The following is a 217,707-nucleotide window of genomic DNA, read 5'->3' as shown; positions in this document are numbered from 1 at the left end:
TTAAATGTCACGTGAGAGGGTGGCTATCTATGGCGGTATATACGAAATAGAGAATGCGGTTTATGTAAACAGGGAGAAATGATGTAACCGGAAAGCTCGGAAGGCGAATTTGCGGTATCGTTCAGTGGCCGTTATAGAATATTCAACGGTTTAAAGCTCAAGTTTTGAAGATTTAATAAGTCTTCAACTAAATATTAGAAGTTTATTAATTTCAACAGAAAAATAGCTCTGCGAATAATATTACAATCGAAAACTACATTAAGCCTTGGCTAGTTATCAACGGTATCCCGATTCCCGAGCCGCCGGCGGGCGGGCCTGCCGTAGCCGCGATGACAGAGAACGTTCCTCGGAAAAAAACAGATACACGGCGTTTTAAATTGTCCAAGCAAAAGCTACCCAGATTGATAAGATTTTCGTGCTTTACTCCCAAATAATTTTTGGTATTGTGAATAGTTTTATCTAAATAATATTTTAGAGACCCTACTTGGTTTTTGTAGTAGTTCACGAATTTATGTAGTTGGTAAATCGGTTCTTAGGGCGGAAGGATCGGAAGGATCCGAATTAGCCTCGTTACCGAATCATTTCCTCCACGTAAGGGGATGCTCTTTCCTAGGAGCTGAGAGAATATCGTGTAGCTCCCCCAGGCACATGTTACGTACTTCATGTGTGAAGCATAATCCGCTTCTGGTGAGATGTAAATACCGATCATCACTGTTACGGTATGGAAACACACGGTGCTTATATTTAACCATTTTACCTAAATAACGACCAAATTCCAATAATTTGAAGAAGAGTAAACCGGTGATAACGTTTCACGCCATTCGACTTCAAAAAGTAAATATTATGCTTTCACCCTCAGATGGCGTTAGCAAAACCGGAAATAAGCGCTCCAATTTGTCCCCAATTTGTTTTTCTCTCTCAAACTTTTTCCCCTCCTACTAGTTTTCCACCCCCTTCTTGTTACAACTAGTGGATGTCTCGGTTTGTGCGTGCAAAGGTACGGCTGTTAAGTCCTGGATTGTTCATTATTTCGTTCATGGTTGCAAGTTGTTCATAACTTCATATCGAGCTAGTTTAGAACTTAACTCTTCATAGTAGAGTTTGAATGAAAAATCTCAGCTTTAATTTTTCTCTATTCTATTCTCCAAATCTCTTAGATGATACTAGTGGTCCAATACATTTTGAGAGCCCCCTGTTATTGCTTTCGTAGAGTGTGTCTTTATGAATTCAATTCATACATTCATTACTATTGTAAATTTATATATGATTCCAAGTTTTCATTATTTTATACGTTCCCTCGAATGAAAAAGAAATAATTTTAGATCGAAAGCAAATCAGGATTAAGATCTAGAGACGGTGCGAAATTTTCTTACCATCTTAATTATATTTAATGAATATTTGTGCAGAAGGGCGTGCTCTATTTTTTTTCTTTCGGTACGTACAGATATATATTTAGCTCATGTTTTTGAAAGTTATTAAAAAGAACACGCCTTAAAGAGCACGCCCTAAACCAAACCAATTAAGATACTTTTTTATTTTGTCACATTGAAGAGAAACTTCAAGAGTTTTTAACCAATTAAGTCATGCATTGTTATCTCTATCATGTACATCCTGTTTATAAAACGGGCACTTGTGCGATATTATTTCGCTTATTATTCTATGTTTGTTGAACAGTTCTTCGTCACCAGTGGAATTTAACATATTACCGTCTCCAAACAGAAGAAAATCTTCTATACCATCTCCAAAGTGAAAGACCAGTTATTCTCCGCAAACGTGGCTTTGTATCCCACTTTGAAACAAAAATATAAGATGCTAATTGTCTGCGTAATAGGTTACGCCATGTTAAAGATGATTTTCGCAATTTTTCAAACGACTAATATAGAAAGGCTAATAGATAACTTTACCGAAACTGAATCGAAACCTTTATCACCATTGATGTTGCGACGTTGGGAGGGGTGTCTACAATGGGACGTTATCTAGCGGCTTTAAGAATGTACAGACTGTTAAAAAAGTCTTTGCGCGTTGCGTTTTTCGCACATATTTACTATATTTCAAAAACTATTCAAGCTAGCGCTCTGGAATAAAGTGCGTTATAAAAGTTTTGCATTCCTCTTTCATATTTTACCCGTTCCAAAGTTGTCCTTTGCATACTTATACCGGAAACCGGAAATGTCAAAATTATCAACTTTGAAAATATTGGATTCTCGAGGATATAAATGCGATTTTCGGATTCCTTGGGGTCGATTCATATTTGAAAAGTGTTCACCAAATTCAATTCGGATGAATAGGTCACGAGTAATCAGCCTTTATTCAAAATCTGGCAACTTCGATTTAAATGGCGATAATTCATAATCGAGTATCGAATCTTTGTCGTAATAATGCTTGATAGATGTTATGACACTTTATGCATATATATATGATTGGTCTTGTGGCGCAATACTTTGAAACAAATCAGACGTTCATTAAAGGGATGGTGAAGTGGAAAATAAAGTAATTTTTTTTTATTCTTCTATAAGACCAATCTGAATCGTGAAACATCCAGGAAATAACACCGAACGATTATTAAACGACAATTAGTTTGATATTTCATGGATAATTTTAAATAGGGATCTCCGACCAATCGCGTAGCGCCCCGCCTTTTTATCAACAATTTTCTCTTGGCACGCTCCGTGTTGAATCAATTTATCGCGAGATTTGAAAAAATTTGCACGATGTGACAATTGTGGCGCAAGACATGGAGTGTGCCACGAGAATTTTGTTAACGAAAAGGCACGGCGTTACGGGATTGGTCGGAGTTAATTTTTTGAAATTATTCTTAAAATCTTAACCTAATTTGAATATTAAAATCAATGGGAGGTATTTCCTGAATTTTTCATTATGCATACTGGTCTCATGATTAGTAGAAGAATCAATAAAAAAATCACTTTATTTTCCACTTCCCACTCCCTTTAAGAGAAAACTCGCGTCTTTTGAAGAGGAGAAGCGGTTTGAAAATATTGTTATTTGGGCCATGAGCCCGTGATATCATAATATTTAGAACTCATATTAATTACGTCTAGGTCTTAAGCCCGATTCATTGCAGCCTAGAGAAAATCTCATTCATGATGGCATATGCGCTTCACGAGATCCCTTCAAATTGACATATTCGACTATTCCATATAAGAAACAACTTCAGAGGAGAGGGCTTCTATGCTAGGAATGTTCGCTACGCGATTGAGCTTCGCTAAACGGAGCCTGAGGTTGACTATAGCCTCCCCCGTTTAGCGCAAATGTGAGGCCAGGGATAGATTTAATTTTAGAAGTGGGAATAGAGATTAGAGTAATCTAGGAGCGCGTCAAATTCCCTGACCCCCTTCCACGGAAAGGAGGGGAATGAAAGAAGAGGCGTGTCAAAGCGACAAAGGTAAAAAGGAATAACGTATTTTTTGCCGATCCCGTCAGTAACGTCAGCAAAACGTAGTTTAATTGAGCAATACGAAAATTTAAACTTTTCATCAAGCGTTAGAGGGAGGGCTCTATACTGGGCAATGAGTCGGACTGAATTAAACACTAACCGTTCTCTAATCCTGCTTCTAAAATTAAATCTATCTCTATTGAGGCTTAATAATAAAGCCGACCGCAACCAAAGCATGGGCAAAGGCGTATTTACAACTGACGTTCAAAGCTACCGATGAAAAAACCTAAAAATTAAATGAAAAAAAAAAATGAATGCCGGTAACAATGATCACAACTGAAAATAACAGCTAACAGCTAAAACGAACCCGAACGGTAAACACTTGAAGTTGGTCTCTGCGCTGCTGGTCTGCTACTCCTTTCGTTTATTTTCTATGGCAAAAATACTAACTTTGGGAGGTATTGGGATATTAGGCCATTTTGTGTTTTAAGACTTTTATTGTGTAGGAAAGATAACTAGCCTTTTAAAAGAAATTTTGGATAACTATTAATATCATTAATGATAACTAGTTAAAAGTTGAAAAATATTTAAAAAATTTGGACGAAAATTTTCAAATATCAAGACTTCTTTCGAGTTTCAAATTGAAGAATGCTCGTGTGGTTTATTGAACTATTTTATACAAACAAGACAGTCACTTTCAGCTTGAATTGTTGCTTAATATTTTATTGGACATCCCCTAGCCCTTAAAGGGAGGATGAAGAGGACAATAAAGTGATTTTTTTATCGATTCTTCTTCTAATTATAAGACCATTTTGCATAGTGAAACATCCAGGAAATACCGTCTGCGTTCTTGAACTATCTATTACAAACAAGACTGTTAAGAGTTTCAATTTAAGCTTAATTTTTGACTTAACCTCCCTCAGCCCTTAAACACATTTTTAATCTTTTATTAAATGACAGACATAAACGCTAAATCGGGTTCAAGTCGGGTCAATCCAAAGCGTTAATTCCTTCGTTCTCCAGAAATCTTGCAACGAGTCGGGACGTATGGGTTGGGCAATTGTCCTGTTGAGCCTGAAACCATACACTAAAACAATGTTTTAAGTTAGTCAAGAATAACTATCAGGTTATTAATATTAATACCGGTCACGACGTGGGCTGGTTACTCATACGGAGAAAAAAATACCAGCGAACAGGGCGCATCTCTATTTTTAATATTACAATGCTTTACCTCCTAATTTCATTAGAGTTTATGTCTGTCTTTTAGAATAAGATTAAGAATGTGTTTAATGGGATGGTGAAATTAAAAATCTAAGAATTTTTTATCGATTCTTCTACTAATTATAAGACCATTCTGCATAGTGAAGCATCCAGAAAATATCTCCGAATGGTTTTGAAATTCCAATTAGGTTCAGATTTTACGGAAAATTCGAAATAATGACCTTCCGACCCATCGCGTAACGCCCTGCCTTCCTATTGACAAAATTCTCGTGGCACGCTCCACGCCGAATGAAATTTATCGCGAGATTTAATAAAAGTTGCTTGCGATGTGACTATCGTGGCGCGAGATATAGAGCGTGCAACGGAAATTTTGTTAACAGGAAGGCAGGGCGTTAAGCTATTAGTCAGTGGTGCTTATTTCAAATTATCTTTAAAATCTGAACCTAATTTGAATTTTAAAATCATTCGGAGACTGTATTTCCTGGATGTTTCACTGTGCATATCATTATATCTTATAATAAGAAAAATCACTTTATTTTTCCTCTTCATCCTTCCTTTAACGACTAGGGGATGTCCAATAAAAGCAACAATTAAAACTGAAAGTGACTGTCTTTTTGTAAAAAAATAGTTTAATAAAGCACATGAACATTCTTCAATTTGAAACTCAAAGGAAGTCTTGTTATTTAAAAATTTTCGTCCAAATTTTATAAATAAATTTCAACTTTTAACTAAATATTAAAATTTATCCAAAGTTTCTTTAAACAGGGTCGTTTTTTCTTTCCTACACAATAAAAGTCTTAAAAAATTAAAACACAAATGGCCTAATATCCCAATACCTCCCAAAGTTAGTTGTTTAGCCATAGAAAATAAACGAAAGGAGTAACAGACCAGCAGCGCAGAGAGACCAACTTCAAGTGTTTACCGTTCGGGTTCGTTTTAGCTGTTAGCTGTTAGCTGTTATTTTCACTAGTGATCATTGTTACCGGCATTCATTTTTTTTTTCATTTAATTTTTAGGCTTTTCCATTTAAACGTCAGTTGTGAAATACGCCTTTGCCCATGCTTTGGTTGCGGTCGGCTTTATTATTAGGCCTCAACAGAGATAGATTTAATTTTAGAGGTAGGAATAGAGAACGGTTAGCGTTTAATTCAGTCCGACTCATAGCCCAGTGTCCGAGACTTTGACGCGCGCCCAGATTACTCTGCTCCCTATTTCTGCTTCTAAAATAAAAAAATCTTTCAATGGCCTCACATTTGCGCTAAACGCGGAAGGCTATGGGCAACCCCAGGCTCCGTTTAGCGAACCTCAATCGCTTAGTGAACGTTCCTAGCATAGAAGCCATCTCCTCTGAAGTTGTTTCTTATATGGAATAGTCGATTATGCCAATTTGAAGGGATCTCGTGAAGGGCATATGCCATCATGAATGAGATTTTCACTAGGCTGCAATGAATCGGGCTGAAGACCTAGACGTAATTAATATGAGTTCTAAATATTATGATATCACGGGCTCATGGCCCAAATAACAATATTTTCAAACCGCTTCTCCTCTTCAAAAGACGCGAGTTTTCTCTTAAAGGGAGTGGGAAGTGGAAAATAAAGTGATTTTTTATCGATTCTTCTACTAATTATAAGACCAGTCTGCACAATGAAAAATTTAGGAAATACCTCCCATTGATTTTAATATTCAAATTAGGCTATGATTTTAAGAATAGTTTTAAATAAGGAACTCCGACCAATCCCGTAACGCCGTGCCTTTGTGTTAACAAAATTCTCGTGGCACACTCTATGTCTCGCGCCACAATTGTCACATCGTGCAAATTTTTTCAAATCTCGCGATAAATTGATTCAACACGGAGCGTGCCAAGAGAAAATTGTTGATAAAAAGGCGGGGCGCTACGCGATTGGTCGGAGATCCCTATTTAAAATTATCCATGAAATTTCAAACTAATTGTCGTTTAAAAATCGTTCGGTGTTATTTCCTGGATGTTTCACGATGCAGATTGGTCTTATTATACTCTTATAGAAGAATCAATAAAAAATTACTTTATATTCCACTTCACCATCCCTTTAATGAACGTCTGATTTGTTTCAAAGTATTGCGCCACAAGACCAATCATATATATATGCATAAAGTGTCATAACATCTATCAAGCATTATTACGACAAAGATTCGATACTCGATTATGAATTATCGCCATTTAAATCGAAGTTGCCAGATTTTGAATAAAGGCTGATTACTCGTGACCTATTCATCCGAATTGAATTTGGTGAACACTTTTCAAATATGAATCGACCCCAAGGAATCCGAAAATCGCATTTATATCCTCGAGAATCCAATATTTTCAAAGTTGATAATTTTGACATTTCCGGTTTCCGGTATAAGTATGCAAAGGACAACTTTGGAACGGGTAAAATATGAAAGAGGAATGCAAAACTTTTATAACGCACTTTATTCCAGAGCGCTAGCTTGAATAGTTTTTGAAATATCGTAAAATATGTGCGAAAAACGCAACGCGCAAAGACTTTTTTAACAGTCTGTACTTATTCTATGCGATCACGTCGGTTACGGCTCAAACCACCTAACCAAGGACAGGCAAAGCTGTATTAAACCCGCGTTAACAAATGGCAATGTGTAGCATGCGCCCTCACATGTGTACCGACTGCAATTTATCGCCAAATGCTTTTTTTCTAGGGTTTGATGATAACCATGCGACAATGGCCGCCAGAGCGCTATTGTCAGGCGTTGCTCTAAGCAAACCTAGTGCTCTATTCAGTTGCCTGTCCATGGTTAGATGGTCTGAGGTTACCGTAACAGCATTGGCGTCGTTGCGTTACGCCATTTCGATAAAATTAACCTAAGCGCTTATGATGGAAGTTCAAACATTGATTAAGAAACCCGATTATAAACTGCACGCAGCTAGACAATTAAGTTTAACCAGAAACAAAATAAGGGACATTTCAAAGTTTGTGGGTAGCCTCTGACAATTTTAAAGTCGTCATTTTGGTTTTCTTGGCCACCTCTCTCTTGAGTGTCTCCATTAATGTTACTCCAATGATCATTTACGAAGACACAACCAAAGAAACTTTTTGCGCGTATTACTTCGCAAGCTACACGCGTGACTTTTTCCATATTGTTTTTGATTGTTACTGGTTCAAAGGTCAAGCGTCAATCGAATTACTGCAGTGGCTGACCAGCTAAACGAAGCAATCGCGAATTTTAAGGAGATTCAGTTACTGTATACCCAATTAGAACCGTCCAGTTTCGACCTGAGTGTCTGAGACTATTTTGTTATAAAATGTAACTCCGTCCATTTCGAGATTTGTTGTTGCTTTCGCAGCCGTGTATTCCATAGATAAAACTATAAAGGGTCGGGTGTATGCTCAACTCAATATACGGGCCTTGAAAGCTGTACAATATTAGCAAAGATGAGAGAGATACTGATAGAGAATCAGTATAGGCAGTAGTGATCAAAGCGTGGTGAGACCGGGGTAATGCCTGAGCTCAGCTTTCTCGAGCATAGTTGACGTAGGGGATGACAGAGACAATACGAGTAGGTCCCCGCTCCCATGCGCAAAGGATATGCGTCCTGAATCTAAATGTACCGAAAATAGTTTTTACTACCACCTATTTTCCCATTTTTCAGCGGATTTTATAAAGCGGGTTTCTATCTCCTCTTACGATACATTGAAATATTGGGCAGAGAGATAATAAGAATTATTTTTGGAAAATAAAATTTTATCTTTTAATATCAGAAAAACATTTTTGTTTTGAAATTTCCTATTAAAATTTATTTTAGTTTTTGAAAATCAGAAAAAAGGCTATTACTAAAACCTACCCACTGACGAAATAAACGTTAGCAGAACCCATAACCATATTTCAAGAAATATGAATCAGATATTAAGTGTGCAGAAATATGTTTATTTCTTTGGCTCATGAATTCTGTTGACAGGTCCGTTGTTTTTGATTATAAAAAATAATGTAAAGCGACGCGCATGGTAAACCTAAATATTTCAGGCAAATCGGTTTTTGAAATTTTGTATGAACCCTGTTAAATTTGAATGGAAAAGGTTTCTCCAAAAAAACCCGGTATATGCTAATACCGTTTTCCTTTGGGCCAATTTTGTGTTGCCGGCGCTGGCGGCAAAAAAACCCAATTTCGCGTAATGCTGTTACAGGATCAAACAAATTATCGACATCCTCAAATGTCAATGGAATATACCCATGACAGAAACATATTTAATCTTGTTTCAATGGAACACACTATTCGTTCGACTTTGGTACGAAATAGCTATGTTCGGAAGAAGTCCGTTCTTATACTAGAACAAAGTGTGTATTCCATTGGTAGGGTGGAAAATGCCCCTTAAGAACCGATAAATGCAAGTTTGCCATGTAAATCCATTGGTGTTACGATCACGTAATCGTGACGACACAATAAATGTTGTAGTATGCACATTCCATTGGAAAAATGTCACATTTCCATCGCCCTAATTGCCGGAACAAAAGCTTGAAAGCCGAATTTCCCTTCCGAAAAGTAGTTCAGTTCAGTTCTACTCAATTTAGAGCTTGCGCAGTGCCATTCTTTGATCATTTTTGATGCACTTTACCACACCCACTTTGCTTTTCGACCTTTGGGATCTTTGCGGATATCCAACTGGGCCTTGGCTTTACCAACGCCATCTACATTTTTTTCTAGGGACATGAATATGCCTGATAATTACACGATGGCTCCGCGTTCATTACATCACTACTTAGCACGCCGACGTTCGAGCAGACGATAATTATGAAACGATAGCCCATGAAATCGTATTCCAATGGACTTTTTAAGCGCCATGTTTCGAATTATTATTGCCGTGTTGGCTAGTCAGTAGTGCTGGCATGGCGCTGGGAGTTCAAGGCTAATTTTACCAATGGAGCACGTACAGCGTCTCATCACTACTGAGCTTAAACCATTGGAATACGCAAAGGTTTTTCGAGCGCCTCCGGCAGGAAAAAATCTGCACAAAGGAAAACGCCATAAATTTCCCGCACAATATGACGCTTAGGCGGGGACTAGCGAAACCCCACCTCAAAATCTCTCCTTTAACCCCCCCCCGAATAGCCCTTTTCGCCCTTGATGTCTGATCAAACTACTCTTCTGCGTGGATCCATAGTCACACTGATCACATTTGAAGCATTTTTCGCTGCTATGAATGCGTTGATGATTGATCAAATTAATCTTCATTGTGCTTGCATAGTCACATTGATCACATTTGAATCGTTTTTCTTCGTTACCCTTTCTGACGTGACGTTGTGAACCCCTTTTATATTCAGCAGAATATCTGATCCGAGTTGAACGTTTCTTCCTGAATTTCCCTACAGAAATTTATTAATGAAATATAAAAACGGCACATACATCATTTACAACATAGTATCAAAAATACATAAACATTCAAGCGCACTTCTTAAAAAATGAAATGCTGTACGAAAACTCAGTGTTAAAGAAAAGAAACAGTGCTGACTGATCAAGGCAAACGACCTCATCAACCAAAAGGGGATGAACGAACATCAACTGAAATGCATGAGAAACCTTGGCGCGAAACTAGAAAGGTTGTATTGATGCTGAGTGAACACAAGTAACCAATTTATTTCGTTTTTGCACTCCCTCTCTCTTGTCACGTCTAGTTTTCACTTTGTATCTCTATCTGGCAAATGGCACCCCCGAGGTCTGATTAGTGTTAGATTTTCCACATATGTGAAATAAGGTACAATTGACACATAATTCAAAATAACTAATGTGGATATCCCTTCGATGGATAAAACTTATTGTTACAAAAATCTGCGTAACCAGAAACAATATCTCAATTTATCCAGCAACAAATAAACTTCGTGTGTTTGGTCGAACCCTGGTCGAAATAAGTACCAGCATAAGAAAATAATATAAAGCTCCCTATAAGTATGAAACTCTCCATTTAACCCATGTAAACACCATTTTCTTCCATTGAAATTTTTAAAAAGTCTCTAAAGCCACCTATTAAGAACTTATGGCGTTAAAAAAATTTATAATGTAATTAAATCGTTAAAGGTCTTGAAGTTATTATTATGATAATTATAACTGATTAAGTGCATGTCAAAATTATCATAATAAATTAATAGATGGGCCGAGATTTCGACGACCAAGGCTAGCCCCTACACATACGAGGTAAGGAGTGTCTCGTGTTTCTACGGGCGTGGTCATATTTCCCCGGCCCATCGTGCTTTTCGCGGACACTTTAGGTGGCGGTGGCGGTTTCGTCCCCCTTTACTCGTAGTGCCAAAACTTCTCCCACGGGTCGTAAATAGTAAGCGCGCCAAATTTGGGAGCAAATGCTGTAGTATGAAAATGTACTACGTTTCATACTTATAGAGAGCTATATATTATTTTCTTATGGTACCAGCATGTGTATCATTAGCCTTTCTATCATGTTATTCTGGGATGGGAGGGACCTTTCTATTACATACGCGTTTAACGTCATCGCGGGAGCTAATCAAAATCGAGACACCTGGAAGTTCGAACAGAAGACGACCAGTTTAACAAAATTGTATGAGGGATACAATTTTCGGTTTATCAAACTGCGTCAACTGAATTTAAAAATGATCGCAGATACGTAAAAAAATATCTCAACACGATGCCCGAAGGTGATTTTGATCTTTTAAACGAAACGTAAGTGCCTGCAATGTTTTTCCTGAAACTGAAAACTGTTGGTAAAGTGCTAGGCCTTGGCCATTAAGAAAATGAATGTAACGGTTGAAAGTAAACTATTAACATTTGAAATCGTGAGAATTGATGATGTTGGTTCTTTTCTGCTGTTGGATGTAAATTAATGCGGTATAATTTACAGGCATAATTAGCCTTTCGCATGACAAAAGCTTTAGCTTTAAAAACAAACCGCCGGAAATTCACTGACGTCATGCAAACTAAGCCCCTCCCATCCCTGAATATCAAGTTTAACTAGTCAATGCACATATATATTCATGTTTTCATTGTACCAGCATTAAGAAAGGAGTGAAAGACCCTTGCGAAAGAGGACATTTTAAAGGTTCTGATACATAATAATAATCTAGCTTTATTGCGCGTCCATAACATTCAATGGGTCACGATTTCAATGCATAGAGAGGTGGTGGCTAGACCCTAAGCCACAGCTTACCGACAGCGCCCTAAACTAAGTATTACCATTAACCTCAGCAAGTTTTGGTGGAAAGGAGAAACCGGGTTACACCGCGCAGGAAAAAGTGGGGAGAGAACTTTCACAACTCTATGCAGAAGGGTTTGTACCCAGGTGTTCCACCCCGTGCCACAGTCCGGGATCGAACCCGGGACTCTCTTGCTGCGAGGCGAAAGTGCTAACCACTTCACCACCCCACGCACCTACAATTACTACCTAATGGCTTGATGCCAATGTTATTGGGTATTTACAAACCAAAACGATTGAAAAGAAGCTTAAAGATAAAATTAGGCCCAAAAGCTGAACACTGTTTTTTTCGGTAGAGAGTTCACTAGTTTTTCGAAAAAAATACATTCGGATATTTTTACTGATTTGAACGTTTTTGAAAGCGTCCTTGGTTTTAGCGGGAATTTAATTCGTTGATTAAATAAATTAATCATGGATAAGGACATCCTCTTTGACAAAAGCGTAGGCGAGAAGACAGTAGGGACAGGTCAGTGTTATTTAACATTATCTTATATTAACACCCCAGGCGAATTTAACCCATTAAATAATTTTTGGGAAATGTTGAAATAACAATTTAACGCTGGAACGTAAAATGTTTATCTTGTACCTAAGAAATTGTTTTGCATAATTGTTTCGAATAAGTTACGGCGAGGATGACAAAACAAGTTTAAAAAAAAACTCAGTATATTATGGCCTTGACAACCATATCTTCTCTATATAAATCGAAGACCTGACAGACAGACTGACTGACTGATAATCAACGCCCAGCCCAAACCGCTTGCCCTAAAAGGCTGAAAATTTGCAGGAACGTTGTTCATAAGCAGTAGGCGAGTACGAGGAAAGATATTTCCAATATGCCGCCATCTTAATAAATGGCGCCCAGAAATGTAAAAAAATCTTCTCTATGCAATAAAGTCCGCGTGTTTCAAGTTTTCAACCCATTTCACAAATATTTTGTACACTGGTTTCCTTTAGCCTATAGACGGGCTGAATGGTCTTTTGGGTTCGATTTGTTGTCATATTTATAAATGGCGGCCAAAAATTTTAAAACAATTCTTTATGGAATAATGTAAGCATGAAAAGTAATAAAAAAATGTCCCAACGAGCTGACGGGCAACGCCGAGTCTTTCCCTCCTAGGGTGCTACAAAAAGATTGGTCATCAGTAAAATCTAACCATTCTTTATATCATTTTCATGCAAGTTCTTATTACACGCGAGCGACGCCGCGGGTAAAAGCTAGTTCTGAATTAAAGTGGAGGAGAGATGGAAAGTAGAGCTCGTCGAACGATATTTTCGGATAAAAATCCAAGATGAAAACTTTTGACGACACACCTAGAATCCTCGAGATATTTCCCAATTTTTTTATACGGGTTCTGCACTAACCCTGGAATAGGGATCTGCCTGCTTTTACCAGGAGTATTAAATAGGTTTTTTCAGTTTTTGACCTAAATAGCAGCAACACCAATAGCGTATTCAACTTAGCGCTCAAGGGCGCTAGATCTGCTCGCGCTCGGATTTCCGTTTTCCATTTACCGAGCGCTGGGCCCAAGATCCCATCGGTGCTAATCTATACAGAATTGATAGCTCGCTAAATTTGTATCGACGATTAGGAGGGGAAAAGACAATCGTTAACGCAGCTCAAGAAATGAAGCGCATTTCATGTCGTCTAGAGCAAATCAAGAGCGATCTCAGAGCAGTAAAATGGAAAACGCCATTAGACTATACACCGAGAAGGTGGAAATGATTGATTAGCATATTTCGCCCATTGGGGGTAGGAATATGAAACCCCACTCTAGGCACTCAGACTATTAAAGTATAAAATGACTTACCAATTTCCGAACAACGTGATTCGGAATTCTTTGGAGCGATTTCTTGAAATGCCTCCGAGTTGGACACCGAACTATTATTTCCGACTTCAATAGGAACTTCGGGTAAATTGATTTCCATAGAGACCGAGGTCAATTCTGACAGTTCATTTGGGCTACGTTTTGGTTTAGGAACACACTCTGGCACACTCTTTGGATCAACACGCTTCAGTTTTGGCAAACACAGTACCATAGTTCGATTTTGTCTATCTGTTTTCTTCGCACCTGTCCAGGTGCCGTCTTCTACCTCATCCTCCTATTACTTTAGCACACGAGATTCACGGCTATTATAGCTGTCAATCAGTCCATTGTAAGTTTTCGCTTCAAATTCTCGGAATAAATATTTTGGGAAGTGACTTATGCTACTTGGCGACGGGCGAGCAAAAGTCCCTCAGTCCAGTCAAATTTTTCTACATTTCTTCATTTCTTCAGCTCCCTTATTTTTACTAAAATTCCCGATGAAGAACCGGTATTGCAGTGGTAATTTCGGGCCAAGCCAAGACGCTCAAGAGTTATTTTCTTTCGAACACTATGGTATGGAAATGGTTTTCTGCTTTTGTTCACTTCTTAAATAGTTGGAAATGAAATAAAATTTCTTAATTGGGAATGGGAATGGTTGGTATTTGGAAACGACGGATTGGTAACGGATGGGGAGGTTGATGAAATCTATGGGTGGAATTGGTAAACAAAAATATGAACAAAAATGGTATGGAAATGGAAACGTTTTAAACTGAAATGCAGCTCTCTAATATTGACTACAGGGCGTCAATTTCGTTCTTTCAATTTTAACTCTTCTTATACACGACCTCATTCTGTTTTGATTGAAAAGTATATATACATAAAATCCCTGAGGCGGATGTCAGACTGTTTTTACTACCAAGGGGTTTAATTACACTTTCTGGTGAGATATAACGATGAACTTCAGGAGGAAGTTATACTGTGTATCCCTGAGGATTCCTTTATTTTAGTGTGTAGGTTTTCGCAACAAGATATAAACGTGGTAGAAAAATAAGCCAAATGTTACCAAGCACGCTTTTACCATGGAAGAAGGGTGAAATGGAATGGTGAGGTGAATAGGCAGACGGCTACGCGAAATGTAGGGTCACGTGGGAAAACTCTCCTCTAGGCTACGTTCAGTAACTGCTAGCGTACGCAGCGCTGCGCGCATCGGAGACCGATTTTTTTACTGTACGGTTTTTCGCACTTCCGGTTTCTACGTCACGCTACGCATCGAAGAGACACCGATCGCAGCGGCTGGAAGAGCAGGTTTTTTCGATGCGAATCAGATTTATGACGTCATTAATTGAAGTTCAACATGGCGAGCAATCCAGTACAAAGCCACTATCGAAACAAAAACACATTTCTCTTTTTTAGATCTTTTCGAATCAGCTGGAATTAAGGTTAATTCCGTTTCATCATCGTTAGATAGTTCATTTAATAACAAAAATAACAGTTTGATTCGACTCAATCCAAGATCTCTAGCAGACGCCATCATGGAAACTATCATCAAACGTAACAGAGAGAGTAAAAAATCGTTCAGTGACGTCTGACGTCACTCTGACGTAGCGTTCGGAAAAATAAATAAAATAGTGTTTAATGTGTAAAAAAACAGTACAAAAAGATGACCTACAAGTTTTTACACAACTGCTTCGGTATCAGTGTAAATACACATCGTTAGGGATGAGGGTAAATTAAATTAGAATTGGGGTGGGAATATAGGAGTCATGGTTCTAGTTTCGTTTGTCTAAGGTTATTATCTTGGCGCTTAATTTAGCCGCGTTGTATGGGTCAAGGCAGTGTCCATAAATGTTGAAGTTTTCCATGATTCTACTCATCGGTAGTATTGAACTCAATTCCGGTTTAAAGGTTTGGTTTCCTCTTATTCTGGTTTTAGCAAAGGGAATATTGAAGTTAATTTTTTCCAGCAGTTCTTTACAGTCAATTTGGTTAGAAATGATTTTTTGAATAAATATAAGGTCTAACTTAATAAAGGTGTCCTTAATTGTGTCTAGTTTCAATATTTTTAGAACATTTTTGTATTTGTAAGGTATTTTTTGCATAAAATAATAATTATATAGGTACGCGAATTTCTTTTGAACTCCTTCTAGTTTACAAAGCTGGTGGTTGCTAATTCCGCTAAAAACAACAGCTCCGAATAGTATCTTCGGTTTAACTAGTGATAAATATAATTTTTTGAAACACGAGGACGAGTTTATATTTTTTGCAATATTTAGGCTTAAATATAGAATTCTTAAACAGTCTGAGGAGGTGTTCTTAACGTGGTTGTTAAATAGTAAATTATCGGTGAATATAACTCCCAGGTCTCTTATGACTGGAGTCCTTTTGATAGGCTTTCCATTTAAAGTATAATGGTAGGTGACACGGCTTTTCTTTCGCGAAAAGGATACAACAGAAGTTTTATCTTCATTAATGGGAATGTTGTTAATGGTGCACCATTCATTGAGTCGTTTGAGATCTATTTCCAGTTTCTGACAGTCATGATCGGAGCTTATGTGGCGTCCTAGTTTACTGTCATCAGCGAACAGGAGAGTTTTGGAATCTCGAATTTGGGAAGGTAGGTCGGAGGTATAGATATTAAATAATAGGGGCCCCAGTGATGATCCTTGAGGGACCCCACAGGTAACCTTGTACGTCACGTTCGTTACGCTGCCGTTGATTTTTAAAGTGTTACTCCTTCCATTGAGGTAACTTATAGTCCAATTTAGAAGGTTTCCCGATAGACCGTAGTAGTTCAGTTTCTGGATTAGAACTCGGTGTGAGACCCTGTCAAATGCTTTGGCCAGGTCTACGTATAGAATGTCGACCTGCCCGCGCGTTTCAAAGGTAGGTGCTATGTATTCTAGTGTGCTTAGGAGATTTGTTTCTACTGTTCTCCCAAACACGAATCCATGTTGGTTGTCTGGTAGATTAACCTTGAACCATGAATATAATTTCTTATTCATTATTTTATCAAGGATCATACTAAGACAATTTAAAAGGGAGATAGGTCGGTAATTTGCTGAGTCTCCTTTAAAACCCTTCTTGTGAATAGGGGACACTAGGGCCTCTTTCCATGAATTTGGAAAAGTGCCCTGTGATGTGGATAAGTTGAAGACGTAGGTGAGAATGGGCGTGAGTAAGTCTCCGCAGCCTTTAATTATAAAGTTAGGTATTCCATCGGCCCCGGATGATAGTTTTGATTTAATTGATTTGATTGTGGACTGAACCTCTAGCTCGGTTATTTCGCAGTCAAAGAATGCGCGGCAGATTTTATCATTGGGTGAAAAATCAAAGGCATGGGAATTGTCGCTTGCGATGTTTGAAAAGGCGTGGCTAAATTCGTTGGCTATTTCGTCCTCGTTTACGAGAATTTGGTCCCCTTTTTTGAGGATTATGCTTTGCCTTGGGTCTTTTGACTTCTTGCGAACGTGTGACCAAAACACTCTAGGATTATCTTTAATACTATCGCAGAGTGATTTGGCGTGTTCACGCTTATCACGTTTGATCAAGGTTTTTACTTTCCTACGAGCATCTCGGTATTTCAATAGGTCAATCGGGTTTTTAGTTCTTTTGGTTTTTTTATGGAAGTAGTTCTTCTGCCTAATGGTTTTGATCAATTCCCGAGAGTACCAGCTTGGATATTTGCCTGCGGGGATTTTGTTTGGATTTGGATGCAAGGGGATATTTTCCTTCATTGCAGTTTTAATATTCGTAGTAATGAAATTTACACAAAAATCGAGGTCTTTCGATTCTAAGATTGGGGCCCAATCGACACTTTTGATTGTGTTATACAGTTTGAGGTAGTTGCCGCCTTTATAATTGAAGCCGCGGGGATTGTTAGCGGTTATTTGTTCGATTGGTTGGTTGGGTCTATATTCCACCGTAAAGGTTGGATGAAATTTGTCCATAGGTACCAGTGAATGGTTGGGAGTATGCTTGATGGTGCAGTTTCGTGTATTAGATAAACAAAGGTCTAGAATATTACCACTAGAGTTTATATTGGAATTTAGCTGCTCCAGGTTGTTTATGTGCAGTAATTCAAGAATAGGTATTGCTTTATTTTTCACGTAATAACCACATTGAGCTAGATTTGAGGTTGTCCAGTTTACGCCTGGCAAGTTGAAATCACACACATCGGTAGCGGTAACGGCTTTTTCCGATTTCCAGTTACTGAACGTAGCCCTCCTCTCGGCACTAGCTGTAACTCGATTACTGCTCTGCGCAATATTGGCATGATTGGAGTTTTTGCATTTTTAAATTGAAACTCACTATTTTACCCCGAATAGTCGAAGCCAGAAGTCGTTATGATCTTTTAGCAGACGACGCATAGGAGGATTTCTACTATTTTAGAATTTGGGGTAATTCAGTAAAAGGTGGTCAATAGGAAATTTAGGTTCAGATAGTGTTTCCCGGAAAAGTGTTCCAAACTTCATATCAGCAAAGAGAGTATAGGAGAGGAGTGGAAAGAGGGGCAAAACTTGTCTCGCTTTTCTACCGCGCATCTTCAATGCGCAGTACCGAGGCATTTCCGTTTGAGACATTAAATGGTATCGTAGGTGGCGCTATTGAGCCGGAAACTCCCTCGTACCGCTAGCCTTGCCGCTAGTATAATTTAAGCGAGACATAACTATTTACGCTTGTGGAGCCGGGGAGCTTCCACTCCTCCCTTATATTCTCCTTGATATCAGCCTGACTGGTAAGTAAGAATGTGTATTAGTGACACTAAAGTCGTTGTTTATGGCCATATTTTTATTATTTTTATAATGTTACGTATATTACCTTAACAGGGAAACTGTACAAAGAGTGATGGAATTTGTTAAAGAATGTCGAGTTATGGTCGAACGTTTAAGCTGGTAAGTGATGAATATAATGCAACTTGGATGTCAACAAGGCATGTAACGGATCCAAACCGTAACCTAGCTATAGAATAAATTCCCAAAAGTGGATATGTTTTAATTCCCTGAATACTACTACCCTTCCAAATTATTGCTGATTAGCTTGTTTATTGCCGCAATTTCAACAATATTGGGCAAATTGAAAGAGGCGCACATTTAGCCACTCGTGTAACTTTGTAAGATGTTCTAGCTATAGGGGGATTTAGACAGTTCTGCATGTGAGATCTACCCATAGATATAGGATCTACCCTCGTTGCTGAATATTGCAGTATTAGCTAATAATACTGCGGAATGGTGAATTATCGAAAATTATTTAAACAGTAAAACCATACGGAATCGTGACTACTCAATATCTGAATTATGCCTCATAAGTAGATTCAATATGTATCTATCCATAGTATTTTCTCCATCATCGGTATTTGTTTTTTTTTTTGGCTCTGTGTCCCGCGCGTTTTTTCCATCTAGGAAAAATACTACTATTTTTACTACTACCAGATACTACCTTACTAAAAAAGTATCGAAGACTGCCTCATAGGTCGTAACTAGGAATGAAGCACTTTGCTGTATTCATACAAGACACGTAAAAATATTTACGTATACATAGTTTACAGGCGTAGAGGATTCCTACCATTAACACCAGGAGACCAAGCGACTTAGAGTGTAAAATCGTCTGCAATTTTACACTCTAAGTTCCCAGGTCTCCTTGTGCAAATGGTATGAATCCTCCACGCCTGTAAACTATGTATAGAGCTATTTCAATTCGGGGGAAAGGAAAGCTTTTGAGGCGTGGTTTCGCCAGTCCCCGCCTAGGAGCCATATTGTGCGGTAAATTTACCATAGAGTTCTTCAGCGGCCCGCACGGAGGGAGGCTAAAAACCGGCTCCGTTTATTGGCAGGCCCAACTGTGACGTTTCCCCCCTTCAACTGACATAGCTCTATTAGCTTGGGGTGGGGAGGGCGTGTTGGTTTCGTATCTGCTAATGTAGTACAGTATTCATGTTTTCAAACTCACTAAGGTAATATTCGAGATGGCCCATCGGTTGGGGTACATTGTCTTACCAACCACATCTAACTGAAAAGGTCCCTTGTTCTATCCAGCCAGAGGCAAACCACAATATATATATATTGTAGCAATAATTATCACAATCTTTTGAACTAGTTAAGCTTTGCCATGTGTTTCTTAGCCATGATAGCGAAAGCTACCATGTATTTGTTCGTTTTTGATGTACCTTCATTTTGAAAAATTATTTTATTTTAGGGATAATTTACAATCTCACAAACTCTCTTTACAAAATTCCGAAATGAGTTTAGTAAATCTTCAAAGGTTGGCAATTAAAAAGGTATTTGCGAAATTATTGCAATACTCCTTTTCTTTTAGACAATCTGAAAATTACGAAAACTTCGTTTTTAGGAAATGGACTACGAGGAAGAATGTATCTATGATCACTTAAGCAAAGATGATCTAATCAATGAAGTTAAAGCTAGAGATGATCGAGTTACGAAACTGGAAGCCGAGGTATTTTTCAAAGCATAGGGGAGCTTTTTTGTTGTGTGAAATTAAGCACAAAAATATGAGACCCTTTTGGGATCATAGCCAATTTTATATACACAGGATAAGTTGTCGAATCTGTTGTCTATCAAATAAAGGCTCTAGTCCAAGGGGATTGGTAACATGTCCGTCGTTAATAACGAGGACCTTTGTTACTGATCCCCTTCTTGTGTGTCATTGGTTTCCCCTTTTTCTTGCTTGTCCCTCCTTGCCCCTTTAAAATACTTTCAGCCATAGAAAGTCCGTAGATAGTTAACAATTGTAATGGAATCTCATTTTGTTTAGTGTAATGTCTTAATTTCAAACTTGGAAAAAGAGAAAGTGAAAACAACATTAACAATAAATAAGAAAATAGACGAAATTGAAAGACTCAATAGGGTCATTAAAGACTTGGAAAGGAGAATCAAAGATCTGATGGTATGCAACATCCTTCACTTTCATAGTCAATAGGAAAGAGAATTACTTTAAGAATGAAAGATATTGTTAATTGTTTAAAAAATAGGAGAAAAGTGGAATACATCAATTAGATAATGATGAATACGTGAAAACTAAACCCGTTGAAAATGATATGGAAATTAATGTCCAGGAGTTATCCCTTCCTATTGTTATGCACAGTGTCCAAGGCATTCTGGATAAAGAAGATATTATTCAAGAATCACTTGTTTTTGAACCTCAATATGTGGCGGAGGTTTACAATACAAATACAGAAATTGCAATTGCCTCAATAAATTCTGAAAATATGGGGTTTATAAAGCAAATACGAATCCGTGTGTCCCTAAACCGAATTACGATTACAGTTTGCCTCAACGTGCGCTTTCACGTAAAATTAAGGTCGAAAACCAATTCGAAATGTCTCCTGATACGAACACGGAGAGCGATTCGCCACGAGAACCTCTTAAGAACAATATTAACATTAACGACTTCCTTCTTAAATCGCCAAGTGTCTCGACAGAGGGGGACACTGAGGATAATTCAACTCAATCGAAGGAATTGCGTGCTCCTGAATTGAATGTTGAAACCGAGAAACATTTGGATGAAAATGTGGAAGGCGATTCATTAGAAACAGCCCTAGAAAGCGATCTTGAAGATAACAAATCCAAAAACGCCTTGACAGGTGCAAAGGAAACTGATAGACAAAATGAAAGTATGGAACTGTTTGTCAATCCGAGCTCATTGAGTGTGCCAGTGTGTGTTCCTGAACTAGAACGCAACCCAATTGAACTATCAGAAATGCCCTCCGTCTCTATGGAAAGCGATTTACCCGAAGTTCCAATTGCAGTTCAACATAATAGTTCGGTGTCCAACTCGGAGACATTAGAAGGTGTCGCTCCAAAGATTCCAGAAGGTAAAACCTCATCGTCTCGGTCGGAAATTACAGGTAAAACATTTAATGCTTTAATAGTCTTGAGTACCTAGTATGAGTAGTCATATTTCCGACTTCTCGGTATAAAGCCTAATAGCGTAACTGCTCGGAGGTCGCTTAACAATTGTAATGTATTTTTATCATATTCCGAAAATCGCGAATGACGGAGACACGAACTCCCTGCAGGAAAATCAGTGCTTAAATTTTGGACCTTATTACGCTTTAGATTTAGATGAAAACTAATCTTGGGCGAAAAGCCTATAATTTATTCTCATTTTCACTCGTTGTTGTTGTACATACTTAAAGGGGCTGGCCGGAGCTGTTGGGGTGAAGGGAGGTCAAACTGTTGGTTAGCATATTACTTACCCGCCCACCGCGACGGTGGAGCCATTCCTTATGGCGAAAGAGCTGGGTGTTTTCCCCCTGAACTAAGGGCGGTCTCCCCCCAACAGCGCCGGCGAGCCCCTTTAATAAGTGTGTAGTTATACTGTCTTAAAACTATTGAATGAAAATTAATTTGAGAGAGAAGAAAAGTTAAAAGTACAACCTTTCGAGCCAAGGGTGATCTTCATCCCCTTTTTGTTGATATGCTCGTTTACTCATCGACTAACGCCTTTAATCAACACACCTTTTTTATTCTGTAACACTTCGTTTTCGTACGCACTACCTTTTTTATGAAGTTCGCTTGAATGTTATTGTTTTTTTGATACTAAACTATAAATGATGTTTGTGGTTTTTATATTTTCTATAGAGAAATTGAAGAAGAATCGTAAAACCGGGTTCAAATATTCAACTGAATATAAACGGGGCTTACAACGTCGCATTAGAAAGGGTAAAGAAGGAAAACGCTTCAAATGTGAACAGTGTGATTATACATGCAAGCATAAGTGCGATTTCATCAAACATCAACGCATTCATAGCGGTGAAAAACCGTTCAAATGTCATCAGTGTGACTTTGCAAGTACACAGAAGAGTTCTTTGAACATTCATCGACGCATTCACAGTGGTGAAAAACCCTTCAAATGTGATCAGTGTGACTTTGCAAGTACGCGGAAGTGCGCTTTGACAGTACATCTAGGCATTCACAGTGGAGAAAAACCCTTTAAATGTGATTGGTGTGAATATAGATTCAGTCGGAAGAATGATTTGAAGTCACATCTACTACGCCTTCACAGTGCTGAAAAACCCTTCAAATGTGATCAGTGTGACTATACCAGCACAATGAAGAGAGATTTGATCACACATCAACGCATTCACAGTGATGAAAAATCCTTCAAATGTAAAGAGTGCGAATATTACAGCACGGACAGGGGTTCTTTGACCAAACATCTACGCGTTCATAGCGGTGAAAAACCCTTCAATTGTGATCGGTGTGACTTTGCAAGTACGTGGAAGGCTCATTTGATCACACATCAACGCATTCACACTGGTGAAAAACCCTTCAAGTGTGATAATTGTGACTATGCTTGTATTCGTAAGGATAATTTGATCACACACAAACGCATTCACAATGGTGAAAAACCCTTCAAGTGTGATCGGTGTGACTATGGATGCACTCAGATGAATAATTTGATTAGACATAAACTCATTCATAGTGGTGAAAAACCCTTAAAATGTGATCGGTGTGACTATGAATGTACCCAGAAGACTCATTTGATAGAACATAAACGTAGAAAACACATGTGTGAATAGATGGATTTACATTGTTTAACCAGTTGGACAAAAACCATATTTCCTCGTCTTCTGTAATGATTCATGAATAGGCCAAAACTGTGTATGTAACAATCTATTAAATTGCTCCATTCTAAATTGTATTGCACCTGCACAATTCTGCATATAGGCCTATAATAACTTATTGTGAAGAGTGGTCCTTTCTCCCGCTAAAGTTGTTTGCTTCGTTCCGGTTATATCATGAAAGAGAATAGTAAGCCTCGATACCCGCGGGCAGCGCAGGGGGGGATGAATTTTTTTCCCCCATGGTTTATACCCGCGAAGGGGGGGACGAATTTTTGCCCCCATGCCTCCATCCCCGGAGGGGGGGGGTTGGTGTGTCTCCCCCTCACCTCCTCCACCTGAAGGGTGGAGGTTGTTCTTGAGTGTATGCTCTCTCTTTGCGCTAAGTCCCCTTTTTTTTATTCTGACTTTCACTTTCTCTTTACCCAGCCCGATACCCGCAAGAGCGCTGTGAAGGCTGGAGAGTTTTTTTTCTCTCTCTCTCTCTCTTGGTTCCCTGACTTTCACCGTCTCTTTCCCTTTGACCGCCTCTTTATTTTTACGCTTGCGAATGTACTAGCCTAGCGGCGCGAGAGCGCTGTGAAGGAGAGTTTTTTTTTCCTCTCTCGTCGTTTCCTCTTCTCCGTTACGCGTGCAAAGCGGGGGAATGCGTGTACAACCATAGCGGCTCGCGTTTTCTCTCCGAATAGCACTGAAATTTTATAGGAATATATCTCTCGGGTTCCTCTTCTCCGTTACGCGTGCAAAGCGGGGGAATGCCTGTACAAGCCTAGGAATTTCTCTCCCAACGTTTTTTTAATTTTACACGGAATTTTAATTCCGGTAATATTTTTTTTTTAAAGCGGGGCATTTTTTTTTTTACTTTTGCAATATGTATAAATCAAGAGGCGTTAAATATTTTATCCATGTTTTATTCTTTTTACATAAAGTATTTTTTCTAGTAAAGTATTAATATTACGGATGCGTTCATTAAAATGCAATTTATCGATATAATAATAGTTAAAACGATCCTCGTAAGGTATTTTATATATTACGGTAAAAGGGCAAAAAGTAACCTTTTTTTTCACCATTGTAAGAGTCTTTTAAATTCGTCTTTTCTTGATAAGACAGATATAGTCACATTTTTCCGAAGTAACGTCTACTTCGATAGGCACATTGAGCGTCCGTTTTCCAAGAATGAAAGGGCAGTCAGGGTACAATTGTCTATGTTTATCGCGTACCGATTCCGAGGTTGTCCATACTTGAAGAGTCCCGTGGCAAAAGAAACATCTGAAGGTATGGTCCGTGTGGACTAGCGTTTGTTGCCCGAAAATGTATGGACAGTCTGGGTACAATTGTCTATGTTTATCGTTTACCGATTCCGAGTTTGTCCATACTTGAAGAGTACCATGGCAAAAGAAACATCTGAAGGTATCTCTACGGCCTAAATAAAACCCGTCTCGCGCTAGTTCGCCTGCATCAACGTAAAGCGACGGCCACGATTGGAAAGTTTTTAAACGGGCTTCTTCCGAATTCATGTCGTGTTCAACATCTCGCGATTCTTGGGGTCGCTGAAAATTTCTTGGACGTAGGTATCCAAAATTGCCTTTTGAATGACAGACTTTGGAATGCGAAACTCCATATAATCAGAGCGGGCGGTGGGTGGTACGTCGTGACCCTTGTCGTCTTCGATCGGTACGTTGTTTGTTGGAAGTCCGCGGATGAAGGGACAACTAGGAAAATGACGTTTGTGTTCTTCGTGCACAGAATCCCGAATTTTCCAATCGTTTAATATACCGTGACAAAAATAACACTCTACGGTATCGTGACCATACGTATATAAATAAAAAAATCCGTCTCTAGCTAGATCTCGGGGGTTTGTATACGGACCCTTCCAGCGATGGAAACTTTCACGTCTTTTCGCCTCGGTGTTCATACTAGTTATGAAACCCAACGTTCTTTTCCGTTTGCTTATATAATTCAGCATGTACAACACCCCCCTAGCGGCTAAAATAATAATTCATGCCCAGACCCGTTCGCCTTCCCCCCACACCCCTAAACTTTAACTAGAACCAAACTCAAAATATATCAAGAGCCGACCCCCATGCCACCAAACTAAACCTATAACTAGAACTGCCACCCCCCTCTCTCCCCAAAACTAAACTCTAACTAGAACTCCCCCTCTCTCTCTACCCCCAAGCTAAACTCTAACTACCAAACTAAACCTATAACTAGAACTGCCACCCCCCCCCTCTCCCCAAAACTAAACTCTAACTAGAACTCCCCCTCTCTCTCTACCCCCAAGCTAAACTCTAACTAGAACAAATCTTTGCCCAGACTTGTCAGCCAGCCCCGCAGACGTTCTTTGTATACAAAGTTGTTTACGACATTCGAACCAAATGGATCCCCCCAAGATTAAAGATAATTCGTGCCCAGACCCGTTCGCCATCCCTGCTATGAACCTCTCACCCCCCTTTACAAATGTTGTTTACGTCACTCGTCTGCAAATAACACGACCAGACATGTTCTCCCCCCTTCAGAGAATCTGTTTTCAAGCTGTAATATGTGTATGTTGAAAAAATAAAATCATTTTTAAAGGAAAAAATACATTTATTCATTTTTTTTACATGTAAATATCATTAAGGATATCTAGATTGCACGAAATATTAATTTCGGCTTTGTTAGAGTGCGCCCATAAGGCGTAAATTAAAGCCTTGTCAAAGGCGCAAGCCGTTCGGTGCTCACCGACGGGGTGAGGGTACAAGCACCGTACGGGAAGAGAAATGATGTCCGCGGTCGTGGCTTTCGGACACTTGAAGTCGTTCAAGTCGTGAACCGTTCTGTTGAGACGGTCAGAGAGAAAGGTGACTTTTTCGTCACCCTTTGAAAAGATTAGGTCGACCCCCTGTAGACCGGCGGCGAGGCAATCGTCGAGTTTGGCGTATGAGGTTAAGCCGGCATTCCAGTCCAATCGGTGCAGATTACGCGAAACCCACTGGTTTTGCCGTTGTTTTGAAATCGAGACGTGTGATTTATTGTACGGCGGCGCGAATGTCCAGGAAACGGTAGCCGGTTTGGCCTCGATGGTTGTTATGGCCAATTCTTTCACGATAATGTCCGTGCTGCCATCACTACGAGTGCGTCCGTTCAGGTATTCTAATTCAATAACGGCGGACTTCATAATAATAACTAGCAGCGAGTCTGTGGGTGACTGTTTAAAACCGAGCCGGGAGTAGATATGAATCCTCTAACGACCGTAGGGCTTCTTTTATAGAGATTGGTTGACGTCATAACACCAACCGAGTCGGGATTGGATACGAGAATTCACGGGGTGTGTGTTTCTCTTATAGAGGCTGGAACGGCTGACGTCATAACACGGTCTAATACCGAGTCGGGATTGGGTAAGAGAATTCAGTGGGAGGGCGTGGTTCTCTTATAGAGGTTGGAAATGATGACGTCATTCATCCACGGATCCCTCTTAAATTTCTTGAAAAACATGTTTGTGCTTCTTCTCCTCGTTCTGTGCATAATGTATACAACGCAGTATATACCGCAAGCGGAACTGTCTGGGGGCTGCAAAGCCCTCCTATTATAGTTTATTTTCGTAGAATTTTCTCTCATAAATGTTTTAATATCTTCTGTCAAGGGACCCAAACCCAAAGAATCAAAATAATAACATTGTTTATTCCCATCGATATAGAGACAAATCCAATGACTACCGTTTCCTTTGTGATTATCTAGATTTATAACAATGGAAGCCGGGTATCGAAGGATATATTTGGGTAGAACATCGCGCGGGTATACGCCCATGAAACCGCGGGTGTATCTCAAAACCCTTCTTATGGTTGAAGCGTTCATGGCGAATCTACAACGACTGTTCTATTATGATCTATGTGCATTAAACTTTGAAATTCTGAATAAACGATCAAACTCAGCGTTTCGGGTACTGGTTCTTCGAACCCGAGTTCAAGTCGCAATTGTCCTTGTCGTATAGGGTTGTAATGATTTATATCTGACGCGGTACCATCTTGAGTCAAATCAAAACAGTAAAGCGTATAACCTTTGGGATACTCCTTCATAGATATTTCGTTACCATCGTCTTTGTAATGAGTACCAGATCCGGTAAACAGAGAATAATATGATCTAGCGTAAAGACCCTTTTTGAAATTTGGTCGCAAAGGCTTAGCGAGTACTTGTTCCGAGCCGATAATCGGATTAATATAATTCACGTTAAAGTTGTTGAATTCGAAAGGGTTCCAACTCAATTTGCCGTTATACGAGTTATGAGTTACTAAACCCGCTGTTAATCTGTTTGGTAAAACCCCTAAATATACGTTATCTATAGTAGTTTTTTGAATATTTGCCGAAATGGTAAAAACTTTCACTTCTGTCCTAGTGAATGGATATTTAGCCGTGGCTTTAGTCCAAGCCGATTCTAAAGCTAGCATTACCCGAGGGGCTACTCTCACTTTACGAATATATAAACCTACTTCGAGTATTTCGTGCTTGTACCACACGCCACCGGGGGGAGGAGCTCCGAGCAAAACAAAACCCGGTTTATTTCGGGTCATCCTGACTCTAAGACTGACGCCATTGGGTATGAATTTTGAAACGTTAAACATATCAGCGTGTAGGGCTCCGTACATTTCAATCTCTTTCGATTCCTTTGCTAACTCTTTTCTAACAAGATGTCCCTGGTTTTCAGTTACAGAAACCATTTTCCCAGCCGTGTCTTTATGCCATAATGAAGAAGTTAAATGAGATTTTTTAGCGTCTCCGCCATAGTTTAGCAATGTTTCTAGGTAGGCCTTGAAGGCGTAGTTTCCGGTTGAAGATGAAATAGACGTATCATTGGCGGTCACTTCTACCGTATCCCAGAGCGAATGTAAAAAATTGTTGATGGGTCCTACGTTATCGGCTTCAACAAGATCGGTACCGTCCGTATGTACTATTTTAGCTCGAACATAAAGCATAGTTAGAGAGGCGTCAATATATTCTTCGCCATTTCCGGGAACGTAAAATTCAATCTGAGAGTCTCCATCCAAAACCGAAATAGGTCGATAGCAAACATACTTGGTCGATTCTACCGATGTTTGAATCGGGACAGATTCGAAAAAATCCAGCTCAGATTTTGTCGCTTGAAACATTTTTAGGAGAATATATCGTGTCGTCTTGACCTGTAGGGTATACGACGGCGAACTGGCTTTATTTTCCTGGTAGCCGCTCGTTTTATACCTTTTTTACTTTGAGCCCGTTTTCGTTTCAAGGGTTTTTTACGTCTGCGACGTTTCCCCCCTCCCCCATGCTGTGTTCTAATATCATCTAAAGTTTCCGTTACTCTTTTCTTAGCAGCCTCTTTAATATCCTTGCCCGATACTACGTCACTGAAAATTTTGGTCCCCGTACTAACGGCTTTTCTGCCGAGAAATTTGGCACCGCTTGTAAGCAAAGGCCTAACAAACCTTACCAATCCGCTAAAAAAGGATCCGAACCCCCCGTGCCCTTTCAAATTAGGGTTAGTCCCTATATAATAACTTCCGGTTCCGGTTCCGGTTCCCGCTTGATTATTGTAATATTGCTTGTAGCAACATTGTCTCCGTTCTAAGACGTCTGGCTTAGGCATCGCAAGTGTAGTTTAACCGTTAAGCTCCCGTATTCAAATGGCGCCGGTTCCCCTAAACTATTCCTTATATTAACTTCGATGATATCAAAGTAATTTTTACCAACGGGTACGTAATGAGGATTGGTAAAGGTTTGAAATATTTGAGACCCGTATGGTTTCTTGGCATCAACCGAAACGATCCGTAGTAAAGGAACCGAGTGGTCGCCTACAATCTGATCGCTAGCGATATTTAAATAGATAAATAACTGGTCCGGAACGTGGTAATTCAAATTAGAGGGCCTTTGGCTACGACCGATACATTCGTTAGCTTCATCGTATCCCAGTATTTCGGCAATGGGTTTTTCGAATTTTAAATAAGGTTTCAATAATCTTTCAGGTTGGTTTATAGTAATGTGCCCGGTTACGTTATCGTAAATCAGCCGCGGTGATGGGCCATTTTTGTCAAACGAATTATTTATGACGTTTATTAAATGTTCTATAGACTTGTAAAACCCCGGGGGAACGTCGGGCGCAACTATGGTCTCCCGCCTAGCGTCTTTACTTTTTCTCTCTCTTTTCTTGCCTTCGGCTACCTCCCCTACTGTATATTTGCTCCCGTATCTGGAAACGTTATGAAAGCTAACATCACGTTCTTCCTTAGGCCTTGGCACGTTGTAAAAAGTAGACGTATACATTATATCTACTAGAGACACTTCCCATTTTCCATTTAAATGAATAGGGTTAGGTAGCTTGGTACAGTAATGCGCCCTGGTATTATCGGGAAATAACGAGCCGTTGACGTTACTTGGTAGGGTTAGGTAAAACGATTGATTCGACATCTTCTCCACGAACCCAAGAGGTTTGGGTTTTCGGGTAACCTTCCCAAGATACTAATAACTCCAATTTTCCACGCCTTTTTCGTCGCTTTATAATTTTTTCAATGTTGAACCTTTCAGGTTTAACCGTTTTCTGAACCTCTTCGCGATAGAACACGCCACTTATAGGGTTTCCTTCCAGATCCTTTAACTTGTAAATCACTGGATCACGGGCAGTTCCGATAAAATCAACTTGGAAAACTTCGGCGGAGTAATTGGCTTCGTAACCCTTTTCAAAAACCATTTTTACTTTGCTAACCCTGACGTAATCACCCACTTTTATTCGGGGAGGAGGGCGTTTTTTCTGTCCTTTGTTTTCAGTCCCGTAAATATTTCTATACACTTCTAATATATTGGTTGGCTTAACGTTATTCGGCGTCATCTTAATAGTACTATGCCAAGCGCCGTTATACGCCGACACTATATCTCGTAGGTGGTCGATATACCTTCTAGTATGGAGATGGGTAAACAGTTTAAACATACGAGACTTTAGCGTTCTATTCACTCTTTCTACAATGGGGGCGTGGTGGACGTCATTCTCGGTTGTAAAGAATTTAACCCCCTTTTCTTTGAGAAATTTTCTGACCGAGGAATTCAAAAATTCCTTCCCTTTATCCGTTTCTATTCTAATCGGTATTTGGTCTTTGAATATAAGAGCTAAGGCTCTAACAACTTCTTTTCCCGTCTTACGTAGTAAGGGCACGACCCATAGTTTTCTACTAAAACAATCTATACACGTCAATAGAAACGTGTAGTTATCATTATCTTTGGCCAAGGATCGCATGTCAACCAAGTCTATTTGGTACAAATCACCGATATTGTGAACTATAATTTGGCGCCTCTTAAACTTTTTACGAGCCGTTTTATGCAAAGTATACGGGGTGGAACTTTCCAAAAACGAAATTACTTCCGCTTTCGATATACCATCATCTTTAACAGCTCGATGTAAAGCGTCTATTCCTGAAAACGAAGCGGGGTTAGAAGGATCATAGTATATGGTTTTTAATTTTTCGGTGTTGTTGGGTTGAAGCTCAGCCATTTTGGTATTATAGAAGAAGAAGATTTCCTTTTCGTAACGTAACGAGCCCCGCTTGAATTTTCTTTATTGTAATTTCTTAGCCGTCTCTTTAAGGGCGTTCTTTTTGGCGGGGAAGTGAAATGAAGGAGAGGAGGAGGGGGAAGGATGGGGACTGGTTCGGGAGAGACGGCGTTTTTTGGTCCTTCAATTTCTTTTACAATGCTATGAAAATCGCTCCAGCCTTCGGGTATTTCTTTAAGGGGGGAAATGTAATGGTATACTAACTGCGCTATATCAGAATTTTTGATCTCTCGCCCGTTTACAAATAGTCTTCCTTCTTTCGACCACCTTAAGGTCTCGCCAAGCGATTGCAACTGAGTGAAAACCTTCTTTGCTCTCCCCTTATATTTGAGGGGGAACATGTCAATCCATTTTTCGGTCGGATCCGGCACGATTTCTCGAGAAACGTTATTGTACCTTTGGACTAGCTGTTGGTACATAATCCATTTGGAGCGATCGTCTAACGATTTGTTGTTTAAAACCGTTTGCATCTCCCTATTCAATTCTTGCATAACATCTGTCTTTAGAGTATCAGCGGGTTGAATAGCGGGTTGAGACGGTATTTGCCGTTCATTCAAGGGTACCAAGGTCATTTTATGGTACATTACGAACTAAAAGCTCCGATAACCGAGGAAAGAAGCGGTACGAGTAAAGAAAAAAGACCTTCTCCCTTTTGGTTCGATAAAATAGCCCTTTTCTTTTTCCAAGCTATTCTTTTACTAGCTATTTTGCGTAGGTTATTCTTATACCTGTATAGCCTACTTCTTTGGGCCAAATTCAATTTCACGTTTCCGTGTAGCGTATTTAAAACTAATTCTGATATAGCGTCTATTAAACCTTTATCCGCGGATCTTATAAAGGCGTGTCTAGGCCCTTTTTTAAGTTTACTCAAGAGTGCGAGAACGTCTCGCTGTGATGTAATCGCTCGGCGTTTCATAATTCAAATGAATGCTCTTGTATGATACGAGTCTTATTTATCTCTTTTTGGGCACGTACACTACCATGATCTCATCGGGAAATATGTTTGTTCTAACCCTATAATCTTCGGGACAGTTTTGTTTAAAGTCCAGTAGCAAATACGAATGAGGTTGTTCTGTAGCGTCCATGTAACTCTCCATTAAAAATTTCGGGTTACGCGGGTACATTTGTCTAGCTAGATAATTTATTTGCAATTTATCTCTAACCTGCTTGAACAGTATCAAATAATTTGTGTTTAAACTTATGTCCCTAGCATCGCTGGATTTATGATAAAGATTTTGAGTTAAATATAGCACGCTTAAATTACGATGATGACTAAACTTGGTAAAAATTGAACCGATCAAACCTGATTTGTTCTGATCCATTAAATCGTCTATTACTAGAAGACAATTTCGAGAGCCGTCGTACTCGTTCATATCCGGCAAACCTTCCTTAAAGACAACCAAACCTTTCAATCTGTCGTAAAATGGTTGATATTCTGAATAATAGAAAATAATTTCAGCGATATTGGGTTCAAACATTTCCCGATGATTTTTAATGATTCTTTCGCAAAGAAACGTCTTTCCAGCCCCACTCGGTCCATTTACCGTTATGGTACACGGGTGATAAAAGGGATTCATTGTTCTCCGAGCTCTCGAGCTTAAATAAATTAAACTTTAAGTGGCCAAACGTTAATATAGGGGTCGCGCGCGTCTTCTTCTTCTAGCGTGTCGCGGAAATGATCGCGTCGTGCATAGCAAGGAAACGCGCCGCGTGTCGCGTATGACAGGGAAACGCGTATGACAGGAAGCGCGGGAAAAAAAGGAACAAAATCAGTTTAAATTTTTTTTTATTTTAAATATACAATATACACTTTTAAATAAATTAATAAATTAGTCAATAAATTAATAAATTAGTTTTAAATTAGTTTTAAATTAATAAATTAGTTTTAAATTAATAAATTAGTTTTAAATTAGTTTTAAATTAATAAATTAGTTTTAAATTAATAAATTAGTTTTAAATTAATAAATAAATAAATCAATAAATTAGTTAATAAATTAAGTTGGGTTCTGGTAGCCATAGGGGACTGTTTTGAAATTGTCTAGTATACGGATTTTATCGACCGTGGCTCTATAAACTTTGTGAGTGTCTATAGAGACAAGCGTGTGATTGGGAAGCCTCGAAATGTGTCTCGAAATTGGAACAGTTATGGGCAAAAGGGGTTTGTCTAAATCAACGCCTAGTAATCCTTTTAAAGTTTCGTGATTGACTAGTTTCTCGTTAGAGACATTAAGACGAAACCCTTTGACTTTGGTTGTATTGAACCTTTTGCCAGAGTCTGGATCTGTTACCCAATAACTATAGTTTTTGCATCCTCCACTGACAAAGGTATCAATGTAGGCGTTTTTACCATAACCTTCCAATTCGTTGGTCATTTCACCCAGAAAGTTACCAGTTTCTATTAGCGGTATTCCCAGGGGGGACATGTACACAAGAGAATCTGTATCGTAGTAATAGCATTTATCCCCGACAATTTCCAGATATTCTAATAAACAAAGACGGGCCATGGCCGTTGTATAGCAGGCTATAGAGACGTTGGTATGCTTCAAAACAACGTCGGCCTCAGTCGTAGGAACCCATTTGACTAGCAGCGTTTCTTCATTTATGGTTAAAACGCTTTTTACTTCAACATCCGGGTTACTTAAGAGTTCGTAAAGTCTGCGGGGTTCTTTGATAATTTCCGTTTTGGTTGGTTTCACTCTTTCCCCGAATTTACCCCAAAGACTATTCAAGGCAAGTTTTGCTACGCTACGCAACCCTTCGTTTCTTTTAATCTTGACTGGGTCTAAAAGTACCCCCTCTCTAATTTTAAAATTTTTAATATAATTGTCACGTTCCTCGGGGGTAACGCAATTCGAGGGGTAACCACTAGCCGTCTGCTTATGAAGAAGGAACGAATCAACGTATTTTTGAAACAAGCCGGCCTCGCCAGTTTCAGGGTTATATTGTCGCACCTTGTATTTCCAGGCCTCTATCTTTTTTAGGATAACATAACCCCGATTTACAGCGGCACGAAGTTCATCAATCACCCAAGTGCCGATTAGTTTTCGCTCTTCGTCGGAATGGCGACAGTCTCCTTGGAAACGTTTCAAGGCACACTCCCGGCAAAGAGTGAAAACTAATTTATTGTTTAACCTTGTGGGCAAAACAGGGTGAAAGAGGCCAATTGGCGGCAAAACTTCGCATTTCAGAAATCCATCGAATGTGAAAATGTCGGGAATATTATCCAGTAAAATTTCTGGGTGCCCGACTTTCAGCTTCTTTCTCTTGTTGACGAAAGGATAGAGACTAGTTACGTCAACGTAATGCATTTTCTCGCTGCCGGATACTTTATGGTATAGTTTAAGTACCGACGTTCTTCCACCAAAAAAGGCATCGCGAGGATTTAAAGGTTCGCGTACTTTTTCTTTAATGTTTTCTGCTTCCAGAAAAACACCAATAGCCGGATTATCGGTTTTATCTTTAGTCCAATCACATTCCCACTTCGTTATTACTTTAAAACCCGCTTTCTCGATTCGTTCCTTCTTTTTTAAAGTTCTGACGTACAAGGTGTTCAAGGTTTGACCAGGATCACCTTGCAAAGATTGGTTACGGTTGACTTTGTAGCATTTGGGGCAACCATGGAAATAACACCCGTTAAACTCTAGAACATCTTTATCACAAAGGCCGTCCACTTTCATTTTCAAAACTTTGGCTTCAGAGCCGTTAAACGCAGACTGTATATTTACGCCGTTTTCGTGAGCATACCAGGATAACCATTCTATAGCCACAAGTGACTGATTATCAATCATTCTATAGAGGTTATGAGGAATAATGCCTATAGAATCTTTATCCATAAAGTGTCTCCTGTATACCCAGCTACACAAACCGGCTATAGTACACGCGACCTGGAAAGGTTCCACCTGGGCAATGTCCAAGAAAATTTTTCTAAAAGCTAGACAACCTAACTTTAATATCACAACATCCTTGATGCAATAAAACTTTAATTCCTCCAGAAAATTAAAGCCTTTTTTCTCCTCAATTTGTTTATCGTACCACTCCATAAACTCTTTGAGATTTTTGGAGGTTAAATTTTCCGACCCGTAAGCTTCTGGAGGAGGCATTTGGTTTTCTAAGACATAATTTGTTGCTAATTGATTATTAAGGTCGAAGACGTGATCTTTAACCACGTTAAATAAAAAATGAGGGAAATAACCCTTTGCTGCATCTTCTAAGCCGAAAGTGGCGGCGAATTTAGAGAGTGGTACGGAGATAAAATTGAAAGAGTCAAGGAAATTTAAATTAAAGACAGTTAAATTTATAATTTTAGTGCCGTTAATTATGCAGTTAGGTTTAAATTCTTCGCCTAGAGCCATAATCTCTCGCAATAGAAACTGATTATCGTATCCGCTAGCATTATGAGCCAATAAAGTTACCTTCTTGACAGAGGCTAATGTTCTTAGAAAAGCTAAAAAATTTGAAACAGGGTTTGCTCCTTCAAAAACTCTCTGTCTCGGGCCTAGTGACCCACATTTCCCGCAGACGAAACCAGCCTCGGGCACATCGATACAACTTTCGCATACCATCTCTGATACGCAAAGGAGAGGCTGGTGGACTAACGCCCCTTTTTTTTCCTCAGATTCTAATATCTGAATCGCTTCAAAATCATAAAAAATATAAAGCAAATCAGGGACAACTTTCTGTTTCTTAGCTTGGCGAACTTTAGGAGGTTCTTCTTTAATTACCTGAACGTAACAATAGTGTGGACTGGGAGTGTATCTACTGCACACAGAACAATAGGTCTCACAGCACGTATGGGGCTGATTTTTACGCTTAAATAAATTTATTTGCGTGAAACATTGTTTGCAATGAAATAGTTGTGCGCAAATACTCTTCCCGTCTACACCATCTTGTTTATGATAATTAAAACATTCATCTCCTTTGAAAACCTTGAGACATTTGTCACACGCTCGGTCAGCACCCGTACAAGTTTGATCTCGTAAACAATTGTAACAATAAAGATTGCAACTATGATCTCTCTTGTTTCTAAATCCTACCAGACAATTTTCACAGTAATGGTCCATCCCGAACAAAGGTCTTAAAGACGTGACGACGTTGTAATGTCTATTTTGATTAATTAATATCAAACGAGGTCTATTGTCGTCATTGTCGATTTCCCCCAAAATCAACTCGGGCAAATTATTTTTAAAAATATATATTAATATATTATATTGCGCTAATTCGGCTTTAAATTTTTGTATAGATTCTACTTTACCGCAGTCTTTCGGGTTAACTTTAGCTTTGCGGCAAAGCTCTATAGCGGCATCTCGTTGAGAGGCCGTATCGCCTCTATCCGCTCGTGTGTACGAAATCGACTTAAATTTGTTTTTAAGCGCGATATTAGTCGGGTTTTTCTTATGTTCCGAATGCGCAATTGCCACGGAAATCGCTCTCGCTAGACAGAGATTATCATTGTTCACTATCCTGATAATTCCTCGAGAGTCACGAGAAAAGATATCAAAGGACCGCACTCCTTTGGGAGCAGCACGGCCAAACCCTTCTACCGGGATTCTCACCACGTGAAATTTTAAGACGATGGGTCCCAAAAAGAATCTTTCAAACTCATCATCGTATAAAACTGACTCTATCTCATCTAAAACAGATTTAGAGTCCAATTGGTCAGCTCTACGAAATGAGAGTGATATCTCGCCCCTGTTTGGCAAGCTTAAACTTTCGGCCGTTATCTGAATCATATCAGATGGAGCTAACCTATTAAGAACGGCCTGGACAATATTGGCTAAGCCTTCAACCAAATTATTAGTTATTCTTACGGTGATTTCGAGACCCGTTAGGTTAAATCTAGGGTACATTTGCACTCTTTGATCCGTAATTTCACAGTGAGGTAGAGAATCTATTGGCGTCATAACTGCCCCCCTCGCTCCGCCTCCAGATTGGTCAGGGAAATTACTAAGACCCGAAAAATCTATAGAGGCGAAATCGTTTTGAGAGGCGAAACCCAGCTCTGGATTATTGTTTAAAAAGTCGCGAGCTATACGATCGTTCTGGGAAGATTCAAATTCCCGCACAATTGATTCTTCCTTTTCGAAAATGTTAAAAGCTTTAATCATGTTTTCATCTTGCTCATCAACGAGTAGATTTTCAGCTTGCATTTCGTCTATATCGCGTTGACCTATGTCAAACGCCCTTTTTTCGAAACGAGCCATATATTGCTCACTACACGTTAAAGGCAGATTATTAAAGAATGTTTCCAACTCTTTAATGTCGCGGCATTGTTCAGGCTCACGCGGTACGCTTAACATATATTTAAATATGTCTGTAAATGTTTCAAGAATAGCGTATCCTCTATTTGACAAAAATGGCGGTAATATTTCCCCGACTGTAGCTGGGTTAAGTTTGAGTACTGTACATAAATCAAAGAAAAAAGCGTAGATTTTCTCAATGGGCCAAGGTCGCGAAACAACCAACGACTCGATCTCTAATAAAATAGATTCTTGAGCGTCTATATCGCGTTGATTTATTTCTAACGCTCTTTGTTCGAAACGGGCCCTATATAGATCACGATACGCTAAAGGCACATTATTATAGAGTGTGTCCAACTCTTCCGCGTTGCGGCATTGTTCGGGTTCACGCGGTACGCTTAACATATATTTAAATATGTCTGTAAATGTTTCAAGAATAGCGTATCCTCTATTAGACAAACAAGGCGGTAAAATTTCCCCGACTGTAGCTGGGTTAAGTTTGAGTAATGTACATAAATTAAAGAAAAAAGCGTAAATTTTCTTAATTGGCCATGGTCGTAACGCGGCCAATTCCTCGATCTCGAATAAAATAGATTCTTGATCCATCTTTACGCGTTTTTATAGTAAAAAAAAAAACTTACGTTAAATGCTATCCCCATGAAAAACAAAAAAGAATATAAAAATACGTTACCTTTCAAATCAAGACGTGTCCGGGCAGGTTTTGTAAAACTTTTCTAAAAGCGAGACTATGCTATTCGTCTTTACTTTATAACTCTGAAGTAGAGAATGAGTTTTGCATACTCAACATATCGCCTTATATAGGTCATAACACTCAGCTTACCCCCCTCCTCCCCCCCACATGTTGTACGTAACGGCTTTTTACGAAGCAAAAATGTAATCTTTTTTAGATACATCCCCCCTCTCTCCCTCTAAAGAGCCCGTACTCTAACAAGAACCGACCAACACAGTTTCGTCCAGGCCTGTTTACCCTATATGAAAGAGGCCAACCTTAAACTAGAACTGCCACCCACCCTCTCTCCCCAAAACCAAACTCTAACTAGAACTGCCACCCCCCTCTCTCCCCAAAACTAAACTCTAACTAGAACTCCCCCCCTCTCCCCAAAACTAAACTCTAACTAGAACTCCCCCTCTCTCTCTACCCCCAAGCTAAACTCTAACTAGAACAAATCTTTGCCCAGACATGTTTACCCTATATGAAAGAAGCCAACCTTTAACTAGAACTAACCCCCCCTTTCTCCCCCCCTCTAAAGAATGAAGACATAAGCCATGTTAGGGCTCACTTTGATTTTGACAGTCGAATAAGAAGGTCGCTTGAATTGTAAGTAGAATTTTTGCGTAACAGTTTTGGGCGCTCGCTTGGTATAATAGCAACGGTTGCTTTTTTTAAGATAAGAATGGAAGTTGATAATTTTCGTAAACGAAAACTCCCGTCCAAACCTCGTAAAATCAATTCGAGATTTCATTTGGGAGAAGTATTTCTATCTTTCGGATTCACGTCTGATCTCAATATAGAGATTAGAATATGCCAGAAAGAACCAGATTTGTCCACGTTTCGCTTTGATGTTGACACCTGGCAAGCTTTTGCATCCAAAATTGGTCCGCTTAGCGGATGGACAAGTTGCCAAGAACCCACATCATACGACGCTATTTTAGCCGATACTCCATTATCTTCGACATCAGCACACGCAACCTTTAACAATCTAAAGCTGGAAACGAATATCAGGGGTGGAGACAGTATCGACTTCACATTGAACGCTTCAGAAGCAAGCGAGTTAAATCGATTAATGCCATATATTAATGAACATGTGAAAAAGCTTGTATCGAACGAACAGGTGTATTTATTACTTGGTGATTTGATCTGCGCTGAACTTATTACCATATATAAAATATTACACATAGGTTACGGTGAATTCTTTTCTTTCGAAGAAATTGAAGATCATATTAATTTTGATCGTGTACTATCATATTTTGGCTCGTACGTTTCACCGTATAAAATATTAATGGCTTTTGAAAGTAGATTAAAGGAACGCGGAATAAGTTTTGATTTTCAATCGTATAATATATTTAATATATTAATGTCTCAAACTTCTTATTTAAAGAAACGTATAAGCGTTGTCAATCTTTTTGGCCTGGTGTAAATTTGTATTGAAATAAATTTTTTAAAACGTAATTTTTGTCATTTGATCTGGATAGGCATATATATTTATAGGACCATAACAAGACGTTTCTAAAGCATTGTGGACAACATTAACTAGTCTACAAAGAAATCGGCTAGGATTGTGTTATTATCGTTAGAAATCATTTGAACTCGGGGTCAAATTCTTGTTTTTTTGTGACAGCGTCTAGACTTGTAATATTTATTAATTTATTGAAAGACATGCGGTTAGGGTACATGGAAATCGGTGTTATTATTATCGTTAGAAATAATTTGAACTCGGGGTCAAAATTCTGTTTTTTTAGATATGTGAGATGGTCTAGACTTGTATTATTTATTAATTTATTGAAAGCTAGGGTACATGGAAATCGGTGTTATTATTATCGTTAGAAATCATTTGAACTCGGGGTCAAAATTCTGTTTTTTTAGATATGTGAGATGGTCTAGACTTGTATTATTTATTAATTTATTGAAAGACATGCGGCTAGGGTACATGGAAATCGGTGTTATTATTATCGTTAGAAATCATTTGAACTCGGGGTCAAAATTCTGTTTTTTTAGATATGTGAGATGGTCTAGACTTGTATTATTTATTAATTTATTGAAAGACATGCGGCTAGGGTACATGGAAATCGGTGTTATTATTATCGTTAGAAATCATTTGAACTCGGGGTCAAAATTCTGTTTTTTTAGATATGTGAGATGGTCTAGACTTGTTTTTATTAATGTATTGAAAGCTAGGGTACATGGAAATCGGCTAGGAATGTGTTATTATCGTTAGAAATCATTTGAACTCGGGGTCAAATTCTTGTTTTTTTTTAGATATGTGAGGTGGTCTAGACTTGTATTATTTTGGGGTCTCGTTTGCTTCAATAACAACTTTTGAATATTGGAAAGATCATAAGGTTTTTGTATTGGGGTATATAGAAAGAGCGTCGGAGACTAAAAGAACCCCCCGGTTTCTCCATGGTTTCTATAAATACGGCAATTTACCCAATACAAAAATCACTCTCAGCCTAAACACTGACGAACCACTACTACTAAGACTAAATCCTGCACCAAACTTTCAACATGTGAGTATAATGTTTTTTCTCCTGAAACCATAGAATAAGTTTTTTGGTTATTTAGGGCACCCAACCCTTTACCGTTTGGGAATGAGGTATTTGAATTCCTAAACCCACCTGTCCAAGATGAACCTTTGGAAGAAGAACCTTTTCCTCTAGCTGAACTAGAGGAAGTGGTGGTGGAAGGAGGGGAGGAGGGAGGGGAGGAGGAATGGGAGAATGAGGAATTGGATGAGGAATTGGATGAGGATGATGAAGATCCTACGCCATTGGATTGCAACATCCAACGGTAAACATTCCATGTTTTCTCCTATTTTTTAGTAGCTATATTTCCTCCATAAAATTTGATCAGGATCTTAGCCCAGATCCGTCAGGAGGCCGAGGAAGAAGAATGGCTTGCCAACAACGAAGTACGCCCGGCCATCGAACAAGTGTACTCGGTCGAGACAAATTATGTTATCGAAGCCCTGGGTCAAACCCTATTGGGTTTCATGGTATTCCCTGTAGAGCCCCTAGAGGGGGCACCCCTAGTCGAGGAACAGCCCTTAAACATAGCTAACTGTTATTCCGGCTTGTAAGTTATATAGTTTTTTTCTTTTTTAAGACCATTTCTAATTTCTTTTTTCTTTACAGTCTCAATACGGCCATCTTAAAGTTTTTTAAAAGGAGAGCCCGAATATACAGGGAATCCGAAGGGGAGGTTGATGCTGACGGCGTGATTGACGCCGCGTCCGTTCGGAGAGCAACCGAGCACGACATACGTCGGGCGAAACTGTTCCTCGACAAAGTGGCCTACGGGGTGCTCGCCCAACAGATGGTAGATCTAGGGCTTTTTCGATAACATAAATATCCGCGTCTCGGGGGGCTATTCAATTTCCCGCCCCTAGCCCCCAAAGGTAAGAAACCGTTTTTGTATATTATAAGGGGGGGGGGTAAAGAGTGTCTGGGTTTCAACGGTCCCCCTCCATACTATATATACGGAGATTTTCCCAATACTAAAATCATTCTCGCTTTAGCTTCGGCCAGAACATCATCCACCATTATCATGTGAGCATACTGTTTTTTTTCTGAAATCGTGGAAAGACTAACTTTTGAACTTATTAGGGCGTACAGTCATATTGACGATGTTCTTTTGTACACGGACGACGAGGAGGACCCGAGACAAAATTTTTACGAGTGGCAACAACGTCAGCCACCCCCACATCAACAGCGTCAGCCACCCCCACATCAACCCCAGGAAAACCCGCCGAGAGTAAATGAACATCTGCCAAATGATTGCAGCCTCTTCAGGTAAAGTCTCTATATTTTTTAAAACTTTAATGGCTATATTCAAACATTTTTTATAGGATCCTTGCTGATGTCCATAAGGACTTAGTGAGGATTCGCGCGGAGAATCTCGGACATGGTTTTGATCTCCGCGAGGACGACGTTGTCTTCCGGGAGTTGAGTTCTCGACTCATACCATTCGTTGACATAACACCCACTCCCGGAAACCCTATGCCGGTTTACGTTAACACGTCTCTCTCGGGCTCGTAAGTTAATTAGCATTATTTTTTTAAAGATGGATCCCTAATATCTTTTCTTTCTATTTTTAGTCTCAATGCCGCTATCACCGACTATTTCAAGGGGAGAGCGGGTACCCCCAATGAGGGAGTCCTAGACCGGTTTAGGCAAAAGCGTTTCCTCATAGCTGTAGCAAATGATGTTCATTTACAAACAGGCCTTTAATCTTTCAATTTTTTTCTATTTAAAATTATATATATATATATACAAATAAAACATGGATAAAATATTTAAAATTATATATATATATATACAAATAAAACATGGATAAAATATTTAAAATTATATATAGACAAATAAAACATGGATAAAGTATTTAACGCCTCTTGATTTATACATATTGCAAAAGTAAAAAAAAAAATATTACCGGAATTAAAATTCCGTGTAAAATTAAAAAAACGTTGGGAGAGAAATTCCTAGGCTTGTACAGGCATTCCCCCGCTTTGCACGCGTAACGGAGAAGAGGAACCCGAGAGATATATTCCTATAACATTTCAGTGCTATTCGGAGAGAAAACGAGCGCAGCTATGGTTGTACACGCATTCCCCCGCCTTGCGCATGTAACGGAGAGAGGAAACCAAGAGAGAGGAAAAAAAAACTCTCCTTCACAGCGCTCTCGCGCCGCTAGGCTAGTACATTCGCAAGCGTAAAAATAAAGAGACGGTCAAAGGGAAAGAGACGGTGAAAGTCAGGGAACCAAGAGAGAGAGAGAGAGAAAAAAAACTCTCCAGCCTTCACAGCGCTCTTGCGGGTATCGGGCTGGGTAAAGAGAAAGTGAAAGTCAGAATAAAAAAAAGGGGACTTAGCGCAAAGAGAGAGCATACACTCAAGAACAACCTCCACCCTTCAGGTGGAGGAGGTGAGGGGGAGACACACCAACCCCCCCCTCCGGGGATGGAGGCATGGGGGCAAAAATTCGTCCCCCCCTTCGCGGGTATAAACCATGGGGGAAAAAAATTCATCCCCCCCTGCGCTGCCCGCGGGTATCGAGGCTTACTATTCTCTCATGAATCTATATAACTATGAATATACAGCGCTATCATATGCCCCTTCTATCATGCCGATTTTCTTTGGGTGTTTACCTCCTAGCTTTGACGCGTTTTGCGTAGCTCTAATAGCCAATCACAAGACAAGAGGAAGTGAAGTTTCGAATTTACACACCCCCGAACTCTGCCTTCCTTCTCCCGCTCCTAACACTAGCAGGCATGTGACTGCTGATTCCTTTCGCTAAGCTCCGCCGAAACCTTATCGAGAGGTTAGACAGCGTAATTACGCAGCTGTATAATCATCTGGGAGCACGGCAGTGCTCCCAGCCAAGTCGAGCACTGATCGAGCACTGACATCCTTTTCTCGAAGCAACTCGTGGCACTTTTAAGCCCACTGTAACTTCGTGATGGGTACAGGTAAAAGTCTGAAATTTTGCTTGCCGCGAGGACTGTCAATCCTAGCTATAGTTTCCAAATTTCAAGTTCCTACCCTATATACTTTTTGAAATATCGCAGGTGAAATTAACCTTATATTGTCACTCACTCACCGATCATCAAAATTCTAAGGTACTTCTAGGGGAGATAGAAACTTAAAATTCATGATTTAGTTTTCATTTATTTTATAAAGCAAAGAAAAATTAAAACATCCCGAAATTTTTATAAAATTGTTCTTTAGTTCTTTATTTTAAAACTAGATGGCGCTGCCGTCTTTTCAACAGAAATAGTGTATGTTCTTGATGAAAGGACGTAATGGTCCAAAGTTAACCGAAAGTTAACTATTTATTAAAGCTAATAGGAGTAGTAGTTTAAGAGAAATGTGTTGGAACTGATGCTACATTCTTATATTAGGATATCGCGTACAATCTTTATTACATATTCTCTGCGGGTCGAAAGGGGTAATTAAGCGTAAATATGGACAAATGTTAGCGATTATATTGGCAAACGAAGTACCACGAGAGGGTCTTGTTTTAATATAACTACCGAAGTATAACGAGAGGGTCTACAAAAAGAAGTGAGATCCTGTGAAAAACATTAACATGTACAAAAATGGACCAAGCCTCGCTCGTGCCCTCTCCGCCGTAAAACGTTCTGAGATCCCGTGTAGAGCCAAGTCTGCCTTTTGTTCTCATTCAATCGCCAATTGAACAATTATGTTATAAATTAAGTCCTTTTCCTAATTAATAACCAATATTCTTTGACTCTATCATTATTATACATCTTTGTTCGTATCAAAAATATCGTTATATAGATTCATGGTTAGGCCTATATTAATACAAGATCAAACTTAGTATGGATGAAATCTTTAATATCATATTGAAACTCGGACCAGAAAAAAGTCTTCAACTGTGATTAGTGTTTCTTTGTAAGCACACGGGAAATTAATTTGGTCAAACAACAAGCCATTTACAAATGTGGAATAAACTCTTGTTCGTGATCAATGTGCCTTAGGAAGAACGCTCTTGACTATGACTTGGAAAAAGTATGGGCAATTTGAATGGGTTTGAAGACTACACAGCCAGAAAAAAAATTCATTTATATCCTATATGGAACATATTTAAATGTGTTGGGCAAAACGTTCACACTTTGTGTTATTTTAAGATTCTACATAACGTATATTTGAACTGTAGCACTTACGACGGCTCATCCTCTTGAATAATGAAAATAATAAAATGCCCTCTTTCCCGTCATCGCTGGTACTCCTTATTTCGACCAATAATACTTTGACATCAGAGAGGGGGTGCCAGAACGAAATAAATTGGTAACATGTCATTACGCAGCGTCACCTAGCATTTGATTCACTGAAATTCCGTTGAATATGGGGAGAGCAAAGAAAAGTTTAAAATACGACCGTTCGATTTTCGAGCCAAGATTTTTCTACACAGTTAGAGCTGAAATAGATTTACATATGGGGATTTTTAGTACTATATTTCCTATAAAACACCCTTTTTCTACTATAAAATCCTATTTTTCATATTTTCCTATAAGGAATAAAATTTTTGGCTTAGCTCCCGGGTGTTGCCTTTTGCCCCCCCCCCTGGGAAAAATAATGAATGGCGCCCCTGGGAAACATTATTGAGTATATAGGCAGAGAAATAACCCAAACAGTATAACCTGTCTTTGCCGCAGGTCTTCATGGTCAACCAATCACCGTTCTATTTTATGATTTTCCCACACTCCTGCTACAGTAGCTCCACCGTTTGGTGCTTTAGAATATTTAAAATTTCTTGGTGATCATTTATTGCGGAAAGCAAACCTTGTAAAAATGTTTCTCTTTGCCTGCCTACTCGTGCCAAACTGCCAATATTAGTGTGCGAGTTTTCCCTATTATGCTTTTGTACCTTGCCAAATTTGTCTAGTCTACTGACAACTAGGCCTATAGATCTTAAAAAATATTTTCTTGCAATCCTGCTCTCAATTGATAAAAAAAAGCATTTAAAAGAATTAAAAAGTATGACTAGACAAAAAATATTTTGTCAATATTTTTAAACTTGTTGGCTTATCTTATTTAGTCTACTGACTACAATAGACAAAAAAAAATGCTTTCTTGCAATCTTTCTCCCAATCATTGGCATAACAGTTGCGCGACAGCTTAGAAACCACAATCTTTATTCCTTACACTTGCTTTTACACTAAAGTTATGGAAGTGATTGAAGGGTTTGAGGAAAAACTCTCAAATTTACATTCACAATAATTTTCAATATCACAAAAACAATCAAAAATACGGTAAAGTGTATCTCGTGTGCACAAATAGTCCGCAGTGTGGGGCAAGGGCCATACAAGGTGATGGTAACTTCCAAGTTACAAAAGGTCATAATCATTTAGAAGACGACGGCGCGATTCAAATCAAGAGATTCAAATCTGATCTTAAAAACGAAGCGACGCAATCTCCAACCGCCGTGAGGTCACTTTTTGACATCGTTAGTGAGAGGTTAGTAATAGTTTTATTTATTGAACACATTACGCTTTAAGATGTTTGTGATCAACTTTGAATATAAATAAAGAATAATTATATATATATAATTTTGTATAATTATAGATATCCAAATGTAGATACTGTCGGTTTTGCATCAGTTGAAAGCGGAATGCACAAAAGAAGACGGAAATTAGTGCCAAACGGTATAAGAACACCCAATCAGTTGGCCGGGGTGGTGGAAAACTCTCCATTTTATTTCATGTCAAAGAGTGGAGAACTGTTTTACGATTTGTTTTTAAACCCCGGTGGTGATGCGGGAGGAACACTTTTGTTTCTATCTCCGGTATTTACGAACGATATGCTGAGAAGAATAACTGTAATAAACGCTGATGGAACTTTTAAAGTCGTCCCGAGAATGTTCGACCAGTTGTTCACTATCCATGTTGTTGCGTTTGATTCCGTAAGTCATTTAATCATTTACATCCTTACAGAGAACCGTTCTTTTGTAAATACTTAGAATGCTTATAGGCCGAGCTTTATAATGTGTTCTAAATGTAAAAAAAATTAAAACTATTTCAGACCTTTCCTATGGCGTATGCTTTGATGACTAGACGAACGATTACAGCGTATGAAACCATCTTAAGGAGGTTAAGGCAGAAATTTCCCGATTTTTTACCAACACTCGTTTTATCCGCCTTTGAGCGAGCCACGATGACGGCATTCAGAAACGTATTCCCACCGGCCATGGAAATTTCTGGTTGTTTTTTTCATTTTACCCAGGTATATCAATTTCACAATATATATATCAAATGTGTACAAGCGGGTTTTCAAAGGCGCCGTTTGGCGTGTGGAGTATCTTTTTTAGGCGATATTTAATTTTCTGGCACCCGCACCCTCAACCAGCGCCTTAGAAAAAACCCAGCTCTAATAAAAGCTGTTGATCCCTTGGTGATAAAATTTTGCATATTGATTTTTAAGAGTGTGATATTGTTATTTAGGCTATTTGGAAAAACGTTGTTAGTCCGGGGTTGCGAGACTTGTACACAACCAATGACGTTGCGAAAAAAATTGTACGAACGATGATGGCGGTGGCTTTGCTGCCATCAAACCGAATTTGGGAAGGCGAACGCACTCTAAGGTACGAGATACACCAGGCAGAACAAGAAGACAGGGAAATAGCTCGTTTGAACCCGTTAATGGCATACTTCACGACGACATGGCTTATTGGTTATGGACCCAACGTCATATCTGTTCATGGTCAACATCGAAGAACGAATAATAACGTTGAGAGTTTTCATAACCAATTAAACAGGAGAGTAGGCGCTATTCACCCAAATGTTTTCTTCTTTTTGGGTTAGTCAACATTCTGCTACTCCATTCCATCAAATAATTTTAAGACTATTTCTAAATTGCAAAGGGGTGGTAGGTCAGAAATTAGGTTCAGCTGGGAAATAAAAATTTTTTGTTCTAAATTCTGATATCTTAATTGTCACCTCTTGGACAGCTTCTATGGAAATTTTACATGGTATCACCCATTTTCCTTGCCCATTAAGGATGGTGTTAAATTGGGATTTAGAAATCAACCTAATTCCATGGCTCAAACGAACTTTCCTGTACTTTTTTATTGGTCACTTTAGATCGACTTAAAGATGTTGAAAGTATTTACAAAAAGGAGTACGCAAGATTGGACAACGGAGCCCAGATTGCAAGGCCACGAAAAAAAAACATTTGTCTAATGACAAAAGAATTGTTAGCTGTAACGAAAAATTGGAGCAAAATCGGTACACCGTCAGGGAATTTCTACGCGTGGCAAGTCACGTAGTTGCAGAATTGGACCGTCCCACTGTGCCGATTCCAGGTGTTATACATGCGCAACCAGCGGCGGCAGCAGTCGGTCCAGCCCCGGCAAACATCGGTCTAGTCCATCCAGCTGCGGCCAACCCTATTCGTCCAGTTCTTGCCACACTCCCCGGTCCAGCGCCGGTACTTGATGTCGACCCAGCCCCGGCCATCGTTCCAGTTCTAGACCAGGCACCCGGAGTTGACCGAGATCCGGCCCCAGCCGTCGGTCGAATCCAGGTCCCAGAAGTAGGCAATTTGTGCACGGTATGCATGGTAAATAGAAGAAATAGTGTGTTTGTTCCATGTGGCCATACTTGCGCCTGCGAAAGATGTAAAGACAGGATCATGAATTATGATGTGCAAAATAGGAAGTGCCCATATTGCAGGACCCTCGCCTCAGCAGCTTAACTTTGCTGAAATCGGTTTTAGACTTTGTGCAGTCAAGTTTGAAGCAATTTCCAAGAAGAAATACCTTGAAAATATACGTTCAGGTCATCCTTCCTTTTTTTAAAAAACCACTGGCATGTGATGAGCAGTGCCACAACCCTAATCTTCCTAAACTTTTGTTAGAAACATTTGTTAGACCTCTTCTCTACAACTATGCGAGAGATGAAACTGACTGTAAGGCAAAGTTTAAAAAATTATATTCAAAACCTCAAAATAGAAAAGTTATCAAAGTTTGGAAGACTGTATATCTGTATTTGTTTTGTGGATTTAGCTACAAAATAGTTAAATTTTTAGGTCTAAAGTTCCTTTAAAACTAAACGTGATATTAGCTAAAACCAAAAGTGATATTAGCTAAAACCTTAAGTGATATTAAGTGATAACTAAACAAACAAAATGTGATTATTTTCTTTTAAAATAAACTGATTCATACAACAACGTGATAATAATTCAAAAATCCTTCATAATTAAAATTAATATTTCAAAAACATTCCTTGGAAAATATCTTTGGTTGACTTATTAACTTTATTAAATAAAAACCATACCCTAACAACCTTTCTTTAGAAACGACCCCCGATGTAAAGAGACGAATAAGCGCCATCTATCAACCACACAAGTCAAATATATATGAGTGAGGGACCCCCCCCCCTTCGAAGTGAGCCTGTATGGGCCTTGTATATAGCGTCGGTAGTGGGGCGACTATTATTATTATTGTTGTTACTATTGGGGAGAGGGGGCTCACATCCTTGCACCGATGCCAGAGGCATATTGTGCACCCTCATATTCAGGCCTTGAACAGACCTGTGGCCGCGGTGTAGCGTAGAATTCGTTCCACCGTTATGGACTATAGACGTCAGCTTGAGAGGTCAACATGTGGGGCACATGCTTTAGTGACATGTCTTATCTTTATTTTGAGAAAAATTAGATTAGAAAATGTTTTTTTCTAAATATTGTAGAGTAGATTAGGTCAAACGCGTTTCTGGTGTTCGAAAAACTCTTCGTGAAAAGAGATTTTTAAATTTAACGAGTACGTCTGTATCTACTGCTGGGATATTATGGCCTCCAAAACCAATTTAACACCCCGATGCATTTATACTAATTTAAAACTTTCTGCCTTTTCAGAAGTTATTAAGTCGGTGAAAATGACCAACTTATCATGCAGTTTCACGCTGGATTTTAAGTCGATCAAGTGGCCAAGTTTTAATGCAGTTTCACATTGCATGAGAGAACTACCCTTGCTTAAAGGGGTATAGTTCTGCATGTTTGAACTGTCCTCTTATAAGTTCTCTCAAGCTGGAACCTTGCTATTAATATAGCACTATTTGCTAATAAATCAAACACTCTTAAAGGTGTCATGCGACGCTCTTAAAGGTGTCATGCGACGCTCTTAAAGGTGTTATGCGACACTCTTAAAGGTGTCATGCGACACTCTTAAAGGTGTCATGCGACACTCTTAAAGGAGTCATGCGACACTCTTAAAGGAGTCATGCGACACTCTAGGAAAGGTGTCATGTGACTCTAAGAAAGGTGTCATGCGACACTCTGTAAGGTGTCATGCGACACTCTGTAAGATGTTATGCGACACTCTTAAAAGCGTTATTTAAACTCGGAAAGGTGCTATGGTACACCTTTTAAGGAATTGCACAACACTTATATGAGAGTAAAAAATTCACTTTTAGTTCGATATAAGAGTTAAAAAGGTGTTAAACTACACCTCTGTTGCACCATTTTATTCTTATCTTTGACACCAATTGCTCAAATAAGTGTTATTAAACCCTTTCAGGGGTGTAAATGAACACCTGTAACGATGTCAAATTTGGATCCATATAAACTACTTTTAAAGGTGTTAAAGAACACCCCATTTTCTTAGAGTGTTCACTTTAGCCTTGTGATCCTGTTTAGGGCATGGCTAGGCAAGAGGTTTTGAGAACTTAAAAGATGAATTTATACTGATAGTAGCGTAGACTTAACTCAAAAACCTCCTAGCTCTTAGAGCAGTTCATACATGATTTGAAAAAAGAATCGCTTAAAGAGAGAAATACTGGGTTCGAGAAAGTCCAAATCTGGGAACCCCATTGCCGTTAAGTTTGTATCAATAAATTAATTAAAACTCACTTTTGATGATTGAACATTTATTACAAATACTTTCCTTTTCCGAACTTCGGCTACATCAGCGGGAGAAAATAAATTTCTTATCATAACGTCCGTTGTAAAGTTAGTGTAGTTTTTTGGAGCTGATTTTCGTTTTTATTCACAATAGATTGGGTATTTTCGATACAGTTCGATATTTCTATTATTAAACATTACACTTTAATGGAGTATATACTAGTAATTTCATTTACTTTTATCTTCTACATAAGTGCAGTGAGTTAATTTGAGGCCCTAAAGATTTTTTCTAATGAATATTCCTCAATTAAAAGTTAACTTTAATTTGCAAATAATATTTAGTTTTATAATTGACTGCAAGCGAGTCCAAAGCCGTGAAATTCAGGACCTCGAGGACTTTTGGTGGTTTTTTCTATTTAAATTTATTCTCTTGTAATTTGGATCTCATGTCCAGTTTAGTCAAAGCCTCGGTTTCAAATAAAATTTGAAATCTAGAAAGTGTGGAACAAAAGTTTAAAATGTTTCGTTCTCAGGCACCGAAAGATTGAGATATGAATATGAAGCTTACGCCAGTGTGATGTATTCACTGAAAATCTTGTCATCTTTCGCAATCGAGTTAGGTATTCCGAAATATAAATATTCCGAGCTAATTTTCGATGAGTAGAAATCAGCATCCCTAATATATGTTTCGAGGTTTGGTGTTGTGAACTGAGCTAGGGCTAGCCCTTTAAAAACTCTGAGACCGTTCGCGATGAGAGCATTTGGTCTCTCCGCTGTCCATAGCTTTTTTAAATAGTTTCCTGTTACACGACTCCAGTGTACCCCTTTCTTTTGTCTTTTCGGAACATTCTCCAACCATTTCAAAATATTTTTGTCTCTTTCATTCTGTAATATGTACCATAGAACTGTTGTCAGTATGGTCAGGCGTACCCAGCTAGATCTCAGTTTCATTGTCCTGATTGTGTAGACTAGGAAATAAAGAAGTAGGAATGTAGAACGGTTAGTATTTACTTCCGACTCATAGCCCAGTAAAGAGCCCCTCCCTCCAACACGTAACGAAAAGTTTAAATTATCTTAATGGCTCACTTAAACTACGTTTTGATGACGTTGCTGACGGGGACGGCGAAAAATACGTAATTCCTTTTTACATCTGTCGCCATGACCCGCCTCTTCTTTCATACCACTCCGTCCCGTGGAAGGGGGTCCGGGACTTTGACGCGTGCCCAGATTACTCTGTTCTCCATTCCTACTTCTAAAATTAAATCTATCCCTGATCTCACTAAAAATGAATTCTTCAAAACGGCACTCGCGTTTCAATTTGGCACTTACATCTGGTGTCCGGCCTTCCAAGTCATCAAGCGAGTGTTCCTTGGCTACAAAATTAGGGGTGATGTTGTAACGAATAAGGTCGTCAATGGTGTCCAGATGAATGTAGTTAGTTTCGCAAAATTCTGATTTCAAATGACATCCCATCTCGATGAGAAAGAACGTTAATCCAATCAACCACGACATCAATAAGAATCTCGAGGACAGTGTTCTAGGGATGGTTGGATAAGCTGCGCGATGTGTTCAGAGTTGTTAGGAAATTTAATGTGACTGTAGGCCAGCTTATAGAATTATATTAAACATTACGTTCTAGTAGAATTAGGCACGCAACGTTCCAGAGAGTTCGAAAAAACGTGTAAATACGACTGTCCCGACTCGGTTTGTTAAATGATGAAATTAATTGGCGTAGCGTTAATAGAATCGTTGTTACTACGATGCTCAAGAGGAGGCAAATTATTGTCTGAAAAAAATAAGAAATGTTTTTTTAGTTCCGAAATATCGGCCTCAGACTTGATTGTGACTGTGAGAGAACGTGAAAATCAGCTATGGGACTTTAGTTAAAGGTTTCCACAAGTAGATTGTGTTATTTTGGCATACTAAATAGCTATAATTCTCGAGGATTACGTTTGTGACACTTACGATTGAATCAATTAATGTTTAAAAAAGCGAATGTTGTTGATCGAACTGATTTTGGTCTGGACATTATGAAGGAATCGGTAAATGTACATAAACCTCTGGCAGAAATGTTTACATTATTCAAGAACGTCTTTAGAGAGAATGGAGCCATCGCCAAATGGAATTGAAATCCGGAGTTCGGCTTCTAAATTGAAAAACATCAAATTTAGTTTAATCGAAACTGGTGATGAGTCACCGAAGTCCGAATTTATTAAAACTAAGATACTCTAACGCGCCATCTTTAATTCAGCCGCGTTCATTCCCAAAAATATCATCCATTGTTTTACGCTAGAACTAATGTTTGTCGTTCAAAACATTATTGTAAATACGCCCCTTAGCTTTCATACCTTTTAAAGTTAAAGATTCGACATAAAAATTCGATTTCTTCGACGGTGCGTTGGTTTATTGTAAGTCTTTCCCAGGCGAAAAACTGAAATGTAAACCCAGCCCACCCTAATTACTAAGCTTTCTTATTAATGTCGTATGTTAATTTGTATTCAGACGGGAGATGAACTCCAAACAATTTTAAAATATACTAGCTTTTAAAGCTAAGTTTAAATCGATAAAGCGCTGTGTCTCCCGCCTGAAAACTGTTACGGGTTTAAAATTATACTGACGTCGTCCACTAGAATATTGATGTCGGTTTCGTCAGTAAACGAAACAGATGCTAAATTAACGTGGCTATTTTACTTCGAACACTGCAAGTAGGCTATATTTCACTGACTACCAGGGCCGGATTAAGCAATTTTGCACCCGGGTGCCGAGATAGTAAGCCTAGGAAAAAAGGAACAGCAAATGTTGCAGAGGGGGAATAGTTTAACTCAAAGCTCACTCAACAAGCCTTGCGCCCGGGGGCCAGTGCCCCCTCGCCCCCCTTTAATCCGACCCTGCAGATTACCAAGCAACTATACGTAAAACTCGTAAAAATGTTTAACAAAATATTATTCCTTCGAAAAAGCTGAGTTTTAGAAATATCGTAGATAAGAAATAGTTAGGTGAAATTGAGAGACTCCACAATAAAGAATCGCGTTAGAACCATAATTCTATTATATTTAAATTTTAAGGTAACCAAACAATTTTAATGTTTTATAGTATTTATATCAAATCATCCTCATCAATATTAAACTTTCAAGAATCCATATATATTTTCGAAATATTTTAACGAATTTTGAAGTTTGCCTCGACCAAACTTACTGGTATTTGAAAACGGAGTTTTCATGTTTCAATGTGTAGTTTAAGGCGTTTATTAATGGCCATATTTTGAATATATTCCACGAGCGCAAAATCAATATCAACAGTTGATTATAACGCATATTGTTACTCGCTTCGATTATGAAAAAAAATAAACAGTTGTTGTATTAAAACAAATACTCTGACACCAAAATTATGTATCTCGGATACTTCCCAGACGTTTAATTCTTAATTTTGTAGTGACATACTACTTACTTTTTACTCGATCGATGTACCTATATTTCTGCAAAATGTCCAGGGGCGTGCCAACATGAGCCAAAATTTTCTACTGGAGCGGGGGCAAAATGGCTGCCTAATGTTAAAGTCCCATAGAGTTGAAAATTTGAGCGGGGCCCCCGTAGTTGGCACGCCCTTGAAAATGTCTGGAAAAGTTGTGATTCGCCAAATTATTCTCACGCAAAACCGTTAGCAATGAGTTTTCGTCAACAATGACTAGCCGGTGTTTACTTTTGAAGATAATTTCAATTTAGCCAAAAACATTATGATTTCGTATAAGTTTTTCGCATCGACAGGTTTAACTGTGGTTACGCAGAGCTAATCAATGCGACTGATTCGCGTTAGACGTTATACATTCTCGTTTTAAATTATTGAAGCACAATTAAGTCCATTATAGTCTACCTCCAATTTCTTGTGTACACTAATTAAATTATGCGGGTTGGTTAAGCTAGTCGATTTCAATAGTATTTATAATTCAGTGGTGCCCCCCTCTCAAAACTAATCTGAGAATGTTGAATTTTTTATCAAATCAAGATTCCAAGCTTTAATTTCCCTGAAAGGAAAACGTTTCAGTTAAAATAAGAATCAAGGCAAACTCTCGTTTTAGATGGTAATTCTTCAACTTCAGTTCAATTGATTTTAGAAGCTACATACATCCTGTATAAAGTTTATAGGCTGTTTTGACAAAGGTAATTTCTTGTTTCTTTATAATTTAGTAAAGAAATTAGAAGTGTTCAAGCAGTATTGATAATATATAGAAAGCAGAGGCGTATAAATATGCAATTTTAAATTTAACAGGGGAAAAAGTAGTTCTCTTGAACATGTGTATAAAACAGATCAATTCTGAGATCATTTCCAAAAGTTTTTTTATTTTATAATAGTACAGTTATATTAAAATTTATAAATTAACAAATAGCTGACGTGTCTTCCACTGTGTTGTGAAGTATAATAAAAACTCCTGTTACAAATTTGCTAGGTAATAATTATATTAGAAAGCACTGTGCCACTCTGCTATAGTGTTTCCCACTACAAAATATAATGAAAATAATGACAGTTATATGAAACTAATTAACATTGAACCATTATTACCGAAAACCTTTCCAATCAGGCCCTTGATTAAACTAAAATGTCAGTCGAATCAGTTGAGATTTGAAAGGTTGTTACACGTATATGGTTGGTTTCAACATTATTTCCAAAATGATCACGCCTACCGCAATCAGCTTTCCGTAAATGAACATCTTAAAGGGCGATTCTATTGCCGAGAAATTCAGGGCCTCAAGTTTTTTTGGTGGTTTCGTCCATCTTAATCGTTCCTCTTTCCATTTGGATAACAAGTCGAAGTTGCCCAAAGGCTCGGTTTCGAACAAGATGAGACATCTAAATGTGTAAAGTGTTGAACTATGACTTTCCCGGTTATGCTTGTATTTATCAAGGAAGCTTACGCCAATGTGATGTATTCGCTGAAAATCTTGTCGTCTTTAGCGATAGATTTGGTTATGCCGTAAAACCAATATTCGGACCGTATTTTCGACGAGTGAAACGTAATGTCCGTAATACTTACGTTCACTTTGCGGTAAAAGTCATTGTGGGCTAAAGTCAAGTAAAATCTCTTCCCATTTACTATGATTGCATTTTGTACCGGCCTTTTCCACAAATTATATAGAAATATTTTGCCTAATACACCCCAAAAGTGCTCTGTCATCCTCCAGCGTCCAGTACCATCGTCCAACCAGTTCAATATTTTTCTTCCCTTTTCATTCTGCGATAGCGAAGTTAGTGAACGACGCATCAGATGGACCAAGGTTGTGAAATAAATGAAAATAAAAAACGTCACTGATCGAGGTCGTAATCACGTTATATTTAATTTAAACTTTAAATAACTTTCGACTTTTTCAAGAAAGACAAATTATAAGCTAAGACGGTATAATTTCAAGTCAACGTGGTTACAAGGTCAAGATAATTTTAGTTTAGATCAAAAGGTAACCCACTAATTATTAAGTTCTCAAAATTACATTTTAGCTAACCATTTAATACTTAGTTTTCAGGCTAGGATGATAAATACCATTTACACACGGAGACCAGACTACTTAACGGACAAAATAGTTTGCACTTTTTTCCTCCAAGCAGTCTGGTCTCTTTGTGTAAATGGTATGAATCCTCCTAACCCGAAAACTATGTATTGTATTTAATTTAACCGCAAATCGTACCGTACAAAACCAAAGATTCCATTGGTTGTTCACTTACGTCCGGTGCTGTTTTCATCAAGTATTGACGCAAATCTTCATAGCGTACGAAATTGGGACTGACGTTATGATGAATAAGGTCGTCGATGGTGTCCAGATAAATGTAATTCGTTTCGCAAAACTCTGATTTCAAATGACATCCCATCTCGACGAGGAAAAACGTCATTCCAATTAACCAAGATATCAACAATAATCTCTCGGATAAAATTCTAGTGATGACTGGATAAGCTAGAAGGGATTATGTTTATTTAAATCATTCCAGTTAGTGTTGGTCTATATAGGGGTCTAGTTTCTGAATAACCTTATTACGTTCTAATAAAATGATGAATGTGACGTCCCACAGGGTTTGAAAATACTTGTAAACGCCCATTTCTCGACGACTGAAACCCGGCAGCGTGTTTTGTCCAGTACTTGTTTTACTTAATCTTAATAGAACAGAAATTATAGCAATGATTGAAAGAAGGCAAATTATTGTCTGAAAAGATAAAATATCTCATTTTTAGTTTAGATCAGTACAATGAGATTTACGCTTTACACTGAAATACAAAACGATTAAGTACCCTGAAAACTAAGTGTCGGAATTGACATACTTACGATCGAATCAATATTTAAAAAAGCGAAGGACTTCGTCAAAATTTGTTTCGGTCTGGACATGATAAATGATTCTGTAAATCTGCATAAACCTGTAGCTGAAATGTTTGAATTATTAAAGAATGTGTTCAGAGAAAAGGGTGCCATCACCAAATGGTATCGACCACTCTGTTTTTGAGCGTAACGAAGAGTCTAAAATTTTAAATATTCCTGCTTATTCTTTATGTAAGCGTATACAAAACAATAAAACTTACCTGAAAACTTTCGGCATTCATTCCCATAAAAACAGTCAGTTGATTTAATCTATTAAAAAAATTGCTCGTTAAGACATTTGAAGTTGCTTTCGGAGTGGTTAGCCCCTCGATATGATCTAATTTAATTTTTTTTAATTGTAGCTGTTAAAGTAAGTTTACTTACCTACTAAATTTGAAGAGACTTTTTATATATTGCATTTCGAAATCGGCCTTTTGTTTGATGCTTCGTCGAGGCATGGCGAAAAACTGAAATTAGTATTATTTTTGCATTGATTAAACTGATCTCATCAAGTTGTAATAGAATCGGTTACTCTCGTATATATATCACGAGAAATTCAAGGGCAAGTTAATCGCTGTTTTTTTTAACTATTATTTTAAGGTTAAAACATCTTTAGGAATAACAAGTGGATATTCAGATTCTAAATACATTAAATAATCTACTTTCAAACGGAAAATAAGAAAATTAATTTGCCAAAAATTGATGCGAGAATATCCCTTCAAACTGCATGTAGGAACTACTGTCGTTGCTGAATTTAATGGAATGTGTTTAGCAAGAACATTGATTTCTACTTTATTAGGTAACCTCAATCTCATTGAGAAAGACAAAGGAAAGAAACGGAAACGTTTAGTGACGTAATAAATTAAAAATACTCACGTCATCCACTAAAATAGTCATTGCACTTTCGCCTATAATCCTTTAACGAATTAATAACAATAATTAAGGCATTGTAGGTTGACTTAGCATCAAGAATTAATTAGCTTTTAATATGTATCAATAGAGATTCAGTAATTGTTAAAACATTATAGTACTGTAATGCACTGGCTAAATTACCTCGTTAAAGATTGGAGATCGGAAATATGATTTTAACTTAATAACATTTCTTTAAATCTTTTAAACCAAACATAATGAATTCAGAGTTTCATTAATAACCTTGAAACATACCTGTATTTGAAAATGGGGCTTTCGTTGGTCAAAGTGTAGTTTAGGGGTTTTATGAAAGGCATCTCCCATTTTGGCATTTAAATAAATTTACACTTAATTAGTTTGAATATAAAATATTGACGTTTGAGGAAAAGATTTGTTGGACTACCAATGCCAAGTGTCTTATTCAATACTCTGGCACCATTATGGTGTAAACCAAGTTTTTTTTTATTCAAAAAGCAAAGACACAACGATATCTGTCGTTAAGTGTGCATGTCGTTAGCGTCCGCTAATCGGATTTATCCGTTTCCCCAGTCGATTACTTTGGAAATCAACAAGTTTAATGGTACTTGCAAGTTGCAACACAATATTTCGAAACCTTGCACGCGTACCACTTAAGTTCTGTATTTGTGGCATTTATTATGTAAAGTATGTATAAGTGGGATTTCGAAACGATAAACACTGTATTTTTCGACGATCTCAATTTATCAAAATACAGAAATAAATAAATTGGCAAAATAAGCGTCGACATTTTAAGAATAAGTAGAAACTGTGAAACAGTTATGTAACCAAGAGCAGTTGCTATGAATCATTATTTCGGCAATCGATACCCTCGTTCTAGACAGTGAGGGGGTAGGCTGGGTAGGCTACAGCCTACCCGTAAATTTGAGAGGGGCCCCGAAATTAGGTTCCCATAATATTAAAATACCATTATTATAATAATTTGATCTAAGCCTACAAGGCAATTCACTTTAGACAAAGTTTCACAAGGATGACGAACCTTTTGGCATCTGATTTTTACAATATTCTACAAAATGGGAAATGGGTTAACACTTTCGTGTTAAAAGTTTTTGACTATAGCCAGAAAAGTGAGGTTAATGATTGTGAATTGTGTTTTACGTTTTCTCGATATATCTAAGGCGAAAGAAACGATTATTGGATTGCCTTAATATAATGGAAGGTGTTAAACTCTCCCTTTAAAATTTCTGTCACCCGTCGACAATAAGGATTTCACGCATTCAATCCCGCTCCTCTATTCAAGGAAATAGAGGCTAAACTTTAAATGAAAAATCAAGTATATACTGATGTTATATTTTTTTGAATGGTCTTAAGGCGGTGTTTATCACGATCCCAGAATTTACGTGTATTTCTCCAGAAAGCGAAAATAATTTTAAAAGCAAAAGGAAGTATACAGGGTGTATCTGAAATGAACGTAGGAGTGGAGGTATTTGGGTTCCTGGAGCCAATATAAGGCGAAACTGTTTTATGACATTTTGTCGTACGCCAACCCATTTGCAAGTTACTTGAACCTAGCCCTTGCTAGTTTGCATAAATCACAGCATGTTGACTTCGTCTAAAACAGTAGGAATTAAGTAAGACTGTTCACGAGCTCGAGCCAGCTCGGGCTTGTGACGAGCGAGCCGAGTTCGAGCCGAGCCGAGCCGCCACTTTTGCGGCTCGATTAATTAACGAGCGAGCTTTTTTATGGTCGAGCCGAGCCGAGCCGGCTCGCGAGCTTAGTCACTGATATAGTGCTTTCTTTTTAGTCTTTATTCTCTCCACCAATAGCGTTCCGTTGTATTTTTACATGAAATAAAGCTTGGAAAAAATCTCTCGTCTCTAACCTTGAGCATATTTTACCGAGCGGGTTTTACTGAACCACTACATTCCTAAACATGGGATGGCATTTATAGTCGTTCTCAAGTTTGACGTTGATAGTAGGAATTTTTTAAACATGTATATATTAATCGAGCCAGCTCGGCTCGTGAACAGTCCTAGAATTAAGTTCAAGATAGGATGATTATTGCAAATTAGTGGTTGCCAGCTAAAACAAAAAAAGCCTCATAGCCATAGAGTTTATCGTAAATGTTTAAGGAGTAGAAAGTTGTACAGTTGGTGACTCATATCGAACATCATTGTAAAACAACATGTTACGATTAGTTTGTTGAAACAACTGACCGATACTAACGGGAAACTGACAGCGATAACTAGCGGAAACTAATAAGGAACACCGACATTTTGCTTCATTCTTCAAACAATCGAAAGGTTGTAAAAGCGTTCGTTTTGGTTTGTGTACAAGACTACATATCCGGCGACGTCTTGTTTCCATTAAATTAGTAAATGATTTTTTACATGCTTTAAAACACTTTGAACCTTTAAAAGAAGTACCTTTTTTACCGTTTTCAATGGCAATTTTCATAGAATAATTCTAAGGAGTAAGAATGTACATTTTCTTATGGGTACATTACATTGCATCTCGCATTGCACGTATGTCTCCTGTCGTTCTCAACGCTGGCAGATTGCTACCAGTTAGTTAACGTCATATGTCTAAAGTTTTAGGGTGGTCTGCAAATTTACTAAGGTTTAATCGTTTATTAATTTATTTGCGAAGATTTTTTCTTAGTTTTAAGTTAACCCTCCACTTTTGGTTTTTTCTCAAATTTTCTTTAGTTTTATTTGCGGTCATCCGTTCGGTTCCGAGGTTAAGAACGAAAATTTCTTCTTAAAATTTTTTCTCTGCTATTACTTTTGGTGATACCTCGTAATCAGTGTAGGCCAATCACGAGCCTTTCAACCCTTTCTTGAACAAGTTAGTAGTGTGTGACCCTGAGAAGGAATGCTAGGTTTCATGAAGCCCACTCCTAAGTACGCTATTCAACATAGCGTACCTAATTTGTTACGGGTGAAGTTTTGGGTGAGGCACCAAGAAAAATGCCATTACTCCCTCACTGTGATTTTTTGGAGAAAGGAATGTTCCCTTTTTTGGTCACTTTGAACCATAAAAAATTTTAATTCATTTTCGACATTTAGGTTTCATCAGCATTTGTTGATTTTTATAAGAGTTTAATTCATTTTCAACATTTAGGTTTCATCATTATTTGTTGATTTTTATAAAGATTAAATTTTACAAATTATGCATTTTACTGCTCAGTTTTAACAGGCGTTGCACAACATCCCATCCCAAACATTCGCCCAGTAACATTTATTCACGAATACCGATTTCGATAAGTTGCAACATTAACTTAATCTTTAATCTAAATGCAACCTTTCGATTGTTTGAAGAATGAAGCAAAATGTCGGTGTTCCTTATTAGTTTGCGCTACTTATCGCTGTCAGTTTACCGTTAGTATCGGTCAGTTGTTTCAACACACTAAATCGTACCATGCTGTTTTACATTGATGTTCCTTTATGAGTCACCAACTGTACATCTTTCTACTCCATAAAAATTTACGATAAACTCTATGGCTATGAGGCTTTTTTTCTTTTAGCTGGCAACCACTAATTTGCAATAATCATCATATCTTGAACTTAATTCCTACTGTTTTAGACGAAGTCAACATGCTGTGATTTATGCAAACTAGCAAGTGTTAGGTTCAAGTAATTTCCAAATGGGTTGGCGTACGACAAAATGTCATAGAACAGTTTCGTCTTATATTGGCCCCAGGAACCCAAATACTTCCGCTCCTACGTCCATTGCAGATACACCCTGTATAGTATCACTATAATTATATATTTAATTTAGTGTATCACAATTTTAACATAAGTAAATTTTTGAAAGTAAGGATTACGGCCCAGGTAATTTTTTTTTAGGTCAAGAAAACGAGGGGCTAATCACTTGAATTTTCTATACTCCAATTAAGGTTTAGGTTTGCGTTATTGTGGGGCTACTCACTCAAGTTTTCCGTTTGTGTCGCACTTTTACAATTATAAAAGAAGGTAAATTATTGATGTACAGATTACGGGAAATCATTTTAGCACAGTTAAAGAGAGCGCATCGAGAGACCAATCAGTCTGTTTTCTCTACGTCAATTAAGGGTTTACTTATGTGTTACGATTAATAATTTTTGCACTGTTAAAGGGTGGGCAAGTTTCCTATTTGTGTCGCACTATTATAATTATAACAGAAGAAAATGAATTGAACTTAGGATTACTAGTAATCATTATATCACACTAAAAGGTAGGGCGTCGAGGGGCTATTCATTGAAATTTTCTATTTGTTACGATGTGGCCAGCTCTTGGGTCATCTTGTTTGTTTCGCGCTCTTTACATAACCTTCTTCTCCCCCGTTCCTTCTCGTTCCATAAAACTTCGAGGTCAGACTCCTTTTGGTAAACCGATTTCCCCTTTCCTCATCACATCGGCAGTACACAGTGACCTCATAGGGGGCTTAACCAAAAATCACCCTCTCTCTCTCCGACTCTGTGTTTTTATTATTTTCGCAAAATATCGTTTATATAATTATATGTCTATTGTCTGATAATACTGAACTTTAAAATATTAAACTTCTCTATATGAATAATATGATAAAAATAGTTGTTAATTTAATATTATCGACGCTGTGCAACTAAATTTTTCTCTTGAAATTTTATAAGGGGCCCCCAAATCATCCTTAGCCTATCTGTAAAAAAATCCTGGCGGCGCCACTGGTCACATTAAGAAGGCTTCAAATGTGATCGGTGTGACTATGCAAGTACGCGGAAGAGTAATTTGATCACACATCAACGCATTCACAGTGATCAAAAACCCTTCAAATGTGATCAGTGTGACTATGCATGCACGCAGAAGGTTCATTTGATCGCATATCAACGCATTCACAGTGGTGATAAACCCTTCGTATGTGATCAGTGTGATTTTGCAAGTACTCGGAACTATGATTTGAAAATACATCTACGCGTTCATAGCGGTGAAAAACCCTTCAAATGTGATCAGTGTGACTATGCAAGCACGCAGAAGAATAATTTGATCAAACATCAACGCATTCACAGTGGTGAAAAACGCTTCAAATGTGATCAGTGTGACTATGCTGGCGCAAACAATTCTAATTTGATCAGGCATCAATTTATTCACAGTGGTGAAAAACCCACAGAATTAGATTAGTGCGAATATGCCAGTAATCGTATGAGTAATTTGATGATACAATGGTGAAAAGCGCCTCAAGTGTGATCGGTGCGACTATATATATGCAGACAGAAGTGTCATTTGATAGTACATAAACGTAGAAGTCACATGAATGAATAGATGGATTTACATTTTAAATGTGTAGGACAATAACCATATTTCATCGTTTTGTGTAATGAATGGGCCGACACTGTGTATGTAACATTGAATCCATTAAATTTCTCCATTATAAATTGTATTAACGGAAGCGCCGCTCATTTTCAGAGACAAAACTCTTGGGGCACTATATCCAGTTGTAACACCGCCATTTTCAGAACTAATATTATATTAAATGTAATAAAATTCACTTAGACGATTCTAAAATAAGCCATAATAAATTTTGGATACGTTTTTCGAATTGTTCCAAACTTGTTTCCAAACCTTTGAGCTTTTCTTCTTTCGAACGAGTTCCATTTCCGTTATCAGTCCCCTCGGAGCTTTCATTAGCACATAAATTGTCGGAAGTTTCTTCAGGTTTTGATGTAGTACTTGCTAAATGTCCTGGTTCGTCATTTGCGTCTTTAATTACTTTAACTTCGTCATCAGCTCAGGTACTAGATGGATTCAACAGAGGCAGGAAAATTGTCGCTAACCCTGACTTTACCGTTGAAATCGGGCTTGTTGTGTTTTCAGTATTTATTAGGTTTATCACGTATAGAGAGGTTTAATGGCAGAATTTTACTGTTTGTTCATATTGTCAAGTTTATTTTATCATACATTTATTGGGTTAAGTTTGCAATCTGATGATTCTGTATATAAACTAAACAATGAAGCTTTTAATTTTTGTACCTTAAAAAACATGTTTTTAATTAATTTCAATTAGAATGACCGAGTTGCAATTAACGAGACCAGGATAATTCCAAAGTGGAGCTCAATTAGTATCTTTATGCTAAATTTCAGGGTAATTCACCGTGGGGGGGGGGGGGAGATTCAAGGTTTTTGTTTTTTTCCGCGCAAAAACCTGTATTTTAATTAGTTCTGTATTGTAATTATTTTTTATTAGAACGAGTGATTTGTGAGTGAAGACATATGAATTGATTTCATCGCAAAATACCTACTTTTACAAAAATATTTAGTTTGCTTTTGAAAATTGTTATAGATAGTTTTTGCGGTCCAAGTCTGGCAGAATCTCCGATATTTTCTCGACATGATACTTCTAGAGAACCAAAGTTCACTCCACAGCAGTGACAGCACACTTCCTCTGGTTCAAAACCAGTTTATTAATTGCTTGGACTATTTTTAAAATTCAAGAAGTGAGGGTTACTGGTCCTCAGGACCAGTTTATTAATTAAGAACAAAGGTGGGGGCCAGTCCAGAAACCAGTTTATTATTTCGGACACTAGGGGGGTCACTGGTTCCAAGCAGCGTGGGAAATAAGGCGGTGGCATTAGGCGAATGACCAGTTTAAAAATTGCCAGGACCAGTTTAAAAATTTCCTGGACCCGCTTAAAAATTAAATCGGAGGGGGGTCAGTGGTTTACTTGACCACTAATAAAATTAAAGGGTAACTGGGTAACCAGAGTCCAGATGTTATCTCAACTATTTTAATTGTTGGCCCCCTCCTTACCTGCTTTTAAACTAGGACTAAGTAAATTCCTCAAAATTTAGTATTTAGTCCCGAACCCTCCTCCCTTCATGTCCACCTACTATTACCTGGAGCTGTAAGGTTTGTTGTAAACCCTAGCTCGTCATCCCACACGGAGCAAAAAAAATTATCCACTGCTTCATTTTAGCAGACGACGCGTCCTGGTCAATGGTCATGGATCAATTTATTTATTCCAGACCAGGGGGTGGCTGGCCCAATTTCCAGTTTTAAAAATCCTTATTTCCCACCCTGTTCTCCCAAGGACTAATTTAAAAAATATCCTTATTTCCCAGACTGATTGACGGCGGTTAGGAAAAAGTTAATAAGCTGTCTGCTAGACGTTCCCTTTTCTGGCGTTTGTACTTTGTAGTGATTAGTGAATTCCTTTGTTACGGTAACGGCTCCTCCTTTGAAGGCTTTAATGTATTTTTATTGATTATTAAAAAGAGTATCTATATACAAGAAAAGCTCTTAAAAAAAGTTGAAGCTTTTTCTCATTTTTAACCCCAAAAACATAACAGTGTGAGTAACTGTGAAAGAAAAACTTTCATATAAGCCTGCCCTGGTAAGAATGTATATTAAACTGAGGGGAAACGCCCTTTTTAACACTAAATCTTTGTTTATGGCCATACTTTTTACCTCTCCGTGTGACGTAGTCCAGGAGAGGTTCTGTAACGGCCGTGTCTGTGTGTGTGTGTGTGTGTGTGTGTGTCTGTCTGTCTGTCTGTCCGTTGTCACACCCACGTGACCGCGTTCGCAGTTTGCGTATCGGAGCAAACGTGTTCGCCATTTCCGAACTGCTTTCACAGACACGGAAATGGCTCCTCTACTTGAGTTCTCACACCACCATCTTCTCGTCTTTGTCCATCCCACACGGACACCAGTCTGTACTTACTGGCTTCTAATCACCACCATCTTCTGGTCTTTATCCATCCCACTTGGACAAAGGTCTGTACGTACTGGCTTCTAATCACCACCATCTTCTGGTCTTTGTCCATCCCACTTGGACACCAGTCTGTACATACTGGCTTCTAAACACCACCAACCTTCTTCCGTCTATTCCACATAGACACCAATCTGTATCATTGGCTTCTACTCCATTATCATCGTTTGGTTTTAGGATATACGCGGCGATCAGCTAGGGTTACGAGAAACGTCTAACCTCCCTAAGGTGGGATCGCCACCAAAGGTTTTCGCAATTGCGCTTTTTCCTTACTATTATAATGGAAACGAATCGTATATATACCCCAAAATCTGAAGAAAGCGGGTAAGAGGGGTACCCTTCACTTTAAACGTCAATATTAGCAAAGTTTGAGATGATAATAGGTATAACTTTATTTTAAACGATTTAACTATTATTAATGTTAATTATTGAAGATTAAAATAATTAAAAATAATTATATTTATTTAATTATTAAAGATAAACCTCTCGTGCAAAGAGAGAGATTATCATTGCCTCCTATATCTACCAAGGCCCGTGCATGCGATATATTTCCTTCATTGCCTCCTATATCTTTCAAGGCCCGTGCATTGTGATATATTTCATTCATTGCCTCCTATATCTATCAAGGCGCGTGCATTGTGATATATTTCATTCATTGCCTCCTTTATCTATCAAGGCCCGTGCGTTGCGATATATTTTTCAAAACAACAACAAAAATGGGAAGCTCCTCTCAGAAACATAATAATTTCTTTTCTCTGTATATGAAATGAAAATATGGATAATATTGCGCTCCTTCTTTAACGGTATGAATCCTTGCCTGTCTATTAATATTTTACGTAGGAGTAATACGTTTTTAGCGAAGTATAGAGAGGATAAACATAAGCGAAATTGTTTGGAAAAAAAATACTGCTTCCACTAATGGGTTTATACTCCTTGTTACTGTTGTATAGAGTAATCATGATAAAAGCTTAAAAAATACGAGAGGACAGACCTTTTTTATCCTCTTGTTTTATTCTTAATAAGAATATAAAACATTTATTTTTTGATGCTAAGATTGCTTTAAAAAAATCCAAACGGTTAGGCATTGGTAAAAGAGACAAATGATATTTTTCAAATCTAATGAGATAACGCCCACCTAGTTGAAAATTGGCCTTTTTTATCCGCGGGATCCATTCTTAATGAGAATTTCGATGCTAGTAGGTTGTCAATTAAACTACCGGTATATTATTGTTGTTGGAAATTGGATATTAAGTCAAATTAAGTGGTTGTAAAGAGCCAGCAGGTTTTTGCCACTTCTTTTTGTGAGTATTTGATTTTTGTATGTAAAATGGAGGAAGGTAATGTTGAGAGTAAGGATGAAATGCAGAAGCGCAAAGCGCGGGAAAGGATGAGGGCAAAAAGGTCGACGTTTTCATTGGATACTTAAGTTTATATAATCTTCTCGACACGGAGAGGTAATATTTTGGTTTTCCCAACTTGTTATTATTATGAAAATGTTACGTATTTTATCATAACAGGGAAACTGTACGAAGAGTGATGGAATTTGTTAAAGAATGCCGTGTTATGGTCGAACGTTTAAACTGGTAAGTGATGACTATAATGCAACTTGGATCATGTCAAAAAGGCATAACGGATCCAAACCTATTGAAACTATTATTCCTTGAAAAGAAATAGATCTTTCTTGCTGTTTAAAAAATAAAAAATGCTAGCAGAATAAATAGGCCTGTGCGAGTACTCGATAGGACTCGAATGCTCGATCGAGTCTCGAGCCAAGTACTCGGCTCGAGGCTCGATAAGCAACCGTGGATGAAGGATGCGCGTGAAAAACATTCGACGCTGTACAGGATGTGCAACTCCCTACACTAAAAAGTAGACAAGTCGATACTAGCGCCGCCTGGCTACCAGCGCTGGAAACCCTCGCGGGAAAAATAAAAAATACTGGACATAAGAAAAAAAACCACTGTTTTGCTTCTAGCAGACGACGCTAAGGAAAAAAAACGACAGTAGCGCGTGTTTTTTTCTCATGTCCAGTATTTTTTATTTTTCCCGCGAGGGTTTCCAGCGCTGGTAGCCAGGCGGCGCTAGTATCGAGTTGTCTACTTTTTAGTATAGAGAGTTGCACATCCTGTTGAGCGTCGAATGTTTTTCACGCGCATCCTTCATCCATGAAGCAACTTTAGAAAGGCTCGACAAGTTTTCGAGCCTCGGAAGAAAGTTCGATAAAAGCTCGAGACCAAGGCTTAAGGTTATCGAGGTTCAGTCCGTGGTCTGTGAGATTCTAGATTAGGTTAAAGGTCAAGAATTACAATCTAACACAGACTATTAAATGTTGAGACGCTGCAGTGACTCGCGAAATAGGAAATTATTCTAGTGGTACCTTTTTTGTAAGCCCACATTTGATTGACGTTAGTTTTACTTCCACTTTTGGGCAAAGAAAAAAATGAAAAATCATTCTTGAAGTTTAAGTTTTACTTTTATGTATAGAAAAATACGCTAGGTTTGTAATATCAATGCGATTGTCAGTGCGCGTAAGTAATTTCGATTAGTGATAATAGGATTCAAGTTTAATTATAGTGAAATACAAGTTTATCTGTTATCTTTACAAATTAATAGGCTTTTTCTTTACTAAGGCCAGTAATTGAAAGTGTAAAATAATATCATTCCAAATTAAGAGCTAAAATTGAAAGTCGTTAAGGCTCGCCATTGAAATTTTAGGCTCGATAAAAACCAGATTTTGAACATGCAGCTTAAGGCTCGAAGCTCGATAAGAAACTCGAGGCTCGGCTCGAAGCTCGATAACCGAAAAAAGCAAGGCTCGAGGCTCGGCTCGAACCCAAAAAATCAAGGCTCGCACAGCCCTAAGAATAAATAATTTATACGAAGCTAGTTGTAGTTGTATTCAGAAAATGTGCTTGAGAAAATCCCTAGTCTTGAACAAAAGTGTCACAATTTAAGCATTGCTATGTTTTTCTTAGCTTTTTATAGCGAAAGCTACAATGTATGGGAAGCTTTCCTTGTCCGTTTTTGATTTACCTTCAGTTTGAAAAATTATTTTATTTTAGGGAAGATTTACAATCTCAACAACTCTCTTTTCAAAATTCCGAAATGAGTTTAGTAAATCTTCAAAGGTTGGCGATTAAAGAGGTATTTTGCGAAATTATTGGAATTTCCTTGTTTTAGGCAATCTGGAAGTTATTGAAACTTTGTTTTTAGGAAATGAAAGATGAGGAAGATTGTAACTATGATCACTTGAGCAAAGATGATCTAATCAATGAAGTAAAAGCTAGAGATGATCGAATTAGGAAACTGGAAGCCAAGGTATTTTCAAAGCATAGGGGTTTTTAGCAGTGTGAAATTAAGCACAGAGATATGAGAAAATTTAAATGGACAGTTGTTGAATGAGGTGTCCCTTAAAATAGAACCAAGCTCTATGAGTGGGTTAATTAATTAAGGTTATTGGTGAAAACACCTATCAGGATTGGCACAAAGCTAAGGGGATTGGCAACACGTCCTTCGTTTCTTTATTAACGAAGAAACCCGACGAGGGCCTTTGTTGCTGATCCCCTTCTTGCTTGTCATTATCTTCCCCTTTTTCTTGCTTGCCCCTTTAAAATACGTTCATCCAAAGAAAGTCCGAAGATTGTTTTGTAATGGAATCTCATTTTGTTTAGTGTAATGTTTTAATTTCAAAAATGGCAAAAGAGAGAGTGAAAACATCATTAACGATAAATAAGCAAATAGACGAAATTGAAAGGCTTAAAAGGGTCATTAAAGGGTTGGAAAATAGAATCAAAGATCTGATGGTATGCAAGATCCTTCACTTTCATACTCGATTGGAAAGAGAATTACTTTAAGAATGAGAGTTATTGTTAATTGTTTAAAAAATAGGAGAAGAGTGGAATACTTCAATTTCCTAACGATGAATTAGTGAAAACTGAACCCGTCGAAAATGATTTGGGAAATAATGTCCAGGAGTTAACCCTTCCAGTTGTGATGCACAGTGTCCAAGCTGTCAATGTCCAAGGCATTCTGTGTAAAGAAAATATTAGTCAAGAATCACCTGTTACTGAGGTTGGCAATACAAACCCTGAAACTACCTTGAAAAAAACTGAAAATAAGGGGTTTATAACGCGAAATACGAATCCGTGTGTCCCTAAACCGAACTACAGTGACAGTTTGCCTCAAAGTGCGCCTTCACCAAAAATTAAGGTTGAAAACCCATTCGAAATGACTTCTGACACGAACACGGAGAGTGATTCTCCACGAGAACCTTTTGAAAACAATATTACCATTAACGACTTCCTTCTTAAATCGCCAAGTTTCTCGACAGAGGGGGACACTGAGGATAATTCAACTCCATCGAAGAAATTTCGTGTTCCTGAATTGAATGTTGAATCCGAAAAACATTTGGATCTTTCTCTTGATGCAAATGTCGAAGGCGATTCATTAGAAGGATCCCCAGAAAACGAACTTGATGAAAACCAATCCGAAATCGCCGTGACAGATGCAAAGAAAAGTGATATATTGAGTGTGCCAGTGTTTGTTCCTGAAGTAGAACGCAACCCAATTGAACAATCAGAACTGACCTCCGTCTCTATGGAAAGCGATTTGCCCGAAGTTCCAATTGCAGTTCAACATAATAGTTCGGTGTCCAACACGGAGATATTTGAAGATGTCGCTCCAAAGAATCCAGGGGGTAAAACCTCATCGCCTCGTTCGAAAATTGCAGGTAAGTCATTTCATTCTTTAATAGTCTTGAGTACCTAGATTGAGAAGTCATATTTCTAAACCACTATTTCCGCCTTCTCTAGTCGCGTATTTCATTTAACTGCTCGTAATGCAATCCGAATGTAGTTTTCCCCCTCCGAAAAACGCGAATGATGGAGACACGGCCTCCCTGCTTTTGGACGTAATTCCGCTTTAAACTTAGAGGAAAACTAGTCTTGGGTCGAAAGCCCCCTAAGCGATGCTTATTTTCAATCGTTGTGGTTGTAAACACTTAATAACAGTGGCATGACGCCATATTGTTGCGCACTTTAGCGTAGTTATACTGCTTATATTATTGAAGCGTACGCTGATTCACGTGATCAAAGCCTTTACTTTTCTTCGACATTGCTTGTGTTCGTACAACTTGGCATTCTTTTCTTTTCAAGTGCGTCTACACAATTCTACGTATTTAATGCCTTTTATGCAAACTTTGTGTGATGAGTACATCGTTAATTCTACCGTGAAAGGTTTTTCTTCATCCAGGCTAAATTAATTCAGTATCAAACTTAGTAAGGATGAAATTTATAACGTCCCATTAAAACGCGAACCAGAAAAACCCCTAAATGAGATTAGTGTGCCTTTGGAATCACGCAAGAAATTAATTTAATGAAAATCAATGCATTTACAAATTTTTGCCGCCATTTTTCTTGATGTCCGCGGATTCTGTATATTGTCTGAGGACCGTTTCAGTGATAAAATTTTAATCTAAATATATTTTCGGAAGTTGTTTATTTGTTTATGTTTTTTTTTCCGAATTTTACCGAGCTACCTGGTTCATATCGGTAACACTATTGGGAAATTTTAAAACTGATTTGATTGAGTTCTTCTATGGACTGGTACTGCGGCGAACCCCTGGCCTGTTAGAACATCCTATTCTGGACCCGAAACATTTTACCTTTATAATTAACCACTATTTATGCATCGTTACAACTTTTTAAGCGAGTTATCGCAGTGATAACTTTCGTCTAAAGGGTTTATGCCGACCTCGTGCCGTCTATGAGAGCGCGATATCTAAATAGGTGATTAGTCATAAGTGTCATCAAACCTTGAACAAAAAGTGGCGGATGTTTCGCGAATTCCCCTCGTGCTAATAAAAAACAAGGTGGTCAAGTTAAAATTTCACGGTCTTTAGTTATAAAGCAAGCTATAACTTATGGACCAGTTTAACCCTTTCGATAAGTTAACACTCTCACTGGTTTCGAGCCAAGGTTTCTCCTCGCCGTTTAAGTTAATCTTCATCCCCTTTTTGTTGATATGCTCGTTTACTCATCAGCACTGTTTCTTTTCTTTAACACTGAGTTTTCGTAGAGGCCTCAGCATTACCTATTTTAAGGAAGTTCACTTGAATGTTACTGTATTTTCGATACTAGGCTAAATTATAAATTTAGTCGTTTTTATATTTCTTTTATATATATTCTATAGGTAAATTCAAGAAGAAACTTCGGTTAAAGTGTTCTACTGAATATAAAAGGGATCTGCAACGTCACGTTAGAAAGAGTAACGAAAAAAAACACAAATGTGATCAGTGTGACTATGCACACAAGTATAAGAGAAATTTGATCAGACATCAACTCGTTCACAGTAGTGAAAAACCCTTCAGATGTAATCAGTGTGACTTTGCAATCACGCGGAAGGCTAATTTGATCGTGCATCAACGCATTCATAGCGACGAAAAACCCTTCAAATGTACTCGTTGTGACTATAAATGTACACAGAAGATTAGTTTGATCGCACATCAACGCAATCACAGTGGTGAAAAACCCTTCAAATGTGATCAGTGTGACTTTGCAAGTGCGTGGAAGACTGATGTGATCAGACATCAACGAATTCATAGCGGCGAAAAACCCTTCAAATGTACTCGTTGTGACTATAAATGTACACAGAAGAATAATTTGATCAAACATCAACGCATTCACAGACGTGAAAAACCCTTCGTATGTGATCAGTGTGACTTTTCAAGCACGCAGAAGGGTAATTTGATCGCGCATCAACGTATTCACAGTGGTGAAAAACCCTTCAAATGTGATCAGTGTGACTATGCAAGCACGCGGAAGAATAATTTTATCAGACATCAATTTATTCACAGTGGTGAAAAACCCCACAGAATTTAATTAGTGCGAATATGCTAGTAATCGTATGAGTATTTTGATGATACAATGGTGAAAAACGCCTCAAGTGTGATCGGTGGGACTATATATATGCAGACAGAAGGGTAATTTGATAGTACATAAACTTAGAAGTCACATGAATGAATAGATGGATTTACATTTTAAATGTGTAGGACAATAACCATATTTCACCTTTTTGTGTAATGAATGGGCCGATACTGTGTATGTAACAATCCATTAAATTTCTCCTTTATAAATTGTATTAACGGAAGCGCCGGAAGACTCTTGGTGCACTAGGCCTATACCCAGTTGTAACACCACCATTTTCAGAACTAATTTTATATTAAATGTAATAAAATTCACAAAGACGATGCTAAAATTAGTCATAATAAATTTTGGATACGTTTTTCGAATTGTTCCAAACTTGTTTCCAAACGTTTAAGTTTTTTTCTTTCGAGCGATTTCCATTTCCGTTATCAGTGCCCTCGGAGCTTTCATTAGCACATAAATTGTCGGAAGTTTCTTCAGGTTTTGATGTAGTACTTGCTAAATGTCCTGGATCGTCATTTGCGTCTTTAATTACTTTAACTTCGTCATCAGCTCAGGTACTAGATGGTTTCAACAGAGACAGGAAAATCGTCGCTAACCCTGACTTTACCGTTGAAATCAGGCTTTTTGTGTTTTACTGTTTGTTCATATTGTCGCATATATTTTATCATGCATTCATTAGGATACGTTGGCATTCCGTATATTGTCTGAGGACCGTTTCAGTGATCAAATTTTAATCTAAATATATTTTCAAAAGTTGTTTCTTTGTTTATGTTAATTTTTTCCGAATTTGACCGAGCTGCCTGGTTTATATCGGTAACACTATTGGGAAGTTTTAAAACTGGTTTGATTGAGTTCTTCTATAGACTGGTAAGAACATACTATTCTGGATCCGTGACATCTGAGCTTTATGATCAACCAGTATTAAAGCATCGTTACATAGAATTTGAAAACTATCCGTTGTTCGCTTTAGGCGGACGCTACTTCTTTAGCGCCACCGCGTGACCGATACATAACAAGCTAATTATCATTTTTAGGATAATATAACTAAATTTTGGGTTAATTGAAAAATGACTGTCACCATCGGTTGCTAATTCTAACCACCAAATATGCTGTACATTCACGAAAGTGAGTCGGAACGTTGCCTATTCTATATCAAGGCCCGAGTACGCTCTTCTGGCTAGGGGGGACTTTTAAGGAACGCGACACCTTGTTTTTTGCTCTTTTCTTTTCGCAGACGGCGCTCGTAGCAGTCCCATTTTAAGGGATCTTCCATTTATTTGAAATTGGAGGGAGCGTGCATAAATATGATGGGCCAAATTTTTTAATAAAAAATTACTATTTTCCAGCGTTTCAATGCTATTAATAATGCGTAAATATTCAAATATTCTAATATTTATAATATATTTTTATTATTATTAGAAAGAATAATGATAATTATAATTTTTATCAAAAACGATAATTGAAACTATTCATTGTTATGTCATTGTTCATGATACGAAACAAGCCTGTTGAAAGTTTTTCATTTTAGAAGTAAACTTGTTGCAATTACCATTTAATTATTTATTCACACTTAAAATCCTTCGAGATAGTGAATAAATAAATTAGTGTTTTTCTGATTGTAAGAAGATCATAAAGTGTCGCGAGCATGATTGTGTAACAATGGCCTTAAATATTTTTCTAGAATGTCCCATACTCCCATTCCCAATCGACGCTGAAAGCGGCCGAAACCGCTGCCGCGTACAGCGTACACGCACGTACCCAATCCCGATCCGTTCTCCCTTAAGCCCGCCGTAGGCTCGTAGCCCAGTTTCGCCGGGAGCCAGTGATGCCAGGTGGGAAAAATGGAATTTCCCTTTCTAGCCCTTAAAATTTCCCTTTTGGACCAAAATTTCCCTAGTTCAGGGTTGCCAGATTCTGCGCATAGAAAATGATAGAATTATAGCTTGACAACTGTTTTTGGCGATGTATTTTCGTAACGATTACAATGGGTCAGTTATTTAGCAGACGACTTTCGGTAATTCAATGTTTGGAAATTACTAAAAACAGTAGCAGGGTTGCCATCTAATAAGAATCCAACGTAATTAATAGATCAATTTGATGAAGTTGTTTAATTTTCTATGTTGAGATTGTAGGTTTTGAATAAAATATTTCTTCCCATGGAATTTCCCCAGATTTAGCAAATTTTTGGTGGAATTTCCCTTTTCCCTTTTTACCGTTTTTAGGAGTCAAAATTTCCCCAGATATGGGAAATTTCCCTCAATCTGGCATCACTGCCGGGAGCTACTCGCCCGTCTCGCCTTTTCTAGCGCGGGAAAATAAGTATTTCAAATAATATGACGTCAGACAGGTCCTGCTACAAGCGCTCCTGGTGGGAAAAAACGGCGACTTAAATTGTCAATTTTTCAATGGAAATTGGGCGCCGTACTCGGGCCTTGATATAGCGTAGGCAACGGTCGGAAGCAGCTAGCTCTCGTTACGAGAGTCTCGTAGCTAGCCGGGTAGCCGCTGCGACTGCGAGCAGCTTGTGTCCGCGAGCGCATGATCGAGTTGGCTATGGCACGCTGTTGTTGTTTGACGCAAGAACGACTCTGGGTTTAACTGGTTATAAACTCTTTATTAATTTAATTAAAACATTAGTATTAATTTCCGGGAACAATACACAGCTATCTAAGAACTGATAACTGGGGACTGAAAAACTGAACTGACAAACTATATCGGAATGTTATCCGGTTATATAGTTAAGGCATCGCGATAAAAAATAAAGATTACAAGAATGACCGCGATGCATAAAAAACACAAGTATAGAAAATAGAATCTGGATATAGATAAAAAACAACCGGTAGTATCTCTAATTTCCAACAGTCCCTCTTAATATCGGTGGTTTCAATATTCTATCCAGGGGGTGGTCATTTAATTATTTCCAGTCCAAGGGCTTTGACGCAGAAGAGGTGCTTCGGACGGAACAGGCTCTTCGTACAGATGTCAGCTGGCATTTCCTCTGTTGGTAGATACCGCAAGGCTATATGTCCCTGGTCGTAGGTGTCTCGAATGAAGTGGTGCCGGATATCAATGTGCTTCGTTCTGGCATGGAAAACAGGATTCTGAACGAGTTTCTGGGCACCCTGGTTGTCGTTGTACAGCTCGATCGCCGGAACTGATACTCCAAGTTCATTGAGAAGTCCCCTGAGATATATGGCTTCTTTGGCTGCTTCGGACATTGCCATATATTCTGCTTCTGTACTAGACAAGGCAACGGTTCGCTGTTTCCGGGCTTCCCAGGATACTGCAGCGCCGGCTAGTTTGAAGACATATCCAGTATATGACTTCCTATCTTTCGGACAGCCTCCATAGTCTGCATCAACGAAACCTTGGATTGGCAATCCGGTCTTCCGATAAAGCAACCCATGATGAAGAGTTCCCTTCAGGTATCTCAGAACTCTTTTCCCGGCAATCCAATGAGTTTCGTCATAACTTGTGTTGAACTGGCTCAATGCGCTGACTGAATACGCCATATCCGGTCGTGATGACACTACCAGGTACATGAGAGAGCCGACCAGAGATTGATACGGGATACGACTGATCTCTTCTGCTACTGGGTGTTCTGGACTTTGCAACTTGTTGTTGGCATCCATTGGAGTCGCTATTGTTTTGGAATCTTGCATGTTGAAACGTTCCAGGACCGTTTCTGCATATTTCGCTTGGGAAATCCGGATGGTATTTTGTTTTAGATCTTGGTGAAATTCCATTCCGAGATAGTGATGGATTGGCCCCAGGTCCTTCATATCGAATTTTCTCCCAAGTTCAATCTTTACTTCAGTCATCCAATCCGGGTTGTTGCTTGCAAGGATCAGATCGTCGACATAGACTCCAATGATCACAATATCTTCCGCGACTCTTAAAACGTATAAGCAGGGGTCGCTCTTCAATGGTGTCATTCCAATTTCCGAAAGTCTTTGATGTAACTTCTTGTACCATTGGCGGCCCGATTGTTTTAAGCCGTAGAGGGATTTCTTGATACGACAGACTTTATGTCCCTCTACTTCCAGGTCCCTGGTCCATTTCTTTGCTCTGGCAATGATTGACTTGTCGAACCGGGTTGACTTGACGATTTCTTCGAGAGATTCTGTTAATCCTTCCGGGACGACCATATATATTTCCTCCTCGAGTTCGCCATTAAGATAGGCCGTGACGACATCCATCTGGTGGACTTTCAAACCGATTTCCACAGCAAGGGCCATAAGCAGTCTTATTGAGCTGGATCTAATGACGGGTGCGAACGTCTCTTGGTAGTCGATCCCTGGTCTCTGGGCAAAACCTTTCGCTACGAGCCTGGCTTTCCTTTTCTCTACTTCTCCGCTGGGTAAGTACTTCGTTCGGAAGACGAGACGATTTCCAAGGACCTTTTGGTTTTCCGGACATTCAACGATGTCCCAGGTTTCGCACTTGATAAGCGAAACTAACTCTTCCGTTACTGCTTTCCTCCAATCGTTCGCGTACGGAGAAGCCAGGGCTTGCTTCATGGACAAAGGTTCTGACAAGATGGCTAGGTTTGCTGACTCATCGGACAGGGTTTCTTGCTCGTCAGTAGCCTCTTCAGTAGACTCTTCTGAGACGCTCGGAATCATGTTGAACGATTTTTTCGGTCGTCCGGGTACTCCAGTTCTTCTTTTCTTCGGTCTTCCGGGACCTTTCTTCAGAACGAGGGTTTCTGACGGTTCTTCAAAGACGTCGTCGTTTTCCTGGGAATTAGATTCTTCCGGGATTTCATCTTTGAACTCCTTTTTGACTTCTTTGAGTTCTTCTCCGCCTGACGGTTTTGCCGCGTGTGTAGTGGCCGGGACTTCGATTTCGCCTTTAGCTTTGCTTCCGTATTTCAAGTTGACTTCTGGAGTGACGAAATCATCATATCCGCCTTGTTTATTAAATTCTCCCAGGAACTTGACATTTCGACTTCGGTAAATTTGCTTCTCGGACGGAACCCATAGTCGATAGGCCTTCGAGACTTCAGAATAGCCGATGAAAACGCATTCTTTGCTCCTGGCTGCAAACTTCCCCTTCCTTTTATTTTCGTCCAACAGCAAAGCTTTGTCGCCGAAAATCTTCAAATGTTGCAGGGATGGCTTCTTTCCAGTCCATCTGGTAAATGGTACTTCTCCATTTATGCTCCGGGAAGGACAACGGTTTCGAATGTAATTAGCCGTGGCCATCGCTTCTGCCCAGAATGATGGTGGAAGTTGCGCTTGTATCATCATACATCGGGCCATATCCAGGAGTGTTCTGTTCTTTCTTTCAGCAATGCCATTCTGTTCCGGGGTGTATGGTACGGTGAGTCTTCTTTTTATCCCAGAGTCTTTCAGGAATCTGTCGAATTCATTGTTGCAGTATTCGGTTCCGTTGTCGGACTGCAACGTCTTGATTTTTCTCCCGGTTTCCACTTCAGCTCGTTGCTTGAATTCTTTGAAGGCTTTCAACACTTCGCTCTTGTGTTTTAAAAAGCTGACTTCACTCCACCGGGAATAATCATCAGTGAAAACGACGATGTACTTGGCTCCGCTCATCGACGTTACTCTCATCGGCCCGCATACGTCAGAGTGTACTATTTCCAGGACATGCGAGGTTCGGCTATCTTCGGCTTTCGGGAACGGCTCCTTCGATTGCTTTCCTTTGATACAGATTTGGCAGATTCCCAGACTCCCATCTTTTTCAATGTTGAGTCCCGTAGCCAAATTCTTCCGGGCCATTTCCTTTAAACTTCTCTCGTTCAAGTGACCGAGTTGGAAATACCACTTCTCCAGGTTGCTTCTAGGCTTTATTTCCGCTTGCACTGCATGGACCGTTTCTTCAGCCTTTCTCAGGAAATAAAGATCTCCAATTCTGTCAGCAACTGCAATCACTTCCCCGGTTGCCGTCTTAATCCAGGCCTGCGACTTCTTGAATGTGACCTCATGTCCTTTGTCTGTCATCTTGGCAATGGATAGGAGATTTGTTCTTAAATCCGGGACATGAAGGGCTCGTTCCAGGCGAAGAATTCGATTGTCGCTGCCATTCGTTGCGTGTACTTTTACTTCGCCAACACCTCGTATCTTCGTTGACTCAGCAGTGGCCAGGTTTAAAGACTTCGTGGTCACTTCGTAAACGTTGAAGCAGTCTCTGCTGGAAGTCATATGTGAGGTGGCTCCGCTGTCCAGGCACCAGGAATCGTGATCAGCTTTCAGGTGCAATGCGAATTCTTTCTCGGCCAAATTTTCTGCCAGTACATGATGGGCGTTTTCCTTCTTTCTGGTTCTTATGCCTGAACCATTGTCTCTGTCGGGGCAATCGGCTACCTTGTGGCCGGGTTTCCTGCATCCATGACACTTGTACTTAAAGGTCGTGCTTCCTCGTCCACGTAAGCTTCTTCCTCTACCCCTTTCTGCAGTTTTCCGGGAAAAGTGGTTACTGCCCATCATCGCATTCTGCACGGGTTCGTCTTCCCTAGATTGCTTGGCATCCGATTCCTCCAGGATCTTTATTTTCAAGGCTTCCGGATCAGGTAACGCATCCCTGGACTCTATTGCGCACCGGAAGTTCTCGTACGATTCTGGTAGACTGTATAACAACATAATGGCCAGTAGGTCGTCGTTTACAGCTACTCCCATGTCAGCCAACTTGTCTACTGCGTCGAAGAATTCTCGGACGTGATCCCGGACATCTTCTCCCTCCTTCATTTTCTTGAGGGTCAGTTTCTTCAGCAGCGTGGCTTTCCGGGCAGGTCCACTGGACTGGTAGATGGATTCGAGCTTCTGCCATAGTTCCCGTGAGGTCGTGCAATTCTTTACTTGCTTCAACTCCGACGGACTGATCGACAAGATTAGGTCCGCTCTTGCCTTCCGATCATTACTGTCCCAGGTAGCGACCGCCTGGGCGTTGCCTTCCGTTCCCCGCACCGGAGTTGGCCTCGTTGAAGTTCCATCTACGTACTCCCAGAGATCGTTCTTTTGAAGCAGGGCTTCCACTTGCATTTTCCAGGTATCATAATTATCCTTAGTTAACGTCTCGATTCGTCCCAGGTGATTTCCGGCCATTCTCCGTCTGACTCCGCACCTTCAAGGATAATCTTCCCGGCGTTGAACTTCTTATGACTTCTAAACCTCTGCGCAGTGGAAGCGTGCTGGGCCCATAACCTGTTGTTGTTTGACGCAAGAACGACTCTGGGTTTAACTGGTTATAAACTCTTTATTAATTTAATTAAAACATTAGTATTAATTTCCGGGAACAATACACAGCTATCTAAGAACTGATAACTGGGGACTGAAAAACTGAACTGACAAACTATATCGGAATGTTATCCGGTTATATAGTTAAGGCATCGCGATAAAAAATAAAGATTACAAGAATGACCGCGATGCATAAAAAACACAAGTATAGAAAATAGAATCTGGATATAGATAAAAAACAACCGGTAGTATCTCTAATTTCCAACACACGCCCCAGGCGCTGGGGTCAAAAATTAAAACCAGTGTTGCCAATGTGCGGGAAATTTCCCGTTTTGCGGGAAATTTCGATGGTATTTTGGCTTTGGCGGGAAAAAGGTAGTTTTTTTGATAAATCAATCGATTTGGTGGGAATTTCAATGACCGTGGGGTTTTGATCATATTTTTTTAAACATTTGGTAAAATTTTAATCTTTTGGCTTGGCGCATCCGATTTTTACCAACCGACCAGAAATGTTTCCTTCATAGTTTTGGTCCCCCAAATGGGACCTTTCTTATAGTTTAGTATTTAGTGCTTCCAGGGAGGAAAGGGAGAAGCCGCCTTATGCTAACAGAACTCGTATCTAGCGGGTAGGGGTTGAAAACGGGGGTATGAAATACTATGTTCTCTCTCTCTACCTTGGGTCATTCGGTGGATCATTGAGCATGCGCGAATAGTCGCTACATGAGATAAAAACTTTGGATTTTGCGCAGTAGCGCTCGCGGTGGCCCGGGCGATACTACCCCCGTTGGCTGGGAAATTTACTTCCCCCACCCAAAAGAGAGACACCTCGCGCTATTCACGCGGCATCTCCCTTTCTCTCCCTGGTGCTTCTCAGGCAACACCTTCACAATGCTTACTTAAATTGTAGTGCGGCTGAAAACGTAAAACTTACGTCAATTTTGCTCTAAAAAGAGTTGCGGGAAATAATGACCGTCGGCGGGAAATTTTGGGTCGTCAGGCGGGAAATTGACAGTTTGAACATTGGCAACACTGATTAAAACTGTCTGCTAGAGATAACGGTAAATGAAATTATGAAAGGGGAAACTACTACTACTTCTTCAAAGAGGAAAATAATCATAACAGTGTAGGTGATAATTGATAACATTATTTTTATAGAGTTTAATCAAAAATTGAAGAGATCTTTATTATAAAAGTTCAAAATATTTAACAGAAACTTTCGAGCTCGTGGCTCTTTTTCAACTGCCACCCGTGCACGTGCTCGGAAGCTTCTGTTAAAAGGAGTGTGAAGTAGAAAATCAAGCGATTTTTTATCGATTCTACTACTAATTGTAAGACCAGTCTGCATAATGAAACATTCAGAAAATACCTTTATATGATTTTAAAATTCAAATTAGGTTGAGATTTTATGGATAATTTGAAATAAGCACCTACGACCAATCACATAACGTTTTGCATTACTGTTATCAAAATTTCACATTACACGCTCTACATCTCGCGCAATTTTATCAAATCTCGCGCTAAATCTAATTCGGCATGGAGCGTGCCACGAAAATTTTGTTATCAAGAAGACAGGGCGTTACGCGATTGGCCGGAGGTGCTTATACATAGTTTACAGGAATGGAGATTTGCTACCATTAAAACAAGGAGACCAGGCGACTTAGAGAGTAAAATAGCAGACAATTTTTCGCTCTTAGTCGCCTGATCTCCTTCTATTAATAACGGTAGGAATCCTAGATGCCTGGAAAATATGTATTTCAAATTGTGCATAAAATCTCAACATAATTGTAATTTTAAAATCACTCTGAGATATTTCCTGGGTGTTTCACTATCCAGATTGGTCTTAGCAGAAGAATAGGTAAAAAATCACTTAACCATGATCATAATAAAATTTATGATAACATAATTATTAACATAGTACATTTTTTAAGCTTCGACTTAGAATTCTGTTGTACTAAACTTATCAATGCTAAATCTTGATTTACATTTATTTTTATTATATTAAAATTTTCCGTGTCAAAGGTCCTTGACAAACAGAGAAAATCGGGATATTACATCGCTGTCCAAGAAAGAGTGAGTTCCTCAACTGAATGTCTAAGTCAAAAACATTTGGAATTGTCCCTTGAAAAAATTTGGAGATCGATTCAATTATAGAATCTTTGTTTGAAAAACTAGAAGCACAGGAATCTAAAAATAAGCTTCATGAAAATGGAGATATTGAACCTAGCTGCGGTTCACCTGAACTGACCCCGGTTGATCTGGAAAGCGACTTACCGGACATACCGCTTGAACTTGAAAACGATACTTCAGTGTCCAACTTAGATGCCCTTGAACCTTGCACGTCAAACTATTCGTCTGCTAGTTCGAAAATTGGTAAGTAATTTTATTCTTAGATAGTGTGAGTACCTAGCCTATCGAATCATGTTTCGCGCATTGATACCATAAGTTCATAAGACATGTCCCACAAGTTTCTCACTTGTTACTGAGAGTGAGAGCTTGTCAATCATGAAGTGACGTAGGTCATAGATTCTCGTAAAGCGACGCCTGGTTTTGGCGCTGTCAAAGGCTATTAATACAGACTAAATAGGAAGATGAACTGCAAAATTAACGGAGTGTAGTCAATTCTCGCTTGTCGTTCTCGAACTAGCTCTCATTAAGTCTCTGGCATTACGAAGTATAGGAACTGTACTCATACTTATGGGACACATCTTATAAACTTATGGTGATACCAATAAACCAAAAACTATGAAGTAAGGTCTGCATGGTGAGCAACTGAACACCAAAACTGGTCTGGGATATCTTGCAATAACCGACAATTTTCAATCTAAAAATATCGTGCTAAGAGCATTATTATGCAGAATCAGTTGTAAAAACAACCTTAAATGTTCTGATTAAGACTATCGTTTTACCTTGTTTCAATAATCGCACTAGTTTTAACTTTTGTGGCACCAGGTGGCACCTATTGTAAAAACTTCATGATTTGAAGGAAAATATCACGTAACATAACATTATACCTTAAAAGAACGGCATTTTTCTAAATATAAATATAAATGAAAGAATTACAAAATAATTAGCATTTAATTAGTGTTAAAAACAATCAAGGACTACTGCGCCATCCGCCATTGGTTTAGTGGCGTCTGCTAAATCGAACCACTTACCCCTACGGGAGTAACGGGATTGGTTGAATTCACACTGGCTGAGAGAGGTAGGGTAAGAGGTTCGATTTAGCAGACACCACTAAACAAAAGGCGGATTGCGCAGTAGTCCTCGTTTTTAAGACTAATTAAATGCTAATTATTAATTTGTAATAAGAGATCATTTATTATTTTTTTTAATATTGTTCCTTTTATATTTAGAAAAAGGCCGTTGTTTTAAAGTATAAAGTTATGTTATCTTCCCTTTTCCTTTAAATGTAATCCGCCATTTTCAAAATTCATTATTTATTAAATTTAATTAACTCCATTTAGGGTATTAGAATGGGAAAAATTTAAATAACACTGATCAGTGTCCAAACTACAGGGGATCCAGGGGTCCTATAATTCCTACAAAATTGTATATTTTTGAACCTGACCTATATTATCATATAATTTCCTATATTTTTCGAAGTTTCGGTATAGTTTAGCCTCAAATTTATCAAAATTTAGTTCAGTCATCGAGATACTAGACACCGAAATTGCTGAGCTCCCTTCGCTTAACTAGTTAAAAATGCCTCGGTATATTATGGTTCTGGTGAGCTTTATGTGTTGGGCCTGTGGGCAGCTAATAGGTTATCTATTAAGTTGTCGTTTGCTAGCTCACATTTTTTTAGTGTCCTATATAACCCTATAATTCTGGAAAATCGTCCTATAAATTCCTATATTTTCATGAAAAAATACCTATAATTCCTATAAATATTTTCGAAATTCGGCTGGGGGTCCTGGTTTACTGAAAAAATTTTAACAAAAATGCACTAAAACTTCGGACATTTTAACCTTTTAGATTTTGAAAACAAACCGAACTTTATATCATCTGAGAAATTTGTATCAAGGAGACACAGGGGACACAAATTAAAAGAGGGTTCAGCTTTTTGTGCTGACTTCGATATAAACTTATATTGATGGGTTAATTTTCGTTCTGTAGAAAAGTCCAAGAATGAACTTACAACTCGATGCGAATATTCTAAGAATGATCAAGAACTTCAAATGCGAAAGAGGAACGTTGAAGAGATTTTCAAATGTGATCAGTGTGACCATGCCTGCACACGGAAGCATTATCTTATCGCGCATAAAAGCATGACACATAGTCTTGAAACACGCTTCAAATGCGAGCATTGTGACTTTGGTAGTGTGTGGAAGCATTGTTTCATTAGACATCAACGTCTATACCATGGTGTAAATCCCTTTAGATGTGATCAGTGTCAATTTGTAACCACAGAGAGTGCTCATTTGATCAGTCATCAAATCAGTCATAAGCGCATTCACAGTGGTGAAAAACCATTCAAATGCGATCAGTGTGACTTTGCAAGTACTCGGAAGTATGATTTGAAAATACACCAACGCATTCACAGGGGGGAAAGACCCTTCAAATGTGATCAGTGTGACTTTGCAAGTACTCGGAAGTATGATTTGAACAAACATGAACGCACTCACAGTGGTGAAACACCATTCAAATGTGATCAGTGTGACTTTTCTAGCAAAGAGAATAGTCATTTGATCACGCATCAACTCACTCACAGTAGTGAAAAACCCTTCAAATGTGATGAGTGTGACTATGCAAGTAAGCGTAAGAGAAATTTGACCAGACATGAACGCATTCATAGTGGTGAGAAACCCTTCCAATGTGGTCTATGTGACTATAAATGTAGGCTGAAGTGTACGTTGCGCGCACATCAACTCATTCACAGTGAAGAAAAACCGTTCAAATGTGATCAGTGTGACTATGCAAGTAAGCGAAAGGGTGATTTGGCCAGACATGAACGCATTCACAGTTGTGAAAAACCATTGAAATTTGATCAGTGTGACTATGCCAGCATTAGGAAGAGCTGTTTGAACAAACACCAACGCATTCACAATGCCGAAAAACCTTTCTAATGTGATCTTTGTGACTATGCCAGTACAAGAAGATTAGTTTCATCACACATCAACATCCAAAACACCACTCAGTAATTTAAAACTTTGTAAGGAGATTTATTTAAATGTATTGTTCAACGCGTTTTAATTTTCTTAATAAATATTAATGTTATTGACCACTCTTATTAATATACATATGCTTTGCACCTTTTGGAAGGTGACCAGTTGAGACTTAAGCCGGTGTAAAGGATATTAAACCCGCGATTTTATATCTGATCCAACAAAACAGCTTCATGACTTTGCATACATTTGCAAATTTATTGACGTAGTGGGTATCCTAAAACTAAGTAGTTTTAAAATTCATACACTCCGCCATAGAACCACGATGAACAATTTTTAAGGCAAATTATTCATTAAAGTTTTAGGAGAATTTCTTAAAGTTAAGTTGGAGTACTTAAAGGAAAATTGGAGGTAACATAACATTATACCTTAATATAATATATATAATATAATATATTTTATATATTATATATTATATTATTACAATATGATAATTAGCATTTAATTAGTCTTAAAACAATGAAGGACTGCTGCGCTATCCGCCATTTGTTTAGTGGTGTCTGCTAAATCGAAGCACTCACCCCTACGGGATTGGTTGAATTCTCACACGCCGAGAGAGGGTAAGGGGTAAGAGGTTCGATTTAGCAGACGCCACTAAATCAATGGCGGATGGCGCAGTAGCCCTCGTTTTTAAGACTAATTAAATGCTAATCATTTTGTAGTAAGAAATCATTTATTTTTTATATATATTTTTTCCCTTTTATATTTAGAAAAAGGCCGTTCTTTTAAGGTATATGGGCAGTACCCCATCTTGCAACACTTTCTCGAACTCTTTGGAAAGTCAGATTTTTCAGTACCAAATAAGTTACTGAAGTGAACAAGCAGACCAACACATAAAGTTTGAACTATTGCCGATCTATTGCACCCATTTTCAGATTGCTAAGACGCATACTTTTCCTGCAAAATGGGTTTTAGAAAAGGTCGATTTCAGCCCTAACTTGGAACGGTCCGTCCTAAATTGGAACGCCCCCGTCCTAAATTGGAACACCCTATTTTAAATACAAAAAAATCTGAGTTTTTCTAACTAATAATAAGCAAATATAATTTGTTAGCGATGCTACGACCATCTAGCGACCAACGCTTACCCTTTTATACCTGTACATATATTTTAAAGGGCACTGAGTGTCATCTGCTTAGAGCTCCAAAAATTGGCGCGCTCTCATGTTCATTACGGTTAAACATTGCAAATTAAATGCACTCTAATGGTATTTCGAATGAAATAATTACAAAGTTAGATCAAAGTAACCTAAACTGTTAAGTTTTTGTGGCGAAAAAGTTGTCGAATCTACATTTTACATCAAGTGAGTCATGATACGGTGTTTGAAAGTATAGTTAAACCAAATATCACTCGACCAAAATGCTAAATCAACTAAAATTGGCATCACGTTTATGACTAAATCTCGATACTGGGCTAATAATTCACGTATGTTTTCTGCATTTTAATCTACGCTTACGGGACCAACATTATTAGACAGGTAATGAATCAACGCATTTTCTAAGGTCTTTTTGTTGTCCTTTAAATAGTAAAACATTAGTTATGGATGTAAAAAGATAAAGTAAATTTCCGTGTTTCGGGGTGTTCCATTTTAGGCAAATGAGGACATATTTTCAATTCGAGTTTTCTCAATAATTTTTAGGCCTAACCTGGCGTTTAAAGTGTTTAATTTGAAGAGAAAGATCCGAAGTTTTCAATGGAATTGTTTTCGTAAGCCTATGTTTTTGCCATCGGCCGTGAAAGCTCATTTCCCGAGACCCATGGGAGAACTTTCCCTTCATTTTGGAAAAAATAAATTATGCGAAATATGAGGTTGTCTAATTATGCTTGTATCTTCTCTGGATTTTATGATAGAGTCTTAAGGCCGTGTTATATGGATAGAGGGATTTTCAATCTTCCAAATAAGCCCTTAAAATATTCATTTGAAGCTCACAAACTTAATTTATGACCATTTTAAGAAAAGTGTTCCAAATTAGGGCTGCTGACCCTATAATAGTTTTTTATAAAAAATAAAAATCATCACATAGTAGAGAAATAAATCCTTCAATTTCTCTACTATGTGATGATTTTTATTTTTTATAAAAAAACTATTATAGCCGAAGACTTTAAATTTTACAGGATAATATCAAACCTTTCAATACACGTCTCATTAAAAATTCAAGAGATTTGAACCAGTATCTGCACTAATATTGTCAAAAACGTTGATAAAACTGGTCCCCTTCCATAGACGCCCATGTTAAAACCAGACGGGTTTGAATTTTAGACCGAACCTATGTTATTCTCATTTTTAGGGTCGTGCAGCCAGCGTGATCAAGTGGGCTATGATAACACTAACTGAAATATTAGAAATTTTTTTGTAGTTCAGGAAAATATCACAGGAAGGCTTAGGAAACTTTTGGAAATTCATTTATAAGTAAACTTACTATGGCGAATAAAGGTAAAAAAATTGAACTAAACCAATTACTGACTGACAAATTAGAAATCCATTATGTTTTGCAGAACCTATCCATAGAATAAAGCTCAGTAATGCAGTTTTTCAAAGATGGACAACAGAGAAGAATCGGTGGGGTATAGGATCACAAAATGATAAATTTGTCACATTCCTACTTGACAAACTGCAGTAAGTTTTTGAGGCCTGTTCTTACGCTATTGCGACCCCCAACCCTCTTTTTCACAGTAATAATTATACTGTTAACTAACATATATATATATATATATATATATATATATATATATATATATATATATATATATATATATATATATGTGTTTATTGAAAACAAGTCAAGGGGAAATGTGTAATAAATGGACCCAAAGTGTGTTTGACACCACTGAGAAAAATATTCAAACTGACCCCATTTCCACATTTGAGACGATGACATCTCCTCGGTTTCCTCCTCAAAGACATTATATGAAGGTTGTAATTCTAGAGGGCCGGTAGGCCCTTCTAGATAAGATCCCACACCCTCCCGTAATGTTAAATGAAAATTCACAGATTTTCGCCGATTTTCCCATAGGAATAACATGGGGTTTTTGGTGCTCCTGTACATCGAATCATTTAAAAACTAAAGCGAAGTTACGTTTCGGAATACTTTCAAATTAACAAGTAACTATTCAAGGTGTGCCTTTTTCAAGTTTCATCAAAATTAATTAAGTCTAAGTATGTTAATTTAATTAAAAATGTAAGTACCTCAAAAGATTATTCTACAGCAGACGACGCTAATTGTTCATTACTCTACAGTAGACGACGCTAATTTGCCCTTTCACCGCCTTGAAACTTTAACTTGATATTTTTCAATAAATATAACACTATATTTATTAAAAATTTCTCTGGCGGGTCTATTTTTCGTTTAATTATGTGTCTCGGTTGAAATTCTATACTTAAGATACCTTTTTAATTTATATTTTAGATGTTAGTTTCGACCAAGGCTTAAGTTGCCTTACTTGGGCCATGGATTTATAATAGAAGCTTACGCTTCATGGATATTTCACTGTAGCCTTCAGTAAGGCATAAGCATAGATGGATCAGTGTTGGAAATAAGGATTTTTTTAAAACTGGACCTGTGGCCTAGGTATTTTAATTAAAATAACTGGCCACGGTGCCACTCACTGTAAACGTACAAGGGCAGTGAACGCAATGTCATGGATAATTGTAATCGTAGAGTGGACTGTAAAAGATACGGATTTGATAGTTTAAAAATCGTGGCAGGAGGTTGGTTTTGAAGTTGACTATTAAGCTCGGGTTCTAAAACGAATTGTGAGCCGTATCTTATAAGAATTAGTAGAAGTGTAGAACCATTTTTAACCTCGTCCTAGAAGTCAAAAATTTCGCATTTCAGGCAAAAAATTGTTTTATAATAGATTAATACAAATGCAGACTGAAGGAACAGATATTATATAAAAAAAGGACTTGGTTTGCCCAAGCCTGAAAAACAAAACGATAAGAGTTTTTTCCAGTTGACTGAAGCGCGGATATTTTATTTTTCTATATAATTTTAAAGACAATCTGTATTTTACTACTCTTTAGAATTTAATTCAATCCCCTGATTTTACTGGTAATGGATTTATTTCCTATAAATTAATTGAAATATAAAATTACTTATCTCAGATTTTTCATGATAAATTTTACGAAAATGGAATTGTTGAAAAATCTGAGATAAGTAATTTTTTATTTCAATTAATTTATAGGAAATAAATCCATTACCAGTAAAATCAGGGGATTGAATTAAATTCTAAAGAGTAGTAAAATACGGATTGTCTTTAAAATTATATAGAAAAATAAAATATCCGCGCTTCAGTCAACTGGAAAAAACTCTTATCGTTTTGTTTTTCAGGCTTGGGCAAACCAAGTCCTTTTTTTATATAATTTCAAGATGATCCATCCAATAGTTTATTTTATAAAGCATAAAGTTGCTAAGGGTGGTTTTCATTTCCATAAAATTAATCACAGATTTTGGCGAAAAACTAGAGAATCTCCATAGAAATAACATGGGAAATTTTCCAAACTTACCCATTTTGTAACTACCCTTACAAAAATAACTATACGTTTGATAGATTTGAAAACGGTCTTAAATGAAAGCCTCATTTTTAAAGTGGGCGCCAATTTTTGTTTCATTAAGAAAAACAAAGTTTAAGTATTGTTTTTAATAGTTTTAAGTACCTGCTCCGAATTACGTGGTTTACCTTTAAACTGTGGAACTTAAGACTTTTTTGATTGGGTTAAGTAATAAAGAAAGTCATTCTAGGACTTACGTCGTTTAACTGCGGATAATCAAATTGGTAGGGCAATTAGCTAGCTTAATTGTCATTATAAATTTTGCGCGTCCAACTAATTTAGTTGCAAAGTACAGATTAAACTCAAGGCCCGTTCACATTACCCAACTTTAGTCATCTGACAAAGCCGATCTGACCAGTCAGGCCAGATTGTCAGGCAATATGAATGTTTCCCCCAACCGTACTATTGTCAGGTTCAAGCTCGGATTTTAATCGGGTAGGTATTCGATTGGAGTCGGGTCGGGGCCGGGTCGGGCCGACTAAAGTCAGAGAGGAAGCAAACCAATCACAATAAGCCTTGGCTATTACGTCATGGGACACGTGCTGGTTTTCTTTCAGCTCGAGAGAGAGAGAACCAAGAGTATCGGCCATTATTTAATTGTCCATGAAAGCCTGAAAAATTATTTCGGGCCTTGGCCATTTTTTAACATGGGTTAAGAATTACGTTTTGATGGTTGTTCCTCATTGAATATTAACAGAAGTAATATAAGAAGCTTCCCTACTATATTACTTCCGATGTTATTGACCTTTATTATGCTCTAAACTGCAGAAATTTAGTGGGAATAGTTTTGATGCGCGTAAAGTAGTCAAATTTTTTCAAGATATGAGTTCATTTTTAATCCAAAACAAATCACTTTTATTATTATGTACCGCTTTTTACGCCCTCTTATTTCAAAGGTAGTCGGCCCGACTGGTTGGGTGGTGTGAACGAGTGACCTGACTAGACTAAATTGGGTGACAAGTCGGCCTGACAAGTCTATGGTTTGTCAGCTGACTAAAGTTGGGTAATGTGAACGGGCCTTCAGTCCTAGTTGTTTGTTTTGTTTAGTAATTTCACCCAATCGAATTTGTCCCGATCAGAAGAATTTAACCTAAATCATATATTCCTGATTCACCCAAATGTATTTCTCCCAATTCCCTTTGCCACAAAAGGCGATAACACAGGAATTTGGCACAAATAACATACCCGTTTTATTAATTCGTATTTTCCATTAAAAAAGCAATATTTTAAAATTAGTATATAAGAGACTGTTGATCAGTGTAATTTATTAAATATGGTAGTCGAATGGCTGAAAACTTCGAAAGGAAAATATTCCCCAGTAATTCTGAGTTAGGGTTAGGTAGGTTAGGTTTGATTATGTTAGGTTAATAATATTTTATAAATCATTTAACTACGGTACGCCTTTTCCAAAATATTGATGTTTAGCTTCATTGACTTCTCAAATAATATGCCTTTTCCAAAACATTACTGATATGTTAGGTTAGGTTTGGTTTTGTTAAGTTAAGTTAATTATATTTTAAAAATCATTTAACAATGCTACGCCTTTTCCAAAATATTGATGTTTAGCTTCATTGACTTCTCAAGTAATATGCCTTTTCCAAAACATTACTGTTATGTTATGTTAGTAATATTTTATAAATCATTTAACTAGGGTAAGCCTTTTCCAAAATATTGAAGTTTAGCTTCATTGACTTCTCAAATAATATGCCTTTTCCAAAACATTGCTGTTATGTTAGGTTAGGTTTGGTTTGGTTAAGTTAGATTAATAATATTTTATAAACCATTTAACTATGGTACGCCTTTTCCAAAATATTGATGTTTAGCTTCATTGACTTCTCAAATAATATGCCTTTTCCAAAACATTACTGTTATGTTAGGTTAGGTTTGGGTTGGTCAAGTTTGGTTAGTAATATCAGGAGTTCATAATAACCGCCCTTCGGAGGGGAAGTATGAAACTGGCCATAGAGCTAATGGTAAAAATCGCGAACAACAAGATTCTGTCGTTGCGCATAGAATGGATTAGCCTGTTTATGGACATACAACCTTACAGTATATCGTAGTGGTATCTATGCTCCTTGGTTTTCGTTCCAAAACTTACGTTGGCTGGGACCTCCGTCGAAAAGAAAAAGGGCGATATGGTGGACGTATAAACACGTTGCAATTCTTATATTAAAGATACTGGAACCTATAATCAAAGAAGATCGATTAACAACGAAGGTCTGGGTGCACTGCAGTGCACCCGCCAAGTTGTCGTGCACTTCCAGCAATCCTTTACCCGAAACATTTCAGCCTCATTTTGACCCCCTCTTAACTCGGTACTGGGGAATAGTACACCACTCATATTTGCACCTCAAGGGCACAGTGTTAATCCTAGGAAGTCCTCCAACTTCCAGCTTTCTAACTCATTTGGTTTCTGTGATAATCCTATGTGAAAATGACACATTATGAGACTGGCTGACTGACTGACACATCATCAAAACCTCTAGGGCATTTCCGGTGGTGCTAGAATGATGAAATTTGGCATACTTGTACCACTAAGCATACAAGCAAAGGGAAAAGTCCCAAAAGCGGGAGTTTCCTCCTTTTAGCCCCTGAAATGGGGGTTTAAAATTAGAGTCATCATCTAAACCTCTAGGGCATTTCCGGTGGTGCTAGAATGATAAAATTTGGCATACTTGTACCACTAAGCATACAAGCAAAGGGAAAAGTCCCAAAAGCGGGAGTTTCCCCCTTTTAGCCCCTGAAATGGGGGTTTAAAATTAGAGTCATCATCTAAACCTCTAGGGCACTTCCGGTGTTGCGGGAATGATAAAATTTGGCATACAAGTAGGACTTAGCATACAAAGAAAGGGAAAAGTCCCAAAAGCGGGAGTTTTCCCCTTTTAGCTCCTGAAATGGGGGTTTAGAATTAGAGTCATCATCTAAACCTCTAGGGCACTTCCGGTGTTGCGGGAATGATAAAATTTGGCATACAAGTAGAACCTAGCATACAAAGAAAGGAAAAAGTCCCAAAAGCGGGAATTTTCCCCTGTTAGCCCCTGAAATGGGGGTTTTATAATTTATTTCCCCTCGTAATAGGACATTATAATTTAATTTTTTCGTCTTTTAATATTAATATTTTTTACTAATATGATTCTTTCGTATTATTGCAAAATTTATGTTTTTTACATAATGTTTTAGTAATTAAATTTTTTACTCATTTCCTTTTCATTTCGCCTGAAATGGTTCTAAGCGTGTTTTGATTCATTTAGTTTTACTTAAATCTATTCTGTTGATTAAAAGTGTTACTTGCCACAATATTGTGTTCTTCGAATAGAAATACGGTTAACAATTATCACAGCCTGAGAAAAAAAAAGAAAGTTGAATGCAAAAAAGTTGAAAAAGGCAAAGCCAAGTAAAACTCTTGGAAAGAACAAATAAAAATCTAAAAGTACAAATGTTTATTTCACTTCATAATCCTACTTCTATAAATCTACAAGAACATGCACGTACAAAAAGAAGTGAAATCTCACCAAAAACATCTCTGTAAAAATATGCCAAGTTGTTTGCCCGTAAAAAGAAGTGAGATCTAAAATACGGCCAAGTTATTATCTCCAGGTGAACCAACATTTTATTCGACTTAAAACTTCTCAAGAATGTTTTTCTGACTTGGCCATTAGCATTCCAAACTTGCATCCTTCTTCTTTGCACCCGTGAAGGTTAATAACGGAAATTACAAGTTTAACCACAAAGGCTTATCAAGAATATTTAACCAATTTGATTTAATATTTTAATTTCGATCCATATCTGGAATTAAACGAAAAGTTGATATGCAAATGGCCAAGTCAGAAAAACATTCTTGAAAGGTTTTAAGTCGAATAAAATGTTGGTTCACGTGGAGATAATAACTTGGCGGTATTTTAGATCTCACTTCTTTTTACGGCCAAACAACTTGGCATATTTTTACAGAGATGTTTTTGGTGAGATTAGAATTGTCTTCGATGGATCCGCTCATGACCTTGGAAGTCCGTCCCTAAACGACTGCCTTCTGTCGGGACCGAACCTCAATCCTGACATATTGGATGTCCTTGTACGATTCAGAACCTACAAAGTAGCAATTATTTCCGACGTTGCGCAAGCCTTTTTACAAATATCGTTGAAGAAAGAAGACAGAAATTCAGTCCGCTTCCTATGGTCAGATAACCCGACAACGTCGACGGAAAATCTCAAGATAGACGCGTATCGGTTCACAAAAATCGTATTTGGTACAACATCAAGTCCATTTGTACTTGCTGGAACAGTCCGAATACACTTGAAGAAATATAAGGAACGATATGGCGAGACGTGTGAAAAGCTGAACAAAGATCTATATGTTGACGATCTGATATCCGGCGCTCACTGTGACGGCGATGCATTTTGACACTCCAAGGAGGCAAAGGAGTTTATGTCGGAAGCTGGAATGTCTCTTAGAAAATGGCACACTAACTTCAGAATACTTGAATATAAATGGAAGGAACAAGGTTGGCAAGAATCTAAGGAAGAACAAGTCTTATTCTCATCGCCTTGTGCACTTAAAGTACTGGCATTATCTTGGGACAAGATTAGGGACCATTTTATCTTTAACATTGAAGGACTTCTGGGATACTTATCATCGCGTCAAAACACGAAGAGATGTGTCCTTAGCGCTTCAGCTAGAATATTCGATCCATTGGGACTCATTACGCCCATACTGTGACAATTAAGATCATTTTTCAATCCATCTGGGAAAAACAATGCACATGGGATGAAGAATTACCCGAAGAACTGACTCAACAATGGAAATGTTGGTGTAAATAATTGTCAAATTTAAGCGAATTAAGAATACCACGAAACTACCTGCTATCAGAAATCCAATATCTTGAATCTTCGCTGCAATTACATTGTTTTACGGATGCGAGCACAAGGGCATACGGAGCTTGCAAATATCTAAGAAGCATATCTAAGGATGGTCAAATATATGTCAGGCTCATAGGCTCTAAATCTAGAGTGGCGCCAATCAAACCAGTATCAATCCCAAGACTAGAGTTACTGGGCGCCCTAATTGGAGCAAGACTTTCCAACCGACTGAAACTAAACTTCAATGACAAGAATCCTACGATGTACCTTTGGAGCGACTCTGCCATAACCATACATTGGATCAAAGGTTAAGCTACCCATTGGAAACCTTTCGTCAGTAGCAGAGTAATTGAAATACAAAAGTTGACCGACAAATCGTCCTGGAATCATTGCAACTGAGTGGATAATCCTGCAGATTATCTTAACAGAGGACAAAGCGCTGAAGTCTTAATATTAAATGAAATTTGGTGGAATGGTCCTATTTGGCTCAAACAACCGGAAGCTCAATGGCCGAAGAATAAACCCTCAGAAGATGAAAACGAAGTACTTCATGAGCTGCGAGTCAATCAAGACGCCCTTTCACTAAATGTTGCAAGGTCGAAACTCGCGAGCCGTTGCTAAAATTGGACAAGTACAGTTCAATAAGGAAAATCAATAGAATAACTGCATGGATTCTTCGTTACATCTCTAATTTAAGAAGTCGCAAATAAGCTAGAAATCTCGAAGTTCTGAACGCCGAAGAACTGAAGCAAGCGGAAATTTACTGGATTAGACAGACTCAACGAGAAAGTTTCCCAGATGTTGTAAAATGCTTACAGCTCAACGAAATCATGCCTAAAAACTCTTCATTGGTGAAATACAATACATTTCTTGACGACGACCAAGTTATACGTATAGGCGGTCGATTACAACATTCCGAATTTTCATTTGGCCAAAAGCACCCCATAATTTTACCAGGGGGAAACCGATTTTCTGAACTGCAAATTGACCTGGCTCATGAACAAGTGATGCATCTAGGAACGACTTCAACATTAACTCAAATTCGTGAACGATTCTGGATCATAAAAGCAAGACAACAGATCAAGAAACGACTCGGCCAATGCTTAATTTGTAAGAAACTTCGTGTAAAACCGGTCATAAAAGATACTGCGCCCTTACCAGCGGACAGAATACGACAAGCTGAGCCATTTGAGGTCACCGGTCTCGATTTTGCCGGACCAATCTACACCAAGGATTCGAAGGAAAAGAGCAAATCTTACATAGCACTCTTTACTTGCGGTGTAACGAGAGCGCTCCATTTAGAATTGGTTTCTGACATGTCGACTAAATCGTTTCTTCTGTCATTTCGAAGATTCATTTCAAGGCGAGGCATTGTCAAGGTCATATACAGCGATAACGCAAAATCATTTAAAAGAGCGGATCGGAAGTTGAGATTGCTTTGGAAGCGAATAAAAAACGACGAGATCAAGGAATTCTTTGGCCAACAAGGAATCGTATGAAAATACATTATAGAGCGTGCTGCCTGGTGGGGCGATTTTTACGAACGTTTAGTCCGTTCAACAAAATTACTGTCTCAATTTTGGACGAAATGGCGGAAAGAGTACCTTCTCGAGTTAAAGTCAGCACACGAAATATCCAGACGAACATCAACTCATGTCATTCAACCTGGCGAGATGGCATTGCTTAAAGAAGATAGTCTTCTCCGTCACATCTGGAAATTGGTCAGAGTCGAAGAGGTGTATGAGGGCAGAGACGGGAAAATCCGATCTTGTTCAATCCGGCTGCCAAGCAGTGTCATCGTCAAACGTCCAATTAACCTAATATGTCCCCTCGAAATTGGTTAGAACTCAAGAAGATGGACTCAGCATTTCGCCATCGGTGGGGAGTGTAAAATATTGTTACAAAAAATAGAATATTTTTAGGTCCAAAAATATATAGAATTGTTATCTTAGACTTTAAAATGTTTTAAGTTCAGTCACGTGATTTGGATAACGTTAATTTTTTGTTATCATTCCGAGCTGTGATCTAGGCATGTAATCGCGAAGGAGAGTCAGTCGTAGTTGTTTGTTTTGTTAAGTAATTTCAACCTCGTATCTTAAACGCACTGTAAAGGTATGTCAATGTAAAATAAATTAATCTGAACGTTTTTAAACTCTGACAATTATTTCGTGAAATATTACATAGGTAACTATGGGTGGGATTACTTACGATTTTAAAAAAACCGATTAGATCCAAGGAGTTACGATGAGTTTTAAGAGTTCCACAGCCCAACGCAGCTAATTGAACATGCACAAACTACTTGACACATTTGAAATAAAAATTGTTACTTACGCTGAATTGTAGCAAACGGTTATGGCTGGAAGTTTTGGTATCCTTTGTATCAGTACTTCCGCATCAACGGCCGTTTCATATGCAAAGAAGTCAGCCATGAACGAAACCAACTGCCTGATGCAAAACACGATGCACACGAAGTAAACTATACTGTTTAAACGAAACTTATTCAATTTGAATCGCTGGGTGTTTGGTTTCATTTCTGCTAGGATCTCATTGACACTAGAAATCATCAGTAGCACTGTGGAGTGGAATTTCGTTTTTTATTCATTTGTCCCGAGGGGTCGGTCATTCACAAAATCCCGTACGCTACCTGTGAAATTCAACTTGAGAAATCCGTAATCAATAACAATATCAGAAATACGGAAAGAAAACAAACAGATTTTGGAAATTCCATGAAAAATCCGAAATCAGTAACAAAATCTCAAAATCAGTAAAAAAACACAAAATCAAAAAAGAATTCACAAAAACCGAAGCAAAATCATAAAATCAGTAAAGAAATTGCGAAATCTAAAATAATCAAGACGGCTCAAGGGCTCGTAATAGTAGCCACATAGTACGAGTGAATAGCCCCTCTATACCTTACCCTAATGAGTGAATAGCGCTATCTTTTACAATGCTTAAGTGATTTCCGTGCATAAAATCAGAGTTAATAGCCCCTCGATACCCTACTCTAAACAGTGATAAAAATTATAACCGTATAAACTTACTTATGCTGTAATTCTAATATTCCGGCGAATCGAAGAACAGATAGCTTTAGTGATAATCACCTCGATGAGTTTACAACATAGACTAATGCCGATGCACACTTCTCGCATCTTATAAATTTCTAACAAGGACTTATGCCCAGAAACGTTTGAAAGAGAAAGTTTAGTTATAGTGATTATCCCCTCGAATTACCTTTAGCAATGCTAAAATGATCAAACGCATAACGCTCATTTAACACTATGTTAGCTCTATCTAAACCCATATTTGAATTAACCGCCAAAACGTTGAGTCCAACATAACATAGATGGCGAGAGCTACCGAAAGAGAACGAAACACATGAGGAGTGCGGTAGGAAACGGGGAAAATCTGTATCTATATAATTAGCACATAAATAACAAGATGGCCCCGGCCATGTTATGCAAGGCGCGCCCTCTATTGGCTTGAACTGGTGTGATTCCGGCAAATATTTTTGGCGGTATTCTCTTTTTCTTTATCAAATATCCTTTCGATTATGAACAAAATCAATTTAGTATGGCTTTGGTTTAATATAATCATTGACGTTAAAATAATTTTTTTAACAAAAACTGACCTTAAAATAAATTCTTTAACAAAAACTATTACAGTTGTTTTTATATTATACAAACCTTTTTTGAATGGGGGATTGTAAAAAAGATTAGGAGGGGAAACAAATAGGGGGAAGGCACTAAAAAGTGTTTCGTCACGTGGTGCAGCTGCTTTGAGCCTTTGAGCAGACGCTCCTTTAGTGTGACCTTTATTTATAAAAAATGAACATCAATGTAATGCAAACGTACTTCATATTGCACGCAGTAAAAGAAAAACTCACCTTCAGTTTTAAATTAAAACGTTTAATTATCTGCAGCGCCCAAATCCACAAAATAAAGTTTTCAGTTAGACCTTGTCCCACCAAAAATAAAGATTGTGGGCGGAGGAGGGGGTGTAGTAGGACGTTTTAAATATGTCCAGCCTTCTTTTTAAAGTTATCTGGCAGTACTGAAAACACTTTCACGTGACCTCCTTCTTTTTTACAATCCCCTATTAGTATTCACAATAAAATCTTTCTTGTGCGGTTTGATAAACTTAATGATAGTTTCGACAAAGCACTTTCAACGGTTACTTTCAGTTACAATTTTTTATAAACAAACATGATAATTTGTAGATTAAATTATAAGCATTAGTATTCGCAACAAAATCGTTCTATTAACGTCTGATTGCTCAAATAACCCTTAATAATAAATTGGACCAGGCAGTTTGTAAGGCTCTTTTCACATACAATTTTTGAAAAACCAAAATTATTATTTGAAGTTTAAATTTGCCTGTAAACTGTATTTATTGGAAATATTACATATTTTGAAAAACAATGAAGAGTAGAAAAATCATGATTAAGAAACTAACTGAAAGGGTGGGGGAAAAGTATCACAATATCAGTTACTGTTGGTAAATAAAACAGGATTTACTTGAGATATAGTTTTAAATTATACTTAGTTGTCAAGGAGGTCCAAGAAGAAAAAAGATTCCTCGCAGCGGTACTCTACTTTTTCGATGACATTCTGAAGCTTCTTGCGAGGTAGACCTTACATTTTAATGCAATAATTTTTTATCAGTATCATTTGGTAACGAACGCAGAACGTTCTCATTATATGTGTTATTCAACTAATCAGGTTTCGCGAGACCTGCCCCTCTGCACGTTTACAAATCTAAGAATATTGGTTCAAGAGGTCTTGGTTTTATAATCTATTACTCTCTAAAAGGCCTATTTTGGACAAGGATGGGGATGGGTTTCTTTCTTGGAAAATGGTTGTAAGTACTGAATTGTGGATTAAATACTGAATTTACAATTTTTACATTAGAAATACTGAACTTAAAATTTTTGCATTAGAAATTCATTTTTATTCAAATATTTACCCTATTTAATATAATAGAATAGATTGTAACACACCTCAGGATAAAATTTCAGGACATTTGGATCAGTAGATCCGAAGATATCATCAGTTTGGCCTTGGAAACAAATTTTTACACAAAAAAGCTTTAATCTTTCTTAGTATAATAAAACACATTGAAACACAAGTCTCACTACAATTTAAGGTCATTTAAATCAATAGGACAAAGGAAGGATCTGGCAAAAATGCCTACCTCCTCCCATAAAACTTAATGTTAATTTTCGGTTCCTTCGAATTTTCTTCAAAAGTCGCGCTTATACATGTAAATCGAACTCTTTGAACTGGGGGAGTAGTTATAAGGAAAAATAGGGGTGGAATACTCTGAGAGTCGGAATGAAGGCTGGTTATCTAAGTCAGATCTAGGCTCTATTTAGCGCCATCATGTCGGCCTAATTTTAATACATATGCCAAAGTAATTTTAAACTGTTTTGCTCATACATAAAATTTATAATTAAAAATCTAAATTTAATAGATAGTTAACAATGAATAATTATTTCTTCCAAATTGTTGCTAAAATAGTAGTGTACGTAGATGACGCTACAATAGGGAAAGGCCGGTAGGCTGCTAGGCATAGAAAAGCGTCTGCAATCTGCAAGGAAGTGAGTTCGAAGATAATTTTTTGCAAATTTTGAAATTTGGTTCATAACTGTTGCGTTTACGAATGGGATGATGATATTGATATTGTTTCTTGATGTCTAGATAGAGGTTTTCCTTCTGGTGAGAGAAACAAGTACATTTATTTCTAAACTCATTACTTAATGTGAAGTTGTAGTATTAGGTTTTCAATTATCATGTTAGCAATGCTTATTTTGATTACGTTTATAAAAATAATATTGAACTTTTTTTCTTTAAGTTAGTGATCATAAGTGATGATTAGTAATTGATTACTCTTATTAGTTAAAATTAAGAGTTTATTAAATAAATTATCATTAACGTTTATAGGTAAATATAAACATGAAACGATATTTTGTCTTTGGAAAATATGTAACTGAAAAGAACCCAATTAAGAGTTAATTAAATAAATTATCATTATCGTTTTTAGGCAAATTTAAACTTTAAATGATAATTTTTCTTTGTCAAAATTTGTTACTGAAAAGTGAAAAGAACCTTAAAAAGTGCTTGTGCTTCGTAAAATTTATTATTAGGATTATTTGAGTAATCAAACGTTAATAGAAAGATTACATCAAATTATCATTTTTGTTTGTCCAACATTGTAACGCGCTTAAAGAGAAAAAATAAGTTTTTAGACTTTAGCTTATCTAATCCCAAAACCTAAATTCCCAAATTAAATGTACAGGTATGGTTAACCTCAAAAATGTGTCTGTCTAGAAGCACTTGCAAGTTAATTTAATTAACTTACAATATAAATATATATTTATTTAATTCGAACACTTACAGAGATGGTAATATCATAAACTTGCTTAGTTACAGAGGTTTCCCTGATACACTCTCCAGAGACTACGTTATTAATTTCTTTTGGCTTACAAATCAAATATCTCTTACTTTAAAAATGTGTTTAGTTTTTATTATATTTCAGACTTTCCGACGAGTACAATTCCTAAAATAATTTTGTAAACCTTCTAATGCTAAAAACGCGACGTATTTTATAATTGTAGCGCTACCCGTTTTAAACTGCCTATCTACCATTCGCGAATTTCCCGCCAAGAGATTTCAATTATCGGCATGTATAGTTGTATAGGCGCGCTACCATGGAAACGCGAGACTCGCCGCCTCGAACAAATTTCCCTCCTCCCTGCCCCAACTAAGCAAGACGTGAGAGGAACGTGCCGGCCGCCGACGTGAGAGAAATGCTAGGTTTAAGCAACATAACTCGGGCTTGTTAATATGACTAGACGGCCGAGAGCGTAAAGGCGTCAATCCGTGGAGTGAAAGCTCTGTGCGATGGTGTGGGATCGAAACCCGGTCGAGGAGGAAAATAATTTCATAAAGAAAAATATTTTTTCCACGTTGCAGAGCCACCTAAGTGTGATACTGAGTACTTTTTAAAAAATTCTGTAATTCCGTACGGGAAAAAAGGGGGGAAATGGAGGGAAAAGGCGCGCCCAGCCGTAATCAAATAGTCGGACTAAACCTTTGCACCATCCGATAGATGGCGCAAAGCAAAAAGAAAATAAATTTAAAAATCAATATAAAAACCCCAAGAGATAAAACTAAACCATAAAATCTCATCTTTTCTACCAAGTCTCTATGGCAGCAGTGGTAGAGTGTCTTACTACTGTGTGAGCGACTCGGGTTCGATTCCCGGGTCTGACCTGAAAAAATTTTAATTAATATAAAATCTCTAACCGACCTCAGTTATCCCTATTGGTGAGTTGAGGTACTATAGAGTTCCTTTTAAGCTAAAATCTAACGATAACGAAGCGACAACCCCGGCCACTACTACTACTACGACGACGACGACGGCTCGGGTCAAACTAAGAGCTTCATCGTATACTACGATGTGACTAAAAAGTCACAAAGTTCGACAAAATCAATGGAAATACCTCAAAATCCAACGAAATCAAGGGAAATATCGCAAAATCTGTCAAAATCACGAGAAAAATTGCAAAATCCGACGAAATCACGGAAAAATCTCATAATTCGTTGGATTTTATCGAATTTTGATATCAAACGAAATCAAAAGAAATCGGACAATATTAAACGAAATTCGAAGAAATTACACTGGATTTCGAAATCCCGTAAACTTTTTCAAAAACGTCCTAGCCCTCGATTTGTCATCTTCAAGTACAGGGTAATATTTTAACTCAATAAGAATATTATCAACTTTTTTTCTTGGTCGGATTAGAATTTCCTCTGATTTTTTTTGTTAGGCAACCCATAAATTGCTAAAATTCCAGTATACATAATGAGAATCGAATCAATCGACGTTATCAGGTGTAAGTGATACTGTGAGTCTGTGACCGACGTTGATGATGAAAATTTTCCGAAAGCTCCCTTTTATTTAGTATACATGGGGGTGGAAACGGCTTCCCTTCTAAAGTCTAGACGTGATGCAATTAGAGGAGTAGATAGTGTTTTAAAGGGTATTGACGTCATCATACATTAGATAAATATTCGATTAAGAAACTCACTATTATTTCGCACTCACAGGATTGCTAAGTAAAGAATTTGACGGAGCGTAATGAAAACGAGAAGTATAAATCAACTAATCTGGATGTACGACACTGCACCCGTCAAATTGAGAACTTCGAGCACTCACGAAAATCACTCCGAAAACTAGCTAAAAGCACTCCGAACACACACCAAAAGCACTTTGGACACTCTTTTCTTGAAGCAAATTAGGCATTTACAAGTTCCCCGTATGTTATTCAAAATTCTGGAACTTTTTTTAAGTTCTTAATTTAAAAACTAGATGTCGCGGAGCCTCCATCAAAGGTTTACACAATTGCGCTGTTCGTGACGATAACTATAACTGTATTTCGAAACCGGTGCATACTACCAGAAGTATATAATACTTCTCTTCCTGAGAAATAGGTTTGTGGGTTGATTGCTGAGGATTTCAGTTATAGAACTCACCCCATCTGAAGTTTGATGAGCAGTAGAGCAAACCAAAAGAGCGAGCCAGTGAAGAATCATGTTACATAACTAAAGTATTAAGAGAATACTGAGTGTCATCGTTCTTCTATTGTCCCCTTCTGATACTGCCAATTTTCTTTCTTTAAATCATGTGAATAATTAAAGAAGAAAGTATATATTTATTTTTATATTTAAGATAATCTTGTTTCTCATCTCTGAGTTAATATAGAAAAAGTAATGTAGTAGTGTATCTTTGTGTCTGTTTATGTGCGTCCGTGGTTACACTAATAGTTCGGTAATATTCCACTAGGAGAGGGAAAATTTTTTCCCCCAACTTGTTAACCCTCCATGGACTAAATTTACTATACTTCATATTTAATTCAATATTTTTTGTTAGTCTGAAATATAAAACTCGGCTTCGTCCTCTTATGAAACGAAGTTCAGAACCTCTATTTTCGATTATTTCAATTGATCCATATATGAATTTTGCACTTTGTTTCTAACAGTCAGTTTGGTTTCATTTTCCAATAATGTTTTTTACAGGAGAAATATCTTCTTGATACGTTTTGTCGGTAGTTTTTATTTAACGTTTGTTTTCACTTAATATTAACAGATACGATATAGTGACGACATATGATTGAAATATCATGCAACAAACATAAATTCTATCTTAAGAAATACTAGAGTAATTGCATTTACAATAATATCCGAAAGTCGAGGAACGGATAGACCTAACCAAATACCTACAACACCACCAACAGAACTGAAGAAATCTATAGCCTGTGAATTATAAAAATAAATATGTATCAAAACCATATAAGCTATATCTGTCTTCAAAAATCTTGGTCAAACAGTAACGAGCAAATTGCCTTTGAGAGCCTTTTGGTCAAAAAATAAATTAACTTCATAATAACCCGTTTTTAAAGGAATATGTTATAACAGTCGGTTTAAAGCTTTGTCTACATTAGGCTCCCGCTAGCGTGTTCGCACCTTCGACTATTTCATCTTCACAACAGATCACGAAACTATTTTCGCTAAACTGTTCAGATATTTGTTAATATTTGGCTTTTCCTATTTTGATAGTCGATGAAATTTAAGCACAGATCACGAAACTTTTTTCGCTATACTGTTCAGATATTTGTTAATATTTGGCTTTTCCTATTTTGATAGTCGATGAAATTTAAGCAATCATTACCATCTAAGTTATCCATATTTATTAATAGTGACTCGACGGAGTTTCTGAGCTGCAAGCTGCTTAATTCTGCCATTGTGAAAAAGTAACAAAAAGGAAACTAATGGACGGCGTCCACATCCACCCTTCCTCTCGACTGTGATTGGTGCTTTTCTCGCGAAGGCGCGAAACTCTTGGCCTTGTCGCAAGAAATTTGTAATTTCGCGAGGTGAGGACGCAGAGTAGCGAAAACCCAATGTGGACAGTAGTGCGATCTTGCAAACAAGCAAAGCGAAGCTGCGAACGCGCAAAATGTGTCAGTATGGGCAGGAGTGTTGCATGTGTCGCCATCATATTCACGAAGCAGACGATGCTAATCAAGGTCTTTGCCAATAACAGTTTTAGCTACGTCATTTGGAAAACGTTTTTGGGCGGTACTGTTCTTGTTCATTTCATGGGGTAGAATGAGTGATTGCGATCTCTATGTGAAATAATTTCTTTAATTGTAAATATTTTTAGGGAATTCAATACGTCTTTTACAAAGGTTCGTAACTTTAATACGAAGGAAACGCAATTTAGCTTTTAATTAAAATCCAAACTATAAAAAACTCCCTGATTTTTAGATTTAAAACATCTTAAAAATTAGACTGAAAGTATTTCACTAAAGTTTAGCGAACCATAAAGCCCCTTTCGGCATCAGTTGAATAATATACAAGAAACCAGAGATACGGTAAGTAGGTCTAGGCGTATCTCTCTTTATTGTATCGAATTACCGTGGCTCGATTTAAAACGCCTTTAAACGGGTTAGGAAATTAGGGAAACTTTCTCCTGCTTGATAAAGACTTTGTTTTAATATATAAACTTTATGATATGCAATCTTAATTCTAGTTTCGAGAATAAAAATTCTTAAAAGGATAAATGGGGCGTTCTTTAAGATATGTACTAGATAAAAGTAAATAATAGGTAATTAATAAAATATTGGGAAAATAAGGTGCATGGGCCTGCCTTAAAAGTTTTATTTAGAAACTTACTTCAATTAAGGGTCGATGCTTGAAAACTATAATGGTGTGGCCACGTAGCTCCTGATAAATGTCCATGAATCTTTCCCTATTCCTACCATTGTAAGAAAGAGTTATTGAAATTTAATCATAGAATTTTACTAGAAAGGTACTAACATTAATTTTCCTGTTTGAACAACACTGTAGTCAAAATGCTCAACTCTGCAGTCCAATGGACATTTTGATTGACATCCTTCCTTAATATTTCTTTTATTGACTGAAAAGCAATTCGCTGCAAAAATATGGGTACATCATTTCTAAATCCTACATGCTAGCTTTAATTTATATAAATACTAAGTGTAGATAATACGAAAAGTACTTTATATACACATCCATGATGCTAAAAACTATTAATCGATTACCACTTTCTCAAAAAAGAAAGCCAAGAAATTAAAAATCACAAAGAAACAACTGTTTAACTTTTAGCGTATTATTAGAGTCCAACCAGAATAGTGTCGAAATTTATTTTCGAGGAATTGCACCGAATAGAATTGAATCAAAATTTTAGCATCAAATAAAATATTATACACCAAATATTAGTATCGTGGGTACCAAAACCCGCATTTGGAATTGAGTCTATAATATTTTAAACGGAGGCGAAAGGAATGCTGTCGAAAATTATCCAATGCGACTAGTATCGAAAAGATTTGCAATTAACTAAAATTTCTTATTTAGTAATTTAATCTCCCAAATATTGGGCTGTATGCACAGTGAACCAAACACATGGATATCTGATTGGTTGGTTGGTTAGTGTAGGTGCTGAGAGGAGAGTGTTTGCTTCTTTTTATAAGGCATCTACAGCCAAGGGCTGGAAACTGTGAACAAAGCGTATTTTTTGTTTTTATTTATCAACTCCTAGTTTCAGGCCTGAATTTGAAACTTGCAGCCGGCGACATAGTTAGAATTTTCAAATTTGGCCCTTTAGAAGAAACCTTTGTCCAACTCTACATTAAACCCATATTTAGAGTTACAGGGGAAACTGTCTCGAAGCGATTCATGCCACTTCCGAAGTTAATTTAGACTAAAACTTGTAATCAAGAATCTAGTTGAAAACCCGGATTTTTGAAGTTGCTTCGTGAACCAACTTAAAGCTGATTTCGAAGCTATATAGTTCCGAGTTTTTAGGGTATTTTTCATGGGATGAGACTATTTTAAAGGGTATTTTTGGATATATTAACGGAAATACTTATCACAAACCACAAATAGAAGCGTCTTAAATTGTGAACCGACGAAGTTGCACTCGCTTCGAACTGGCAACCAATCAAATCAACACAACACTCTTATTTCACACTTGCCTTTTTGGGTTTCGTTGCAAGCCAAGTATCCGCTTATGAAAGGAGTCGGCGAAGGTATACATCCACATTTTTCATTAAGTTTGCCCCACAGGCAATAGTAAAAACATGTCTTAAATTAAAACAAGTGTATTAATGTGTAAATAGTTTCATTACAACGAACGTGATCACGGTAAATCAACATAGAATCATTTAGACAGAAAATAAAATGAAGTAATATTAAAGCCTATAACATTTCGTGTAATCGCGCTAAATCTTGCGCATTTGGTCAAGTTGATGGCACTATGGATATGTATAAATTCAATGCAGTATTTATACTGGCTTACCCTGTAACGCATGTTCCTGAATAGCAACCGCGGTTCCAAAAATAGCGGTGTAAATAAAACTGCTTTGTTAGAAATAGCGGTTGTTGTTTTGGTAGATAGTAGTGCTTAAAAAGAGTTTTGAAACATATTTATCTCTCTACATATCCATGAAGTAAAAAGAAACGTAACCATACCCATCAAGAAAGATCAAACCTCAACTAACTTATTAAGAAAACACAGACCATAGTCTTAACATATCTGACCTAATAGTATTGGGGTAAATTGAACCAAACCTGAACTAATAGCATTTGGGTTTATATAACCATAATCTAACCTTATCTTACTTCAAATAGTAGAATTGGGGTTCAATTAACCCAACCTGACCTTACCAGACCTAATAGTATTGGGGTAAATTTAACCAAACCTAACCTCACCTTACCTGACCTAATAGTATTGGGGGTTATATAACCACTCCTAACCTAAACTTAATTCACCTAGTAGAATTGGGGATCAAATAATCTAACCTAACCTTATCTCACGTAGTAATATCCGGGTTCAAATAACCAAACCTTGCTTGACCTATTACTTTTGTAGTTTCAAACCTGACCTGACCTATGCGGCTTCAAATAATCACACCTAACCTTCTACTATGCGGGTTCAAATAACCACACCTAACCTAAATGATATAAAAGAATAATTCTAATTGGAGTTCAACATAACATTACCTGACGTTATTTGGGTTCAAATAACCACACCTAACCTAAATGATATAAAAGAATAATTCTAATTGGAGTTCAACATAACATTACCTGACGTAATTTGGGTTCAAATAAACAACCTGTCCTAATTGGGGTTCAAATAAACAACCTGTCCTAATTGGGGTTCAAATAAACAACCTGTCCTAATTGGGGTTCAAAACTTCAAATGAATCAACATAACCCTATACCGGACATAAATATGGTTCAAATAACAAAACCTGACCATAGGGTCCTATTACTGACCTATTACTTTTGACTTCAAATAGCCCAACCTATTCTGATCTAATGTAACTTGAGTATTATTATTATTAATATTTTTGTACAAATAACTCAACCTAAACTGACCTACAATTTTTTTGAGTTCAAATAACACAACCTAATCCTACTGCCATAATATATTGGGGTTGCTAATTGGGTCATAACCCTAAAAGACGTCCGACTCTGAACCATGACGCTACGATTTTTACCTATAATAATTATATAGTAACGCTATAGTGATATATGATGTAGCTCACATCATCACATGAGTATTTTTCATATCCCGGCTGTGCCACTGTTTAGAGAATTGCAGTAACGGGTAAACTGCGATTTCGGGAAACCGCTATTAGGGACAGTGTTTGTGAGAACCGCTATTATGCGGTCCGCTCATATGCGGCCATACCTAATTATACATTTCGTGCCACCAATTAGTATAGGTGGCGCTATTTTTTACAGACTTGGTGTAGTCTTGAAACATCTCTAAAATAACCTGGCTTTTGCTCTTACTCAGAGTTGACGGTGGATCTCCTTGGTCAACTCCTTGCCTAACCGAATATCATGCAAACGTAATAGAAAGAAGGCAATACCACAATTACATTAGCACTGACGGCTTTGAATTGACTCCTTTTTTGGTACATTTTTCTGTAGTTCAAGCATTTTTTTTTATAGGGGGCTTCAAGAGAGTATATGACTGACTGGAAAAACATTTTCTGAGTTTTTCAAGCAGAAATTCCAATATTGAGACGTGTAGGCACCTTTTGGAAAACTATTTTGTAGACATTACCAAATGTCAGATAGAAGGATCTTATGTTTCTATTGGGCACTATGTAGGCGCTGTGCACAAATATATCAACTCCGTATTCATTATTATCAGAAGTGACAATTGGCATTTTAACTCCAATCATAAATTCTGCAAATGTACCAAGGAAATATTAGTTAGGAAGATGAACAATCATGTATCGTTCGACTACCTGTGTAGTTCATTAAAATATTTAACTGAACACCCCACATCACACTAATAACAACGCAAGGCTCGTGTCCTGAAGATACCCATGAGCTTTAATGATGTGTAAACCATTACACATTTAAAATCGTAATTTACCTTCTCCACTGATTTATGGGAATACTTGTTCTATTTTCAACGGTAATGAACTGGCAGTCGTATAAAACGTCTAAGTAGTTTTCTCGATTACTCATGAACGAGAGAGCGTCATCCCCTCTTGGTGAATTCTTTCGAATATATGTATTGAATGAAGATATAAGTTAATCTAATGAATATAATTGTATCACCTTCATTTTGCAAAACCCCTCGTTCTTTCCGCAGAAATATTTGAACAAAATTCTGTAAAAAGAGGCTCAATGTCAAAGAAATTATGCAAATTTGAATACTTTAAAATATACATTCTTCACACTCGAGCTTATATACTGAAGATCACTTTTAGACCATAATATTTTTTGGTATAAATTAGAAGCTTCCCTTAAAAAAAGAACACGTGAACATTCTGAGCCTATTTGAACTTGATGGGATACAGAATATTCGGTGTGTGACGTTTCGGTGTCTGTACCATTTAAGTGTTCATATAACGGGAAAGTAATTTCCAAGAACACATAAATTTACATTTTCTGTATAGTTTTTGAGAAATAAATATTATTATTATTATTATTAAAAAAGGTGTATTTTAATGTTTCATTTCGGTTGATTTGAAAATTTAATTAGAATGGATTAGATTTAAATCATTAGGCAATTGCAGGTTCATTTTATAATAGTCTGATCTATCATAATAGTGAAATGAAATTACTATCAAACCCTTAAAATATTTAAATTTTGGTTATATTTGGTTTCACTTCGTACTTTTTGAACAGTTTAGACACCAAAACATTTGCTAGTAAAGCCATTAAAATACTGAAAGCGAGAGCATCCAAACGTTTAAAGAAAATAAATTCCCTAGATTCTAACAGTAAAATGCAAACGACAAAATTAAAAACGAAAAGTGATATTTAAGAAAATTTGGTACATTAACGACATAAGTACCTGGTTTTCGCTACCATTTTGAAAAATAAAAAATTTGCCAAAAAAGTACGAACATGGGATTGAAGCATATAGTTGTGGCTGGAATTTTTGGGGTCCTTTGAACGAGAACATCCGCATCCACTGCCGTTTCGTATGAAAAGTAGACAACAAAAAATTCAACCAACTGATAAACGCACAAGATTGTACACAGAATCGAAACCACAAGCTTAATTCGAAATCGGTTACGATACAACATTTTCCGTTTCGTTTGAGTTTTAACTTTGTAAGGTAGAAGCATTAACATTAAAATTATCGAAACACCTAGAGCTGACATTTATAATTGTATTTCCAGTATTATTAAATAGTATCAATTATTTTATTCTATTCGATCACAACATGGACTGTGTCAGTTGTTTCTCTATATTTATTTTAATATAAAATAACACGCCACACCTCGGTTGCGACAGAGCCATAATTGAGAAAAAAGCAGCTATCTACAATTATACTGTGTATGTCTTTCTTTTTCCATCGATTGGACCATTGTGGGTGTGTGTTGACCATTTGCGTGGTTCACAGCGAAAGGAAATATCTTACTAGATATACCTCGGTCGATTGAATTTTAAATTTATCTAGAAAAATATGTCAGGTTATTGATTGATTTGAGTGCGTTAAAGTATGTCACTGTAGTTTTTATTTTAAAAAATGTTTTGCTACATTATTCTTGTCAAGAACCCATATAAGAACCTAAGAACGTTGAAATTGCGCTCAACGTTGTTCCCCCTCAATTCCTTCGCACATCAGCGTGATGTAATTAAGCAACAATAAAAGGATATATTAATTTATCACGTAACACGTGCTCAGATTAAGTCACATGAATTATAGTTCGTATTTACAGTACCAACAAGAAGCATTGACAAAAACACATGAAACGGCGAAATTAACAAAAGAAAATTTAGTATTAATAGAGTCTATGCTATTTGAGCCGCTTGAAAATTCAATTCATTTTTTTATTTTTAAATTTTATACACCTAAAAGCTCCCGTCGCAATACATAAATATTCGATTCATTTGTGAAAAAAGTCTTTTCGTAATTTAAATTTAAGTTGTGGGTTGGAAATTTACTTCTTACAAGATACTGAGGAAATATTAGAAATATTCGCAATTAAATACAGTTTATTAAACAAAGAACCTCATTTTTACTCTAAGATATAAAACCGCAACCACATTAGTTAGAAAACTGGAGAGTTTTGGCAATGAAAGACCTAGCCATATTCCTAGAAAACCACCTATTGAGCTGAAGAAGTCTATAACCTGGAGCATTAATTATTGAACAGTGCGAAAGACACTTTAGTTTTTCATGTCCAAAAATGTATAGATTATACATATTAACACCACTTACTTTATACTGAGGCCTATGCTTAAAAACAATTAAATTTTGACCACGTAGTTCTTCGGATATATTCAAATACCTTTCTTCTGACCTACGATAATGAGAATATGTAATCTTATATATATTTTAGAAAGTGGTATGTTTGTTCGTTCTTTATGCACAGTCTCAATTCGTTATCAATTTTATTTTTCACCAAACTGAAGGTTTTGTTTTAGAAGTAGATAACATTTTAGAGTTATGATTAGCCCCTTAATAAATATGGTTTATATGAAATTGAATGTTTTGAAAATTTGGTTTTAAAAAAACAACATCATTAGGGTGGCCCTGAAGACATTAAGTGTTTTGTGTCTACATAGACATGACACCCTTAAAACATTAGGTCAACGCCGCGTAGCTAAGTTAATAGACAGATATAGTGCAGGCCAAATAGAATTCAACATAAGGAACTGTGGGATTTTTTTAATATAAATTCATTGGTTTTATGGTATTTTTCTTTCAGGAATATATTTTGCGAGCTATATTACCTAGAACGACAGCATTTGTTCTTTTCTTCTCCATTCACATTACAATTCACTGAACTATCCGGACATCAAAATTACTACACCCAACTATTTCAAGAATAATTATTTGGCACCTCTCCAATTATTTACTGTCAAAATATGAAACAATCTAAATTGTAGAGTTCAATTTCTATGTTCGGTTCAAAAGAAAGTGGTCAACAAGTTACTTGACCATGGCTATTACATACAGTCGTTCTCTCCGAGACAATTGGGAGCGGGACAATTTGGAGGACTGAAAAATAAGTGTCCGACAGTTGGGAGAATTTAAAATGGGTGAGTGACAATTGGAAGGCAATCGAACCGTCAGAGCGGAATTGAAAATTTATTTTTCAAAAAGTTCATATATCTGATAAAACCATAAAAGTTTAGCGAAAGACAAAACCTAGCCTAGCTGAACTAAACCAAACCTAACCTGATCTCACAATACATAAATTTTGAGCATCCAATTTTTGTGGCTTTTAAGAAGTATGTATTTTTACAAAGTAAACTTTTAATCATACAATTGACAGTCGGTTTCATCGCCACCCATTTGTTGTTCACCCATTTTTAAATTCTCCCAATTTTCAGTCCACCTAGTAGTCGCGCTACAAACTGGCGGAAACCCAGTCGTCGTCATCCAAATGTCTTTCACCAAATTGTCTTGCTCCCAATAGGTGCGCATTGGGTTTCGTTACATTTCAAGTGATTAAGATCAAAAATATTGCGAAATACGGTGTGTTGGTGTTCTTAGAATAATCGTAAAATTTTGCGAAATGTTGCGAACATAAAGCATTCTCGCGCAATATTTCATTTAGTTTTGTAGCATCGAGTACTCAACATAATATTTTTCCCATTAATTAAGCGCTGCCGTGTGATAGAAAACGGACACTGTAATGTCTTTCTCCTCGAACCGATATTTTGCAAGCTATAAATAATTTTTTCGTAATAAGAAGGGAGGCCAAAAAAGGAAACAAACCCTAGGAAATTTTAACATTTTTGAAAGTAGAGCAGCCCAGGGAACGCCATAAGCATTGTAGTGCCAATTATATTCGGGGTATGGAGTAACATTTAGATTTCGAAGTGTATAAGAAGTATCGTACAATATGCCAATTTTTGAAGTATATTTGGAGTATCGTTTAATATTTAAATCTGGGATAATAGACAGAAGATCACATATTATCTAAGTTAGTGTATCATGTAATAATACCTAGTCGTGTATTTGTAACCTTTCAAAAACCAACGACCTCGTAATAAGTTCGTATTTTTGAAGAATCTTTTGTAAGTTCAAAAAGAACACAGAGGGAGAGTGGAAAGTGGGGCAGAACTTGTTGGCCTTTTATGGCGCATCCTGAACGTTTCAGAACAGTGTCCGCTTATGACGTCATACACGTTGATAAAGTGTAGGTGGTGCGATGTTAAACCAATCAAAATAAATGAAGCCGGAAACTCTCGTTTCTCTAGTTTTATTTAGGGGCAATAAAGTGATTTACGCTTATGAAGAAGTGGAGCTTGCACTTCTCATATGTTTTCTCTTTGGTACTAGGTATCTTTAATATGCTAGTCATTACCCTCTCGATTCAAAAGCTGCACTCACATTTTATAGCTAATTATATTGAAGTTTAAAAAAATATTCCTTACTTGCGAAATCCATTCGTTTCAACAATGATGTAGTCAATATATTCTTCTCTGGAAAATGATAAATTTTGTTTTTAGAAAAGCACTTTATAAATGGAATTAAATATTTCAAATACCTGCATGACACGGGACAGCGACTATGACACTCATTTTTAAAAGAGTTGATATTGTTCTTTATGAAACAATATTCTAGAACGCAAATGTTACGGTGTGAAGAAACACTATCGTAACCTCTTTTTTAGCATCTTACACAAACCTTTTTGAGTTTTGTTGCAGGTCGTATAATTGGCAATTAATGGTAGAGGAGAAGGTATGCACCCGCAAGTTTGGTTGAAGTTTGTCCATAAGCAATCATAGTAACAAGTCTAAGTTAAATCAACGTTAAAACTCTCCATGAAATATTCAGGTCTAAAATTTTGTATTTGTACCTCTGAACTAATGGCGCTAAAGTCCCCATTCATCTTATGCAATTCTTGGTACTCAAAGCAGTTAGTTGCATAGGGAGGTTCTAGTGCTTGAACAACTGTCTGAAAATTTAATAACCATTTTTAGACATCGGCTTTTTTTCCTCTTGTTTGATTTACAGAAAATAATTATCTTGTTTAGACTTGTTGCTCGAGTGTTATACAGTTTTTAAAGTAAAAAAAAAGGTGCTTATACGGGGTTAAACATAAAAGTAAAATTTATAATAGAACGTATTTAACAGGTTTAATGGCTAAGGGTTCTTGTGGTGATCCAACATTGAGGAACTCAACCGAACCACTTCCAAAACCTTCAAATAGTGTTAACGATATTAACCATGCATAAAAAAAAACTATTCTCAAAAATGTATAAGTTTGGATTTTCAGTATGATCATTCTCATTGAATGCTTTTTCTATTGTGATAACTAAAAATCACGTTGATCTATTTTGATCGCAAATACTGTATAGCATAAGAAAATGAAAAATAAAAACCATTTAAAATATTTTAAAATGTGAAAAGGTTTTTATTTTTCAGAAGGCTATCAGAATCGTAGTATAATGACTGTGTACTACTAAAAGTGTATTGGTTATCAGAATCCTAGTATTATGATTTTCTGCCTCGTTGCGTACTACTAAAAGTGTATTCTAGGAGAGCGGTCGCTCTCTTAGATAAGACTTGATACTGCCTCTAATGCTAAAGGAGGGTTCTTTGATTGGCCGTAACCTTTTTCGTATTGTGTTTGCTGCTTTGAAATTTTGCCAGTGAAATAAAATTTGGGCCCTAATTTTGTGGTTAAAATTTCAAAGAGATCCAACTAATAGTTAACTCTATAAAGAAAAACGTTGTTAAGGGTGGTTTTAGAATCCATAAAATTAATCCGACATTTGGTGAAAGATACAATATTGTTCCATAGAGATAACATGGGATTTTTGTTGTGCTTGTGGGTACTTGTGGGTGCTTGTGGGTACTTGTGGGTGCCTGTAGGTACTTGTGGGTTCTTGTGGGTACTTGTGGGTGCTTGTAGGTGCTTGTGTGTGTTTGTGGTTACTTGTGGGTGTTTGAAGGTGTGTGTCTGTGTCTGTCTGTTGTTATCCCCACGTAACCGCGTTCGCAGTTTGCAAATCGGAGCAAACGTGTACTCAATTTCCGGACCGCATTTCCCGGAAATTGTATTCCACTCCATTGCCTGTCTAACACCACCAGCCTCTGTTTTTTGTCCATCCCACATGGACACCAGTCTGTACGCACGGGCTTCTAATCACCACCATTTTCTGATCATTGTCTATCCCACATGGACACCAGTCTGTACACACTGGCTTCTAATCACCACCATCTTCTGATCATTGCCCATCCCACATGGACACCAGTCTATACAACTGGCTTCTAACACCACCGTCTTCTGGTTTTTGTTTTTGTCCATCCCACATGGACACCAGTCTGTACACCTGGCTTCTAACAGCACCATCTTCTGGTCTTTGATTTTGTCCATCCCTTATGGACACCAGTCTGTACACCTGGCTTCTAACACCACCATCTTCTAGTCTTTGATTTTGTCCATCCCTTATGGACACCAGTCTGTACACCTGGCTTCTAACACCACCATCTTCTGGTCTTTGATTTGGTCCATCCCTTATGGACACCAGTCAGTACACCTGGCTTCTAACACCACCATCTTCTGGTCTTTGATTTGGTCCATCCCTTATGGACCGGAACAGGAAAATTTGGTCTCGCCGAATTGGTCTCGCCATTTTGGTCTTGCCTATTTGGTCGCGGGACTAATTGGTCTCACCGATTTGGTCTCGGTACTATTTGGCCTCGGGACTATTTGGTCTCGGTACTATTTGGTATCGTGATTATTTGGTCTCGGTACTATTTGGTATCGTGATTATTTGGTCTCGGGACTATTTGGTATCGTAATTATTTGGTCTCGGGACTATTTGGTATCGTGATTATTTGGTCTCGGGACTATTTGGTATCGTGATTATTTGGTCTCGGGACTATTTGGTATCGTGATTATTTGGTCTCGGGACGGTTTGTCTCGTGATTATTTGGTTACCTAATTAGTTACCTCCTTTTCCAAAACAATGGTTCCAATAATTCGTTGCCACCTTTTCCAAAACATTCTCCTACCAATTAGCTGCCACCTTTTCCAAAATATTCTCCAATTAATTAGCTGCCACCTTTTCCAAAATATTATCCTATTAATTATCTGACACCCTTTCCAAAGCATTCTCCTACTAATTAGCTGCCACCTTTTCCAAAATATTCTCCTATTAATTATCTGACACCTTTTCCAAAACATTCTACTAATTAGCTGCCTTTTCCAAAATATTCTCCTAATAGTTAGCTGCCACCTTTTCCAAAATATTCTCCTAATAGTTAGCTGCCACCTTTACCAAAATATTCTCCTAATAGTAAGCTGCCACCTTTTCCAAAATATTCTCCAAATAGTTAGCTGCCGCCTTTTCCAAAATATTCTCCAATTAATTAGCTGCCGCCTTTTCCAAAATATACTCCTATTAATTATCGGACACCTTTTCCAAAACATTCTCCTAATAGTTAGCTGACACCTTTTCCAAAACATTCTCCTATTAATTAGCTGCCACCTTTTCCAAAATATTCTCCTAATAGTTAGCTGCCACCTTTTCCAAAATATTCTATAATTAATTAGCTGCCACCTTTTCCAAAATATTCTATAATTAATTAGCTGCCACCATTTCCAAAATATTCTATTAATTATCTGACACCTTTTCCAAAACATTCTCCTGCTAATTAGCTGCCAAATTTTCCAAAATTTTCTCCTAATAGTTAGCTGCCACCTTTTTCAAAATATTCTATAGTTAATTAGCTGCCGCTATTTCCAAAATATTCTCCTATTAATTATTTGACACCTTTTCCAAAACATTCTCCTACTAATTAGCTGCCACCTTTTCCAAAATGTTCTCCTAATAGTTAGCTGCCACCTTTTCCAAAATATTCTCCAATTAATTAGCTGCCACCTTTTCCAAAATATTCTCCAATTAATTAGCTGCCACCTTTTCCAAAATATTCTCCTATTAATTGTCTGACACCTTCCAAAATATTTCTATTATTGCTAATAAATTGTTCGTGGTAAGAGGCGGGCTTTTAATACTCATATAAATAATCTTCTTGCCTCCAAACAAGCTAGGTTGGGTTGGGTTAGGTTCCGAGACTCATTTGTCCCGAGACCCATTTGTCCCGAGACCCAATTGCCCCGAGACCCAATTGTCCCGAGACCCAATTTTCCCGAGACCCATTTGTCCCGAGACCCAATTGTAACGAGACCCATTTGTCCCGAGACCCAATTGTCCCGAGACCCATTTGTCCCGAGACCCATTTGTCCCGAGACCCAATTGTCCCGAGACCCAATTGTCCCGAGACCCATTTGTCCCGAGACCCATTTGTCCCGAGACCCATTTGTCGCGAGACCCATTTGTCCCGAGACCCATTTGTCCCGAGACCAAAACGGCGAGACCAAAACAGCGAGACCAAATCGGCAAGACCATAACGGCGAGACCAAATTGTCGCGTACCGCTTATGGACACCAGTCAGTACACCTGGCTTCTAACACCACCATCTTCTGGTCTTTGTTTTTGTGCATCCCACATGGACACCAGTCTGTACACCTCGATTCTACTCCATCATCATCCTTAAGGTTAAGATATACTCGGCGATCGGCCAGGGTTACGACAAACGTCTGGCCTCCCAATGGCGGGGCTTCCACCAAAAGTTCACGCAATTGCGCTGTTCTTATCCATACCTGCGATTCGAAACCCTTATATACTACCTATTTGAGTAAGGCGAAACAACAGCCGTATCCTTCAATTCAAACGTCAACATTAGTCAAGTCTCTCAAGAATGTTTAATTGTTCTTTCTAAAAAGGATGTAACGCTGAATAAGGTGAATAAGTAACGAAGAAAATTTATTATAATAATTATATTTATTTTAGTATTTAAGATAATCATGTCTTTCAACACAAAATTAATACGGAAAGGGTAAAACAGCATTCTATGTGTTTGTCCGTCCGTTGTTACACTAGTGCGCTGCGTTAGAAGTTCGTTTTGTTTTGATGTGTAAAGAAATCCTACAGAACCTTAATATTCCCTTTTTCCATAATATAAAATGAATATGTGGAAATATTTTTCGTAATTATGATGCATTTAGTACTTTTGTAGCTATAAAGTTCCGTTTAATTTTGATATTCCAAAGATTTTTTTAATATTGTTATTTGAAATACTGTTTATATATTACCTTAGCTAAACTACATATGTATATAGAAAAATTCTTGATTTAGTGATTTCATGAAGAAAGCTGTCCTAGACTCCGGCGGGTATATTAAGTATTATCCGCAATAGGCTTAGTGAAACAAAGAGTAAATAATTGAGGCCCGAGGGGAAGTAAACTTTGGGTTTTGATTTTCGTGTCTGAAATGAAGAGACATCAACGGTTCAGAGTGAGCCGAAAGTTAAATACACTCTTAAATAGTCGGGTTAAGATTTTATAATAGAAGAAAAGATCATGGTGGCAATTAGAATAGTAAAAGGGCTAGTGGTAAACGGGTAGTAGCTACAGAGTTTTTATTCTCTGTATGGTGCGTCTAGCTGCAATTGAGATTTAGTGTTATTTAACGTTAACACTCATGTTGGCAAACTAAGAATATTGTTGGTGAGACGAGACGATAGTGTTTACACTGAAAATTAGTTGTGAATGTAGATATCAGATTATAGGGTAAACAGCTGAAGCGTAGACTTCAATTCCTGTTCTTTTCTCCATCGACCGATTTCCATGTGTCCAAGATTTATCCTTATTGGATGTAAAATGTCGTCTGCTTTACTGCATATTCGCTATGCTTGGAATACTGCTTCAATATTTCGTAAATTTTTACTTCAAAAAAGAGAAATAATTCCATATCTAGGTAAATAAGTTTTTCCCAACTTGTTTCTTCATAAATACGAAGAAATCAGCATATCACATTCGCGTCTCTAAACTAGGTGGAAATTTTAAGGGCTGGAAAGGGAAATTCCATTTTTACCACCTGGCATCACTGCTTGGGGTTCAGTGCCGTCGAGAGAGGGGGGCAATTCGGTCCATTTTCCCGGGGCCCGTACCTCTAGGGGGCCCGGCCGGGTCTCGACCTTAGTTAATTCTAGTGGATAATGGTTGTGAAAATATTAACTTAAAACTTAAAAAAATGTTTTCCTCAACTAAGTTTCAAGGGACTGTAAAGTGTTCGGCGGACCGTTGAATTTGTTTTGAAAAGGCACCCGACCCGCTCCCCTCACAATCATTGACGTAAGCAGCTGATATAGAACGCGTTAAAGAGGAATTATTTCGTGATTGTAAAGCGGTTCCTCACATCAGGTTAATTTCTCTTGTGACTGCAGCATTTCCCCAGTCCCCACTTCCGGTAGTCCAAAACCCCCCGCTGCGTTTGCTAAACCAGCGATCGTACCAATAGCAAAGGAACTGGGATTGGCCCAATTGTATCACCTGCAGGATAAGGCTCAATAACACAAAAATACGAAAATGTCTTAACACTGTTTTCGCCGGGGGGGTGCTGTGACGTCAATTTCGACTTTTTCAAATGGAAATTGAACTGTCCGCTCTCCGCTGACTTATTTACAGACCGTTTAAACAGTAAAAGGCCAAAAAGGGAATAAAGAGTGGTAAAGTTTTATCTTGAGAATTCTCTTAAATTCCTCTCAGTCCTTTATTATCCCCTCATCTCAATAATTATGAATCACCAGGGATAGATAGACTTTTTTAAGACGGAATGGGTAACAGGGTTATTCGGGTGCGCGTCCAAGCCCATGACCCCTTTACCCGTGACGGAGGGATATGAAAGAAGAGGCGGGTCTTATTTTTGCTATGGCGTTGTACGTATATCCGGGTCAAATAAACGTCGTCTGCCCCTTCGTCTGCCAAGTTGGAATGGGCTCGGATTGTAATTTTTGAAAGAACATTGTTTAAAAATGGAAGTTACACAAGACATAGGGCTTGCAACTGAAAAAAAAACGGGGAAGACCCAAGAAAATTAAAAGTGAGTTAGAATGGAGTAAAAGTCTTCATAGATATTACAGCACGAACAGGTTTTAACCAAACACTAAGCTCACAAAACTCCTGACCATTCACTAAGCCTTGGTTAACTTCATCAAATTCGTTTACAAAATCATGAGGATAGTAGAAATGATTGGCTTAAGAAAGAATTAGTGAACACTTTTCACCCTTACAGCTGTACTCCAAATCCAAAACACCGGCACCAAATTCACTAACTACCTTCTTAATTGCTATTAAAACAATTCCCGAATAATTGCCAGACCCTCGCATTTAGACGGCTCCATTTTGAGCCCCTGTGATTACGCTTATCTGTACAACCATAGCCCACTCGATCCGCGCTCTATAGCTATAGCGCGAGCAGCTTGCGTCGTGACGCGCGTGATCGAGTGGGCTATGGTACAACGCAAGAGGGGTCTGGTCATGGCGACAGAGGTAAACAGGAATTACGTATTTTTGGCCCTCCTTGTCAGCAACGTCACCAATACGTAGTTTTTGTGAGCCAATAAGATAATTTAATTTTTTGGTTACGTGTTGTAGGAAGGGACTATATACTCGTCTATGAGTCGGACTGAAGTAAAGGCCAAACATTGTTTATTCCGTCTTAAAAAAGTCTATCTATCCCTGATAAAACTTAAAGGGAGGTTTAAGTTTTGTTTATTATGTGAATAACCCTAGTGGGCCACGGGAAAACTTCAACATTTTTACTGTAGTTTCTTTGCTGTGGAGAATCGGGCAGACATAAATATTATTCAATTTATCATAACAAAATTAGTCATATACCAACAGCTTTCTGACTTCAATGCTGATGGTTAGCGTCTCGCAGTCGCTCATAATTGGGTTATTTAATTGTAACTTATATGAGCTTCTAAACTAAGTATCCGTACAAAAACAATAACTTGTAAAAATATGACAAGCTTCGATTTGGACGTAAAATCATGTTCGGAGATCCCATTCACAGCCAAGTTTTAAATAAAATTTTGTCATTTCCTTTATATAATGCATATCTGCACTTGGTTATAAAATTGGTAATACTGTTATTATTATCTCATTTTTGCTGTGCAATAGCCAAGTGACAGTATTTTTCATATAAAATTCAAAAATATTTATATAAATACATGAGATCTCAGAACTTAAAGTATAGCAGTTCCGAAGCAAAGCTTTGCACATTTTTGCACGTTAGTGTTTTCGTTAGAATCTAATTTCTTTTTATGGGTATAGTTTTTAAAGTGAGAACTAGAAAAAAGAAAGAAAGTTCAGTATTTTTAAATTTTATCTTACTTTATATATTTATTACCAAATTAATCCCAAATTTTAGGTTTCTACCTCTTCTTGAAGTACCGTAGAATACCAGTGAATGAAATAATAAAAATTTGACTTAAGTTATGTACAAATTTGTAATTTGGTGATAGAAATAGGCCCAATAAGTTCTATTAGTTAGTGAAATTACCGAATTTTTCCTTTAAGATGCCAGGGCTTAAAAGTGCCTAAGATGCTACGAGAAAAGAGTGTGTGGAGTGCTTTTGGCGAGTGCACGGAAAGCTGAATTTGGCTGACCCACTACTGTGCACTCATATATTTTCCCTCCCAATGAGTTTGTGAATTTTTCTAGGGGCCCGACTCATAACCATACCCCGGGCCCGCAAAGTCTCTCGACGGCCCTGTTGGGGTTTGAATTATTTATGTCGGTGTTTTGTGATGTTTAATATCATGACGTGGTATACCGCGTATATATTATTATGTAATCGTAATTTTTTCATCTTGAAATTTATCCACCGATTTTTTTCAATCTGTTTATTATTTCGTGTCTACAGCCAAAACGTCTACATTTTCAACTTCTCAAAAACGAGGACTACTGCGCCGCCATTTCTTTAGTAGCGTCTGCTAAATCAAACTAATTAGGCCTACCCCTACGAGAATGCTTAATTCTCACAGGATGAGAGAGGTTTGATTTCACAGACGGCACTAAACCAGTGGCAGCGCAGTATCCCTTGATTTTAAGACGGGTTAAACGCTAATTATTTTGTAATAAGAGATCATTTATTTATTTTTTAATATTTTTTACCTCTCCGAGTGACGTATGTCACGGAGAGGTTCTGTAACGATCGTGTGTGTCTGTGTGTCTGTGTGTGTGTCTGTTGTTACACCCACGTGACCGCGTTCGCAGTTTCCAAATCGGAGCAAACGTGTTCGCCATTTCCGAACTGCTTTCACAGTCACGGAAATGGCTACTCTATTTGAGTTCTCACACCACCATCTTCTGGTCTTTGTCCATCCCACACGGACACCAGTCTGTACTTACTGGCTTCTAATCACCACCATCTTATGGCCTTCGTCCATCCCACATGGACACCAGTCTGTACTTACTGGCTTCTAATCACCACCATCTTATGGCCTTCGTCCATCCCACATGGACACCAGTCTGTACACACTGGCTTCTAACACCACCATCTTCTGGTCATTGTCCATCCCACATGGACACCAGTCTGTACACCTGGCTTCTACACCACCATCTTCTGGTCTTTGTTTTTGTCCATCCCACATGGACACCAGTCTGCACACCTGGCTTCTACTCCATCGTCATCGTTTGGTTTAAGACATTCGCGGCGATCAGCTAGGGTTACGAGAAACGTCTAGCCTCCCTAGGGTGGGTTGTCCACGATAGGTTTTCGCAATTGCGGTTGTTCTTGCTATTAACTGTAGTTCGACACCCTTATATACTACCTATTTGAATAAGGCGAAGCAACCGGCGTATGCTTCATTTCAAACGCCAATATTAGTCAAGTCTCTCAAGAATGTTTAATTGTTCTTTTTTAAAACGATGTAACGTTCAATAAGGCGAATAACTAACGAAGAAAATATTAAATATTAATTATATTTATTTTAATATTTAAGATAATCTTGTTTCTCAATTCAAAATTAATACGGAAAGAGTTAAAAAGCAGTCTATGTTTTTGTCTGTGTGTGTCCGTCCGTTGTTACAGTAGTGCGCTGCGTTAGAAGTTCGTCTTGTTTCGATGTGTAAAGGAATCCTACAGAACCATAATATTCCCTTTATCCTTAATATAAAGTGAATATGTGGAAATATTTTTCGTAATTATGATGCATTTAGTACTTTTGTAGCTTTAAAGCTCTATTTCATTTTGATATTCCAAAGATTTTTTTTAATATCATTATTTAAAATGGATGTTTATATATTACCTAAGCTATACTACATCTGTTTATAGCATAATCCTTTCTAAAGCGAATACAAGCACAACGCTACTATGTTGGTCAAATGAATTTTTATTTGTCAATAGGCCTAGTGAACCAAAAAGTTAACGCTTGGGTTTGGATTTCGTTTCTGTAATGCAGAGACATTAACGGTTCAGATTGAGCCGAAAGTTAAGTACACTTTAGGCTTAGATATTATAATCATGGTGGAAATCTGGGCCGCGTTCAGCAGAGCCCAGCGATGTTAGCAGTATCCTACATAAGGGGTTTTTGAATTTTGACGTCACGGTGCTTAGCGCTTAGCTAGTGCGGTCTTCAAAGAAAATAGTCGGCCTTTGGATAACGTGGAGTAATTAATACAAATAGCTCTATGGGACTATAGCTAATTAATTGGAGTGAAACCAGTTGATCACGCGAGAATTTTAAGAGAAATGTTAGTTTATAATTTTAATTATAAAAGTTGTTATCTATCTCTATAAATATGTTATCATACAATTTTTGTTAAGCCTTGGTACCTTGCACGCTTTATTGCGCTAGCGTCATTTATAAAACGCCGATGACCGGAGAAAAGCTATGACGACAGAGCTCACCGGTAAACATTTCCATAATCCGCTGTCTTTTTTGGTGAGCTCTGCTGAACGCAGCCCAGACCAGTGAAAGGTCTGGTCGTAATCGGATAATAGCTTCGTGTTTTCATGCTTTTTATGGTACGCATTTACTTTCAGTGTGTTTAGCCACAAATAAGCTTTGGTGTTATGTAACGTTAACAGTCATGTTGACAAACTAAGAAAATCGTTGAGGTGAAACGAGAGGATAGTGTTTATATGGCAACCCTGTTGTGAATATGGCTTTGAACATAGAGGGCATACAGTTGAGGAGTAGAAAATTGGGCCTTTACAAACACGTAAAGGTAGTATCCCTCCAAAGTTTTATCTCTTCATTTCCCGTTTCTCCCCCATCGGATGATTTTAATGTGTACAAGTATATCATTTTTGGATGTAAAATGTCGTCTGATTTACAGTATATTTGCTATGCTTTGTATACTGCTTTAATATTTCATAAATTTTAACTTAAGAAACATTTCCATATCTGGGTAAATAAGTTTGTAAGTAGTCGTCTTGACTCGGAGAGGTAATATTTTGGTTTTCCCAACTTGTTTCTTTATATTTAGAAAAAGGAAGTACTTTTAAGGCATTGTCTTTTATTACCGTAACGTTTCCTTTAATCTATATTATTGCCTATACAATTGCATCTTGGTTTAATATTCCACTTTCATTAGAAACAGGGATCTTGCTCTTTGAATCCTTATGAACCAAACGGACAAGAATACTAATGAAGTTTGAAAGAGGGACTTCGTAGAAAATGTGCAAGATAAATGAGAATAAATATGAGAACAACCAAATTTTGACTGAATTTCCAATCTGAAACGAAACATGTCGAAAACGTCTTTATACATTCATATAAAAATCTAAAAATTTGTTCAAAGATCTAGAAATGACCGTGTGTACAGGCGTAAACAGGGACCATACGAAATTCGATTGTGCTGTAATCTATTTCGTAAACGATGTTGCCTGATTTCTCGAGATAAATATGATATCCAGGATATTTCCGGGTTCGTACAAACCCTGCATATACTATTTTTTAACTTTACCCTATGAAATATACGTTCAGGGTTGCCACGGAATTTTTACAAGACTTTTCCCAGACTTTTTTAGGCCAAAATTGTAAATGTTTACAGCACGTTTTAAGTGCTTATAATTAAATAAATTCTTCACATTAAGTTTTCCACTGTATTTGTTGTACCAAAATGAAAAACAATCATTTTAGCTATAAATAACAGTCTAAGAGATTTTTAAAGGCATTTACTTTATAAAAACAATTCTAGACATTTTTAATGATTGCTCTAGATTTTTCTGTGTTAAGAGAGGATTAGGAGAAACTTTCATTACTCTTTCAATAAAGACTTATCCCCATAAATTTTACCCACTAAAATCAAATCCCTTGACTTTTCCCTGACTTGCTGAAATTTTTAAAATTCTCTGACTTTTCCCTGACCGTTTCGGCCCATTTTTAAATTCCCTGACTTTTCCAGTTTTTCCCTGACCCGTGACAACCCTGACGTTAGTGGAATTTCACCATGTCTCCCTAATTATAGTTATACCAAAATGACTAAATGAAAGTACTGTAACAGTTTTTGCTAAATTTATATTCATTTTAAACGCATCTTACTATAGACATATCGTCTGATTGTAAAGGCGAATCATGTCTCCAGTCAAAAAAGCAGAAACTGGAGAGTTCATAAGGTACACTAGAAGTAGCAGTTTATTCAAATAGTTCAGTACTTTCAACGAAAGAACCCGATCAACGACAGCTATAATATTTAAAGTAATATCATATATTAAAATACCGGTATGATTTAGCAAATTTCTCTTCTCATCTAACCTGCGTTTCCCGTATAACAGACATATATCAGCCAAAAGACGCTTAGGCACCACAAAGGCATAGAGAAGGCCGCAAAAACCACACTTCCGGCTACGGATAAGTTTCTTCCAATATTCCAAACCCAAGGGTAGAAAAGAACATAAGCACTCACAGTCAAAGAAAATGTCCAGCCTAGAAATTTCTGTATCTGTAAAGATATCAGTTTCAGAATTGCCTACCATTATAGCATTTTGCAAATTTTTAGGCTAAAAGATTTATATGGCCTAAGAGTCTCTTCATAAGAAGCCCAGTCTCATTTGTTTTTGCCACTCACTTTCCCCTTAATGTAATTAGGAGCTTCTATATATTATCACGTAAGCAAAGTGACCCACCCACAATGCGTTTCATCATTGAACTAAAATCTATGTCAAGTGCTACTATGTGTAAATTCCTGATAATAAAAAACTTCACATATTACATAGGATAATGGCTGTGGTTTCCTTGAAAGTATTAGTTTAGCCAAACCATATCCCATTAAATATGGCAAAAGATGGTGTTGTGGCTCGTGCACCTTTAAAAGGTATTCGTCCATTGCACTGTTCGAAAAGGTTATCAAAATAAATCATGGGTCACGAAAAAGAAAAAGGGTAATACTTACTATAAATCAAGATGATGAAAAATTAGTGTTGGTTGTTTTAAAGTAAGATACGCATAAGCTGGCGAACATGATAGAGAAAAAAGTAACAATACGACGAAAATAAGGTTTCCAATTTTTGGACTCCTAGGTAGGGAATATAATCATGTTTTAGTAGAAAATAAAACAACATGTCTAGAGACGGTTGCAAAGAATGGGTTTTTTTATACGAAATGATGGTCACAACAGTCTGCAACAGCCTCTGAGAAAATTCATGTTATGTTTTGCAAATACCTTCTACTGAAGTATATTAATAGCAGAATAACCATAAATAGCTGGATGTCTACGCATATATACCATGCTTGGCCAATGCACTACGAAATAAATTAAATAATTCTCAGTACATTTGAAACGCATCTTGGAAAGCTATATTCAACCCACTACTCCGGATGGAAACATTTGTAGTTGAACAGCCTAGATATTTCTTCTAACGTGTTGGGCAGGGACAAATTTTATGTAATTTACAAATAATGAGTGGTAGATTAAATGAGTAGTTGAAAGACCTTTCATTGAATAAACAAATTGAGCCGAAGTTATTGGTCACCAGACCTACAAAGCATTTGTGCCTAATACAATATTATAATATTAGAAATGCCATCCATTGATATTGATGCCTTGCCGTGAGCGGTGATCAAAGACTTCAGTTTCCTCAAGTAAAGCTATCTCTACTATGCGACCATTAATTTTATTTCTCTATTAACACCTACAAAATTTTCAGGGCTAGTTATAAAAGTACGGCCAATTCTTAAAAATCTTAGGAAAACCCGATCGCACGAAAGATAAAAAGCTTCAGCTCCTTTACATCTCAGCCAATTGACAAGAGAAAGTGGTTTTCGGAAACCGAGTTGTTGCACATTGACAATTACTTAACGTACCCAAGGTAAAATAAACAAAATTCAAAAAACATATACTGGTCCGATTTTTTATCTTACCGATTCGGAGAGTTTCTCAAAATTTGTTCCTATAAACAAGATGCTCCACCATCTTTCCAAGCAACGGTTTGTCATTTCGTAATTGGAATAGTTCCAAAATGCGCCTGTGCCAGTAAATGGCATGAGAAGAGTGAGAGCGATTACAAGCAATACCATTGGCACAATTTTAAATAGAGTTTAATAATCGATTAAACAATAAGCCAAGAATAAAGAAAGTTACCTTAAAACCCTTAAGAAAAGGGGAAATAGAACCTCGAGTACGAAACCTTTCTTGGCTTGAACTTTAGTAAGGGACAGATATCCAACCAGAAAGCCCCTATATTAAAAACAAATGTTTATATTTTACAATTTGAAGCTCAGAGCTGGAGCTATAGACTAAAAGAAGAGGGGTTTTGAGCAGTGTAATCTTATTTTTCAGATGAATGGAAAACGAATTGTGTTCTTCTAGTAACGGTTTGTTACCAGAAAAAATGTTGCATTAATTTTGGGTTTTATCACATTGCAGATTTACAAACATTGAACAAAGGCCAATTACTAAACTACACTAACTAGTCTTCTATTTACTTCAGATAGAAAAAAATACTTCTAGTTCTAACATCTGTAAAATACGACACCTTAACTATCTTAAAAAGATTTTGACTTACGATACAATAAAGAACAAGTCGTCACACAGCATACTATTATACATTGGTTGCTCCAAAAATTCACTAGATTTTTCCATCATGTGTCTCTGATTATCTGTTCAGGTGAAAATATTTGTGCAATTGTGCTTCAAAGAATGTCTAGAAAAAATTATTATTACGATTTTCAAAGATTTCGTAGTAGATATAAAATGCCGGTTCTAAAACAATGTATTTTCTATAGGCTTGCACCCATTGAAAATACATTGACTGCATCGTCCCCTTGATGACGGCGCTGTTTCTCGTACCCCCACACCCAGATTAATGGCCATAGATGGCGCCCTACGTTCGTAGGTAGCGCTGTTATCGTTCAGGCGATGGCTCTGATTAGTACTCTAGATCATAGATGGCGCTGGTATCGTTCACGCGTTGACGGCGCTGTTTCTCGTACCCCCACACCCAGATTAATGGCCATAGATGGCGCCCTACGTTCGTAGGTAGCGTTGTTATCGTTCAGGCGATGGCTCTGATTAGTACTCTAGATCATAGATGGCGCTGGTATCGTTCACGCGATGGCGCCGCTCCATAAATGACACTTCCGGTCATATCCGGTTCAAGCCGGAAGGACGTTCTAGAAGCTTTCCCAATACTTTTGTTTCAAAGATAAGCCCGAGTTTGTTGTAAGATTTCTAGGAGAAATTTCCATTTTATTCGACTTGCCCCTCTTGTTTCAAATAAAATCGAGTTTGTTGTAAGATTTCTAGAAGGAGAAATTTCCATTACTTTTCAATTCTTGTTTCAAAGATAAGATAATCTCGAGTTTTTTGTCTTTACTCGAGGTTTCTAGAAGACTCGGAGAAAGGTATAAAAACCCAAGACGCTGTACGAAGCGCTAAACGTCTGAAAAACAAGATCTGAAAATTGTAATATCTGAAGAGTTATATTATACAAATTTAAAAGTTTATCACGAATAACAATGTCCCGCAAATAATTGAAAAAGCTAGAGAATCGACAAAACAGTATCGATGACCACGACTGGTTAAGTAACTCGTTGTCAATCGCTGTTTCCTCTAAATAATATGCTAAAAATTTAGGTAAGGTCTTGAATAAGTTATCACGAGTTACGCTGAGATCGTCTACCACGTGATGGCGTTCAAACGTTTCGCGTAGTGCTTCATTGCTTAACTTGTATAATGATTCAGGATTCATCGCGAGTATCCAACTTAACCAGTCGTTTTCACCGATACTGTTTTGTCGATTCTCTAGCTTTTTCAATTATTCGCGGGACATTGTTATTCGTGATAAACTTTTAAATCTGTATAATATAACTCTTCAGATATTACAATTTTCAGATCTTGTTTTTCAGACGTTTAGCGCTTCGTACAGCGTCTCGGGTTTTTATACCTTTTTCCAAGCCTTCTTGAAATCTCGGGTGAAGATAAAAACTCGGGATTAACTATCTTCGAAACAAGAATTGAAAAGTAATGGAAATTTCTCCTTCTCGAAATCTTACAACAAAGTCGGGATTATCTTTGAAACAAGAGGGCGAGTCGAATGTGATAGAAATTTCTCCTTATAGAAATCCTACAACAAACTCGCGCTTATCTTTGAAACTAAAGTTTTAGGCATGGAGCCCACTATTTCCGTATTACTATAGCTAGAGGATGACATTATAACTGTTTTTTTTTCTTCAAGATTTTGCAAATGGCTATTTAAACGGCATAAATGTATGTTTCTCAAAACCATGGAGGAAAAATAATAAGACAGGAAGAGAAGGTGTTTTTTCCATGCCCATCCACCGACAAGTAAAATTTGAAGGTCGCTACAAGGTTTTTTTCATGGGACTATTTTCTATTTTCCTCCATGTCAAATTATAGGACATGTAGACGCATAACAAGCATTTTGAAATGTTCTAATAATTGTTCAGTTCGTTTTGCAACAAATTTAGGGTTGATGACATATTATGATATCATTTTACTTTGAAGCAGTCTTAAGAACCTAAATAGCATAACTCTCAAAAGACTTGACACACTGATGAAGTATATCAATTTACACGCGCAACAAACAATTCCATGATATTGCGATGCCTTACATGTGATCTCTGTTCGTATGAACCTCGAAATAGTCATAGACATTTAGTTTTTACCCCAGAATAAATAAATGATGATTTATGGGGAATTTATATTATTTGTGAATTTTAATTACTAAAAATAAGCTTACATATTTGAAAAGCGTTATATCGCATCCCTCCAACGTGACCAAGAATGGTCCAAAGCATCGCAATGGTCTTAAGGCCATTTAAGTGAGCGGTTGCCGTGATTTTACTGGGATTTTTGAAAGTTCGAATATTTTGTGTCATTGAAAATATTCGTATGATTATGTCTGAAAATAGATTTATTAAAACACAATAAAATATTTATATTGCTTCTCTTTCGAATGGCAAAAAAATTATGAAACAATTAATCACACTCACTTTTGGTTATTTCAAAGTATTCTTGTAGAACTGCGCAAATTAAGCTGGTAATCATAATGGCAACCAAAACCAACCTATATTTACAAAAACCTTTATTCAATACAACATACATTCCGTTAGTTTTTCAGGGTTCTTTGTATATTTTTTAAGGTTATGATTTATATGATATATTTTAATATGTTACAAACATCAGTATTTTTAAAACATATGCCTTAAAGGTTAATTTCAAAGCATTCAAATATATTATGAAATGCCTACCCTCTCACCAGCTAAATATTAAAAAGTAATTCATAACTGAAGACTATTAACACCCACATTTTTTAAATAAATTTTCAACAAACAGCTTTGATCCATAGACGATTCCAGATTTGTCTCAATGCCAAAGAATTGTGGGATAAATTTGATTTCATTGATTTGAAAACCTACTAAATAATTCAGAACACTAAATAAGGATAAAAACCATTTTCATGACTCTGGTTTTTTAATCGTAATGATCTTTCTATCCAAAGAACCCTGCATTAAAGATTATAAAGTTTCTTACAAAATGACAATATTGTAATTTTTCACAACTGGTTTTGAGGTAGAGTCGCAAGTAACTTTACTGACTAAAAAATTCAGCTTTGCAGTTACTGTTTAAAAAAAGATGAAAAAGCAAAAATTATAATTTATGACTATACTATAAATTTGTTCTGTGTGCATATTTTTCGATTTTAAATGGATTTTTCTTTCCTAGATACAATAACATAATAAATAAAACTGTTTTCTTAGGTGCTATTGTACCCCTTAAATTTGACAAAAACCCACACTATACCCTTAAAGTCATTATAGAAATGATCTTAAATGTTATGCCAAATATTTTTTTTAAAAACAGCCTCAAAAGACCAATTTTTTCGAGCATTGCGAGTATCACTGCTAAAAAATAGTAAATAGCAGTTATTAAATGGTATTAGGTGGTAAATGATAGATAGTATTATACCGTTGTGATTCTACAGAAGAGGAGCAACAAAAAATTAAGAAAAATATTCAAAATAGAGGAAAAATAAGGCAAAAATAAAAAAAGCATTCAAAATGAAGGAAAACACTCAAATATGGGATAAAAAACAATTTAAGAGAAACAAAACAAAAAAGAAAGGTAGAACTATGGAAAACAGGAAAAGATAGGGAAATAAACTAATTTAAGAAGAATATTCCTGATAACTATGAAACGAAGAAAAACATTCAAAAATTATATTTATTACAATATTTCGTGCTTTGAAAAAAAAAAATCTCAGGGTCATGCTACCTTTCCAAAACCACATACTTATGTGCAATTGATAATATTGATCGAATAATTATTAAGAAAAATTTCTATTTCTCTGCATTATTATATATATATATATAACTTTATTTACCATCTTTTACTGCATTGTTTCCCGCCTGCTAACTCGAAACACTTTACTGCGTTGTACGTTTAGTTATTGAACAATTTATCAAAAATTAAAAGTGTAGCAATGTCTTGTAAACGGTAAATACTGTATAGAAGTTTAGACTAACGACTTCGAGAACGAGTTTAATATCAATATATACCAATGTAAAGAGACTTACGGCTGTTAGCGATGTTTTTGACGTCCGAAGTATCACAAGATGAAGGAATGCATATTCCGAGTAGTTTCTCCATGCTCATATACTCCCAGCTAGCTTTTCTCATACTGGATAGTAACTGAAACAATAGCGAGAAGGGGTACATTTTATTCATATCATAATTTGCTAAATAGCTAAACTATCTGGCTTTTACAGAAAAAGTACGATCATGAATGATTACAAATGCAAATATAATTCCGCAATAGCTGGTTAAATATATCTCTCTCTCCTTGCTTTGCCCCCCGTCTTCTGAATGAGAGGAAAGTATGAATACTTTTTTTTTTGATCGGCTTAACGGTCGCGCATGCGCGTTATCATTAAGTTGGCGACAAAGCGGGTAGCGTCTGCTAGCAGTGCTGCTGGGATAGAAGTCCTGCCTATGGTGCCACAGTTCAAATGGCACCATAGTAACCTATTTTTTTGTAGTTTTATTGTAATTATTGTGTATTTAATATATTTATAATAGACAACACGTTTTCCCCTAATCCGTTTAGCTTTTTTATTCACTTTATTAGTCACCATGATTGCAATTTGCAAGAAGACAGCAACACACAGAAAGCAGAGCAGACTACGTTATTTAAAAAGGCAAGGACTAAATTAGATAGCCAGTAGTTTATCCAATATGCAAAGCTAGATTCTTACTCCTAGTCGAGAGTATGAAGAGATTTTTATTTAACCAGCTATACTATGTGGTAAGATTGTACAGCACCATACAACAAGCTGGCTAGCATTCATTATAAATTTATGTAGAGTTTCAAATGAACTAATTGCATTAAATACCAACCCAATTCAATTCGTCATGTAGTAATCACGGGCACAAGGCTTGTTGGGGGCGTATTCAGTTATAATGTTATCTCCTATCAAAATTTGCTGTTCTTTTTTTTTCGGGCTTAAGGGGGTGCATATTATTTCAGCCCCCGGGTGCAAAATTGCTTAATCCGGCCCTGTATTTAATCTTCCCAAAAATTTGATTTGCTAATTTTTCGTTTTTAAAAATAACGCCACGGTAGACAGAGAGGCAAATCAGCGTTACCATTAAGTGTTACAATGGGCTACATTTTAGTACTTAATTAGAACTTTACAGCTCGAACGGTTTGGTAAGAATTTTAAATAACATCAAACTTTTATGATTTTTTTATGCGACATTTTTTAAAAATGTTCTAAATTTACGTCTGTATACGCAAATATTTAAAAATTACAGAAAATATACATAGTATAATAAAGCTGTATCATGCCTCACAATAGAAGTAACGTTTATTCTACAAGACCTACTTGCCGGGAGGCCCTTGGAAATAAGACTTGACCCCACCCGTAATGTTAAACGAAAAAAAAAAACCTTTTAGCCAAATTTCCCATATGAAAAGCATGGTTTCATGCAACTGTAAAATGAAAGGAAAGAAAGCTGAAAGTTGTGGAAAGAGTGGACCTTTGTGTAGCTTAGTGTGCGCTCATTCCAATGGATGATCTTGCACAATCTCTCCTGAAATAAATCTGATCAATGATTATCACGATATTGCTGGCATATCAGTGTTTTAAAGGTTCTGACTGAATCTCTAAGTAACTGATGTTTTCATAGCGTGTTTGAAGAAAAGATCAAATATAAAAGTATCTTCTTTAGTGGAATTTCTTCAAATATTAGTAAATATAGATTTATATATCAAGATTTTTCCCAATAATCACATAGTAAATCTTAGGAAATTAAAGTTAATTAATCCTAAGCAAACCTTTCAAGGTACAGTTTTTTTCATAGTGTAATGAACCGTAGTGCATTATGACATTTAATATTAACGCTGATTTGCCAGTTTATTTAACCTCTATCCCAGGCTACCGCGTTAATATTTGTAAGCGGATCTTTTCAGATTTGTTTGAGGTGGGATAAAAGAGGCAGCGATGTTCTGAGTGATACAACGTTCTGGGATTTTGTTTAACTATTATTATACTACAAAATAGTCTGCTTTTTCTAATTTGTTCCGGGTTCAATCCTCTGGACTAAAATGTAAAATATCATTAAGTATGTATTTTTGATGATTAATTTGTTATAGTGTTGAAAGTAGAAAAAAAATTCTTGGTGTTAGATTTAAGAACAATTTATGTTTTCGTAAAATTTATAAAAACATAGTAAGAAATTGAAAAATATTATTGTAAAAATATGTTAGCATTTAAGTGGTTTTTGTGAAAACCTCGTATTCAATACAATAATAAAATTTGACGTACTGCACCTGAAACTTACGTTAAATAAAATGGGGTTCTAATCTGGGGCACACCCCTAACGAAGAAAACGTTTCCCAGCCTGTGCAAAGAAGTTTCAAAACAAGTTGGGAAACCAAAATAATATCTCTCCGAGTTTGAACCTAAATATGTAATTATGGCTCTCAATTGACAAGCAAGTGCTGAAGTTAAAGTAAATGAATTAGTCGACTATTATTCAAAGCTATTTTCACAAGTAGCTTGGCGTAACAACACTATCGCCTCATTATGCCTCAAAGACATTCTTAGTTTGATGACTTAAGGAAACCAGAGCTGATTTTCCTCTATACCGCACTGAGACAGAATGTGCTCAAAAGAATGGAAGCTTCGACGCTATAACCCGATTACGATCAGATCTTCAACAACCGCGATATAGGCCCCTTCATGACACGTGTTTCTATAAATCAGTCTAAAAATATTCAATTTATTCTCCGCCAATGTTACAGTTAGGGATAGACTACGACCATCTGATGGTGTTGTTAGAAGCTAATAAGTATACATTGGCGTTTATGTTGAATAGACAGAGACCAGAAGATCGTTGAATCAGAAGCCAATAAGTACAGATTGGCGTCTATGTGTGATAGACAAAGACCAGAAGATGGTGGTGTCAGAAGCCAATAAGTACAGAATGGCGTTAATGTGGAATGACGGACAGACTAGGCTATAGTAGTCAGTAAAATTGTGAATTGCACTTAAGTTACATAGCTGACGTACGTAGTGCGATATAGATTTTAGAAATTTCTGTAAACCGTGAACTAGGTACAGAAATTAGAAACACCTTTGCTCCGATTTTCAAACTGCGAACACGGTCACGGCCACCTACACACACACATAACGTCCAGTGTAATACCTCTCCGTGACGTCATGATAACTCGGAGAGGTAAAAATAGATTAATTGCCGTGCTGTTTTTGTTGAAACGAAACGAGCGCGAATTATTATTATGTTATCTAAAGTGCATATAGTCCAACAATAGAAAGAGTAAATTATAGGGGAAACTGTCACCTGTTTTGTCTCAAGTTGAATATTGATCGTTATGTTGGGTTTGAAACCAGTTCTTAGCCAAAACAATAGGAACAATTTTTGTAATCGAGCCAAGTCACGAAATACCCGATTTCAACCTTTGGGAACTCGAGTAAAATAGATGATTCGTAAAATTGATTGGGTACCTGGCAGCTTATTTTTTCATGGTTTTACTGTTTTTATCGATGTGACACTGGGGCGTTCAGGGACCGTCCATAAACTACGTCACGCAAAAGAAGCATTTTCAGGCCCCATCCCCCAGATCACGGTTGTCAGGTTTCCTCAGACCCCTCCCCTGTAAAACACGTCGCATTTCTTCAACCCCCCCCCCCCACACACAAAAGCACTACGATACGTCTTAATTTAGAAATTTAATTTGACTAATTTGAAAAGAAAGCCTTTTTTCTTGAGTGATATGGCGTTCCACTCACAAATATTTTGCTGGCTTGAAATTCAAGTTTCTCTTTCATTTTCAAGCATATAGCGCGACTCCAGTGGATCCCCTACAAGGTGGCTTTCCTCTTGAATTTCGGGTTTGGCTTGGCAAAGGCTAGCCGGCGGGATTTATACATGCACGTATAAATCCCTGCCACAAATGCCTCTAGCTTTGCCAAGCCAAAACTGGAGTTCGTAAGGAAAGTCAACTTGTAGGGGATCCACAGATGCCGCGCTATGCTATAAGCTTTGTGCAAATATCGTTAGACTTTGATTGAGCTTTAGAACTTCAATTTCTGGATGTGCTTTTTTATAAGTTTCAAAAAATTTCCATAAAGCTTAGTTAAAGGGGAACACTTTATAGTTTTCGACATTTTCACACGAAAACCTTAGTCTAAAGCCTGGTTTTCACTGCCGAAAATTTTAGTCTAATAATCGATCATGGAATTCAGATTTAAAAATGTGCGAAAAAATCGAAGCCATTTCAATTGGAAGGGAGATCCAATTCATCCTTGGCGAATAAACAATGACATTAGTGAGTTTAAACTGGGTAAGAAGCAGTTCGCAAGTGCACGAGTCCGTTCAACTGAGGTCGGTAACAATTTAAACGTAAAACTATGAATGGGTTTGACGAATGTCTATTGCAGCATGACCGCACCCTTTTTCGAAATAAAAGTATTCAAATACCCGGAATTTGAGAAACATTGCTGCATTAAACGACTAGCTTGGAAGAAACCGTTGAAATGAGCGGCTGATTTTGAACTGAGTAGCGTTATCGTTATTTTCTACTTTCTTCTCATGTTGTTGGCGGGAAAAGTAGCAGTCCCCATAACCGAGAAAATCTTTTACTGGTTAGTATAAACTCAGGAAAAAACAAGACGGCCCAAGGGCTCGTAATAGTAGCCACATCGTACGAGTGAATAGCCCCTCTATACCCTACCCTAATGAGTGGATAACCCCTCTATACCTTACCCTTATGAGTGGATAACCCCTCTATACCTTACCCTTATGAGTGGATAACCCCTCTATACCTTACCCTAATGAGTGAATAGCGCAATCTTTTACAATGCTTACATGATTTACCGTGCATAAAATCAGAGTTAATAGCCCCTCGATGACCTACTCTAAACAGTGATAAAATTATAACCGTATAAATTTACTTATGCTGTGTATCCGAGCCCAAAGATACAAATTAATAAGTATCCGACCCGAAAGATACAAATTAATAAGTATCCGACCCGAAAGATACAAATTAATAAGTATCCGACCCGAAAGACACAAATTCAGAAGTATCCGACCCGAAAGACACAAATTTAGAAGTATCCGACCCGAAAGACACAAATTCAGAAGTATCCGACCCGAAAGACACAAATTCAGAAGTATCCGACCCGAAAGACACAAATTCAGAAGTATCCGACTCCAAAGATACAAATTCAGAAGTATCCGACTCCAAAGATAAAAATTCAGAAGTATCCGACCCCAAAGATACGAATTCAGAAGTATCCGACCCCAAAGATACGAATTCAGAAGTATCCGAGCCGAAAGATACCAATTCAGAAGTATCCGAGCCGAAAGATACAAATTCAGAAGTATCCGAGCCGAAAGATACAAATTCAGAAACATCCGACCCGAAAGATACAAATTCAGAAACCAAAAATACAAATGCAGAAGTATCCGACCCCACAGATAAAGAGAGAACAACCCCGACCCCACCCCCGACACTATAGAGATATCCTAAAGGACAAAAACCCGAAGTTTCCAATAATAGTAGCCACATCGTTATCTATTTAATTAGCACATAAATAAAAAGAAAAGAAATATAGAGACCAAAAGACACAAATTCAGAAGTATCCGACCCCAAAAATACATAAGTATCCGACCCCAGAAATAAATAGGGCCCTCCCTCAATCCCGACCCTTTAGAGATAAATTAATAGGCTATTATTTTTGTGTGTCATCAAGCCTTGAACGAAAATTGGTGCATGTCTCGTGAATTCCGCTCGTGCTAATAAAAAAAAAGCTGGTCACGTTAATTTTTTTACCGTCTTTGGTTATAAATCAAGCGATAACTTATCGACCAGTTTATCACTCTCGTGAATATTAAAGACGGTAAAATTTCAACTTGACCACCTTGTTTTGTATTAGCACGAGCGGAATTCACGAGACATACGCCACTTTTTGTTCAAGGTTTGATGACAAATAAATTTGAGAATTGCCCCCGATGTCTGGCGCTTTGAGGTGGAATTCATAAACGTCGGACGCAACGCAATGTAGTACAGGCGAAGGCAGGGCGTCGTGCGCAAAAAGCAAACGTTTGCGCTCGACGCCCTGCCTTCGCCTGTACTAAATTGCGTTGCGTTGTAAGGGAATTCTAAGGGAACGGTAGCTCCCTTAGATTAGGGCTGTTCGATACTACTCGATGCCAACTTGGTATCGAGTACTTCAGTCTTTCGATACCGGTATCGAGTACCGTTTTTGGGATCCGATACTGGTATCGAGTACTTTCGAAAAATCCGAAGCATCGAGTACTTTATCCCTCTAACTTTTCCCCCTGGAATCGAAGGAAGGTTTATTTTTGAAACTTGCGGCCAATCATTTGCTTTATATTTTAACACGTGAATTTTTCCCTCGTCGACATAGTTTAGTCTCTATACTCCATCCCTAGAGTAGACTGACGTCAGACGTAGCTTCTTCAACCATAGCCCATTCGATCGCGCACAAAACGACGCAAGCTGCTCGTGCTATAGAATCCCGTTCAAATAGTTGGATTTACATTGCGACTTTTGAAGAAAATTCGGAGTAACCGAAAATTAATATTAAGTTCTATAGGAGGAGGTATGTTTTTTGGCCAGGTCCTTCGTCCTATTGATACAAACGACCTGAAATTTAACTTATGCGTTTCGACGTGTTTTATTATACTTAAAAGGATTCTAGCTTTCTAGAGTGGATATTGTTTTATAAAAATTATTTTCCAAAGTCAAAATGATGTCCAGAAATTTTACTCTGAGGTGTGATACAATCTATTCTATTATATTCTAAAGGATTCAAGCTTTCGTACCGAACTTAAAAGGTGTACAGAAAATTTATGTGAATAGCCCTAACTAAATTAAAATCACATCTTAAAAATTAGATTAAATAAATTTAAATTAAATGTTAAAATATTGCAGCAATGGTTTTCCGAGAGAAAAAACTAATTACAAAGCTTATTATAATTAAATACGCAAAATCTATCATAGGTGGCGCTTTAAAAAAAAGTTCTCGATACTTTGGGTATCGAGTATTTTTTTCTCCGATACCGATACCCGGTATCGAATACAATATTCAGTACTCGATACCGGTATCGATACCAAAAATCTTCGATACTCCCAGCCCTACGTGGGCGTACTGGACAAAGCGTTGTCCGAAAAGATGCAATTGGATAGGGTTCCTACTAGTTTGCAAACTGATAATGCAAACCTTGCACACCTTTCAAAAATTCTACTAGATTGCACACCTGGCACCGGAAAACTGATTTTGCAAACCTTGCACACCTTTCAAAAATTCTACTAGATTGCACACCTGGCACCGGAAAACTGATTTTGCAAACCTTGCACACCTTTCAAAAATTCTACTAGATTGCACACCTGGCACCGGCAAACTGATTATGCAAACATTGCACACCTTTCAAAAATTCTACTAGGTTGCACACTTGGCACCGGCAAACTGATTTTGCAAACCTTGCACACCTTTCAAAACTCCTACTAGCTTGCGAACCTGGCGCCTGCAAACTGATTACGCAAACCTTGCGCACCTTTCAACAACACCCCACCCCACCCCATACTACTTTGCACAACTTTAAAAGCAAACCAATTACGCAAACCTTGCCCACCATCCTCATTCTCACTACTTATTTGCACACCTGGTACATTGCAAACCTTACACACCGTTCAAGAACACGCCACCCTACCTCATATTGCTTTGCATAACTTTATATGCATAACTTGCGCACGTTTCGAGAAGTCGTTACCCTACCCTACCCTACCCCATACTACTTTTCACAACTTCATATGCAAATCTTGAACTCCTAAATATTTTTACGCAAACCCTGCTAAAAACAGCACACATCGAGTAAAAAGGTCCCCTTTTAATTTTAAAACCACTATGTAACCATTTTTCTTAAATTTTAAAAGAATTGCACAGGTGTTTTCGTCTTGCACACCTTTACGGTTTTCCGCAAACCCTGCTCAAAATAGCACATATCTAGTAAAAAGCTCCCCTTTTAATTTTAAAACCACTATCTAATCATTTTTCTTAAATTTCAAAAGGTTTGCACAGGTTTTTCGTCTTGCACACCTTTATGGTTTTCCGCAAACCCTGCTCAAAATAGCACATATCGAATAAACAGCTCGCGTTATATTTTTTAAAAAGTACTATCTAACCATTTATCATGGTTTCACAGGTTTTTCGTCTTGCAGACATTTTTCTTTAGCTCCAAATACAACATATAGAATAAAAACATATTCATTTATTATTAAACATACCAACATTTTTAGTTAAGTTTTAACATGGTTTGCACATGTTTTTCGTTAAAGACTGCTCAAATTACAACATATAGAATAAATATCTTCCTTTATAGCATTAAAACTACAATCTTACGACTATACTAAAGTTTTAATATGGTTTGCACTGCTCTTTCGTCTTGCACACCTTTCAGTTCTTCTGTAAACTCTGGTCCAAAAATACCATTGGAGAGTAAAAATTCCAATTTAATTGTTTAAACTATCCTTCTACCATTTTTTCAAAGTTTTAAGACAGCTCACAAATATCTATTTCTATTTAATGCAAATCTTGCCGAATATGAGCTTTTACCATATTGCAATTACTTTGACGTACTTTACACAGCCTTCTCGTCTTGCAAGAAGTTTTTTCACTAAAAAACCACAATGTTAAAATCTCATAATTAATTTTGTTGTCCATACAATTGAACCAATAAATTAATAAAAAAAAATATGCCCTAAAACAATAACGTTAATTTAAGGGTGAAATCTTTCTCTTTCTCAAAATTCTTATACTTGTCTCTAAAATATCAACGATAATTTATGGAAGGCCAGGGTCGCAACGGTAATAAAAGCGCCACCTAGTACACATATATGGTAAAGATCTTTCCTCTATGAAACCGGATATTTCCTCACATAAAAATCGACACGCACGGGCCCAGATCATCACGGAGGCTCCGTTCCAACCTTTTTTAAATTTTGATGTGGATTAGTTTCATAAGTTCTTTCATACATTATTTCAAATCCAGTTTTACACCATACGGAATTAAACAAATAACGTTGAAGTTCATCGTAAAACGTATCATTGGACCGTTCTATAGGACAATTTTTTTTTATCAAAATTGAAAGTTGCTACACGATTGCAGGTTTGACTACGAAACTTCTCACGGCATATTAAAACATGTGCAAGACGAGAAGGTTGTGTAAAGTACGTTGAAGTAATTGCAAAATGGTAAAAGCTCTTATTCGGCAAGATTTGCATTAAATAGAAATAGATATTTGTGAGCTGTCTTAAAACTTTTGAAAAAATGGTAGAAGAATAGTTTAAACAATTAAATTGGAATTTTTACTCTCCGATGTTATTTTTGGACCAGAGTTTGCAGAAGAACTGAAAGGTGTGCAAGACGAAAGAGCAGTGCAAACCATATTAAAACTTTCGTATTGTCGTAAGATGGTGGTTTTAATGCTACGAAGGAAGCTTTATATTCTATATGTTGTAATTTGAGCAGGCTTTGACGAAAAACATGTGCAAACCATGTTTAAACTTAAGTTAAAATGTTGGTATGTTTAAAAATACATTAATATGTTTTTATTCTATATGTTGTATTTGGAGCTAAAGAAAAATGTCTGCAAGACGAAAAACCTGTGAAACCATGATAAATTGTTAGATAGTACTTTTTAAAAAATATTACGTTAGCTGTTTATTCGATAGGTGCTATTTTGAGCAGGGTTTGCGGAAAACCATAAAGGTGTGCAAGACCAAAAAAGCTGTGCAAACCTTTTAAAATTAAGAAAAATGGTTTGATACTAGTTTTAAATTTAAAGGTGAAGCTTTTTACTCGATATGTGCTATTTTGAGCAGGGTTTGCGGAAAACCATAAAGGTGTGCAAGACGAAAAACCTGTGCAAACCTTTTAAAATTTAATAAAAATGGTTAGATAGTGGTTTTAAAATTAAAAGGGGAGCTTTTACTCGATGTGTGCTATTTTGAGCAGGGTTTGCGGAAAAATATTAAGGTTTGCAAGATTTGCATATAAAGTTGAGAAAAGTAGCATGGGGTAGGGTAGGGTAGGGTAACGACTTCTCGAAGCGTGCGCAAGTTTTGCATATAAAGTTATGCAAAGCAATATGGGGTAGGGTGGCGTGTTCTTGAACGGTGTGCAAGGTTTGCAATGTACCAGGTGTGGAAACAAGTAGTGAGAATGAGGATGGTGTGCAAGGTTTGCTTATAACGTTGTGCAAAGTAGTATGTGTTGAGGGGGTGTGTTCGTTAAAGGTGTGCAAGGTTTGCGTAATTAGTTTGCATTCGCCAGGTGTGCAAACTAGTAGGGAGAATGAGGGGGTCCTACTAGTTTGCACACCTGGCGACTGCAAACTGATTATGCAAAACTTGCACACCTTTAAAAAATTCTACTATATTGCACACCTCGCAACAGCAAACTGATTTTGCAAACCTTGCACACCTTCCAAAACTCCTACTAGTTTTCACACCTGGCGCCTGCAAACTGATTACGCAAACCTTGCACACCTTTCAGCAACACCCCACCCCACCCCATACTACTTTGCACAACTTTATAAGCAAACCAATTAAGCAAACCTTGCAAACCATCCTGGACCCATTGGATAGTACCCTGGCTTTTGGAGAAGGCCATTTCAACCGCCCGCCAGGCCGAAGGGATTCGGAGACAGAAAAAGGTTCTACACAGCGGAACTAAAAATAACGGAACTCCAGCAGCAGTAGACAAACTTGTATCTTGGCAAAAGTTCAGTTCCAGAAAGTACAAGCAGTAACAGGATCGACCTTATCAGTTCAACAAATTTAACGGTGGTGCGATAAACTCTTCTGTCCCAGCTGCGTGCAAGAAATGCGGACAATCCGAGCAGCATAATCGGGAACGATGTCCAGCTAACTAAGCTGAATACCGAAAGTGCGGAAAAACGGGCCATTACGAGCGTCTATGTTTGGGAACAGCGGCGGAATTCAATCGTGAGTTCACAACCGAAGATGATCTAGGATCGAGTCATCCAGGCCGATATTTTCCTGGGCACAATAAAAACCACTGAGAAGTCAAGAACGATGGATGGTGAACATCGGAGTCAATGACCGAGAAGTATTTTTCAAGATAGACATCGGTGCTGACGTCTGCGCCATTCCAGCAACCCTTTACAATATAAAGTTTCCTGATTTGCCCTTGCAAAAGTCTAATCGACGTCTATTCGAACCGGGGGAAAACTATCCTCAATTGCAAGGGATGAGTTGTAGACGAATTATCAAGTTGTAACATCAGCATAGAAGACGAGATCTACGTCATTGATGGATTGCAAGTACCTCTATTAAGCTTCAAAGCGAGCGAATAACCTGAGAAAATTTCAACGTTTTGATGAGGTACAGTTGACAGAACTATCGAGTATGCGTCCTATGGAAGATTATCCTAGACTTTTATTTGGACTAGGCCGAGTCGCACGTGAATACAAGATATAGTTGAAGCTTTAGCTAGACGCTATACCGTATGCAGTTACAACCCCAAGACGAGTTCCAATACGGTTATTGTCGCAAGTTGAGGCCGAGTTTAACCGAATGGTCGACTTGGGAGTTATCTCTAAAATCAAAGAAGCCACGGATTAGTGTGCTACCATGGTGGTGGTTACGAAGGTCATGGGCGAGTTGCGAATTTGCGTGGATTTCACGAGACTTAACAACCACGTAAAGAGAGAGCTCTATCAAATTCCAGCCCTAGGCCATACATTGAGACGTTTGGCAGGAGCACGGATCATTTATATACTGGACTGCGATCCTATTGTTGTATCTAATGTTTTACCTAATCAGTAAAAAAATAAACCCGACAGTGTTGTATAAATAGGCATGTTTTCAATCTCTAGAGTTTCATTCCTAGTTCATCCTTCATGCAGTAAATACCTAAATAAAGACTATTTAATCAAGAAACAAAACAATAGCTTACCCCCCTTCGAGGATAAGCTGTTCTCGAACGGGGCTGTTGCGATGCGATGGGAGATGATTCACTGTTTGGATTATTCAATTGGCCGGTTATTAAATCAGTAATTGCGCTGATGGTAGGGTTGTGAAGCATCTATATTTGGTGTAAATATGTCAGCGGTGGCCCTAGTACTTAGGCCTTACACCTAGCCGCCGCTTGCAGGGAAAGACTTCATACGCTTGAGAGAGTTTTGCAGCTGGGTTGAGGCTCAGGTCGGGAATGGCTAAAAGGTTTTTGCGAAGGTCGTTTCGAGTACCACATACTATTTGTGTTGTAATTAGCGAGTCGTTTATTGTTTAAATTTAACTTGATTGGACCTTGATTTTCAGGTCAGTGGGAAATAAAAGGTCAGTGGGAAATAAAGTTTGATTTGGCAATTGTTTAGATTGACAGAATGAATACATCAAGTAAGTTAAGTTTTATATAGTTGATAAGTAGTATTAAATACCTGGAAAATCGCCAAGGGCCCTGTTGGCTCCCGTTGCTAGTTTGTTGAATATTTCGTTCTTTTAGTTCCTCCAAGAATCTTTGAACAGTTTGGTCAGCGTAATATTTCTTGATTGCAGCATTCGTTGGTCAATTTTACTCTAAATGAAGACTAACTTTATCTTTTAATGAAAGCTGCCCCGTGCCTCTTCCATATTTTTAGCGGGATATCTCGTATTGAATAGCAAGTGGAGGTAACTGGCTTGGAAAGTTTAATCAAATGGGGATATCAGTGTAGTTATAAATATATATATACTTAATATATTATGAATGGTCATCTTTTATTTTCCACAAGGCATTTCGTTTAGCTGCCCGTTGCGGAGTGAAAAATATTACTTGTAGCTCCTACAGCGAAGTGAAAGAATAAATTTTGTCTTTATCTCTCTGCGCATTGCCAAATTTCAAACTCACTACTCCGGACTCCGGAGTAATATCTTTTCCCCACGTGATCTAGCTACTTCCAATTCAATTTAGAGCCTCCTAACATCCGCTGGTGTACCGAAAATATTTATAGTTAGGGGCATACGAGTAAATATATTTAAGGTAATTTAGTTACTCTTAACTTAATGGTGCTCAAATGCACACAAGTGTAAATCCTTGTTAGTACTCCAAATGTACTGTTGATCTGCACTAATAAACCAAATTTTATTATTATTATTATCAATCTATTACGAAATAATAGTTAAATAGTCAATCTAATGAAATACTCATTTATAAAAAGTACAGAACAGGAAGCCATTTGCAAAAATTACTAAGAGCTACAGACATTTGCCCTGTTTATATTTAATAACTTTAGATAATTGTGGCTTCTATTGGCTTGGCTCTGCTGATTTACAAGATTGGGAAGCTCATTTCAAAGTATGGGAAAGTAAAATCAGAAGTGAATGGAATGTTTTTATTGCAGTGCCTTCTCGGAACAAGTATGAATCCTAAAAGTGACGTTTCTTTCAAATTTCTTATCGAACTTTCTTTTAATTAAGGTCCTCAGAGCGTAAAATGTGAAGGAGTCGCTCGATTTCTTTCAGTAACATGGAGTCTGACATCTTTTATTCTTTTAACCTTTGTATCATCGGAAATGACTTCTGAATTTTCTACCAAAACTGGCACTGTTCCCTTTGATGCCATGGAGGATATATTTAAATTTCCCAATGCTAGACCTTTATTGAAAAAGGACGGATCATTAAACGTCAATTTTCTTTCGGTCAGTAATCAAGATGACTCAAGGCTCCGATTGGCTAAATGTTGACTTAATGTTTTTTTAGAAAAATGCAATGACAAGCGCTGCTTACGCTGAGGTATTCAAGCGCGTAGAAGCGAACCCAAATTCGTGTTACGTTGCAAAAAGCAAGATGCATTCCGATATCCTCCATTCGCAAATCGAAAATCGTGAAAAATTCTTTATATTGTCTGATATGTCCAACTGGAATATTATTAAGGCAAGATACGCCAAACCTCGAAACTGCAAAATGAAACTAAGCAAACCTCTAATGATTGCCTTTCGGGCAATGTATTTCAAGAAAAATATTTCGCAAACACTAATTAAAGTCACTAACAAAAGGTACGATTCACGAATTCAATTCTAAGGCACGATGTTATCGGGATTAATATGTACAAGCCTATATACGAGCGCTTACCATATGAGCGGACCTCATAATGGTTCTCAAAACCGTGGTTTTCTAAATAGAAACGGCTGTTTACTCGTTACGGCAGCTCCCTAAGTACCGACTACGTAAACGCAGCATACCCGTTACAGCAGTACCCTAAAGTGCAGTACAGCTGGAGTGTGAGAAACGCTAGTCATTTATGATGGTCTAAGTTGGAATATTTGGATTCAAATAGTATTAGGTTATGTGAGGTTTACACCGCTGTTTTTTGGAGCCGCTTTGCTATTTAAGGAACCGCAATTATAGACACACCCGTCTTCAAGGAAATTTAAAAACAATTTGGAAAATCTTAGTGTTTCGAAAAATAAATAATGTAAGAGTTTGTATTTTGGTTTGTTGTGTAGAAAAACCATTTTATTAATGAAATTCACTCATATTATTACAATCATAAGGCTATAAGATATAGTCCAAAACTGGTTTAGAAAAAGATCTCCTACTTCATGGATTTCATAATTTACTTAATTTTTACAAATTAGATATAGTAAAAGTTCCAGAAATTTTAAATTTACTTCAAAATAAAGTAAGATAAAAAAATCCATGATGTAGCAGTTCCTCTTCTAAGCAAGTTTTTAATATTATTTTTAGCCATGGAACAAATTGTTAACATTAACTACACTAACTAAACTTGTTAATGCTTGAGACTTACTGAGAGCTAGTTCGAGAAATGACTACAATCGGTTTTTCAGTCCATCATTTTATTTAGTTTGTACTAAGCCTTTGACAGCGCCTCATCAGGCGTCGCTTTAGGAGAATCTATGAACTACGTCACTTCATGACAAGCTCTCAGTAATCAGTTACAAACTTATGGAACATTTCCTATAAACTTATGTTACAATCGATAACGTTTTTTTTCTAGATTTCGCCAATTGACAGAGGGTGATTGCTTGGTAGATCTGAACCCTTCTTTGAAACTGGAATTGCATCCCTGTCAAAGATCCGAAACACCGGATGCATTTGTTGTTATCAACGTGTTGGCATTTATCGTAATTTTTCGCGTATGTCTCTTTGGATTTTCGGCCTCCTTCATAACTCTTATACTCCAAATTGTTGTTAAAAAAAATTCAAAACTTTTTTAAAAATTAATTTAATATCTGATGCACGTAACACCGTGTAGTCAAATTATTTTTCACTCTTATAAATAGCTACCAAGCGACCAAGGTCCTTTAATAGAATTTCCTTCAAACTCAACTAATGAGAAATGAAATGTAGTTTCATTAAGCAAACCCATCGGAACGAGAAAATAACTATTATGTAATAGTTACTTGTGTGAGATTTTGAAGAAATTTTGGACTTGATATAAATAAAATAAATAAGTCGCCACCGATCCATTCCTAACGCTGCCACGAAATTCCTCGCCTCCGTTCACTTAATGGAGAGGTACTAATTACCACTTCAAGCTCATTGTTTCTCCGTTTGGTGGTGTTTTCTTCTTTATCGGTGAATTTGGAGGCGCGATGGTTTGAAGTTGCTGGCTTATATCGTGAACGCTATTTACCCTAGGCTGACCATGGTTAATATGCTGTTGGTGATAGAAGGATAAAACATCTTTCCACGAAACTATTGCGTCGCAAGCGTCAAGTGAACGAAATATTATCATCTCAGGCTCAGCTTGTGGGTGAAGACAACCGTGTAATTAGAGTAGTAATACATTTTTAAGACCGATGTGACCGTAGCGATCGAGGGGTCGGACGTTTAGGAAAAAATGTACGGGATTTCGAAATCCAATTTGATTTCGTCGGATTTTGTTTGATTTCAGTATTCGATAAAATCCAATGGATTTCATCGAATTTTGAGATTTTTCCCGTGTTTCCGTCGGATTTTGCTATTTTTACCGTGATTTCGACTGATTTTGCTATTTTTACCGTGATTTCGACTGATTTTGCTATTTTTACCGTGATTTCGACTGATTTTGCTATTTTTACCGTGATTTCGACTGATTTTGCTATTTTTACCGTGATTTCGACTGATTTTGCTATTTTTACCGTGATTTCGACTGATTTTGCAATATTTCCCTTGATTTCGTTGGATTTTGAGGTTTTTCGCGTGATTTCCTCGGATTTTGAGATTTTTCCCCGTAATTTCGTCGGATTTTGTGATTTCTTTTGATTTTGGATTTCGTGAATTTTGTAATGGATTTCACGATTTTATTACTGATTTTGCTTCTGATTTCGTTATTTCTTTGCTGATTTTGTGATTTTTTTTACTGATTTTATGATTTCTTTAGTGATTTTGTGATTTCGTTGCTGATTTCGGATTTTTTGTTTGATTTCGAAATCAGCATTGATTTCGGATTTCTTAAATTGGATTTCACGGGTAGCGTACGGGATTTCATGAATCCATCTTTCTCCATTTTACACCCGTGTCGTCTTAAATTAATTTTAAAATAATTATGTAATGGAAAATCAAACGATTTCTATATAAAAAAAATTATTTTTAATAATGATCTAGTAATGTTTTTTCTTAGCCACTTTGGGTTCTGATGCCATTTCATTTTTATCGACCAATAAAGTGAGAAAAAAGGCTCTTTCAGTAATTCGAAGCTTCTTTTATTTCGCTGAAAGCTTGTACTAAAGGCCATGAAAAATATTTTAAACCTTATGTTATGTCAATTGACCTCTTTAATATTAACAATAATGAACGATTCTTTCATTGATAATTTAGTGCAGATGTACTAAAGAGGATATATCATTTCTAGGTTATCTCGCAGAAATTAATTTTTGATATTTTTTGTATTTCCTAGCAGTCCATCATTATCGCTTTGTTTATACCAGCTTTACTTCGAATCTCTTGGCAAAGTATATTTAACGTTTAGAGAAAGTCATTATAAAAGTTGGCAATAGTTTTATGAAAAATATGGATGTAAAGAGACATTTCGTTTCCAATAGATAAAACTGGAAATTAAATAACCATGTCTACATAAGTGTAGGTCGAAAGACATTGCATGAATGATTAGTTGCGGCTTTATCAGGTTGTTCAAAAGCACCCATAATGCCACTGCATATGTCATATGATAGTCGAACCGTCATTAATAGCGATAGGGGTGTCACGTGGTGCTAAACGTTACAAACGACGCATCCCTAGAAGCACCTCCTCTTTTATATAACACCTATTTGGTACAAGCGCACCTTAATAATAACACACCAATGCGTCTCCTGCAGCTTGATTCACCAGAAGCGAAACTGTCATTCCATCTCTACACCTAAACTGAGTAACCCAAACAAGAAAATCAGAAAAGGTCCTGCGTTCAACCTCTTCCGGTTTGGAGTTGAAACTTAAATCGAACATGTCGCGGTAGTTAAATTTATTTTTCTCTTATGTTAAATGGCTTTACAATAGGTTCTTTACGAGCGACCAATATTTAAGTACGGTGTTATAGGGTTATGAGGTAAAAATTGTTCAGAAAAGCTCATTAACATTCGAGTGAAAAGAAAAACTGTTACTATTGGTCTTCTGTTCCCCTTTTGTCAACATTGAAAACTTACCGAGGACTTACAGTTAAAAGTGTTTCAAGTTTGTAAAAGCATATGTTCATAAGATATATTCCATAAGTTTTTCATTGGTTACTGAGATCTTATCATAATGTGACGCAGAAAAAACGACATAAATTCTCAAAACGTCTCGCCTGGTGATGCGCTGTCCAAGGCTTAGTACAGACTGAATAGGAAGATGGACTGCAAAACTGAGTGTAGTCAATTCTCGCTCCATTCTCTAACTATAGCTTTCAGTAAGTATCTAGCATAACGAAGTATAGTATAGTTGTCTTACTTATGGATCATATCTTATAAACTTATGGTAAAAGTAGTGATACAACTTGTACGACTTGAAATTGTTTCCCCATAATGATGCGTATATGTTCATTAAAAACTCTCATTTAAAATAGGAAGATTCGAGTATTTGCCAAAACAAACCCTAATGATGCTACATAATAGTTTCGAAAACTGTTATCTCTTGCGATGTGTTTGTTTTCAATGTTTCGTTTCACCTAGCCCGTTTATATTTGAAAAATAAAATGTTTCGAAATATGTATATGTTAAAATTGGATAAAGTGATACGTACAGTACAGGCATGAATATAACTAAATATACTTGACCCGATAACATGAAGTTGGATTTAAAACCTCTCGCGTCAATCAGGAGACATAAGTTATTGGGACATTTACAGTTTGATAATTCCGAAGAAATTAACGAACACGCTTCTTCAGTTTTCAAAATCTTGGTATTCATTTTTAGCAATTCTAAAGCATTAAAAATATCTTGTTAAATGAGTTTCTTATGCCTGCGTTGAATAAAGCGGAAAGTACATGTTTTTTTTTATTATTATTACCAACACTCGATGAGTTGTACCTTGAATGCACCATAAACAGATTTCGCTGTCCCTTTGTTTCGATCGAAATTGTTGAATCTGGCAACAAAAGGACTAACGGAACTCTAGTCTCTTTCTCGTTAAAGCGAAAGGGCGGCACCAATAGGATACCAAGAAGTTTTCTTCCCCGCTGCCCAGCGAACTAAGCTTGGTAAGCCTGAAGTTTTAGCTCCACCCCCGTACACTTTTGTCTTACTGGTCCTTGTCGTTGGCAAGAAGCTGGCCAGGGTCTTCAATGAAGCCGCTAGTAGTTTTTTTACAACTTTTGAAACATTTGAAAAATATTACAATATCAAGTTTTGTTTCATTTTTCCATGGAATCAAATATTAGCAGTTGAATATACTTTCCGATCTATGATATCACTTGACATTTTTCTAGCATAGTTTGTAGGTGTGAGTCGTTAAGAGTTCGGAAGCACAAAGTTTCAAACTATGGGAAGAACCATTTTTTGCACTCATAGTGCTAGGAATATTTAAAATATATTAAATTGTTAGAGTAGAATGGTCAATTACGCTACTCTGTTATATGCAAAGAGACATTTATTGTAATTTTACCAGGCATTATACCGCTCTTTGCCTTAGCTAAACCCTCAGTCAATAATAGTATAAAAGATATTACAGTACGCATTTTCCATTCAACTGGATTTGACAGCATTAAAATTCTCGTAATAACACAAAAGTCGGTTTAAGAAAGTAACATATTTGAAGCTTAAGGAAAAGAGAAAGAAAGTAGACTCAGCCCTAATTTTTAGATCGTATCTCAATATAGAGATCCTGATTGCTCGAACTTCTGGCGCTATCACTCACTTGAGACGACATCGGCTGAGACTCATAAAAGGTTAGTAATTTATATTTTAGTTTTTATCACAAATGTATGCATTTTAAAGTTTAGCATCGAAAGTATCCATTTAAATTAAGGCATTTAAACATAATAGTTTAACTAAAAAGTGAACGATTCTTGAAATATTTATAATATATCTGGAATTATTTAATGCTTATTCTATATCATAGCTTTAGAAAACTATCGGATATCAATTCTGATATAAATTAGATGTCTCATAGTTTTTTGCCCGAGTAAAAGAAATCCTAACAAAAACATTAACATAGAAAACATACCAAACTTCGTGTCGAAACTGATGCACCGTAAAACGTTCTGACATTCCTTTCAAATTTTAAAATTCAAGCTCTGCAAGAAGTGCCTTAAAATTTTGGTTGTACCTTGTAAGAGCATTTAACGTAATAGCAACCACGGTAACAACAACAAAAAAGAAAAAAAACTGCAGTTTTAGAAAAGCGACCGCTGTTTTAGGAAATACCAGTGTTTAATAGAGTTTTGAACAATTCTTAACAGTATAAGTTTGCCTTATTTGTTAAGTAAGCAGCGTAAGTACCATGCCTTAACCTAACTTTTACAATTCTAAAACAATTGAAATTCAAATAATCAAACCAATCCTAATCTAACCACACCTGACCTAAAAATATTCTGGTTAATATATCAAAACCTAAAGTTACCCGACCTAATACCATAAGTGTTAAGAAAAACCAGAAGTGGATCATATTACAGCTCCCTAGAAGGAATCCCTTACAAAAATCTTCGTAAGAACTCTTAAGAAAATTCCTGGGGAAATTTCTTTGGAAATCCTTAAGGCTTTCTTTAGGAAATTGGGGAATATTGGCCTCTTTTTCTTTGGAAATTACTTTGGAAATATCTTTGGAATTTTCTTGGGAAATATCTTTGGAATTTTCTTGGGAAATATCTTTGGAATTTACTTAGGAAATGTCTTTGGAATTTACTTAGGAAATGTCTTTGGAATTTACTTAGGAAATGTCTTCGGAATTTACTTAGGAAATGTCTTTGGAATTTACTTAGCAAATGTCTATGGAATTTTCTTGGGAAATATCTTTGGAATTTTCTTGGGAAATATATAGAGAAGTGGGTAAATTAATTTAGCCACTTGAAACGAGGATAGTTCTTACATGCAGAACCATATCCCAATACAGGAAGTGTAGTTCTTATATGCTGAACTACACCTATTATAGAGAGGGAAGTTCTCGCATGCAGTGTGAAATTGCTTTTAAAGCAGTAGATACAGACGTTGTTGTTAAATTTAATAATGTATATTCACTGAGTTTTTTTCGAGTATCAGAAACGCGTTTAACCTAATTTTCTCTACAATGTTTTTTAAAAAATATTTATTTTGAACTCTAATTATGCTCGAAATAAAGATAAAACATGCCATAAGAATTAAGCAAAAAATCCGACTGACAGCTTAGATTCCCTGTAAATCTAAACATAACGATTTTATTTACTCTTACTTTACTTTTAATCTATTTTATCCTTTACATAAACACCTCACGGATTATTAAAGGCAAAAAAAAAAAATAAAAATAAAAAAATAGGTAAACATAACATTCCATTTCAGCGCTTGCTGAGCCTTAGCTACGGGACAAGCCTTCGTGAAACGTTTTTAATTTTTCTAACCATCAAGTTAATGTCTATCTAGGAAAACTTTAGCTAAACAATTTGGGTAAAAATATTTTGACAAAGCATAATTGCAATATATCTGGCCCTTTGAAATTCATCTCTTAAATTCTTAACTAATTTCCTTGGAAAATATTCCCTACACATTCTTTGGAAATTTATCTCAAGAAGTTCTAAAGAATTTCTTTGGAAAACAACCCCTAGACCTACTTTGGAAATTTATCTCTAGAATTCCTAAAGAATGTCTTTAGAAAATAATCCCAAGACATTCTTTGGAAATTTATGTCTAGAATTCCTAAAGAATTTCTTTAGAAAATAATCCCAAGACATTCTTTGGAAATTGATCTCTAGAATTCCAAAAGTATTTCTTTAGAAAATAATCCCTAGACCTTCTTAGGAAATTTATCTTTTGAATTCCTGAAAAATTTCTTTAGAAAATAGTCCCAAGACATTCTTTGGAAATTTATCTGTAGAATTCCTAAAGAATTTCTTTAAAAAATAATCCCAAGACATTCTTTGGACATTTATCTCAAGAATTCTTTAGGAAATTCCAAGGAAGTCTTTGGAAATAGTTTCTTTAGAAAATGATCCCAAGGGCTCCGTAAGGTTCCAAAGAAATTTCTCTAGAACTCTTAAGATTTTTGTAAGGGATGTAGGACATAATCCCCCCATCGGAGTAGAAATGGACATAATCCGCTCAGGTAGGCGACAAAATCTCCCGGACAATTTCCCCCCGAATGGATGTCAAGGACAAATTCCCCCCAAACTGGGATTGATAGGGAGGGCAATCTCTATTATATTAAGTATATAAAATAAAAAACAATATTATACAAAAAGGAGTAATGCTATATCGGAAGTAAATATAAAATGTAATTTTTTGGAAAAGGCATATTATTTGAAAAGTCAATGAAGATAAACATTAATATTTTGGAAAAGGTGGAACATTGTTAAGTGATTTATAAAATAATACTAACTTAACTTAACCAAAACACACCTAACCCAACCCAACCCAACCCAACCTAACCTACCCTAACCTAACCTGGTTTTGAACAAGAATATTTTATTTAGGGATGCACCGATATATCGGCCGATTTATCGGCATATATTTTTCTTATCGGTATCGGCCAATATCGGCTTCGTGTAAACCGATATTTGCAGGAAAAATTTGACAAGAAATAAAGTACTCAATACTAATTAATCACATCACACAATTTAACATTTCCCTTTAAAAATGCAAGGTTTACAAATATCTCAGTTGTATGCCGTTGTTCACGACTATGAGAAAGTAATTTCCCTAGTTTCCCATACCTCCAACAAACAATCGAAGTCGACACTGACGCTCTCAAATGTGTTTGGTGTCACAAATTTACACTTTGAACTTTTCACTTGTGGTCCCTAAGTTTGCTTATAAAGCTACTTCATTTTGAACAAGGAAAGGAGCTGCATTTATACTAAAAACCAAGCAAAGATTTAACTTAGACCATACCCTTTTTTAAGGAAAAGGGTTAAGACTAAAATTTGTATCGATACCACATTAAACGAAAGAGATGTGACACAAGTCTCTAATAAAACAAAGTAAAAAGGGGAAAAGTCCTAAATAATGCTGATTCTGCTCTTGGAAACGATATTCATAGAGAAATTTTATTTATTTATGGGCCGATAATATCGGCCGATATATCGGCTACGAATTCCCGATATATCGGCTGTACCCATATCGGTGCATCCCTAATTTTATTGAATGAAAGCGTTTTTGTTTAATGCTTAACTCATGCCCAAATAGTCAAGTCCAATTTTCACTTTCTCTCTATACTATTATATTATATTATATATTTAGAACACACGGTGTTGAAAACTTCCCGAGGTAATTTTTTTATTATCATCTTGTTGCATAGTCGTCAAATAGTGGCGTTTCCAAGGCAGTACGAATGTATTGTTATATGCTGCTAGATTGTAGATAGAAACGTTCAGTACATGTGTCTGAATGTATCTGTACTACAATTGATATAGATACGTTCAGTACATGTGTCTGAATGTATCTGTACTGCAATTGCTATAGATACGTTCAGTACATGTGTCTGAATGTATCTGTACTGCAATTGCTATAGATACGTTCAGTACATGTGTCTAAATGTATCTATACTACAATTGCTATAGATATTTTTACCCTATACTTTTTCATTGATATATTAGTGTCATCTGTTTGAAACATCCATATCACCTGCATATATCACTTAACTCTCAAATCATATTCCGTAGCATGGCTCTTTGATGAGAGCTTGACTTTAAAACAAGTGTCTTAAAGCCTGCTTTCACAATACAAATTTCACGGTACCTTTAGAAAAATTCCTCATAATTATGCTGATAATTCCTCAAAAAAAAAACCCCGGCGGCAAACTGTTTTCAATGAAACTTGTAATATGAAAGAGCACAAGCTCGCGGAGACCAAGGCTTACCAGTCTAGTTGAAAATGCACCATTAGCATCCTATCCATTTTCATTGTTTATGTAAAAATGTTAATTTTTATCGTATAAATAACGACAGAAGTCCATTAAATTAGCCTAGGAAGTAACCAAAAGCGGGGGTTTGGGACTCCCCTCTCTTGTGTAGCAATACTGAAGAAGGGCGACACATTCGCCACCTTGCGGTAATTTTTCTCAGATCTCCGGTTTAGGTGCGACTCGTACGCCAAAATTTGCCCTATCGAGAGAGAAAAAACTGTTGGCCGAAAACGCCCCCTTCGACTGTACAAGCGAGCCCTCTTTAGCATAGGAGAAGGGATGGGGTGTGAATTTTGGAACAGTCAGGGTCATTCAGTTTTTTATGACTCTTCATAAACCTATTGAAAAAAAAAACTATTTAAAGGGAGGGTGAAGTAGAAAATCAAGTGATTTTTTATCGATTCTCCTACTAATTACAAGACCAGTGTGCATAGTCAAACATTCAGGAAATACTTCCGAATGATTTTAAAATTCAAATTAGGTTCAGATTTAAAGGATAATTTTAAATAAGGACGTCCGACCAATCGCGTAACCCCCTGCCTTTTTATAATTAGTAGAAGAATCGATATAAAAACCACTTGATTTTCTACTTCACCCTCCCTTTAACAACCGTGGCCGTTCCTTTTTTAATTTTTTATAAAGCAAACAATCTACCCTTTAGAGATCCAGCGTTCATGGGCTGAAGAAGTCCCGCCCCGCTCACGTCAAGAAAGACTTCCTAGAGAGGAGCTCGAGATTTCTAACTGTGTTAGGAAAGGGGGAAAAATTTAACCCCCTATCCATGGAGTTAGAAGGAGTTTTTATCCCAGCAGAGACGTACGCTATACCAGCCATTGTAATTGTTCACTTCCTAGGCTAATTTAATGGACTTCTGATAACGATAAATATAAACTTCTTTAACAAATCGTTTACATTTTTAGAAATTTAACTTTTCAACAAAAACAACTTCATTTAAAAAAAAAAGTGGCGTCAAAAAGACCTAGCGCGATCTGACCAAAACCAAGCCTATAACGTCACGCTTTCGTTGATTCCTATTGGCCACCGCTTTCCTTTGCGTAAATATTTGCGGAGAAATGGAAAACCAATTCCGTGATTGCCGCCCTAAAAACACTAAAATTTGCGGCCAGTTACCTCAGAAAAATCGGCGCGAAACGGGGTTTTTCCTGCGTTTCGTGCCAGTGAAAACCAGCCTTAAGGTGGTTTGACTCTACCGTTTACCCATGATCGAAACGATGGTTTACAACCGTATATATATCGGCCGCATTTCTGATATTATGTGCCTCATTATGATGTAATATCACTAATAATAATCAACTAACCATTGCCAACTTAGCAAGAATGTTGACTACAGAAATGCAACTTAAGAAATTGGTTTGAGTTTAGATAACTGTTAATGCGCCTAACACCAACTGTCAAATCTTGCTGGCCCTGCTTTGGTTGGTGCGGCATCAAGAAAGGCTGTACAGGACGAGTAATGAAGACGTTTTTTCTTTACATAATCAATGCAACTTATGTAAAAAACTTCTTAGTATTTTGAAAAAACGAAAAAAAATATTAATAAAAACAGTAGAGAAGTCGATTTTGGATAAATGACAAATGAAGTTTCTCGTACGACTCACAATAATAAGCCTATAGGATATAAGCGATATCATTTTATATTTCCCAATATAATTCTACAGCTTCTACTCCTTAGTTCTCACTCCTTGATTGTTTTGACTTGAGCTTGTGCATAAAAAACCGTATCTCCACTTAACACGACTAATTTATAATTCATCGTAATTCTTGGTTCATACTCATTACTTACGTTTTCATTGTCCTGGTATATAAAGAAATCTTACGAAACCCTTTTCATTTTTTTTTCACCGTGTTAAACGAATATATGGGAAGTTATTTCCAATAAGCTGTTGCTTATCAATAAATGCCACTAGAAACTTGCGTATTTAGTTAAAGAAATGGGGTGATTGCTCTTGACCCGGAGAAATAATATTTTGTTTTTCCAACTTCTTGATATTGATAATTTTAAGAGTTTATATATTCTATATATTAGGCCTGTGCGAGTACTCGATCAAAGGCGAGTACTCGATCGAGTCTCGAGTCGAGTACTCGACTCGAGACTTGAAAATCAAAATTTTAGGACTTGAGAACAGTTTCGAGTCCTCAAAAATCATCACTACTGGACTCGAGGAGGACTCGAACCGAGGTTTAACACCATATCAAGTCCAAAAATATTTACCATGGATAAAGAATTTATTTTTCTTTCGTCTCTTGTCAGCACGCACAAATCTACATTACATAGTGGCCTAGCTTTCCCGTGCTGACAACCGAAGCTGCATCAAAGTATATATTGGATGACCCTAGCTCAAGAATATCAATATCAGTTATTAGTACTAATGTTTAAAATCTATAATAATCAAATGCCAAAGTATATCCTAGATATGTTTAATTTAGTTGATCATAATTATAATACCCGCATAAATCTTAAAACCTTTGTTCTGCCATCAAACTTTACGACAGTCAACTTGAAAAGTCGAAAAAACAGGGCAATTCAATCTTGGAATAACCTACCATGTGATATAAAAAATATAGCTAACATTAATGAGTTTAAGAGAGAAGTAAAACAGCATATTTTTAATGTTTAACAATTAATTTAACTAAGGACTCCTTTGTAAACCAGTTTCGACTGAATAGGAATATCCGATTAATAAAGCTTTAATAATAATAATAATAATAATAATAATATCGAATAGATAGGGAGTTGCCAACCCTCTAGCGCGAAAACAAATTTCCTCACGCTCATCCTTTATCCATGTATTTAACCTGAACTCGGTGACCCGGAATTTTAAGTAAAGCGCGGTATCTAGTGGGGTTTTACCGATTTATATTTTAGAGAAGTCAGTTGATAGGACAAAAATTTGACGTCAGCTAGAACAAACCAAAACCAAAGCTAAAATTATGTTTATTGACGTTTGTTACTTTTTATATCCAAGCTGTGATATTTGAACAAATGAAGAGTAAAAAATGAAAGATAAAAATATTTAGCCTTGATTTTTACATAAAATAATTTATTAAAACTTGACTGGGACTTGAAATAATTGATCAGGACTCGACACTGGGCTTGAGACGTAGTTTTGAAGCTGCCTTTAGGGCTCGAGGACTCGATACCAGTTAAAAGACTCGACTCGAGATTCTATAAGAGATTTTTTAGGACTCGAGACTCGACTCGAAGCCCAAAAAACTGGACTCGCACAGGCCTACTATATATTATTGTAGAATATTCAGCGGAAAGAGACAAATATTTATAAATATCCTGCCTTAAATGGTTTCAGGCTTAAGAAATACTTTAGTACAACACTGATTTTGTTTCTCAAAGATTTCAGCAGTACTTATGAAATCATGTAGATAGTGATTGTTTCTCTTTCATCCTTTCATTTGCAGATTTGGCGTGTTTGTCATATATTTATCATGTGGTGTTGGTACTGAGTTGTCATTCATTATGGATACTAGATCTGTGATGAAAGTCGTACTTCCAAACGTAAGTAATCTATTGTTTATTTAAGTTTACTAGATTTTCTATCGCAGTAAATTTCAATTCGGGCTCAGTTTCAGTCACAAACTTGTTGAAGATTGTTGTAAATCGAATAGTAATCGATGTTAAATTCATGAGGTTTTCGTATTTACGTTATATTTGTAAATTCTCGTTCTCGGGATTATATCAATAAACTCTTAGTAGAATGGTAAGTTTACGGGGGTTTTTCTCTGTAGCCTGAGCTACGCACTTTTCTTGCAACCTCCAAACGGGGTACAACCCCTATTGTTTGAATACAGAAGAATTCGCTAGGCCTACCGAGACACAAAAGGGTTAAACTTTCCATTGAAGCGATAGAAACAATTTTTACAACTTCAATAAATAGAGTGTAGCTGCTATAAGTTCTACATAAGTTCAGCTAGCTAATTGGACCAAGTCATCTTGCGACATATTGCCACTTATCTAACGCCTTTACAATGCATAGAGGGGTGGTGGCAAGCCTCTATGCCACAGCTAACCGACAGCGCCCTATACTAACTATTACCGTTAACCTCTGCAAGTTTTGATAGAAAGGAGAAACCGGGTTTATAAAGAACTCGAATTTTCAACAATAGTTAACCCTGCAGTTTTCAGAGATGTATGCGTTCCTTGTAACAGTAGATTCCTTGCAAAATTTGGAGTCGAAATTTCCTCAGCGGTTTTTGTCTAAATCTAACCGTTACAGAGTTACAAGCCCTTAGACTCCGGGCCCATTTGGGCCCTAATACCCCCTTCAGACGGTGCGTAAAATCTTGATCTAATAAGACATAGCTTGTTTAATACTCTTGTTACTTTAGGAAAAAACAAAAAACTAACAGATCGTAAAGCTATTTTGGTTAAACGAAATTCAGGTTTTCAGAAGAAACTCGCGATATCTAACAATGCCTCTCACTATCTTTCTCAATCAAGCCGTGGTTTTAACGCGTCGTCTGAAGAGGGTATTAAACAAGAGGTAAAGAGTACTTTAAAATGAGCTATCATTGGTGATTGCCAAATTAAGAAGTTCTTACAATTTCACATTTTTGCCTCCAAGCTTCCGCTGATGGACAGATAGAGTTTTTCGCCCTCTTCAAAGTACTTCAATACGTCGAGATGCTATTTGTGAGGATGCAATTCAGAGGCCAAACGTGCAAGCTTTACTTTCAATAAAAAAAGAAAAGAGAGACCAATGGCCGGATGGATCACAAACGACTTTCAAGTAAGAAGAAGAATCAATCCTCAAGGAGAAAAGAAGTCTTGTCACCCTCCTTTGTACTACGGCCTCAGAGCCTTTGATTGATGTGACGAAATATAGCCGGGTCAATCGTCTTTACCGGGTCACAGCATGGGTTATGCGCTTCGTCTACAATACGAGAACTACAGTCAATGATCGCCGCAAAGGATCACTCACCGCGGAAGAACTTCAAGGATCAAAGCTCTATTGGATTCGAGAAACTCAACGTCAAGCGTATCCTGAGGATTTTGAGCGTCTTCAGGAGAGTCAACCATTAGAAAAGACATCAAAGATACTCCAGTTCCAACCATTCTTCGAAAATAACGTCATACGCGTAGGAGGACGTCTTCAATTTGCGAACATCAGCTACGGATCAAAACACCCCTATGTGTTACACGCTGAACATTGGCTGTCTGAAATGATCGCTTTGGTTGCCCATCAAGAAGTAAAACATCGCGGTCTGGAAAGCACGTTGGTACAATTGCGAGAGGAGTTCTGGATCAGGCGAGGACGCCAGTTAGTAAAAATGATCATCAACCGATGCGGGAAATGTAGACGTTTCCGCACCAAGCCTGGAGTTCAGATAGCTGCACCCCTGCCAGCTGATCGAATATCGGAAACGCCACCGTTTGCAACTACAGGCATTGACTTCGCGGTCCCGTTATTCATAAGAGAAGATGAGAATCAGAAAAAGGTGTACATCGCGCTATTCACCTGCGGAGTAACCAGAGCAGTACACCTAGAGGTGGTGACAGACCTGAGTACTGAGAAATTCATTCTATCATTTCGACGGTTCGTCGTACGCAGAGGTCTTGTTACCACGGTCTATTTGGTTAATGTAAGAACGTTCAAGAGAGCCGAGCAAGAACTAAAGACCAGCATCGAGAACAACGAGTTTCAAGATTTTTTGGATCAGAAAAATATTCGTTAGAAGTATATCGTCGAACGAGCGGCCTGGTGGGGAGGCTTTTGGGAGAGAGTCGTGCGATCAGTCAAACAATGCTTAAAGAAGACGCTGGGTCGAAGTAGCCTAAATCATGAGGAGCTTGACGGAAATAGAAGCAGTGCTCAACTCAAGACCGTTAACGTACACCCTCAACGAAGTCAATGAGCCCTCTCCCATTACCCCATCCCATTTCCTCATTGGCCAACGCCAAGTCAGAACCTTACAGCTACGCCACCAACCGTTAGCCGAACACAGATAGTCAGACGTTTACGCTACAGACAGATGATCCTCGATCAGTTTTGGAAACAATGGAACATTCATACGTGCTAGAGCTCAAATCGGCTCAAGCCAGAAAGCCAATACATGGGGTCATAGAGTTCAAGAAAGACGATTTTGTCCTCTTGTCAGAGCCCAAGCTTCCTCGACAAAGCTGGAGACTAGGACGAATCCAAGAGGTGTTTCCTGGCCGAGATTGGCGCGTCCGAGCCGTAGCTGCTCGATTACCAGGCGGAACTATCATACGTCGAGCGATTCAAATGTTACACCGTTTAGAAGTTTCGGCAGAATGAACAGTGTCCATTGTGGGGAGGATGTTGCAACTTCAAAACAACAGCCAAGATAAAGAATGAACTGAATCGAATCGAACTAGAATCTAGACCTGAAGGCTATCACTTAAAAAACTAATAATTATAAAAAACTGGATAAACAAGGATAAGACTGTATATAAACGAGATAACATAGTGTATGAGAGGGAGTTGTAAATAGAGTTTTAGTTTAGAGTATAATGTTTAATCGAGTATCCTTAGTTCGCTTTGTCAACCTTTCTAATTAATTTTGTGTTAAACACACAGTTAAGAAATTAAGCAAATCGTTTCGTAAGTCATTTCCTACTGCAACTGTCGAGTCGCAACAGGTTTCTAATATTTAGATATAAAACCACAAATTAAAAGTAAGGAAACGTAATATCGTCACGATTAAGGTAAAGCCAAAACACATTTTCTAGCGTATTTTCCGTGCATAATTTCAAAAGAAAGGTATTATTGAAGAAAATAAGCCTAAATAGAAAGGAATATATCAGCTTGCGATATACTGTTGGGTAGGCTTTAAAAAGTTCGCTCTTGAACTCGTGAACAGTCCTGTCGTGATTTAATAATGGACAATTAGACTTGATGGTTAACAGATTAAAGTCACTGTTTGTCGTTACTTAATTGCCCCATAAGATTTTTATTTGCAAAACTGCATTCCTCGAGAATATGGATTACGATCACGAGGCCTCCTTGCCGAACAAGTCGAAAAATGGAAAGTGCAAGTATAAGATTATTTTGTTTTTTTTTCTCTAGAAACGATACAACATTTTTTCAAGAACGTGTAATTACGATGGTCTAAATCCTGGAGAGAATTTTTATCTTAAATTCCTTTTACATCCAACAGGACGGTAAATTTTCTTGGCATTTTTATAGATAATTTGAATTTGGGAGAAAATTCTAATTTTTGTTCTATATCAGGGTAAATATAACGTACATTCCTGTCCGCGAAATGAAGAACGATGAGGTACTATTTTCTTACATGTCACCTTTGTGGAAAGTTTTATAGATTTCTCATTTCCTTTTAGTACGATCTTTCCATTACATATACCTATAAACTTTTCACCGTTTGCTCAAGATTCATCAAAAAAACTAACCAAACTTGTACGCACCCAAAATGGTACACAGAACACAACATGCTTTCTTATTACCACGAATCCGAGAACCATATATCAATGACCGCAATTTTTCAAGCCTTTAATCCTCAGGCATGTATACCTTCTCCTAATATTTATCCGGTCAGCCCGAGGGAGGAACTCCAAGATCCAGAATTCCTCATTCTACCTACGAACGGGCATAAGCTAACCATTTTATTCTTTTTAACTTTTCACTTATTTAGGTTTGGGTTATTATCAATGTGTTCCTCGTCTTATTCAATTTGAAATTATTTTACACAATTGCCAACCGTTTCGTGCCGCGACTCCGCCGGGTTTATTCGAGTGTATTTAAAATCATGGAGATCAAATACGATATAGTCAAGAAGCTTTTATTATCCACCTATTTCGTCGGCTGTTTCCTATTGGTGGAAGTTTTCAAAGCTCACTTGTCAACCAAATTGACATTAGAAATTGATCGCAATATAAATCACTTCGAGGATATCTTCAAATATCCAGACTTGCGTACTCTTTTCCATCGAGGGGCAAAGAGCTATGAATATATTAAGGTATAAAGGGACTTGAACATTACACCATGTTTATCTTTCTGGTTTCCTCAAAAGGTTGCGCGGCAACATGTCATAACCCCAAACTCGAAAACACGTTTAAAAATATAATCTATTATTATAGTGGCCAAATCAAAGGCTTAAAGTTAGAAAACTCCTTTTACTGATGCCCGGAGTTAGCCCCATAGATTGGCAAAATCAAACCACTGTGTCAACCTAACTGAAAAATTATTTTGTCATTGATGTGTGTTGAGTTAAAATTATAGTCTTCTTCAATAGGCGACAGGTCAAAATCTCATTGAAGATCCATGCTCGACATAGGCAAAACCAATATTTTATCCACCTTGCGGGCTTCAATATTGTCTCGATAATATATTAAGAGACTATATTTGTGAAAAACTACGTATAAAGTGGTGAGATTTAACAGACGCCACTAAAGCAATGGCGGCTCAGTAGTCCTCGTTTTTAAGAATAATTAAATGATAATCATTATGTAATAAGAGTTTTTTACCTTTTCTATTTAGAAAAAGGCCGTTCTTTCAAAGAATAATATTATGTTACCTGAACTCTCCCTTAAAGGGAATGAGAACTTGAGAAGCTTCATTTGAAAAACCTCTGATTTATATAGCAAAAGATAGAATTAGTTTCTGTGAATTCAAAAATATCAAGCTTTTAATTGTCCAATTTCTGTTTATTTGGCAATATGCTTTTGAAAATGCTTTAAATAAAATTCTCTTTTTAAGAAAGGCTAAAACGTTTTCTGTAGTCCGACGTCACTCATATTTTTTTCACGTGACATGGTGCCACTCTCTCTCTGCTATCAGACCCAGAGTTTAGCCTGGCTAGAAGCTTGAGACGCGTATACTTCGCGTATAGGATTCCCGCGCTTTTTTCCTCACGTCATAGTGATGACATAAAATAGGCAATCAAACTCGACAAGACAAAATTGTTGATATATCGAAACTGAGTTTTTGTGATTTTTAAATGGATTTTAAAAATAGAAACTTTGGTTCAATTATGTTAAAAACTTGATATTTTGAAAGTAGAGACTTGAAAGTGTAAAATAATACCACTGTCGTGGTAAAATATGATATGAAATTGTAAATTCACATACCCTTTAAGCATATACATCGGCAAACCAAATCCACTGCATCAACTAAACCGAAAATTGAATTTATTGTTTATGTGTGTCGAGTTCATATTGTATTCAACAGGCAACCCGTCAAGATCTCTTTGAGGAATTCGAGAGAAGGTTGAAGAAGTTTCCTATGGAGAAGACACGTTATCCCATGGATGACGAATTCAACAAAGGAAACGCAGTTTACATCAGCAGCGTTGTTCATTTGGAGTATTTTTGCCTTCACGGTTACAAATTGAAAAAGCCATTACATTATGGGAAAGATTTTTTCTTTTTGGAATTCGATACTCATATAATGGCAAAAAACGCATCAAGTTTCATCAAAAACGTCATAAACATGAGGTATTCCATCGGTTAAAGAGCAGGCTTTACATTGTTAGAAAACGTTTTCCAAAATGGGATGCAAAAGGATCCAAACGGCTGACTCTGAGATAGCACAGTTATTCATCTATTTTTGGATAACGTAACTTGTGTCAAAGATGGGACTGTTAAATGATAAGCCAGATTTCGAGTTTCATCCAAAATTGGACCAAGAATCATTTATTGTGGGATCAATTATTATCCAGAAATGGTCAGGCTATTATCCATATTTTACGCAAATGCGCAAAACTTAACTCGTATCCTCCCAATATTGGACTAATATCAAGCCTATATTGGACTAATATCTAACCGATATTGGACTAAAACCAAGCCCACATTAGACATATTTCTTATCGATATTGGATTAAAATCCACCCCAGATTGACAAACTTCTATCCGATTTTGGACAAACATCAAGCCAAGATTGGACTAACGGTACGCGATAATTTGGTCTCGCCGATTTGGTCTTGGGACAAATGGGTCCCGGAACAAATTGGTCTCAGGAAAATTGGGTCTCGAGACAATTGGGTCTTGGGGAAAATGGATCTCGGGACACTTTGGTCTCGAGACAAATTGGTCCCAGTACAATTGGGTCTCGGGAAAAGTTGGTCCCGGTACAATTGGGTCTCGGGACAAGTTGGTCCCGGTACAATTGGGTTTCGGGACAAATTGGTCTCTGGACACGAAAGTCTCGTTTAAAAAAAATATCGCCCCTGCAGCATTTTTTTTTAACCAGCCAAATTTAACCGTACCACACCAAACCATACCTAATCAAACCAAACCTAACATAACCTAAGCCAACCCATTCAAACCAGACCAAACCTAACCTAACCTTGCTTGGAGATAAGAAGATTATTTATATGAGTATTAAAAGCCCCCTTCTTAGCACGAATAATTTATTAGCAATAATAGAAATATTTTGGAAAAGGTGGCAGCTAATTAATAGGAGAATATTTTGGAAAAGGTGGCAGCTAATTAATAGGAGAATATTTTGGAAAAGGTGGCAGCTAGTTAATAGGAAAATATTTTGGAAAAGGTGGCCGCTAATTAATAGGATACTATTTTGGAAAAGATGGCAGCTAATTTATAGGAGAATATTTTGGAAAGGTGGCAGCTAATAAATAGGAGAGCATTTTGGAAAAGATGGCAGCTAATTAATAGGAGAATATTTTGGAAAAGGTGGCAGCTAATTAATAAGAGAATATTTTGGAAAAAGGTGGCAGCTAATTAATAGGAGAATATTTTCGAAAAGGTGGCAGCTAATTAATAGGAGAGAATTTTGGAAAAGGTGGCAGCTAATTAATAGGAGAGAATTTTGGAAAAGGTGGCAGCTAATTAATAGGAAAATATTTTGGAAAAGGTGGCAGCTAATTAATAAGAAAATTTTTTGGAAAAGGTGGCAGCTAATAAATAAGAGAATATTTTGGAAAAGGTGGCAGCTAATTAATAACGAGAGCATTTTGGAAAAGGTAGCAGCTAATTACTAGGAGAATATTTTGGAAAAGTTGGCAGCTAAATAATAGGAGAATATTTTGGAAAAGTTGGCAGCTAAATAATAGGAGAATATTTTGGAAAAGGTGGAAGCTAATTAATAGGAGAATATTTTGGAAAAGGTGGCAGCTAATTAATAGGAGAATATTTTGGAAAAGGTGGCAGCTAATTAATAGGAGAGCAGTTTGGAAAAGGTGGCAGCTAATTAATAGGAGAATGTTTTGGAAAAGATGGCAGCTAATTTATAGGAGAATATTTTGGAAAGGTGGCAGCTAATAAATAGGAGAGCATTTTGAAAAAGATGGCAGCTAATTAATAGGAGAATATCTTGGAAAAGGTGGCAGCTAATTAATAAGAGAATATTTTGGAAAAGGTGGCAGCTAATTAATAAGAGAATATTTTGGAAAAGGTGGCAGCTAATTAATAGGAAAATATTTTGGAAAAGGTGGCAGCTAATTAATAGGAGAGCATTTTGGAAAAGGTGGCAGCTAATTAATAGGAAAATATTTTGGAAAAGGTGGCAGCTAATTAATAAGAAAATTTTTTGGTAAAGGTGGAAGCTAATTAATAAGAGAATATTTTTGAAATGGTGGCAGCTAATTATTAGGAGAATATTTTGGAAAAGGTGGCAGCTAATTAATAGGAGAATATTTTGGAAAAGGTGGCAGCTAATTAATAGGAGAATATTTTGGAAAAGGTGGCAGCTAATTAATAGGAGAATATTTTGGAAAAGGTGGCAGCTAATTAATAGGAGAGCATTTTGGAAAAGGTGGCAGCTAATTGATAGGAGAGGATTTTGGAAAAGGTGGCAGCTAATTAATAAGAGAATATTTTGGAAAAGGTGGCAGCTAATTAATAACGAGAGCATTTTGGAAAAGGTGGCAGCTAATTAATAGGAGAATATTTTGGAAAAGGTGGCAGCTAATTAATAGGAGCATATTTTGGAAAAGGTGGCAGCTAATTAATAGGAGAATATTTTGGAAAAGGTGGCAGCTAATTAATAGGAGAATATTTTGGAAAAGGTGGCAGCTAATTAATAAGAGAATATTTTGGAAAAGGTGGAAGCTATTTAATAGGAGAATATTTTGGAAAAGGTGGCAGCTAATTAATAAGAGAATATTTTTGAAAAGGTGGCAGCTAATTAATAGCAGAATATTTCGGGAAAGGTGGCAGCTAATTAATAGGAGTATATTTTGGAAAAGGTAAAGCTTTAGCTTTCATTGGCGCCGCTTTTGCTTGAATGTTTGTTCAAGCAGATGTCTATCCCGCGTAGATATTTGCTTAAACTTTTTGCTTTCAAGCGCGATGCACATATAAAATCTCTTGACGTCACAGTTTATTGTGCAATAGAAATTCTCTATTTTTCTTGTCTCTGAGTGTGTGTCGATTGTTAGACTCGGTGACTGTATAGATTTTTAGTGTTTAATTTTAGACTAAATAACTTGTAAAAAATAAGCTATTTTTAACAATGAAAAAAAAACAAGTAAAAGAAATGCTAAGGATAGGAAGAGATGCAGCTAAGAAAGTGGTTTCTGAAAAAATATAGGCACTAACCAAACTATTGGAACGAAGCCGAACGAAGGTTTAAAATACGCCGTCTTTTCGAGGTGACCGCACATTTGTTTATAGTTTTACCGACGAAAATATTTTGGTAGCTACCCACTTTCACGTGATATTGGTATAACCGCACGCTTTAAAAGCTTGGAGCGACCAATTCTTATACATGTGAACAGCCAATGAAACGCAAGGAGGGAGGTACCCGCTGTTAAATAAATGTTTACGCCCTTCTCCTTACATTCAATCAGTAATTAGTATGGGGTCTATGGCCTCATAAAGATTCCAAGAAGAAGAAATCTATGTATTCCTGATATAAATTATAGCACTTATGCATTTCTTTCTCGTTACCAGCTCCAAGTTGATAGCGTATCTTGCCTTAAAGGAATGGTACACTCGTAAACGTTTTTTGTCTCTTAGCGTCAATAGTACTTTTATAAGATAGTGGTACTACTGAAATTAAATTAGTAACGATAGTGTTCATTTTATAATTAAAATAAAATTTTATACGGACTTCACCATTAACACCTGTCTCTAAACTTCACAGTCTTGCTTGGCTAGACCTGCCTGACGGTTGGCTGCTTTAAATAGACGTTTAGCCAATGAGATTTTAGCACTCCAAACAGAACAATTTAAGTCGGTTTTTTTTAATTTGACAACCTTGTCTTCAAGTATGTTTAGCTCTCGTTAGTCGTTTCGTTGATCAATTTGAATCAAAATTAATTGATGAAATGCCAAGCTGTATTATAAAAGACTGTCAGAGTGTTAACTCTAGGTGTGCGGTTAGTTTTTAAACTGTTCCCGATCACTTTAAGAACTCTGATATTGCATCAAAATGGTTACGATATGCCACGACTCGCTAGCGTACTAGGCCTTTGTTCAGGGCCGTCTTAAGTGCTATATCGGCCCCTGGGCAGTGCAGTATATTGGGCCCCTAATCCCCTATACAAAACAAATTAATCGAGAAATAAAACTATTTATTATTTCCTTCAAACCAAAGTCTACATATTTAACAGTCAACGCAAAGTCAGAGACATTTGCGCGCTTTCTTCCTTGAAAATTCCTTTACAATTGGATCGAAATCGATAATTTTTTCGATCACCATTACGTAATTCACGTTTGAACACATTTTTTGACAAATATCTTGTCTTGGAATTCTAATGCTTTCTCCATCTGCTTTATACACTCGGCGTGACTTGGAAAAGTCGCTTTCATGGTTCTGACAAGATGTCGGCCCATTTCGAATCCAGCAATCAACTGTGTTTAGATTGCCGATTACCAGAAGTAAATAGGGGGAAGTACGTTTCTCCAGCTTTAGCTAGTGTAAGGCGTCCCTTTATTGTAAAATCACGCTTTGCGGCCCAAAATTTGAATTCGTCCAATGAGAGTGAGGCAACTTATCCACGGAAATTTTCTATCATGCGCCACCACTCGGTCATAAAGTTCACTATTCAGGCTAGTTGTGTTGTTAAGCTTAGGCAGAGGCTTAAGTTCATTTTAAAATTTTACGCATCTGATCATTCTGATTCTAATCACATCTAAATTAATATAACCAGTAAATATTTAGTTTTATTATTCTATTTTTTTATTTAGAAAACATTCAGTTATTATTAAAAATGTACTAAAACAGGATATCAGGCCGAATAAAATTTTACGCTGTTACTAGGGCGGCGGGCCAGGCAGTCGACTCCGTACTCCCGGTTCCGGTCCGTAGCTTGCCGGGCCGACTACAGAGCGAAGGTACGGAGCCGACTTGACTCAGAAGCAGAGGAAAAGAAAATAGTTTCGGGGAAATGTATTCATCCGCGAGTTCCCGCCAAAAACGCGGTTGCGGAAAGGCGCGAAAAATACCATAACTCGACGCCTCTCGAAACCCCCTTTGATACGTACTTCCCCCTATTTACTTCTGCGATTACCCATAGCCCTGCATCTGTTTCCTGGAAGGAAGATGTTCTCGTTTCACATTTACGGATTTCCACTGGTGGAATATCCTCATCTGGATCAGTTGCAGGAACAAGTGAAGACTCCACTGCAATGTCTGTTGGAACTGTGGTAGTCGTTGAGGGCATCGGTGATGTTGTTGAAAGAGAACTTTTAACGGGTTCAGCAGTTCTCATGGCAGTTTGATGGGACCAAGATGTTACCCTGGAAAGTTTGCTAGCTTTCTCTTTCTCCTGCGCAGCTCGTTTCCTCTTCTGGGCACCGCGTTTCATTTTTGATCTTATCACTAATAATCTCTATTTATTGTTTGTCTAACATCCCAGTCAAAATTTTATTCATAACAGGCATTATATTTTAAACATAGTTCTCTACTTTCAGCAGGGAAAGAAATAGACTTGTAGCCCACGTGTCGCCCAACCGCGAGAATGCCCTTACAAAAATATTCTATAAAACGTCTATAGAAATGATCTATAAGATTTTCTTCCAAATTTCTATAGAAAACCAAAAGGGCATTTTATAGAATATGTTTAGAGTCATGGGTCAATATTCTATAGTTTTTTCTATAGAAATGGTATAGAGCTTTTATAATATACTTTTTTTCGTTGTTTTATAGAATGTTTATAAAAATGCTAAATAAAATTATAAAAAAAATTTATAGAACAAAAGAAGACATTCTACAAAATATCTTTACAATTCTTACCAATCCTATCTTTTAGCATCTCTTTAAAAAATGTTCTATAAGATTTCTTTGTTAGTTCTTTAGGAAAATCAGCTTGAGTTTATATAGATAAATAAATTTCGATACATACACAAATTTCTTTAACATACACTTAATTTTAATTAGTCGCAAATTTTTACACAGTTAGTTTATTTCTTGTTGAAATTTCTTTGATTTTATTGGCTAGTGATTCATGAACTTCTCTTTTCGTTGATGACGGATATTTTTTTAATGTAAATGCTGTAAATTATTAATAAATTAGGTCATATATTAAATTACAATATTTTATACTATCATATATGTAAATACTAGCTGAACCTACCGATAATGGCATTTACACGTTGGCTATCTAAGCCTGGCTTAGCCGCTTTATCCTGGTGAGCATTGCTGCTTTTTCCCGTCAAAGAAGAATTTATTATTTCCTCATTTTTAAACAAGGTTAATAACAGAGCCCTAGCAAATTTAGTGGCATTTGGACATGTTCTGAGCATTGTGGCTAAAGAACATTTATCAACAAATACCCCAGGAGCCAGCTCATGTTTCTGTTATTATTATAATATGTGATTATTGTTGTTAAAATAATGAATCTTATAATCTATCAAAATTTATATCTAGTTTCCGAGAAATTTACTGGAGGTTAATTACCAAATAAAGGAATTAGGTCATAACTCCCAATACAATACTAACGTGAAGTTTTAAAAACTTAAGATTACTTACCAGAGTACTAGGTGTTTGGGGCTCATTCGAACCCGAGTTATCCGACATGTTTGCTTCCCAATAAGCCACTGAAGGTTGTCTTTGTTTTGATCTCTCAAGGTCTCCTATCAAATCCTTCAACTGATCCATAACGCTTTTTTCATCTAATTCAACATTTTACAAGGATATATATTTCGTTAATAAAATTATTTTGAAAAAGCACATATACCTTTAAGAATTTTTATTTCTGCTTTATCTCTCTTGTTCTGCGCCTTCAGGTTTTTATACTTTTCCTTTAAAGTGTTATACTTAGCTCTTAAAGTGTCATCAGTTGAATCTGCCGCCTCGCTGCAATTAGCAGAGTTATTTCCTTTGCTGACCGCACGCATTAGTTGGTGCTGCTGCTTTTGTTTGTAACTTTGGAGCTTTGTATACAAAGAATTTTTAAATTTGACAATAGAGAACCATCAAAAAACACAACAATGGTTTTGGAGGTGGGGATAAGATGGCAACACAGACCCCCCATAGTATTTTAGATGTGTTAAGATATTTAAGGGGAAACGACCCATTTTGACAGCGATTATCTAATTTAGTTAAATAAAACGTCATTCCCCATTGTATCAGCCATAAATTAATTACCTCACGAGGTCCTGACACGCCACCCAAAATCATGTCATCTGATTCTTCCGGTACTTTTTCACCAATTCTTTCGTAATGGCTAAGCATCAACGTAGTTCGCTTGGCTTCAAGCTCAGTGAGGGTGCCTTAAAAATTTATTTTTCTAACTTAGTCATTCCAAGAAAGGATAGATGTTACACCCGGAATTCCCAAGTGCCTATTGACCCAGTGTGAGGATGTATTTTGGTGAAGTGAATGGGCCTCGATCCTCCCACATCGCGGCCCCATCAGAATTACGGTTGTAACATCTTATCTTTTCTTGGTCATTACTAATAACCTTAATTAAAATATTTCTTGTATTTTTACCATATCCAAGAAAAGTTCCAGGTGATTTGTCTTCACCTTCTTGCCAAACAAAATCCAAATCTCGCCCAATAAAAGAATCGGGATCATCCTTAATTTTGTCAGCTATTGTTAGGTCGTATTTGAATGCTATTTCTGTTTTCAATACATCCCAGACTGAAATGTCCTTCCACTTAACAAGAACCGACAATTGTTTCTTATTTAATTTACGAGGCATGATTTGCACTTGAGATAGTGAATTATTGTCAAAACTTCGGAAGAAAAAAAACCAAACCACAGAATCTAAATCCCTAAAAACCATAAAACAATACAGGGATTATATAGGTTAATGGCAGTTGACTGCCTTTGGCTGGATTATTACATTCCACACTATTTAATTAAATCTTGCAAGTTCCATAACTTATATATCATATTAAAAACATAGTTTCGTACTCACAATATTATTGTTTTGGCGCGAAAAGGCTTAAAATCAGCAACGTGTTTAGAAGAAGCAGCTACGAGTCTACGACTATACGCGAGAAAATCGACAATGCGGAGGCCGGACTCCCGAGAAAGAGTTTAAACATCTTAGGGGCAGAGGCGGAAATAAGCACGTACCAAGCGAACACAGGACAACGTCCTATAAGTATCTAAAACGTCTTTTGAATGTTTGGATAACGATAAGGAATGTGTCCGATCAAATTTTTAGAATTTAAAATATGACTAATCTTCAGTACACATTATCCGATAACATTTTGGGTAACTAAAGGAAAATTTGCGATTAAATGTTTTTCTTATGTCCCTGCTTATGACGATTGTTTCCTTGAGATGAAGCTTCAATATTTCTCGCTAGGTTACGCTACTAAAACTTTTCCCTGCGAATGACGTTCCTCTTTTGGTGGTAGCATAGCCCTTTGGTTGTGCGCTTTTGGAGGCCTTATGATTACTCAAAGCCAGTTCAAAGAATTATTTTCCAAAATTGGCGTGAGATCAAAAGATAGTTTTCGTCTCACTAATGACACATCTATATTTAATTGTTAAATCTGACTTCTCTGGCCCTGGTAGACTTGATTTTTGAGCAAGTGAGTTAGTGGCTAGCTTTTGGAGCGATAGTGGCTTGAGGGCGTGTGCGAGCGATCGAGGAGGCTATGCCACTGTAGTACTGCCTTGAAGCTGATGCATCCAAGTTGCAATTTTCTAGATTTATAAATGATCGGGCCCTGTGGAGTTTTTAACTATTATTTACTAATAATTATGCTTAGCAAATTTAAATTTGTATAGTTTTATTAAATCGATGAAATATTTATGTTGTAATGGAATCGCAGGGTATGCAGTGAATGAGATGTTTTGAAATATATACGGCGTTGTAATTAAGCCTTGGTGAAATTTCAGAATACAGAGACAGAGTGAGACAGAAGACAATTCATAATCATAATTAAGGAATTAAGTTAACTTCTTTCTTCATTTGACAACATACGTTATTAGTTTTAAAATATTTCGATTACTTATTGGATAAAATAAATATTGCTGATGCCATGGGTAAAATATATAAACAATACCTGTGGTGCTCCGAAGCAGCAAAAAATATTCCCAGAAAAACAATATATCGTTTAAAAAAGGCTCGCGATAAAACTATCGCTAAAGATAGCATTGGGAGAAGTTTGGGATTGTATAATACTTTGGTTCCTTCTGTTAGCCATCAATATAATGTACCTGATATTAGAAACGCGCAACAAAATATACCACAAAAACAACTAGATGATAGCAATATGTCTACCAATAGTAGCTCTTCAGACAGTTCGAACACTGAGTCGGAACTACCGCTATCGACGAAAGAAGTAACAGAAGGGGACAACAAATCCGTGAGCTCTGTGATTGAATCAGAAAATTATGCAAATAAGATCATAGCTGATGATGATATTTCGATTTCTAATAGCGTAAGTATAAAAGTGTTTCCTAATTTTCTATATACTAATGGTTCGAGTATTTACGCAAGGGGCTATTCACTTCTCTAAAATGTTAGACTAATTTCAACTAGTCTCATAACCTCCGCCTTCTAATTATAATCCACCTTATTACCGATGCCCAGGCGCGATAAGGGGGATTGCATGTTCTTGGTTTATAATTAAATATTATTGTGTTTACAGGATACTTCTTCAGGAAGCACTAATTCTCTCATGAATGAAGATAATACACCTAAAACATACGGAAACCTGGTTCGTTTAGATTTAATTCATAATTTATGTCATTAAAAATTTACTTCAAATGTCAGTTTAACTCGGTTATAAGATAGAGGTTTATTTTGGCACTATTATAATGTAATTTATAACAATATATGGGCAATTTTTCTAGGATGAAGAAATCTACCCTGATTCAAACCTGAGTCTAAAACAAAGTCTCCTATTGACCATGGCCCACATTTTGCGCCACAAGGAAAGCAAAGGAGCGACTGATTCGTTACTAAAACTTTTGTCATTCCACATACCAGAAAATTCGAATTTGCCTCAGTCTGTCTATTTGTATTATAAACATTTCCAAGAAGCCAAAGAAAATTTCTTTTACCATATGATATGTGATGTATGCAAAAGCTATATCGGACTAACAGATAAGCGGTGCAACATTTGTAACAAAATGATTAAGTTCAAAGATAGCATTGACAAGGGAAACTATTTCATTGTATTTTCAATCCAGCAACAAATTGAAGCTCTCCTAGATAAAAAGTACAGTGGAAAAGTTAAAATTAAAAGAAATAATAATCTGAAAAATGGAGAAGAATATGGAAAACTGCCTATAAAAAAGGGCCGGGATCTTTCCATAACGTGGAACACTGATGGAGTGCCTGTCTTCCATTCTTCAGGATATTCTCTTTGGCCTCTGCTTTACGTTGTCAACGAAATACAGTTTTCAGGGCAAAATGACGTGAAACTTGCTGCTCTTTGGTTTGGAGTTAACAAACCAGAAATGAATTCGTTTCTCAAACCCTTTGTTGATGAAATGAATGAACTGTCCGGCAATGGGTTTGAACATGTCCATAATGGTAAAAGCAGAACTATAAAAGTATTCCCAGGACCTTTGTCGTGTGATTCAGTAGCTCGATGCGTGCTTCAAAATTTTCACCAATTTAACGGAACGTACGGTTGCAATTGGTGTTTAAATGAAGGGCGAAGAATCGCACGCGGTAACGGTGGAGCACGCATCTACGACCCAGAACTAGGAGAAAAAAGGAACGTTGAACAAAGTAAAAGAGACGCTAGATCAGCAATTTCCACTGGGAAACCCGTCAATGGCGTTAAAGGATTTTCGATCTTAATGCTGCTAAATTACTTTAATTTGATTGATGGATGTGTTGTGGATTATATGCATGCTGTATGTCAAGGGGTCGTTAAAGCTACCAATAGTTTGTGGTTTGATTCAGAAAACCATCAAAAAGAGTTTTATATCTCAGGGAAAAAAACAAAAGATTTAGACGCAATTTTCCTATCATTAAAACCATCTGACGAGTTAACACGTACACCACGCACGATTAAAGACCGTAAACAATGGAAAGCTAATGAATGGCGGTCGTGGCTGTTGTTCTATTCACCAGTGATCCTTGAAAATGTTTTACCCAAGAAATATTACAATCACTGGCTAAAATTAGTTAATGGAATATCATTGTTACTTATGGAGGATGTAACTCTTGCTGTAATTAATGAAGCTGAAAAATACCTCACAAGATTTGTTCAACAATACGGAAATTTATATGGCGAGGATAATCTCACCTTCAATGTACATTTACTCCTGCATTTGCCTGAGACTGTTAAAAATTGGGGTCAACTCACGACTGTTTCATGTTTTCCATTCGAAAATATGAATGGGAAGCTTATGAAACTTTTTCATGGTACACAGAATGTTCCAATGCAAATTGCAGAAAAAATTGTTATTTTAGAGAAAATTTCAGTGCTTGCTGAAAATACCTTTCCCACCTTTGTTAAAGGTTCAGCTGGAAAATGTTTTAATGATCTTTTAAAGGGTTATCCCTTAATACAGAAATCATGTGCCATAAGCGAGGGCATATTTTGCTACGGTTTGCCTTCCAACCATAACTTAAATCCTCTTGAAAGAAATGCTTTAAGTCCGTATCAACCCACTGGGAAAGTTGAGGGACATGTTTCCAAATTTCTAAAAATTAACGTGTTTGGTGTAAAGTTCTCTAGCAAAGAGGTTGCAAAAAGAAATAATTGTGGTGTCAAATTAAAAGACGGAACTCTCGGAATTATTGATAGTTTTTATAGCGTAAAAGATCCGAAATGTCCACATTTGACACTTGTATGCCCATGCGATATTAGTTACTTCGTAATAATTAAGAAATTAAAGGTTTATCACATTTCTCAAGAAAAGAGTCAACTATTCTATAAGACAAAAGCATTGGATAATACTTTGGTGGGATACCCTGTATGTGATATTGATATCAAGGTTCTGATATTTAAATCGATCGCTTTCAAAGAATACATTTATGTACTTGAATTAAAACATAAGTTTGAATCGGATTAGCGCGTAAAATAAACTACAACTTAAAATGAAATAAGTGAATGTATATGTTAAAACTTACATTAAATAAATCAAAAATTAATGGGTACTAACGTTAATAGCCGAATATAAATTATTTCAGTGTGTTGTATCCCTTTAGAATCATAAGCAAAACTTATAGAGATTCTAAAAGCCGACTTGAAACTCTTTTATAGTTTGTTTTTAGAAATTTTACCAAGCCGCTTTATAAATAATTTATAGAATGTTTTTAGAAATGTATTGCAAAACGTATAGAAAAAACTTCTTAGAGCTTCTATAGTAAGTACTCTATAGAAAATCCTATAGAACCCACCATAACGTATAGAGCCCCATAGTTCTTCTATAAGTCTCTATAGGACTTTATAGAATTTTCATAGAATATTTTTGTAAGGGTGAGAGAGAAAATCCCAGGGCGAAATGACAGTCTAGACTGAGTCTGGTTTATTGCTTGAAGGAGAGAGGAATGGAGTGGAAAACCCCATACCTTTAGCGGTGCCTGTGTACCCCCACCTACCGGTCCGTGACATTTAGGCGCCGCAACTTAGGCGCTGGTTATTTAGGCGCCGCCATTTAGCCGCCAAGACAATTAGGCGCCGTGACATTTAGGCGCCGCGACATTTAGGCGCCGCGACATTTAGGCGCCGCGACATTTAGGCACCGTGACATTTAGACTCCGCGACATTTAGGCGTCGAGACATTTGCGTGCCAAATTTGGAAAAGGGTTATTATTTTGGGAAGTCAATAAAGATAAACAACAATATTTGGAAAAGGCATATTATTTTGGGAAGTCAAAGAAGATAAACAACAATTAATATTTAGGAAAAGGCAAACTATTTTGGGAAGTCAAAGAAGATAAACAACAATTTTTAGAAATAGGCATATTATTCTGGGAAGTCAAAGAAGATAAACAATAATTTGGAAAAGGCATATTATTTTGGGAAGTCAAAGAATATAAACAATAATTTGGAAAAGGCATATTATTTAGGGAAGTCAATGAAGATGAACAACAATATCTTGGAAAAGGCATATTATTTTGGGAAGTCAAAGAAGATAAACAATAATTTGGAAAAGGCATATTTTTTGCGAAGTCAATGATGATAAACAACAACATTTTGGAAATGACACATTATTTTGGGAAGTCAATGAAGATAAACAACAATATTTTGAAAAAGGCATATTATTTTGCGAAATCAATGAAGACAAACAACAATATTTTGGAAAAGGCATATTATTCTGGGAAGTCAAAGAAGATAAACAATAATTTGGAAAAGGCATATTATTTTGGGAAGTCAATGAAGATAAACAACAATATTTTGGAAAAGGCATATTATTTTGGGAAGTCAATGAAGGTAAACAACAATATTTTGGAAAAGGCATATTATTCTGGGAAGTCAATGAAGATAAACAACAATATCTTGGAAAAGGCATATTATTCTGGGAAGTCAAAGAAGATAAACAATAATTTGGAAAAGGCATATTATTTTGGGAAGTCAATGAAGATAAACAACAATATTTTGGAAAAGGCATATTATTCTGGGAAGTCAATGAAGATAAACAACAATATCTTGGAAAAGCCATATAAAGAAGATAAACAATAATTTGGAAAAGGCATATTATTTTGGGAAGTCAATGAAGATAAACATAAGCCTAAAGTACTTGTCATGTTCCTTTATTAAATATCTCAAATCTTTCGAGAAAATTTTACGGCAATGTCGCGGCGCCTAATTGTCTCGGTGCCAAATTGTCGCGGAGCCTAAATGTCGCGGCGCCAAATTGTCGCGGAGCCTAAATGTCGCGGCGCCTAACTGTCCCGGCGCCTAAGTGGCGGTGCCCAAATGACCGGCGCCTAAATGTCGGCGCCCAAATGTCCCGTTCCGCCACCTACGGCACCGTAGTTCTCCCAGCATCTTCAGCGGTTAGGTAGGGTCGTACTGGACAAAATTGTAAAGGACGCTCCCTCTATCTTAAAAATAGAAGCTAGTTCTCATACAAATAAAATTTCGCTACGCGGCAGCACTTAGCAATCGCCTACCGAAGGGTAGGGGCGTGCGCGAGGTACATTGGGAGAGATACGGTGCCGCAGGTCGCCCATCATAATTTCCAATCCATCTCAACTCCCTTATCCCTGGTTTAGGGTGAAGGTTTCAAAATAAATAAATAAGCTGATGTGTGGCTGTAAAGTGAGGCCACGGGGAGGGAAGGGGGATAGGTCTCAGATTTTTAGTTTTACATTTATCAAGTTCCAAGGCCCAATTTTTTATTGAAAAGACTGAATGACCGAAGGAAAATAGTTTATACAGGGTGTTTCTGATAAGTCTGCCATAAATCAAGGGGCGTGTTCTTTGGGTCAAACTGAGTGGAAAGTGTCAAAGAACATGGGGTGTACAAGAATTTGCAACGAAGATATGGCCCCCCAAACATTGGCCCCTAAAACAAGAAAATATTCGAATATGTAGACTAAAACAAATTCAGCCTTATCAACTTGTTTAGAAATAATGAGACAATTTCAATAGTTTCCCTCTAACATCGTTATTGAACTTTCACCTGGCAGAAGTGTATTAAATGAGTAGAAGTATGCCTACTCTAGTAAAGTAAATTCAAAGTATCATGGTACCTTTCGGTTGGTATTACTTTTATTCTTAACAAGTTAACATGGACGTTACAGGTATTGTTCAAAATGTCCACCAACGGCGTTAAGACAAACATGAACCCGTCTTTCGAAAGATTCTTGGACATGTTGGAAGATTCCTGGCATGTTCCTGATTGTTTGACAACCTTCAATAATTCGTCTTCGCAAGTCTTCCTCATCACGGACTTCATTCTTGTACACGATGTCTTTGAGATGACCCCAAAGATAGAAATTGCACGGATTTAAATCCGGAGATCTGGCTGGCCACGCAACTGGTCCTCCACGCCCAATCCACCTCAAATTAAACGTAGCATTAAGATGTTCTCTAACTGCACGGCTGAAATGTGGGGGTGCCCCGTCGTGCATGAACCACATGTCACGAAGTAATGCTAACGGTATGTCCTCGAGTAGTTCAGGTGAAGTGTCTCTTAAGAACGTGAGATATGCTTCACCATTTAGTCTGGGTGGAAGAAAATGCGGACCTAGTAAATGATTACCGACAATGCCGCACCATACGTTTAAAAAAATTGCTGTTGGTGACTTCTAACACTAGTTGCGTGTGGGTTTAATTGGCGCCATTCGTGGTGGTTGTGATAGTTCAGAATTCCATCCCGGGAAAAATGTGCCTCGTCGGTTACTAAAAGGACCCGTGGAAATTGATTGTCCTCTACTCTGGCCAAAAACCACTCGCAAAAGTCGATGCGTCTTGGATAATCTGCCGGGTTAAGAGCTTGCACCTTTTGAATATGATACGGGTGAAACTGATGTCCGCGGAGAATTCGCCAGACCAAAACGTGATTAACATGTAATTGTCGTCCAACTTGTCTGGTACTTGTCGAGGGGTCCTCATCGAACATGGCAAGGACGTCTTCCTCGATTTGCTCCATGTCTTCTGGAATGTCTCGCTCTCGAACGTTGTTGGGTTGTACTTGTCCGATGTCCCAGAAGCGCCTGTCAACAGCCTCGAACGTACGACGATTTGGTATGCGTCGTTGCGGAAATTGTTCCTGGTATCGCCGCTGTGCTTCCACTGAATTGCCCTGCGCCAGTCCATACATGAGATGCATGTCTGCATATTCTGCATTGGTATACGCCATACTGTACTACCACACGTTCGTTCGAAGTGATACTGTGACGTTATCAACAACATCGCGTTACTTTATAGCAAACCAAAGTTTAGTTTTTACGTTTGCGTCATGACTGTCAGCATTGTTTTTTATTCACAAACGTAAACAATAAACGGTGGTTTGCTAAAAAGTCTTTGGGGTCATCTCAAAGATTTTTTTGACATCGTGTACAAGAATGAAGTCCGTGATGAGGAAGACTTGCGAAGACGAATTATTGAAGGTTGTCAAACAATCAGGAACATGCCAGGAATCTTCCAACATGTCCAAGAATCTTTCGAAAGACGGGTTCATGTTTGTCTTAACGCCGTTGGTGGACATTTTGAACAATACCTGTAACGTCCATGTTAACTTGTTAAAGGGATACTTTCATTTAATTTCATTGCAATAAATCCCTATAAGGTTAATTTATTTCGATAGATAGACAAATAAGGATTCTGAAAATATATATGTTTTTATATTTTAGTTTAATTAATGATTTTTAAATTACGATTAAAAGATCCAAAATGCTTTTGTTTTGCGATCATGAGGACACCTGGTGATACAGAGTCGAACCACCGAAAAACGTTACTAGTTCGTCTCTACCAATAGTCTCTACCATAAGTCTCTTAGGCTCCGTAGTGTTTTTCCTACTGGTAGGGGGATTCATTCTGTGAGCGCAGTATGATACAGATTGACGGGAGTTCCGTCACTACGCGGGGTAACGCTGCCGACTTTCGGCACGGCATCGGCCGCTTCGGCGATCCCATACGTTCGCCGAGGCTTAGTGAGTTTAAACCAATTATTATCATTGCACCGTTTCCGTTAGAACTTAAACACTGTTTATTTCTTAACGTGGTTTTAATTTTACTCTCTCGGTTTAAATATTTGGCATTTTATTTTAATAATAAATCACAAAATATTCTAAAACTCGTTAAATCGTAGTTCATTTTACACGTTAACTCCATAGAAGCGTAAAACTCAAGGCGCCAAACATTACAACTGCTCAAGCGCGGCCATAAGTGTGAAAAGGCTAATTCTCGTTCCTACTACTTTTTACTCCTAAAACGACAGTTTTCATTCCAACTACTAGCAACCAATCAGAGGCCGAACTTTACCTACGTAGGTAATGGGTTGAAAATGGCGACCGGTTTTAAATCTGGCGTTCAAAATTTAAATTTTTATTCACGTTTATTTTAAATAATAAATTTTTCTCGCGATTTCTACTGACCCCCATGTTTTTAGGGGTGGTTAATTTATAGAAAACCAATGTTAGTTTGACCAACTCAGATAAATCCGATTCTATCCCTTTAAGAATAAAAGTAATACCAACCGAAAGGTACCATGATACTTTGAATTTACTTTACTAGAGTAGGCATACTTCTACTCATTTAATACACTTCTGCCAGGTGAAAGTTCAATAACGATGTTAGAGGGAAACTATTGAAATTGTCTCATTATTTCTAAACAAGTTGATAAGGCTGAATTTGTTTTAGTCTACATATTCGAATATTTTCTTGTTTTAGGGGCCAATGTTTGGGGGGCCATATCTTCGTTGCAAATTCTTGTACACCCCATGTTCTTTGACACTTTCCACTCAGTTTGACCCAAAGAACACGCCCCTTGATTTATGGCAGACTTATCAGAAACACCCTGTATTTTCAAGTGGTTTTCTTATGACAACAAATGTAAAATGAGTATTATGTGACAATTATGGGGCCCCTGTTGTTGAGGGGCCCCTGGGCCAGTGCCCAACGGGCCCAATGGATAAGACGGCACTGCCTTTGTTACGGCGCTCTACGGCGCTACCATAGCATCTCTACGGGCGCTACCAACGTAACTTGTCGCTGGTCTAGGGCTCAAGCGCGTAATAGTCGAGTTTACTTTTTAGTATCTTGTCCTTTAGATACCTCGGCCAATAAGATGGAGGACTGAATTAATATATGAGAGTGACGTATCGCACTCTCTCTGGCTATTCGTAAAAGCACCATACAGGCACCATAAGGTCCTCAATGCAATTAGTTTTTCTGATTTAATTTAAAATATACTTATTGTAAAATTTTTTAAATTCTCGAAATCTTGGATTTGGGTGAAATTTAAGGGATTACAGCAAAATAACTAATAACTTGTATTATTTACAAAAAATTGTTTAATTGGCAGTTCTGAAACGTTCTTGAACACCAGGAACTGCGGCTCACAGCTCGGCAGGTCCAATTAATCAATAAAATACATATATTCTTAATAATAGAAGTAACTGGTAAAGGTTCGTTATAGTGCCCTGCTTGTTGAAAGCTATTTCGGCGATACGCTAAGTTCCAGGTGCTCTCAGTTCATTCGTTATTAAAAATTGTTTTACTGGAGATAAAAGGTTTTTATTTCTTTTCAGACTCATGAATTTTTGGGAAACGGGACATCAAATCATAGCTAATAACCTTTTGACCAAGAATTCGTGTCAGAAATATCTGAAACAGAAACGGGGTTTGGAATTTTCGAAGACGTCCCTCTCTGATGTCGGTGTCATATTTCTGGTACTCGCTGTTTTAAACACGGTGTCCATCGTCATTCTCTCTGCCGAAATCTGGTACGCTTCGAAGAGTACCGGGTTTGGCACGATATGACATTTTCTTAAATTTAATTTTACGTCATATTATCATTTGCTTAATCTTTGCAATATTGAAAGTTTATTTTAGTAACACATTGGCTTTTGCGAAGGTAATAGCGACCTGATTTAAAAATTATCTCATATCTACAGAAAACCTTACAGTTTTGAGAGTTTAAACTCTTCTGTATCCAAAAATATGCTTGATAAATATTTAAATATGAGGAAAAACACAGAAAAAAAACACTTCGAAAACTTGAAATTTGGGGGCAAAAGCAAATTTGCGGAGAAGATTTTTGGCGGGTTTTTCTCCTTGCCGCGCGAATCTGAATAAAATAGGCTTAACGCGGCGCTGAGACACTAACAGGCTTCACGTGAGCAACATCTAGAATGAAAATTTCTCCTTACTACGTCATCAAACGAAACAAAATTTTAACTAGGCCCTTTCAAAACACAATACTTTGATTGCAATTTTATAAATTGCTACGAAACCAGATAAAAATGTAAACAAATCATAACAGAAGTCCATAAACCCCCTCGAAGTACTGAGATGTGACGGTTTCGGTACGCGACAATTTGGTCTCGCCGTTATGGTCTTGCCGATTTGGTCTCGCTGTTTTGGTCTCGCCGTTTTGGTCTCGGGACAAATGGGTCTCGGGACAAATGGGTCTCGCGACAAATGGGTCTCGGGACAAATGGGTCTCGGGACAAATGGGTCTCGGGACAATTGGGTCTCGGGACAATTGGGTCTCGGGACAAATGGGTCTCGGGACAAATGGGTCTCGGGACAATTGGGTCTCGGGACAAATGGGTCTCGTTACAATTGGGTCTCGGGACAAATGGGTCTCGGGAAAATTGGGTCTCGGGACAATTGGGTCTCGGGGCAATTGGGTCTCGGGACAAATGGGTCTCGGGACAAATGAGTCTCGGAACCTAACCCAACCCAACCTAGCTTGTTTGGAGGCAAGAAGATTATTTATATGAGTATTAAAAGCCCGCCTCTTACCACGAACAATTTATTAGCAATAATAGAAATATTTTGGAAGGTGTCAGACAATTAATAGGAGAATATTTTGGAAAAGGTGGCAGCTAATTAATTGGAGAATATTTTGGAAAAGGTGGCAGCTAATTAATTGGAGAATATTTTGGAAAAGGTGGCAGCTAACTATTAGGAGAACATTTTGGAAAAGGTGGCAGCTAATTAGTAGGAGAATGTTTTGGAAAAGGTGTCAAATAATTAATAGGAGAATATTTTGGAAATAGCGGCAGCTAATTAACTATAGAATATTTTGAAAAAGGTGGCAGCTAACTATTAGGAGAAAATTTTGGAAAATTTGGCAGCTAATTAGCAGGAGAATGTTTTGGAAAAGGTGTCAGATAATTAATAGAATATTTTGGAAATGGTGGCAGCTAATTAATTCTAGAATATTTTGGAAAAGGTGGCAGCTAATTAATTATAGAATATTTTGGAAAAGGTGGCAGCTAACTATTAGGAGAATATTTTGGAAAAGGTGGCAGCTAATTAATAGGAGAATGTTTTGGAAAAGGTGTCAGCTAACTATTAGGAGAATGTTTTGGAAAAGGTGTCCGATAATTAATAGGAGTATATTTTGGAAAAGGCGGCAGCTAATTAATTGGAGAATATTTTGGAAAAGGCGGCAGCTAACTATTTGGAGAATATTTTGGAAAAGGTGGCAGCTTACTCATAGGAGAATATTTTGGTAAAGGTGGCAGCTAACTATTAGGAGAATATTTTGGAAAAGGTGGCAGCTAACTATTAGGAGAATATTTTGGAAAAGGCAGCTAATTAGTAGAATGTTTTGGAAAAGGTGTCAGATAATTAATAGGAGAATATTTTGGAAAAGGTGGCAGCTAATTAGTAGGAGAATGCTTTGGAAAGGGTGTCAGATAATTAATAGGATAATATTTTGGAAAAGGTGGCAGCTAATTAATTGGAGAATATTTTGGAAAAGGTGGCAGCTAATTGGTAGGAGAATGTTTTGGAAAAGGTGGCAACGAATTATTGGAACCATTGTTTTGGAAAAGGAGGTAACTAATTAGGTAACCAAATAATCACGAGACAAACCGTCCCGAGACCAAATAATCACGATACCAAATAGTCCCGAGACCAAATAATCACGATACCAAATAGTCCCGAGACCAAATAATCACGATACCAAATAGTCCCGAGACCAAATAATTACGATACCAAATAGTCCCGAGACCAAATAATCACGATACCAAATAGTACCGAGACCAAATAATCACGATACCAAATAGTACCGAGACCAAATAGTCCCGAGGCCAAATAGTACCGAGACCAAATCGGTGATACCAATTAGTCCCGCGACCAAATAGGCAAGACCAAAATGGCGAGACCAATTCGGCGAGACCAAATTTTCCTGTTCCGGACGGTTTATACCCTGGCCGTCTTCAGTGTGGAAATTTTGTTCATACCACTGCCATCTCTAATACTAGGCCTTGAAATGTACAACTGAAGCATTTTTTATGTGACATTTTTAATTTGCGCTTAGTAACCGTTAGATGGCTCTTTTCTGAGGCGAATTTTCGCGATGACGGAAGTAAATTCGTACTGCGCTTGCGCTGTTTCGCATGACGTCACGTCTTTCGCTTATGGCAAACCAGGGTGGGAAATAAAGAATATTTAAACTGGACTAAATTACCTGGTCCGTCGTCTGCTAATTTAGACGAGAACTGGATAATTAAAATATTGGAGTTTATGTCTGGACTCTAGTTACCCTTGAATTATCTTAGTGGTCCCGAGGACCACTGACCCCCTCCGAATTAATTTTTAAACTGGATCTGGCAATTTTTAAACTGGTCATTTGGCCTGTGCCATCGCCTTATTTCCCACGCTGTGGCGGACTATGGGTGCAATTCGTCGCTAAAATGATATTCAGGTATATAATTGTATTTTTCGTCATATTCTGTGAACTGTGATGCTCAACTACAATGAGTAGATCAATGTCGTTGGATCGTGTCTCTCAACCAAGATCCAATGCAAACGCTTTGAGTTAAACACATTTGCTGAATCGCGGGGAATTTAGGTATCCCAGCAATTATTTGACGAATATTTTAAATGATATTGCAGATTTTTGAAAGTAAGCAATGCACTTCACTTCGAAATGTTGTTCATTGATGATACTTGTAGATTTCATTCAACCATATATTGCGAAGGCTTTAAAATGTGATTGTGATACTTATTTGCCACTAACGAAACTATTGTAAACAAATTTTATGAGACCATTGTTAGACAACTACGCGAAAGATTTAACAGATCGCAAAGAATCGTACAAAAACTTCAAGAACAAACCTCTCTCAAGAAAAACTCCAAAGATCTAAATACATTTTACCCACACTGTAATAAATGCCTTTTTATGATTTAACCAGTTAAAAATTAGCTCGTCGTTTGAATTTTAATGTGTCTTTTTACTTAAGTCAGCTGCTGTATTATCCTCAATACCTTTAACCGTTGTTTTGCAAGCTTTCAACAATTTCCCATAGTTTTGAATTTTCCGCCAGTTTAAAACCTCAAAAAAGCGACATCTAGCGCCATATGTGAAATACTAACTGCCACCCCCCTTTTATTCGTATTGCAAGGCCTAGTATTAGAGATGGCAGTGAATGGGACAACCCCATTGCACCGAAAACCCTCTCTTCGGGTTTTTCCCGATGGAATTCAAATTAATAAAATCCCGGTTAAATTAACTTAAAACAATTTAAAGCCTACGTAAAATGAACACTAGATCCAAATTTTTCTAAATAATTATTTTAAAACTAAGGATTGTAAGAACAAAATAGTAATAAATAATCAAAATATGACATAATAAAACCAATTTCTAATATTTATTTATTTTTTCATGGTATATTCATCACGAAAATACTTTAAGCTAGCCGTTTTAATATACTTGAAGTGTATAACCGCTCCAAAGAGAAAAAGACGTCCTCCTAACGGAACCTATTTTATAAGTAATTTCTTGGAAGTGGCATATTATTTGAGAACTCAATGAAGATAAACATCAATATTTTGGAAAAGGCGTAACATTGTTAAGTGATTTATAAAATATTACTAACCTAGCTTAACCAAATAGTGGCGTTTCCAAGTCAGTAAAAATGTATTTAAAACGCTTTCATTAAAAAACGACATTAATTGAAATTAAACTACATAGCATTTTGGGGTCGCTGTTTTCGATAAATAGAGTCGTTTGAAATGTTAATACCAAACCCGCCGTTGGGCTAAATTCATTAAAAACTGTGGCGCGATTCGGTCTAATGGAATTCTGCGCAATGGGAATAGAATAGAATAGTTTGTTTATTGTGCATAAAAAGAATCGCGTAGGATTCACGGGATTATACACAGTAATTTTGTAAATGCGTGTATTAGAATCTTCTTACAATAAAAATGGAAACAATTCGTATATACAGTAGTTTGAAAAACAGTAAAATTTAAACAATTCAAACTTCAGTTCCCAAAAAACTAGTAGAAAGCTGACAAAGTTGTCAGAATTTAAATCTAAGTACAGATTTATGAGAAAACACTTAGAATTATACAAATCAATTTACAATACCGAAAATAAATAGAAAAATGGTCAATACATGAACTATAATCTATTTACAAAAAAAATTAATAATGGAAACAAATCTTATATACAGTAATTTGAAAAACAGTGAGAATTAAACAATGCATGCTTCAGTGCTCAAAAACTAATAGAAAAACTGACAAAATTGTCAGAATTTAAACAGAAAACATTTAAAATTATACAAATAAAATTTCAATACCCTAGTTTATCGAAAAATAGTCAAAGTTTGCAGAATGTGAATCTATTTTCAGTAATATGAGAAAACGTTAAATATTAAACAATTCAAATTTCAGTTCACAAAATTTAATTGAAAAAATATCAAAAGTTTCATTGAATTTATTACATGTGTTTTGCATTTTAACGAGGGGGTGTAAACTAGTATGCGCTATATAAAAAGCGGAGCGGTGTCGCGATGTCTGATAGACCTGAAAGTTTAATTTTCCTAAAAGGGCAGGTAAGTATACAAAGTTGTGGATAAGTTTATAGACAAATTTTACTTCATAAAGATCTAAAAGACAGAGCAAAGTAGGAAGGGCTAGAATTTCAAGTAAGAATAAATAGTCATAGCGAGCTTTAGGTATAAAATACGTGTGGCAATATTCAACAATTTTTCTTTGAATACGTTCAATCTTATCAAAGTGGTGGGCACTAACACCACCCCAAGCAACCCATCCAAAAACGGCACGAGATCTTACAAGACTGAGGTACAAGATTCTGAAATGTATTAATGAGTGTATCCAAGAATTTATTTACTATAAGAATGCCTAAGTCACTAGATTTTACGCTTCTACTCTTACGCCGGTGTTAGCGGACAAGTAAGACCCACCCCTTTCATGTCCGTCATTGCTCTGAGCTTTCCTATTGGATCCCGTGGGGATAGGTCATACAGACGCAAATGACGTATTCCGAATAGAGAAAAAAACCTCGATCAAAGTAAACAGAAAATGGAGGCTGCCAGCCTGCCAGCGGTGCTGAAACGGTACGCGAATGGTTTTTAATTGCCATTAACAAGTTAGTTAAAGGTTTTGAACCTAACTTAATTCATTTTGAATACGTGTCTCTCACTCTCTACGTAAAAATCGTTCGTTCTATAATTGTTTCTAAATCGAATCAAGTGTACTGTGATTTCGTGAGTTCCAGAAACCAAACCAAGGCTTAACGAAAAGGTAAAAGAGATAGATACCCCAGTAACACGAGTGTTTCGCGTTCGAGTCGGTTCGAGGTAGATTCGTCGGTTTATGGTCTAGTCGGTAGTTACGACTAAAATCCAACTCTTATCCAACTTCAGTTGCCAACTCCGCTTTGCAGTCGGCCGTGAGAAGAGTAAAATAGAGTTGGCTGATAGTTGTATTTTAAGTCGGTTAATGTAATGAAGGATTAGGTCGGCTGCTCGACCCCTTACCAACTAACACACGTTCCTATCAAATAAAAGATAACAATATGGGTCTAGAGGTCGACATATCCGACGGCCTACCGACCACACAGAAAATTTCAGATTTAGTTGTAATGAAGCTTCTTCCGCGTTTCAGTCGGTTCGAGGTAGATTCTTCGCTTTATGGCCTAGTCAGCACTTACGACTAAAGTCCGCCTTTTATCCAACTTCAGATACCAGCTCCGCTTTGAAGTCGGCCGTGAGCGGCGTGGGAAATAAAGCGGTGGCACAGGGCAAATGACCAGTTTAAAAATTGCCTGGACCAGTTTAAAAATTGCCTGAACCAGTTTAAAAATTAAATGGGAGGGGGGTCAGTGGTCCACGGGACCACTAATAAAATTCAAGGGTAACCAGAGTCCAGACATTATATCAACTATTTTAATTATCCACTTCTTTAGATTAGCAGACGACGAGCCCTGGTCAATGGTCATGGACCAGTTTATTTATTCCAGATCAGGGGGGTCGCTGGCCCAAAGTCCAGTTTTAAAAAAATCCTTATTTCCCACCCTGGCCGTGAGAACAAACAAATAGAGTTGGCTGATAGTAACATTTTATGTCGGTTGGTGTAAGAAAGGATTAGGTCGGCTGCTCAACTCCTTACCAACTAACATGGGTTTTTATCAAAATAACAACTAGGGACGAGATGTCGGCATATCCGACTACCAACCGATCATACTAAAGAATAGTTCCGCGTTTGAGTCGGTTCGAGGTAGATTCGTTGGTTTATGGTCTAGTCGGCACTTACAACTGAAGTCCGACTCTTATCCAACTTCAGTTACTAGCTCCGCTTTGAAGTCGGCCGTGAGAACAAACAAATAGAGTTGGCTGATAGTTACATTATAAGTTGGTTGGTGTAAAGAAGGATTAGGTTGGCTGCTCAGCTCCTTACCAACTGACATGGGTTTTTATCAAATTAACAACAAGGGTCGAGAGGTCGGCATATTCGACTACCTACCGATTAAGACTAAGCATTTCAAATTTAGTTATAATGAAGCTTCCGCGTTTGAGTCGGTTCGAGGTAGATTCGTCGGTTTATGGTCTAGTTGGCACTTACAACGGAAATCCGACTCTTATCCAACTTTAGTTGCTAACTCCGCTTTGCAGTCGGCCTTGACAACAATAGAATAGAGTAGTCTGATAGTTACATTTTAAGTCGGTTAAAGTAATGAAGGATTATGTTGGCTTCTCGACTCCTTACCAACTAAAATGCGTTTTTATCAAAGTGCACTAGTGTATCAACGGTTTAAGATTATCTTAAATATTAAAATAAATATAATTAATATTATATATTTTCTTCGATAACTATTAACCTTATTGCGCGTTACATCGTTTAAAAAATAACTATTGAACATTCTTGAGAGACTAGACTAATATTGACGTTTGAAATGAAGCATACGCCTATTGTTGTCTTACTCAAATCGGTACATAAGGTTTCGAATCTTTGTAATGGATAAGAACAGCACAATTGCGTGAACCTTTGGGAGGCTAGAAGTTTCTTGTTACCCTAGCCGATCGCCGCGTACATCTTAACCTTAACGATGATGAAGGAGAAGAAGCCAGTAAGTACAGACTGGTGTCCATGTGGGATGGACAAAAGACCAGACGAAAGTGGTGTTAAAATGACAGTAACAGCAACCCTTAAAGCCGACCACAAATAAGCTTTAAATCCGTCCAAAAACAAGCCAAAAGCCGACCATAAACAATCCATAAAGCCGACCATAAACAATCCATAAAGCCGACCATAAACAATCCATAAAGCCGACCATAAACAATCCATAAAGCCGACCATAAACAATCCATAAAGCCGACCATAAACAAGTCGTAAAGCCGACCATAAACAAGTCGTAAAGCCGACCATAAACAAGTCGTAAAGCCGACCATAAACAAGTCGTAAAGCCGACCATAAACAAGTCGTAAAACCGACCATAAACAAGTCGTAAAGCCGACCATAAACAAGTCGTAAAGCCTACCATAATCAAGTCGTAAAGCCGACCACAAACAAGCCATAAATCCGACAAATAACAGTCGATAAAGCCGACCGCAATTAGATTAATAATCCGACCATAACCAAATAACAAAGCCGACTTCTTGTTTGATAAGGTAAGAGCTGGTCACGCTTACTTTTTAGAGTCGGTTAAAGTGTTGGCAAAATTTCTATGACCGGAAGTCGGGCCGACGCTTAAACGGATAGGACATTTCGACGGTCGAAATGAAAGTTTACCGACGCTTTTACGTCAGTGTTGGTTGGACCTCGAACCGACTACGTCGGTCCAACGTCGATTTTCTTACAGGGGTAGTGGAAAAGAGAGTAAGATAAAATATTAAGTCCCTCCTTGGTTTCCAGCCTCCCCCACCCATGATCGGGGATTGTCGACTATCACGCGCGCACCGGACGCCTTCTTATAGTAAATTCCTTCTTGGTGTATCTTTCGTGTAAGTTTAAGAGATATCGCGAGAGTGCGCCTGCATCTATTAACACAGTTATTGGCATGATTCGCAAAAAGTAGGCGGGAATCAAAAATGACGCCAAGATCTTTGGTCGTAGTTGAAGTGGGTATAACGGAGTGGTCTATAACGTAAGAAGTAGTAATAGTTCTACTAATGCGGCGAGTGTATGAGATATGAATTGATTTTAACCAATCAATAGGTATGTTATTGCGATTACACCATAGGGACACAGCGTCAATGTCACTTTGTAGAAACAACCTATTCTGAATGGAATCAATCACTTTAATAAGTTTATTATCATCGGCAAACTGAAGCAGATTGGAATGACGAACTGCGTATTGAAGGTCATATAGATAAATGTTAAAAAGAAGAGGCCCCAGGGATGAACCCTGTGGGACCCCACAATGTACAGGATATGACACAGAGGTAAGTACCATTGCACTTTACAACATTGGTACGACTATGCAAATAATTACAAATCCAATCAAGTAGTTTACCATGAATTCCAAATGTAAATAATTTATCGCGTAAAAATCTATGGGGAACTCTATCAAACGCTTTGGCTAGGTCTAAGTAAATCACATCGACCTGACCACGGGTCTCAACCACAGGGGCAACGATGTCCATGAAAGCAGCATGATTAGTAGTAAATGAATGAATAATAATAAAAAAATAATAATAATAATGAAATGAAATGAAATGTTTGTTTAATGTGCATAAAAAAAGCCGAATGGCTCACGAGATTATACACAGATAAAAATAAACAACAAAATCCAATATAGTCACATAAGAAGTTAATTTCGTAATCCAGTGTAATATGTTAAAAATTTATTAAGCAAGATGTCCGATATACTAATTGACAGCCAATTAAATCACATTAATTTAGTGTAAAGTTGTTTCGCTTTCATAGCTTTTATTCTCTTAATCCGTTACTTTTAATTTTGGGAGAGCTCAAATTTTTATAAGTGTTCCGACCGACTGAAAAATCGAAACCATAAGTCCCCGTTCGTCGCGTAACTTATAAGAATCACTCCAATCAATAACAAAGTCACTCAGTTTTTTGCTTTAGACGAATTCAACGCTTTATTCAATTCCAATCAACTCAAATTCTTTTATTTCAAACTGTTCCTTTACTTTAACTTTTCTTTTGTATTATTTTTTCCGTGGTATCTAAACCTTTTCCATTTCTTTTATTTCCGTGGTATCTAGACCTTTTCCTTATTTCCATGGTATCTAAAATTTTTCCTTATTTCCGTGGTATCTAAACCTTTTCCTTATTCCATTATTTCCGTGATACCTTTTCCTTTTCCTAAGTTCCATTTTTTAATTATTATGTCCGAAGACTATAGCTCCTTGCCTAGGTCTGAGCTTCATTTCTTTTTATTTCTTATGCCCGACTAAGGACGTCTAGCTTCTTTGCTAGCCCATTCCAAAAGTGACTATTCTTTAACGTCCAAGTCAGGACTCCTAGCTAGGTTTCAAAGTTCCATTCAATTTTCCACCCCCATATTCAAAGTTCAGTTTATGTTTTTACCAATTTGCAATTTTGGCCAGAGCATCGGCCTTTACCCTTATTATTCTATCTCCTCATTTTCTCTTTTATTTATCTTAACTTTCACTTTTTACTAATGGACGTGCATGTCATATAATACCCTGAATCTTTGATCTGTCCTATCCAAGCTAAGAAATTTTATTACTTTGTTTTTCAAGCGAACCGATCCCTTCGGTCAAAGATTCTGTTTAAAGCAGTTATACTTATTTCTTACACAAATATCCGACTAAAGCTTTCTATACTGTTTTTTCAAGGAACGATAATAATCCAAGGTTTACAAAAAATATAAAACACAAATGAATATAAACACAAATGAATACAAACACAAAAAACATGAATATTTTTGCGCGCGCGTGAATTAGGCCTAATTCTTATTAAAACATTCATAAACAAATGCACATCAATTTAAATTCATACACTTATTTTCAACATCCTCCCCCCCCCTTGAACTACGTTTTAAGTAGTTCAAGGAAGAGAGTTGTCTTTCGTCAAATTTAAATTTCCAAATGATATAAAAGTTGAACGGGTCGACGTAGTCGATTACCGTTCGGCAGTCTTATCATACATGAACGTATGATTTCATCCCTACCTCTCATTACTTGTTCTATTACCGCTAATTTCCACATTGCTCGTGGTTTCATAGCGTCTTCTACCAAAACAACATCATTTAATTTTAATTCTTTACTCGGTTCAGCTTTCAATTGTGTTCGGTGATGAGCCGATCTCAACTCTAGCAAATAATTGGTTTTCCAACGGATCCAAAACCGATCCAAAACAGTTTGCCTGTATTTCAAGCGTTTAATAATTTCGCGTTTTGTTACCGTTGGCACATCTTCATTTGTAAACGTTTGTGATGGTAGAGTTGTCAGTCTTTTTCCCACAAAAAGTGAGCTGGCGTTAATGGCCTTGGCTCTCCTGGGTCTTCTTAGATGTATGTTATAGGGCGGGAGTTTATTGTCGCTTCAATTTCAATGAGAAGAGTCTCTATTTCTTCGTATGTTAGGTGGGCTCTTCCTAGTATCTTGCGGAGGGGTTCTTTAACGGAACGCACCATCCTTTCCAAAATCCCCCCACCAGGGGGCCCTGTCTGCTATGTATCTCCACTTTATTTTTAAACTTCCATAATACTCCATTGCTTCTGGACTTCTCATTTTTTCTTGCAAGATTTTTAGATCCGCGTCTGCGCGGTTAAAATTTGCCGCGTTATCGCTGTTAATTATTTTGACCACTCCTCTTCGCGCAATAAACCGTCGAAAGGCCATGAGAAAGGCTTCTGTTGTGAGGTCCGTAACTAATTCTAGGTGGACAGCACGCGTGGCTGCGCAGGTGAAAACTACGAAGTAACATTTTTTATCTGGTTTTGCATATATTGGACCACCGTGGTCTATGCCGCAAATTTCGAAGGGTGGAGCTGGGTTGATCCTTGCGTCCGGAAGTGGCGCCATTTCTGCTTTCATAGTCTTGGCTTTATATCGCTTGCATCTTGGGCATGAATAAATGACTTTATTCACTAATTGCCTAATCTTTGGTATCCAATAGTGTTCTCTAATTTCCGTCAATACTTCGCTTTTACCTGCATGTTTCAATCTTACGTGTGTTTGCCATCCAATTAAATATGATATTTGATGAGTTCCTGACAATATCCATGGGTGTCGCTCCCGGTAAGTCATTTTGGCCGCGTCTAAGCGCCCTCTCACACACATGGCCCCCTGTTTATCCAAAAACGGGTTCAGTGATGTGATACTTGATTTTCTCGATATTTCTTGTCCATTTTCCAAACTTTTTACTTCCTCAAAGAAATCTTCTTTTTACGCTTTCTTCACCCAAAACAATTCAGCATTCACAAAAACGGATTTATGGGATAAGAACGTCGGAGTTAGCGAATTCACTCCCCATCCTCGCATACTTTATTGAGAAACTTCGTCTGCTTATATTTTGACTCCACCCACAAATTCTGTATAGAGATCGAATTTGTGGGTGGAGTCAAAATATAAGCAGACGAAGTTTCTCAATAAAGTATGCGAGGATGGTACTAGAGGCTAAAGCTATGATCCGACGTTCTTATCCCATAAATCCGTTTTTGCATTCATTATTTCTTCCCCTGTCATCGGACCCTTTTTTAGTTTTGCCGCTCTTTAGAGCTGGAAAACTATTGTTCCGCCCTCTGTTGGCTGGACGGCTGGTCGGCAGGTCGGCACATAGGCAGGTCGGCAGGTCGGCTGGCTGGATTTTGGTGTGACCTGATGAGATTCGTCATAAATAAACTTTTTAAATTTCAAATTTCCCGCGAATTTTCGACTCGAAATTCATCCGTAGTTCACGTTACACCTCATAGGTGGCGTAACGTATTTAACTTCAATTGAAATTATTTTTTCCCGTCGGCGCCGGGCCTCGAACCTGCCATGTCCCAATCCATACGAGACGTCAGTGAAGACGCCCGAGCGAGCGCGTTACCACGAAGCCACGCTTGCTTAGTACAAAACCCGAGTTAAGTTAGACTGTAGAGTAGAGAGAGGTAGAAGTTTGTGGATCCCCACCCACCCTCCCCTTCCCGACGCGCGGCAACCAGCTGCGGCTGGATTTTGTAAGTGGGAGAGGAGAGAGAGTAGAGAGAATGACTGCCTAGCGCCCGCCAATAATTTTTAGCAATGCGATTTAAATCAATGAAACATACTCATTTAAAGTTAAATAATTATAATTAGCTAATATGATTATTATATTTAAAAAAAATTATATTATTTAAGTAATAAATTTAACGATAGTTGTTGAGAGATTCAATAGAGGGCAACATGAGATGTCATAAATAGACTGCGAAGTTTGCGAACTCCGTCTAGTTTGTTGTCTGCCTATTGCAAGGTGGATGATCGATGATTAGTTTAATCAGGTGTTTAAATGTAACTTGATTCCGGCGATACCATTAATGACAAACGCAATCAACATACTCATGGTTTAATTAAAGTTAATTAAATTGAATTGCTTAAAGATAATTATAAAATTAAATAAAAAAAAACAACTCAACTATCTGCTCAACGATAATTTGGCTAGTTTTTGTCAGATTTGCTGTTTATTTAAACGTAATTAAACAAAGGTTAAATACTGCAGCGTGTATGGGTGTAAAAATAATGAGTGGTGTCCGCTTTCACCAATTTCCGCGCGACGTTAAATTGTCGAAACAATGGGATATAGCTTTAAAAATGGGTAAACCACACACCAAGTCCATGGTTGTCTGCTCCCTTCATTCCGAAATATGAACATTCAGGTATGTTTTAAGCGTATAATATTAATTTAAAACCAATTATAATTAGAGTTATTATTGTAGAAAAGTTAAGTTACCCTCCCAGACTTGGACCTTTGGCTGTTCCTTCCAAAAAACTCCCGTTAAGGAAACATGATCAACAATAGTTCAAGGCTAATGGGAGATTGGAAAGACTGAAAAAAAAGGAATCAGCTCTCACAATCTCCAACTTTGCATGCAAGTGAAACAGCTGAAATAAATGGACCAGCAGACGCAGAAATTCTAGCTGAAAGATTGGGGATTGATACGGTTCAACAAACTACCGAGGAAACTACGACCGACAAATGCACCACTCCAAACCCCAATGATAAATCAGGGTTGCCACGGGTCAGGGAATTTGAAAATGGGCCAAAAAGGTCAGGGAAAAGTCAGGGAATTTGAAAAATTTCAGCAAAGTCAGGGAAAAGTCAGGGAATTTTATTTTAGTAGGTAAAATTTCTGGGGATAAGTCTTTATTGAAAGAGTAATGAAAGTTTCTTCTCATCCTCTCTTAACACAGAGTGAACTCTAGAGCAATCCTTAAAAATGTCTAGAATTGTTTTTGTAAAGTTAATGCTCTCTAAAGAAATCTCTCAGACTGTTATTTATATCCTAGATAAAATTTTTCTTAATCATTTAGGTGAAAATGTTTCTTAATCTTTTTGGTGTGAAAAATACATTGGAAAACTTAAATGTAGAGACTTTATTTAATTATAAGCACCACTTAAAACGTGCTGTAAACATTTACACTTTCGGCCGAAAAGGTCAGGGAAAATCTCAGAAAAAGGTCAGGGAAAACCTGGAAAAGTCAGGGAATTTGGTTTTGAATATTCCGTGGCAACCCTGTAAATGCATTATGGTCAACACCTTGGAAAATCATACATGTTATGTTAATGCTTCTAATGGAATATTGAATGCCCCCTCTATAATTTCATTAACAGGATTAAAGAGTACTGGTCTATTTGATGCAATCATTAAAAATATTAACAGTAAATTCATACCCCTTTTCATGGACAAATAAGGTAGAGAGGAAGCATGGACCAAGAATGGGGGAAACTACGAGTCTCGAGATAGGGTATTTTTGACACTCATGAAACTAAAACTTGGCATTTCATTCACCGCTCTATCAGCTTTGTTTGGAATAAGTAAAGTTCAGACCTCAAATCATTTTAAATTAACTCTTACGCAGTTCCCAAGCTTGTTAAAACCCGTGAAAAAAAATGCAAATGAATAATGCACCCAAGACTCGTGAAATTTTGTAAAACAATTTTATTTAATAAATTTGTAAGATTCTATCACATTTTAAGGAACTTAAAAATATCACTTCAGCCTTATTTGAGCCATTATTTTTCCATTTCAAATAATTTGGAATGTAGTAATTAAAATAAGCAAAAAAAACCTTTTGAAATAAGTAATTTGTAATCTTGGTTAATTGATTGTTAATAAATTTTTGGTCTTTAGGCACATATAACAAAACAATCATCTTCCAGTTTGAATAAATCACATAATGACAACTTTGAAGTCCTAAAAGTGCCAAACTAAGTTGCACTTGCCCATAATACATTTGTTTGGGTTTCAAAGAAAATGTTCTGTCCTTCTTGATTACGTAAGGAGTTTTTTTGAGGACTGTTTATAAGTTTCCTTTTTCACCAATGACTGGACACTTCATTTCGACCAAATTATCGTTGACTAGACCGTCAGGGGAACACCCCAAGAATCGATAAGAAGGGTTGACTTCAAACCAATCTTCGTTACTTTTAAATTAGACTCTTTTTTAAAGCAACAAGAGTTTTTTTCGTTTATAATTCCATACTGTGTGAATTCATTTCCCTTAAAGTTTGACTGAAGAGCTTTTTGAATTTTTTCAGTAGGATCTTTTGGAAAATATGTGTAATGCTCGTAGCAATTTTGACAAGAGAGAGAGCAACAGGTACTAAACAAAACAAAACAGTATGACCAATTTTATACTCGTGTTATGACCAAGGCTTAAGAGTTTACATAACTAATCTGGTTAATATTAGGGTGATTAGGTTTTGAACACTTACCATTTTTGAAAATATTCTCTTCTGAAAATTGTGGTTCAGGGAATTTTGAAGAGTAGTACCGGCACCTTTTTTTTTTTTTTTTTTTTTTTTTACTCGTTAGACCGTGAAAAAAAATATGGTGCTAAAATTTTTTGGCGCAAATGATTATTAATGGTAGAAAATCAAAATTTAAAAATCGAGGAAAAATGGCGGGAAATTCAAATTTGACATGTTTGCCAATATTCTGGATAAGGCGTAGCATTGTTAAATGATTTATAAAATATTACTAACCTAACCTAACCTAACCTAACCTAACCTAACCAAACCTAACCTAACCTAACCTAACCTAACCTAACCTAACCTAACCTAACGTAACGTAACCTAGTATTTGTGAATTAGTTTTATTTCTATTTTATACATGTGTTTAACACCATCTAGTGACATTTTGCCAAAAAAAATTGAAAATTATTTCCTAATTTTCTCATTATTATCATTGCACCATCATTAATTCCAGTATATTTTCACCCTGAAACACCTGTAGACAAACGAGATTAATATGAATTAATTAAATTAATTATGAATATTTTTAACTTACCCTGGGATAGGCTCGAACCTGCGTGTGCTTGCTGAGGCTGGTTCCACGTTGTAGCGGCTATAACGTCTCGGCTACCGGGTCGTTGCAACCTTTCGTTTTTGAGGTTATATTTATCTCTAAGCTTTCATTTGTTATATACTTTATTATATTTCAAGGTGCCGGTACTATTCTTCAAAATAGCCGTGGTTCATTCATTGCAAAAAATTTCGAGTACAAATTTTCATTTGGCACTTAATTATAAGTTTAAACGTCACATACACTGCCGTTGATGCTACAGGTCTCAGGCCTGCCATTTTTGTTTCACCTAGATCAAGCTTCGCGTTTTCTCCGGACGATGGCACTAGTGAAACTTTTCGTTCTAGGCGCGGAATCTGAGAAAAATTTCCTCACTAAGTTTTTACTTTCGCGAGTTTTAGAGGTTCGGAAAAGTATTGGTCCGACCCTGGCTGGCAGGCTGGGCGTCCCGTCAACCCATTTTTAGTTCTAAAATTGTTTTATACTAAATTAAAATATATAAAATTGTTTTTAAATTAACTTTTTTGGCACAAATATTATGAGATTTTTGTAAGTTTTTTTGGTTCCAGCTTCTCTGATTAATTAACGCTTAGTACATCATAAACAAAAAGGATCTTTATCTCCACCATCCGTTTCCGTGTCCCGTCTAGCGTTGTTCTTTAGGGCTTATGCAAATTACTTCATTTCTATTGCTTCAAGTTTCAAGAGAACATGACTCGGGGCTAATTCTAAGCGCTTGTTGCATATTGCATATTGCATAAGCGTGCAATCAATGAATAATTTTAGTACCCAAACGCATCAATTATCCCACAAATATTAGGTTTGCAACAAAAATATCAAGAAAATTGTTCCATTTCATAGGACAGAAGTTGGTTATTTACTTGTTTCATAATCTATAACCCAAAATCAAGCTAGATTATTTTTATTCATAATTGGAATGATATTTGATATTTAAAAGAAAAAAATGACCGTAAAGTATATAGGCCGGGGTCACCTTACAATAAATTTAGCTAGCCAAGGCAAAACGTTAATATGGCCGGGGCCATCTTGTTCTTTCTTGCACCTTATTTCTTGTGTTATGGATGAAACGCATAATCCACGCCGTTATGTTTAGGACTTGGTTCAAACTGCTATACTTTTTTAAATTCAATAACCCTTCATATTTCTGTACCGGATTCATATAAGCGACTACTTCTTTCTTTTTTAACTCATCCTGTATTTCAATAGGCAATTCTTGGTTTTCTCCAAAATTATTCTCTTCATTTACTAGATCTATATGTTCTCTAAGCCAAGTTGGTCCGTGTAACCAAAGATCGCTTGAGGCGATTTCTTCTAAAGACTTCCCTCGAGTTGGAAGGTCAGCGGGGTTTTCTTTGCCCGGACAATGATGCCATATTTCTGTTTCCGTTCGCGTTTGTATTTCGCGCACTCTGTTTTGGACAAACTGTTTCCATCGGCTAGGAGATCCGCGGATCCATGCTAATACTATTTCCGAATCTGACCACATTATTACTTTTTGTGGCTTAATTGTCAACGTGTCCATTAATGTATTGTTCAATCGAGCGCCTATTAATGCACCCATCAGTTCTAGCCGTGGTATTGTTAATTTTTGATTCCCCAACGGGGTTACTCTTACTTTAGACGCGATCAGTATTGAATTAATTTCACCATTAGGATACATACATTTTAAATAGAACACTGTCGCATATGCACGTTCGCTTGCGTCTACAAAACCATGCAATTCTATTGCTTCTGGTTTCAATTCTAATTGATTTTTATACAAAAACCTGGGTATTTCGAATTCTATCAATTTTGATAGTTCATTACACCAATCATTAAATTTCGTTTCTAAGTCTTTAGGTAAATCCTCATCCCAGTCTATTTTTCTAACCCACAGTTCTTGAAATATGAATTTTGCCCGGATTGTGAACGGGGCCAATAAACCCAAAGGGTCAAATATACGTGCGACAGCTCTCAGTACTCCTCTTTTAGTATTTTCTTTATTTATCATAAATTCCAAAAGTGACGTAACTTCATAAGACAAATTGTCTGTCATTTCATCCCATAACATCCCCAAAACCTTGGTATTTGTAGGATTAGGTAGACCTTTCTGTTCCTGACTTTTATCATGTGACCCACACTTAGTTCTTATTTCTTTCGAATTACTTCTTATTTTTCTCAAATTCATTCCCACTTCTGACAATATCTTGGTTGCATCATTGATCAATTGTTCTGCCTCATCGGGGTTATCCTTTGTCGTAACCAAATCATCAACATATCTATCTTTTTCTAAACTTTCACTTGCCGCGGGGTATTTTTCTTTTGTTTTCTCTAAGTGGTGTAAAAGGGTCGCATTCAATAGGAAGGGCGAAGTGGTTACTTTAGTCATTCGATACTCTACTAAATTTTCTTTTTGTGGGTGATCTAAACCCTCAATCCAAAGAAAACCCAAGGCGTTCCTGGCTTTCTCCGCGATCCCTATAGTGTGAAAGGCTTTGGCTATGTCCCCCGTTATTCCTACTTTTTTCTCCCTAAAGCGCACCAATATGCGAAAAAGGTCCGGCAGTAAATTTGGTCCTGCCTCCAAACAATCATTTTGTGAGGGCATGCCTTTTGCGTGAGAAGACGCATCCTGAACAATTCTTAACTTTGTTGTATCTCTTTCCTCCCTAAACACTCCCTGATGTGGTAAATAGTATAATGGTCCCTTTGGTGGGCGGTACTCAAACTTACTTGGGACTCTTTCAATTATTCCTGATTCTAGTTGCTCATGAATAACCTCATCATACGCTTTCAACTTAATTTGATTCGTTTCTAATTTTTTGATCAAATTCCAAGTTCGCCTTTTTGCTACCTCATAATTATCACCCAGAAATTGTACTTCCGTTTTCCAGGGTAAAGCTACTTCATTTTGTCCATTTTTATATTCAATTTTTTCATTAAACTCTTTCAATACTTCATTTTCTTCAATTCCTTTTGCCGAATGAGCATTATCCAAAATGCCAATCGACTCATTATCCCAAAAGGCTTTCATTTGTTTCGACAACAAGTCTTCTTCACTAACCGAATCCACCGATACTTTCATAACAGCTATAGCATGAGCTCCCACTCTATTTTTTGTGTCTTCCCCCCCCCCATGCAAGGTCCATCCCAGTTTCGTATCTATCGCAACCAACGATTCAATAATTCTCTCCACTTTCCCCTGCGCTATTTTCCAAAAATAATCAGCTCCAATTAAAACATCTATTTTATCATCCTTTTCTCTTCTTTTCTTTTCACGAGTGTAAGACAATTGATAACCTCTTTCTTTTAATTCTTCCACTATATGACCTGATGGCACCGCCAAATTTGCACCTGATATGGACGGGGTTTCAAGCGCAGTTATCTCAACAATTTCTTCAGTTTCTCAATTTTTCATGATAAGCTTAAATCTACGTCTGTAGGAAACTATGGGTGTTTCTCGTTCGAAAGGAAATACATTCAGGGTCTCGTCGCCTATTTCTTCTAACTTTAACTGATTTACGATTTATTCTCTAACAAAGCATCTGTGGCTTCCCCCATCGAGTAAACACCGCACATTAGCTTCCTCCCCATTTGGGCCTATCATAACCGCTCTCAAGGTTTGCAAGTAAATTTCACCACCCCCTGTTTCTTCATCATGTGCTAATGCACTGTACGTTCCAACATTTTCATTACTACTTTGACTTGTAGATGGGTTTGATTCACCTGCACCATTTTGTTTTTGATTATCCTGACTTGCATTGCTACTTTCAGGAATTTGTCTGTCCTGTCTTCCATTAGGCCTATTAAACCCCTGCCTGTTTTGATTGTAATTATATCTATCCATATCCATGCAAAGAATTTTGTTGTGTGATCTCCCACAATTTTGACATTGTCTAAACTTTGTTTTGCAATGAATTGCTGTATGACCACTTCTCAAACACAAAAAACACAGCCTTCGGCGTATTGCTATTTCCCTTTTTTCTTTTGCGGGAACTTACATACAGGTATAATAGGGATGCGATTCATTACAAAACACACAATTGTAAGGATATCTGGTATTTGTACTGGGAATACTTAAAGCCGTGGCTGACGCCAGTGATTTTAGGTGGGTATTTTGTGAGGGCTTGGGTTTATCTTTTTGGGGTTGACTCTGCTTTATTTGCATTCTCCCTGTTCTATGTATAGCCATAGCCTGTTCTTTTCTTTCTACCGTTTTCCTTAAAAAATTCAACACATTATCTACTGTCCAAGATCCCCTTTCCTTTTCCTCTTTCCCAAACTCTTCTAACAAATCCAATGGAATTAATCCCCCTAAAATATGCGCGTATAATTCCATATTTTGAACTGTGAGTTGTCCTAACGCCTCTAAACTTCTAACTTCTATTTGGCAAGAATCGTGCAAGTGCCTCGATGCTTCGACATTAGTTGAATCATGAACTGGTTTTAATTTAAACAAATTATTAATTCGTGCACTAGTTATCATTTCTTTTCTACCATATCTTTCTGCTAAAATATCTGCCGCTTTTTTAAAATGTTCTATACCGTCAATAGCCTTTTCGGCTTGACCTTCTAAATAAGAACGTAAATATATCAACTTAGCCGCTGCATCCAGTTGTTGTTGGTTGACTGCTACGTTGAACTGAGGCCAGAATCGTTGCCAGTAGGTAGAAAAAGGGAGTTCAAATTCACTTGGTATTCAACGGTATCGACGCCATTTTTTTTCTCGGTGGTATTTTTTTCTCTGCGCCATTTTTGTTTTTCTCTGACGTCATTCTCGACGCCATTTTTTCTCGGTGGTATTTTATCTCGGTGGTATTTTCTTCTCGGCACCATTTTTTTATCGGAAATTTCTGGCGGGAAATTTGAAAATGTTAAGCCTTATCGGACTTCAATCAAGACCAAAGTTCATTGTGATTTTCAAAATCCTGAGTTTGCTGATAAGGCAAGCAATCAAAGATTAGGATGTCATACTACAGTTATAATATATTAGGAACTGAACGTCTTATATACTAAGATATTTTGGGAATGGAGACAGACGGCACACGCTCGAATTCAAACCTTAATCCTAATTAATTATCCTAAAAAGTATCTGAAAAGCACCTGCAATTATCGTACAAATTAAAGTATCTGAAACGCGCCTGTAAAGGTCCTTAAAAGTATCTGAAACGCGGCTGCAATGATCCTGCAAAGTATTTGAAACGTGGCTGCAATTATCCTACAAAGTATCTGAAACGCAGCTGCAATGACCCTGCAAAGTATCTGAAACGCGCCTGCAATGATCCTACAAAGTATCTGAAACGCGCCTGCAATTATCCTAAAAAGTATCTGAAACGCATCTGCAATTATCCTACAAAGAATATGAAACGCACCTACAATGATCCTGCAAAGTATCTGAAACACACCTGCAATTATCCGACAAAGAATCGGAAATGCACCTGCTATTATCCTACAAAGTATCTGAAACGCGCCTGCAATGATCCAAAAAAGTATCTGAAACGCGCCTGCAATTTTCCTACAAAGTATATGATACGCGCCTGCAATTATCCTAAAAAGTATCCGAAACCCGCCTGCCATTATCCTACAAACTTAGCAATTTCTGACTGAAACATGCATACAATATATCTGGAAGGTACAGTACCTGTAATGAGCCTACAAAAATCCTGATTTCTTACGGTAGTTACTATTTCCCTTCTGTTTTCTAGCTGTAAGGTAGCTATTTTATGACTCTAGAGTAGCTAAATTTTGTATACTGCTGTACTGAGTTTTCCAACGGAAGATATTTTTTCTGCAAAACGTCTAAAATGTTCTGCATAGCTCTCTGGAATGCATCTTAATTTTGTCTGAAGTTGAACCTTTTTCAGGTTTATTCCAGTATTTTTCCAGAATATTCCAGTTTATTTGCAATATATTGCAGATTTTAAAAAATCTAAATAACAGCAAAATGCAGCCGTAAATTTTTGTACGGGAAGAGAAGGTAAAATAACAAAACTGAACGAAACAATCTCGAAATTAATTACGGACGGTGATAAAATTGCTGCGGAAGTGAAAGACGAGGAAGACTGGATAGAATTTTTAACGTACTGGACAGAGCGTGCAAAAAGATGGCTCGCGAGTAACAAAGAAAACGAGACGGCGACGGAAAACAACAGCACGAGCGTCCAGCCAAAAGTATCCGGAAATCAAACTCCAGCAACTGTGAAATTGCCTCAAATCAGCATCAGGAAATTCAGCGGTGGACTAGAAAACTGGCAACAGTAGGTAGAAAAGGGGAGTTCAAATTCACTTGGTATTCAACGGTATCGACGGTATCAACGGTATCGACGGTATCAACGCCATTTTTTTTCTCTGCGCCATTTTTGTTTTTCTCTGACGTCATTCTCGACGCCATTTTTTCTCGGTGGTATTTTTTCTCGGTGGTATTTTCTTCTCGGCGCCATTTTTTTTATAGGAAATTTCTGGCGGGAAATTTGAAAATGTTAAGCCTTATCGGACTTCAATCAAGACCAAAGTCCATTGTGATTTTCAAAATCCTGAGTTTGCTGATAAGGCAAGCAATCAAAGATTAGGATGTCATACTACAGTTATAATATATAAGGAACTGAACGTCTTATATACTAAGATATTTTGGGAATGGTGACAGACGGCACACGCTCGAATTCAAACCTTAATCCTAATTAATGCATACCATTTATAATAATTGTATTGACTTAACAGGGTGCAACGCACGCTAACGTAAATAATTGTCGAAGAAAAGAATTAAAACTAATTATAATTATTTAAATATTTAAGAAAAACTGGAAATTCAAAAACACTTCAAAACTTTGACACGAAATTTGAAATTGTTAAGCCTTTGCGTGGGTAATTTAAATCTCGGGTATAAAACCAAACCAAACCTAACCTATTCTTAGCCTACCCCACTGCGAATATTCTATTTAAATCTCTACACTTAACCCCGAAGTTGATATTTTCAAATCTCGCGCCAAAGCTGAAATGGGATCGGAATTCCTGCTGTCTGTCCAAGATGTTTGTTTAAGACTCTAGTCGACCTCGGGATGAAGCCAATTAACTAATAAATTTGAAATTGTTAAGCCTTTGCGTGGGTAATTTAAATCCCGGGGTACAAAACAAAACAAAACCAAACCTAACCTATTCTTAGCCTATCGCACTGCGAATACTCTATTTAAATCTCTACACAATCCTAATTAATGTATACCATTAATAATAATTTTATTGACTTAACAGGGTTCAACGCACGCTAACTTAAACAATTGTCGAAGATAATAATTAATATTAATTACATTTATTTAAATATTTAAGAAAAACTGGAAACTCAAAACACTTTCTTCAAAACTTTGACACGAAATTTGAAATTGTTAAGCCTTTGCGTGGGTAATTCAAATCTCGGGTACTAACAAAACCAAACCTAACCTATTCTATCGTGCTTGAAAGTGTTGTTAAATGAATGAAAAGTCGTTGAAAGTGTTGTTAAATGAATAAAAAGTCGTTGAAAGTGATGTTAAATGAATGAAAAGTCGTTGAAAGTGTTGTTAAATGAATAAAAAGTCGTTGAAAGTGATGTTAAATGAATAAAAAGTCGTTGAAAGTGTTGTTAAATGAATGAAAAGTCGTTGAAAGTGTTGTTAAATGAATAAAAAGTCGTTGAAAGTGATGTTAAATGAATAAAAAGTCGTTAAAATGGCTGAGAAAAGGATGGTTGAATGTGCTTATAAATGACTAAAAAGTGGCTGAAAGTGCCGTTAAATGACTAAAACATTAATGAAAATGTCGTTAAATGACAAAACATGATAGAAAATGACGTTAAATTACTGAAAAGCGGTTGGAGGTGTTGTTAAATGGGTAAAATTTGGTTGAAAGTGTTGTTAAATGACTAAATCGTGCGTGAAAGTGTTTTTAAATGAATAAAAAGACGTTAAAAGGGTTGAGAAAAATATGGTTGAACTTGTTGATAAATGACTAAAATGTGGTTGAAAGTGTCGTTAAATGACTAAAATGTGGTTGAAAGTGTCGTTAAATGACTAAAATGTGGTTGAAAGTGTCGTTAAATGACTAAAATGTTATTGAAAGTGTCGTTAAATGACTAATACATGAGCGACTGTGTCGTTAAATTACTAACACATTAATGGAAACTTCGTTAAGTGACTGAAATTTGAATGAAAATTCGTTATATGACTATAATATGAAAGAAAATTATGCTAAATGACTGAAAAGCGGTTTGAAGTGTAGTTAAATTACTGAAAAGTGGTTGAAAGTGTTGATAAATGACTAAAAAGTGGTTGAAAGTGTTGATAAATGACTAAAAAGTGGTTCAAAGCCTCGTTAAATGATTAAAATAATGTGTGAAATGTCGTTACGTTACCATAAAATGATAGAAAATTATGTTGTGCCAAAACTTTGACTGGTAATTTGAAACGTTAAGCCTTTGAGTAAACCCCGGTGGACTATTTAAATCTCGGGTAGAAAGTACCAAACCTAACCTATCCTAAGCCTAATGCACTACGAACACTCCATCTAAATCTCTACGCCTGCACTTAATATCGAAGTTGACGTTTCTTTTTTACATAATGATTTTTTCAGTATGTTTAGCATTTTTGGCGGGAAATTTGAATTTTCTAAGCCTTGTACAGTTTCTTTTTCTCATTAGTTAGTATTCAGTATGTTTTCCAGGGCATTAAATATGCTAGAATTAGATAAGGAAGAGAGTTACTACGGTATACGTGTGATTACTGTAACCTGCAATGCTTTAGAATGCAAATTTAGCGTAAATACAAACCGATAATAATTCTGATATTAGTATTAAAATTAAATGTGCCATGTTTAACATATAAGAAATAACTCCAATGACTTGTCATAAACGTGGTTCGAACTTTAAAACGGCATTCTAGTTTTGAACAACGCGGAGAAATAGGCTCAAAAAAGGACGCCATTTATTACTGACTTATGTGTGAGATACGGGCAGCACTGGAGGAATAAATACGTGCTCAAGACCTATGACGGCCTTTTAGTAGTAGAAGGTTCCCATCCTCGCAATGTCTAAAAACGTAAATTTCGCTAATTTAATTAAGGTTTTATGAGGTCCATCACCACATGATATCCAATAAGGCTTATAATTATGTCGCGGACTTTCTTAAACTATGTCTAACTTCGATAGTCTAAACGTGAAAGATTTATATCAATATATTATGGTGGAAATGTTGTCCAGTACTAAATTCAATTAAAAGGTGTGCCTAGATGACCAATCTTCATTAAAAATTGTTGTTAAATAACTAATTTCAATAAGAAGTTCTGCTTTTTGAATAAAATATTGTTGAAACTGTTGTAAAATGATTAAAACGTGTTGTTAAATGAGTAATAAATTGGACAAAGGTGTTGTTAAATGACAAACGAAGTGGTTGAAAGTGTTGTTAAATGACTAAATCGTGGTTGAAAGTGTTGTTAATTGACGAAATCGTGGTTGGAAAGTGTAGCTGAATGAATAAAAAGTCGCTGAAAGGGTTAATAAATAAGAAAAAGATGGTTAAATGTGTTGATAAATGTCTTAAAAGTGGTTGAAAGTGTTGATGAATGACTAAAAAACTGGATGAAACTTGAAAGTAATGACTAAAATATGAGTGACAATGTCGTTAAATGACTATAAAATAAAATAAAATTATGTTAAATGACTGAAAGTGGTTTGAAGTGCTGTTAAATTACAGAAAAATGGTTGAAAGAATTGTTAAATGAATAAAAAGTCGTTGAAAGGGTTTATAAACGAGGAAAAGATGGTTGGATGTTTTGACAAATGACTAAAAGGTTGATGAAGGTGATGATGATTGACTAAAATGTGGTTGTAAGTGCCGTTAAATGACTAAAATGTGAATGAAAATGTCGTTCAATGACTACAATATAAATGAATATTTCGTTCAAGGATTATAATATAAAATAAAATGGTGTTAAATGACTAAAAAGCGGTGTGAAGTGCGGTTAAATTACTGAAAAGTGCTATAAAGTGTCGTTATATGAATAAAAATAGTTGAAAGTGTTGTTAAATGACAAGAAACGTGGTTAAATGTGTTGTTAAATGATAAGAAACGTGGTTAAATGTGTTGTTAAATGACAAGAAACGTGGTTAAATGTGTTGTTATATGAATAATTAATGCTTGAAAATGTTGTTCAATGACTTGAAAGGGGCTGAAAGTGCTATTAGATGAATAGAAAGGAGTCTAATGTGTTATTAAATGGATAAAAGTGGTTCAATATGTTGATAAATAACTAAATTGTGACTGAAAGTGTTGCTAAATAACTAAAAAAACTGGTTGAAAGGGTTATTAAATTTATTAAATGATGTGTAAAGTGTTGTTAAATGACCAAAAAAAGTTCGACTCTTAGGCGCTGTAGCTTTCGCGTCAAGACTCAATCTAGTTTGTTTATTTACAAGTTTCCTATCATAAACAAACATTGCATCCCAAACTATCACCCCATGTCGACAGAGTTTCCTACAAGCGCTTATCATGATTTCTAATTATTGACATAGGCCGTTTATTTACCATCCGAGTTTCTCTATTCACGTTCACCGGCCTCGGTATTTACATTTCCTATCCTTGAAAATGCGAAATAGGCCTATCAATAAAGAGAAATTGCTGCTTCAAATCCCGTATCATTAACGTAAGCCGAAACAGAGGTGTTGGAATACATTGTTAGGCTTAAAATATGTCATTGAAAAGCACTGTTAGGCTTAACATTATTAACGAAGTAGGCGAGAAATATGAACGGTGAAAAGAGAGTACGGTTTTCGGGTACGACGGTGCACGTGATTCCTCAAGAAGACAGGGTGAACCATGAGTTTCGTAACTTACAATGGTTTAGAATGCAATTAAAGTGTAAATACGAATACATATTAACTCCGATATTGGAGTTGAAAATTGAACTTTACGCTAAGCCCTGTCCTGCACGCGACTCGAGGTTTTCTACGTCACGCTGACTTTGTACAAAGTGGTGGGAGGGAGAAATTATATATATATATATATATATATATATATATGTTAGGCTTAAAACTAAACGTTATATCGACGGAGTAAACAAGAACCAAAATGGGACAAGAACCGTTTATCGGAAAGATATCACAAGCTCTTACATTATTTTAGTATGGTGAATTTGACAAAACACTAAAAAATTGGTTAAAATCCCGCTAAATGTTTAGTAAACGTTACGTTATTCGACTTAAATATATCTGATATTGTTAATATATAACTATTATAAAACAGATAATGAAATTAAACGACGAAAAAGTGGTCGGAAGTGCTGTTAAACTACAAAAATGTGGTTTAAATCGCATTCAAAGGAACTAAAAAGCAGTTGAACGGTCATGAAATGACTAAAGTATAATTGTAAGTATTGACAAAACGCCAAAAATAGGTTTAAGTTTCGTTAAAAGTCTAATAAAAATCCCGCTATTCGACTTAAATGTGTTTGATATTGTTATTATATTACTAAAATAAAACTGATAATGAAGTTGAATGTCCAAAAAGTGGAGGAAAGTGTTGTTCATTAACTAAAATGTGTTTAAAAACGCTGTGAAACGAAAACATTCGATTGAAAGCAAAGTAGAAAGTGGTCGGCAGTATTGTTAATCTACTAAAATACGGATCAAACTCATGTGAAATGAAATAATTCAATTGAAAGCGAACTATTATGACTAAGACAGAGGATCAAAACAACTAATAAAAGCCCCGCTATTCGACTTAAATGTGTTTGATATTGGTATTATATTACTGAAATAAAACTGATAATGAAGTTGAATGTCCAAAAAGTGGCAGAAAGTGTTGTTAATTTACTAAAATGTTTTTGAAAACGCTGTGAAACGAAAACATTCAATTGAAAGCAAACTAATATGACTAAGAAAGTGGATGAAAGTGTTGTTAGTCTAATCAAAGCTTTTTGAAAACGTTGTCAAATGAATAAATATCAATACAACAGTTACGTCATATCTCTAAAATGCACTTGAAAGCGATGGTAAATAACTTAAATGTGATTGAAATGGTTCTTAAGTGACTGAAACTGAAAATCCTTTCACGATGTTGTTAAGTGGATCCCTAGGTTTAGGAAATGTGACCAGACAGGTTCATATTCCCCGGTGGGGTGTTTGAAACATGTACCTCGCGGAATAGGCACAGAGACCCTCAATTTACATAGAATTTAACAAAGTTTCACATATTCTCCCAACTCAAATGGAGTATCAAACAATCCGCGTTTGATGACAAACATTCCATGCAGAGAACGATGAAAATCTCAGAGTTCTTACACCTGAGGGGGCGTCACCATCCTCCTATTTAAAAAAAAAGTTTGTATTTACGCTAAATTTGCATTCTAAAGCATTGCAGGTTACAGTAATCACACGTATACCGTAGTAACTCTCTTCCTTATCTAATTCTAGCATATTTAATGCCCTGGAAAACATACTGAATACTAACTAATGAGAAAAAGAAACTGTACAAGGCTTAGAAAATTCAAATTTCCCGCCAAAAATGCTAAACATACTGAAAAAATCATTATGTAAATAAGAAACGTCAACTTCGATATTAAGTGCAGGCGTAGAGATTTAGATGGAGTGTTCGTAGTGCATTAGGCTTAGGATAGGTTAGGTTTGGTACTTTCTACCCGAGATTTAAATAGTCCACCGGGGTTTACTCAAAGGCTTAACGTTTCAAATTACCAGTCAAAGTTTTGGCACAACATAATTTTCTATCATTTTATGGTAACGTAACGACATTTCACACATTATTTTAATCATTTAACGAGGCTTTGAACCACTTTTTAGTCATTTATCAACACTTTCAACCACTTTTTAGTCATTTATCAACACTTTCAACCACTTTTCAGTAATTTAACTACACTTCAAACCGCTTTTCAGTCATTTAGCATAATTTTCTTTCATATTATAGTCATATAACGAATTTTCATTCAAATTTCAGTCACTTAACGAAGTTTCCATTAATGTGTTAGTAATTTAACGACACAGTCGCTCATGTATTAGTCATTTAACGACACTTTCAACCACATTTTAGTCATTTAACGACACTTTCAACCACATTTTAGTCATTTAACGACACTTTCAACCACATTTTAGTCATTTAACGACACTTTCAACCACATTTTAGTCATTTATCAACAAGTTCAACCATATTTTTCTCAACCCTTTTAACGTCTTTTTATTCATTTAAAAACACTTTCACGCACGATTTAGTCATTTAACAACACTTTCAACCAAATTTTACCCATTTAACAACACCTCCAACCGCTTTTCAGTAATTTAACGTCATTTTCTATCATGTTTTGTCATTTAACGACATTTTCATTAATGTTTTAGCAAAAGTAATATAAGAAACCTCCCTACGGGAGGAAAGTGTACAAAGGCGAATTTTTCCCGATACATCCTCGTACCGCCAATGTCCCCGCGCACTTATACGGCCGTAAACAAAGTTTAAAAAATAGGGCTGGGCCGCGTAGAGCGTAGGAATACATTCTCTGATCTCGCGATTACGTCGGCTGCTTAAGCGATTGCGTCGGCTGCTTAAGTTTGTCAATTTCACAAACTCATTGTAATTTTAAACTTTTCCAATGAAATAATTCATGCAGTATTTTTAGATTTTGATGATAATCAATCATTAATAGACAGGCAGTGACTAGATTGTAGGATTTTCATAGGTCTTTGCGTAAAATTTGAAATAAACCCTTACTTTGCCAAGGTATATGACTAACACTATACATAGATTTCAAAATGGTGTTATTATCTTTCTCGAAATTTTATTCTTGTATTCATAATTTTCATCTTCTTCTTGGCTTCACAATAAACTTGATTTTCGTTTCGAAATAAAAGTATGTGAATATTTATTAACAAAATCAGGAATCTCCTGTTTCTTTAAGACAGACGGCTAAGCAGACTACACTAGTTTGAAGCGCTTTTTCCTCTTTCCTTTTCCAACGACCATATCGAAAGACTACCGTACCTTGTCCATGAGCAATAGTGTCTGAATATGGTATTTGGCGGTACGAGGATGTATCGCGTGTTTTAACGTTATGCCTATGGCGTCTTGTATACTTCCCTCCCGTAGGGAGGTTTCTTATATTACTTCTGGTTTTAGTCATTTAACGGCACTTTCAGCCACTTTTTAGTCATTTATAAGCACATTCAACCATCCTTTTCTCAGCCATTTTAACGACTTTTTATTCATTTAACATCACTTTCAACGACTTTTTATTCATTTAACAACACTTTCAACGACTTTTCATTCATTTAACAACACTTTCAAGCACGATAGAATAGGTTAGGTTTGGTTTTGTTAGTACCCGAGATTTGAATTACCCACGCAAAGGCTTAACAATTTCAAATTTCGTGTCAAAGTTTTGAAGAAAGTGTTTTGAGTTTCCAGTTTTTCTTAAATATTTAAATAAATGTAATTAATATTAATTATTATCTTCGACAATTGTTTAAGTTAGCGTGCGTTGAACCCTGTTAAGTCAATAAAATTATTATTAATGGTATACATTAATTAGGATTGTGTAGGGATTTAAATAGAGTATTCGCAGTGCGATAGGCTAAGAATAGGTTAGGTTTGGTTTTGTTTTGTTTTGTACCCCGGGATTTAAATTACCCACGCAAAGGCTTAACAATTTCAAATTTATTAGTTAATTGGCTTCATCCCGAGGTCGACTAGAGTCTTAAACAAACATCTTGGACAGACAGCAGGAATTCCGATCCCATTTCAGCTTTGGCGCGAGATTTGAAAATATCAACTTCGGGGTTAAGTGTAGAGATTTAAATAGAATATTCGCAGTGGGGTAGGCTTAGAATAGGTTAGGTTTGGTTTGGTTTTATACCCGAGATTTAAATTACCCACGCAAAGGCTAAACAATTTCAAATTTCGTGTCAAAGTTTTGAAGTGTTTTTGAATTTCCAGTTTTTCTTAAATATTTAAATAATTATAATTAATTTTAATTCTTTTCTTCGACAATTATTTAAGTTAGCGTGCGTTGCACCCTGTTAAGTCAATACAATTATTATAAATGGTATGCATTAATTAGGATTAAGGTTTGAATTCGAGTGTGTGCCGTCTGTCACCATTCCCAAAATATCTTAGTATATAATACGTTCAGTTCCTAATATATTATAACTGTAGTATGACATCCTAATCTTTGATTCCTTGCCTTATCAGCAAACTCGGGATTTTGAAAATCACAATGGACTTTGGTCTTGATTGAAGTCCGATAAGGCTTAACATTTTCAAATTTCCCGCCAGAAATTTCCGATAAAAAGAATGGCGCCGAGAAGAAAATACCACCGAGAAAAAATGGCGTCGAGAATGACGTCAGAGAAAAACAAAAATGGCGCAGAGAAAAAAAATACCACCGAGAAAAAAAATGGCGTTGATACCGTCGATACCGTTGATACCGTCGATACCGTTGAATACCAAGTGAATTTGAACTCCCCTTTTCTACCTACTGTTGCCAGTTTTCTAGTCCACCGCTGAATTTCCTGATGCTGATTTGAGGCAATTTCACAGTTGCTGGAGTTTGATTTCCGGATACTGTTGGCTGGACGCTCGTGCTGTTGTTTTCCGTCGCCGTCTCGTTTTCTTTGTTACTCGCGAGCCATCTTTTTGCACGCTCTGTCCAGTACGTTAAAAATTCTATCCAGTCTTCCTCGTCTTTCACTTCCGCAGCAATTTTATCACCGTCCGTAATTAATTTCGAGATTGTTTCGTTCAGTTTTGTTATTTTACCTTCTCTTCCCGTACAAAAATTTACGGCTGCATTTTGCTGTTATTTAGATTTTTTAAAATCTGCAATATATTGCAAATAAACTGGAATATTCTGGAAAAATACTGGAATAAACCTGAAAAAGGTTCAACTTCAGACAAAATTAAGATGCATTCCAGAGAGCTATGCAGAACATTTTAGACGTTTTGCAGAAAAAATATCTTCCGTTGGAAAACTCAGTACAGCAGTATACAAAATTTAGCTACTCTAGAGTCATAAAATAGCTACCTTACAGCTAGAAAACAGAAGGGAAATAGTAACTACCGTAAGAAATCAGGATGTTTGTAGGCTCATTACAGGTACTGTACCTTCCAGATATATTGTTTGCATGTTTCAGTCAGAAATTGCTAAGTTTGTAGGATAATGGCAGGCGGGTTTCGGATACTTTTTAGGATAATTGCAGGCGCGTATCATATACTTTGTAGGAAAATTGCAGGCGCGTTTCAGATACTTTTTTGGATCATTGCAGGCGCGTTTCAGATACTTTGTAGGATAATAGCAGGTGCATTTCCGATTCTTTGTTGGATAATTGCAGGTGTGTTTCAGATACTTTGCAGGATCATTGTAGGTGCGTTTCATATTCTTTGTAGGATAATTGCAGATGCGTTTCAGATACTTTGTAGGATCATTGCAGGCGCGTTTCAGATACTTTGCAGGGTCATTGCAGCTGCGTTTCAGATACTTTGTAGGATAATTGCAGCCACGTTTCAAATACTTTGCAGGATCATTGCAGCCGCGTTTCAGATACTTTTAAGGACCATTACAGGCGCGTTTCAGATACTTTAATTTGTACGATAATTGCAGGTGCTTTTCAGATACTTTTTAGGATAATTGCAGGCGCGTTTCAGATACTTTGTAGGATAATTGCAGGCGCGTTTCAGATACTTTGTAGGATAATTACAGGCGCGTTTCAGATACTTTGTAGGATAATTGCAGGTGATTTTCAGATAATTTTTAGGATAATTGCAGGTGCATTTCAGATACTTTTCAGGAGCGTTTCATATACTTTGTAGGAAAATTTCAGGCGTGTTTCATATACTTTGTAGGAAAATTGCAGGTGTGTTTCTGGTACTTTTCAGGATCATTATTGGTGCGTTTCAGATGCTTTGTAGGATCATTGCAAGTGCTTTTCAGATGATTTTTAGGATCATTGCAGCCGAATTTCAGATACTTTTTAGGATAATTGCAGGCGTTTTTCATATACTTTGTAGACAAATTGCAGGTGTGTTTCTGGTACTTTTCAGGATCATTGCAGGGGCGTTTCAGATACTTTTTAGGATAATTGCAGGCGTGTTTCAGGTACTTTTCAGGATCATTGCAGGCGCGTTTCAGGTACTTTTTAGGATAATTGCAGGCGCTTTTCATATACTTTGTGGGCAAATTGCAGTCGCGTTTCAGATACTTTTCAGGATCATTATTGGCGCGTTTCAGATGCTTTGTAGGATCATTGCAGGTACTTTTCAGATATTTTTAGGATAATTGCAGGAGCATTTCATATACTTTGAAGGAAAATTGCAGGCGCTTTTCATATACTTTTCAGGATCATTGCAGGCGCGTTTCAGATACTTTTTAGGATCATTGCAGGCGTATTTCGGATACTTTGTAGGATAATTGCAGGTGCGTTTCAGATACTTTGTAGGATAATTGCAGGTACTTTTCAGATATTTTTAGGATAATTGCAGGAGCATTTCATATACTTTGTAGGATAATTGCAGGCGCTTTTCATATACTTTGTAGAAAAATTGCAGGCGCTTTTCATATACTTTTCAGGATCATTGCAGCCGCGTTTCAGATACTTCGCAGGATCATTGCAGGTGCATTTCAGATACTCTGTAGAATAATTGCAGGCGCGTTTCAGATTCTTTGCAGGATCATTGCAGGCTCTTTTCATATACTTTGTAGGATAATTGCAGGTGCGTTTCAGATTTGTAGAATAATTGCAGGAGCATTTCATATACTTTGTAGGATAATTGCAGGCGCTTTTCATATACTTTGTAGGATAATTGCAGCCGCGTTTCAGATACTTCGCAGGATCATTGCAGGAGCATTTCAGATACTCTGTAGGATAATTGCAGGTGCGTTTCAGATACTTTGCAGGGTCATTGCAGCCGCGTTTCAGATTCTTTGTAGGATCATTGCAGGTGCGATTTAGATTCTTTGTGGAATAATATCAGATGCGTTTCAGATACTTCGCAGGATCATTGCAGGTGTATTTCAGATACTTCGCAGGATCATTGCAGGTGCATTTCAGATACTCTGTAGAATAATTGCAGGAGCATTTCATATACTTTGTAGGATAATTGCAGGCGCTTTTCATATACTTTGTAGGATAATTGCAGGCGCTTTTCATATACTTTGTAGGATAATTGCAGGTGCGTTTCAGATACTTTGTAGGATCATTGCAGCCGCGTTTCAGATACTTCGCAGGATCATTGCAGGAGCATTTCAGATACTCTGTAGGATAATTGCAGGTGCGTTTCAGATACTTTGCAGGGTCATTGCAGCCGCGTTTCAGATTCTTTGTAGGATCGTTGCAGGTGCGATTTAGATACTTTGTGGAATAATATCAGATGCGTTTCAGATACTTCGCAGGATCATTGCAGGTGTATTTCAGATACTTCGCAGGATCATTGCAGGTGCATTTCAGATACTTTGTAGGATAATTGCAGGTGCATTTCAGATTCTTTGCAGGATCATTGCAGGCGCGTTTCAGATGCTTTGCATGGTCATTGCGGGTTTTCCTATCAATTATCGTGAATCAGTCGCCTTATATACCCTAAATTTCCAAAAAAATTTAAAGAGGCTTACGCTTGAGTTCAAACGTCAACAATAGCTATGTTTAAAATTATTTTAGGAATAAAGTTCCTTAAAACGATTTAACTAGAATTAAGGTAAATTAATGACGATTAAATTAATAAATATCAATTATATTTTTTTTAATATTTAAAAATAGCCTCTAAATTGCGTCTCGACTTGGAGAGGTTTATTTTGGATTCCCAACTTGTACTCATCCCTTACAAAAATATTAAGCTGTAATTTATCTGAATACACGCTTTTCTGACTTGCTAAATTAACATCTGAGATGGTCCAACTGTTTAGGTACATGTACAAGTTCTTACCACATCTAGCTAAAAAGGTCTTTTCGTCTATCTAACATCCACAACATACACACTCACAGAACATAATCGAAAAAGTCTTTTAAACTTGTAGCTAAAAACCGATTACAACTGAAGGGAAGGGTCCCGACAGGCTTGTTTTACGTCTATTCGCAACCAGGAAAACTGCTGTAGACTTATAAAATAGCGCTAAAGTACTTTGGTTCGCAATTTCCTTCACATTTCGAGCGCCATGGTGATAGTAGATCTTGTCTTAATCGGTGAAGTTGGACTGCAAAACCGAGTGTATTCAATTCTCGAGTCATTCTCGAACTAGCTCTCAGTAAGTCTCTAGTATTACGAAGTATAGGCTTATTGAAACATATCTGATAAACGTTTGATAACTGTATATACAATACTGGCCCTTTTATGACCAAAAATGTTTCAATTTTCTATCTTTTATGGTGGTTTAAATATTTTTAGGATCGAGACGTGACAGTATTAGATCAAAAG

General features: G+C 37.1%; 11 protein-coding genes and 6 long non-coding RNA genes across 24 annotated transcripts; 11 read left to right on the top strand and 6 right to left on the bottom strand.

Moving 5' to 3' along the window:
* The first annotated feature begins 18,414 nt into the window (after positions 1 to 18,414).
* LOC149679214 (uncharacterized) lies at positions 18,415 to 155,574 on the top strand. The gene is made up of 2 exons (XR_016365708.1): positions 18,415 to 18,521; positions 155,299 to 155,574. It is a non-coding gene; the product is annotated as an uncharacterized LOC149679214 (long non-coding RNA).
* Positions 20,818 to 23,385, top strand: LOC149679225 (uncharacterized). Of its 2 annotated transcripts, none has more exons than XM_089834869.1 (2): positions 20,818 to 21,457; positions 22,227 to 23,385. In XM_089834869.1, exons 1-2 carry the CDS (start codon positions 20,962 to 20,964, stop codon positions 23,165 to 23,167), a joined length of 1,437 nt encoding a protein of 478 aa, XP_089690995.1. In that variant the 5' UTR covers positions 20,818 to 20,961; the 3' UTR covers positions 23,168 to 23,385. The 2 variants fall into 2 exon arrangements, with proteins under 2 accessions (XP_089690995.1, XP_089690994.1); XM_089834868.1 differs by having other exon boundaries at positions 20,818 to 21,490.
* On the top strand, positions 38,269 to 39,191 carry LOC149679224 (uncharacterized). 2 transcript variants are annotated; one of them, XM_089834867.1, is made up of 2 exons: positions 38,269 to 38,853; positions 38,921 to 39,191. In XM_089834867.1, exons 1-2 carry the CDS (start codon positions 38,416 to 38,418, stop codon positions 39,020 to 39,022), a joined length of 540 nt encoding a protein of 179 aa, XP_089690993.1. In that variant the 5' UTR covers positions 38,269 to 38,415; the 3' UTR covers positions 39,023 to 39,191. The 2 variants fall into 2 exon arrangements, with proteins under 2 accessions (XP_089690993.1, XP_089690992.1); XM_089834866.1 differs by having other exon boundaries at positions 38,285 to 38,339; positions 38,410 to 39,191.
* On the top strand, positions 39,422 to 41,955 carry LOC149679223 (uncharacterized). Of its 2 annotated transcripts, XR_016365912.1 has the most exons (6): positions 39,422 to 40,249; positions 40,305 to 40,529; positions 40,593 to 40,814; positions 40,874 to 41,136; positions 41,257 to 41,287; positions 41,345 to 41,445. XR_016365912.1 is itself a non-coding variant. In XM_089835716.1 (4 exons), coding segments are annotated over exons 1-4 (657 nt in total). In that variant the 5' UTR covers positions 39,422 to 40,247; the 3' UTR covers positions 41,082 to 41,955. The 2 variants fall into 2 exon arrangements, 1 of the variants encoding a protein (XP_089691842.1); XM_089835716.1 differs by having other exon boundaries at positions 40,874 to 41,955.
* LOC149679222 (uncharacterized) lies at positions 42,892 to 45,279 on the bottom strand. The gene is made up of 3 exons (XR_016365709.1): positions 45,044 to 45,279; positions 44,425 to 44,768; positions 42,892 to 44,329 (listed from the first exon to the last, which is right to left on the bottom strand). It is a non-coding gene; the product is annotated as an uncharacterized LOC149679222 (long non-coding RNA).
* Positions 45,439 to 48,406, top strand: LOC149679221 (uncharacterized). Its single transcript, XM_089834870.1, has 5 exons — positions 45,439 to 45,718; positions 45,827 to 46,163; positions 46,283 to 46,483; positions 46,702 to 47,056; positions 47,341 to 48,406. Exons 2-5 carry the CDS (start codon positions 45,873 to 45,875, stop codon positions 47,523 to 47,525), a joined length of 1,032 nt encoding a protein of 343 aa, XP_089690996.1. The 5' UTR covers positions 45,439 to 45,718; positions 45,827 to 45,872; the 3' UTR covers positions 47,526 to 48,406.
* On the bottom strand, positions 50,291 to 51,805 carry LOC149679220 (uncharacterized). Its single transcript, XM_089835715.1, has 4 exons — positions 51,728 to 51,805; positions 51,425 to 51,651; positions 50,664 to 50,980; positions 50,291 to 50,586 (listed from the first exon to the last, which is right to left on the bottom strand). The coding sequence occupies exons 2-4, from the start codon at positions 51,605 to 51,607 to the stop codon at positions 50,508 to 50,510; spliced, it is 579 nt and encodes a 192-aa protein (XP_089691841.1). The 5' UTR covers positions 51,608 to 51,651; positions 51,728 to 51,805; the 3' UTR covers positions 50,291 to 50,507.
* Positions 54,724 to 56,188, bottom strand: LOC149679219 (uncharacterized). Its single transcript, XM_089834864.1, has 4 exons — positions 56,116 to 56,188; positions 55,808 to 56,034; positions 55,006 to 55,322; positions 54,724 to 54,940 (listed from the first exon to the last, which is right to left on the bottom strand). The coding sequence occupies exons 1-4, from the start codon at positions 56,174 to 56,176 to the stop codon at positions 54,724 to 54,726; spliced, it is 822 nt and encodes a 273-aa protein (XP_089690990.1). The 5' UTR covers positions 56,177 to 56,188.
* On the top strand, positions 55,315 to 56,189 carry LOC149679218 (uncharacterized). Its single transcript, XR_016365707.1, has 3 exons — positions 55,315 to 55,542; positions 55,786 to 56,067; positions 56,150 to 56,189. It is a non-coding gene; the product is annotated as an uncharacterized LOC149679218 (long non-coding RNA).
* On the bottom strand, positions 56,196 to 57,333 carry LOC149679217 (uncharacterized). 2 transcript variants are annotated; one of them, XM_089834863.1, is made up of 5 exons: positions 57,307 to 57,333; positions 56,815 to 56,897; positions 56,652 to 56,700; positions 56,401 to 56,589; positions 56,196 to 56,231 (listed from the first exon to the last, which is right to left on the bottom strand). In XM_089834863.1, the coding sequence occupies exons 1-5, from the start codon at positions 57,325 to 57,327 to the stop codon at positions 56,223 to 56,225; spliced, it is 351 nt and encodes a 116-aa protein (XP_089690989.1). In that variant the 5' UTR covers positions 57,328 to 57,333; the 3' UTR covers positions 56,196 to 56,222. The 2 variants fall into 2 exon arrangements, with proteins under 2 accessions (XP_089690989.1, XP_089690988.1); XM_089834862.1 differs by having other exon boundaries at positions 56,214 to 56,589.
* LOC149679216 (uncharacterized) lies at positions 66,593 to 72,287 on the top strand. Its single transcript, XM_089835775.1, has 5 exons — positions 66,593 to 66,622; positions 68,253 to 68,357; positions 68,774 to 68,842; positions 68,928 to 69,768; positions 71,229 to 72,287. The coding sequence occupies exons 1-5, from the start codon at positions 66,593 to 66,595 to the stop codon at positions 71,915 to 71,917; spliced, it is 1,734 nt and encodes a 577-aa protein (XP_089691901.1). The 3' UTR covers positions 71,918 to 72,287.
* Positions 86,359 to 88,291, top strand: LOC149679215 (uncharacterized). Of its 2 annotated transcripts, XR_016365911.1 has the most exons (4): positions 86,359 to 86,758; positions 86,821 to 86,941; positions 87,106 to 87,238; positions 87,339 to 88,291. It is a non-coding gene; the product is annotated as an uncharacterized LOC149679215 (long non-coding RNA). The 2 variants fall into 2 exon arrangements; XR_016365910.1 differs by having other exon boundaries at positions 87,106 to 88,291.
* Positions 155,575 to 159,378: 3,804 nt separating the features above from the next.
* Positions 159,379 to 160,346, top strand: LOC149679213 (uncharacterized). Its single transcript, XM_089835806.1, has 2 exons — positions 159,379 to 159,400; positions 159,469 to 160,346. The coding sequence occupies exons 1-2, from the start codon at positions 159,379 to 159,381 to the stop codon at positions 160,344 to 160,346; spliced, it is 900 nt and encodes a 299-aa protein (XP_089691932.1).
* A 9,561-nt stretch (positions 160,347 to 169,907) lies between these two features.
* Positions 169,908 to 172,683, bottom strand: LOC149679212 (uncharacterized). 2 transcript variants are annotated; one of them, XM_089834860.1, is made up of 7 exons: positions 171,921 to 172,683; positions 171,488 to 171,774; positions 171,143 to 171,267; positions 170,733 to 170,928; positions 170,525 to 170,667; positions 170,130 to 170,197; positions 169,908 to 170,047 (listed from the first exon to the last, which is right to left on the bottom strand). In XM_089834860.1, exons 2-6 carry the CDS (start codon positions 171,699 to 171,701, stop codon positions 170,177 to 170,179), a joined length of 699 nt encoding a protein of 232 aa, XP_089690986.1. In that variant the 5' UTR covers positions 171,702 to 171,774; positions 171,921 to 172,683; the 3' UTR covers positions 169,908 to 170,047; positions 170,130 to 170,176. The 2 variants fall into 2 exon arrangements, with proteins under 2 accessions (XP_089690986.1, XP_089690987.1); XM_089834861.1 differs by having other exon boundaries at positions 170,130 to 170,194.
* On the top strand, positions 172,645 to 176,271 carry LOC149679211 (uncharacterized). Of its 2 annotated transcripts, XM_089834859.1 has the most exons (4): positions 172,645 to 172,789; positions 172,856 to 173,400; positions 173,611 to 173,679; positions 173,816 to 176,271. In XM_089834859.1, the coding sequence occupies exons 2-4, from the start codon at positions 172,999 to 173,001 to the stop codon at positions 175,994 to 175,996; spliced, it is 2,652 nt and encodes an 883-aa protein (XP_089690985.1). In that variant the 5' UTR covers positions 172,645 to 172,789; positions 172,856 to 172,998; the 3' UTR covers positions 175,997 to 176,271. The 2 variants fall into 2 exon arrangements, with proteins under 2 accessions (XP_089690985.1, XP_089690984.1); XM_089834858.1 differs by having other exon boundaries at positions 172,645 to 173,400.
* A 19,229-nt stretch (positions 176,272 to 195,500) lies between these two features.
* LOC149679210 (uncharacterized) lies at positions 195,501 to 196,972 on the top strand. The gene is made up of 2 exons (XR_016365706.1): positions 195,501 to 195,634; positions 195,695 to 196,972. It is a non-coding gene; the product is annotated as an uncharacterized LOC149679210 (long non-coding RNA).
* A 788-nt stretch (positions 196,973 to 197,760) lies between these two features.
* Positions 197,761 to 198,383, bottom strand: LOC149679209 (uncharacterized). Its single transcript, XR_016365909.1, has 2 exons — positions 198,269 to 198,383; positions 197,761 to 198,208 (listed from the first exon to the last, which is right to left on the bottom strand). It is a non-coding gene; the product is annotated as an uncharacterized LOC149679209 (long non-coding RNA).
* Between the last annotated feature and the right edge of the window lie 19,324 nt (positions 198,384 to 217,707).

This window comes from Phalangium opilio, unplaced genomic scaffold (genome assembly GCF_054372755.1).
Source record: "Phalangium opilio isolate 3A_F unplaced genomic scaffold, DU_Popi_V2 ptg000041l_1, whole genome shotgun sequence".
Classification (NCBI taxonomy): Eukaryota; Metazoa; Arthropoda; class Arachnida; order Opiliones; family Phalangiidae; genus Phalangium; species Phalangium opilio.
The sequence above is the reverse complement of the archived record's forward strand: the minus strand, read 5'-3'. Positions and strand labels throughout refer to the sequence as shown.

Coding starts and splice junctions, on each gene's coding strand:
- LOC149679225 (XM_089834868.1), top strand. CDS start 20,962: ATGTCTCCTGATACGAACACGGAGAGCGATTCGCCACGAGAACCTCTT. Junction 21,491..22,226: donor GTCTCGGTCGGAAATTACAG/GTAAAACATTTA, acceptor TATTTTCTATAG/AGAAATTGAAGAAGAATCGT.
- LOC149679224 (XM_089834866.1), top strand. CDS start 38,416: ATGGAAGTTGATAATTTTCGTAAACGAAAACTCCCGTCCAAACCTCGT.
- LOC149679223 (XM_089835716.1), top strand. Junction 40,530..40,592: donor TTGGATTGCAACATCCAACG/GTAAACATTCCA, acceptor AAATTTGATCAG/GATCTTAGCCCAGATCCGTC. Junction 40,815..40,873: donor GCTAACTGTTATTCCGGCTT/GTAAGTTATATA, acceptor TTTTCTTTACAG/TCTCAATACGGCCATCTTAA.
- LOC149679221 (XM_089834870.1), top strand. CDS start 45,873: ATGCACAAAAGAAGACGGAAATTAGTGCCAAACGGTATAAGAACACCC. Junction 46,164..46,282: donor ATGTTGTTGCGTTTGATTCC/GTAAGTCATTTA, acceptor AAACTATTTCAG/ACCTTTCCTATGGCGTATGC. Junction 46,484..46,701: donor GTTTTTTTCATTTTACCCAG/GTATATCAATTT, acceptor ATTGTTATTTAG/GCTATTTGGAAAAACGTTGT.
- LOC149679220 (XM_089835715.1), bottom strand. CDS start 51,607: ATGTCGTGGTTGATTGGATTAACGTTCTTTCTCATCGAGATGGGATGT. Junction 50,981..51,424: donor TGGAAGGCCGGACACCAGAT/GTAAGTGCCAAA, acceptor TACATATTACAG/AATGAAAGAGACAAAAATAT. Junction 50,587..50,663: donor AGTGAATACATCACACTGGC/GTAAGCTTCATA, acceptor CACACTTTCTAG/ATTTCAAATTTTATTTGAAA.
- LOC149679219 (XM_089834864.1), bottom strand. CDS start 56,176: ATGGGCGTTTACAAGTATTTTCAAACCCTGTGGGACGTCACATTCATC. Junction 56,035..56,115: donor ATTCATCATTTTATTAGAAC/GTAATAAGGTTA, acceptor AATCCCTTCTAG/CTTATCCAGTCATCACTAGA. Junction 55,323..55,807: donor TGATGAAAACAGCACCGGAC/GTAAGTGAACAA, acceptor TCGCTATCGCAG/AATGAAAAGGGAAGAAAAAT.
- LOC149679217 (XM_089834862.1), bottom strand. CDS start 57,327: ATGACTATTTTAGTGGATGAC. Junction 56,898..57,306: donor TGACTATTTTAGTGGATGAC/GTGAGTATTTTT, acceptor TACTAATTTCAG/TTTTTCGCCATGCCTCGACG. Junction 56,590..56,651: donor TGAATGCCGAAAGTTTTCAG/GTAAGTTTTATT, acceptor TTAAAATTTTAG/ACTCTTCGTTACGCTCAAAA.
- LOC149679216 (XM_089835775.1), top strand. CDS start 66,593: ATGCCGTGTTATGGTCGAACGTTTAAACTG. Junction 68,843..68,927: donor ATAGAATCAAAGATCTGATG/GTATGCAAGATC, acceptor TTTAAAAAATAG/GAGAAGAGTGGAATACTTCA. Junction 69,769..71,228: donor GCCTCGTTCGAAAATTGCAG/GTAAGTCATTTC, acceptor TATATTCTATAG/GTAAATTCAAGAAGAAACTT.
- LOC149679213 (XM_089835806.1), top strand. CDS start 159,379: ATGGATCACAAACGACTTTCAA. Junction 159,401..159,468: donor GGATCACAAACGACTTTCAA/GTAAGAAGAAGA, acceptor CTACGGCCTCAG/AGCCTTTGATTGATGTGACG.
- LOC149679212 (XM_089834860.1), bottom strand. CDS start 171,701: ATGCCTCGTAAATTAAATAAGAAACAATTGTCGGTTCTTGTTAAGTGG. Junction 171,268..171,487: donor TGGAACTTTTCTTGGATATG/GTAAAAATACAA, acceptor TAAATTTTTAAG/GCACCCTCACTGAGCTTGAA. Junction 170,198..170,524: donor CCCAAACACCTAGTACTCTG/GTAAGTAATCTT, acceptor GACGGGAAAAAG/CAGCAATGCTCACCAGGATA.
- LOC149679211 (XM_089834859.1), top strand. CDS start 172,999: ATGGGTAAAATATATAAACAATACCTGTGGTGCTCCGAAGCAGCAAAA. Junction 173,401..173,610: donor ATATTTCGATTTCTAATAGC/GTAAGTATAAAA, acceptor TTGTGTTTACAG/GATACTTCTTCAGGAAGCAC. Junction 173,680..173,815: donor CTAAAACATACGGAAACCTG/GTTCGTTTAGAT, acceptor CAATTTTTCTAG/GATGAAGAAATCTACCCTGA.